The sequence below is a fragment of the Mastigoproctus giganteus genome, chromosome 13, assembly GCF_048544385.1.
Source record: "Mastigoproctus giganteus isolate SK-2022 chromosome 13, ASM4854438v1, whole genome shotgun sequence".
Taxonomy (NCBI): Eukaryota; Metazoa; Arthropoda; class Arachnida; order Uropygi; family Thelyphonidae; genus Mastigoproctus; species Mastigoproctus giganteus.
In genome coordinates this window covers 121,168,166-121,456,523 of record NC_143587.1, presented here as the reverse complement: position 1 = coordinate 121,456,523, position 288,358 = coordinate 121,168,166, and the positions used below count along the sequence as shown (strand labels likewise).

The following is a 288,358-nucleotide window of genomic DNA, read 5'->3' as shown; positions in this document are numbered from 1 at the left end:
AGTAATTTCTCAGAGTGCCTGCTATTTAGAGTTTCAATAAGTAAGTCCCCTGATTGCAGTCTCTTAACCGTCTTGGGAGACCCTGCAATACTTTCCAGATGTTTTTGAATTAAGAAGGGGGATAGCTTACTGAGAGGCTGTTCAGATAGTGAGTGCATTATTAAGAATGCAGGTAAGTCTGTCGCGGAGGGATTGGTTTTCAACCTCTTTGCTTGCGACGAATCATGGTCATGGTCATTTTCTGTGGTTGGCCGACAGCTTGACGGCTCTAAAGTTGGAAACATATTTTGTTCCATGTTGGCTCCTCTTAGCCCCTGGCAGATGGACTTTTCTGCCAAGGTTACCGGCCCCGCCACGGGGAGGCAGGAGCAGTGCCTGGTGTGACCAAGCGAAAAGTAGTAAGTGGTTAGTAGTAAACTAGAAGAAATAAAGAAAGGTGCCTTTCCTTTCTTGCTCTGTACAAGTGTTTTTGTTACAAGAGCTGTTTTTAAATGAATAAATTTAATAACGACAAGAACGTAAAATAACTATAGATCACTTTTGGAAAATCGCAGTAATAGCACAGAGAAATCGCTCAGTCACATTCGCTTGGCACCCGGGGCCAATGAGACTCGTGACAGAGAAGAAAAATGCATGGGATGCATATAAATTATCAGGTGACGCAGAAGCCTGTGGCAGATATAAGCTAGTCTGTAATCAGGTCACAAAGGAGGTTCGGCAGGCGAAGGCGGATTACGAGAAATCTTTGGCAAAGGATGCTAAGAAAAACAGCAAGGATTTCTTTACTTATATAAACTCTAAAAGGAAGGGGATGAATATGATTGGTCCACTTGACATCGATGGTTCGACTGTTGATGATCCTGCTCAGATAGCAAACAAACTGAATGAGTATTTTGCATCTACATTCACACGTGAGGAATTATTACAGTTTGAAAATGGAAGAAGGTTATCAAATTGTAGCAGTGTGCTTAATGATCTTGTAATAACTGAGAGCAAAGTGGAGGAGAAATTGTTGAAGTTAAACATAAGAAAGGCACCTGGGGTGGATGGGATCTATCCAGTTATTTTAAAGGAGGCGGCAAAGCAACTAAGCAAACCCTTAGCCATAATTATGAGAGCATCCTTGGACTCAGGGGAGGTTCCCACGGACTGGAGATGTGCAAATGTGTCCCCAATTCACAAAGGTGGATCGAAGGGTGACACGAGTAATTACAGACCAGTTAGTTTAACTTCTGTTCCGGGTAAAATAATGGAGTCACTGGTTAAAGATGCATTGCAGGATCATCTAGACAAGACTGCAGCAATAATTCAAACACAGCATGGGTTTGTTAAGGGAAAGTCTTGTCTGACAAATTTGATTGGTTATTATGATGTGGTCACAAAGGAACTGGATGCGAAAAATAATTTTGATATCATATACTTGGATTTCAGGAAAGCTTTTGACACTGTTGCGCATGGAAGACTACTGTACAAATTGGAGCAGAATGGTATTAAGGGTAAGTTGCTACAATGGATAAAAGGATGGTTAAGTGGGAGAAGACAGAGGGTGGTAATCAATGGGTGCTGCTCTTCGTGGACTAATGTTATTAGTGGAGTCCCATAGGGTTCGGTGTTGGGTCCACTGTTGTTTTGTGTATTTATCAATGATATTGATGAAGGTATATTAGGCTTAATGTCGAAGTTTGCAGATGACACAAAGGTTGGCAGGGTTGTTAATGACAGTAATGGCAGTGTGCTACTGCAACAGGATCTAGATAATTTGGGCAGATGGGCTAAGAAGTGGCAACTGAAGTTTAACCTTGACAAATGCAAAGTACTGCATATGGGTAGAAGTAACCCCAGAGAAACGTACCAACTGTGTGGTACTACACTTAAGGTGGTAGAAAATGAAAAAGACCTGGGAGTAATTGTGCAGTCAGATATGAAGTTTTCTGAGCAATGCAGACAGGCTACTAGGGCAGGTCATGGGGTTTTGTCAATGATATATAGGAATTTTGCTAGCAGGGAAAAGGAGGTGATTGTCCCTCTGTATAAGGCAATGGTCAGGCCACGCCTTGAGTATTGCGTACAAGTCTGGAGGCCTCATTTTAGGAAGGATGTAGATTTGCTTGAGCGTGTACAGAGAAGAGCAACACGATTGGTGAGGGGAATGAAGGGATTCTCTTACCAAGAGAGGCTTAAGTTCTGCAAATTGCAGTGGCTGGAGACTAGGCACCTGCGCGGTGATCTGATTGAGGTCTATAAGGCCTTGAATGGGTTGAGCACGCTGAATTCTGATGGGATCCTTCCACTTGTTCAGATTACGAACCTACGGGGACATAAGTTCAAATTAAGAAAGGATAGATGTAGAATAGATGTGCGGAAATTTGCCTTTAGCCAGCGGGTGGTTAATTGCTGGAACAAACTTCCATCTGTCGTTGTGGAAGTTGATAGGTTAAATAAATTTAAGGAGGAACTGGACAGGCATTTGGAGGGAATGGTGTGATGATTTTTTTTTTTTTTTTTTTTTTTTTGGCTGATGCTGCATAAGCTCCTACACTTGCTTTCTTGCATCATGTGCCACTACTACTACTATATTACACAGTTGAGATTACTGCTACCCATATGCAGTACTTTGCATTTGCCAATGTTAAACTTCAGTTGTCACTTCTCAGCCCATCTGCCTAACTTTTCTAGATTCTGTTGCAGTAGCATACTGTCATTAACAACCCTGCCTACCTTTTTATCATCTGCAAACTTGGACATTCAGCCTAGTACACCTTCATAAATATAAAAAAACAACAATGGGTCGAAAACGGAATTCAATTCGCTCATCTTCAGTCCGCAGGGACGTCTCCTGAATCCAAGGAGGTCGCTCTCATAATTATAGTTAAGGGTTTGCTTACTTCCTTTGCTGTTTCTCTTAATATAACTGGATAGATTCCACCGCCCCAGGTTCCTTTCTTAACCATTTCTCAATCAACTTCAACAATTTTTCTTCCAATTTCCTCTCAGATATTATAAACTCATTTAGCTTTCTGTTTGAGTATGATACATTTCTGGCGTCCCCTTCTCTAAAGCATTCCTCATGCGTGAATTGTTGTTGTGGAGTTTAACGACACATACGCTGCTAGGGCCATATTGTGATTTTTCCTCTTGTATGAATGTAGATGAAAATACTCATTCAGTTTGTCAGTGACCTAAGCAGAATCAGCTACAAGCGAACCATAGATATAAAGTGGGCTATTTTGATTCATTCCCGTTCTTCTAGTGTTTACATAAATAAAGAAGTTTCTATATCTTTATCAATTCAAAAGACCCCAAACAGATACAAGAAATGAATAATGAAACCTTCAAGCAAATTCAACAGTTAATTGACTTTTAACAGGAAGATGGACTCCAACTCAACAATGCCAAGTCAGCTCACATGACAATCACATAGAGGAAGATCAAGAATGACATTCGAGTTAGTTAATGGTAAGACAATCCCCAAAGTTTCATCTCATACTGACCTGGGAATAACGTGGGATGAAGACGTAAATTTAAAGGAACACTTCCTAAAGGCAAACAAGAAGACCTATGCTGCTTTCTGGGCTATCCGCCAGGAGCTCGCAGGTTGTCACAACATCAAACTGATCGGACAACACATTAATAGATATCTCACACCCATATCACTATATACCTCAGAAATCTGGTCCTCTGCATCTACCTCTCGATGTAACAAATTTCTGTCAATGGAATATTGTATTCTGCGGTGGCTTAACCGTCTGGGAGAGAACCCGTCCACCATCTCGAAATCCATTCTCCTAGTCAACCTAGCCATGACCTCCTGGAAGCTCATTGTCCTCAAAAAAAAAAAAAAAAAAAAAAAAAAAAAAAAAAATTTGCCAACACTCACCAAGCTGCTAACTCGCCAGAGTGATGCCCCATCAATAGAAGAGATCATCGCACTAACAAGAGGAAGAAATAGAAGCCATCTCCCACTTAGAATGAAACTATCAAACCTGGACTCCCTAAAAGGAATGTTCCCATGTAACACCATTGAACACTTCAACGCCTTCTCCATTAATCCGGTAAAGTTTGAAGTCAATAAAACGTATAGAAGCCAAATTATAGACCAAATCTGGACTAAATCACCAGGATTACTGTAAAAATTGAGCAGTTTTTATCAGAAATTTGTATGATATGAACAATTAAATGCAATAAGATAATGAAAAATAAATTAATCTGTTATGTTAGTTGCCTAAGAAAAGTTATAAGTCAACCTGTGTATTTAACTCTTCAATTATTAAGATCTATGTTATTTCAAAGTGAATGCAATTAAGTAAATGTATATCTATTTAATAGTTATTACTATATAATAATTATATTGTAAAGATCTGAAAATTTGTATAAAAGCATATAATGTATATTTCAAAATTTCTGTACACCCTCCTAGCCCACTAGCTGTACAGGGGGTGAACCTTGTGTTAATAAACTGATGATATACTTTGATTTTAGGAAAGCTTTTGATACTGTTGCACATGGAAGACTACTGTACAAGTTGGAGCAGTATAGAATTAGAGAAAGTTGCTATAATGGATAAAAGGATGGTTGAGTGGGAGAAAATAGAGTGGTAATCAATGGACACTACTCTTCGTGGACAAATGTTATTAGTGGAGTTCCCCTTGCCGACCGGGCTAGCCGGGTGGGTAAAGTACCTGCCTAGCAACCCAAAGGTCGCGGGTTCGAATCCCGCCTGGGGCTTGGATCAAAGTACTGCAAAAACCTTGGGAGGTGCATTATGGCCACAGAAGCCGATGCGCCAACAACTACCAAAAAAAAAATTTAAAAAAAAAAAAGTGGAGTTCCCCAGGGGGAACTCCACTTTTAGTGTTGGGCCCATTGTTGTTTCCTGTATTTATCAATGATATTGATGAAGGTATATCAGGTTGGTTGGTTGGGTTTTATTGGCGCATTAGGAAGGTATATCAGGCTTATTTTCCAAGTTTGCAGACGATACAAAGGCTGGTAGGGTTGTTAATGACAGTAAGGACGATACGGTATTGCAACAATCTCAGGCCATCTGCTCAACTACAAAAGTTGAGCAGATGGGCTGAGAGGTGGCAACTGAAGTTGAACATTGACAAATGCAAAGTACTGCATATGGATAGCAGTAACCCCAGACTCGTAACAACTGTGCAGTACTAAAGTTAGGGTAGTGGAGAATGAAAAATACCTAGGGGTAATTGTGCCGTCAGATATGAAGGTTTTTGAGAGTGCAGATAGGTTGCAAGAGTAGCTCATAGTGTCTTGTCAATGATATATACGAATTTTACTAGCAAGGTTAAGGAGGTGATTATCCCCTTGTATAAGGAAATGGTTAGGCTTTTTTTTTTTTGTAGTTGTTGGCGCATCGGCTTCTGTGGCCATAGTGCACCTCCCAAGGTTTTTGCAGTACTTTGATCCAAGCCCGAGGCGGGATTCGAAACCGCGACCTTTGGGTTGCCAGGCAGGCACTTTACCCACCTGGCTAGCCCGGTCGGCAATGGTTAGGCCACACCTTGAGTACTGCATACAGGTCTGGAGGCATCATTTTAGGAAAGATGTTGAGCTACTAAAACGAATACAGATAAGAGCAACGAGATTAGTGAGTGGAACAAAGGGTTACTGTTATCAAAATAGGCTTAAGTTCTGAAAATTGCAGCATCTGTAGACTAGGAATATGCGAGGTGATCTGATTTAAGTGTATAAAGCCTTGAATGGTTTGAGCAAGCTCAATGCTGATGGGATTCTTCCTCTTGCTCAGATTCCGCACCTGACGGGGTATACCGGGGGCTCACATCTGGTGAGTATGGGCTTGGCAAACCCAGGGTCCTGAGCTGGATATCATCATTCTTCTCTTTCTTGGTGATACCTCTCTCTCTCTCTCTCTCTCTCTCTCTCTCTCTCTCTCACACACACACACACACAGGGGGTAACTCGGGAATTTTTTTTTTTTTGGCTGGTGCAGCATAAGCTCAGGCTTCCTTGTACCATATGGCTAATAATAATAATAATAATATACATTCAAATTGAGGAAAGAAAGTTGTAGAATAGATATGCGGAAATTTGCGTTAGCCAGCGGGTGGTTGATTGTTGGAACAAACTTCCATCTGTTATTGTGGAAGTCGACAGCTTAAATAAATTCAAGGCTGAGCTAGACAAACTTTCGGAGTGAATGGATGGGTGAAACTGGAAGTTTTTTTGTTTTGTGTTTTAGTTGATGCTATATGAGTTGCTTTCTTGCATCATATGCCTCTACTAACGCCAAGTCTTTGATGATTTTCTTTTCATCTTTTGCCGACGATTTCTCTTTGGCAAAAGAGAACTAACCTCCTTTGTGACTTGATTATAGACTAGTTTATATCTACCATAAGCGTCTGTGTTTCCCGATAACTTATAGGCATCCCATACAATTTTCTTCTCTGCCACGAGTTTTATTAGTTCGCACGCCTTTGTGACTTGATTAATTTTTATTTACCATAGGACTTTGTGTTGTCCAATAATTTATATGCATCCCACGCACTTTTCTTCTCTGCCACGAATTTTATTAGTTCGAAATACAACCATTTAGGCCTATACCTTGAAGAGTATATCTTAGTTCGTATGAAAGGCGTAATAGCTTCTATGATTAATTCCATGAATGCTTCCCATTTAGAATTTGCTGACGATAACATCATCAGTTCGTCCCATTGTCCAAGACCACTGTTGTGATCTTATGAAAGCAAAAAACTCTTCCCTTTGCCCTTGATGGTAGTACATCTTAAATCTCAAATCACTGTGATCACTGCCACCTAGTGGTTCTTTTATCTGCAGTATATCCAATGTAGTATGCATGAATATCCAATTGATGATAATCAGATCAAAGTATTATTTCTTTTTGTTTCCTCTGTAACATGCTACTATAGAAAACAGTCATCCAATAAATTTAAAAGTCTCGTTTGTTTGTTTGTTTGTTATTTGGTTTTTAGGAGCATTAGCAACTAAGGCCATGTTGCTCCGGGATATGCGGTGGTCATTCCCTGACCTTTCCGCATCCTCCGTATTTGGTGGTGACGGGCTCGAACCCCGGTCTAATCAAGAAGCGTGTGCTGCGCACTGCTGCTCCTTCCCACCTGGCTACCGAGGCGCCTTAAAAGTCTCGTTAGTGTGTGAGTGACCAATCCATAAGTTCCAGTCAATACCTGTAAAGTTAAAATTCCCTATTATAAAACATTCTGTTTTACTGGCCTTCTGTTTGTATTGCACATCTTATATTTTAATAGTAATTTGATTTTTTTTTCTTTTTACCTTATTTTAAATGGCAAAGATTTTTATTTCACATTTGCAAGTAATGTTTATAATATTAGTTTATACACACAATTGTTTCTTTCCTTTGTACGGACCATCTTATTTCAATGAGTAGAAGTTAAGAGACCTATTTATTATATCAGTCAACATTGATTTGTATTCCCTTACAAGGCCATGAGAGTTTACATGTATTTTTGCAAGAGATGTCATTACTAGGTAAACGATTTTGTTTTTAATCTATAAGCAAAATCAGGTATACTTATAACCAACGTAAAATTCCGTCGTAGGCAATGCCCTCTCGTATATTTTACTCTTGACCAACCAGTTTAGACTTAGGACATTCCCTGTCTATTCATTACACGCGTGACACAAGATCCAATGTTCTTGAAATCGTCCAGAGTCGGTACTGAATATGCTCTTACACCCAACAACTTAATTCCAGTATGGCTAATTTCGATGCTGCATATGCTCTTACAGCCAATCACGTAATTCGGATATGGCTAATATGGCCCAGAAGAATACTGTATCAAAAATAAATTGAGCCATGGTGCAATGATCGTTCATTGGGCCAAGTCTTATCCCCTTTTCGTTGTTCCCAGACTCGAGGCCCAGATGCAGCTGCACCATCACTATAGAGTGGTTCACAATAGACATCGAATGAAATTAAAGAAAGACTCGATACTGAATTTATAATTTATTCTAAAGTATGACGGAGATTGTTTTCTAAATCAGTTTTTATAAAAAAGGCATTAGGTTCCCTGCTAAACTAAGAATAACCAATTGGTTATGGCTGCGATTTTTAGCGCTTTCAAATGCTAGCGCCACGTGCTATATACACACCAGTTTAAAGTTATTTTCTCCTACTGTCAATAGATGGCGGCACAGTATGCAGCCAACTCTCCATCTACATTGGATGTAAAAATTGCTTCGTACATGTTTCGTCTAAAAAAAGAAGAAAGAAAATAACCAACGCAAAACATTCCCAGTTTTTTTTTTTTTTTTTTTGTGTGTGTGTGTGTCCTGTTTGTTACATCATTAGCAACTTTTAACGAAGGTCGTATCGTGATGATGAGATAAAAAAAAAAAAAAAAGAGATAAACGGATCCTAAATCTTTGAAGGTATAAGACCTTGCTTTTCAAGGTGCTATAGTCCTGAAAACTGTATTCTTAGTGTTACCAAAGTGACAACGGTAAGAGGGATTAGCGCATTGTGTCTGTAAACTACACGTATTCTATGGTGGGTTTGTTTTGCTGCGTGAAAACCACTGATATTTTTGGAGGAAACCAATAATACCATACAAATTCTTTCCATTTTTACAGAAATTTTTATGGGCTTTTCCACATCGCGTGGAAGGCCAACAACAGGATCAGTTTTGTTACGAACAATCGAACCTAATATTTTTTTTGAACCTACGCCTTTTAAACACTACATGAAAGGACATCGGTTGTAATCATAGTGCTATATACGAGGGTCCATGGAGAATTATAATTCTCCTCCTCCACACGGATTAGTCAGCAAATTCCTTCAAAGTGAGGGTATTATTCAACGGAGTGCCCAACGAGATCTTCAGATTTGAATAAAAATGCCTAGAATGCTTTAGGGAGACTAATTGGAAAAAATCAAGCTCTTCCCAGAGACACTCCTTACGCGGTTTGCGTTTGTAGAAAATATTTATTACTATAATTCCTACACATTCAGACTGCAAACGCCATTACCGCACATAATGAGCGATTGCCTCATTTGTCAAAGCTCCAAATCACATGTTCATAGCACTAGTTCCGACAAATTCTGCAGCGGTCTGGGGTTAATGAAATTCAAATTATTATATTAGGGCCACCCGTAATCTCTTACATATACCCATATATGTATTATGACTGTAAATTGCGTGTGTTCTCTGGTCGATTTGCCTGTTTTTCTGGACGAAAAAACCCCGTTTCTGCGGGAAAACCTTGCTATCTACGCCTGAGACAGACTAACTCAACCACGGAGTGAAAAACAGTCCATTAAAGTTCCTCGCGTCATCGACGGGATTCGATCTGGGGCCTTTTCCACCCGATGTGGGGAGGACGATGGCGATACCACTGTGATATTCCTGTATATCATTGACACGCGCTGATGGGGATTAATGGGATACAAACGACTGGCTTCCTTGCGTCGAGTCAACTTGAATTGAGCAGTCTCAATGTAGTCGGGTTGGAAATGTTTTCACCTGCGGCCGCAGCAACCTCAAGAGACAGTTGATGACAGGACATTGTAGGGTTCTGTCTTGCTGTTAGAGCCAGATAGTGGTCTGTTCATGTTGACGTAGCCCTCGCTCAACATTGGCCAACCTTTCTTATAAAGGCTAGGAGATGCTGCTGTCCCACTGAGCAAGACAAATAACGGGAATGAAATGATGATGGCCGTAACCAGTGTTTTCAAAGATATGAAAAATTTGCATAACGTGCGGCTCTGTAAGACGGTAGATCGATTTCTATTCCATACTCGGAATTTGCATGCCAGGATGCCTATTACATCAAATATTCGCCTTCGGGATTCATGTTTTTCATGAATATTCAAATATTCATGAAAAACATTTTGTTCTGTTGAGCAATGTATTCTGAGTGTAAGTTTGTAATTTAACTTTGGAGCACCAGTGTATATATCACACGAATCACATTAATTTTCAATTGAAGTACTGAATTGTTAAGTTGGAATACCCATTATAAATTATGTAAAATTTTGCCGATTCCCACTAAAAATCTAAAGTTTAATTCTTACTTGAAATAATTTTAAATGCCAGAAAGATCGATAGATTTACTTGCAGTCCTAAATTTCTCTGCCCCCGTAATTTATCTTCTCCCATAACAGTAAGCCATGCTTCTTGTACTTGTGCTGTGAGCTCAGCAATGGTTGTTATTTGGATTTTGTTTTAGGAGCATTAGCAACTAAGTCCATATTGCTCCGGGAATATGCGGTGGTGTTTCCCTGACCTTTCCGCATCCTCCGTATTTGGCGGTCACGGATTCGAACCCCGGTCTAATTAAGAAGCGTGTGCTACGCACTCCTGCTCCCGCCCACTGAGCAAGAGGAAGGATCCCATCAGCATACAGCTTGCTCAACCCATTCAAGGCCTTATATACCTCAATCAGATCACCTCGCAGATGCGTACTCTCCAAGCGCTGCAATTTGCAGAACTTAAGCCTTTCTTCGTAAGAGCACCTCTTTGTTACCCTTAACAATCTTGTTGCCCTTCTTTGTACTCATTCTAGCAACTCTACATCCTTCCTAAAATGAGGCCTCCAACACCTGTACACAGTACTCTAGGTGTGACCTGACCATTGCCTTGTATAACGGGATAATCACTTCCCTGGCCCTGCTAACAGAATTCCTGTATATCATTGACAAGTCTCCATGACTGGCCCTGCATCCCGTCTACATTGCTCAGCGAACTGCATTATTTGACTGCACAATTACCCTCAGGTCTTTTTCAATTTCCACCTCCCTGAGTGTAGTACCACACAGTTGTTACGTTTCTCTTCGGTTATTGCTACCCATGTGCAGTACTTTGCATTTGTCAATGTTAAACTTCAGTTGCCACTTCTCAGCCCATTTTCCCAGCTTAACTAGATCCTGTTGGATTAGCATACTGTCTTTACTGTCGTTAACAACCCTGCCAACCTTTGTCTCATCTGCAAACTTGGACATTAAACCTGATATACCTTCATCAATATCATTGATAAATATACTAAACAACAATGCGCCCAACACCGAACCCTGGGGAACTGCAATAAACATTTGTCCACCAAGAGCAGTGTCCATTGATTACCACTTTGTCGTCTCCCACTCAACCATCCCTTTATCCACTGTAGCAACTTACCCTTAATGCCATACCTCTCCAATTTGTACAGCAGTCTTCCATGTGCAACAGTATCAAAAGCTTTCCTGAAATCCAAGTATATGATATCAAAATTATTTTTGGCATTCAGTTCCTTTGTGACCACATCATAGTATCCAATCAAATTGGTCAGACAAGACCTCCCTTTAACAAACCCATGCTGTGTCTTAACTACGAGGGTGGTTCAATAATGAAACGCCCTCACCTACTTCCACATATCGCAGAATCGTGATATTTTGTGTGTAGCATCATACATATCTCTGTATTAAAAGTTTTTAAAATGTCAGCCCTGTGTCTTAATTTGTTTTTCTTTTACAGAGCTGGATGTGACGAAGTAGCATCATGGACAAAGTTGAAGCTGTAATCCGGTATCTGTTCTTGAAAGGCAAATTTCCTAAATAAATCGACGAAGAGATAACTGCTGTATATATGAATGAAGCCCTATCCTATGGAATTGTGAAGCACTGGCATAGGCAGTCAGGTGTGGTCGTACATCGGTAGAATCTGAGCCCATTCCAGGTCGTCCCCATTCAGCCATTATTATTATTATTAGCCATACGGTACAATGAAGCCTGAGGCTTATGCTGTACCATAAAAAAAAAAAAAAAAAATTGAGTTACCCCGTGTGTGTGTGTGTGTGTGAGTGAGAGAGAGAGAGAGAGAGAGAGAGAGAGAAGTAGAAGGCATCACCAATAAAGAGAAGAATGATGATATCCAGCTCAGGACCCTGGGTTTGCCAAGCCCATACTCACCAGATGGGAGCCCCCGGGGTTAAATTGATGATAGCACGATCAGAAAAGTGGAGTCTTTAATCATGGAAGATTGCCAGCTATCTGTGCGTGAATTGTCCCAGGAGGTGAAGATTAGTATGGGATCTGTTGAAACAGTCCTTCATGACCAACTCCATTTACTATAACTGAGTGCAAGATGGATTCTCCGATTGACTGTTTCCAGAAGGCTGATCGACAACAGAAATAACAAGAGTTGTTAGCCCTGTGCCAAAAAAAATGAGGAAGACTTTCTCTCGTCTAATCACTCAGGATGAAAGTTGGATACACCATTTCGACGCTGAAAGTAAAAAGCAGTGCGTGGAATGGCGACATCACTCTTCCCCACCCCTCAAGAAGGCAAGGGACGAAGCGTCAGCAGGAAAAGGTCTTGTCGATAGTGTTTTAGGATGAGAAAGGCGTAATAATAACTGATTACCTGCCGAAAGGTAGAACAATTACAGGTGCCTATTATGCAAACTTACTCACAAAATTACGGGAGAAAAATCAACATATGGAGACCTGGCATGCTGTCCGAAGGTGCGTCAAGACAATGCGCAAGTTCCCACTTCTAAAATTGCAACAACACATGCGGCCACTTGTGGATATGAAATACTGCCCCATCCAGCCTACTCATCCGATCTTGCACCATCAGGCCTCTTCTTGTTTCCTTCTCTTAAATAATTTCTTCAGGGGACCCACTTCTCTGATGACGACACATTCATTTCTACAACAGTCATGGTTCAAAGACCAACATCACCACTTCTACAAAAACTGTATCCGTAGCCTCCTCCATCGATGGGAAAAATGTGTAAACCTGCATGGTGGCTATGTAGAGAAGGACTAAGACCTGTGCTAAGAATCAACAGGCTAGCACCTCTGCAGCTAGATCAGGGCGATTCTTTATTGAAACACCCTCGTATTACTGCAGTCTTGTCTGTGATCCTGCAATGCTTCTTTAACCAATAATTCCATTATTTTTCCGGGAACGGTTTGCTTACTTCCTTTGCTGCCTCCTTCAATATAACTGGATAGATCCCATCCATCCCAGGTGCTTCCTTAGGTTTAACTTCAACAATTTCTCCTCCACTTTGCTCTCAGTTATTACAAATTCACTTAGCTTCCTGTTATGTTGTATCAAATGGCTTTTCTAAATCCAAACTTACCATAAATGTGGTCCTTTCTGACAAAAGCATTTCTGATGTTCGATTCTGCTTTAGCCTTCATATCCAATGAAGATCTATTTTGCCGAAAGCCGTACTGATTTTTATGCAAGATGTTACGTGATTCCAAAAATCAGGTGAGGCGCTTGAGGACCACTTTCTCCAGTGTTTTCCCTAAACAAATAATTAAGGAAATCGGATGATAATTTACTAGATCAGAGAGACCTTTTCCTGGTTTAGGGATGGCTAATACAAGTGAATGTCGTCAAGAGCAAGAATAAACATGCTCTTGAAAAATTCTGTTAAAAAAAAAATTAAGAGTTTGTAAACCTGTGTCATTCAGGTGTTTTTGCAATTTTTGCATAATGTAAAATATACCATCAGGGCCAGCCGCGCTATTGGGTGCTCTGTTACGGGATTCCTTTAACTCGGATATTGTAAAAGGTTGATTATATGGAAGAGAGGCCGGTGTTGAAATTTAACTTCTGCTGCATCTTTAAGTCGTTTAAATGGAGCATCATATCAGCTTGCTGCTGAAATTTTTGCAAAAGCTTCGGCGAAAGGATTTGCTACGTCTTGGGGGGAAAAGAGTTCCTGACCATTACAGATCAATATAGGAGAGGATGCAATGGATATTTGCCATTCAGATGTTGGATTTTCCTCCAGATTAATCTAGTATCGGTGTTCTTTGTGATAGCGGAAGCGAACTGTATCTTTTCTTCTTATTTGTCGTGCTTTATCATTAAGTTTCTCATAATTTATAAGGTTAATAGTGGTGAGATGCTTGCGAAAAATATTCCAAGCTTTATTCTTTTATTTTTATGCCCTATTATATTCATCATTCCACCAGTAGTTTTTGTGTCTGCGTGGATGAGTCAGGAATAGCTTTATCAGCTGCTGTTAGTATCTGTTTAGTAATATAATCAGTAGCTTCATCTATTGACTGATTTTGAATGAAGTTTTTATCTAAAACTGCACTTAGGGAAAATTTTATCCAATTTGCCTTTGTAAATTTCCATCTTCGGCGAGTTTACCGATAGGGAGAGGTAGTTTGGAATTTACAAGTAATTGGAAGTTGTTTGGTTTTTAGGAGCATTAGCAACTAAGGCCATATTGCTCCGGGATATGTGGTGGTCATTCCCTGACCTCTCCGTATTTGGTGGTGACGGGCTCGAACCCCGGTCTAATCAAGAACCGTGTGCTACGCACTGCTGCTCCTTCCCACCTGGCTACGGAGGCGCCTAGTAATTGGAAGATGATCGCTGTTGTGGGTACAGAGTGGGGGAGCAGATAACTCTATGGCAGAATTATTTCCTGTGGGAAAATGTACAGGAGTAGGTGCACTGGTGTTCAGCACAGTTAGATTGTGTCCAGTAATATTTCTATTAGCTTACCTCTTTTATCCATATGTAGACTTGCCCATAATGTGTGGTGTCCATTAAAATCACCCATCAAACATATAGGATATGGTATCTGGGCATGGAGCTCAAAGTCTCTGAGTGAATACGTTTGGTTCGGTTGAAGATAAATAGAAAAAAGAGATAAAATTATTCCAAGTTCTATTCCGACAGCAACAACTTCTAAATTAGTTTAGGGGATTTAATCTAAATTAGCTTCTAAATTAGCCTAGACGGATTAGTAATGGATACCAAGACGCTACACCTCCACGGGCTGCAGTTGCTGCATTCCTGCCACGCCTGTACAAAATATTTATTTGTTGAGGGGGTCACTTGTGGAGTTAAATGTTTCCTATATACAAATGTCTGATGGATGGAAACCTCGGATTAGGTCATAAAGTTCATCTGTATTAGTACATATTCCTCAACAATTCCATTGTAAAATTCACTGCAGTATTTAGTTTTAGTGGTAGGATGATTCGGTTGCTTTCTAGAGGCAATAGGCTTATGTCGATCTTTTTTAGGAAAGCTAGGACGTCTACTGTCCATATCTTCTTCAACATAAATTTCGAATATAGGTTTGTCTCTAGTTTTGTCATCTATGTCCATTTCTGCAGTATTAATTTGGCTCTTATTAGAGGATTCTTCTTTTGCCATCCTGGCCTCGTTTTGGGACTTGGTGCCACTAGTAGAGGGGATGGAAACTGGGGTATTACAAGTCTGATCTCTATTTTTTTGCTTTAAAGTTGGCTGAGGAGCTCTAGCCCACTCAGCAAGCGATTTTTCTGGCGGAATTAATCAATGGTTTGAGTAGCAACGGACAGATAATTCTTAGTAGCATTTGCATATGTAAGTGCTAGAGTGTCTTTCACTATTTGTCGTCTTGCTTCCTGATAAGTCACTCTGTGTTCTACTTTAAATTTCTGTATTTTTTTTCCCCAGCTTCCATAATTCGGAAAATGCAGGATGATCCTCCTTGCAATTTGGACAAAGGAGATATGCTGTATTACAATCTGTTTGAACGTGATCTTGGGATCCACATTTTGGGCATACATTGTTTCCTCAATACGTTGTCTGTGAGTGTCCGAATTTTTGGCATTTATAACAGGAATTGGAATATAGAGGCGGATGTGACAATTTAGATAATCAGCTCTAACAGTATTTAGTAAATTTGTCGTATAGAAAGTGAGTATTATACTATGGGTTGAATGAAATTGCCATCCCTACGATTCAGAATTCTCTTCGCTTTGACGACCTTTTGATCTTTCATTTTTTGCACAAATACCTCTTCTGTTACATTCATTAGATCCCATAACACCTTTAGAACTATTCAGGTTTGTGTGAGGAGAGATTTTAACAGGAATTCCCCCAAAATTTGTAACCTTCAACAGCAGTTCGGAAAATGTTTAGACGGTGTCGTTTCAACTAGGAAATCCCCTAACTGTAACCTTTTGACCAGTTTAGGTGATCTGGCAGCATTTTCTAGGAATCTCTGTATCATAAACGGAGAGTTTGCTCACTGGCTGACTAGTTAACGAATGGATAATAAGAAAAGTTAGACACTGATTGGTCATTGTCTTTTTTTAAAGCGCTTACTTTGCATATTACCTTGATCAGAATTGTACCAATCTTTGGTATTCGAGCTTGAAGGCTCTAAATGCTGGATAGTTTTCTTTATCCATGTCAGCTCCTTTTTTCCCCTGGGGGATTAGCTTTTCCACCCAGGTTACTGCCACTTGTGGCCAAGCATAGCAGTTAGTAACCTAATAAAGAAAAAAAAAAAGGTACTTTTTTTTGGCTCCTTTTACACTTTTAAAAATTATAGCTAATTTACAAGAGGACTTAATGGCTGTCTTCTGATTTCTCCACTAATACTGGTGTCCCCCAATGTCCAGTTCTTTCCCTCACTCTTTTCCTTTTGTATATAAAGGACCTTCCACTGACCAGTACTCCTGTCCATAGTGTTGCTGATAATAGCACATTGCATTCCACTTTGAGAAATATCACACTGCTCAATCAGCTTCAACTTCTCGAATACCCGCTACCAATTCCTTAAATGCCAATCTCCAGGTAATTCTCTAGTGGAGCAAAGACAACTTAGTTGATTTCAATCATTAATAAAACTCAGTCCTGTCTTATAGCTCGCAAAAAGGATTCTTCTACTCCTATATTTATCTTTAGTGACACTCTGATTTCTAGGCAAGATGATATATCTCTTTTGGGGGATTACCCTGACTTCTAACCTCCCTTGGCACAAGCACATTACAAATATTGCTTGCTCTGCATCTAAAAAAAAAAAAAAAAAAAAAAAAAATTTATTTTTCTCTTTCACTATCGGCATTACTTTTCTTCCAAACAGCTGTTCACATCGCAAATCCACCCTACCATGGAATACTCTTCCCATATCTCGGGCGTTGCCTCCCAAACCACTCTCAGGCTTCTAGATTCCATTCAGAAGAGGGCAGTTAGGTTAATTAATGCCTCATCTCTAACAGAGTCTCTCCACTGTCTCATAGACACTGTTTCTGCTGCATGCCTTTTCTACAGATACTTCCATGGACACTGTTCTTCTGAATTGGCTACTATAATTCTCGCTCTCTCTTTCAAAAAAGTCTGAATACATGCTGCCACCAGCCAACATCCATTTACTATCCAATTGCAAACTCACAGAACCAACTCTTTATGTTCCTCGTTTATTCATTCAACTGCAGTTTTCTGGAACAACGTTCCTTCGCACGTATTTCCTGAAAATTACAGTCTACAGAAGTTCAAGTCAAATGTCAACCTATTGACCATTTTAGGTGATCTGGCAGCATTTTCTAGGAATCTCTGTATCATAAACGGATCTTCTTCCGTTGTCTCAACCTCCAACCCATGCACGGTACGAAGCACTATAGGTCCTAAACACTTCTCGTTTTCGAGTGTTCATTAAAAAAAGAAAGATTTTTCATAATTTCGCAAAATCTTGAAATCGGTAGCCGGAGTCAAACGCAAAATGGAGAGGTTCCGAAATGGCTGGTTTTATCTGGTTACCGCATTTGCATATGGTAGCAAGCTGTGTACAACTTTTTTTTGTAATGGACCAGACAGATATCGGTTTGTTTCTTAAATGGCGAATATTGTTTGATTTTTGAACAATCGCATTTGTGTTGTTCCTCAGCTTTTAACCATTCTTAGCAACAGTACTGATTTTAGAAGGTGGACTTAAATTTTGCACTGTAAATGAATATGATTTCCATACATTGAAGTATTGGAATAAAACCAGCCACTTTATTTGAACCATGTACTAAGAGCCCATTGGACGGTCAGTGGGCTGAATCGCTGTTCCAAAACCATGTGGAAGTCAATAAAGTTGTTGAAAGTTGGAAAAAAAAAAAATACTGGAACATTCATGTAACAAAACTGTCAATGCCAGAAGTGATATGAGAACATTACACTGAACTGATAACATCCTTCCAGATCATCCCGCACATACACCGAAGAACCAAAACATTATGACCAGAGTCCTTATGCAAATTGAAGCAACTGCAGGTGAATGACAGCGCGTGTGCGGATCAGGACATGGTATGAAATACCTGATACTGAGGTCCGTTAATCAGTGTTATTCTTGTTCTTCAGTTGGGAAACGCAGCAGACTTAAGCAAGTTTGTAATAGCCAGACAACTGGGTCAGAACATATCCGAATTGGCATGGCTGGTGCGATGCGCACCGTCAGCCGTGGTTAGTACCTACCGAAAGTGGTTCGAGAAGGGTAAACCCACGAACAGCCGGCGGTTTTGGGTGACCACAGTTCATCAATGCCCGAGATCAGCAAAGGCTCTCCCAGATGGTACATGGCAACAGAAGGGCGACTGTCACAACTCGCCGGTAATTAGAATGCTGGTGAGGGGGAGTAATGTGTCACAACACACAGTACATAGAAGCCTTCTGAAAATGGGACTGCATAGACGTAGGCCGCTTGGAGTGCCCATGCTAACCACAATTCATCGGCGACAGCGGCTACAATGAGCGCCCAAGCATCAAAACTGGACCGCGAGTGATTCGAAGGAGGTTGTCTGGTCTGATGAATCACGTTTCCTGTTGCACCATGTGGACGGCCAGGTATATGTGCGTCATTTACCTGGGGAAGTGACGGCACCTGGATGCACAGTGGGACAAAAACAAGCCTGTGCCATCGGTGTCATGCTCTGGTCGTGTTCTGCTGGGATACCCTGGGTGCAGTCATCTATGTGCCAGGCACTCTGACGTTTATCACCTACTTTAACATCATTGCTGACCAGGTACACCCTTTCATGGCAACGGTCTTGCCCTCTGGCGGTGCCATCTTTCAGCAGGATAATGCATCTTGGATTGTTCGAGACTGGTTCACGGAACATGAGGAAGACTTCCAGGTATTGCCCTGGCCTTCAAATTCCCCAGACATTAATCCCATCAAGCACCTGTGGTTTGTGTTGGAACAGCAACTCCGATCTGCAGCATCTCAACGACAGACCTTACAGGAGTTAAGGGATCTGCTGGTTACGTGTTGGTACCAGATACCACAAGACCCATTTAGAAATCTTGTAGCGTCCATGCCTCGCTGGGTATAAGCTGCTTTGGCTGCACATGGAAGACCAACATATTAGGCATGTGGTCATGTTTTGGCTCATCAGTGTATACTGCAAAAAGTATTAAAGATTCATGAACTGAACTGACTAGAGTAGATGTTTGAAATTGTTGTTGTGTAAGGTTTTAAGTGCATCAGCGATTGATACTATATTGTATTGTTCTCTATTGTCTGTACAATAGGGACTGCTGCTCTTTCCACCTGAGATCAGCTGATTACAGAGATTCTAGATCTCTCCAGTCACTAATAGAAGCTAAACCCACATCAGGGCAGTCGACATAAGCAAGATGCTTGAAGTCTTCCTTGTGTTCGTGAACTATTTCACATATTTTGCCTAGTGGATAGTCGCAATATAATTTTGAAAATGAGGTGTAAGTATATTGTTTGTAAAATGTGCTTGTTTCCTGGAAAAAAAAAAAAAAAAAAAAATTTCCAGCAGAATAACCATGAAACCATCAACCAAACGTACATTGTGAAAAAATAAGCTGCTATTAGTGGCCAATGCATTCGGTTGTACTAATTAGTGCTTAGTTATTTCTCTAAATTTTTACCGTTCCTGTCAGTGCATTTTTGTGTGAAGATTTCGGTATGACTCAATTCCTCCTCCTATGACTGTGGTCAAATTATTGCCCTAGAAATGGAGGTAAATGTTAGAATTTACAAATTTATAGTTGATGTATTTTCTTACTTAAATAGTACCGGTGGCAGCAGCTAGAAATTGTGCTTCAAGGATAATTACTGTTTCAATTATATGAAAAGGTCAACTACTTCAACTGTATTTCCATGTACACCCTCAACGTATTTTCTTTCCCTTAAACAACCTATAAGTTGTCAATATATGTTCTTAGGCTTTATAACTTTACAGCTAGTTAAAGGAATAAATTTGTTCAGTATAACACCAAATTGATTGGGTCTTTTGACATTTTATAGTAAACGATTAAAAAACTCTTGACATGACTGAAAAAGAATGAAAGGCACTAAAATACTCTGCAGTGAATGCATGCAAGCTGAAACTTTATTTGACAATAAACACCCACTCCAGGGGTTCAATCTGGTGTGCGCTTTGCAAACCTAGGGTCCTGGAGCTGAATATCATCATCCTCTTTCTTGGCGATCTCTCTCTCTCAGGGTAACTCGGAATTTTTTTTTTTTTTGGCAGGTGCAGCATAACCCCAAAGCTTCCTTGCATCACATGGCTAATAATAATAACAACAACATTCAGATAATACTGACCTTGAAGGTTTTTGTAAGAATAAAAGCATTTTATCTTCGAGCCATTCCATTACTGCTCTTCATCAGGAAAATTAGTCACACTTTTCTCACTCTAGGTGCTCGAGTTGCAACTAGCACCACTATCTTGTTATGACCAAAAACTGGATACACTAATGCAAATTGCAGGTCTTACTCAAGACCATATGAACCTTTTGGGTCAAAATGAGGAGCTGGTCGGTTGTTGGGTTTTTGGAGCATCAGCGACTAAGGCCATGTTGCTCCTTGTATATTATTTTCATCTTTTTCTCCTAAGAGACACCCACTTACAGCTATTGACTACGGAGTGTACATAATTATCCACATCATTGTCATTATAAATTGTCTTATTTTACATTATAAGCCTAATTTGTAATTTTACAAGAAATTAAACATTTAAGACAACTTTTTACATGACTATTTACAGCAATAACAAAACATAAGGCATAACAAAAACATCACAGGAGTGTCGTATCATAACTTAAACAGTACGAGTTTGATTTTGCCATTCAGTTTGTCTTGCCAGCTTTAGTTCACTCATTTCCTTCATTCTTTTACCATCTTGGGCTTCACTTGTTCTTTAATGAGAAAAATATTCTGAAACACTTCTGTCCTGTACATCCTCTCTGTGTCTACTTGGAGAGATCATTGTACATCTTAATGGTGTTGGAAGGAAAAAAAAAAAAAAAACGCTGAAGACTTCCCAGCTGCCACACACACACACTGCTGCTCCTGCCCACCTGGCTACGGAGGCGCAGAGTACACACTACACGTAAACAATACCCATATACTTTTAAATCTCTGGCCATTAGTGTTCTGTATCACAAGACAATGTATACCATGCAGAGATGGGGGAACCCCTGGTGCCATTTGACCCTAAACACACTTTACACTGTAAACCCTGAAAAACCTTTATGGTAGTGTCTAGGGCAGTGGGGCAGGCCAAATCTGAGATGCATAGAGGGATAGGGATGACATCTTAAAATGTCTTGCTTAATAAGGTCTGGGTTTCTAATAGCTATCAGATCCTGTCTGGAGGTCCATAGTGCTGCCTAAGTTTTCTTCTTTACATGTAAGAAATGCGGTGTGAAGTTGAGGTGACTTCAGACCAAAATCAACGTGTCTGAACTTTGACTTCACTGCTATTCACGCGTATTGATGTGGTTCTTTATCTTGTTGGTGAAAACCATGTGTCATCTTGTGTTCATTTAATCAGAGCCCCATGCAATGGAGGTATTCTTGCAACTCAATGATTTGGGAATTTGATTCATTGTTCAATTACAAGGCTGACTTTCGATCACTCGAGATTATGAAAAATTTAAGTCCTCTGCATAAACGACAAATTGTTTTTGATTGCGCACCAGGAAAGAAAGTAGTGTTGCAGCAAAGAGCATAGCAGAGAGAATGCCACGTTGTGGGACTCCCCTGTTGACTTGGAAGGTCGTTTTGGATGTTGTTAATGGCAGTGATGTCTCTTCCTAAGAGTGTCAATTATTGGTAAGACGTGCCCTATGTCTGTAAATAACCCCAGGGGCTCACATCTGGTGAGTATGGGCTAGGGACACACAAGGTCCTGAGCTGGATATCATTCTTCATTCTTTTTTTGATTCCTTTCTACTTCTGACCCTTGTTTTTTCTCTCACACAGGGTAATTCAGATTTTTTTTTTTTTTTTTTGGCCGATGTAGCATAAGCCTCAGGCTTCCCTGCACCATATGGCTAATAATAACTGCATGTATTCGAGGTCGATTTTCTGCTTGGTTGGCCAAAAACCTCAAGATTCCAAGAGGAAAAAAATCATGCTACCCTTGTCTGAGACCGACTAAATCAGTAAAATTGTGAAAACGACCCATAACAATTGCTCCCATCATCGACGGGATTTGAACTCATGTCTTTTCCATCCGGTGTAGGGGGGCTGGTGATCCTACCAACTGTGCTACTCACGAAGACAAAATGAGTAAAACAGCAAATACAATCACTTCATATGGGAAATAAAACCACTAAGTCTAGTAAAAATCTATCTACGAGATCAGCGTATCCATTCTGTATAGCAATCAAAAAAATTCATTATTCCAATATCATGAAGAAAAAAAACAGACCAACATCAGATAAAACAATGAAAATAAATACTAGAGATGGCTTTATATATATATATATATATATATATATATATATATATATATAAATAAAAGCACACTCCTCTGACTCACCAAATGCACAGTAGTTCTTTAACATTTTGCAAGATGAATTCCTAGTATTATATGGGAATATTACTTACTTCAGAAATAATCTTCATACGAAGTAAAAAAAGACTACTCATAAAACTAATTGCTATCTACTACGGTGCACACTTCCTCCGTGTAGGATAGATAAAAACAGAATATACCAAAATCATATGCAAACATTGCTGCAAGCAAAACATGAAAAACTTAAAATCCAAATACAGTATTCACTGATTCATCAGCCCAATAACTACTTTTGCATTTGAGGAAAAGTTCTTTGGTTCTTGACTACCTTATTTAAAGAAAGTACTGAGATCTGTCACAATCACATGCCACCAAATCCCTTAAAACTAGTGCTGTTCTTACTTAAGTTAGATACTATCAGAGATCCTGTCCAGAGCAGTTTTCATCCCCTTCATTATGAGTAATCAGCTGCTACCCAGATGACAATGTGCTAACAACAATAGAATCAAGGTCAACCTCAACCAGAGCAGCACTTTCACCACAGATACTAGCTGACCTAGAAAAATATTTAAATAAAACACTTCAAGACCATCAATCACTTCAAATGCACAATCCGTTAACTGCAAACGTCAATTAGTGGGATACCTGATTCATGACGTAAAGGAGCACTCAAGAACCCAAATCTGACCTCTAGGCAACATATTCACAAGACTCTGGTGGAAGCAGATTGGCTTCATTGGATAACAAAAAATCAACTGACTTTATGTCTGCGATTCCAAACTAGTAATATCGTATATCCTGTCTTGTACATATACTGTAATCTTTCAGGAGTTAAAATATAAGTATCTGCTGCACCAATGTAAAATGAATCTATAAAGCAAAATATTGGTTACCAACATGGGTCTCATAAATGAGAAGGCTACCATTCTTGGTCAAAAAAACTACCAGTTTTCACTGCAAAGATGACAACTGGAATTATTCCTCAATCATGAGCCATACCTGTGAGCTCCAACAAGCTTACTTTATCACACAGATTCCTGCTGAGCCAAATGCTAATACAACTAGAGCATTCAAAATGACCCAAAATTAATCAGATGTTATCTGCATATCAGCCACTAGATGCAATGCTACTCAGGCTGATGAAACCTAAGATCATGACTATGGACAGAGAAATATGCATCCAAAAGTTAAGTAATTCCATGTTTAACCAGCTGTGATTGATTGACTTAATATAATTAATTACTTTGTCTTTAATCTCTTAATATTGTGTCCTTAATATCAAATACAACCTTTGTACTAATGTTATTTAATGTAACAGTACATAAACCCCTGTCATCGCTACACTCTACGTTACCTGCTATTTACTTATGTACATATACTGTATATATAAATTCAGAATAAGCAGGTCCGGCTTAGGGTATGATCGAGCAGTCCCCACCCACCCGAACAGGGCACCAAAATTTAGGGGGTGCAAAATGCCCCAAAAATTCACTGATTTGATGTAAATTTCAAGTCTGAGAGGGCACACCAAAAAATCTCACCCAGAGCGCTGACAGACCTGGGGTCGCTTCTGAGAATAACGCTGGGATTAAGGCTATGTACCAAGGTGAAATATTATTTCATAACACTATGTAAGTTACATCCTGGCAGTTTGCCAGCAAAAAAAACTAACTGTTAATGCAAATAGCAACAGACCCATACTTTTCCCTTTTGATTTCATCCAGTAAATCACTAATTAGGACAAGTCTCGTGATGGTCAGCAGTCTTCTGCAAGTTCCTTGAACCATGACATTTCTCTCCTTATGCACTATCCTGAAAAATGCCACTGCCAGAGGAAAATGAGCACTAACAAGTGCAACTGAAAGTGATATTGTAGTATACGTTGGCGCTGAGTACATGAGGATTTATTTAACAATTACAGGGCAATGTAAGGAAAAAGTAACGAGTTGGACTGAATTTGAAAGTGTCTAAAATTCTGCCCAGACACAATAGGAGGGAGTACACTTTGAGAGAGCATTGTGAATCAATTCAGCCCTGGAGAGATGTCCAAGGCTCATAGGGAGGAGTAGATTTTACTCAATGTGGTCTCTGCTTGTTAACAGAAGCTGTTTTTACAGAGATGGGATGCTTAAATAGAAGCATGTACAAATATTTGCTGTTGCTATCTAGGCAGTGATAAGCAGGTCAGTAAACTGCTACCTTTTGGGGGACCATACATGGACAAATCAATTAACTAGAGCTGCAGGCCAAGGTGAAAGTGATTCTTGCACTGCTTCTACTGATACATGCAGAAAACTGGAAAGAGTTTGGGATTTCAAACCCTGCTGTTGGTCATTATGGAACAAGTAAATACATATGCTGTATTGGAGTAAGTAAGTACATGTACATACACTGGCCAAAAAAAAAAAAAATAAGAACCTTTATTCAGCATCAAAAAGGGCCACATGTTTTGAATAATAACAAGTGTGAGACATCACATGGATTCTACAAGACATTTTAAAGTATTTTTGTCTAATTTTAACCATTCTTCCAGCAAAATTATCGAATTTAAATATAGCAAATTTAAAGGCCCGACAATGAAGGGGCCTTCATTGTCGAATAGCTCACTTCAGCATATCCCATAAATTCAAAATAGGACTAAGATCAAGTTAATGTGGGGGAACAGGGAAGATTGTGAAAAATCTGTCATGTTCTCTGAATCATTCTTGCATGATTCTGGTACAATATGCTGTTGCCTTATCATCCATAAAGTGGCCATCACTGCAGGATAAAATTGAATTAAAAGAAAATCCATCTAAAGTAGCTAATTTTGAAATCTCTTCTTCCATAGATTTTTTTAACGATAAAGTTTTTTAATATTCTTACCATTTTTACAGAAGGTTCACTGTTATCTTGTTTAATGTTGATCTGATGCATTTTCTTTAAATGCAATATTAAAGATGATGTAGATCCTCCAGATGACTTTATTATCTTCTGAAATTTCGAACATTGTGCTTCATCTTTGCTTTTTTCGAGCAAAATAATTCCATACATTTGATTTCATCTTAGACATATTAAGAGTAATAAATATTAATTAGTAGGAATTTATATCACCGACAATTTTAAATAAAAATATTGAAGATAACAAATGCACAATACTATGCGTCACTCCCGCAAGCACCGAATGAAGAGTCTAAACGAGGCAAGTTTCAAAATTTTCACGAAAGAAATTTTTTTATTTATTTACTTGCAATTTTTTTCCCCAATTAAATCTATTGTATTTTCAAAATTACATAAAAGCTAAATTTGGTGAAGCTGCTTTTTGGAGAACATTTGATCGCAAATTTAATAACAATAAAGAAGCAAAAAACTTTCTACGATTGAAATTTGATGCAATATTCAGCGAATCTGTTTCTAGTGGGTAACCATCAATAAGGCGCGTTCCATAACTCACTCAGTCGTAAATGAGTACACCTTCATCGTGCCATGATACAGGTGGGAAGATAAAAAGGTACCCCTCCTAGATTTGGGCCAATTGCCCATGAGATTCGTACCTACACATAAAATAAACATATTTAAAACAATGCAGTTGAACGATCCAGACAAACGAACGTAAATGTGCATAACAAAAAACTATATTCGAGGGCTAACTAAAAAAAATTCGAATCCGGTTTTAGAAGCTCTGTTTCAACAACTCAATATGAAAACCGGATTTAACCGGTTTATAAAACCGGTTTGCAAGCCCTAATAGTTACCCAGTTCTCTTAGAACCAGTTTTGTATTAACTGGAGAAATATTTACACATTTTCAATCTTCTAGAATTTCACCCGAGTTTAAGGATACCATTATTAGAGATAAATGGTTCAATGACCTCCTAGCCACCCCTTTCATTTTAATCACAGCTGCCATCATTTCCTTAAGCTCTCTTCAGTAATTAAAATTTATTTACTGCCAAATAATTGTTAGCCAGACTAACAACCTTCTCTCCCTAAAAAGTACAATCTTTTATGAACAAGTCAAATTAAAAAAAAAAAAAAAAAGTTAATTTTAATATTCATATCCAGAACTCACTTTTTTTTACTTTCAATTACTGTTAAGTGGAAAATGAAATTTTCTGTAAATACAATACAAAACTACAGATGGCAGCACTAGCATCTAGCAACAAAACATATTCCCAACAGACTTTTTTGGAACTAAAGTTTTAATTTCATAATGGTATCAGCAATATTTAAAAAAATTGAATATACACTAACACATTAATGTTCCACTACACTTATGTAGATCTTTTTTCATTATTTTAAGCAGTAGCCTTGCTTTCATCATAAGGTAATTTTAGATTGTTTGGAGTCCTATTTTAAACTGAAGTTTCTTGCATTCCCCCTCCCATTTAACATATGGGTATTACTTAGCAACAAGTGGAACATTATAAACTTAAACTTCTATTATACATTTGTGTGATATTCTGCATGATATAATCTCAATGTCACCACAAAAAAAAATGCATAACCCATTGTTAACTGTGGCAGAGATATAAAAAGGCTACAATGAAAACAATTACAATGACACTACAAACTGGTCTGTATGGAGCTATATCAATTTAACCCCAAGGGTTCACGTCTGGCAAGTATGGGCTTGGCACACCCAGGGTCCTGAGCTGGATATCATCATTCTTCTCTTTCTTGATGATTCCCTTCTACACTCACTCTCTCAGGGTAACTCGGAAAAATTTTTTTTGGCTGGTGCAGCATAAGCCTCAGGCTTCCTTGTACCATATAGCTAATAATAAAAAAAATATACTTTTCAACTCATAGTAGCAAATAACTACAAGTTCCAGTAATTGTGTTCCTCAATCTGAAGAAATTTTTCAGTAACAATCAGATGGTTGGAGCTTTACATCCAATTCCACTCACCTACAAAATCAGTGTAAAAAAAATAAAAAAATCAATAGAGTATAAACTGTTGATAATACATGAAAAGCAGTATAATAAGAATGGGTCAAGATGTACACAAAGTCAGAAAAAGAAAACCAAGGAATGAAATGAATGGTGCACAACAATCACACAAATATATTATCTCTTTAAATAAAAATGTAGCAACAAAATGCAAACTTGAGAAAAGTACGAAGAAAGGTTCCAAATATGGCAATTAAATTGATAAAAGAGGAAAGTATAAATAAAGATTTTATAGGTTGGATAAGGTGAGAGAAACTGTACTAACAGAACAGAAACAACGTAAAGCAAAGCAGAGAAAGGATGTTTAAGTTTTAATGAGAAACATGAAAGTGGAAATATTTAAATGGATGACAGATAAAAAATTTAAATGGGATGTTTTAAAAACTCCTAAACGAAGCACTTCATGATACACATGTTGTTGTTGTTTGGTTTTTAGGAGCATTAGCAACTAAGGCCATATTGCTCCAGGGATATGCGGTAGTCATTCCCTGACCTTTCCGCATCTTCCATATTTGGTGGTCACGGGCTTGAACCCCCAGTCTAATCAAGAAGCGTGTGCTACGCACTGCTGCTCCTGCCCACCTGACTATGGAGGTGCCGATACACATGTAAAAAGGCAAAATGTGATTAGAAAATAGGGCACAGAATACATGTAACATGAAAATTGAATAACTGAAAAATGAAAATAGAGAATGGTGGCTGAAATGATAAAAGCACTTGGTAATTAATAGTAGTGAGTGGATGTGAAATGTTGTTCAGACAGTGCAGAAACAAAATTATAAAAATATCAAATTTATCTTATTACCAACTTTACATTTCAAGAAACCACATTCTTTTGGAGTCAATCCCCCACCACAAGAAGATTTTTATCCTTCTTTAATTTTTAAGAAAAATGTATAAACTAAAGCTAAAATTTTGTGATTCAAAACTAGTCCCCTAGTTGCACCTACATCCGATGAACGATTCAGAAATTTATATAATAGAACACTCAGCAGCCTGGAAAGAAAGGTGTCAGGGGTTTCAAGACCTGCAGGGGGATCTTAATGGAATAAAGAAATATGTGGGCTATGTTAGGATTACTAAGATTAAAAACGGTTGCATGTATACTTGTATATACACTAATGCTATGAACATACTAAATAAATTTGAGTAATTTGAAGTACTAATCGAATCACCAAGTGCACACATTGTGTGGATATCAGACACATGGTGTCACACAAGATATAAGGGATTCAGAATTTGAATATAGGGAGTACACTGTGTATAGAAAGGACAGAAGAGAGAGAGGGAGGGGAATGATGCTCTTAGTTAAGAAGCACAAAATTACATGTGGCCAGTGGAATGTTCAGTTAGTATAGTGTGATATAAGCACTGGGAGAATAAACGAGGTAAAAGTGTGTTATAGGCCTAATGACTATGATTAATATACTGATCAACTGTACAGACAGAGTGGGCCAGTAAATCAATGTCTTATAATGGGGGGACTTTAACTTACTAGATACTGAGGGGACCTTGTGGATTAGTCACTTCAGCAAGGCATGCTGATTTATTGGACGATTGTTTCCTACACCAGCATGTTAGGAAGGCAAGAAGAGAAAGCAACAGATACTCTTCATCTGATCATCAGAAGTAACCCTTCATGCATTAAGAATCTGCACATAAAGGATCCACTAGGTGGCAGCAATCACAACATATTGATATAACTACCGTCAAAGGCAAGGGACGGAGCGAGCTTCTGCTTTCTTAAAGATGACTACAATGGTCTCAACCAGTTCTTAAATTCCATGCAGTGGGATCAACAGCAAATTCTAAAGGGGAAGCATTCAGGGATGTTATCATAGAATGCTACTAGAAGTTTTATACCAACTAAGGAATACAGTTCAAGGCATAGACCTAAATGGATGTCAGATGAACTTATGCAATTCATAGCAGAGAAATTAAAATGCATGGGATGGATATACAAAATCTGTACAATATAATTTATATTCATCCCATGCATCTTAATTTATTGATAAAAAGGCATATCCATTCATATCCAGTGAACCAGTGTTTTTCAACACCCTTCTCGTCGATGTTTACATAAACAAGTCTTTGCTGCTTTTCTTTGCCAGAGACTTCATAATCAGCAAAAGGAAAGGGATTAAATCACATTGGTCCACTAGATATGACTGATGTTTTTGTTTTTTATTTGGTTTTTAGGAGCATTAGCAACTAAGGCCATATTGCTCCGGGGATATGCAGTGGTCATTCTCTGACCTTTCCGCATCCTCCGTATTCGGTGGTGACAGGCTCTAACCCTGGTCTAATCAAGAAGCATGTGCTACGTACTGCTGCTCCTTCCCACCTGGCTACGGAGGCACCTAGATATGACTGAATTAAGCTAGTAATTCTGCTTAGGTTTCAGACAAACTGAATGGGTATTTTGCATCTACTGTAACATATGAATTTTTAAGGAATGGGGATGCCAGGAGTAAGTCAAATTCTGGCAGAAACTAAATGATTTTGTAATAGCTCAGAGGAAAGCACAGGAGAAATTCAAGCTTTAACATAAAAAATGCATGTATGTCAGATGAGATCTATCCAGTTATATTAGAGAAAGCAGAAAAAGAGATGTACAAGTAAGCAACCTTTAGCAATGATTATGAGAGTCATCCCTGGATTCAGAGGAGATCCCTATGGGCTGGGGATGTGCAAATGTATCCCCAATTTACAAAGGGAGACATGAGTAATTACAGACCTATTACTTTGACTTCTGTTCTGGTGAAAAAAAATGGATAGAGGGATGGTTGAGTGGGAGAAGACAGAGTGGTTATCAATGGGCACTGCTCTTCTTGGACTAATGTTATGGAGTCCCCAGGGTTTGGTACTGGACCCATTATTGTTTTCCTGTGTTTATTAATGATATTGATGAGAGAATATTGAGCTTAACATCTAAGAGTTGATGATACTAAGGATGGCAAGGCAGTTAATTAGCATTAGTAGAGGCATATGATGCAAGAAGGCAAGCTTAAATAGCATCAGCCAAAAAAAAAAACCACCCTGTTTCGCCCATCCATTCACTCCAAAGGTTTGTCTAGTTCAGCCTTGAATTTATTTAAGCTGTCAATTTCCACAACAACAGATGGAAGTTTTTTCCAGCAATCAACCACCCACTGGTTAAAGGCAAATTTCTGCACATCTATTCTACAACTGTCTTTCCTCAATTTGAATTTATTCTCCCTCAGGTGCAGAATCTGAGCAAGAGGAAGGATCCCATCAGCATTGAGCTTGCTCAAACCATTCCTAGGCCTTATACACCTCAATCAGATCACCTCACAGGTGCCTAATCTCCAGATGCTGCAATTTGCAGAACTCAAGCCTATCTTGGTAACAGCAACCCTTTGTTCTGCTCACTAATCTCGTTGTCCTTCTCTGTACTCACTCAACATCTTTTTTCTAAAATGAGGCCTCCAGACTTGTATGCAATACTCAAGGCATGGCCTAACCATTGCCTTATACAAGTGGATAATCACCTCATTATCCCTGCTAGCAAGGTTACTAATCACAGTAATCAGGATTCTGCTTGGGTGATAGCAGCATGGGTGAAAAGTGACAGTTGAAGATTAATATTGAAAAATGAGGTACTTCATATGGAGAGCAGTAATCTCAGATTAAAGTATCAGCTGTGTGGTACCACACTCAGAGCATGGAGAAGAAAAAATACCTGGGGTACTTGTGCAGTCAGATATGAAGTTCTCTGACAGTGCAATGCAGACAGACTGCAAGGGCAGGTCATGGTAGTTTTGTCAAAGATATAGATGAATTTTCCCAGCAGGGATAAGGAGGCAATTATCCCATTGTCTAACATAATGGTTAGGCCACATCTTGAGTACTATACTCAGGTCTGGAAGCCTCATTTTAGGAAGGATGTGGATCTGCTCCAACAGATCCACATCCTTCCACAACAAGATTGGCAATGAGAGCAAAACGGTACCTCACCAGGAAAGGCTTTTCAGTTTTGCCAATTGCAGAACATGGAGAATAGGTATCTGCAAGGAGATCTGATTGAGTAAGCTCAATGCTGATTGAATCCTTCCTCTTGCTCAGACTACACATGAGGGGACAAATTTGAACTGAGGAAGAACGGTTGTTGCAGGCAAACTCTAATCTGATGTTTTTGAGGTGAGTAGTTTGAATTAATTCAAGGAAGAGCTAAATAAACTATTAGCATGGACAGAAAGGTGAAATGGGAAGTGTTGGCTTTGTTTTTTTACTCAATGCTGTATAAGCTTGCTTTCTTATATAATTTGCACTATTACTAATATAGTCATGTGAAATATAATAAGTATTTGTATTCATAGTTATTTTTCACTTATGCTATACATTATATATCAGATTATTTTAAATGCCTAATTAATAAACAATTACATTTTCATCCATAAATTTTGGCCTTAAAACCAGGTCATTCTTTTTTCTGGGGATCTCACTGAACTATAGGTCTCAATAAGTTCAAAGGCTCAGATTGGAATGAAACATTTGACAGATTCTACTGATTATTACTTTGGGCAAGAAACTATTTCTCATTTCTGTTTTTTTATGTTCGTGGTAGTTGCATTTCCACTCTAACACTAATTTCAACTTACTATACGTAAATAGAATTTCTCTAAATTTAATAAATTTATTATTTAAGTAATTCAATAAACTTAAGTAAATATGTTAAAAATAAAAGTAAAACTTGTGAGCAAAAGCTTCATGCAACAATTAGTTTAATAAAAATAATGCTAGTGCTTATTTTGTAAAATGTCTCTGTGTCGTTTAGTGAAGTAAAGTTTGCTTATTTAATTCATTTAGCTTAGTGTCAACTTTCCATGTATCTGCTCAATATGCAGATTGATGTCAACTATATAGCTTATTAAAAACAAAATACTTAACAAAGCATATTGTTTTAAAAATAAAAAATATATTTGCAGAATTGGTATATTTAATAATATACCAATAATCAAATAATCTCAAAATTCTACCACCTGAGAAAATTTCTCTTCCTTGACTATGTAAAACTAAAAATTCTAACATTTGACAATCCTTTTTTGTGAACTTGCTTCAAAAACAAAAAATGTTACGCTTTCAGCTAGCCACAGAAATCCATATAACAATAGACAGTCTATATTACACATCATCCCTTTCAGGATTAAAGCACTGGATTGCAGACTATTTTTAGTGAATGAACTTCTGTGCACATTTTTTGTTCTGTGCCCACAAACTTGGCAAGAACTATATATAAAATATAATATAATGACCACCACATCCCTTGGATGAAATGCATCAGATTAAACCTGAAGCTACAAAAAACAAAGTACCAAAAAATGGAGATTGTCAAAAATCAGTCAGTTTTTGACAATCCCCACTGTTAAAAACTGACTTGAAGGATGGTAACACTGGTTTATTTCAAAAGTTTACTTAAATTTGATGATCCCATTGACATGGAAGCCAAAATAAGTCAAATAAATTAACTGATTATCCAAAATCAAAATTAAAATGTTACTCCTTTCCCCATTCTGTGTGAGCAATTGGTTCATCACACAATGGGAATGGGGGAAGGAATAACTTTCCATTCTAAGAGCCCATCAACCATCATCATGACTTTAAACATCAGAGTTTAAAAAGCCTGCTGATCAAAAACCTATTTTGGAATTTGACAAAAAGAATAACCAGGATTAAATCTCAGAAGTCTGTTCAAGTAAAGCACCACATTTCCCAAATCTGCATGAATTGGATAATTGGGTCTAACCAAATCCAATGCAGATCTCCTGACATCTCATTTAAAAATTTGAATCTGCTGGATCCCAGCTGCAAGGTTTCAACATATAAAAAAACAAATGACACTTGTGCATGTTCTTACCCTGTTGAGAATCCCCATGTTGCTCTTTTGATTTGATTGCTCTTTCTGAAGAAACTGGTGTTGGTCACAATACAGAAGAGTAGTGTCTTTTCATAGAAGGTTTAAATAAAAGTTGGAAAGTTGTATTGCTTCATAATTAGGAATATACAACCATTGATTCCTGCTGCACAAACTCTTCATATTAAAGAAGAGTACAGAAATGTCAAATATGTTCAATAGAAATGGGATGGCTGTGGAAATTAAGATACTGGAATTCCTTCTATATTTGCAAGGTGGTTTTTCATCAAGTTCCCTTTCTTTCTCTGCCTCTGAAACATCAGCACTACAGGAAGAGAATGGTCTGCCAGAATTGAGATGCAGCCTGGTGCACACAAACACAATGTAGTAAGCAAACCGTTGGCTCTAAGAAAAGTGTTTCCTCCACTCTATATTAAGCTAGGATTGGTCACAAAATTTGTTAAAGCATTCGAGCATCAATGTGACACCTTCAAACATATACAATCTCCTTACAATACTGTCTGATGCAAAAGTGAAAAGTAACATATTTATTCATCCACAAGTTAAACAAATACTGGCTTCATAAGGACTGGAAGATGAAATGAATACTGCTGAGTGAAATACCTAGCAGTCGTTTCGCCTTGTAATGAAGGGCTTTCTTGGTTAATGTAACAGTGAAAATTACAAAGAACTAGCTCACAAGCTGATTAAAAATTACGCAAAAATTGAATGCAGAATGTCAATCAGGCTACATTACTTGAAGCTTGATTGACAGCACTCACTTGGATTTTTTCAGGCCAAACCTGACCATCGGTAGTATTAGTAGTGACAAATGTAAGCATGCAACTCAGACAGCATCAGCCAAAAAAAAGAAGAAAAAAACTTCCCATGTTACCTGTACATTCCCCCCCTCTAACAGTTTGTCTAGTTCTTCCTTCAATTTATTTAAACTACTCACTTCCACAAACACCAGATGGAAGTCTGTTACAACAATCAACCACCATCCTTCCTCAATTTGAATTGAGGCCTGCTTTTGCAGTCTGAGCAAGGAGGATGCTATAAGCACTAAACTTAATCAACACATTCAAAGCATTTAAATACCTCAATCAGATCTCATTGCAGATGCCTAGTCTACAGCTTCCGTAATTTGCAGGACTGAAGCCTTTCCTGGTAAGAGCACCTTTTTGTCAACTCACTAATCTCTTTTCTCTTCTCTGTACAGAGTATGCACTACAGAAGATTTGGTCTAACCATTTGCTTTGTGCAACAGGATAACTTCCTTATCCCTGCTGTAAGATTCCTGTATAACATTCACAAAAATTCCCATGAGATGTCCTAGCAACTTGTCTGCACTGCCCTGACTGCACAATATCCCCAGGTCTTTTTCATTCTCCACTACCTTGAGTGTGGTACCACACAGTTGGTATGTTAGTCTGGGATTATTACTACAATATCAGAGCCAGAACTAGGGTGGGGTGAGCGGGGTGCCAGCCCCAGGTGCAGCATTTTAAGGGTGCATTCGACCAGTTATATATTTTAAAATTGCTTCATTTTTGATGAAACAATTGTTGAAGCAATTCATTTTTGATGAAGCAATTGAGCCAACTGTAATTATAGGATAGATCCCATAATTACAGTTGGACCTGTGTTTAATGAACTTCTTTACAGTGAATTTTTTAAATTCACTTTGGTAATTACATTTAAAAGTTTTTGTAGAATGAAGAAAATTTCCACATAACAAATGGATTAAAGAGACTTAACTTTGTATGCTTTGTTCCCAACTCTGGCCTCGAGGCAATTTAAGCAATTAGAAAGTGCAAATTAAGGGTTAAAGGAACTACCGTTCCAAAATGTAAGTGGAACATAAAAATGTATGTAGCCATCTACCAAAATTTTATTAGAAGAAATACTGCATTACCTTTGTATGTGTTACTTATGATTCCAGAAATTTTTGTGAGTGAAAAAAAGATTATAAATTCAAAATTTATAATCACTTACGGAAAAGAAATTGGGGAGGAACAGTGTTTTACAAATTTCGAAAATAAACTCCAATTACAAACCTCTAAAAATTATGGTCCGTTTTGTGACGTCACACCTCTGAGCTTTTTAAAATATCTGTTGATATTTCAACCGATATTTGAAAAATCATGTTTTATCAATTCTGCAGGATATAAAATCTGTAACCCCTTTATAACTTCTCCAATTCGTTCATGAATATTGCCTAATAGAATCTTATCCAAATATAGAAACAGCACTATGAATTTTTCTTACCCTACCTGTAATGGTAGCTTCTTGTGAAAAGTCCTTCAAAGCGAGAAAAATTCAATAAAAATAATACACCATTGCATATTTTTAATTTATGTTAAAAGTACTGTATTTCTCAATATTTTGTTTCTATACAAACAAGCTATCTGGTTTACTAATTTCTTTGTAGTTTAGAGAGAATTAAATTCTCTGTAGATAAATGAATATTTGTAAGTTTCTTTTTCTTTGATATTTTTGTTATATTCATTATATTATTTAAAAATTTTATTAATAAATATATGCAAATCTTAGACCATTGCAATAAATTTTTTTTATAAATTCATAAAGATTGCAGAGGCGTAGCAAGTGGGGGGTTTCCCCCAGGTGCCAAGCTTCAGGGGTGCAAACAGAAGGAATCATCTATCACATTCAGGGGTGTCAGGAAAACATGTTGCCCTTGGGTATTGAAGACCTGAGCAATGCTACTGAAAGATTGACTACCTGCATATAATGGTGGCATACTTATAACACTTTTGCCCAAGGTGTACAATTGCCTAGTTACAGTTCTGTACCATATGCAGTATCTTTTATTTGTTAATGTTAAACTTCAATTGCTATTTTTCAGCCAGTCTGCCCAATTTTTAAAGATCCTGATTACTGTCATTAACCACCCTGTCACATTCATATTATCAGCAAACTTAGACATTAAACCTGACATACCTTCATCAGTAATAAATATAGAAAACAACAATAGGCCCAGCACTAACTATGGGGGTTCTCTAGTAATAACATTTGTCTAAGATAAGCAATGTCTATTGATAACCACACTGTCTTTTCTCACTCAACCATGCCTTTATCCAGAACAGTAACTTCACTCTGTCGCATTACTCCAATTTATTCAGAAGTCTTATACAGAACAGTCCAAAAGCATTTCTTAAAGTATATGATATAAAAATTAAATTTTAGCATCCAGTTCCTCAGATACTGTGACACAGTATCTGATTAGATACTGTCACAGTATCTAATCATATTTGTCAGACAGACAAGATCATCTAACAAATCCATATTGTTTTTTTTTCTTTTTTAGGAGCATTAGCAACTAAGGCCATATTGCTCGGGGATATGCGGTGGTCATTCCCTGACCTTTCCGCATCCTCCGTATTTGGTGGTGACGGGCTCGAACCCCGGTCTAATCAAGAAGCGTGTGCTACGCACTGCTGCTCCTTCCCACCTGGCTACGGAGACGCCGAATCCATATTGTGACTACAGTATAACTCCATTCCTCTCTAGTTCAGCCTGTGATTCTTCAGTGATTCCATAATTTTCCATGGAACAGAAATCAAGGTATTTGATTCCCTTTGTGGATTGGGATATATTTACACATCCAGTCCATAGACCCCTCATTAATCCAACGAGCCTCTCATAACTGCCTACCTCTTTTGCTGCCCCCCCTTAATATAACTGGATAGATCCCATCCACCCAAAATGCCTTTTTTACATTTAGCCTCAACAGGTTCTGTTCCAATCTCCTTTCAGTCATCACAGTTATTTAGCTCCCTGTTAGAATTTGATACACTTTTAGCAACCACATCTGTAAAAAAAAATCTGCACATCTGAATGTTGAGGCAAAACACAATAAAACCATTCATATCTAGTCAACCAATGCAACAATTCATCCCTTTCCTTTTACATAGCTAAAGTGTCACTGCTTTTCTTTACAGAGACCTCATGATTTGCCTTAGCTCCTCTTTGCATTGATTGCACCAAGCCAAAAATGCATGGAATGCATATAAATTATCAGACTTCTGTATCACCTGATAATTTATATGTATTCCACACATTTTTCTTTTGACATGAGTCTCAATGTTCATCTGACATCATTTAGGTCTAAGCCTTGAACAGTATCTCTTATTTGGAATAAAAGCATAGTGTTTGCTATGTCCTTGAATGCTTCTCATTTAGAATTTGGTGACATCATCATTGCAATGAATAGATTTTTAACAACTGTCTGAGACCATTGTAGTCACCTTTATGAAAGCATAAAGCCCTTTCCAAGCACTTCCCTTTATCCTTGATAGTAGTTACATCTTAAAGTAAATCCCACATCAATATCTGTGATCACTCTCACTTAGTGGTTCTTTTATCTGCAGATTCTTAATTCAAGTCACTGATGACAGTCAGATCAAGAGTATTGCTTTCTTAGATATTCCTTGAAAAAGTAGTCTTGTGACCCAAGTGACCTGTGTTTGCAAAGACAGCTGTCACTGAAGAAGTAAGAAAATACCATGAAACGATTTATTCCATTACGTAAATATTTCCAAATCTGAAATAAACATAATTAAAACCAATGCAGGTTTCAGTGCTTCATTATCTTCATGTATTTCTTTCCTCGTGTTGCATCTCTAACATGCTGGTGTAGAAAATAATCACCCAGTAAATCCACAGAAGTCTTACTACTTTGTGGGTTGGATACCCACACAGTAGTAAGACTGTGGCTGTTCCAATCAATATCTGGAAAGTTAAAATCCCCTGTAAGACAATCTGATTTACTGGACCACTCTACCTGTCTGTACAGGTATTTATTATACTCATCACAGTCATTAGGCCTATAACACACTCCTACCCTCAGTGCATATGTCACACCAAACAGGTTCAACACTAACATTGCACTGGCCACCCATATCAACTGGATTCACTGCCTTAGATTTTATGTGCTTCTTAACTAAGGGCATAACTTCTACCCTCCTGTCCTGTGTGTGTGTGTATTGTACTTTCCATATTCAAATTCTGCAACACGTGTCTGAATGACACAATGTCTCCAATATCCCTACAATGTTTTCATTTCATGAATTAACTAGTACTTCAAATTCATCCCATTTATTCACCATGCTCCTAGCATTTAGTATACATGCACCTATTTTTACTCTTGGTAACCATAACACAGCCCGTGCACTTGTTTGTTCCATAAGGACCCCCACCAGGCCTTGAAGTTAGTAAAGAATATGGGTAGAGATTCCACCAGGGTACACAGTCAATGAAAAGTGGTAGCAAAGGTAGGATGAAACTACAATGGGCAGGCAACTATATCTGGTTCTTGCTTTGGGATAATCACACTGATCACAAAAGAAAAGATGTTCAAATTTAAGGAATTTTTTAATGAACTTAAAAAGGAGAGAGTTTCTACTTTTTAAATTGACTTTTATACCTTATTATTTACTTATGGCAGTGGTTAATGCTCTATTCTGTACAGAAATTAAACAACAAATCTTATATAGTATCATTGAAATACTATATCAGATTTCTGGGCAAACCACTGATGTCATACAAAAAATGAAAATGTCATATTCAGAATCAGCAAACCAGAACCCAAATTCAAAAGGAACACAAAAAATACAGATAAGTAGAACCTTTTAGAAAATCTGTTACACAGTGCTATCAGCAAGCTGACTGTTTCAACTGCATAAGTTCAGTGTTACCAACAAAGATCAGAAACTAGAGGGAAGAACCCCAACACAGATTTCTCAGGGATGTGCTAACTACACTACTCTGCCCTGAAGAACTCCCATTTATTACTACTATCTTCTTCACCAAGCCAGCCTGTGATCCACTTATGGATCCTCCCCAGCAATCCCAATACTCCAGTTTGAATAGTAACCTCTCGGGGGGAACTAAATCAAAAACTTAAAATAAGTATGCAATACTAAATTTGTTTCCAACATCTGAATGCTTATGATTTTATCATAGTCACTAATGAAATTTGTCAAGCAAGGCTTTCCTTCACAAACCTTGCTATGACTCCTTTAGAATTTGTTATCAAGGTATTGCCATATCCCTACACTGCATCTTATGCATGGTGGTCAGGAGAGAGGAGGGTAGGGTTTACCATACAACACGACAGAATGTGCTGGTCCCATAGGCACTAATTGTTGTTGGTGACTATTGTCAGGAAAAATTGTGCAAAAGGAATAGGTGGAATAGGAACAGGGTAGATCTGCCAGGGAGTAAAAGCTGACATTGTGGAGCATATATCTTTTAAGGGCACAAAAGGTGATACTGTTGTACACATTGGCACTAATGTGACATTAAGAGTAGGAAATCTAGACTTACTTAACAAGTACAGGTCAACGTTGAAAAAAAGTCACAAGTTAGGGTTAAATTTGAAACTGTCTGCACTTCTGCCAAGACCCAATAGGGGGAGTATATGAGAGCCTTTCAATCAATTTGGCCATGGAGATTGCACAAGGCTCAATGGGTAGAATTTTTTTTTTTTTCCCGGCGTGGTCTGTGCTTGTTAACAGAAGTGATTGCTTCTACATGGATGGTATACACTTAAATAGAAAGGGTGCAAGAATATTTGCTGATGCAATCAAGGCCAAGGTGGGTTGGAAAACCACTAGCTTTGGGGGGGATACACAGATTAATAAAGCTGAAGGCAGAGGTGAAAGTGATTCTTACACTGCTTCTATTGGAATGAGAAGCAGCATGGAAAACAAGGTGCCAGGGATTTCAAGGACTGCCGGGAGTCATCATGGAACAAGTAAATACATGGGCTGTGTTAGGGTAACTAAGAGTAAGAATAGGTGCATATATACTTGCAAGTACACCAATACTAGGAGCATAGTAAATAAATTTGAAGAATTTAAAGTGCTAATCAAGCTATCAAATGCGTTCATTGTTGGAATATCAGAGACGTGGTGTCACACAAATACAGTAAACCCCTGCTATTTGCGGTTTCACGATCGCCAATTTAATATAAAATGAAACCTAAAAAAAAATGTGAATTTTAAAGTGCCGTGAATATTTTCCGCCATAAAAAACATGAGCGTGGCTAGAATTATCTTTCCCGGTCAAAACAGCGCTCAGTGGGTGGGGGGGGTGACAAAATCCCAAGCGTGGATGTTTCTCGCTAATCCTTGTTCAGTATGTGTTATGCACTTGTCATGGAAGGTTTCGTTGTTTGCTTTTAATTTATATGCTTATAAAAATGATAAATCTACTGTTTTGCAGTGTAAAAGACTTTTTCGAGTGTGTTAACGGAAGAAAGTGACTTTATTGTGGACAAGTTCTTTCTAACCCCTACAAAAATATGGCTACGAACAACGAGGGAAATGTGAAAAGATCAAAGAAGGTGATGACATTAGCAAATAAAATTGAGTTATTAGACAAAATTTCTAATAGTGAAAGTGTCTCCTCAGTGGCAAAACATAAAATCAATGAGTCAACGGTACGATCAATCAAGAAATCAGAAGAAAAAATCTGCCGTAGTGAAAACGCGTTAATTGCTTCAAAAATTTGCTCTGTAACTCGTGATGTTAAATTAGAAAAAAAAACAGAAAAAGCTTTAAATCTGTGGATAGAAGACCGAACTCAAAATAAAATTCTGTTAAGTTCACTCATCATTCGTGAAAAGGCAAAACTTCTTTATCAACACTTTAGCGAAACTTGTGATAGCACTGGCGGGATAAGTTTTTTTGCTAGCAAAGGCGCTGGTTTGAAAGATTTGTTTGAAATTTCTAATAAATATTACATTTAATATTAAATTGTTTCTTATTTTCATTTCGATGCCATATGCTTGCATTTCACTGTGTACATAGTCATAATATGAAGGTACATATAAACATAGACAAAATTTTAGACTAGTTTTTCTTATATATTTCATACTTTGGAACGGAACCCTTTTATTACTATGGGAGCCATAACTCAGTATTCGCGTCATTTCTCAGGAACGTAACCCCCGCGAATAGCGGGGGTTTACTGTATAAGGAATGCAGAATTTGAATATGGGGAGTACGAAGTGTATAGAAAGGTCAGATAGAATAGGAAGGAAGGGGATTATGCTGTTCGTTAAGAAAGACAGTGCATCAAGTTTCTGGAGGAAAAATTTATGCTGCTCTCCCCTGAAACAGACTAACTTGGCCACATTGTGATAAAGGCCCATAAAAATTCCTCACATCATTGATGGGATTCCCAGGTCTTTTCCACCTGGCATGGGGAGGAAACCAATTATACTAACTGTGCTACCCACAAGGACCACTCTTGGGCTGACTGAAACAACACCCAGAAATAAATGGAGGGCATGATCTGCTCTCTCCAACTATGGCCTCAACTAAAAAGGCCTTGTTCAGAAGTGATCTAGTCTCCAAAAATATTTGAAACTCACCAAATAAGTGACACAGCAAACCCACTCTCACAAAGGCCACCACTCAGTGGGCAGAGCAATGGCCACTATGAGTAGTCTCAATTTTTTTTTATGGTGTTCTACTGTTTGTAATGTGCATGCCTTCAAGCTAGCATGCTGTTCACCATTTTCTTTATATGTAACACAATGTAGATTTCTTTCAAAGAATGGGGATTTAATTTATATTACTGAAAGCACGTTTCACAAAAAAATTCCCTCCTTTTGAATTAAAAAATAATTTACAAAATAAGCATTGGAATAGAAAATGGTGTTCATATCTGATGCACCATTTTAGAACCTATAAAAGGATGCTACAGTACATTTAATTCCTACGATATACTGTACATCAGGATGGCCAAACCCACTAAAACTGAAAACACCAGCCGAGGTAACCTTCAAAAGGTTTGTGAATCCCACAGGATAATCTTCAAAAACTTGAGAAACTTCATTTCTCCTATCCTACTGGATGTCATGAGACACTCCTCTGTTGCAGGGAATTCTGAATATGAAAATAGTCAATTTCCTATAACAGAGGAGTGTCCCATGGCCTATAACAGTGATCAGCAGCTAGTCCTGAGGTGGCACTGAGCAGGAGCATTTCTAGGGTATGTGGCTTGTTTGTTTGTTTGTTATTTGGTTTTTAGGAGCATTAGCAACTAAGGCCATATTGCTCCAGGGATATGCGGTGGTCATTCCCTGACCTCTCCACATCCTCCGTATTTGGTGGGCACGGGCTCGAACCCAGGTCTAATCAAGAAGCGTGTGCACTGCTGCTCCTGCCCACCTGGCTATGGAGGTGCCAGGAGTATGTGGCACCTGGGTGCCAATCGCAATTTGGCACCCCCCTTTAAAATTATCTTCATGTGTATAAGTTTGAGGTTATCAGGTGCCCCTTGAAGGTCGGCACCCAGGTGCAGTGCACCTATTGCACCCTCAGGACAGCCCACCCATAGCACTCAGCCAAGAAATAACAGATAAGCATGAAATATGATTGATACAAAATGACACTTCCAGACAGGTGGCTTCATGTCACCATTGCATCCTAGAGAATCTCATTTTGGAGCTGCAAGAGTGTGTTTCTAATGTGTTGGAAAACTTGTTTTCCAACACAGAAATCCGCATTTCACGAATTTTCATGCAATGGTTGTAACCCACAAGCCTTTGGAAACAAAAGCAAATGCACACAGTCAAATGGCAGAGCGAGGCACACCAAATCTGGACTATCAGTCCTGCAAAGTGCAGTCATACTACATTCACTTCCATTCTGATGAACATTTGAATATTAGCATTAACAGGGCATATGACGCAAGGAAAGCAAGCTTATATAGCATCAGCCACAAAAAAAAAAAAAAAAAAAAACCACACCCTTCCCATTTCACCCATCCATTCAGAGTGGATGCCTGCCTGGAAGATATTTATTGGGTAGTAACCCAACTGTGTAGCAAGTAGTAAGTGCTGTCCCAGCTTTACAGTTTGCAAGGGATGTCATGGTCTGGATTTATTTCTGATGGTGCTAACTAGGTCCACTGGACACAGTAAATAGAATGAATGTTGTCATACTGATGTTTTGGCCAATTGCATACGCAGTACGTTGTGGAAATTTCGTGTTGAGGACACTTCCATGCTGCAGTGGATTGATAATGACTGCAGTTTACTTTTTCTTTTAATATACTGATTTAGTTATTGTGAATGCATTAGTTGCTCAGTACAAGTTAATAATAAGCACACCCAGAGCTTGACAAATATGCTTGCCACAGTAAGTAGATATACCAGCTGGCAAGTAGCTACAGACTAGACAAAATAAAATGCTCTTTTTTTTTTAAACATTAATAATAAAATATTATTGTAACATTCACAGAATGTTTTTGAGACTGCGTCAAACATCAAAGAATGACAAACAATAACTGCCATAAAAACAGATATGCTGTCCCAGTCTCTGGTGGTGTGCACTTGCATAGTAGGGATCACGTGAACCACACTAGCAGCACATTGGTTGGCATTACTGTTAGCATTACTGTTATTCTTATTCAGACTTTATGCCATTAAAAAAAAAAAAAAATTTTGGGGAGGAAGAGTCCCTTTTTTGTGTGGAGAGAAGGGTTCTGCATAATTTGATAGGTGTGCTCATAATTTGATGGGCACATCTACCAAAAAGGCTGCCAAATTCGAGATTCATTCTGTGATCAGATTTTTAAACACAGGAATGTTTGGCCTGATTGACATTCACTGGCAGTTAGTAGAGACTTATGGAAAAAATGTTATGAATCAGCAGAACATAACCTGGCGCCATGCATGCAATGAAGGGAGGACTTTGCAATGAAAAAAAGGAATGGAAGGCCATTTGTTATTGACAACAGAGCCTGATTTATAGAGTCCATAAAAGAACAGGTAACAACCAATTTACCAGTTATCTCAAAGTTATTGCTTCATGAAAAAAACGTAAATAACATCTAAACTACCAAACTGCATATCAATGAATATTGTAACAATTAATCAATCCTCAAAGTGAAACAAGAGGCAAGAGTATTAATGTTTCTGCAGAGAGTATCCTCATGATTAGGCAAAACAGTGACCAAAAATGAGACTTGGATTAAACACAAACCAGAGAGCAAGCACTAACCACTTTACTGGAGCAATATGGTGCTCACTTTAAACAAAGAAATTCAATTAACAATTTTGCAAAAAGAAAAAAAACAGAAAAAGGTTTTGTTGGCTGAATTTAGGCTGCAGGGGGCTGTTTGTTTGTTATTTGGTTTTTAGGAGCATTATCAACTATGGCCATATTGCTCCGGGGATATGCAGTGGTCATTCCATGACCTTTCTGCATCCTCTGTATTTGGTGGTCACAGGCTCGAACCCCCGGTCAAATCAAGAAGTGTGTTATGCACTGCTGCTCCTGCCCACAGAGGCACCTTCTGCAAGGGGCAACCATAACTGAAGACTAAAGCACTAAATGAGCCATTTATAACAAAAGGTGTGGTTTCTCCAAGAGCATTTGTTTATTGCATAATAATTGTCTCACTCTGCTGCTCGCATGCAATAAATGTTAACAATTTCGCTGGTAAATATTTAACCACCCACCATATAGTCCAAACCTGGTGCCTGGTAATTAACACCTCTTTTTGCATTTGAAAAATGCAACATGGTCAGAAAAACATTCAATAATGAAGTGAAAACTGGTCACAAACTGCTTAAAAACATCAGACAAAAGACAAACAAAAATTAGCAATTATGTAGAAAAATTGTGTGAAATGTACATTAAATATTTTTGAAAATTGTTTCCTGATATTTGGGTAGTTTATAGGTGTTTGGTCTTACTTTCTGCAATACATTGCAAGAATTCAGTTCAGCTTTTAGTCCTTTTCAGTCTTAAATTCTAGTCTGTATGCAGACCTTTTGAAAGTTGTTAGTTTTTAGTATGCTGAATAATAAATAAGAGGTGGCACACAGTTTAAAGATCACTTTCCAATCAAGGGTGACAGTGAGGCATATCCAGAAAGTAAAGGCTCAAAGCATACAGTATGAATTACAGCTTGTTAGAATTCTAAGAATCATTAAAATTCTAACAAGGCAAGTCACAACTGTCATCTCTCGAATGAGAAATAGAAAGTATGCAACAATATCTCTAAAGATGTTAATCAGGTATTAAATTCATTAAGCATTCAGCTGCTATTTTTTTTTTCTCCCTATTAATAAATGGTATTATTTCAAGGCATGTATTTTTGGAACTTGTATTTCTGAGTGTCAAAAAGCAGCATGTGGCTCACTAGCCACAACTGATATGGAGACCTATTTTTTTTTTTTTTTTTTTTTTTTCAAAGCACATTCCATGAGACTCAATATGAAAAAAAAAAAAAAATTCCTAGTCATGAAATAAATACTGCTGTTTTTTAATACTTTTCTTGTACTGCTTGATTACATTTATACCATTCATTTTCTCTCATGAAATAATTTTGTGAGGTTGCAGGGTATAACATAAATAGTAATTGTCTTTTTATGAGTAAAAAAAATTATAAAAAAATAATTGCAGTATAAAATTAATTGTGATATATTTTCAAGCAACACCAAAAGGCCACCTATATGAAACATCCATATGATATAACGGCCAGCAAGAGATGTAAGCCAGGTCTCAGTGCAAAAACTGACAGAACAGCAAGTGAAATGTTTTGTTTGAATAGCTTCTGTGATAAATGTAAACCAAAAAGTAGTAATATGTGAAAAAGATTTTTACATGGGCTTTGACTGGACTAACACGGAAAGGGAAATAATGATTGAAGGAGCAGTAATTGAAAAGGTGGAGTCATATACTTATCTGGGACAAGTTGTTAGCTGTAATAATGATAAATGGCTGGAAGTCAAGAGAAGAATAAATTTTGGATGGATAGCATTCAGGAAATATAGTCACATACTGAAGAGCAATATCCCAGTTTGTCTGAAACGTAAAATAATGAATCAATGTATACTCCCCACCATGACTTATGGAAGTGAAACTTGGGCACTCACCAAAAGAATGGAAGAGAAACTAAGAACTACACAGCGAAGAATGGAACGAATTATATTGGGAATCAGACTGTTAGATAAGAAGAGAAACACATGGATTAGGCAGCAAACTCAAGTAAAGGACATTCTTATCAAAACTAAAATGGTCTTGGGCAGGACACATAGCTCGAAGACATGATGACAGATGGACTAAGAAAATAACAGAATGGTACCCAAGAGGAGCTAGAAGAAAACCTGGAAGACAAAGGCGGAGATGGATAGATGAAATTCATGAGTTTTTGAGTAGTAAATGGATGGCCAGTGCTCAAAACAGAAGGAACTGGAAAGTTGCTGGAGAGGCCTTCATCCTGCAGTGGATTGAAAATGGCTGATGATGATGAACACCATTATTATTTTAAATTTTCAATGTAAATGTTTACACAGGTGTAACAATAATAAGACTACTTAGTTGGGAGTATAAATATTTTTATATAAATTAATTGTTTGCTATCCGAGTCTTTATTTTTTTTTTTTTGTTACCAATCTGAACCATTAGGCTTTATTATGTTTGCAGTACTCTATTTTTCATAATTGTCATAGTTCCCCCTCTAGAATATAATAAAAGAAGAATAAAAAAAAGGTGCTCAACAGAAGCCTAATTATCCATTAGTGCCTGCCATTTTGCAGGGCTCCAACAAATAAACAGCATGTGAAACAAAGTCACACTCGCATCAAACTGCAGAGAGTGAGACCCAAACGTTGGCTCTCAGGAAGTGTTAAACTAACATGTCCTGAATGGCATGCAGGAAGAAAGAAAAGTTGTTCTCCATCACCAGTTTAACCTAAAAACATCACCAGTGTACTTTAAAACAAATGCAAAATGATTTTACTTATGAAAGAAACTGTTCAGCCAATGTGATATTTGTTTTTGTCTGAAAACAAAAGTCAGCTTTCATACACTTGCCTATCTATCCTAGCTTTAATATACTTTCCCTTTTGCCTAGCTTTCATATACTTTTTTTTCATGCAAATACAGCCATGAGTTTATATGCTAAGTCAATGACAGAGCACTGAAAAAAACACAAGTTTATTGGGCATATTCTGAAGTCAGAAATCATGACATTGAAATGAAGTTATTTAAGGCCATTTTTAATATGAAATTCAGCACAAATATGATAAATGAACATCTACTTCATAAATTTCCAAAACCATAAAATAAAATAATGAAATAAGCGTGAGAGATTCAGGTACCCTATAATTGCTACAACCTGTACATACCAATGATACTTTCTATTATCTCCATTCAATTTTTATCATTGTACTATTTCGGAAATTAGAAATATGAGCAATATACTTACACTTAAATATTCAACAGTTTCAATATTAACATTACTAAAGACAGAAGTTTGAAATTAAGAAAATTAAAGCCATATATACAGATTGAATTTAGTAGTTAAAATATATAAAATGGGGAGATAAACAATATTCTTTTGTATTACCTACACAACAAGAGATACCTGTCTTCTGCTTATCAAAATTTCAATTAACTCCTGAAGATACTTTACATAAAATTGTAAGCACACTATGATATGCAAATGCACAAACAATGGCTTTTGATTTTTTTTTTTTTTAGTGGGAGCGGGCAAAATATATTCAGAGCCAGCAGCAGGAGCCCAAGTGTTATACTTCATTTATATATATGGGCACCTCTCTATCAAAAGATAAGCTACTTTTTGCTGGAGCTTCTTTGTTTAAAGGGTCACTAATTACACATTTTATTACAATGCTTTATAAAGGCTCCCCGAATTTAGGGTAGAGTATTTATCAATGCCTTGTGTCAGTCTGAAATATTAAACTACATCTTGATAAATATTTCTCATTTACTGATAAATTTTTACTAAATTTAAAACTGCATTAAAAAATTACACTGATCATCTACAATGCAGTATTAAATTTGTAAATTGCATGTCACCATTCATTACTGATTTTATAAGAATCAAGACAACTTATTGTTTTTGAAATATATTCAATTAATATAATATAGCAATTTTAACCTTCAGAGTGAAAGGCCAGATTCTTACAATGCATTAATATTTTTGGATGTTTCTTCACAAATTTGATTGATAAAAAATGAAAGTTCCTCATTTCTTGTACTAAGTAATTTAACTTAAAAAAAATTGTTATTAGAGATGTTTCTCATTTACTTGTAAGAATGCTTATATACATAGTATGATCATTCTACTCTTCCGTTTGGCATGGGTTGAGTCCCTATTTAGAAATCCTCCATTGTCGATATCTTGAATTTTGCATCATTTGTTGATAACTCTGAAAGCCTGTTTTGCTTTAGGAATTGGAGCCATTTTCTTTAGGGTCTTCCTGGTGGTCTCTTATCTCCAATTCTTAATGTCAGTACTACATACATATATAGCATGCCCAAAAAAAAGTGACAACAAAAAAGTTTTTTTTTTTTTTTTACTTGAAACAACTGCAAAAGAGGTATACTTTTGAAACCACTTCATGGGGCAAATTAACTGTATAATTCAAGGGATACCTGTTATTTGCCTTTGTGAGATACTTCTGAAAATATGTAGTTTGAGGGAATGATTTGCAGAGTTACTGAACACAATGGACTATCATTGTGCTACCCTGCCTGGGTTCCTACAAGATGTTAGAATTGTCATAAATTCAGAAAAATGCTAGTTATTATTCTTGACTGTCTCCAGAAAGACAACCGAGGTCAACTGTTTATTAAAAAATAAATTAAATGCTTTATGCACAAATTTTATGCACAAATTCCCACATTCCTTATTTGCAGTTTTCTCAAACAACGAAGGGGAGACTTTTAGAGTGACCATCATTCAGGTTAAACACTACGTCTCTTCGGTCACTGAAATTAAGTAGTTTTTTTTTTTTTTTTTTTTTCCATCGGTAGATGAGGTACCAAAGAAGTCTCTCCGAACAGCGCACCTAACTGAAGAATAGTGAAATATATTCACATTTATGACAGTAAACATTTTTTTCATAAACGTATCGGTAGCTCTCCCTTTTTCGTACGCTTGTATAACAGAATATTCAAATAACCAATTCCATTTGGACACAAACTGCTTAGAAAATACAGTAGTTCTGACAAGGTCACACCATGTGCACGAAAACATCCATAAAAAATAAAACCAAATACCCAAAAGTATAAAAAAAACATAGAAATTGAGTTATTAAGCAGTTGGCATTAATAATATTAAAGAAATGCAACTTATCGAAATAAAAAAAAAAAAGTCAATAACCGTCCTAGTTCCCTAATTCGACCAAAACAAAAGCAGACAAACCTTCTCATCTGTTTCTGAATCGTCATCCTCCCCTCTTGCAGTGCCCTCTATCTGGGTCAAACGTCGGTACTTGATAGCGTCCAGTCGTAATTTGCCATTGGCCATCACCAAACTAACGCGTACACACACAAAAAAAACTCAATCTGTTATCACAAGTTCACTTTCGAAAATAAGTTTTTAACGTGGCATGTTGGAAAATCTAAAAACTCTTCCCATTGGACAATGGAATTACGTAAAACAAAACATGTGAATTACTGTTCGCAAATAAACACACAAATACAAAAGGGCTTTTATTGGCTTATTATAATAAGTACAACATTATTCAAAATTATTAGTACTGTATTAGTGAAGGCAAACGATGTAAGGAAGCAACCTTATACAGCATCAAAAAAAAAAAAAAAAAACACTTCCCATACCACCTGTCCACCCCCTCTAATAGTTGTCTAGTTTTTTCATGAATTCAAACTACTCACTGTTATTGGAATGTTATCACCAATAACATTCGAATTAATGTTATTGGCATATTACTATAAACTATTATATTCAATAATATAACAAAAATACGAAATACTATAATACCAGAAAAAAAAAAATAATAATAATAATAGAACATCTAATGAAATGACGTCACAGTTACGAAATTTGTAAAGAGCTTGGAACATGATGCTCGTTTATTAAAATTATTTCTAGTGGTGTATAAAGTTTGAATAGGTTATTTCTTGACAATAAAAATATATAAGTATTAATCATTTTTAAATATTAATTGCACTTATTTTTCCTCATAATAAGAAAATTTTCCTTAAATAAACTGCTGCATTGTTATAATACAGCATGCACAAATATTGCCGGAACGAGTGGGTTGCGTCAGAGGCACCTGCACTGGGCGCAAGGTTAGAGGGGAGCTACAAGGGTTAAGAGCTTTAATTGTATAACGCCATATGATTATTAAGTAATCTGTTCACATGGTATAGTTAATTGGGGGAAAGAGAAGACACATTTTCGTGTGCCTCAGGTGCAGAAGAACACACTTCCGAATGTTTAACCGTCAGTCAGAAGCAGACTGGCACAGCGTTACATCACCGCTGGGGTTGCTTGATTGTTATACGGTTATAAGTGCTAATAGCACATTAGCAAATTAGGCCATATCGCGCCATATATAATATGTCTGTAAATTACGTATGTCCCGTGGCTGATTTGTTTGCTGGACGAAAAACCCACATTTTCGGGAGAAAAAAACCATCCTACCCTCGTCAGAGGCCAATTACCTCAGCCATGTTGTGAAAAATACTCAAAAAAATTCCTCGTGTCAGTGACGGGATTCAAACTCAAGTTTTTTGCCACCTGATGTAAGGAGGACGGTGATTGTACAAACTGTGCTACCCACTAGGGCGGCCGCTGGAGCCAATAGCTTTTGTAGCATCTTACTGCTGCAAAGAAGGGGAGGAGGGTAATTTTTGGAAGCTGCCATTCAAACTACAGCCAGTCCACCTCAGTGCAGAAATAATTTTTCCAAGCTCTGTTTAGGGGCGCTGAGAGATGGGGAGGAAACTACCCAGATCCTGGCACTCGTGTAGAGGGGATCTGGATCTCGATGGAGGAAAGAAATGAGAAGTGAGGACCTCCAAGATTTTTTCCTATTTCTTCCTGGTTTAGTGTGACCATAACTTTGAACATAAGACGTCAATATCAGTTTTAACTGAGGAAGTGTGGTGTGTTGTTCCCCAATGTTTTTATTTGGATCATGGGGAGAATTGATCCCCATAAATTCTGAAGCATACTACAACAAAGATTATTCCAGAAGCATATTTTGCTTTTCCTTACCTGCTCAAAGGTTGTATCTATCCTTTCTTTTTGTTATCCATGTAAACATTATTGCTGGATTGGCCCTTTACCCACGACTTACAATTTCCGAGCAAACGGAAATTGTATTGAAAGCAGATACAGGGAATTATTTTCATAACCTATCGTAATGTGACCTTTGAATGTCGGCAAGTTTTTGCATTGTGGAGTGACGAATCAAGGTTCATAATCGTCAAAGTGTGTTGTCCCAAAAGGGAAGTTTGTCGAAGGAGCTGTCACCGTCTGGGGATGTTTCTCTTGGTTTCGGTATGAAACATTGGTCATCGCACCTGAAACAATGAACTTAATGCAATATGCTAATATTATGGAAATATTCCACTCTTTCTACACTGTGGCAGCAAAATGGATAGAATCTTTTTCTCTTTCAGCATAATAATAATAATAACAATTATTATTATTATTATTATTATTATTATTATTATTATTATTAGTCATATGATGCAAGGACGTCTGAGGCATATGCTGCACCAGCCAAAAAAAAATTTGAGTACCCTGAGAAAGAGAAGTAGAGGGAATCACTAAAAAAAATAGAAAAATAATGATATCCAGCTCAGGACACTGGGTGTGCCAAGCTCATACTCACCAGATGTGAGCCCCTGGGGTTACAATCCACCATGCATAGTGCATAGCCTGCAGTGACTTGGTTTGAGAGCATAGGCGTTAAAAAGTTTCATTGGCTTGCAAAATGCCCGACCATAACCGAATTGAACACATTTGGGATGAACTGGAATGTAGGCTTCGGGCCAGGCCGACAAGCCCGCAATAACAGCTGAATTGATTGCTGTGATCATAGAGTAATGGAGCAAAATACTGACTTCCTATTAAAAAGAAAAAAAAAGTGGGTCGGAGTGTACCGAAGAGTATGGAACTGAAGTCATGCAAAGAATTACAAGAGGTGATCATTCAATTCTCGGGCCGGTGCAAGATCTTATCTTGTCATCATCTGAATCTGTGAATTTCTCTTTCTCGAGATACTTTAACGTGAATTTTACACACCGTCGTAGCCACCCATTAAATGCTTCTTGCAAGCCATTTTTCGAAATACTGCGAAGTGCTTCCGTTGTGGCTCTGCGATCATCTTTCTGTCGGACGCGAAACGCTTGCCTATCAGAGTTTTCTTCAGACATGGAAACAGGAAGAAATTATACGGGGCTAAATTCAATGAATAAGGAGGATGTGGCAGAACCTCGGCACCAATGGCAGTGATCATTGCCTGCACAGTATGGGGTCTAGCACTGTCTTGATGGAGGAGCCACTTCCCACTGGAAAGTTCGATCACACCTGAATGTGGCTATCCTACCAAGCCACTCATTACCATATGCTTCATTCAACTCTTTTTCCGATGCATTTAATCCCCATCTGACAGAATAACGAACCACATACCGCTGTTCAATCTGTAAGTCCGACATGATACTTGCTTCAAAACGATCGTCAGTGACACCGGCTAAAGAACTCTGTTCACGCAACACTAGCTCGACAAGTACTGGCAATGCACACACAGAGTCCGCTCAGTAGCGATCAGGGAGAGCGCCTCTAGCGGTAGTTATTGAAAGTTCACGAGGTAAACACAAAATCTTGCACCATTCCGCGAATGAAATGATCGCCCCTCGTACATGTAGCAGAAACAAAATTTTCTTTGAAACGTGCAAGTGTCCGATCACTTTTGGCAACATAGTGCATGCATAATTTTCATAGCAATTAAGGCGTTGCATTTAAAAATATGCAGAATCACTTTTATTAATCAGAATATTTAAGTGACGTAGTTTTATCAGAAGGAACACAAGTTAGTTAATATACACACTGCGTTACATTTCAGGTTGGTTAGATTTTTTATTTCTTGGATTGATTGAATTTTTTTCTTTTTCTCTAATTAATAAAAGCAAAACTTAAATAACGAATTATCTTGTTACCAATTAATTACAATGTATGCTGTTGAAAATTTATTAACACAATTTTTTTATATTTGTTTTTCTGCGCTATTTAATTTTTATTTCATCTAGATACCATTTTATGCAATAAAACAAAAATATATTAAACTGTTAGTATTTTATGAAGTCAATATTTTCTAAATTAACTGTACGAAGCTTTAAAATTATAAAATAGTTAATGATGTTATTTGGTCTTATTGAAAATATGTGACGTTGGAGGACTATCTTTTTACCTTTCGTTTGCGTTTTGCAGCCAGCGCGATTTAAGCTGTGTACTTAATATAAAAGATTTATCTCTCGCAATAACCGGATCCCGAATCGAAACCGAATGGACAACTAATACCAGTACCGTGGGCAACACAAGGAAATTCGTTTTATTAGGAATAATACTTAATCATAAAATAATACTTAATCATAAACTGACCCTCCTGGAACGTATTAAACATTTGAGAACCAACGAACAACCACAAAGCACCATATATGTATTCGTTGAACTCGCAAATGATGGTAGTATAAAATCACTGTACGTCGTATGGCGAAGTCGCGATTCGAATAGTCTTATATACCAGAGGAATCGCGACCAAGGCTGACCGATTGCAGCCGGAAGGGTTGGAGTATTGACCTTCAGTTGTTGCGTGTTTTCCGCAACTGCCAATCGTCTGGTCTGATGAATCTGTTTCCAACCCTATTATTCTGATGGCATATCCGCATTAGGAGAAAGCAACGTGAGGGTATCGCACCTGCTGACACACTTGTACGGATATAGTACGCAATAGCGCAATATCGCCTAAGTTGCTGATTCTCATCAACTAAAACATCAACATCCTTACAACGAGTTGCCCTGATATTGCACTACTTTCAAAAAAATAACTAATTTGCCATTTATTTAAAAGACACCGCTTTGATAGCCTCTTTCAGTACTTGTTCGTCCCTCGTCAGACAAGTCTCATTTTAAATAACTAACAGGAGAAAAAAAAGACAAAAAAATCATTTGGTGATGTGACTATATTGTAATACAATAACAGGACAATAACGCGTTGTGAAGTCAAAGTTTCTTCTACTGTGAGCGATGTATTAATAAATCCTGCTAGTACAGCGAAAATGAATTATGCTTACAGGAGACAGTGAACAAACAATGAACTACCTGGTTTCACAATTTCTCATTCAGAAATGCGAAGAACTCATATAAAGCTACATATTGATGTATGGTAATATTGAAATAATATTTTCGGGATACCTTTAAAATGTTCATTGAAAATTATATGGGGGGAAATGTACTTAGAATGCTGCTAAGCATTGGATGGAACTACCAACGATGATTTTTTTTTTCGCTTGATTTATTTTTAAATAGACAGAAAGCATTGACGCACAACCGATCAGAGAGAAATCCCTTTTGCGACTGACAAAAACGCCCATTCAGTTTCGTAGGTTGTGTTATACACTGCGTTTCCGACTCTCTCGTCTAGTTTCACACAGTGTTCATAGCGAACGCGCTATATGCAGCGTTTTACACGCTCGTGTAAAACTCGTCCTAATACTTTATAATACTGGCTCTGTAATTTAATGAATTAAACAATCGTATACCGTCAGCGTTTTCGTAATGCAGTTTACTTATTTCTTCCTGTAATTTAATAATACTTTAATAACAATTAAAATATTAAATGTGCTTAACGTTTCTGCTGTGATTAACATAATAAGTTAATAATAGTAACAATTCATGATTTATGTATTTAATAAATTGAAAACAGAAAAGAGAAAAAAAGCAACGACTTTTATGAGCCAACAGAAAACCGAGAACATTTCGTTTCTACACATCTGCTATATTGCCCGTTCATCCTTCCAATGCTCAAGGCGACAACAAACACAATATGCAGTGCTTCAGCTACGATATACGGTATATGGATAGCCTAAGAGATATGTATGAAAAAAATAAATAAAATAATAATAATAATTGCCAGATTTCTATTAGTCCGATTTTAATGAAATTTGGGATAACTTAACAAATTATTCTAAAAAAAACCAAATATTGAATTTCATGACCATCCATCCATTGAGAGTGGAGTTATTACATGCGGACAGATAGACAGACGGACGATTTATAGGCGCTTTACGCATGTGTGCTAATGCACCTAACAAGGAACATATTTAGTCCGTTCAGTAAAGTTACTAATACAGCATTACCACCGTTTTAAGTAATATACTTATTCTCTTCAATAAAGTTAATAGCTAACCATTATCACTGTGTTTAGACACCATCCATTAAGCTTCTGTTTTTTTATACGTAAAAAAAAAAACATTCTAGAAGAAGGTTAAGATGCACCACTTCATGCCTATTGTGTGATCCGTCTCATTGCAATGCTATTTCAGAAGTGAAGCTAGAAAAAACCGAAAAACCCCATCCCTGAGTATAAGTGACACGAGGAAATAAATGACGGTACATTATAGTGTTTCTTCATGCAGTATTTGGATACTTAACTCTAATGTCCCCTGATCCTCCCAGGAAGGTGTTAATGAGTAAATTACCAGAAGGAAAGATGCAGCCGATAAAGAGAGTTCCCATAGCGCGTCATCAATCATCTTTCTTTATATACTTCTATTCTCTCTTTCTTTCTCTCTCGTTCCTTTTCAAAGAAGCTTAAGTGCTGAAAGGAGGGAAGGGATACAGAAAAACACCCCTTTATTCAAATGCTATTACTGTAATAAAGATTCCTAATTTCATTAGTTAAGCGTGTGTGTGTGTGTGTGTGTGTGGTTTTAATTATGTTCCGCTGAAAGATGAAAAAACAGATTTTTTTTTTTTTTTTTTTTTTTTTTTTTTTTTTCAACTCGGAAGCAAAGCTTGATCTCTCCACACTTCCTGTTCACTGAAGCAGACCGAGGTTAATAAAATTTTCCTCCTTCATTAACTTCGCACCGAAGAAGGAGAATAAGACTGCGTTCTACTCCACGCGCTCAAAGTTTAAGCATCGCACTCTTGCTTGTGTTATGGCCACGGTTCCGGAGTGAGAATATAAATATGATGTAATTGCCAGATCATGAAAAGAGGTTGAAGTATGGTTTACGTGTTGAGTGGTGTGTGTCCGAATTGAAGCTTTGAATAATTATTCAAATTCTGAGAAATTAAAGATTTATTTATTTTTTTAAATTTCGAAAAAAAAATTAAATTTCTGAACTGTTTAGAGTTTAGGTATTGGAACCTAGTACTTTAAATTGGTTAGAGAGAAGCAGAGCCAACTTTAGGGTGCCGAGTAGGCACTGGCATAAGGTCGCATTACCCTCGAGCCGGCCCCGGAGAGAAGAATAAAAAACATAGCAATGAAGGTATGAATTTACATATTATTTGAATGCAACGTAGTTCATATTAATATCCTTATTTCCCTGGAAGAAAATAATATCTTTAAATTGTTGAGCAGGATATTTTTATTCGTATGGACACACACAGAGAGAGAGAGAGAGAGAGAGAGAGAGAAAATTGCAACACTTAAACCACAGCCGGGCTACCGTGCAACATGCAGAAGAGTATTTGTTTGTAGTCAATTTGCTTGTTGCTTGTAAAATCAAAGTTCTGAGGGGGGATGCCATGCGACCCCTAAACCCAGACCATTTTTACCTGCTGCAAGAGAATAGCGATGCTATTCATTATCCTAACCGTCAGGGCAAGTTCCATAATTAGGCCACTTAAGTTTATTTAAAACAGCGATCGCATTTCATCGATAAAAACGTTCATGTAAGCATAGTTTTATTATAAATTTCGATTTATTTGAATTAAATGCACATTAGAATGTTGACGCTCATTCCCTTTGTCGAGCAAATTATTTTTACTGGTTCCTTAGTTTTCACTTAGCGAATTACAGCGTATGTGCTTAAGTATAGTTATGCAGATAGCGATTATAAATGAAATAAGGATTTCTTTATAAACACAACTTATCTCTTGTCACTGCTTATTTAATATTCCATATTAAATTGGAGAAACCGAGAAAAGTGTAAGGAAATAAAAGAAAGTTGAAGGGCCACCTCACGGGGACGTGATAAGCAACTGATATTGTAAGTTACCGATATTGTATATGAACGTATTAATCTTTATAGAGCACACACTAATAACAACTCCAGCTGGCTTCCGTTTTCTTGTCACACCGACCCAGCTGGTCGAGATGCTGAGGGTTTTGCAATTACTAATGACCTTGCACAGATTGTTCATTTACCTACAGGAATACCGGACAATCCTAACCATAAAGCCAACACGCTTGATCTTTTTTTTCACAAACAACTCTTCTAAGTACTGTACACGGTTGAAGTGAGTGGTCCTTTAGGCACCTGAGATCACAACTTGGTGATTGTCTCTTCTCCAATGGAGCCTTTATCTCATGGCTAATCCCAACCTCGTGTTGTTTGGCACTACAAGAATGCAAAATGGGATGACCTGTGAGATTTCTTTTCTTCTTTTCCTTGGTCGGACTACTGTTTCAAAACTTCTGATGTCAGCGTTTGTTCAGATCGTGTCAATGAAATTATCCTTGTAGGAATGGAATCCTTTATCCCACACTCCACTTTAAAATCTCGTCCTTTATCTAAACCTTGGTTTTCCAATAAATGTGCTAAGACAGGAGAAAAATGATGTATATCGTAATTGGCTTGTTTCCAATTCTTCAGTTTCATTTTCTACCTACACCAAACTCGCAAAAATTGTAAAACAGTTATTAATCAGTCCAAACTAGGTTTTGAACAGGCTAAGAGTAGAAAACTTGCTTATTGCCCTAATGGTAGCCGAGCATTCTGGTCTCTTGCCAAAGCTATTGGCCGCAACTTTTGCCCACCTCTGTCAAAACCAGATGGTTCTGTTGTCACTTCGGCCAAGGATAAAGGTGACCTGCTAGCATCCCATTTTTCTACCAACTCGTGTATTAATGATCTTGGTAAAACACCTCCAACCATTCCCAACATGCTCCAATCAATGCCTCCTGTGGTCTTCCGTCAAAAGAATTTCAGAAGGATTTTGACGAATTTTGATGCTAAAAAAGCTCCAGGTCCTGATGTTATTACTCCACTTGTTCTCAAAACCTGTGCTCCCGAACTTACCCCTGTTCTTTGCCGCCTTTTTTCACTTTCTTATTCCAAAAATGTTTTTCCTTCTGCTTGGAAATTTGCTCATATCCAGCCAGTTCTAAAAAGGGTGAAAAATCCCTCCCATCCAATTATCGTCCCATTGCAATTACTTCTACTCTTTCTAAAGTAATGGAGAAATCAATTAACCGCCAACTCTTAAACCACCTAGAAACCTTACGTCTGATCAACAATCGCCAGTATGGATTCCGTCAATGTCGATCCACTGGTGATATTCTGGCTTATGCTACCCATTTATGGACAAATTCAATGGAAAAATTCGGTGAAACACAAGCAGTTGCTCTAGACATCTCAAAGGCTTTCGATCATGTTTGGCATAAAGGTCTTCTAAACAAGCTTCCATCTTATGGTTTGTCAACTGTTTTTTGTAATTGGTTATCCAGTTTTCTCTCTGATCGCTCACTGAGGATGATGGTAGATGGCTCTCTGTCTTTTAAGTTCTTCACTAATGCTGGTGTTCTGCAAGCTTCAGTTCTTTCCCCCACTCTTTTCCTCTTGTATATTAATGACCTTCTTCCATTTACTGGAAATCCTATCCATACCAATTCCTTAAATGCTGATCTCCAAGTAATTCTCCTGTGGGGAAAAGAAAACTTAGTTGAATTCAATCCTTACAAAACTCAGTCCTGTCTTATAAGTCGCAGAAAGAATTCTTCTGCTTCTATGCTTATCTTTGGTGATACTCCAATTTCTAGGCAAGTTGATATATCTCTTTTGGGGATTATCCTGACTTCTAATCTTTCTTGGCGCAAGCACATTACAAATATTGCTTTCTCTGCATCTAAAAAACTTGGTTTTTTCTTTCGTTCTCGCCGTTACTTTTTTTCCAAACCGCTGTTCGCTCTGTACAAATCGCAAATCCGCCCTACCATGGAATATTGTTCCCATATTTGGGGTGGTGCCCCCAAAACCTCTCTCAGGCTTCTAGATTCCATTCAGAAGAGGGCAGTTAGATTAATTAATGACTCATCTCTAACAGAGTCTCTCCACTCTCTGTTTCATAGACATACTGTTTCTGATGCATGCCTTTTCTACAGACACCAGACAACATCCATTTACTGTCCAGCTTCAAACTCACAGAACCAACTTTTCATCTTCTTCGTTTATTCATTCAACTGCCGTTTTCTGGAACAACCTTCCTTCGTATGTCTTTCCTAAAAATTACAGTCTGCAAAAGTTCAAGTCAACAAATATCTTCTCTCGTCTTCTCAAACTCCAACCCAAGCACGGTACTAAGTACTATAGGTTCTAATACCTCTCGTGTTTGGGGTTTTCATTAAAAAAAACATAATAATAAACAAGCTATTACTCTATACTTTTTAACTCATGGAACCCAGTTTCCACTTCTTTCAGCATAATGAATAATGGAACCCCTTTTTTCTTGTTTTCAAACCAATTTTAATCTTGTTTTAAGAACCCCTAGAACTTTCTAGGATCTCCTCAGTCTAGTATAAATTGGGTTTCTACCAGAATGTAAATACACGAGTTCTTCGATGGATGATTCTTGAAATTTAAGCGGTTGCCAACTTGTTTCAAAATGAAGGGTACTACTAGCACTGGTAGGCCTACTGAAAAACTGGTTTTTAGTGAATTATAAAATGCAAAAGTTGCTAAGAGCGCGCACTCATACACGCATGATGTCGTAAGTTCGCTTACCATATTTTTGGAAAATAGACTAAATATGTGTGCAAAATGTGCAACATAAATAAAACTCATAGATATGTACTTGTAAAATAAAATAAACAAAAATGAAGAATGTAATAAACTGAGCAGATAAAATAAGTAATTTGAGTATAATAAAAGTAAACAAAATGAGTATTTGAAAGAGCAAAGTTGTGCGCGCTGTGAGTACGTAGCGGCATATATCCGAACTACTACTGTAATAGTAAAATGTAATACTGCACGTTGCAGAAATACGTTTTTTGCTTGAATGGTCATTTTTAGATGTATAGAAATTATTTAACATTTTCCTTTAATTCTGAATATGAAATCCAATAAATATTTTATATTTTATTAAATATTTCGAATGCTTATTCATCTCTCAAATTTTTACGACACTGTTTTAACTTGTTTTATTTTACTAATTTCTATTTTATGTTTATTATTGAATTTTTGAACAGTATTTCATGTACCCACAGAGCGCACAACTTTACTCTTTCAAATACTGATTTTGTTTACTTTTGTAATTGAGCGAAGAGATACAGAAAGAGGGCAAGAAAATATAAGAAAAAAAAGTAGAGCAAAAAAAATCAGGGTTACTTAATAAATACATATAAAAATATACACATATACAAATAATTGTATTAATTTCTATACAAATAAATGTACAAATAATTGGAATAATTTGTTTATAAATAAATATACAAATAATTGGAATAATTTGTTTATAAATAAATGTACAAATAATTGTAATAATTTGTATACAAATAAATGAATGTACAAATAATTTTAATATCATCATCATCATCAGCCATTTTCAATCCACTGCAGGATGAAGTCCTCTCCAGCAACTTTCCAGTTCCTTCTGTTTTGAGCACTGGCCATCCATTTACTACTCAAAAACTCATGAATTTCATCTATTCATCTCCGCCTTTGTCTTCCAGGTTTTCTTCTAGCTCCTCTTGGGTACCATTCTGTTATTTTCTTAGTCCATCTGTCATCATGTCTTCGAGCTATGTGTCCTGCCCAGGACCATTTTAGTTCTTTAGTTTTGATAAGAATGTCCTTTACTTGAGTTTGCTGCCTAATCCATGTGTTTCTCTTTTTATCTAACAGTCTGATTCCCAATATAATTCGTTCCATTCTTCGCTGTGTAGTTCTTAGCTTCTCTTCCATTCTTCACTGTGTAGTTCTTAGCTTCTCTTCCATTCTTTTGGTGAGTGCCCAAGTTTCACTTCCATAAGTCATGGTGGGGAGTATACATTGGTTCATTATTTTACGTTTCAGACAAACTGGGATATTGCTCTTCAGTATGTGACTATATTTCCTGAATGCTATCCATCCAAAATTTATTCTTCTCTTGACTTCCAGCCATTTTTCATTATTACAGCTAATAACTTGTCCCAGATAAGTATATGACTCCACCTTTTCAATTACTGCTCCTTCAATCATTATTTCCCTTTCCGTGGCATACTTGTTCATCATTACTTTTGTTTTAGCCATATTCATCTTTAGTCCAAAATCCTTACTAACTGTGCATAACTGATTAAGATTTTCCTCTAATTCTTTGGGATCGTGGCTTATGACCACAATGTCATCTGCAAATCGTAAATGGTTTAGGTACTCTCCGTTCACATTGACTCCTTTCTGCGACCAGTCTAATCTTCTGAAAGCTTCCTCAAGGGCAGCAGTAAACAGCTTCGGAGATATTGTGGCTCCTTGTCGAACTCCTTTCTCGATTTTAAATTTGCTACTGTCTTTGTCTAGTCTAATAAAGGATGTAGTACTCTCACATATTTTCTTCAAAATCATAATATATGGAGTATCTATGCCTTGTCTTTCCAGTGCCCGAAACATTGCCTTATGCTGTATGGAATCAAATGCCTTTTCATAACCCACAAATGCCAGGCATAATGGTGTTTTATATTCATTTGCTTTCTCCATTAGTTGTGATATTACGTGAAGATGATCCATAGTTGAGAATCCTGTCCTTAAGCCAGCTTGCTCTTTCGGTTGATTCTCATCAAGTATTCTTTCTAATCTGTTAGTAATGACCCTTGTGAACAACTTGTAGATATGGGATAACAAGCTAATTGGTCTATAATTTCCAATTTCTGATTTATCTCCTTTCTTATGCAGCAAAACTATGATTGCATTATTCCACTGCTTAGGCATTACACCTTTTCTAATGCACTTTGTGAAGAGCCTTGCCAGTTTTTGTGTTATGTCTCTTCCTCCCAATTTTAACAACTCTACAGTAACTTCATCTTTCCCCGGGGCTTTCCGATTCTTCATTTTCTTCAATGCATGTTCTACCTCATCAGGAAGAATATGGGGTATGTCGTATGTATTGCTACTTTGCAATCCATCTTCCCCACTGCTGGTATCATTCCCTCGCTCCTTGTATAATTCTCTATAGTAGTCTTCTGCTATTTGAATTATGCCTTCTCTGCTGTTTATAAGTACACCATCGCTATTCTTCCGTTTCAGTATCATTTGTCTTTCTGTATTACTGCTCATGGCTGCTGATTTAAATCCTTTGTTTTCCCTTAATGCTTGTTCTACTTTTCTTGTGTTAAGTCTTCTTATGTCCTCTCTGAGTCTCTTTCTAATGGCTTGGCAATTTTAATAATTTGTATACAAATAATTATTTATATTTATATACAATTATTTAATTGTATACACTTACTTACTTAGTCGCTCCTCTTGTACCTTCTGGTATCGATGTTTCACAGAAAGATCACCATCTTTTCCTCTCACGAGCAACGATTCCCACCTATCTCTAACCATTCCACTTTAAGCCAAGCTATTCTGGATGTTATCTTACCATTTCACACCTGGCCTCTCCCCCCCCCCTTTGTCGCGGTCCAGAGGGTTGGCTTCCCACGCTAAACATAGAAACCGGTTATAGCCCATTCTGATGACATGGCCATAACATTGAAGTTGGGCTTCTTGGTCCACCTGTGGACTTGTATACAACTAACTTGGACCTCTTGCTCATCTCCTTCTTGCTGATTAGTTTCGGTTTATGGCGTGGTACAGGCATCCTGAGTCTGCAATCCTTGCATTTGTATATAAATAATTGTAATAATTTGTATACAATTAATTATTTGTATATTTTTATATGTATGATTTTTTTCCTTTACGTATACCGCAATTTCTTTTGTTCCTTTACTTTTTTTTGTTCATATATTTTCATTCTCTTTTTATGTATCTCTTCGCTCTATTACTTATATTTCTTGTCTTATATATAAAACAAAGCTTTTTCAGTTAAAGTAACTCTCCTCTAAACATCTTCATCGTTAAATATTCATATGAAGAGATTTAAATTAAAAAAAAAAACCAAAAAACCTGGATCAACTATTAAAAAAGATGTTACTCATTCCAAAATGTATTTCAACAAAGTATGACTGAAATTTTCAGAATACGTAATGTATTTTTAATATTACATTTCGTACATTGTAACTGGAGCAGTGGTGCTGTAATTTTTAACTTATTTTATTAACTTATAAATAATAACTTATTTATTTTTCTAAATCACCTTTAGAAATAATAAATAAATAATACTGTTCCTAGAAAGCCAGATAGAAAGACAATTTAACTGAGACTACTATAAATAAATAAGCACGAGCTTTCCTTCTACAAACAATTAAAAATTCATTTCTAATTATCTGTTAATTTGAAATATTTTATTTCCTGGCTCATTTATTCCTGAAATCATTCGCGTTGCCTGTAGATAAATCACCGAGACTGCTTCGGGCCAATGTCTGCATAAAATGATTTCACCTCAGGGTGGTGAACGTAGTGCAATTACTTTGTCTAGACAAAACAATGGAAAAACTATTGATCTGCAAACAACGAAGTGTAATTATGCGATAGAAACGAACCCATTCTCTTATTTTGTTTTCTTCTGTTTTCCCAAGACTTAAGAGAATAAACGCATTTTTATTTGCATCGTGCGCGACATTTTCGATGTCTGATGATTTTCTATAAATAGCGTAAAAATTAAATCTTGCGCAATGATCAATGGTAGCAAAATGTCCATTTACGACCAAAAGCGTTGGTTTGAGTTGTTTAGAATCAAGGATGAGATTATTATGGCCATGAGGCAGGAGTATATCGTGCGTGTAAAGTGTTACAGCCACGTATATTGTGTATATTGTGTCCATGCATAACTTATATTCTGTGTTTTTTCTCTTTTTCTGATGGTTGTTGGCCCCAAACAGCTCAGTTCATGCAGGGTGCCTTTGTGATTTCCTTTCGGATGTCCATTTCAACTGTCAACAAACTCTAGACAGAAATTCATAACTTGTAAGGTTAGACAGAGGTCCAGAAGAGGTGGGAAGACCTCCTATTTTTTTCTAATCGTGCATTTCATTTACAAATTTGGAAATTGAAATAAGGGAGGTGGGCCGGCAAGACAAGACTGAAAGGGAAGATGACCATACAAGAAACGTTACGAATCCTTGCTCAGGAATGGGATGATATTAATGGTAAATGGTTGAATTATTATTTATTTTTTTTAAGCGAAAACACAGTTACAGTTTTCGCCACAAGAAGGAGGAACGTTTCTTGTTCATTATTTAACAAACCCAGTAGGTACTGACATTTAAAATGGTCAGATTCTCATCATGCTGGTCTATAATTGCAAGAAGACCCGAATGCCATTACTGACACTTTCCGGGAGCATATCAAGAAAAGTAGTAAATCTCGAGAATGTGAGATTTTGAGGAATGCAAAGAAACAAAATTATCTTTACAAATGCACCCTTCCAGAAAACCCATTACCAAATGTCTGCAGGGTTCGGGGACAAGATCAAATCGGGAGATAGCGGAGGTCAGAAAATTGAGAAAAATTAAGCCCAATTGATATTGATCGGACTATCGTTAATTTTAATACCACGGTAGCGATAGGCTGGACTGCTGACGGCAGTCAATCCTCGTGTTGCTAATAATTGTCAATCACCAAAAGAGCGGATATGATATAAACGGACTGGTTGGTATTAGCCTCCTTTGCAGATGACATAACTGCCAACTGTTTTCGATAAAATCTTAATGATAGTAGACTGTTGTTATTTGGTTTTTAGGAGCATTAGCAACTAAGGCCATATTGCTCCGGGGATATGCGGTGGTCATTCCCTGACCTTTCCGCATCCTCCGTATTTGATGGTCACGGGCTCGAACCCCGGTCTAATCAAGAAGCGTGTGCTACGCACTGCTACTCCTTCCCACCTGGCTACAGAGGTGCCCGCTAGTAGACTGTGCATACGACTAAATGGGACAAAAATAAGCCACTGCCATTTTGGTGACGATGGAGAAACAGAAGAAAATAGTCTTTTCTGTTGGAGATGTGTCAATATGAGTGGCTAGAAACGACGAATGTTCTTATAGGCATGCAGAGGAATATTGACAAATACTTCACAAGTGCGTGGGCTCTGTTTGGTTAAAACGTTCGCAGGAGCATCAGCTGCTTAAAGTGCCACGTGAAGGAAAAAAATAACTGATCGCAAAGGTCGTATATAAAATATTTCACGTTACAAACAGAATCTTTCTTCAATTTAAACCTAAAGCATTTCAAAAATGCTCGTGCCTACTTTGATTAGGATTTCATTGTGTTCTTATGTTTCACATTGTTTGCAATATGCTTTGGCCCTTCGGATACGAATCTTTTACAGCAGTCTTTTTGCGAACTTCACCTTTATTCAAACGAATACGAAGAGATACGTTTACTTTATTTCCTGCAATAAGTACAAAATTTTCGATTCGCATACATGAGTAAATGCGAATTGAAATCATGTACAGTTGTGCCCCCCCCGTATCCACTGATTCAGGTACCCGCAGTTAACCACGGAAAAAAAACGAAAAATCTTAACACGTATTACTCGCGTGTCCAATACGATGCTTCCGTTTATTTTTTTCGATGCCGATTTTAAATCGAATAGCTTCCCTTTAATTTTTACAATGTCGCGTATGGTTTGGTCACCAACATTATAATGGTTCTTTAGAGATTTAACGGATGCGCCGTTTTCAAACTTTTGAGTAATTTCAAGTTTTTGTTTAATTGAAAGAACAACTCTTACGTTTGTCCATCATTTTCGCGATTTCTAAACAAAAAAATACAAAAAATAAATAATAATAATAAATAAATAAAAAAATAGTTACTATAAAAAAAAAATTCCGACATCTCTGACATAAATAACAAAACAAAATTTGTCTTTTTGCAGTGCGACGGAACCCAACAGTCGACGCTACTCACTAAATCAAACTAAACATTTCGTCTCTTTTTTTTATTTATTTTTATTTATTTATTATTCTTTTTTTTGTTTTGAGCGGTAGGTATGAAGACAGCGGGAGTTTCAAGATACACTGATGTGCAAAACTTAAGGACCAACACTATTTCTAAAGGTTACAACCACAATCTTTACTTAAGGTACTCTTTCCTGATGAGAGTAGATTCAGTCTCAGCAGCGATTCTGGACGTCAGCTAATCTGGCGAGAGGTTGACACACGGTATCACCCCGCAAACATCACTGAAAGGGATCGATATGGCGGTCGAGGTGTTCTCGTCTGGGGAGGCGTTATCTTGGATGGACGTACACAACTCCAGATACTGGAAGGCGGTACTCTAACCGGTGTACGCTACTGTACTGAGGTAATCCTTCCCCGTGTACGTCTGTTCCGAGGTGCCATTGGTCCCGAGTTCGTGTTTATGGATGATAACGCCACACCCATCGCACTTTGATATGCTTTTGGAAAGTGAGGACATTGTTCGTATGGATTGGCCTGCCCGTTCATATGGGACGCTCTGGTGAGACGCCTAGCGGCACGTCCACATCCACCACAAAATGTTCGCCAGCTGAAGATGGCGCTGACAGAGGAATGGACGGTGTTACTGCAAGAACTTATCAACAACGTTGTTCTAAGTATGGACAGGCGGTGCAAAGCCTGCATCAACATTACGGGTGGCTATATCTCCTACTGAGGACCACCTCTTCCCTTTGTTCCATCTTTGGCAGTGATGCATCTGTATCATGGCAGCCAGTGCTATGTTGCCATTTTTGAATAAAGTCCCTCTGTACCGTTTTGTTTCCGTTGTTGTGTCGGTGTTGTTTCCTTCGTTATTTCTGTACTTCACGAGATTCCTTTGGTATGCTTTTCCCATATCCAGGCCACTGGTATGAGAAACTACAGGTGAAAACCTGATTGGTCCTTAAATTTTGCACACCAGTGTAATAGGTACATAAATCTCCCAATGACGACTTATAATGCCGGTTCTTGTCGCTTATTTATGACTTGCAAAATATCTGTTTATACCTATTCTAGTTATTATTTGAATTTTATGATTTCTGGTTGATTTTTTTTTTTTTTTTTTTTTTTTTTCTAATCTTTATGTGTGTCGGTTAATCCAATCCTGGTAAATCGAGAGTCTGCTGTACTTTATTATTAATGTCTTACTGTGTGTTTAATTTATCAATTAAAATTTATTATACGTATGCACGTTCAAGAAAATCGCGTTATATATGGGGTCAGCGGGTGTTCGCTTATATCCGCGGTTTCAGCCATCTACGGTAAGTCTTGGAACGTATCCCCCGCGGATACGGGGGTCTTACTGTATATGTTTATAAAAAGAAGACACTTAGCATAGAGGATGGTAGTTAAAAGGCTGTTTATTTTTGCACTAAACAAATGAGGTCGTGAGGCGTTTGCACTAATGCCTGTGAATTGCATATTTTGTATTGTCTGTTTGCTTGTCCTCGTGGGCAGCACGGTTGGTACATTCGCCGTTCTCCTCCCACCACGTGGAAAAGACCTGGGTTCGAGTCGAGCGAATTTTTTATAGGCCTTTTCCCCAACATGGTTGAGTTAGTCGTATCTTAGGCGAGGACAGCCTGGTTTTTTTTTCTTCAAGAAACTTGGTTTTTCGTCCAGCATATAGAAAATCGACCACACGCAATTTACTGATGGAGCAATATGGCTTTAGTCGCTAATGCTCATAAAACGCAATAACAGCAACAACCTTTTTTGCTTCATTAAAAATCCGAGTTACGAGCAGGGGAGGGAACCAAGCACCCACCCACCCATAAAAGCTCTCTCTTTGTGATAGGATTAGAACCACCTCATTTTTCTACACTTCGTGGATCCTAGCCACAATGCTACCTAAAGGTCGTTAGTATGGAGACAAGATGTAAAGAAATACACCGAATTGTCGCACATACGACAAAATTTCATACTCGCCGAGTTGTTTTAGCCACCAATTGTTTTTCACCAGTAGAAGAGAATGTACTTTAAACAAAATTGCCCATGAAGACGTCAGAGGGTCTTTTTCCCAATCTGTTCTCTTCTCTCTGTCCGAATCCGTCCTCTTTCCCAATCTATGACGTCAGAGGGTCTCTTCCTGCTTGGCTTCTATGACGGGGTCTCTTTTCCCTCTTTTCTGGCTAGGTCTCTTCTATGAAGTCGGGGGCCTCTTTCTTAACACTCCAGGAAGGTGTACATCTTCTGTAGCTTCCTAAACAGGGCCCCACCACTCTAGGTGGTAAGAAAGAAGAAAAATAGACTTGGTTTTAATATCTGGACTTGTTTTTATATCTTAAGAAATGTGTAGCTATATTCTGTGAACTTGTTTTTATTAATTATCCAGATGGTGTATAAAAATATACTCCAGGTAGATCTTGTTTATATGTAAACTTGTTTGTATCTAACTTTTAATTTTGCTCTATACTGCTCTTAATTAGACTCCATGTAGATGTATAGTGAAACTTGTAAAAAGTAGATCTGTGGTCTTTAAAATGCATTTAAAAATGTATTTTAAAGACCATAGATCTACTTTTTACAAGTTTCACTATACATCTACATGGAGTCTAATTGAAAGTTTAATACAAACTGGAGTCAATTTTTATACACCATCAAGATAATGTCATGCTGTTTAAAGAGTGAGGAGTATTCAAAGAAATTGCTAACAGTTGTTTTCTTCTTGAGAAGATATTTTTAGCCTAGTTTTGAAAGTCCTGGAAAAAGGTATTTTTGAACAAAAAGGAACATTCGAATCCAGAGCAAAAGTAGTTAGGCTAGATATAATGTTTTTCTTCAGTCAACATATATACGGCATTCATAAATTATGTGCCCAATTTCTTCTAGTCCACAAGAATCTAAGTTAGATTTGACAAGGCCGAATTGGTGTAGTTCAGAATTCAGAGAACCATGTACTGTCAATAGATACGAAGAATAAAGGATAGTAGAAAACCATTTTTTAATATTATTTTTTGTGGCAAATGTGTCATCGGGAATAAAATCTTGTGACAGTTCCCGTATGGCCATTATTCCCATTTGGTTTGCCATATATTTATGGCCACACAGGAACAGGTCACAACGGTTTTTGACGAATCATGAGAGAGACTCTCATGGCTCATACAATGGTTACGATTACCGTCCTTTCACACCATGTAGAAAAGACCTGGCTTCGTTCGAATCTATCAACTTTTATGAGCTTTTTACACACCGTTTGCTGAGTTAAACAGGATATTAAAGCTAGAAAAGGAATTAGCATAGAAAATGTGAATTGGAATATCATATGTTTGGCTGAAACTAAAAGAAGAAAGGAATCACTTATAAGTTTATCAAGTGGAAATCTGCTGTACACCAATGGAAATAGTGAAAGGAGCGAAGGTGGAGTTGGCTTTCTGGTCCATAAAGATAACAAAAACATTTTGGAATTCGAAAGTACATCAAGGGTGCGAAGACTACTACTCAGGATTTCTAAGAGGTACAAGCTAAAGGTTATAATGATTTATGCACCACCATCGAGCCATGATGATGAAGAGGTTGAAGAAATGTACACCGAAATTGAGTGTCTTCTAGATTAGCAGAAACCCACTACACTATTATTATGGGGGAATTCACTGCTAGGGTTGGAAAGAGACAAAACAGCGCAGAAAGGGGAACTATAGGAAATTTTGGAATTGGTGAAAGAAATGAAAGAGGTGAAAGACTTGTGGAATTTGCAGAATCTCAAGGATTGTCAGTAATGAACACTTTTTTCAAGAAAAGGGTGAACGGAAAGTGGACATGAAAGAGCCAAAATGGATTAACAACTAATGCAATTGACTCCCTCCTCACTAACAGAAGATATATCGTGAATGATGTTACCGTCCTGAACAAGGTAAATGATCACAGAATGGTAAGATGCACACTTGATATAGATGTAAGAAAAGAAAGGAAAAACTTTACTCGAGTAAATAATACAAAGGTCTTTGAGATAACAGAAAGAAGAAAAAGCAGTTTGTACTGGAACTTAAGAACAAGTTTGAGCTTCTGCAGATGGCCCAGGACCAATATATCGACGAGGAATATTACAACTTTCTAAAAGTGATAAAGCCCAAGAAACCTATAGGGAAAACGAAATGCAAAGAAGAAAAAATTAGTCAAAAAACACTTGTTACGATGAACCGAAGGCGACAAATGAAGAACAAGATAAACACCGACAAGGAGAAAATTGAGTATACTGAGTTATGCAAAGCCATTAGAAAGAGACTCAGAGAGGACATAAGAAGATTTAACACAAGAAAAGTAGAACAAGCATTAAGAGAAAACAAAGGATTTAAATCAGCAGCCATGAGCAGTAATAAAGAAACACAAATGATACTAAAATTGAAGAATAGCGATGGTGTACTTATAAATAGCAGAGGAGGCATAATTCAAATAGCAGAAGACTACTATAGAGAATTATACAAGGAGCGAGGTAATGATTCCAGCAGTGGGGAAAATGGATCGCAAATTAGTAACACATACCACATACCCGATATCCTTCCTGATGAGGTATAATATGAGTTGAAGAAAATGAAGAATCAGAAAGCCCCGGGGGAAGATGAAGTTACTGTAGAGTTGTTAAAATTGGGAGGAAGAGACATGGCACAAAAACTAGCAAGATTCTAGAAAAAGTGTGATGCCTAAGGAATGGAATAATGCTGCTTAAGAAAGGAGATAAATCAGAAATTGGAAATTATAGGCCAATTAGCTTGTTATCCCACATCTACAAGTTGTTCACAAGGGTCATTGCTAACAGATTAGAAAGAATACTTGATGAGAATCAACCAAAATAGCAAGCTGGCTTAGGTCAGGATTCTCAACTATGGACCACCTTCACGTAATGTCACAGCTAATGGAGAAAGCAAATGAATATAAAACACCATTATGCCTGGCATTTGTGGCTTATGAAAAGGCATTTGACTCTACACATCCTAAGGCAATGTTTCGAGCACTGGAAAGACAAGGCATAGATACCCATATAATATTATTTTGAAGAAAATATATGAGAATGCTACCTCCTTTATTAGACTTGACAAAGATAGTAGGAAATTTAAAATTGAGAAAGGAGTTCGACAAGGAGACAATATCTCCGAAGCTGTTTACTGCTGCCCTTGAGGAAGCTTTCAGAAGATTAGACTGGTTGCAGAAAGGAGTCAATGTGAACGGAGAGTACCTAAACCATTTACGATTTGCAGATGACATTGTGGTCACAAGCCACGATCCCAAAAAATTAGAGGAAAATCTTAATCAGTTATGCAGAATTAGTAAGGATTTTGGACTAAAGATGAATATGGCTAAAACAAAAGTAATGATGGACAAGTATGCCAAGAAAGGGACATAATGATTGAAGGAGCAGTAATTGAAAAGGTGGAGTCATATACTTATCTGGGACAAGTCATTAGCTATAATAATGATAAATGGCTGGAAGTCAAGAGAAGAATAAATTTTGGATGGATAGCATTCAGGAAATATAGTCACAAACTGAGGAGAAATATCCGAATTTGTCTGAAACGTAAAATAATGAACCAATATATACTCCCCACCATGACTTATAGAGGTGAAACTTGTGCACTCACCAAAAGAATGGGAGAAAAGTTGAGAACTATACAACGAAGACTGGAACGAATTATATTGGGAATCAAACTGTTAGATAAGAAGAGAAACACGTGCATTAGGCAGAAACTCAAATAAAGGACATTCTTATCAAAACTAAAGAACTAAAATGGTCTTGGGCAGGACAAATAGCTCAAAGACACGATGAAAGATGGACTAAGAAAATAACAGAATGGTACCCAAGAGGAGCTAGAAGAAAACCTGGAAGACAACGATGGAGATGGACAAATGAAATTCATGAGTTTGTGGGTAGTAAATGGGTGGCCATTGCACAAAACAGAAGGAACTGGAAAGTTGCTGGAGAGGCCTTCATCCTGTAGTGGATTGATAATGGCTGATGATGATTATGATGATGAAGTATTATTATTAGTATTAGTAACGGCCGCATGGTGCAAGAAAGCCTATGGCTTATGCTGCACCAGCCAAAAAAAAAAAAAAAATCCGAACAAAACAATGATAAAAACAAAAAAAAAAAATAAATAAATAAAATAAATAACTAAATAATAATAATTAATAAATAAAAAAAATAATAAAATAAAATATAAATAAAAAGGAAATTAAACCTATCATCCTGCTTCCCTTACCCGAAAGTACTATCCAGATGACCTTTGAATTTCCCCAAACTGTCGGCCTCTACCACCCATGAAGGCAACTTATTCAAGTAATTTATAACTCGCTGGCTAAAATAAAACTTCCTGCAGTCCAAACTAAACATTTCCCCCCGCAACTTGAATTTATGTCCCCTAGTTCTAGCATCATATATAATCTTGAAAATTTTGTCCTCATTCATTTTACTGATGCCTCTCAGAGCCTTAAACACCTCAATCAAATCTCCTCTAAGGTGTCTAGTTTCCAAACTCTGCAACCCACATATTCGAAGTCTTTCTTCATAAGGACGCCCTTTTGCCGATCTCACCAGGCGAGCTACCCGTCTTTGCACCCTTTCAAAAAGCTCGATGTCTTTCTTTAGGTGCGGTCTCCATGCTTGAACACAGTGTTCCAAGTGTGGTCTAACATAAGCCTTATATAATGGGATTATCACGTCCCTATCTCTACTTGCAAAAGTTCGATAGATCATCGATAGGATACCATGGGCCTTCCTTGCAACCTGTTTACAATGCTCAGAGAATTTCATGTGTGACCGTATCGTAACACCCAAGTCCCTTTCCTCCAGTACTGGGTTTAGTTGAACTCCACCAAGTGAATAAGTTATTTTGGGATTACTGTTTCCCAGGTGTAATACCTTACACTTTGTTGGATTAAAGCATAGCTGTTATTTTTCTGACCATTCCTGAAGTCTATATAGGTCTCTCTGAAGAAGCTCAGCTTGACAGTGATCATTAACTTCTCTACCAATTTTAACATCATCTGCAAATTTAGACATCACGCCCTCTATTCCTTCATCAATGTCGTTTATGAAAATTAAAAACAACAGTGGTCCTAATACTGATCCTTGGGGTACCCCACTTCTTACATCAACCCAATCTGAGGAATAGCCATTTATCACAACCCTCTGCCTCCTGCCCTGAAGCCATCCTTCTATCCATCTAAGGATTTTCCCAGTGAATCCAACCTGTTCCAGCTTATAAAGCAACCGCTCATGTGGGACTGAGTCAAAAGCTTTGCTGAAATCTAAATAAACAATGTCGAAATTATTCCCTAAATCCAGCTCGTGAGTGACCCTTTCGAAATAGCGAACCAGATTTGTTAAACATGATTTTCCCTTTACAAAACCATGCTGAGTATCCTTGAGAATTTCAATTCGATCCAATGATCCTGAATTCCACCCTTGATCATTGCCTCCATGATTTTCCCTACTACTGAAGTCAGACTGACAGGTCGATAATTTCCAACTTCACTTTTAGAGCCACCCTTATGTATGGGAGATACATTTGCACTTTTCCAATCCAAGGGAATCTCCCTAGAGTCTAGTGATGCTCGCATAATTAGCCTCAATGGTTCAATGCACTCGCTTGCCGCCTCTCTTAAGATTATAGGGTATATTCCATCAACTGCAGGAGCCTTACTGGTCTGTAGGCTCGAAAGTTTTTTCATTAAATAATCTTGCGAAATTTCAATATCATTAATTACATATTTTTTAACTTCGCTCCCACAACCCTCGCTAAGTAGTCCTTAGCGAGGGTTGCGTGTTATTTCTCTCAAAAAAAATTGGGTTTTTCACCAAGACAAAACAGGCAAATCTACAGAATATAAGCAATTTGCAAACGCAGTACAGTAACGCCTCCTAGCCTCAGTTGCTTTGCGGCAAAAGCAAACAACAATTGAAGTATTTTTCACTTCTTTTCTATCGCTTTATTTGTACTAAAAGATTTATTCCGTTAATATAAGTGGGGCGCTTTGATACTTTTTTTCTGCCTCTTTTATATATACTTATGTTTCTATAGATGGAATCTGAAAGCTTTGGAGACAACCTTAACATCGAAGACAATGCGTTCCGAAGCACGAATGCGTGGAAGTGACGTCGTCAGCAGAACCGGCATTTGTTTCAATCAGCTGGCTTTCTCTTCTCGAGTATCGATTGATTGGTGTTCTACTAAAAGTTAGAAGGTCGGTGGGAAGGGGGGGGGGGAATAGCCTGCCTGTTCAGCTCAGGGAGAATCTTAATCCTGAAGCACCAGGGAATCCGTATAATTTGTAAGGCCGCCTTTGCGCCAAGACTATCGTACGCTGGTAAACTAATGAAAGGGTCGATATGCAATACAAGCGGAGTCCTTAATTTTAGTTATTGGATATTTGTTGTTTTGGAAACAATACGATGAAAATGTGACATGAGCCCATTAAAAAGCTCCACCCTCATTTGGAATTCAAATAGGCAGTCTAAGCGTGTGTGAGTGCTGTCTTTTGCAGTCATCTTTCCGTATCATAATTAAAGAAGAAAAATCAGTATACATAGACCATTATGTTTAAACTTACATCTATTAGGCTAATGGAGTATTAATAATGTGGCTTTTGATTTAATGAATCCAGTTTGTCTGATTTATGTATTAACATTATGACGTGATGTAATTATAATAGGTGTATAAAGTGCATTTATGTTACCATACATTCTGTACGTGTGTTAATGTTGATTGTAGTCTCCTCAATACGAACAGACGTTTAAAATTAGTGCTATTATCGGCAATTGATGATTTCCCGACTGAACTGGCATTTTAGCATTAGTCTGCACAGTTAAGAGATGAATTTGAAGAATCACTTTTCGAAGAATTGGAGTAGCTCTGCACGTTTGCAACATTTGGCAATACTACAATATCTGAAAAAAACTTTATTGCAATCTGAATAGGCCTAAAGAGGAGGCAATGCGTTCATTGGATGAAAAGAGATTAGTTCGAGGGCAAATTCGGTTCTGAGCGTAGTCAGAGGACAGGGTCGTAACAAGCCTACATTAGATTGGTTTATCTATTTGGGGAATTTTTTAGCGTATCACCTATTACGGCCAAAAACGACAGTTCTCGCGATACTCCAAATTACTACTTTTTAATCGCGTGTTATGGCTGTACAGGAGCGTTCGTGGTAAAGCGCGTATTCTCTGGACGGTTTTTTATTTTGCTGGGGGTTTCCAGAAAAGAAAGCTATGCAACCCTATCTTAACTTACTCACTGTGTTACGCTGTGAAAAAAATACGTTGAGTTACACTAATCGAGACAGATTCAAACCAAAGCCTTCTTCACACTGTGGTAGGTCAAGTAATATTTCAAATTTCAGCCCATTATTCGATTCACCGATCTTTACAACACAACCCATTTACCGATACTATAAGGTTACTATTTGGGCAGGGAAGATTATGAAACGTTATCAAGCCTACATGGATAGTTACAAAATTGTATGAGACCGTAATTTTCGTTGCACTGAAATACATGTTGTTGAGAAATAAGAATTAATGGGTAAGTCGTTAGACGATGCACAGCAATACTGAAAGTGGTATGAAATGTTGCGACCGCTCGAAAACTGAAATAACAAAAAGTTCAGCGTTGTTCTGCAGCCTGGGTATCAACCGTTACCAAGGGCTGATAACGATCTGGTTATCAGCAGTGATCATTCGTGTATTAAGAATTTGCAGATAAAGGAACCACTAGGTGGCAGTGATCACAGTGTGCTGAAGTGGAATTTACTCAAAGAGGTAACTACCGTCAGGGGTAAAGGAAAGGGTTTTTGCTTCCGTAAAGGGGAGTACAGTGGTCTCAGACAGTTTTTAAATTCTGTACAGTGGGATCGACTGACGATGTTACAAACAGTAAATTCTAAGTGGGAAGCATTCAAGGAATTAATCGTGGAAGCTACTAGACTTTTCATACCGATGAAGAAATATTGTTCAAGGTTTAGGCCTAAATGGTTATCAAATGAACTAATGAGACTCGTGACAGAGATGAAAAATGCATGGGATGCATATAAATTATCAGGCGACGCAGAAGCCTGTAGCAGATATAAGCTAGTCTGTAATCAGGTCACAAAGGAGGTTCGGCAGGCAAAGGCGGATTACGAGAAATCTTTGGCAAAAGATGCTAAGAAAAACAGCAAGGATTTCTTTACTTATATAAACTCTAAAAGGAAGGGGCTGAATATGATTGGTCCACTTGACATCGATGGTTCGACTGTTGATGATCCTGCTCAGATAGCAAACAAACTGAATGAGTATTTTGCATCTACATTCACACGTGAGGAATCATTACAGTTTGAAAATGGAAGAAGGTTATCAAATTGTAGCAGTGTGCTTAATGATTTTGTAATAACTGAGAGCAAAGTGGAGGAGAAATTGTTGAAGTTAAACATAAGAAAGGCACCTGGGGCGGATGGGATCTATCCAGTTATATTAAAGGAGGCGGCAAAGCAACTAAGCAAACCCTTAGCCATAATTATGAGAGCATCCTTGGATTCAGGGGAGGTTCCCACGGACTGGAGATGTGCAAATGTATCCCCAATTCACAAAGGAGGTTCGAAGGGTGACACGAATAATTACAGACCAGTTAGTTTAACTTCTGTTCCGGGTAAAATAATGGAGTCACTGGTTAAAGATGCATTGCAGGATCATCTAGACAAGACTGCAGCAATAATTCAGACACAGCATGGGTTTGTTAAGGGAAAGTCTTGTCTGACAAATTTGATTGGTTATTATGATGTGGTCACAAAGGAACTGGATGCAAAAAATAATTTTGATATCATATACTTGGATTTCAGGAAAGCTTTTGACACTGTTGCGCATGGAAGACTACTGTACAAATTGGAGCAGAATGGTATTAAGGGTAAGTTGCTACAATGGATAAAAGGATGGTTAAGTGGGAGAAGACAGAGGGTGGTAATCAATGGGTGCTGCTCTTCGTGGACTAATGTTATTAGTGGAGTCCCACAGGGTTCGGTGTTGGGTCCACTGTTGTTTTGTATATTTATCAATGATATTGATGAAGGTATATCAGGCTTAATGTCGAAGTTTGCAGATGACACGAAGGTTGGCAGGGTTGTTAATGACAGTAATGGTAGTGTGCTACTGCAACAGGATCTAGATAATTTGGGCAGATGGGCTAAGAAGTGGCAACTGAAGTTTAACCTTGACAAATGCAAAGTACTGCATATGGGTAGAAGTAACCCCAGAGAAACGTACCAACTGTGTGGTACTACACTTAAGGTGGTAGAAAATGAAAAAGACCTGGGAGTAATTGTGCAGTCAGATATGAAGTTTTCTGAGCAATGTAGACAGGCTACTAGGGCAGGTCATGGGGTTTTGTCAATGATATATAGGAATTTTGCTAGCAGGGAAAAGGAGGTGATTGTCCCTCTGTATAAGGCAATGGTCAGGCCACGCCTTGAGTACTGCGTACAGGTCTGGAGGCCTCATTTTAGGAAGGATGTAGATTTGCTTGAGCGTGTACAGAGAAGAGCAACACGATTGGTGAGGGGAATGAAGGGATCCTCTTACCAAGAGAGGCTTAAGTTCTGCAAATTGCAGTGGCTGGAGACTAGGCACCTGCGCGGTGATCTGATTGAGGTCTATAAGGCCTTGAATGGGTTGAGCACGCTGAATTCTGATGGGATCCTCCCACTTGTTCAGAATACGAACCTACGGGGACATAAGTTCAAATTAAGAAAGGATAGATGTAGAATAGATGTGCGGAAATTTGCCTTTAGCCAGCGGGTGGTTAATTGATGGAACAAACTTCCATCTGTCGTTGTGGAAGTTGATAGGTTAAATAAATTTAAGGAGGAACTGGACAGGCAATTGGAGGGTATGGTGTGATTTTTTTTTTTTTTTTTTTTTTTTGGCTGATGCTGCATAAGCTCCTACACTTGCTTTCTTGCATCAAGTGCCACTACTACTACTACTACTACTACTACTACTACTACGCCTTAGAAGGAGAAATATCTCTTCGAAAGCAGAAGTTATTAGAATTCCGGCTGGGTTTCCACCGCTTAGTTACCAGAAAGCAATTTAACTGCTGCGACAACCGCTTATCTCTTCTTAAGAAAATCTGATTTGAATCACTTTAAATATAAATAAGAAAGCAAGATTTTAGACAGCCGCTTATCTCTTCTTGAGAAAACCTGTTTTGAATCACTTTAAATAGCAATAAGAAAGCATTTATAAGAGTGAACGTAAACGTTTACTCTTATAAGATGAAAATTTCAATTCGATAATTTCCAATAAGAAATAAGTAAGGATTTATCAAAACTATATCAAAAGTGAATTGATAAAATGATTATTACATATTAAAATAAATGGGTTTGTTAGAGGATACACAGTTTAATTGTGTATAATACTGACACTTTCACATATGTATTAAAGGAAAAATTAGCAGAAGTTCCGATTTCTAATGCATTGGGTCGAATTTATGCAGCACTGGAGGATCAGTGGCTAATTTGGAAATTTTGTGCAAATGTGACAACTGTAAGGGAACGTTTAGGTATTGCTAACATAATTGTGGGGAGGTGAAGTTACTGTAAAGTCGTTAAAATTGGGAGGAAGAGACATAACACAAAAACGGGCAAGGCTCTTCACAAAGTGCGTTAGAAAAGGTGTGATGCCTAAGCAGTGGAATAATGCAGTCATAGTACTACCTTGCATTTTCCAAGTTTGTTTTATTGAAATGAAACCAGCACAAAACAAAACATAATCGGGATTGTTCAGGAATTTGCACAATGAATAACTAGTTGTGCTTTCACATTGTAGTTTGTCCTGCATTTCATTTTCATGATCACAACCAAACCCATGTCACTTCACCCATATTGCAGCCTAACCTTCAGTTGTCTGTCAACTTGATGATGAATTTCCGTACGTCCAATATCCGTGGTCTGCAGAAATTGAACGAAACTTCGTATATCTTTCGCACACTCGTACGTACGCGCTGTTTCCTGTTCCTGCACAAGTTGAGAACTATTTCTATTAGGACGGCAGCAACTTTTATGGGCCTTCTTAACTGCTACTAAATTAGTTGGAGTCGTGAGAGGAATTGCATGTTTCTTCTTTGTGAATTCGAGTATTTCATTCCTGAAATAAACAAACCAACCCTAGCTTTAGTTGTCGCGAAAAACATTTAAACAGACGACATCTAAACACACGACTGAAAATTAGAAGTACTGCCATCTAATCATGTAATGCACGCAGATAAATTCGTTCAGCAACCATTTCGCGTAATAAGAGAAAAAATGAATTCTGTTTCTTTAATAACTCTCCTGGTATATTTACAAGATCTAAAGGAAGAAACGACGATACCTCAAGATATACGTGCTTACGAAGCTGTTTGCTCAGTTCTTTATGCTTGAGGATTACATTATTCCTTACTCAATAATAAAGTTTCACTTCTTGGTATTTATCTGTTTATTCAATAAACGATTACTTAAAATAAGCAATATCATTTCAAAAACATTGTTAATTGAAATTAACTTGAGATTTTCTTCCATTTGTTTATTTATTTTTGGTGTAGAGTAAGTGGCAAGGGAACTAAGGCCACGAGACAGCAATATATCTGTAAATTGCGTGTTACTCTGTGGTCGGTCTGCCAACGCAGCCCAAACGAAATCGTTTTGGTTTTATGCCAAAGAAACGAATTTAAATTTGTTTATTTTTAATTAGTTTCTTTTAAATAAAAAAAAATTAAAGTTTAAGTTTAAACGCTGGTCCCCGATGTCTCTGCTAATCGGCGTGCTGGGTTCAAAGCACAATATTCCCTCAGTAATTTTCTTTGGTTTTTGATAAGAAGCACACAAAGTTTCAATGGCAAACCAAACACCTCCTTTAAGTACAGTTCTATCAGCCGATATCGTAATCTAGGAACTATATCGATGTAGTCCAGAACTTGCTTCTTTACTGCTACAGAACATTAAGAGAAAAAATGTGATGTGGACATTTACCACCTTGTACTCTCGTCGGTAACACTGTGCGTCCACATTCCTCTAGTTACATTTAGTTACTTTTACATCTAGGTACGGATCTGGTGCACTGTGGTTTGGAAACTCCAAACTTGAGTTTCCAGTTTATTTTTCATAAACTGGAAACTCAAGTTTGGACAACACAGAGGTTACCCAGAGCTATTTGGAAAGAATTGTTTGCGGCATGCTCAATATTTGGCAGCATTTCTGGAATAAGATTATTCAAGCCGCACGGGGAATACTTTGATGGAGCCATAGATTCTAATACTGTAAGTAATTCTATTTTGTATGTTACTGAATGTCTCAAAACTCCTTGAGAAGTCGTCACATAAATATGCATCGACTCGTAGAATAATGTACATGCTCGGAACCCTTCGATCGAATGTCCGATTCACAGAAGATGCACCTTCACAAAGATATTCATGGAAAACTAGATCTCCTAGATGGAAACATTTGTTTCCATCTAGGAGATCTAGTTTTCCATCTATAAGAGGAATATCTACAAGACGGCTTATCGAAGAGTTGGGAGACTTGTCAATTTGTAGCTTTCTTAGGATTAAAAGTTTTGAGATAACCTTTCTCCAATTAATCCTTTTTGGCATAAATGTTGTTTGAAAGCAATCATTTCAACAATAACACATTGAAAACTTACATGAGAAATTTTATTTTCACTGTAAACCTACATACGCTACAGTAGAAGTACAATAAGACCGAAGCTTCCTATAAACTACAAATTACATGGCAAAAAGTGGAGGCCAATTTAGACCATGATTTTAAATACCCGCTCTTAAAATGTATTTATTAACAGTAAACATGATTTGGTTTGGCACTTGCTTTTCAACCCTTCACACAGACATACACCTCCATAAACGTGCAGACTTCGAAAAAATAAATACGTAGTTAACAACCAATACATCGGTACACTTCATAATGTCACATTATTAAATTAAATATTTACTGGAATGATTGACCAAGCGCATAAATCCTAATTGAGATTTTTCAAATATTGATTTATAGCTTACAGACTTTGTTTAACAAACAAAAGCTAAATAGACTCGTATTTATTGCGAATACCCATTTTGTATTATTTATCTTAATTGTTTTTAATATGTTCTTGATGAAATCTCCTTAGAGAAAAAAATCTTTTCCTAACAGCGAACAGTTATTTTTAATGGCATATAAAATCCAACCCACGAGAGTAATCTGCTTATACCAAATTTTAACTGAAACCACGTATCACTGTCACTTGGTATGCATTAAGAAGAATTCACGTTTCCTATTTCACTAAATTTATTGCATTACCTGCTTCTTTATTCCATAATCGTCATGATAAATGTTCTCGGGAGATTGCAGATAAAGTTGGCTGTGAGAAAAGATTACATCTCACTAGCAAAAACGAAATGCTAAATTAAAAGTTATTCGTGCTCCCTAGATGTCCTTTTTTTGTAATCTTTTCGGTCAATAAATCTTTTTTGTTTAAACCAAGGTGCAATGATTTTGAATTTTTCTGGCTATCTATTCCAGTGATGCGTAACCTGAAAAACTTAAAAATTATGAGAAGTCACGAGATGGAAAAATTAGGTAAACACGCGAAGAAAACAAATAAATATAATTTAAGAAAATGCAATCTTAAGATACAATAGAACATGCATGAAAGTTAATTTAAAGCAAACAGATATGCGAAAAAGATAATTGAATTTGGAAATCACTAAGATAGAATCGGTTTCTCACCACTGGTATAACTAGTCATATTCGTTCTGTGTTTTCATAATCCAGAGACTTTTATTACACTCAGATGTGTTTTGGTTGCGATTGAAGGCATTAAGAATTCGCCTTCTGTCTTAATATTTGTATCAGCACACAATACAACTTTTTTTTTTTTAAATTGGAGAGGACTTAATTTTTATATATTTCAAAAATGAAACTATTTTCACATTGACAAGTAAAATTCCACTGAACAGAATGGTGGCTTCTATTTCCACTATAGCATATTCAAACTAAATCATGATACTCATATAAAAGAATAATGATATTTAGAAAGTGCCCTATTTCCTTTACACATAAGGAATTAGACCTTAGGGTTAACATTTCTATGAACAGAGAAACTGCCTGAATGTTGCATTTACACAGATTACAAATAAATATTTACAGAGATCACAGAATTCCATGACATCTAAATCTCAATTCAACAACAGAAAATACGAGAATAATTTACACATTTGGTTTGTATATAAACAAACGTAGACGAAATACAAATAGATTTTGGCAGCACGTCATAACATGTGTCAACGACATTAACTCATCAACAGTACGCTGTTATGGTTACATCATCTGTTGGAGTATTTTGGATGTACAAACATCCAATACAGATTTCGAAACATTACCAGATGACCTGCAATATTACAAATATTCACAGCAGGTTGTTTAAATGGAGATTGTTTTAAATATTTCAACTTTTAAATAGAGGGTATGTAGATGAGATAGCAAACCAATTTATTTAGAATTTAGCTGGAAATTATCTAAACCTTGAATAACTAAGTTTAATTAATAGAAACGTGTATTATTATGAATTTTTGGACCACAATTTGAAGAAAATAAATAATTGGTTAATCCAAATTGCCTTTGGAGCCGCTTTTATACACACTGCAGTATGAAATAAAAATATATTTAACCCACTTTGCAGAAGACTATCTTCAGGTATCTTTTATATCGGATATACAGTTTATTAAAATAAGTGGCGTGCACATACAGGGATTATAACCCCCTGTTGGGCACATGCCACTTTAAGTATAGTCTATCCAGAGCTGGGCAAGGATTTTGATGCCGATGCCCAGGACACAAATAGAGATCATTGCTCACTCTCTCATCTGTACTATTTTTCAGTATGGGTGAATGGGACGAAATATTCGACCTTTGCATTGGTCGCAAAATCTGTCAGCTAAAATATCTGTGATCACTGTATTCATTTCTCATCTTTTCTGGGCGTGCCCTTAATATAATATGAGGACGTAACATGAGAAATCAAGCTATATAAGGCGAGTCAAGATATGTATCTATCTGACTTTAAAGGTTTATAAAACACTGTTTTAATGGTGAGGTATGTCGAAAAAAAGCGAAGAAGGAAATAATTTAATATCTAAAGTTTGTAGCATTCGAAAATCAGATAAAATACTAACAAATGCTCAAGCATGCAGAACATGCTAACATATGACGGCATCTTAACAAATATCCTTTAAATATAAATAAAATACTGACCATTTTTGAAATGAAGCCATTCACACAACTAAAACAATGGCGTGCACATATATGGATAACTCCCTTAATTAATTTTATTTGACTTTATGCTTAGGCAACTGGAAGCTATGATAAGTCACCGTATTGTCTTGAAATTGTGTTCATTCTATGATCTGTTTGCTAGATGAAAATAACATTCCTCCCGTCTCAATGGGATTCGAATCTAATTTTCGTTGCAAGATAATTTTAATAAAAGAACATTTGACAAAAATCCTTTACCGGTTCTTGTTTACATGTATAGCGAGTCAGAACAAGGAATACAAATTGGCCCTTCTTTGACTTAAAGACATGACTAAAGAGGCGGAATATTTAAAATAAAAAGAGAGAATCATTATCGTTGGGAAGTCGCAATTTTTTTTTACTAGTTCATCGAAGCACGAGATCCGAAATGTTCCTGAAAATCACATAAACCCCGATAACTGCATCACGAAGAACAGCAGGGCAGGACTTACTGGATATTTAAGGGATATTCAAGTTACAGGGACTGTAAGAGGTAGTTAACGTGTTGGTTGCACGTAGCCTTAAAGCTCCACCACACTTCAATTGAAATTAAGGTATCACGTACCAGCAATAAGATAATGTTTAAATCTGAGTTGTAGTTGTTGTGAAATAATTAATCATCAGCCAATAAATGCTAATGGACAAAAATCTAAGAGAACATTATCGACGAAAGCATGTTTTGGAGGATGGGAAAACTAAATCAGTATAAATAAATTTTCCACATCCAGAAATATGAATCAAAATTAAAGGTGTGTGTCCGCAGTATATGTGTACGTCTCGTATATCGGGTTGGTTTCAACGTTGGAACCGCACACGCAATTTTCCATGTCCGTGCAATAGAACTGTAAAATTCGGGCTAATTTTCTGGAAGTTTGAACTTCCTTGCCCTCCAGGGCTGCCTTACTTAAGTCTCATCTTTAGAAATTTGTGGCTGGTAAACAATTAAAAACAACCGAGGAACCATTCACATGATTGAAAATAAGCTGCAATGGGGAATATTTTTAGTTTCCAGTGAAGTTCTTCAGTTTACGTCTAGACGTAAAGTGGTCCGTTACTCCTAGTAAACTTCTACACAAAGCATACTGATTAAAATTTCCTTTCGAACCTTGGCTATTGTCAAACAATATTGAGTTTGTATCACATAAACTAGACAGCGTCTGCATTAAAACGCGAAAGTTTTATAAATCTTTAAAATCAGATGCGTTTTCGTGACTCGCCCTGTATATAACAAAGATTACTTGTTCAGATTGAGCTTAAATATATTTCAGTAAGTGTAAGTCTTAAATATATTTCGGTCGTGTTCACTGTTCCAAAGAGAAACTGTTGCTACCAAAATGGTTCGCTACTAATTACTATAATATCGTTCTTCCCATCGCCCACACTACATATACCAGTCCATATTTTAATTAAGAGTACGGCACGCTCAATTAACAGTAACAATTACCTGAATAGTGTTCCGGAATTAGGCACTGGCTGTTTATGGTGTGATTACTTTTATAAACTACTAGAACATCCACCACGGATCTCTTTGATCATTTTGTAATGTGAAGGATAACTCCGTTGATTCCACTTCTTCCTAAACCTAGTCCTAATTCACTTTAAAACAACAAATGTTAAATTATATACTATATGTAATAATATATAATAATAAATGAAGCTATTATACCACGTGAACTTATTAAACTCATATGGAATAGAAGCTCAATTTCTACACTAAATTGTTAGCAGATGACGTTTCAGGATTCTTAGCAAACCCTATCATCTGACAATAAATGCTATGGGGGAATAGAAGTTCCCCTACAGATGGGAATAGACGGGGGGGGGGGTTTGGTTCGGTAAGAATGCTGAAACGTCACCTGCTGACAATTTAGTGTACAAATTGAGCTTCTATGAGTTTAATAATTTCACGTGTTATAACAGTGTCATTTATTATTATATAGTATACAATTTACCATACGGAAAGAAACTACTTAACGTCCTTTCCCAATTATATAACAACAAAAATGAGTTATTAATATAACTTTAATGTTTAGCAATTCTTGGAATAATCAGATTAATGTGGCTTCCTCTATATCCAAAAAAAAAAAAAAAAAAAAAAAACAAAGCTCTCGTTCTCTGCCATTACTATTTTTCTAAGGAACTGTTATCTGTGCATAAATCTCAAATCCGCCCAAGCATGGAATGGCATTTTCTCATTTTAGTTGATTTCCTGAAATCTCTATAATAAGTCTTCAGTTCAAGAAGCGGCCAATTTAGTCAATAACGTCTTTCAAATATCACACAGACCCGTTTCTGCAGCTTGTCCTTTCTACTTCAGCTATTTTCATGACCCTTCCGTGCCTCTCCAAATGGAATTTCAAACTCTGCCACTTTCTTCTATACCTCTTAGAACACGCATGGCAATTAGTCAGCAACCCTCCCCCCCCTATTCAATACATGTTCATTGTATCTATTGTAATTACAAATGAAATATGCATAGCATATAAGAGAATGACCATAATCTGCATACAGGCTTGAGATAAGGGTACATTCCACTTTACACTAAAATCATTCAGCTGTTTGGTTCAATTCTTGACACTCAAAATAAACAAGGCCCAACTATGGGGTAATGGATATAATATTTTTATTCTTAGTGTTTTCAACTTAGAAAACACAGAAATTAACAATAGCGTGTCTTCTTACGTGTTCTGTACAACCACAGGAAGACGAAGCTGTAAGCAACAAAATTTTTGTTGAACAGTTATATTATTGATAAAACTATCAGTAATTTAACAAAATCAAACCAGTTTTAGGCTTTTGTGATCCGTCATTTATGCTTGTCCAGTCCTGAGGATAGGTCGTGTATTGATCAACATATATTGGAGAAGCAGTTAATGTGCAATTGGCAGAAGAGCAAGTTAGAAACAAATCGTTTCTCATAGTGTTGTTATAGAGTTTTAGGCGCATTAGCAAATTAAGCCATATTGCGCCGTACATGGCTGTAAATTGCGGTGTTCTTTGGTCAACTTGATGTCTGCTGGACGAAAAACCCGAGTTTCCGGGAGAAAAAGCCACGCTACATCATCTGTGACCGACTAACTCAGCCACGTTGTGAAAAAAGCCCCCCCCAAAAATATTCCTCGCGTCGTTTATGAGATTCGAATCCCGGCATTTTTCAGCCGGTGTATATACCAACTCTGCTACCCACGAGGGCTTCTCACAGGGTGGGGGCCTTCAAACAACCATGCCATCACCACAAGCTCAGTATGATTTCAGAGCCACGCAGTCCTAGTTTTAGTCGTGATTTTCTGTCTGTAACTTCGTCACTTGCTTACTACTGTAGTGAGATCGTGCTCCTAGAAATTACTTACATCTAAGAATGTACGGTTAAAGAATATAATCACGCAGATAAACAAACTTCCTTAATTGGTACAGCCTAGTAATAGTAGTATTGTAAACAGGCCTAAGCCCGTGTTTAATCTATGTGAAACCATATCGAATGTACAAATGAACTCTGAGGATTGTTTGCATCCTCTGTTAGTACAAACATATTGGATATCTCTCTCTACTAATAATTAACATATTCATTACAGTTAGGTCTTTTGCTTAAGGTAGACTTGACTAACTACAAAGAAAATATTGCTACCGAGACGCCCACATTAACATCGTGTATGATTACTGCGTATATGAACTAGAGACACAGTGCCGGATGCCACTGATGATGTTTACAATTTACATAGTATGGCATTCAGCGGTAAGTAGCCTGATCTTAGTATGATATGTACATCTCTCCCTTAGGCAACGACCTGAGGAATCTAAGCAGGAAACAAATATTTCCTAAGTGACATATTCCTAACAAATGCACACACGGAAATCATGTGCTGACATAAGAATGGGGGTGAAAATGAAGTTAGTCCTTTTACAGTAATGAAAACTGGATTTTTCAGGGGTGACGCACCCCCAACACTGAAAGCTCTTTACAAACAGATAGACCGAAAAATGAATACCACCGAAAAATAATTTAATAATCACGATTTGTAGTTCGAGATCTACTATTCGACAAAAATATCATATCAATGTCATTTATCAATTCAGTATAATGATCTATTCTGTACTTTCTATTTCTGAAGTAAAACAGATAAAAAAGGAACGAAATATGGAGAATAAACCCGAATAAGGTTGACCCAAAAGATTTCGAATCATAAAATTCGCAAGAATCTAATATTTTGTTTAAGAAACAAAATCAAAGGAATTTTTCAGACTTTTTCCCTTACTGAGGCGATTTAAAAATTGCTAACGAATTTCCACGAAATATAAACTCGTAACTTTTATGCACGAGATTATAATGGGAAGATTATATGTTATTCACATAATTTAAAAGTCGCTGGTGTTACAAGTAACTAGCAGAGTGCTTACTGTGACACAATTTAGATGAATGATTGGTCGCATACAGTAAAGAAGGATCCTCTCATAAATTGCCGCGTATATAAAATCTCTCTCGACTGTTTATTATCACAATTTCTTACTTAAAATGAATAATCAGCATCTCCACTGACCATTTATGTTTACCCTTGATACCAAAGTCTTCGTACCGAAGTAATAAAGTTAAGAGAACTCACAGTATTAAGACTTATGGTGCGAGCCCTTTAATACTACCACTATTGCCGTCGCTGCTATCGACCCATAGGTCATAAACTAACCTTTCAGGCGAGCTGTCACTGATTTAATTTGAAATCAATAACCGCAGCATGTATCTCGGAGGTTCAGAAAGCAAAGAGGAGTAGATCATCCCATGCGATGGTCCAATTTCATTTCAAAAGTTAATTATCTTCAATGAAGCAAACGTTGCATTTATCTGTTACCAATACGCAGATCCGCACTAAAAGGCGCGCGCTGGAGTTACACCTCCGTGTAGCAACAGAACCTTAAAAATCGATTATGTGAACATAAGAAAACGGAATATACATATTTTATCAAGGGAAAGGTGAGTCGAGAGAGATGAAGATGAATAAATAAACACCTTTGTATAAATGAATCATTTTTAACATTTTTCTATTTCACATAAAAAAAAAAATAATAAAAATTGAACCAGTGCTTATTAATCATGTTGAGGTAATTTCACGTTTTAAATTAAACGTTAAAGTGCCACGAGGGCAATTTTCTCAAAATATTCCCTAAAGCTTCAGCAAGTATACTATAAAATGACCTTAAAATGGCCTCGTGAATCTGTACTGCATGGCCAGCTGAGTTTCACTTATAAATAAACAAGAATTTGCAATCCACTGTTCCCATTCAAGTCTCCTTTGGATTATAGACTGACAGTGGGGAAATTTTGAGCTGCATTTATGTTGCACGTTTGCATATATGCCTTTTTTGCCCTTATATTCTTTTAGATATACGGTCATAAAAAATAAGTTTGCATTCTTTAAGTTAATTGTGAATAAGTGTAATATCTTTCTTAATTTTAATAATTTTAATAGTTAATAAATGAATTCAGATACCTTTCCTTCTCCAAGATGGAACTTATAACATACTGGTCCATTCAAAATTATAACTGATAAAGAATTCATCTTGAATAAAAAGTTTTCGCAATTTACTGGAAAAGTCATTTCATTTAAACTATAAGAGAGCATTAACATAATAATAATAATAATAATAATAATAATAATAATTATTATTATTATTATTATTATTATTATTATTATTTTAACGGGCGTTACAAAAATCCGTACGTGTGTGTCTGTAGAAATGTGTTCAGGGGTCAATCTGCATGTGGTGCGGACTGAAAAACGAGGAATAACTCACTTGGACAAACCCTACTCAGTCCACCTAAAATTGACTAACTACGTCATTGAATGAAGAGTACTTTATAAATTTCTGTATTCGTCGATAGGACTCGAACTCAGAAGTCTCCAAACGAGTACCATTTATTATTATAACTGTACTGACGTAAGACGGTCAGCATTAACTACAGAACACAGCTTTCCACAGTAGGTATCGCGACACCTTGAGGTGTCACAAAATTTTGGCATTACATCAGCATTGTTTTGACCAATTTCCTTTCACTACATATATTGATGTAACTGATTGATTAAAATGCGATTTCTGAGTAATACATTAAAAATACATGGCATTTATGTCTTCACGTGCTTCGTGCTTGGCAGCCGGTGAGCTCTTGGCACATTTTTTTTCTTTTTGAAAGCCAATAACTGAGGTAATCCATTTCAAATGGCTCTGGTTAAGCTTCAACTCAATATCGCACATCTTCCCCTTATCTCCCTCTTGTTTAAAAGGTTTTTGTCCCGAAACAATAGAAGTTGTGTACCGTTGCATTTACTATCAACTTAAAAGATAAGGAACAAAAATGATAGGGTATCGAATAGACAAAATTCTGGATGAGGTGTCCATTTATTTTTCACGCGTACACAGTTTGTTGGCGCAAAAAAAAAATTTAAATTACTGATATAGAACTTTAGCTAAAGTGGAAAGACCTTAAAAAGTCTTTGATCCGCAATCAGTTTCTTACAATAATTTTTTATATAAAAAAACTCCAGTAAATGGCATTATGTTCTCACTTTTTTATTAGGAGTTCTGTGATTAAAATCTGCTTTTGCACATTTATAAAGTTCTTCAATAATTCTCTATTCAGCGATTCGTAAATGGAATTTAACAGCTGGTAAGGTAATTTTAAAATCTCGGCATTTCAAGATAAGTGTCAAACCCAGGCCTGTCTCAACACGGAATGATATTAATCTTCACGAAGAATTTATAAGCCGATGAAGAGAGACAGCGTTTTTCTGATAGCCAGACGTCATAAAAATGTGTTAATAGTGCCATGTGAAAGGATGATAGAATATCTCCAGCTGGTACAGTCCTATAAATTCAAGACCGAAGGACACTGAGCCAGTTCTCAAAGAGGTATGAATTTTAACTTCGGCGTTTGTCAAAACAAAGGAAAAATCGGAATCAACACCGTTTAAATTTTAAGTAATTGTACTGAATTTGCATTAAATTAATCCACTGCACTCTGCAAGTGAGATCCTTGTGAAATTGCAATCATATATATTAGTAAATTGACTATTATATTCGAAATTTTGTTGTAATAACTATTGTTTAAAGTAAATGAAGTTAAATTCTGCTTTCTCCCTAAAACATTTTGAAATTAGTTAACTAGTTCTGTGTTATCATACATAAGTACAATCTACAGACGAAAATTTACTCTAAACATACAAAGAAAGCTTCATACAGAACGGTAATACTACTTTCGCATAACATAGACCACTTCTAAAATATAATTACACCTTTATTGATAAAGAAATGCCGAGCTTCAGCTGAAATTATACATAAATAGATACGAGCGCACACACAAAAAATTACTATTAACTATACCACTGACTACATACCTTACAGTGGGGAACTATGTACAACAAACACAGATTTGAACTGAAGTGCACATTTGGACCATCGGAATTACCCAAACGACTGTTTGGAAAGGCTAATTGTGTTCGTGATTTGTCCATCGTTATCTCGATAAGATAAAATGTAGAAAAAGAGATCCCTATTCAATCAACAGATGGCTCTTTATACTGACATGAGGCACCGAAGTTATGTAGTTCCGTGGGTGAAGAAACTACAAAATGTTAGTATTCAGAATTCAAGTGATTCTTTCTCTCTCTTTTTTTTTTCTCTTGGAATGGAAGATGAAATGTGGTGAGTTTTCTGGGAAATATTTGAAAGACTGGGATAATAATTAAAAAACAACTAGGGCTATAGATTTCAAATTGCACTACAACAAGATCTTCAAAATTACTAACTCATACGTTAAAGAGTTTGCAAATCGAAAATGATTGTAGCGCCATCTACTGAAAATGGCATCATCCAATCGTTACAGTCCGTGTTCATATACAAAAGTTTTAGACAGATTGAATAATTATTTGATAAATCAGCAACCGGTTTCACAGAGGGACCGGATTGCCCTTTCTGATTATCTTTTCGAAATTCTGTTATTCTATTCTAAATTATCGAATGAGTGGTTTAGCCAGGAAAGGTTACTGTTAATTTTAGTTCGGTTAGTAAATTTAAACCTAATAAGAAGAGCAGTTCATTCGGTGCATTTATTCTTGTTGTAGCATACAACTTCAATGGATACTGGCGTAAAGCGTTAAATACACTAAGCTGGGTGAGCTGAATTTATTTCCCGCTTGCTTATACAACACGGTGGAGTACAACGTCAAACAGTTAATATATACAGAGTAACCCGAGGCTGTACAAAACTTGCAGAGTGTTAAGGAAAGAGGAAAAAAGAGTTCCAAAACATGTATATGAATTCAGTAACAGCAATTCAGTTTTAACTTAATAATCGAGTAATCGCACTCTATTCCAAACATACTGTTGACTCACATCATCAGGACACACAGCATAATATCACACGTCATCAACTTCTTTAAAACAACACCAATTCGACGTTCAAAATTCACACCAGATTTCTCAAAATCCAGTTCATTCAACACCGGGCTACTGCCTGGGAACTCGGTCTGTACACGGACCTACCAGTTTTCATCATGCGCACTAAAACTAACACTAGTATTTCTTTCTTTTTATTTTTTCTAGAAAAACGAATTTCAAATAATCTACATAAATAGTATTATTCGCTACTTGTAGCATTGTCTCGATACTACAGTTTGCCTACATTTAACACCTTAGTGTAGTTTATTTTAGCCTTATACTCTAAGTTTATTCCTAAGCATTTAGGTGAAAGAAGAGATCTTCTGTGTGTACCAAACTGTTCAAAACTGTCAGTGGATGCAGGTTAAGTATTGTGTTACCTGATGATGGGCAACTGATAGATTCGGGTCTCAACTGTTACTGTTTACATTTGCTTGGTACTCGACTATCTAGCGAGGATGTTCTCTATCACTTTGCAAACTCTTTAACACGTTTACAGACTTGAAACTGTCCCATCCCGTTTGAAGAGATCTGCAAATGCAACTCGACTTATCATTTACACCGTTGGTTCTAATGTACAGGGAAGTTAGGGCTAATACGTCTCAGGAAAGCAGTTTTGAGCAATGTTTACAGTAGAAATAATTAGTGACGATGTCTTCTACTCTGCCATTATCCAATAGATTATCGCTAGGAATATCAGAAGCCCAACGTAGACAAAACAAGCCGGCCTAATACCCGCAGCTCCGTCTTTGTTACATCCGCTCTCCCGACAGCAATGAATGCAAGTGTATTCCGTCTGACTTCTATCACAGTGATCTAGACCAAGGCCAGCACTCTGTTTGATATCACGAAGAGTGCATGGAGCTAAGGCGCAACGTTTGGTGATGAGAAAACCCTCGGCCTCTGCAAATATATAAGAAAATTGTTATATATATTAAAACAATAACAAGTAATATGTTCCAAAAGTTATATGACAATAAAAATGAAAATTTTAAAACGCCGTTGCATGTAACGAGTTCGATTCTAATTGACTAGTTTAAAATAATTGCTATGAAAAGACCAGCCATTTTTATTTCACAGTTCCACTAGCCAGCATACAGTAATTATTTCTACAAAATGTACATATATCAAGAACGTGAAAAATATTTGTGGTTACGTATTGTTTTATTCTGTATCTTTCTCGCTGTTTCAACCTAGTGTTGGGTCAGGTGAATCAATGCCTTATATCTTTTTCTATCTTCCCAAATCTTATCTCTGCCATTCTCTCCCACTCAATTCCCTTCGTTTCCACATCTTCCATAATCTGATCTCTCCATCTTTTCCGATGTCTTCCTCTCGGCCTCTTCTTGTCCATTTTCATCTCAAACATTCTTCTTGGTATTCTCTTTGAGTTCATTCTCTTCATGTGTCCAAACCAACGCAAACGTGATGCAGTCATCTTCTCTGTCAAACTTTCTATTCTCAAGTTCATTCCAATGTCAATATTTCTAATTTTGTCTCTTCTAGTTTTAACAAGCATAGTCCTTAACACCTTTATTTCCATTTCTTGGATTCTGCTGGTATCCTTTTCATTCACCCTCCATGTCTCAGCAGCATAGGTCAAAATAAGGACAAAATATGCCCTATTTATCAGCTTTTTACACATCACTGGAACTTCTCTAGCCCATAACAGGCAGTTAACGTTACAGAAGAAACCCTGACTAGGCTGCTATTCTTCTTGTTATTTACATATCTAGGCTGCCATCCTTTGTTAATACATTCCCTAGAAACTTACAATTGTGCATCACTTCCAACATTTCATTCCCTAATTTTATCCCTTTTACACTCACCTCTCCCCATCACCATCATGACTACACTTTTCCAATGTTTAGTTTCTCTTGATGTTTTACCTCCTTGTTTGCCCAGAGGACAACATCATCTGCAAACACAGCTGTTCCACCTTTTATATTATCCACCGCTACAAGAATATTGTCCATGACAATAATAAATAGTGATGACAATACACTACCCAGGCGAAGTCCATTGGAAACCAATCTGAGTGCGCAAATTTTGTCCTCACACAACTTTCACACTTTTAATACATATTTTTAATCATCTCAACCTCATTCCTCTAATTATAATTTTATCCAGACTTTCACACACCTTTTCTCTTTGCACACTATCCACCGCTACAATTTCTGGTATTTTTAGTATTTTTCTGGTATTTTTAGGCCTTTTCAAGGTCTAAAAATGCCAGAAAGAGGCAATCGGCAAACTCCCAGTGTCTTTTTTTTTTTTTTTTTTTTTGATTTGGTAGTTGTTGGCGCATCGGCTTCTGTGGCCATATTGCACCTCCCAAGGTTTTTGCAGTACTTTGATCCAAGCCCGAGGCGAGAATCGAACCCGCGACCTTTGGGTTGCCGGGCAGGTACTTTACCCACTCGGCTAGCCCGGTCGGCCTCCCAGTGTCCTTCTAGCAATTCTCTTAAAGCAAATATCAGGTCAATCGTTGACCTTGAACCTTCCTCTTCTAAATCCATACTGTTGTTTTAATTTTGCTCTTTTTGTGGATGAAGTGCAGGAGTTTTATAGAGGAAATTGCCAATTCTCCGAACAGATTACCTAACTCAGTCAGTGCAACGAGACCTTGAATTCAAACCCAGGTCTTTTCTACAAGGAACGTATGCAATCGTAATTAGTATGCTACCCTCGATGGAAATATTTGCGATAATTTGGAATATATTTCTATTCGTTTATTACATAAAAATGCATTAAATATAACTTACTATAATTTTTATGCGTTATCATCTTATGCGTAAATCGCTTATTGTCTTCATGTTCGTCCACATGCAATAACTCGACTTCTAATGTATGTATTTTCATAAAATTTTATATTTCGCTTTTTAGAAAAGTTTGTCGAACCATTCTAAATTTCATTAAAATTGTAACTACAGAAATTCTACAATTATTATTCCTTTGCCAGTTGGCGAGGGAGCCTTCCCAAATTGTGTCATTCGATCATTTTTTGCCTCTTTGCTACCAGGAAAGCTGCTTCCCAGTGCCCGCTCGTGCCACAACTATGTACTTACTGACCTATCAATTGAACAGAACAATTAAAATCTCATATTCACATGAAGGCAAAGGCTAACCATTTGAATGCCTGCAGAGAATAAGATAAATAAAATTTTAAAAATAAATTAATTAAATTTTAAAAAATTCAATTAAAAATAAAAAGTAGAGAAGACATAATCCGGCACTCGAGCCAATTCCAGCAATAGTGGGAAACGTAGTGCAGTCGTAACTCTTCCTTTTGTGAAAACTAGTCCTCTCAAGTGTAAAAATTACTGATCTTTCGAGAAATTGGCAAAATAAAAAACGCCTACAGAAATATCTTTATTGCGTGAATGTACTGTATAATGAAGCGAATGGATCTGTCCTGGCAATCAGGAAACCTGCTACAATCGTATCAAGTTGATTATGTAACAACTATATACAAACTACAATTGATTGGATAATGTATTAGAACTACTGGCTAGGAATATCAGCAGCCTAACGTAGACAAAACAAGCCGTTTAGGTTGTGATCTAGAAGAGAGCAAACTACCCATGAGAACAAACTGATCGCTTCTGATTGGTTTCATGCACTTGATTCTGAGATGGTTGCGTGCGTCAGAGGAGGGACAAGGGCAATGAAGCAATCAGAGAAAGAAGCACGATAAATTCCTTAAGTGCCTGGTGGGAGGACTTCATCAAGCACACAATCTCCTTTACTAACTGAGAGCAACTGCTTCTTCATTACCGTTGACCACCTGAGTGCTAATTGCTGTTCTCTGAATATCAGTCGGTGTCGTTCTTAGGGAATCCCGCTTTGATCTTCTAACTTTTTCTGGGGGTTCCTCGTTGAATTACTCAAGATATAAAGGAGTCTGGAGAGTAGACGTGTCGTTCGTCCTTTTTTTTTTTTTTTACTCCATGGGGAAGTTAATGAAGCTCTAAAATCATTACTTTTTTTTGCTACAGAGAGGAGATGCGCGCTCGGGAACTCCCAGAAAGATATTTTCCTGCCACTACGTCTACGATGCATGCAGATCTTTATCGAATGCCTTCTTACTGCCATGCACCCCCGTCTTTCGGCTGCCATCTGTTCTCTGAATGTCAGGAACGTGCTCTGTTGTCAGAAGGCGTTCCCAAAGCAGTCAGAGTGCGTCCCTTAGCAAACATATCATTGACAAACATCAGCAGTGCTTTACGATCGTTAGGGAAATGAGGTTTCTAACGTCAGGATGCAAATTGATCCACAAGGTAGATTTAACACGTTCTCAGAGAAATGAATAAATAATCTGTCTTTATGGTGGCTTTTTCTCTTTTACTAAACATGCCATTGCAGGAGTAGATAAAAATTCTCTTCTGTAGCTTAAAAAAAATGTTTTAAATGTTGACCTAATTTGAAGCCTTTACAGAGAACGACTATGTGGCCAGTGGAGTATTCAATTTCGCTATAAAAAGTTGGTCCATCGTGTAGAAATAATTAAACAAATTTAATATCGACTATAAAAGCAAGCAAATTATAAATTTAGTTAGTCACTGAAGTCTGACCAATTCCGTCATAATTACCAGCCATAAAGTGTGTTTTATACAGAATGGAATTGAATCAGAAAGAAATTTCGTTCCATGTCACTGTTGTTAGCGTTAATACTAAATGTGCATGCATACAGATATTGTTTTTGTAACCTGTTTATAAGTTGGCTTTTTGAGACACACGTTCCCCGAAAGATGCAACCCCTGTACATGTCGTTTCTCTGCACGACAGCGCTGTTATCCTGTGAATATAGAAGGCAAGCAATATGTGTTCCTTAGGGAAGAAGACAAAGTGACTCACCTTGGTCATAGGTCAATTCATAGGGGTTTTATCATGTGGGCTGATTATACCATTAAAAGGTGTTTATGAGCTGATTTTAATGGTGTGCAGGCTATAATTCGGAAATAACAAAAAAAAAGTACTGTATTTGTTCTACTTGGGATTGGCCAACTGCAGCCCCGACTGAGAAATTTATCTGTCCGATCTCAGATTTGAACATCTTCAAACGAGTTGCAAATCCTCCTACGCTAACACAGAGAATACTTAAAAGGGAGGAAATCAAACGGTAATCAATGCCTTGTTGAATTCAACCAAACATTCAAAACTAAATTGGTAGGGTGTTTTTTTTTTTGTTTTTTTTTTGTGTGTGTGAACCCTGATATTCGTATTCGTTGGATGACACATAATTCGCAATTTTTTTCAAAATATGTACCACTGAACTCCAGGTTTAAATGAGAATCAAAGTTTTCTTGTTTTTTTTAAAGGAAACCCACAGCTTTTATTGTACAGAACTCATTTTATCTAGTGCACAAGAAACAAACACCACAGACATTTTAAATTTCTGGATTACCAATAGGAGGAGAACATGAATAAATAAATAATCTTTATTTATAGCAATACATTGATGAGTCAAAACATTATAACCACCCCTGTCTCCAACAGTGGACGCATTACACAGCACCTGGGTGTGACCCAAATGCTGCACCGACCGGCGCAGCATATATAGTGCCTCTCAGTTCGTCAGTACAAAGCACGTGCAATGGACAAAGGGAACAACCTGACGGAATTTGAACGGAAATGCGGTGCCACAAAGGTGTGGGGGCGCAGCATCACAGCAACTGAAGGTATTTTCAGCTGGTCGAAGGCCGTCGTAAAAGGTGTTGAGTAAATGATGCGAAGAGGCACACACCCAATGTGATAGAAAAACCACCACTGCGTCCTGGTAGATAGCACAATCGGTAAAATCGCCATATTCCCCACACTGGCTAGAAAAGGCCCGAATTCGAAGCTAGTCAAAGACAAGAGTAAATTTTATGGACTTTTTCAGAACATGGCTGAGTTAGTTGGTCTCACGCGAGGGTTTGTTTTGTTTGTTAGTTATTTGGTTTTTAGGAGCATTAGCAACTAAGGCCATATTGCTCCGAGAATATGCGGTGGTCATTCCCTAACCTTTCCGCAACCTCCGTATTTGGTGGTGACGGGCTCGAATCCCGGTATAATCAAGAAGCGTGTGCTACGCACTGCTGCTGCTCCTTCACACCTGGCTACGGAGGCGCCCCTCACGCGAGGGTAGCATTGTTTATTTTCTCTCGGAAACTTGGGTTTTTCTTCCAGCAAGCCGGCCACAGAACACAGGCAATTGAGAGATATATTGTATACGGCCTAAGTTGCTGATTTTTGTAGTAGGGCTTTAGAGGCATCAGCGTCTGTAAATTGCATGTGTTCTGTGATCGATTTTCTGTTTTTCTGAACGAAAAATCCGAGTTGCCGAAAGGAAAAACGTGCTACACTCGCCTGAGACAGACTAAGTCAGCCATGTTGTGAAAAAGGCCTATAAATATTCCTCGGATCAATGACGGGACTCGAACTCAGTCTTTCCCACCCAATGTGGGGAGGACGGCGATTCTACCAACTGTGCTACCCAAGAGAAAGTTGCTCATGTGCCTAAAACTACAACAATCACCAATCAAACACCACAGTAGAGGTGAATGGCGTTTGACCTGTGCTGTCTGTGACAACAGACGGCTCGTGATCCCTCATTTAACGGCAGACTACAACAACCAAGGCTTTCAGAGAAACGTTTCTGAACACATCATCAGGCGACACCCTTGAGGCTTAAGGAGTAGATATATCTGCAAAAGTGATGCGACCTGTTCACATGCCCATTTTGACCACAACTGTCATCGACAACTCCACCTGCAGTGGGCACAGGCGCACTGTTCCTGGACATTGGACGACTGGAAAAGAGTCGCCTGGTCTAATGAATCAAGGTAGTTGTTGTAAGGTTTTATGCTGTTCTGGAAGAGAAACCCAAGTTTTGGGGAGAAAAATTATGCTACCTTTGCCTGAGACCGACTAATTCAGCCACCACGTTGTGAAAAAGACCCATAAAAATTCCTTGCATCTTTGACGGAATTCAAACTCAGGCCTTTTCCAGCCAGTGGGCGGACGACGGTGATTATACTAACTGTGCTGCCCACGAGGGCATGAATGAAGGTTCCAAAATACCGATGGACGCACCCGTCATCGGTATGTTGGACCTTAATTATCGCCAGATTCCACCTCTGCATTGTTTCGAACCAAGTTTTGCCTACATAGAGACTGTTTATCCAGATGGCACTGGACTCTTTCAATAAGATAACTCTCAGTGTCACATAACACGCATCGTGTAGGAATAGTTCGGGGATCATGTTCAAGTATTTCGTGTGTTCCTCTGGCTGCCAAATTCCTTCCAACATCACTCCCATCGAACATTTGTGGGATGCAGTGGAACGCAGTATTCTCCAGTACATGACAATACTTGATTCCGTTGCATAATTTCGGGACGTGCTGCTGTCAAGCGGGTCGAGGATACGTGAGGACACCTTTCGCGGTCTCATGGAGTCGATGGTATGTTGGGTGCAAACGGTTATCACGGCGAAAGGCGATTCAAACCGCTATTAAGTAGGTGGTCAAAACGTTTTGCCTCATGAGTGTATACACTATGCTTCCACCACAGCGTGTCATTTACTTACCACATTTACTAATCCCATTTACTTACCACAGCGTAGGTAACGCCAGGGGAATAACAAATTAAACTACTAAGAAATGGGTATAAATTAGATTAAGAACAGTAAACTAGCTAGGAATGCTAGAGATTGCAACGTGCTCCAATCTACCGCTGAGAACGGGCAAACGGGTTCAGCAGCTGACCTCGTCTCTTCTTGTTCTTGATTAGGTCAAGTGGCTGATAATTCATTCAGTTAATAATAGGCAGATATCTCCCTAAGTGGGAATCTAACTCTGAAGGCTAGGTCGAAAGCGCGGATTTAGTAGGGTTTTTAGAGAATCAGCAACTAAGGCCATATTGCTCAGTGTATATTGTTTGTAAATTGCGTATGTTCTCAGGTTAATTTTCTGTTTTCTGGATGAAAACCTGAATTTTCCGAGAGAGAAAACCATGCTGCCCTTGCCTGAGATTGACTAACTCAGCCACGTTGTGAAAGAGGCCCTTAAAAATTCCTCCCGTCATCGAGGAGACTTGAACTCAGGTCTTTTTCATCCGGTGTGGGGAGGATGGCGATCCTACCAACTGCGCTACCTACGAGGAGCTTGGTAGAAGAATTCTCTAAGATACGCATATCCCAAATGTTAGAATCCGAGATTCGTCCTGTTACTATCTGCACACAAAGGAAAAACGGTCCTGAATGAAGAACTTCAGCAGTGTAATCTTGAGGGCGGCTGCAATGTTGATGGTTCTGATACCTCAAAGAGATGAAGTTTGCGTGTGGTACATTTCAGGTACCAGAATTCTGCAGTGTATGAGGTTTTATGTATTTTTGATACCCAGACTTCTGCTGTACAAAGGTTGGCGGGACAGTGTAATGTCACAATCTTGTGAGGAGGACTTTATCCCTCACTCGGCGATGTTGTTGTTTACTGGCCCATCCGAGAGAGAAAACCTTCTTTGATACTTTATCAATGGGGTCACAGGAGACCATCTTTTTGTCAAAGATCACTCCCAGGTTAAAATGTTGAACCATGAGAGGGGCTTCTGCCTCGTCCTAGGGAGGTTACGATGGGTGTCGGGTGTGATTCGAGTGAGATGATTTATGCAGATTTGGCTGGATTTATATGAAGGTTGAATGTGGAGAGATATGTTGACAGATTCAATTTTGTTGGAGACTGTTATATCTATATCTGATAAGGAGACTTCTGTTAATATTGACATGATCGGTCAGTTACTTTTATTAATCATTAAAAGGGGAGCTATGGCAACTGTAAAGAGTATTGGGGAGAGAACTCCGCCTTGGAGTACATCGATAGAATTATTACATGCTGGACAGTGTTTATTAACCACGAAGATCAAGGTACGTTTGAGCAGAAGTGCGGTATGAAACCATACCGCGTTCCAATGAATGTGGTAATGATGCTGAAGAATGGAAACGGGCTGAAGGACAGATATTGCACCGAAGGCTGATTTAATATCCAGAAAGGTTAGAGATAGCTCTTCCCTACCTTCCAGGGTACTGACGACAAGGTGAGGTACATACATGATATTAGTGACGGCTGCTTTCCCTGATGCAGCAAAATGTATTTGAGGAGAGTCTGTCAGGATTTGAAGCGACATGGTCGGAAGTAGTGCCTTTTCTAAGACCTTGAAGAGCCAGAAGGCAGAGGTAATAGGTCTTAACTGATTAAAATCGGTGGCAGAGTGGATTTTCAGGAAAGGTCGGACCTTATGTTTGTTCCACTGGAGAGGAAAGAAGTGGTTATCTAAACATTTATTATAATGGGTAGAAGTGGCTCAATGAGGTAGACACTGAAGCATTTCACCATAAACTGTAGGATCCCATAATTTCCAGTTGTAGTAGTTAGTAGGAGTGAGTTGAAAGTATTGATCATCTGTTTCCTAGAGAGCTGGAGAGCTGTTAAGGCATCTGTAGGATGAGGAATCTTTGAGAACAGAGATATTTAGAGAACCATGGTGGTTTTTAAAGTGAGAGATGTGCTAGAGCAAACTTTCTAAATCCATTATGTGGCGTTTAATGGGACCCACTGTGTTATTAAGAGGCTTTTCAATTCTTAACGTGAAGACCAGATTATTCTTAATGGCAGCTACTTTCCTCCGCTTGAAAACAGCTCTCACCAGGGAGAAAGCGACCGTATCGGCAGCTTTTCCGGAAGTTTTCCAGATAGTACGCAAGAATCCCAACAATCTTCTGTTCTCTCCGAACGTCCAATACAGTTGTTTTTTGGTTTGTGCCATTCTTTGTATACCCTTTTCACTCCTACACATTTCAGTATCATGGTTAAGAATTATAAGGAATACTAGCATGTTTGGGAGGCAACCAGAGAGGGTAATAATCTTGATCTGGTTATCAGCAGTGATCATTCTTGTATTAAGAATTTGCAGATAAAGGAACCACTAGGTGGCAGTGATCACAGTGTACTGATGTGGGATTTACTTAAAGATATAATTACATCAGGGGTAAAGGAAAGGGTATTTGCTTCCGTAAAGGTGAGTACAGTGGTCTCAGACAGTGTTTAAATTCTGTACAGTGGGATCAATTGACGATGTTACCAACAGTAAATTCTAAATGGGAAGCATTCAAGGAATTAATCGTGGAAGCTACTAAAAGTTTCATACCTATTAAGAAATATTGTTCAAGGTTTAGGCCTAAATGATAATCAAATGAACTAATGAGACTCGTGACAGAGAAGAAAAATGCATAGGATACATATAAATTATTAAGCGACTCAGAAGCCTATGGCAGATATAAGCTAGTCTGTAATCAGGTCACAAAGGAGGTTAGGCAGATTACGAGAAATCTTTGGCAAAAGATGCTACGAACAACAGCAAGGATTTCTTTACTTATATAAACTCTAAAAGGAAGGGGATAAATCTGATTGGTCCACTTCATATCGATGGTTCAACTGTTGATGATCCTGCTCAGATAGAAAACAAACTGAATGAGTATTTTGCATCTACATTCACACATGAGGAGTTATTAAGGTTTTAAAATGGCAGAAGGTTATCAAATTGTAGCAGGATACTTAATGATTTTGTAATAACTGAGAGCAAAGTGGAGGAGAAATTGTTGAAGTTAAACATGAGAAAGGCACCTGGGGTGGATGGGATCTATCCACTTATATTAAAGGAGGCTATAAAGGAAGTGTAAGCAAACCCTTAGTCATAATTATGAGAGCATCTTTGGACTCAGGGGAGGTCCCCACGGACTGGAGATGTTCAAATGTATCCCCAATTCACAAAGGGGGATCGAAGGGTGACACGAGTAATTACAGACCAGTTAGTTTAACTTCTGTTCCGGGTAAAATAATGGAGTCACTGGTTAAAGATGCATTGCAGGATCATCTAGACAAGACTGCAGCAATAATTCAGACACAGCATGGGTTTGTTAAGGGAAAGTCTTGTCTGACAAATTTGATTGGATATTTTGATGTGGTTACAAAGGAACTGGATGCAAAAAATAATTTTGATATCATATATTTGGATTTCAGGAAAGCTTTTGATACTGTTGCGCATGGAAGACTATTGTACAAATTGGAGCAGAATGGTATTAAAGGTAAGTTGCTACAATGGATAAGAGGATGGTTGAGTGGGAGAAGACAGAGGATGGTAATTAATGGGTGCTGCTCTTCGTGGACTAATGTTATTAGTGGAGTCCCACAGGGTTCGGTGTTGGGTCCACTGTCGTTTTGTATATTTATCAATGATATTGATGAAGGTATATCAGGTTTAGCGTCGAAGTTTACAGATGATACAAAGGGTGGCAGGGTTGTAATGACAGTAATGGGTTGTTACAGTAACAGGATCTAGATAATTTGGGAAGATGGGCTAAGAAGTGGCAACTGAAGTTTAACCTTGACAAATGTAAAGTACTGCATATGGGTAGAAGTAACCCCAAAGAAACGTACCAACTGTGTGGTACTACACTTAAGGTGGTAGAAAATGAAAAAGACCTGGGAGTAATTGTGCAGTCAGATATGAAGTTTTCTGAGCAATGCAGACAGGCTGCCAGGGCAGGTCATGGGGTTTTGTCAATGATATATAGGAATTTTGATATAGAATAGAATAGAATCTTTAATTGCAGCAATGATATCAAGGAAAAGGAGGTGATTGTCCCCCTCTGTATAAGGCAATGGTCAGACCACCCATTGAGTACTGCGTACAGGTCTGGAGGCCTCATTTTAGGAAGGATGTAGATTTGCTTGAGCGTGTACAGAGAAGGGAAACAAGATTGGTGAGGGGAATGAAGGGATCCTCTTACCAAGAGAGGCTTAAATTCTGCAAATTGCAGTGGCTGGAGACTAGGCACCTGCGCGGTGATCTAATTGAGGTGTATAAGGCCTTGAGCACGCTGAATTCTGATAGGATCCTTCCACTTGTTCAGATTACGAATCTAAGGGGGCATAAATTTAAATTAAGAAAATACAGATGTAGAATAGATGTGCGGAAATTTGCCTTTAGCCAGCGGGTGGTTAATTGCTGGAACAAACTTCCATCTGTCGTTTTGGAAGTTAATAGGTTAAATAAATTTAAGGAGGAACTGGACAGGCATTTGGAGGGAATGGTGTGATTTTTTTTTCTTTTGGCTGATGCTGCATGCCACTACTACACCATTTCGGATATTGCAGAACTACAGGCTCCTGCCCTCTGCCTACTGACAAGCAAAAATAGAGATTACGCTGTTTTTCCGGCATGGATTCCGCAAGGTAGTGTAGGGTATCCTGTGGCAGTGCTACCCAAGCGTCGCACAAAATGTCCATTAATGCTCGCATATTATCAGCTGGATGGTTGTAATACGTGTTTAGTAAAATTTTGATAATCTAGTATATATATGTATTTTCTTCCAATTATTATTAATCTATCAGAGCGACAATATTTCCTCACTAACAATAACTAGCCAATGGTTAAGTGAGTCGCTCTTCATTGTCCATAAATATAATAATGAATTTTCAAACGAAATTTTATGCGTTTCATTCATTGTATATGAACATTCCCGGTGATTCCTCAAAGACTTTGCATGCAGCCATAATATATTTATGAACATAAGTTTGTTAACCCTGCCCATTTTTACTAAACTTTAATACTTTTTATCTTACAAATCAATTTTAGGGTGCAGGTTTTGTATGCATAATAATCAAATTATTTTTCACTTCTATATCATAGAGGAATGGACAAAATAATAGAAACACCTGTGATAACAGCGAGATTTAAATAAATCCTAAGGAATATTGGCCCATTCTTTATGGAGGAACGTTTCAAGCTCCTTAAGTGATAAAGGTGGAGAAAATCTGCTTCTCAGTCTCCTGTCCAAATATGCTCACAGTAGCTAAATAACGTTTACGTCTGGTGTTTGTGCAGGTCATGGTAGATGTTTGGCCTCAGTTTCATTCTCCTCAAACCAAGACTGGATGCATCTACCTGTGTGTATTTGAGAATTATCATCTTGATAGTCAATTGCGATTTATTCTTACAAAAGAAATGTAAGGTTCTTTGCAGTATGTCTGCCTTTATAATAATAATCAAGGATTATGAATCACGGGATAGCATTAATATTAGTGTGCAAGAATGACAGATCCAAAAATAGAACATCGATGGATACCTACTTGTTTTGGATATAGTGGTCATACAGCGGTCATAGGCTTGATCATTTGGACAAGGCGTCAGGTATTCATCGGTACAGACACTGTTTTTTTCAACAGAACACTGGTAACACTCCAAATTGTCACCACTGATTGCTGGAAAGAGAAATTTTAAAATTGAAAATCAAATGCAATCAAAGTTTTACGCTGACAATCAAAAACATTCCAAAATGTTTGTTGAAGTGGCTTAGACTTTTATCTGAATCTTAATGGCAGCTTAAATAAGACATTTCCTAGCAACATTAGGTAATAATGAATAATATAGGATACTTATATATATATAATTTTTTTTAATAGGTAACTTGCCACTTTGAAAAGTGCTGCTCATCGATATTTCAAAATTAAATTAATAACTAGGGGGGGCCTCGTCTCTTGCTCTCTGGTGAGTATGGGCGTGGCACACCCAGGGTCCTGAGATCATCATTCTTCTCTTTCTTAATGATTCCTCTCTCTCTCTCTCTCTCTCTCTCTCTCTCTCTCTCTCTCTCTCTCTCTCTCTCAGGGTGACTCGGGATTTTCCGGTGCACCATAAGCCTCAGGCTTCCTTGCACCATATGGCTAATAATAATAAGACAATCGCGCTCAACAGACCGGACATAATCCTTGTCGATATGAAGGAAAAGACTACCTATCTGACTGACATAGCGGTGGTCAACACTGGAAACCTCCAGAAACCCACGAGGATTTTCTGGAGGTTTACAGTAGATCAGGCAGATCCCAAAAAAAATTCCAGTAGATCAGGAAGTACACGGACCTAAGAGAGAAGATCAAAGAGATGTGGCATACGCAACAAATAACGAGCATCGCTATCATCATAACAACCACCAGTATGGTTCCAAAGGCGCTGCATAACAGCCTAGCAGCAATAGGTCTCCCAGAGAACACATACAAGGAACTCCAGAAAATCGTAATTCCTGAACACCTGTAGGGTAGTCTGGGAGTTCCTCGACTAACAGTAACACCAAACATAACCACCATGTGTACTTGGTACCAGTACCCGTCACGGGGTGGAACCCCTAATCAGGGAGAAATAATATAACAACAATAATAATAATAAAAATAATTTATGCTCATACTGCGGCAACCATTTAGGGTCAGAGGAGTTAACTAGCTGGATTAAGAAATATCTTTAACGCATTTTGGGCTTCATGTGGGTAAAAGAAGAGTTTTTCTAGAGCAACTGCTTCAAACACTATACTGTTTTGCAAAAAAAAAGAAAAAAGTTAATTAGAGCCAATGATCTTCTTTTTGAGGCAACTTGGCATTGCTCGAATTGCTGACCATCTTTCCTACCCATTCTTTTCTTTAAAATATATAAACAACATTCTAAAGCTATTTTTAACACGGTCCTAACCAACTATATTTTTATTACTTCACACAAGGATTCCTGTTTGTTTATTTAGTTGCAACTGTACATTATAATTTTTTTACAGGCGTACAAAACATTACGTTTCATGGTGCAAAAATAATTAAAATAACAGACACTACGTGGGAGTTAGAAAGTGTAGTTTAGTAACAGTATTTTGGTTCTATTGAGCGTTATAGCACAGCAGGATTTAATCTCATGGATGTTGATCTGATCCTTATAATAATGGTGAGCATGTGGATAAAATTCACACGCACACCGTTAGATTTGAAATTACATTTGAAGTTTCCCATCCATTTTATTCAATAGAGGGCTTTTTTGCTAACAATACAAACTCGTATTATCGTCTTGAAACTTTTGAACTATTTTCTCGGGACAAGCATTCAGAAAGTTGAAATATCCCGAAGTTCAAATAGCCAAATGTGAATCCCGCTGGGATTCATATTTGGCCACCATCTGCACACAGCAACTGTTTCTGTCTTGGTTTTTAAGAGCACCAGGCTTGCACCTTTCTGTCTTAGTTTTATAAAAGCAACAAAACCAGTTGGCTCCTCCCGCTTAGAAGATGGGAGAAGCCAACTGGTTTTGGGGCGGATTATAAATCTCGTTATTTGAGTATTTGTAGGGTATGGATGTAGTCCTAAAGCTAAATACTTGATGCCAAGCAAGCTATTTTACAATATTAGTACAATAATTAAGCTGAAATAAAAAAGACCCAATTATCACTTAAAATGAATTAATTCGCTAATTAATTATACAAAAGGTTTATTTCTATTACAATCTGAAGACAAGAATACATCAGGGAGATTTCATGCAAAAACTGGATCCTTGCTGCATTTGAGATAATTTAATTTTAATGCCTAAAATGGCAAACCTTCAGAGACATGCCATTTAGAAACATCTTTAGTGTAAAATGCTTTTACTATCTGAGGAAAATCCCCATTCTCTCTTTTATTTGCGCAGGAGTATCTGTGTGTTGTAACAGCCTCGGTTGTGTCAGTAGGTGTTCCACTGGTAAAATTCAGTAAATATTTTCCGTTGCATGTAACCATGTCAACCGAAATAGGGGAAACGGCTGAGATGACACCTTTCAGCCGCTTTCTGCACCATCCGCATCGGACAGTGTACCGCAACCATTCATTAAAGTTCGCTGCACGCCGTAGCATTAACGCGATTAGTGACAAAAGAGAAACGGATGAGGAAGGCGAGTAGCACGTTTATCAGCGTTCACGAGTCTGATAAGAGCTCGTGCAGAATCTTTGTTTTATTATCGTAATTTCGTTTAGAGCCTTTCAAAAGCAGCGGTGAATAGTGGTTTAACCTCTGGGTAAAATTGAACGAAACGGTTTTCGATTATTGGCTTTTTGAAACGGTGGTGCTTCTACAAGCGAAAGGGAAGTTACACAAGATCTGATCAGCTAAAAATCTGGACTCGATTTTCTGGTGGAAAAAAAACCGAAATTTGCGGCACTAGAATATATTTTTTTCCAGATTTTTCGAAACTTGCAAGGTCATGAAAAGGTAATCCTGGCATCCATTGAGAAAATTTGTTTTTAAGTAAAAAAGGAACCTTGTGTTCAACTTACAAACGTAATTTCTGGAGAGCTGCCAAATCCATTAGTCGCAACCGCGCAGCTTTGCTTCACATCTTTGCCACCCAGATGGCTCTACTAGAATGCCAGCTAGACATGCTTGCTACTTTTTTCTCACTGTTACATCGTCGATCTCAGTTTCCCCCCCATTACAACACAACCTATTTTCCATGCTGATCCCACTCGTGAAAGATTATTGGACTCATCGTCGATCTCTTAAGGTGGACAGACAGGGGAATTTGACATTTGGTGTAATTTGTTTAATAATTTCCGGGAAATACATAAGAGAGCTGGCTCAAGCTACATGTATCCCAGGGTGCTGTTCTCACAAGGACATACTACTTAAAAAATTAAGTAGAGCAAAAATTCAATCCCATCAGCGTCACATCCAGAATTCCATCCAACAATCAAGAACATTTTAGCTCTTAATGGTGATGATAAAAAAAAAAAACGGTTGTACAAAAACGGAGGAATGAGAGACGCGAATTTTGGTGAGTTTACAACTGAACCGTGAATAGATTTTGGCTAATTTCAAGTGCTTTCCCGGTTTGAAACAAAGAAATGGAATTACTGAACTGTGTCAAATTTTTTGAAAAGTTTAAAAAGGTACAGAGTTTTATGGTTAGGTGAATTTTATATTATTAGTTCAGGTGAAAGGGCTAAGGCCAGAAGCGAAAGAGGCCAGATTTTTGAAAGATGAAGATAGATACTCAGTATGTTTGTTTTTCGGATTAGCAATTATAAAGCCAGTAAAGAACGACAGTTTTCATTAACGTTCACATAGGAGGAAGTAATAGATGAAGAAGGAAATGGAGCACAATATTCGTGGATAATATCTAAATTCCCACACGCCGTATAATCCAAATCGTATTTATCAACACTTCAGCGTTATCTAAGAAGATAAACGGTTTACAGTAGGGATCCTTCCACTATTTTTTTTTCTTGCTTCGGCTTTCATTCTTGTGCCTGGGTAAAGGTTCTGTTTGATGTCAATTCTGATTACACTCGTTCTATGTCACTTTAGATGATTATGCATTAACATCACATCGATGTGGACGTTTATTATGGATTTATGGTTTAAGCAAAATTATCCCTTCCCAGTGAAACATATAACTTTCTGTTAGGAGAGCACTATCAGGTCGCAGAATCCGCCGTAGCCCTGAACCTGCGTTATAATAAACTTAAAGTAAGCACTCATCTGTCAACTTAGAACTTATTAGCATAATTATAAAAGGAGTTGATTAATAGGTTTATTGTTTAAATTGCGAAATTTCAAATCACTGTAATCAGCTTATGCAGTTTTCGTCCGACAAGTATAAGAGATAGAGATATTGTGTTTTTTATTTCTTGGAACCCACGGTGGCCAGGTATCTCTATGACAGCAAACTTGCCAAGGATACAAAATAATTTAAAAATCAAATATCGTCGTTGTACCTTTATTAAGGTTTCTTACTGAAAACTTAGTAAGTTTACAGACACTAAACAAGTGGCAAAACCTTATAAATGAAAATGCAGCAGGGGTATAAGCAAAGGAATAATTCAGGGAAAATAAAAACATCGTTGAATTATCACTGCTACTGAGAAATTCTCATTACTAAAAGACGCCTCTTTTAGACTGAAATCGTGCTTTGGCTCAACGTATATTTTGATTGAATTCGCTATGCAATATTATCTTTTAAGCACATTAGAGATATGTATTATCATCTTTTAATTAGAGATACGCTTTATTATCTTTTAAACTTGATCTTTTAAGCACACCGCTGTAAACAGTGTTGTGCTTAAAAGATAAAGTTTAGGTAGCCCACACTATCTAAAGATAGCTGTGGTAGCTGATACTGCAAACAGTCAGAGTTTTAACTCTCCTTTTCGGGCCATACGAAGCGATAACTCTGAAGTCTACTTCGGAAACTAATCTCCCTTTCTTTGATTCGTACATGTAAACTGGAATTCTGGCATTTATGGTCCCGGCACGAGTTCAGAGAACAAGAATCCACAGCCCTGTCACGTAGCCACCTGTAATGAAACTAGAAGTAGAACTGCGAGGAGTTTGCTGATTTCCCTGGAGCTTACAGCCGACTGAGTTTACGACTTCTACAGCCTTGGGGTTACGTAGCAGTGACCTTCCAGCAGCAACCAGGAAACTGGTCGAGAACTACAGTTCCTCCTTATATCACATTTATTTCTATATGTATTATATATACAATTTCCTCTCCGCATCTCTCATTTAATCTCCTGTAATGGATTCGTTTAATGGCTGGCCAAAGATACACGGACAGGCTTCCGTGCAAGCCTAAAGAATAATTGAAAGCTGATTCATCGAAGAGAAAGAGCATTTAAGAGTTCCGCTAGAGTAAGAAAAATGATCATGCCTTGCTGCTTATATTGGGGATAAGAGATGGTCAGAAGGTGCACCAAGCGCATTACATCATTTAAAACAAACTTGAGTATCCTTCCTTTATTTCATCATTAAGTTTAACGTAAAAATAAGTCTTTACAGTAACAGTAAAAGTGTTATAAGTAGTCACCTAGTGCTTATGAAAAAACGAGCACTATCCCATTACGTGGTTCGCACCCCAGGATTTAAAAATGGCGTCTTTCGTTTCCACTAATTTGATATCCAATCCATTGTATTTGAGGCCTCATTTTAATAACCTACGTTGATTGTTCTTGCAACTTTTACATTGCAATAAACATTGAAATGAGAAAAGCAGTGCTTTTTTTTAGCAATTACTGAAAGTAACTGAACAAAAAAAAAAAAAAAAAAGTTTTAATAAGTTCCCAAACCGAAACTATAATTACAAATGAAAGGGTGGAACATAGATGAAAATTCGGAATGTGCGAAGGCAATACGAAATGGACTTCCTGTCCTATGCCCATCAGCATTTCCTACGTTATTAGAGAGGGAAAGATTTATTTTCTCTTTCTCTCTCTCTTCAGTAAATGATGTTATCTTGTATCAATCCGTTCGCGATATTAATTCACCCAGTATTCGACGAATTATATTAACTGACTGTTGAATGTTATGTTACCCAAGGTGATGAAATAGAACGAAGAAAGTAAATATCTGTGTATATCGATATTCTGTTTGCTCAATCTTGTTTTTTGCACTTAGCAAGAGACTGTCTCTCCCAAGAGTGGCTGTCAGAGAGAGGCTCAGTGGGCGGAACTAAAGTAGCTATTTTTTCTTATCTCTTTTCCAAATCGTCACATGGACAACTTTTTATTGAAATTGGAGTACTTCAGAGGCCAAGTTTACGACTCTCGTGTGTCTTTTAATATACACGAGCATGTTTAGGACACCAATCCATGTGCTTTGACGTTTATACATCATTACAGAAGCAATTTTCTGTGGAATCCAGAAGCCGGTATTTTATTTAATTTTTTTATCCGGATTCTAACATAGAAGTAATTGTAATTATTTATATTTCGTATTTTTCACTTTAAGGCGAATTTCCTAGAGAATCCTAATAAAGGGACTTAATATAAATGTCAACTGAAGATTTCTATTGCCCACTGTTTCAAATCCTAAAAAAAAAAAATAGTTATTTTTAGGATTTATTTCTGATTTACGAAAAAGCTACAAAAAAGTCCATAGCTCTTAACCCAACACACTCACACAATGGTTAGACAAGAGGGTTTCCCACCAGTACTCAGTCCATGTTCTAACACCCTCAAAGAACGTTAGGATAGATCCGCTCTTCCCTATTTGTTTATATAAAATTCATCCTTTCCTTCAACTCCCTGTTTATTCTATTTGATGCATTTGTATATAGCATCCTCGGATTAAAATATTCATTTATTTAAAGTTTCGCCCAGAGCTTGATTCTGCTCACACGAACTATAACTATTGTGCATTGAAATTTTCATAAAAATTATATATATGAATTTAAACTTTAATATATCGTTGTACTTTTAATTTGCAATTTTTTTAAGATAAGAAACAAATATAATATTAGCACTTTTATTTTTTAATATAAATTTACATATACAATAAATAAATAAAAATATGGAAATATCTCGAGAAAAAGCAATGCTTATGCCATTTAACTTAGTAACATAATAGGTTATCCTGCACCTCCACACTAATTTTAGAAAGTAGTGTTTTAATAAACCATATTTCATAAAGTGAATCTGGAAGACAGCTGGTGATTTGTAGAAATGATGGTAACCAGTTCCGAATTCATCTAGAAACAAGGGCGAATTCAAATGATTTCCATTAATACTGAATCACTTTTGTGATATATATATAGATTTAAGCAAAGAAGGTAATTTGGTTTTAACTATTAGAGAATCTGTTTCTCTGGTTAATAGTAAAATGTCAACTTTTTTCTGAAATTTTGCATCATAAGATTCGATAACGAAAACCAATTAGACCATAAATAATTACAGCTGTTGCTGGAAAAATTTACAAAAAACTGCAGACACGATTTTCCATTATTTAGAGAAATATTGGATCAATTAATTAATGCAGTAGTAGTATCAAAGTACAAAATCACACCACCCTTTTTTTAGCCGACTGGGAAAGAGACATTACCGTATTTTCTAGAATACCTCTCACCCTTTTCTAAGACAAGAAAAAGAAAAAAAATAATAAATCTCAAGCTTTGAATATTAAATCGCGAATCTGCCGTGAGCCTAAATTTTTTGTTCCATTTTTTTAATTTATTTTTATTTTATTTTTTATAGAAAAAAAGTGAAAATATTCGAGAAAATACGGTATTTTCCGAAATGGTATTTTTGATATATCTTGTACTCCTAAATTACGTCATGAATTTCTGTTGGACAAAGTATTCATCTTTTTGTTAAAGTAAACATCATTTTAATTTTTATCTGTTCTCACATACACAAAAAAAATTGACTAAAGCTTCCTTTAGTAGAGATATATCAGTGACACGACTGTATAGTGGGCCACTTGTTAATATATTTGGACAGGTCTTGATCCGAATTCTGTCGGAGACTGGAGGAATTCTTAAAGAATCTTTTCACCCAACGCGATAGTTAGCCGAATTTAAGCGGATCGAATAGGATTTTGGTTTTTCTCGGTTTGCCTAACATTCAAATTGGAATACACACTTAAATAACACACTAACAAGTACACATGTAATACACTGAGGGCAATATGGCCTAAGATGCTGATGTGACGTAAAACCGGTAACATAGACACCTTACGGTTATATTATCAGCCACACGATACAACCTCGACTTTTGTTTATTCCTTAGAATAAACCAGAACCATTTTTTTAATACTACTGTTGTCTACGGTGGCTGCACTGAATCCACTCATTCCTTGAATTACTGAATCCTCCCCGTAAATTCCTTTAATTTTGTCTTCTGTCGCTAGCTTTTTCAAGAGAGGGCAGCACTCTCGAGAAAAGAAATTAATGATGCGCACACCGCAATGAATTCTCTACAAGCGTGAAGTAATCTGATGTCGTTAAAGGGGATGTTCTTGTAAATAAGTTTGCTCTCTTTCCAAAACCCGAAAGATCTACATATCACTGACAACGTCGGGCAGACGGAAATGGAGCGAAACGATCGCCTTGAGGCGGAGAAGCGGCATCTGTTCTTGGTGTCTCAAGGAGGATGGGGGGCTACTTGCACTGTTTCATTATGGATTATCATTAGCAAGTGTATTCATTTGACTTGTGAGGAGAGAAGTGACCTAATTTGAGGTGGAAGAAATTGGAGAATCTTCGAGAAAGTCTCTATTTAGACCTGGTGGCGAGATACGATCTCCATAAGTTAGTGGACACGTTGCTATTTCTAATAAAGGAATATTGACAACCATTATTTTAAGTATTACTCACTCCACTTATATACTACACAAAAGTCAATTAGTGGGAATTTATAGTTACTAACTGTACTTCCATGAATGCGTAATTAATCACGCAAGCGAATGAACAGAATGTACTTAATTTCTCTTCTGATTTCTCTCTCTCTCTCTGGTTAGTTTCAATATGCTACGAAGCCTCAAATAATTCAATTACTTATACTTACTTCGAGCCAGTTACACATACCTTGGAGTCTACTCATATCTGCCGGACGACTTCACGGTGAACATCTTTCTATTAATGGAAAGGCTGCAGGACAGATCGAGTTGCAGTCTCGAAACAGTAATTATATTCACGGTGAAGACATAATCTAGAAAGTAATGTCGGTGCAGCGTAAATTAATCGGATTTTACTTTGCCAGCAATTCTGATTACAGCCAGCAGATGGAGCTAATTAAGGCCACTAATTAAACAGCAGAATGACCTCGATGGTAATTATTTACATCTTCCGGAATCAGATAATTACATCTGCTTCACGTTCCCTCTTTGCATTAGAAGGATGGCGTGACAGTCCCATTACAAATTTGGGAACACTTTCTCTTTGAACTGCTTATCGTGCATTGTGGAAAACGAACACCACAAATGGAAATTAATATTTTTGGCTTTTATCAGGAAGACATCTGGATTTGTTAGCAGAAAGACCCTTCTGTCTTGAAGAGCCACTGCATTTTCAGAATTACTAACAGCTGCTTCAGCCGTTAGTTCTCAACATTGCTTACCGATGCAGAGTTTTTTCAGAAGGTGCATAACATACAGACATTACGCTTAAGTGGACATTAAGTTCTTCTAATGGATCCGTGGTCTATTTGTTTAAGGAAAGCAACTTTTGAATGTAGGAAATGAATTTCAATAATGTCTTAGAAACCACAGCTAATTGTATCCCATGGGAAGTCGGTACTTAAGTGGAAGATATTTCGATTACACCAGATAATTTTCCATTTTCTACTTAATTTTAAGTGAAATTTATTTTTTTATATATTGTATATCTAGAGGACTGTACACAGCAAACAACAGGAAATCCGATATGAATCATGAAGGTCCGAAATGATACGACCTTCGAAAATGATTATTTTCGAAGAAAAGAATCAACAAAACTCCAAAAGGATTTCATCCCTTTTCGAGTACGCTAAGCTTAACTGAAGGAAGATTATGATGATATTGCTGTCTAGTCACTTTACTTGCAGATTCCGCTATATTTCTGTTAATTCCGAATAGATCATGGGTTTTTATATTCAATTCGCTTTTCTATTTATATGCTGTAACGGTCACACAGGGTTAGAGAAGTTTACAAGATAGAGTACAAGAATTTTCATATTTTGTTCATGCGAAAAACACGTGGCGTATGTAACTCTGTACTCATCACTCGCCTACGGTCGGGCTTAACTGTTAAGAATGAAATGAGGTCTTATACTTACACCAGATACCTTAGAATGAGTTTCCTTTTTTACAACTGAACCAGTATTTGTCAGTCAATAATAATAAACTGGAATAGACAGAAAGGTAAAAAAAGTTGAAATATAGTTAGAAATAAAAAAAATTATTTTAATATCAAATATAACCTAATGGGTTTCAATGATATCGATAACCCCCTCCAGATGCCACTTTCTAAAAGTTTTTGGTCTGCGGAGATAGGAAGCTTGCTCCATTCCTGGCGTAAGACCGCAGCTAGAGTCCTTTTTAAAAAGGACGCTTTGTTCTGGCATTCAATTTTTGTTGCAAAACATCTTAAAGGTTCAGATGTTACAAAACATCTCAAAGGAAACTGGATTCGGAGCCCAGATCTGAATCCAGCTGAAGAATAATGTCGTAGGTTCGCCACATTATTCTTCTGGAATCTCTGTTGTGCTGACCCTGTTTTGTGACACGGAGCGTTGTCGTGCTATTACAAACATGGCTCCTCCTCAAAGGATTGCCAAAAAGTAGATAACCCAGAAAAATTGTTCGCAATATCACAAAAGTCAGCTGCATTCGTGGTTTCTTTGATGATAACCACTAGACCAAGTCCGTAAAACAGGGCCATACCATCACTACTACCACTGAATTACATTGCTAGTACAATACAATCTGTGTGAAACAGTTCTTTGAGTATACACCTCAGCAAAGTGCATCCATCTAATTCACTTGGCTGGGACCATTCTTCTGCACCTTGAGAGGCGGGGACGTGCATTGATGGAAGACAGGTTTTTAGATAATACTATGATTAATATATATGCAGTGCTTCTGATTTTTAAGATTTTTTATTAACTTTTACGTGTTTATTGCTTAATAAATACAATATGAGAGTGCTACACATTAATCAAATTATACAACTTTGTATATCGAATCGCCATAAAATATGAAATTCTAAATATAACATTTTTTTTAAAAGAAGGCTTAAACTAAATGTTTTTCATTATATGGCTGTTTTCTTTTAACAAAAAATTGTTCTTCCTGTCCTTGTTTGTTTTGATTTTGTCTGACCACAATACCAAAGAAATAATACGGCGATATTACAATAAATCGTCAACTAACTCATGAAATGTGTTTTTTATAGCTTATGTAAAGAAGTCTTTAACCAGTCGAATTATAAATTAATTAAGACCACAACGAGTTATACATGCGGCGGACCTGTTATCATTTTTCATGGAAATGCCGAAGCTATCGCCTTATAGGAATCTTTTATTGCAGCCAAATAGTTCTGGAACCAGAATAATGAGCCCAATTTTCCCTTAGAGTTATTAAAATTTCCTTTCATAACGATATCGAACACGATCAAGTGAAAGGATAATTGTTTGTGTTAATTAATCCTAATATTCGAGCAATTCATTAGAACTACATTAATTCAGTTTTCGATGTAGAGTGTACATTGAATTATACCACCCTTCCCGGTTTGTAAATGCATTCATTTATTTAATAATAATAAGTTACGCTCACGTATTCCATAAAGGTATTCAATCCCCCCCCCCCCCCCGCATCGGGTGTTGTTATTTTCATTTATGCTGAATGATTTAGTCCCGATAACCGAACTTTTTTTTTTTTTTTTTTTTTTTTTTAACTTTTTCTTTCAGAAATTCTTAAGTGCACATTTTCTTAATGATGAACTGCCCCATTCTGACAATTACCATCAGAACGGAGCAGACAGTAAAGCAGCCCGGTATACTGCCATTACGCATCAGAGGACGTTTACTAAATTATTTTCTTTAAGTAATCATTCAGTGTCAATGCTTGAACTACGGTCTGTAGATGCCTGAAGGTTTCGATGGCTTCATTTATTTGGCCCATTTGTTTTTGCGAACTACAACGTTCCTACAGTGTCGTTCGTCACGTATCAGACATCGTTTATCACTTTGCGGTGATCCCACGCGATTCTAGCTGATGGATAGTGTTTTTACTGCTCATGAAGTGCCTAGTGGAGATACTCATTGGAAGGAAAGTAGAGGAATACATCATATTTAACAAGATCATTGGCGATTTGTCTCGCTAGTCAGCTCTGGCTGTAGTGTTAGATATATCGAGTCGAGTACAGCTTTGTTGTTGTGGAATGGTACAGAATCGTTGATGGAGAATGAGTCTAAAATATATCTTCACGTTCCAGAAGGCGATGACCGATTACTTCATGCAGGGATTAAAATTAATATTCTTATAATAGGAGAAAATATAGTGTAGAGCAACACAGCTGCCATCGAATTTATTTCATTTACTTATTTATTAAGGTAATGCAAAGAATAAGGAAGATGAACAATATTTGACAATTATGTAATTTAAGATTTATATAACCCATTCATTCTAAATAACTCTAATTAGTACTTCGAAATAATCCTAATTACCTTTTTTTTCCAAAAATAAAATGAAGAACTCCAGTGCGGTGTTTTTTTATTTCCTCTACGTTTGATTTTCTTTTAACATCCTGGCATTTTGAGGGGGAAAAAACGCTTCGACCAGAAAGAAAAAATAAGATCATAATAAAACTGTTGTTTGGCAACCCTTATCTTGGCAATGTGCCAATGTTCTGCCATGGCTGAGTTCGGCAGTAAATGGAAGATGAAGTATCTGGAAATAATGCACCCGACTCGCCAACCGAAAATAAATAACCCGTGTTTATAGTTTAATCACCACAGTTGCTGGAGAATATTTCGAAGACTTCAGATGAGGCATCTCGAAAATATGGTTGGTCGTTTAGACTCTGCTTTTTTTTTTTTTTTTTTTTTTTTTTTTTGCGCAGTAACTGAGAGCTGATAGATACTCTTGGAAACAATGCAACTTTTCAGTTTTAATAAGAAAAATTCAATTTATTTTATTTCAGTTTATTTGTTGTAGCTAAAACCAGGGGTGTAGTCGAGTCAGGGCACACTGGGGCATTGTCTTGGACTTTAATAGTACCTGCCTTTCCACCCCCGACTCTTAAGATAAGGTTCTGTAAAGCTGAGCAATTATATTTCTTGTGATTTCTCAAGGTGAGCACATAAGGAGATTTAAGCATAAGTGGCTGATAAACGATTCTGGTATTACAACGGATGACACACTCCAAACCTATCAAAATGGTAATTTTCTTACGATTCTTTCTAAAATTCGTAAAATACTTAATACAACAAATACTGTATAACCAAAACATATTACAACTACTGAATGAACAATTTTTATTTGATTGAACATTGTGCATGTGCTCACTAGTATGCAGGTTGCTCTTCTGAATCCGTTATGTCAACACAAAATCTCAACTGTTTTATTCGTTATCGTAGCAATAACACGGTAAAAACTCCTTTGGAGGTTCTTAAGTATAAAATTCGAACTCATAAACGTTGCAAGTGGCATAATTTAAGTTTTTCTTGCGGGAATAAGTGAAGATAGTGAACAAATGGACTCCATAAAGGCATTCCCACTGGAAGTTCTGACAATACTAAATCCATGCTTGGCAAGTGCCGAGGCAATTATGGCCACGAGACTACTACTGTATATCGCATATATAAACTGGTATATATGAAAACATTTCCTGGTTAACAAAATGAAGTCCAAATTTTCAGCAGGAAACTATTCCTCTGACTCAGTGACGCCAATTACACCCTCGAGTAAAAAATCTTTATAGGGAAGTGCCCTAGTCTAAGAAGGGATTGGAACAACTAGTCGTTTCCCAACGAAGGTAGGACGGGGTATCAACTTCGTTACCATTGAGGCGCATTTCCTGGTTAACATGAATTTATTGCAAAGTTACGAAATGTAAAAGTTTAAATAAAACCATGAAATGCAACCATCTCTCGAGTGTGAATTTTTATAGTGCTCTTTCGCAATAACGCCTTATTTAACACTAATGATATCAATTAAATATAGTACAATAAATAATTATATTATTATTTAATAATAACCCAAAAATAAATTTAATCAACGTATTGATTAAATTATGATGCTGTTTTAATTGGTTTCATAAATCGAGCACTTATTTCCGCAGCACCCTGAATTGTGACTTGATTCACTAATTAAATAACGGTTTTAATTAGCGAATTAATAATGTCTTTAATTACTCATTAATTTTTCTAATTGGTAACTTGCTCTTGTAAATTTAATTACGTTAACCCGCCTCCAGCTTCCTGAGAGCCCCTGTAGTTTTTTTTTTTTTTTTTACCATCACTGTCGTAATACGTAATTATGAAAGGAAGTGGTCGCATATCGAAACAAACTGTGCTGGAATTGGAGTTGGTGAAACAAATAATTATAACATATAGACGTCAGTGGGGCTAACTATATTTGGCGAAAGAGCTAAGAAAATCGTTAGAACAGAGAAAGAAAGACAACGTCTTCTGGCCTAAGCACCAGCGTGATCAACTAAACTTAAGGAAAAAAAAAGTTTTATTTCTTGGTTAGTCTTGAAATACGTTTTTTGTTCTGTTCTGGCAATATTCGATTGGCTGGAGCTTCCTTAATCTCTTTAACCATTGTCTCCAGCGTGGATGGTTCCCAACAGATTGGAAAATGGCGAACATCAGACTAATTTTGAAAAATTCCAGCAAACCCCATGACCGATCAGATTCCTATAGACCCATCGCTCTCTAATAAACAAGTTGTTTGAGTATTTTCTAAGACAAAGAATGGAAACATATTACAACAATGGCAACTTACTGTCCCCAAATCAATACGGATTCAGAAAGAGTTGTTCCATTGTTGATGCCCTGGAGAACATGATTGAGGGTACAAAGAGCAAAGACAGAAAATATTTATTAGCCATCTCAGTGGATTTTGCCGGGCCGTTTGACGCACTCTGGTGGCCAAGCGTTCTCGGCAGATACCGTACAGCAAATCTCCCTAGCAATAGCAACCTGTACCAATGCATAAAAAATTATCTATCACAGAGGAGCATAACCGTCAGGACACCGTATAGCAAAGTTACGCGCCAAATCTACAGAGGATGTCCCCAGGGCTCTGTCCTGGGTTCCCTACTATGGAACATCGCACTTGGTGAGTTCCTGAACATAGATCTGCAGAATGTCCAATCTCAAGCATATGCAGACAACTTAGTCCTTACCCTTGCCGCTGATACTAGATCCCAACTGGAAGCCGCAGTAAATATAGCACTCGGCACTTTACATCACTGGGCCTGGCACAACCACCTAGAAATCTCACCAGTGAAGACAAATTTCCATCCTGCTTAAAGGCTCTCTGAACGTAGCGAGGCCACTACAAATCAAAATCCAAGGGAGAACTATCCGGTTAACAACTGAGATGACATATCTTGGAGTGATCTTGGATAGAAACCTATCTTTCACATCACACCTGAAATATCTACATACCAAGATTCGAAAATATGCTGCACTCGTGGCAAGAATCGCAACGTCGGGACTGGGGATTGAAGCGACGCGCGCTCACACTCTTCTATAAGGCTATGTTCACCCTCATAATCATCTATGCATCCGATATCTGGTTTTCAAAGGCCACCACAGCAGTTAACAAAAGGAAGCTTGACGCGTCATCCTGCTCACCATCCCCAGCGCCTGCTGCACGGTCAGCACACATGCCTTGCAAGTTCTACCTCTAGATCTAGAAAATAGTTAAATGTGGTTTGCTTTATATGCTTTCCAAAGGTAAAGCCATCTCCTGTCTGGATTTTACCACCGATCCCTGAAATAACAGCAATGCCGAGAAGAGGCGCCTCACTGCATACTTGCAGCAGTCTGGCAGTCTAGATGGACACACTCTACAAAAGGAGAAGTCGCCAGAAAATTCATTCCTACAATAGCAACCGTATACCCAAAATTTCCCATACGGTTCTCCCCTGGCCTATGTCACCTTTTTGTTAACTGGCCATGGATCTATCAGAGGAAAGCTCACTGAACTCGGGATCACCGAAAACCCACAATGCCTCTGTGGTTCCCTCGAAAGCTGGGACCACCTGATGTACGAGTTCGAAATATATGAAGATTTGAGATGCCTCCGCCTGACATAGATACATTACCTAAAAACCAAGAATAGCACACCTCGAAAGAGAAGAAGACTATGTCGCCTTTACGCACTGCGCACAAGACTTATTCGCACGACGGAAGACCCTACCACGGATATAGTCACTATCCGGATCATCATCAAACCAAGAGAAGACAACCACCTATATTTTGGGAATCAAGCAGAGGCCTACCAGCAAATGAGACTACACCACCACCACCAAATCTGAGAAGATCCTGTATAGGATAACCACAGCTGCATTCCTATTTATATCCCTACTGACTTACAGATCACGGGACAGGATTTTGACTACCAAACTAGACATCACCACTGAAATTGACATCACGGCAGGACCTGATTGAGAAGAGTAAGAAGATTGTGCCAAATGGCGATCACGCTTGTGCTCCTTTGCACGGCAACTTTTCTCACACTCCCATCCCCTATTTCCGCTTGATGGATGTATTCCATTGTACCTGGGGGGGATGCCTTCTTTTTCATCCTCCATACCTTTTACCTGTTCTACCCCCTTTCTTGACTTTAAAGCCCACCCACTCACTCTTTTTTTATTTTTTTTTATTTTACATTGGCCTCTGTCAAGAAGCTAGGCGACCTTGGCAGAGACTAGCCAGAGAATAATGGGCAGCCTGTATACCCCCTAACGGTGTGTGCGGGCAACGTGGGGTTCCACCAGGGGTCCTGCGCCAAATGCCAGTACACCCAACACAATACTACATATTCAACATGCAACACTTTTCTGGCATTTACAGAAGTTCTGTATTTTTTCACGGTGTACATATGGCGCAGATGTGGGAAACCACAAGCGGCGCTTGACCCTAATATTATGCACACTATGACTGGATGAAAATTTCAAAGCCATCGTGGCAAGATCTGAGTCAAACGCAAGGGTACAGAAGTACAAGCCGTTGGGTTGACCATGATTCTAGCTCACATGACTGCTAAATACGGAGCTGCTCTTGTATTTTCTTTATCTTGCAAATTATTCTGGTCCTGAGCGGCCATTCAGAGTATACACAGAAATTATTTATTTATTCGTTCAGGAAGTTGTCATTCTTCTCAAGAACCAACCATTCACAAATTTTTTTCAGTGTTCCATATCTTTGTTCTGGGACTAGCAACAAAGCTAGACTGTTTCAAGGATCACATTAACAGAATCACGCATGCCCAAGGCAGTGGTATCAAAATTTAGAACGAAAGGTATTATAACGTGATTTGGAAATTATATAAGTACGTGGAAACTTGTCCAATTAAAAGTTCTTTAAGTAATCGTTATTAAAAAGTACTCGAGACAGCAAGATTATCCAGGCTATATTACACAAATAAGAACTTGTAAACGTGGTAAACAGCTAAATTGATACTTTGACCTTATTCTTAATGCATAATCAGCATTGCAGATCACGGAAAATTCCTGAAGAGAGATCTATGAAAATTTTGGTCGAAGCGCTGTAGGGTCCATGGATGATTCCTATCCCAGTATGTTGTTTCCGTGCACGCTGAGTTGCTTAATAAACTTTAGTACTCCTCGCATTAAACAAGATTGTAATCTTGAGAAACTTTATTGTACTAAACTTCATTAAGGCACTTCTTAATCCCCACAGATTTTAGCGGCCACACAACACTTCAACACCTTTGTAGTCACATTTCTCATTCAATGCAGAGTCAGCTAATGACTATTTAATTTTGATAAATGGTTTTATAATCCATAAAGTGGAGATAATGCATTACAACGGGCCCTTAATCACATTCTCATTGTGTTTAAGATAAATACGTTGTTGGAAAATGTTAATAACAGAGGAGAATTAACACATATAATAGTAGAAGTCGCAATCAATTGTATTAACTTTGGCCAGCTTTTTCCCGATATTTACAGAACGTGTCAATGAACAAATACGCGTCCACAACAGGTCGATCGGCCATCATATTGAACAGCACGAGATACATAAGACAATTGCAAGTCCAGAATAAAGCGAATTTAATTTTTTTTTATTATTATAATATAATTACCGCGCTATTTTAATTGATTTACCTAAAGGGAACTTATTTCCTTAGCGGCATATGGAGTGTTCAACAAAATTCGAAATATTGTTTAATATTGAAGTAATATTGACGTGCCTCTCCAACCAGGCACGTCTTTGAAGTTTGTTTCTCTTTAACTTAGCAGTAATATTTAGACCACCCACATGATGTTTAGACCACCCACACTTCAACTCTAGAAGGCTGCAGCAGCGAAATAAATGCGAAGGATGTGGAAACCTCTAATAAAAGATTTAAGACTGAAAATAATCCGACGACTTACAATACAGCTAAGAATTTGCATGGATTCGTTTTCTAAGCACTCTAAGTAATGGAGTAAGTTTACGGACTCCGCACTTTAAAGGGAAAATTATTTTCGCTGCTGCAGCTCTGCTTTTAACCGCAACCGAACTGCTTCTGATGACTGGGAGACTTGAGAGGCCAGGGTGAATCTGCCACAAAATAAAGAGTTACAGCGAAGTCGTAAAAAATTTGAGCGAGAGATCTAAAAGAAGAAAATAAATTAAATCAGCATATGGAAAGTCCTCCAGTATATATCCGAGAAGCACGAGAAACTGACATGGGTTGAGAAAAGCAAATTTTATCTTCTGTGGTGCTCGGAATAATGATTGCAGTTATCCTGCGTATTGTTGATTTGCAAATGGATTGCTGGATTTCTGGACACACAAATTTCTCAATACAGTTAACAGAGAACAGAACGAAGATCATCTCTTCTTTTTTTTTTTTTTTTTTGTTTTTAGGAGTATTAGCAACTAAAGCCATATTGCTCCGGGGATATGCGGTGGTCACGGGTTCGAACGCCGGTCTAATCAAGAAGCGTGTGCTACGCACTGCTGCTCCTGCTCCCCTGGCTAAGGAGGCGCCAAAGAAGATCATCTCAGTGTGGCTCTTAAACCACCAGCTGCTTAAAGATGTCCGAAACATTCGAAAGGCATTTCAGTGGATTAAGATCAAGGTTCTGGGTTGATCACAGAAAGTTTTATCGCATTATTATTCTCAAATCTTACAACTTTGAACATTGAGCTGCCTCTATCAACACTGTTATGTTGATAGAGGGGAGGGGGAGTCCTTTCTTAACGGTGCATATTCGGCAAATCATCCAAGCTTATTTTCCAAAATTATCTATCATCATTTATGATTGTAACGAAGCAACTAATGGACCTCCTCTTTGAAATCCCAAGGGCAGATGTAGACTGAAGTTTATAATAAACTATGAATAATTTGAATCCCTGAATTATTGTGGTTGAGTTATTGCTCATCGAAATTGTGAGTCATCGTGATTGTGACACCGATGTCGCAATGAAATTTAAAAAAAAATAATAATAAAAAAAATTCGCCAAAATATTTGCTTTCGCAGTAATATTTAAAATGTAAAGAAATTGATTCTAATACATAATACTTCACTGAAATAAAAAAAGAAAAAATCGCGTATGTACCCTGTATGCACGAAAAATGTTTTATGCGTAAACAGCAAACATCTATGACGACACCTACTAAATTTCAAACAGCTAGAACCGAAATCATGAACGATATAATTTATGCTCACGCCCGCTACTTACTCTACCGAATCAGTCATCATCAGCCATTTTCAATCCACTGCAGGATGAAGGCCTCTCCAGCAACTTTCCAGTTCCTTCTGTTTTGAGCACTGGCCATCCATTTACTACTCAAAAACTCATGAATTTCATTTATCCATCTCCGCCTTTGTCTTCCAGGTTTTCTTCTAGCTCCTCTTGGGTACCATTCTGTTATTTTCTTAGTCCATCTGTCATCATGTCTTCGAGCTATGTGTCCTGCCCAAGACCATTTTAGTTCTTTAGTTTTGATAAGAATGTCCTTTACTTGAGTTTGCTGCCTAATCCACGTGTTTCTCTTCTTATCTAACAGTATAATTCCCAATATAATTCGTTCCATTCTTCGCTGTGTAGTTCTTAGCTTCTCTTCCATTCTTTTGGTGAGTGCCCAAGTTTCACTTCCATAAGTCATGGTGGGGAGTATACATTTGTTCATTATTTTACGTTTCAGACAAACTGGGATATTGCTCTTCAGTATGCGACTATATTTCCTGAATGCTATCCATCCAAAATTTATTCTTCTCTTGACTTCCAGCCATTTATCATTATTACAGCTAATAACTTGTCCCAGATAAGTATATGACTCCACCTTTTCAATTACTGCTCCTTCAATCATTATTTCCCTTTCCGTGGCATACTTGTTCATCATTACTTTTGTTTTAGCCATATTCATCTTTAGTCCAAAATCCTTTCTAACTGTGCATAACTGATTAAGATTTTCCTCTAATTCTTTGGGATCGTGGCTTATGACCACAATCTGCAAATCGTAAATGGTTTAGGTACTCTCCGTTCACATTGACTCCTTTCTGCGACCAGTCTAATCTTCTGAAAGCTTCCTCAAGGGCAGCAGTAAACAGCTTCGGAGATATTGTGTCTCCTTGTCAAACTCCTTTCTCGATTTTAAATTTGCTACTGTCTTTGTCTAGTCTAATAAAGGAGGTAGCGTTGTCATATATTTTCTTCAAAATCATAATATATAGAGTATGTATGCCTTGTCTTTCCAGTGCCCGAAATATTGCCTTATGTTGTATGGAGTCAAATGCCTTTTCATAATCCACAAATGCCAGGCATAATGGTGTTTTATATTCATTTGCTTTCTCCATTAGCTGTGATATTACGTGAATGTGATCCATAGTTGAGAATCCTGTCCTAAAGCCAGCTTGCTCTTTCGGTTGATTCTCATCAAGTATTCTTTCTAATCTGTTAGTAATGACCCTTGTGAACAACTTGTAGATATGGGATAACAAGCTAATTGGTCTATAATTTCCAATTTCTGATTTATCTCCTTTCTTATGCAGCAAAACTATGATTGCATTATTCCACTGCTTAGGCATCGCACCTTTTCTAATGCACTTTGTGAAGAGCCTTGCCAGTTTTTGTGTTATGTCTCTTCCTCCCAATTTTAACAAATCTACAGTAACTTCATCTTCCCCCCGGGGCTTTCCGATTCTTCAATGCATGTTCTACCTCATCAGGAAGAATATCGGGTATGTCGTATGTGTTGCTACTTTGCAATCCATCTTCCCCACTGCTGGTATCATTCCCTCGCTCCTTGTATAATTCTCTATAGTAGTCTTCTGCTATTTGAATTATGCCTTCTCTGCTGTTTACAAGTACACCATCGCTATTCTTCAGTTTCAGTATCAATTGTCTTTCTGCATTACTGCTCATGGCTGCTGATTTAAATCCTTTGTTTTTCCTTAATGCTTGTTCTACTTTTCTTGTGTTAAATCTTCTTATGTCCTCTCTGAGTCTCTTTCTAATGGCTTTGCATAACTCAGTATACTCAATTTTCTCCCTGTCAGTGTTTTTCTTGCTCTTCATTTGTCGTCTTTGGTTCATCATGACAGTGTTTCTTGACTAATTTTTTCTTCTTTGGATTTCTGTTTCCCTATAGGTTTCTTGGGCTTTATCACTTTCAAAAAGTTGTAATATTCCTCGTCGATATCTTGGTCCTCAGCAGTCTGCAGAAGCTCATACTTGTTCTTAAGTTCCAGTACATACTGCTTTTTCTCCTCTTCTGTTATCTCAAAGACCTTTGTATTATTTACTCGAGTCAGATTTTTCCTTTCCTTTCCTACATCTATATCAAGTGTACATCTTACCATTCTGTGATCACTTCCAACATTTACGTTATTCAGGACGGTAACATCACTCACAATATATCTTCTGTTAGTGAGGATGAAGTCGATTTCATTAGTTGTTAATCCATTTGGACTCTTCCATGTCCACTTTCTGTTCACCCTTTTCTTGAAAAAAGTGTTCATTACTGACATTCCTTGAGATTCTGCAAATTCCACAAGTCTTTCACCTCTTTTATTTCTTTCACCAATTCCAAAATTTCCTATAGTTCCTCTTTCTGCGCTGTTTTGCCTTTTTCCAACCTTAGCATTGAAGTCCCCCATAATAATAGTGTAGTGGGTTTTCTGCTCGTCTAGAAGACTCTCAATTTCAGTGTACATTTCTTCAACCTCTTCATCATCAGGGCTCGATGTTGGTGCATAAATCATTATAATCTTTAGCTTGTACCTCTTAGAAATCTTGAGTATTAGTCTTGACACCCTTGGTGATGTACTTTTGAATTCCAAAATGTTGTTTTTAAAATCTTTATGGACCAGAAACCCAACTCCACCTTCACTCCTTTCATTGTTTCCATTGGTGTACAGCAGATTTCCACTTGATAAACTTATAAGTGATTCATTTCTTCTTCTTGTTTCAGCCAAACCGATGATATTACAATTCACATTTTCTAATTCCTTTTCCAGCTCTAATATCCTGTCTTCACCGATGAGTGATCGTACGTTATAACAGGCCAAGTTCAATTTCCGTGCATGGCAGCCTGGTCGTACCCAGAGATTCTTAGCACCCTCTGCTCCACTCGGATCCTCTCGCTGCCGTAAGAGGGAGAGTGAAAGCTTCTGGGGACTGAGGGCCATTTGTATTGTTGTGCTCTCATTGCTGGAGGGTTTGGCCTTTTCCTCTTCACGCTGACCAGGCGTCTTGAAGAGAACCACTCTACACGTTCGTTGCCACCTAAGTGACGTAACAGGGCTTACCATCGAGAAGGTGTGCATGAGTGGATTTTAGGGAGGCAGGCAAACCGGACTTCTCCTAAATCTTCTGTAATAGAGAGATATTGGATCCATCAGTGTTTTAGGCTGAGTGTCTGATAACACACAGGATACCTGTTCCTCTCTAAGCACCGAATCAGTGTTAGTGATAAATAGGATACACATCCTGCTGCTTATTCTACCGAATCAATGATTGGAAGAGATTAGGTCAATTTCTTAGCCATCAATAGTCTAATTACCCATTTGTCGAATAGTATGATTGCAACAATACAAATATTTGTACTTTTGCAATCATACTATAATATTGGATCATGTTACTCTGTCATGCTTTGTCGAATTACACACGAAGTGCTAGGAGATCTGCAAGAAACGACAGCATCCACGCATAATAAGCTATTGAAACGAAGACTTGGCTCAGGATCTCAACCAGTAAAAGCGCGAGATGGTAACGCTGCACATTCCATTTTGCAATGAGGAAACAGATGAAATATGTCAGGGTCTACAACGACAATGCAGAGCATACTAGATCGTAAATTGTATGAATCGGACTTGGATATTCGCAAAACGATCGAAATATGTAAGACGTGTCAAGACAACGACCCTGACGAAGCATGAGGTAATTACCTGTATAGCCTTGTAACGCGACTGCGAGAAGACCCCTTTCGAAACTTTGTCATCCAAACAGCGAGATGAATGAAGATCCAAAGCTCGCCACGCTCAACCGACTCATGCAATTGCAAATAAATGCGAAAACTTGATGAACAACGAGGACTTCTTAATGAGAATGGCCAATGACAAGCAAAACATTCTACTCATACATGTAATTTAGAGTCTGTTATCCCCCAATCGCGAATCGATTGAAATATTCTTGACCAGCCCAGCTGGTCAGATCCGTTTATGATTCGCCTCTTGATGGAAATATACAGCCGCTTTAGTAATACAGAAGGGTACTGTAACGCTACATTACATGCGCTTCAACTGGTAAGGCTGAAGAGCATATAATATATTATTCATGGATTTTTGAAGTCTTTTGCTATGAACAAAACTCTTCTTTCTTGAAATGCATTCTTCATTATATATGTAGTTTAGTGAACAGATCCGCTGCAATGAGCTTCCTGTAGGTTTTGTCATGGCAGTATCTGTCCGGGTCTATTTTGAAGAGACTTTAAAGGGCTACAGAATATTGGCAGGAAACAGCCGCCTTAATCCGTCCGAGTGATGTTGAGCGCTACGGAGACTATGAGGGGTGTGGAGCCGGGCTCCCGGGCGGGATCTGACCAAAAAAGTTCAATTTGAGGGGCATCTAAACTCCCAATCAGAAGTTGTGCCAGAGTGCAGATGTTATAGGGTGACCATCTGAATCCACGGAGCTACGTTTAAGTTTGTATAATTTTCGAAGCATATAGGAACGATACATCTTTGGATATATTAGGTCACTAGTTGCTGGTTTTGAATCCTAGTTATCTCCTATCTTACAGCCTATATGCCAGCAACGGTTTTGGATCTGGTGTTCTGAAAATGCTTTTGGAAACTGAGGCCCTCATCCCACATATGGTGTATGGTCGGTGTACGAGCTAACATTTTTCACCTTTGCTCCATTGATAGATAATTCGATTTGATTTTTTATCTTCTTGTTAGTTATTGTCAGTTGTGCTGACTTGTCCTTAAGGTGACGCCGGACGGTACGGTCACGTATGACGTATGTGTGTTGCTCTCAGTAATCATTAAAATTAATCAAGTTATGCCTAAGTTTATAAGGTGATTTTAATATCGTTATACTCTTCAAGTGACTCTGAAGAATAAGATACCAACTTCAAGGCACCCAGGTATTTATTATTTGCAGTTCCTTTTCATATTACAGAATCTCATAATCGGACATGATCAAGTTGTATTAACGCTCTAACAATTGACCAGCACCACTTACCGCTGCCAGCTACAGATCAAGGTCAGACTGCACTGCTGTAGGTTAGTAGTTGCGATCAAGACGAATCGGAATCACATAGCATTGCAGGGTCCGAAATGCCTTCGTCATGCGGTAGAGGACGTTGAACGGGAGTTTTCGTGAACAGCGATCCCGCTGGATGTCAGCATTTGCGAACCGTTTCTGTTGAAGAAACAAAGTAGCAAAAGTCCTCCGGAGTGGATAATCCGCAGGCTCCAATGATTGGACGCGTTGCAGATGGTAAGAACTCATTTGGTCTGTTGACAATATCCTCCATACAGTGGATTGGGAAATATCCAATCGTTGGCCTATCGCTCGAGTACTCGTACTGCCTTCTGCAAGACGTAGGACATTCTCTTCATTGTCTGGCGTGCTCGTCGTTCGCTCTCGATTCATGGCACCTCTCGTGAAACAACCAGTCTCACATAACCTTCTGTGCACACGTGCGAAAATCGTATGATGAGGAGCACGCCTGTGCGGGAAACGTTTCCTGGTACAAGCGCAGAGCGGCGCGCCCGTTACAGTCCGCAGCTCCATACGCGAGGTGCATGTCGGCCAGTTCAACGTTTGAATACTCGTCCATCCTACTGCCTCGGGAACCGGTTCGCAAATGCTGACTTCCAGCGGGATCGCTGTTCATGCGACCTCCCGTTCAACGTCCTCTACCGCATGACGAAGGCATTTCGGACCGTGCAATGCTATGTGATTCCGATTCGCCTTTGTGCCCCCTACACCTCCTGCAAGTTTGTCGCACTGGTAGTGAATCACCCTGTATATTCCACCAGGCCCAAACAGTGATATCATTGAAAATGTAATCCATTGGCTAGTGAATCACCTCCACGCCTCTGCTAAGCACATTGTTTGTGGAGATATCAATCTTCCACCTACTCTCGCACATCTTAGTAGGACACTCGTTAGTAATATGGATTCACTGGGTATCAGCCTACTCAACTGCCACCCAACGAGAGGATCCAGTCTGTTAGATTTGGTATTCTCCTCAGCACCATGCGACCTCTAAGACAACCCTCAATCTCTTTCAATCCGATCACGAACCGATTGTCATACTCCTGCACTTAGCCGCCCCTAACTTCGATACCCAAGGCTGAAAAAAGAAATAACATCCCCCAAATTCATTGATCCACCACGATGTCTCGAAGCCGCATCCTCCATCCCTTGGGAAGCTCTCAACAACTGCGATCTCTACCTGGCTGTGGACCTCATGACCAGGTGGATCCGGACCATTGCCAATTACGGAGCAACAAAGACTGTCTGCAGCATCACTCCCCGTTCAAGAGCTTGGTGGACACCTGCACTGAACAAAACCTTCCAAGAAAAACAAAATCTGCATAAGAGATGGAAAGAGTCAGGCGCTGTACAAGATCGGATTGCCTTCTCCACAGCAAGGGCAGTGTTCAACCGCCAGAAATCATCTGCAATCAAAAAACATCAAAAAGCAACCCTACAAAAAGGAAAACCATTTTATGACTCTCAGCACACAGGAATTCCTAAAACACTGGACCTTGAACTGTGGATGGATCACATTGCACAGTTCTCGAACAATGTGGCCCCGACATATTCAGGCAACTTACCTGTCAACAACGTCCCAACGGATATGCTCGCCACCGCTTGCATCACCAGGAAGCAGCTTAACTGCTATAAATGGATTGCCACCCACCGCAACCGCAGGTCCCCCCGACCTTGTGTCACAAGTCATGATCAAGTGTCTCAGCACGTTTATTATCGATCCACTACTCTCAATTTTTAACCGTATCTTAACGCAGCACTACTCCCCCCTCCCTGGAACAGATATGCTGTGAGGCCACATCCTAAATGCCAATCTGCATCCCTCATTAAACAATTCAGGCCAATCTCTCGCTCTTCCAGCCTCTTGAAACTTATGGAGAAGGCATTACTTTCAACCATCACCAATCAAATCATGCCTCAAAAACTCCCACAATTCACTATGCCATTCCCGAAATATCCACAGTCACCAATTTACCATCCATAACCACCACCATTCTCAGAGCACTAGAAGCTAAAGCAGAACTTGCCGTCACGTACGTCGACCTGGAAGCTGCCTTCGACTCAATCAGCCTTCCTTCACCTCCTAGAAAATTACTTCCATATAAAATGTGACAAGTTGTGGTTTATCACAACCCTGCTATCAGACAATCATTGTTTTGACAGCGGATCAAGATATAATCTCAAGAAAAATCACTGCGGGAGTTCCCCAAGGCGGAGTCTCTCCGGAGCATTATTTACTGCAGTCATTATTCCGTTTGTGCAACAGAGAGAAGACATAATCTGGTATGCTGACGATATTAAGCTACATACCCAGATTAACCCCGGTGAACATATCTCAAAAATTAATGAAAAGATTAATTGAAAGCTACACGACTTAGAATCCTATCTCCGTCAATTTGGACTACTTATTAATCCTGCAAAATCAGCCCAAATTGTCTTTTCTTTGAAGCACCAACCCAATGAAGTCCAAGCTTCTCTAGATGGCATTCTCCTTCCAGTGGTAAATATACATACGGACTTGGGAGTCGTCTTCGATTGCAAACTGACCTTCAAGCCCCACATTGACAAGCTCCTAACAAAATTCTGCAAAATGCGGTGGATTACTAAACAACAACTACTCCACGTTAAAGATCTGAATGTGACTCAGCGGTACGTATACACCTCTTTATACTCCGTCGTGTTATACGCCTCAGAAATATGGGCATCTGCAGCCCCGACGAATATCAAGCGTGTGTACTCCTCCGAATATTGGCTCCTTCGTTGGATCACACATAAACATCATCGTCAACCCCAGCAAAGAACAACTGCGATGGCAACCGCACTGAACTTTGCCCGACTGCCAAACCTTATAATGGAAAAGCGCCTCACACTAACTGCCAAAATGAACATTGGAATAATATCGGAGCCAAACATATGGGAACTGTGCTGCTGGAGAATCCCTCAACCCGGACTGAGGTCAGCCCCAACACTTATACCCAACCATAATTGACTAGCCCTTAGCGACCGCTTTCTCCCCAAGCGAGATGCTTATCACAGTCCAAGCAATCTAAGCCGATCTCTACAAATTTGTCAAGGATCGTAAATACAGGAGAGAGATCCTTGATGACCTAAAATCAACGAGGCAAACTGCACAGTAATGTCGCAGTATAATAAATTTCAAAAAGGATGTCTGCATAATATTGTATATAATGTCAAAAATACTGTATATCTTTATGAATATATTGTGAATAATTTAACTGAAACTTATTATATTGTTGACCCTGGGGAATGAACCCGAATTTCATGTGGGCCCCGTCCTCAAGGCCTTTGTCCACCAGCCAATGTGAAGCCCCAGCCATTCGTGCCGTGATGGGTACATTGTATACATCCTTTTGTACACAATAAAGATTATATTTATTTATTGTTAGAGTTTAGCCATAAATATATTTTATCTAAGCATAAATGCAGTTCGTGAAGCTTGGCGTTGGCGTGGATATTGACGTCGGACACAAGAGCTCTTTCGTTAGAGACAACAAAATACTTTTTATCATCAGCATAAGAAATAAAATTACGATTCTGCGCTAGAAAGGGTTCCAGGGAGGCAATGGACAGTAAAGCTGATAAGACAACTCCCTGAGGGATTCCCCAAGTGAGGATGTATTCTGCACGGAATTCTTGACGTTGCACGATTAGGTGCCTTGGCTTCAAAATGGTCTTGATAATCTGTAATAGCTTGCCTTCAATGCGGAAATAAACTTTCAACATATTTTCAAATGCAGGTAGCGATACATTATCGAAAGCTGCCTTTATGTCAAGGAATACGATACCAATTTGGGGCTTTTCGTTTAAAGCGTGTTGCATTCTAAAGAGGGTCTCCAACAAATTATTAATAGTGGATCGTCTCGGTACTACGGTGTGGAGGCGGGGTGGCCTGTGCACAAAACACTGTTCTGTTAAAGAAGAAAGAATGGCTTTTTCAAAGAGTTTTAGAAAGAGAACAACTGATCGATATGGGTCGAAAGTGTGAAGAGTCCTTAGGGTTCTTTTTTGGCACCGGACTCACAAAGTAATATTTCCATCTCCTGGGGAGAACCCCATCTTTGAGTATGTTTTGGAATATGTTCAATAACACATCAACAATGTAGGCGCTGCATATCTTCAACAAAAAAATAGGGAACTCGTCGGGCCGATCGTAGATTTGTTAGGCAAGGAGTTAATCGCATTGATGAGATCCTCTCTCTAGAAATAGTTGGATGATGCATTCCCTCTAACGCCGCCACTCTGAAAAATATATTGCGCCATATTCTCCGGCTGATCCTCTTGTATATTTCTAGCTTGACGTTAAACTAGCAGCTTTTCGAAGCTCTCCTTAGCCCGGTTCGTTTCAATGTCGTAGTTTTATAAGAACCTCTTCGTAGCGTGCATGTCGTTTCTTTTTCAAGAAAATGGCTCTTTTTTTCTTATGGTCCGTGAAGTCTTATTTCTCCATTTCCTGTCAGCTTTTGCTTGTAATGATCTTGGATATGCTCAGAGCTAGTTTATGTCAGCTCTGAGCACATCCAAGATCACTGCCCTCAAGATTTCTCTGGTTACCAAAAAGGTTTCTGCCACGGGTGGCAATAGTTATAGCCCAAAGCACTGTTTTTGATGTTTACACATCAAAAACAATTTTGCTGAGTCCCTGAATTTTGCTGAATCCCTGAAGAGGTCTTGACCATTAAGCTAGCTCTTTGCGTGACTGACGTAAGTTTAAGCTACTTGGAGCAGAATGGCCATAATGGCTAGGCATCTCGTAGTGATGAATATGATCCGACTCTCTCTACATGATCCACGATCGCTGCCGCTGCGTCTCCTTGTGGCGCAATGGTATGAATATCCTATTGGTGCGTTACTTCTGTACTACTCACTGGTTCCGTACTACTCCTTGTAGTGCATGATCACACTTATCCCTGCTGCTTATCCCAGTGACTATCTTCTCAATCCTACTGGGACATCACATCGGTCTTCTGTCATAAGAATATTCTGAGAGATGAACTGCCGCTATCTCAGTGTTCCTTGTTGCATTTCCTTGTGGTGCATTGGACTATCATCTTTGACTTACATTTGAACAGCAGCTGGATGAACAGGTTCTGCGAGTATTATATGATTCAGAATTGTATTTCACGGCTATGTGAGTGTAGAGTGCGATTTGTCGTTCGTCCTTTGGTACCAGATATGTCTGAAAACTGTACAGTATTTTAAATAGATGGCAGGGATGCCGTAAAAGGTGACTGGGTCTGCCTGGTTTAATAAACAAAACCACTCTCAAACTTTGCTGAGAACAGTGCAGCAGTGTTTTCGATCGCAGTTGGAAAAACAATTATCTCCGTAATCTGAGGTATCCTACGTATGAGTTCAGTAGAAATACCAGTAAATGTGGCTTTGCGATTTCCTGAAAAACCATCCCCCATTGCTGCCAACTAATTGCCATTTTCTGGAATAGATACACCTTACTAGTTACAGCACTATAACTAATCTTGAACATTTCGATGTTCGAGTTCAGTCGATGACGACGAAGTTACTGGGGTACAACAGTTGTTCAGCTAAAATATGTCTGACGCGTGATCGTTCTTCGTATGGTGGGGAACAGGAACCAGGAGGCCAGATTTAAGCAGCCTGTATCATGTCGCTTGCTCTTTGTTACGGTTGTGTGAAACTTTAATTTTCCGTGGGAAATTGCAGATAGCCGGTGCGGTCCAGTCGGATTAGCTTGTAGTGGTTCAATTTTTGGTCGATGAAGAACAGCAAGAGCCACAATAAATTCATAATAGAATGCACATTAAAGGTCGCTATTCAATAACCTTTATCGTAGAATTGTCAAGAAAGCGGTGGAAGCAGCCTCGGTCTAAGAGCGAAGAAATGGCGACTCCAGTTTTCGCGAAAAGTTATGCTTACCTTTCCGACTACCATGATCTTTTACTGTTAGACTTAAAAGAAACCTGGTGCCAACTCAGTACCTCAAAACGGGATGCTGAGAACTCGAATCACTTCTGTCTTAGCATCAAATGCAAGCGATGGAACACCTGACAGGATAAATCATTCTGATTTACGAGGGTACGTGTCCATACGTTTTCAATCCGATTAGTCCTTCCTTCAAGAATTTGAGTGCCTCCTAGTTTGAGTGCTTAAAAGTGTGAGTCCCTCTTCAAGTGATGGGCTAGGAGGCACTCAAATGCTTTGCGTGCAGCCCAGGTTTGTTGGCAGGTGACTTTCATGCTTTTAGTCGGTTGAAGAAAACATTAAAAAGATGTCGTAGTCAAACGTCAAAAGCGTCGGACATTGAAGTCAAACGAGCCTTCAGAGAAAGATTCCACCAACAGCCGAAAGAATGTTTTTTTGAAGAAGAAACAAATTGGTAAAGCAATTTAAAGAAAGTCACTTCTAAATGTTGAAGTGACTTTCTTTAAGTTATTCAAAAATAAAAATATAATAATAAATTTAAAGGCCTTAATGAAAGCTTTATTCATCGGGGAAAAGATAAACTGATATTAGAATACTTATTTTTTCTGCCTTGGAGACAAGGCGACAATATAAATAACTCAACACAACCCACGCGCGTGTATGCAAGTCCTTGAGGAAATCCAATGCGCGTAATCGGCGATGTCCCGTATTAACTTTAAGAAAGATTTAGTAGCAGTTTCGAAATACTCAGTTAATAACTAAGAAATACAGCAGACCAAACATAGACTCAGATCGGGATATAAAATAGTCTCGGGATTGGCAGTGAAGAAAGAACATGCAACCAATTATCTACAAAAAAAAACAAAAAAAAAACAGTCTGCATAAGAGAGATTCATCAGCCCACGCCTAATGCTAAGCAATTAATAATAAACTGCTCACTGTTTTTGAGGAGGAGCTCACGAAACTATCCCTGCGTAAAAACTGATGACAGAAAAGGGAAGGAAGCACCACAGGTATCGAACATTAGCTATAACGAAGCTCCTGTTCAAAACAGCTGCCTCTTTATGGCCAGTGATTCTAAATTAAGGACGGGGAAACTTTTGGGCTTTACACCCTGGTCATTTAAATCTGAGTGGAATGAAAATGCCGTTCAGGGGTAAGCCATCGCACTCTTCGCTCGTCCGATGCATTCAACTATTTCTAGATAGGTGTTCAGACTCGCTGACGGTAAATTTAAATCTGCGCGCACAAACTCATTGCCTGTCGTTCTCACTTAGCAGACCGAGCCGAGAGAGAACGTACTCACGTGCACCTGCTGCTTTCCATTTCTCTTCGAATTTTGAACAGTAAGTACACTTTCGAGTTCCACTTCCTTTAATGAGGCGGGGTGTGCAAATCAATAATGTGACATTTCGGAGAAACGTGTTACTGACACGCTTCTGCCTCCATTAAGTCGACTACGATGGGCTCCGAACAATCTTTACATATAGCCGCTCCGTTGATCACCTAATGGAGTCGCTTTTTCTTAAACAGTGAAAGAACGAAGGGGAGAAATAAACTTGCCTGGAGCGAGAAAAGAAAGACGCGCTTGGGTCTCCCTGGAGGTCGCATTATTGTTTTGACTGAGACTGCACCATTCACGTGCGATGTCAAAACCAAAATCTGCGAGTGTCACACGCAATAACTGACTGTTAATTATGAAAATTTTAGCAATGCGCAGCCTTCGTACAACGAGTCAAAAATAATAGAAGTCCGCCTTGTAAAGATCGAAATATTCCCCCTCTTATTTTCCTTTTATGTTGCCAAGATAGGAAACCTAAAACCGACGATAAAAACGGACAAATTCTAACCTTTGTCACATCGCTTGTGATGCTTTTTTTCTCTCTTCTTCATGAAATATCGTTCAGAATTGCTGTTTACGACAAAACTCCCAAGGGAATGTCGATAAACCTCCAGTCTTCTGCTGTTTTGTCCCTTCGTGCCTTTTTTTACCATCTCCTGAGGTTTGTAATTCGAACTGATTTTACGGAATGTTGTTCGCTTTAGAAAATGCAGTAACAGATGCCAAAACAAAGCCCTCTTATGAATAACCACTTCAATAAGACGCCGAGATTCTTCAGCATCTCCCTCCACAAAAAATAGCCTCCAGTTTTAAAATTAATAAAGCCTTTCCTTTGAGTAACAAGCGACCCTCGAGCCAATGACTCTTTTTATATTTGTAAGCTTCAGAAATATTTTCTTCAGTAGTTTCCAATCATTTTTAATTCTTTTCTTTATTATTTCTCTTCCTTTTCTGCATATCTCAGCGAGCCAACGAATATACAATCGCCACTATTAGACAATAAACAACTTAGCAGTGTAACTGTTTCAGTCCAAAAATATCTGAGATGATTTTTTTTTTTTAGGAGCATTAGCAACTAAGGCCATATTGCTCCGGGGATATGCGGTGGTCATACCCTGACCTTTCCGCATCCTCCGTATTTGGTTGTCACGGGCTCGAACCCCGGTCTAATCAAGAAGCGTGTGCTACGCACTGCTTCTTCTGCTCACCTGGCTACGGAGACGCCATATCCGAGATGTAACGGATATTGGCAACCAGCTATCTCCCATGTGGTTAGTGATTACAAATAAACAGAGAAAGCCTTTGGATACTTGGGGTTTTGACTCAGTCCTTTCGGTCCTTTGAGTTTGCGCAAAGTGCTCTTCAGATGTAAATCATCCAAATTGGCCGTCCAACAGTTTGTGATTTTCAAAGCAGTAAATTTTGATTCTATCATTTCAACTGGAGTAAGCCAGAGAGTACACTGGTTTGGAACTTTGAGTTCTCAGAGAATCTACAGTGAGCGCAACATGCCGAGAAAATGCCTTCGTACAATTCTGAAAATTACTTATTAATCAGATTCCAAAAAACCTACACAAACAAGATTTCGAGAGAATAAAAGTGCTGGAATATTTATCCCTCCTCCTTATACTAACAACAATGTATACTTGTGTATGCTCAAAAAAAGATCTCGGGTTCTTAATCGAAAAAGATCTCGGGTTCCACATTCGTGGAACCCGAGATCTTTTTCGATTAAGAGAAGATAGACTTCGTATTACGTAATTTTCTCTCGACTTTTTTCCTTCTTTTCGAGGAATGCTTCACGTTCCTAATGAGACAATATGAATCCGTTAAGGCCACTATCATGGGAAAATCCAGTTTATTTTCTTTGGATCATACTCTCTAACTTTATTATTTATTTTATATTTTATTCAGTAAACAGTGCAAGGTCTTACCTCGGAACAGCAGAATTTCACCGAGGCCAGAATTACATAAATTAGCAGCCAATATATAATTGTTCAGTAATCAATCAGTATACGAGTACACTTCATTCAAATAAGAATAAATACAATAGCCGTGAAAAATACAATTAGTAAATCATTAGTGAAATTCATGTGAAAATTTAATGATTTATTTTCAAATGCCGGTCATTATGGCTAACTTCTTTCTCGAACTGAAGAGCTTGGAGACATTTAAACAACATAGTCCAAGGGTACTTCATTCATTAGAAAAGAACACCATGGTGTAGTTGCAACAGAAGTTTGGCCCAGTACGTACGGGAATGCAATCTCAAGAGGCCGTTGTCTGTCATCGGGTTAAGAATTATTCCAAGTTAAAATGGGACACATGTCTGATGGAGTAAGCGTTCTTACAATTCGTAGCGAGTTATGGTAAATCAAAATTTGATTTATCGGATCTCAACTAGTTTTCTTGTCAATGCAGAACATATGTAAGCTTCCCCAAAGTCAGTGCCGGACCAAGGTATTTTTGCTACCCGGGCAGAAAGATTTTTCGGCGCCCCTTCCTTTACTAAGGATATATATTTTATAATTTGGCGTCCCGGGCCCTACTAGCACGTGCCTTAATCTGACACTGCCCAAGGTTATTACAGAGATGAATGGTATTAGATGGACACGTGTGAGGGGAACATATCAGATTATGAAGTCCATTATAGGAATCCGTGAACTCTTTCGCGATTTCTAAAACTTCTGTTTCGGATATCGTGAAAGTGTATCACCAATCCCTTGGTCCTAACCCACTGAACTCATCACTTATTTATATCTCTGATACTCATTTCGATTTATTCTATGATTCCCATGTCTTTATGCCCATTTAACCTTTGATTTGTTAAAGTTAATAAGTTGTTTGGTTTTTAGGAGCATTAGCAACTAAGGCCATATTGCTCCGGGATATGCGGTGGTCATTCCCTGACCTTTCCGCATCCTCCGTATTTGGTGGTGACGAGCTCGAACCTCGGTCTAATCAAGAAGCGTGTGCTACGCACTGTTGCTCCTTCCCACCTGGCTACGGAGGCGCCTTCGATTTGTTAAAGTGACCACTGTGCAATTCGCTTTACAAATGAATTTTGCACCAATGTCTAGAGCAACAGGTAAGTTCCGCGATTTCCATAGAATGTGAATTTGCAACTAACCTTGTGTTCTAAATATTCCCTTTTTCTTTTGTCAATTTGTAAGTCATCAAATGTTCTAAATTTTAATAAAGGATAAAAATGTACCTCAATTAAAATCGAATAAAATTATCGTGTATTTTAGTAGGGAACAGAGGGTGCATCATTATTTGGTATCAATGGTGCTAAAATCTTAAACCCAGCTCAATTGCATCAATCCACTTTATGCACTATCCCTCAAATTATGTCTCCTATTGCCCTTCAGCATCACCGCACTCCGGCAAACTGCATCCCAATCACCACGAACATCCCTGCTAGAGAGAGGGGAGGGCGTGATCCATTGTTCCAAAACTCGCTTTAACGACGTAAGATGTATGTGACTTCCCGGGAAGTGACACGGCTCACGTAAAAAGAAATGGCCTCAGCGTTCCTACGCGACCCATTAAGTGACGGAACGCGGCTAGGAATGACAAAAGGTCTCCTCGCCTTCCCCCATTCCTCCACCTCCCGTACCAAACGACGAAGCGGCCGACACCACCTCCGACGCAGAGGCGACAACTAATCACGCTCTTAAGTTTGATGGCGATCGAAGAGTGGAAGAAGGCGATGAAAAATCCGGTTGTTAACGAGCAGAGAAAGAGAAAGGTGGGAGTGAAATGTGAAGAAGAAGAAACTGGAAGGAACTTTGATAATAAACCACAGCGCACACAAGAATTTCTTCTGTTTTTTCATTTATTATTTTTTTTTTTTCCGACTTAAACGGGTTGCGTTGAATGAATGCAACTGTGGTTATTGCTCTTTGCCTATGTACTTCCTTTAAGTGGTGTAGACAATTTTACAATTGCAATCCGCCAAATAAGTAGCGCGAGAAAAAAAACTTCTTACTTGGTTTATAATGCCCAAATATGACTTCTAAAATGGCATCACAAAACATCATAATTAAACCACATACGTTATGAGAGTAGTACATAGCTACTTCTTCAGAGTGAAACGGTATAATTCCACGTCCCTTCTTAAAGTTCTCTTTATTATTGTATATAACAGTTTAATGCAGCCATAACACCTTCGTAACAGTTGAATAAATTTCTGCTTTTAAATCTTGGTACTTATCAGCTAATAAATAACTTTAACTGTAATTTATTTTACTTTAACACTGTACAGATAATTTATTTTTAATAAATTCGCACAAACAGAAAAAAATCACAATTACAATGCGTAATAAGGTGTATAATGTATTAAAATAAATTGATAAAAAAATATATAATGCATAAAAATTTACTAAAAATGAAATTAGTAAAGAAAAATTAATAAAAATAAATACGAGGGCTGTACAATAAAGAATGATCATATTTTTTATGAACAACCGTACTTCTTGCTATTTCAATCTGAGCTAATTAATTAATTAATTAATTTAATTAATCTGAATTTAAGACCAAACCAAGCAACTTCATATAGCAACTGCGCAGTTGACTCGTGTACACGGTGTGACCTTGGTGGTCAGTCAAGTTTATGCCTGTTCAGTTGCGCCAACGTAACAATGGACACGACACGTGAGGAAGTCTGCTGCTCTCAAATTTTGTTTCCGTCTGAAGGAAACATCAGCTGAAGCGTATGAAATGTTAAGAGGTTTACTGTGAATCTCCGCTTCCATATAGCACAACTCGCAGGTCGTTTAGAATGGGTAAAGATGGAAATGATTCAGTCATAAAATTGGCGGTCCTGGAGCTCCAACCGCTGATGTCACCACACAAAAAATAAACATTGCTTTGGAAATCGTAAACAGTAAGACAACAAGCAGAGATGTTGAGAACGCACGGTGTTCTCCATGATCATTTGCATATGACACGTGTTTGTGCACACTAGGTTCCAAGACTACACACCTGAGCAACAGCAAGTTCACGTGGAGGTTTGTCAGGAGCTGAAACGGGTGGTTACTGAAGATGGTGAGGGTCAGCACAAGGGGATAACGGTGAATGGGACATGACTTCATCATTTCGACCCACATATATATCGTATATATATATATACACTTATAGTAGGGTTTTAGGAGCATTAGCGAGACGGGACTCGAATTCAGGTTTTTTCACCCGGTGTGGGGAGGATTGCAGCATTCACCCACCTGCGTGTAGTTGTGATCGAACGAATGTGATCCCGCAAAGGGTGCAGTACAGTTTTGTGGTATGGTACTGTATCACAACATTGTGAGACCTCATACTGCTCATACTGTCATCGAGTACTTAGCCAGTATTAATGTCAAATGTGTTCCTCATCCACCCTACATCCCTGACCATACACCGTGCGATTTTATTTTTTTTTTTATTTCTAAAGAAGGAGCTATGGTAAAAACGTTTCCAGTCGTCAAAAGTTGTGAAAACATCGGAGGCGATTCTCTAACATGTCAAAAAATACCTTCCGCCAATGTTTTATGAAGAATGGCAGATGTGTTGGAGGAAGTGCATTGCATCAAATGGGATCTGCTTTGAAAAGGACCATCAGAATATGGATTATTAATAAAGGTATGTTTTAAAAAAATTATCATCATTCTTTTATTGAACAATCCTCGTACATAATGCAATGTAGTAAAATATTACAAAATATCAATATATCAAATATTAAAATCAGTATAAAAACTGTACGACACACCTTAAAGTACAATTCATAAATAATACTAGTATAAATAAAAGCAATAAAACTAAAATCAAATGAAAACCAGCGGAAAAAATACACTCAACGTTTTGCAACTGGCAAACAGGTAATTAAAAGTATGCAAAATTAAGAAGTCACGTTGAGATTAGTATGTATCCGGTCATGAGGAAGGCAGGTGATCTTCTAGATTTTCAGAAAAGTATTACTGTTGGAGAACGTTTAACAGGAGTCACAATTGAGAAAACAAAAGAAATCAGTGGTGTATCGAAAGCAACTGTCTCAAATGTATACAAAGAGTGGAAGACGAATGAAACTCTAGAAGGAACAAATGCGGCAGAAAGTCGGTAATTCAACGAGACCCAATTATGCACCAGAACAGAAGGTCCAGTTAGCAGTACATGACGGAAAAATTCAATTTTAGCAAAGAAAGGCCATATCCAACCGACCTATGCGGCGGAGTTGAAGAGTCTAGGATTTGATAGTTATGTGCCTATACGAAAGAAACTTCCACCTGTAAAAAAAAAAATTCGAAACATTCGACTAGAGAAGTGCTGCCAATGCCAAAACTGTGGAACAATGGAAGAAGATCATGTGGTCGGACGAGTCTCGATTTACATTTTGCACAATGATAGTGTGAAAATGTAGAGCGAACCTCATGATGAATCCCCATGCAATCAGACTGTCTCGAGTTCACCGCTCATGCGACTGGAAGAGGCATCATGGTATGGGGTACGTTCGTTGGTATGGACTCAGTTCGCTCATACAAAGGGTACTAGGAAAGTTTTGCAATATGACGCAACAATGAATCACAGGAAGCTGCTTGCTGCTGCATGTTGAGACATGTTCATACGTGCATAGTAGCCGCCGCGCCAAGTCGATGGGCTCAATTATTCATTAGTAAAATAAATAAATAAATTTTCTGTTTATACTCCGGGACGACCAAACGGTCAGAGGAGTTCACAAGATATACAGAATACAAGAAACAGCACCGTATTCAGCAGTCACGGGCTTGAACCCCGGTCACTCAAGGCACGTGTACTTATGCACCCGCGCGCCTGACCACTAGGCTACGGCGGCCTACTTAGTGAGAGTGTAAAGTGCTTGCGATGGCATCGTGGTCACGAAATGAGATAAGGACAGTTTTGCGGTATAATTTCGTGCGTGGTTTAACCATAGACCAGTGCTTAGAAGAAATGACTCTTGCACTAGATGATGATTGTCCACATCGTACAACGATATTCAGGTGGTATAGAGAATTCCAAAGGGCAAATTTCACTCTGGAGGATTCTGAGAGGCCGGGAAGGCCACGAACGTCAGTTACGGAGGAAAACGTTACTGCTGTGAGGAAAATGCTTGACGAAAACAGGCGAGTGACCTACCAACAGATAGAGGATACTTTGGGCCTAAATGCACCAGCAATTCGTTCGATTCTGCAAGATCATTTGCACGTGAAGAAACTTTGTTCTCTCTGGGTGCCGCATCAACTGACTGAAGAGCAGATGACACGACGTGTGACTTGGTGCCGGGAGATGTTAAAAAAGTTTGATAAGGGACAATCTCGGTATGTGAACAACATCGTGACAGGTGACGAGACTTGGCTGTACTATTACGATCTGCCGACCAAGGCTCAAAACAAAGTTAGGGTCTTTGATGATGACGACACACCCGTAATTGTCAGAAAATCCCGATCTGTAAAGAAGAAAATGATAGCTGTATTTTTCAAATCGAGTGGAATTGTGGAACGTGTCGTTTTGGACACGCAGAAGACAGTCACAGCTAAGTGGTATACTGAACAATGCCTGCCTAAAGTCATTGGATCTATGAAGAACCTGCGGCCAAAGTCAAGAATGGACACCTGGTACCTCCATCACGATAATGCTCCAGCTCACCGCGCCAAAGCCTGCACCGAATATTTGACCACGACAGGACTGAAACTTCTCGAGCACCCTCCCTACAGCCCAGACCTTGCTCCCTGCGACTTTGTACTGTTCCCACATGTGAAAATGAAGCTAAAAGGGAGGCGGTTTTCCAGTGATGAGGACCTTCTACGGGCTTGGGACAACGAGTGTGCTTTACTCCCTAGTGAAACTTGGCAGAACTGGTTTAAAGATTGGTTTCGGAGGATGGAGAGGTGTATTGAATGTAGAGGAAATTACTTTGAAAAAATTAAATAAACAAAGCTGTATTGCAAAACTTTCCTAGTACCCTTTGTACTGCTTGAAGGTCGTGTTACTTCCAATGAATATTTTTGTCGCATTGGGCCAACTTCATCCTGCAATACTTCATTTTTACCAGTATTGCGATGGATTCTTTCCATATGACAACTTTACTTTCCAAAATTGTATCTGAATGACAAATCATTCTCAAGATTTCCAACATCTACCCTACCTACACTTAAATACTTATACTTAACTACCCTGCCGCCTAATTCTCCAGAAATGAATCCAGTTGAGAATGTGTCAGACAAGTTTTAAAGGACAGTCTGGCTTCTAAGTTCTCTTCCAACCACAATAGAGCAGCTGAAAAATACCCTGATGGAAGAATGGTCAAATCTGGAGCTAAATTTAATGAGACAACTGGTGAAATTGATGCCACTTTGTGGATGGCCTGTAATTAGGAAAAAAAATACTCAATAAAGATACTCGACAAAGATACTAGATTCTCGATAAAGGTTTCTAATTGTTTGGCCAGTGAGTGTATAAACATTTATATTGATAAATATGATCAAATAAAAGAATTACAATCCGTGAATAGATCTAATTCAACGGAAAAATCCAACATACGGGATATATACTCCGATGACAATGTACATTACAGCAAATAATCCAATGAGAGTGTAAACAACGCTTTTACTTTTAAGAAAAGTTTAAATAATTTATTTTAAAGTCCGTTTACCTGACAAAAGTATTTAGACCACAAATGTAACGAAGGTTAATTTGTTTAGTAAAATTTGACTGCTAGCTACTGGGTTTTTCCTGAAATCAGCGCGTACCTTATTATTATGTATTTTAATAATGGTGTAAATAATTTATAAATGTACATTGAGTGAAGAAAAGCAGAGCAGTACTTCTCCTCTAGCTGCAAATGGTCTATCCATTATTTTCTTTATTAATACTGTTGGAAAGCTTTCTATTTTGTCCTAATCAGTTCTGCAATAATATGACTTAACTATTATAACGATGTCACATCCTTTATCGACACCGCGTATAACGACATCGTCAGTAATGGGGATTTAGCAAACTAACTAATGTCCTTTATTAATTAATGCATTCTTGACATAGCTTAAAAGAGGCGCTTACTTAATCTTAAAATGTTCTTCTTAACAGCAACGTTACTCGACCAACCACAAAATGAAATCTTTTATCATCCTCAGTTAAGATCTTAAACCCGTGTTCAGTTCATTTGTATTTTAGAAAATTAAGCAGAAAGTTTCTTGGAACAAGTCTTAATGTGTTTACATCTAACATCACTTTTCGTTGCCTGAATAAGTTGGTTGCACAGCGCATCAGTACCTTAGGCGATACTGAGCAGTACATTATATCTGTACAAATGCGTGTACCTCAGTCAATTTGCACGCTGACACGCAAATGGATGGAAAGAAAACACAACTCCCTGATTAGTATGTATATATAAAAATGCGACTGTCTAAGTGGTTGTTATATTTAGGTGGAACTCGAATATAACAAGCAAAACAAAGTCCATAAAAGTTAAACACACACACATATATATAGCTATTTTGACAGTTTTTTTTTTTTTTTTTTTTAATTTCCATGAATGCACTGATAACCGTTGCATCTCGTATTGAGTGGAGATAAATTTCATTTATAAATCTCGACATCCTGCTTGGCCAAAGTAGTATGCTAATAAAAAAACTACGTAGGCCAATAAAAAAGTTATAATTTCATTGTTCGTGTGTATATATATATATATATATATATATATATATACACACACACACACACACACACACAATGAGTGGACAAAAATCATGGGATACCAACCTAGTAACGCGTAGGCCCACCTTTCGTCGGGATAAGGGCAGTCAAATCACACGGCCAGGCATTGAGTCCATTAGTTCACGAAAGCGTTCCACAGGTATTTCCATCCATGCTTGCTGCACCGCTGTCTGTAATCTCGTCGCATTCCTGGGTGGAGGAGCCAAAGTTCGAACGGATCTTTCCATAACATCACAAAGATGCTCGGGGGGGGGGGGGCATTCCATGGAGATAAAATCTGCGTAATGCTCTTCGAACCATGTTCTAGTCACCACGGCTCTGTGGGGAGGCGCATCGTCCTGCTGAAAGAGTCCGTTGCCCTGCAGGTCCACGATGACCATGAAGGGATGCAGATGGTCTACAAGGATCGATACGTAACCTGGACAGTACAGAGATACGTCTAGATGTACCAGAGGTCTCAACATATGCCAGTTGAACTGGTCCTAGACCATTACAAGATGAGATTTTGTGATGCCATAATAGCAGGTGGACGGTTTGATGAGACCGTCCATCAGCCTGAACAATTCCTGTTAACATGAAGGGTGCATAGCTTCGTGCGGTTTCCGCCAGATACGCATCCTCCCGTCCGCTCGAAATAACTGAAAACGGGACTCATCGGACCAAGAAACCAGTCTCCAATCATCCAAGGTCCAGTGCCGATGTTCTTTCGCCCAGTTATGGCGTAGATTCCTGCGTCATGGTGTTAGCAATGGGACTCTGGTGGGTCGGCGGCTCCCATAACCTATTGCGGCTGATCGTCTTGGTGGAGACGTTTCTGGCATCTCCCTCGAAATTGGCGGTGATTTGTGCCACTGTCGCTCTCCGGTTGGCTGAAACAATGCGAGACAGACGTCGACGGCTACGTTCATCCACCACCTTTCTCCGCCCTCAGCGCTGTCCATGATGAGATGTTATTCCGGAAATGGCGTATTCCCGATACTGTCGAACGGAGATAGTGCAATTTCTGAACCACCTCGGCGATTGAGTGACCCATACGTTGGGCACCTACTATCACCCCTCTTTCAAAGTCGGTTAACTCACGACATTTATCCATACGGATATCGAATTACTGTCTACATGAATGTAGTGATCCAGAGTAGCTATATATCTGCCAAGCGGTGGGTCTGTCCACTAGAGAGGGGTGACAGCGTCGCGTTGCCCAGGAACCAGGTATCCTATGAATTCTGTCCTTTCAGTGTGTGTGTGTGTATATATATATATATATATAAATAAAAGTAAAGTAAATTAGAATGATAATTAAAAAATAAGAATAATGCTAGTAGCATGGCAAGACAGAAGAGAGAAAATAGTCAAAATTAAACTTTTTTTTTTTGGTAGTTGTTGGCGCATAGGCTTCTGTGGCCATAATGCACCTCCCAAGGTTTTTTCAGTACTTTGATCCAAGCCCGAGGCGAGAATCGAACCCGCCACCTTTGGGTTGCCAGGCAGGCACTTTACCCACCCGGCTAGCCTGGTCGGCAAAATTAAACATAACGATCAAACCAACAGGGAGGGAAGAGAAGGGTAACAAGAGTAAAAATATTGCAGCAGAAACTCTCGAAGATAATTTAGAAATTCTAAATACAAAGATAATAATCGATTAAATTTTGAAAGCCAATTAAATAGAAATTTAACGGCGCCCCCTCTGACGGGCACCAAGTCCAAATTTATGTGAAATATCACCAGCAGAGAAGTAAGCCAACTACAACAAAATAAAACAAAAATAAACCAAAAAATAGACTGACCATCACGCCCCATCTCAACAGAGGACCACAAGGCCAATAATGATCAGGGAATCTCTGCATTTCGATCGCTAGACAAATCGCCGCAAAAGCGAGTCGATCGAAAGATCAGTCCGCCATCCGATCCCTAGATCGAACCGCCAATGCAGAAGACTTGAATAACGGTGGTCCTGAACCACCGTTATTCAAGTCCACCGTTATGCAGCGAAAATTAAAAATAGGACAGATACAAGCATTCCAATGCAAAGCCTTTACTTTACTTTTATATTTCAAGCATCATGTAGACTGTAGAGGAATATCTTTTTGCTGCATCTGATGTTTGCTTTATCTTTTTATTTTTATTATGAAAAATTCAGTCTTCAATTATTTCAAACATTATTCAAATATATAAAACAAATATATATATATATATATATATATATCCTCCAATTATCTTCACTATGCCCGGCCGTCTCTCTGCATGTAATGAATGACTTAACTTTCAGTGGAAGGATTTTCATGAAATTTTAGATTTAGGCCTTTTAAAAACATTTTTAAGCCATTTCATATTTCATTAAAATCAGGCAAACATAAATCCGGCAATTATTATTTTTTTATTCCATACATTTATTTTGTAGGTAAAAAAGAAATTCATAGTTTAAATGTAATTTGAATTCAGTATTACTTAGCTTTTAGACAGTCCGTGTACGCTTCGCGTGTGTTGTTATATAAGACTCTTGAACACGGTGTCACTTGTAGATATACAGAGAGAAAAGAGATTTAGAAGTATACGGAGAAGAACAATATTATAATCGCAATATTATTAATATTGTAAATACAGTTGTAATTAAACTGAACGGGTAAGTTGAAAGAATGTAAAACTATAGTGTTTTATTGTGTGTTTTTTAAGTTATAACTGTAGCAATTAATTGATAAGTAGATAACTATGTTTACTTTTCACTTCAGTTACTCACATAAAAATAAAAGATTAATTTAATTTAAGATAACTCGTAAGCGCTGCGTACATTAAGTAACTTGTTTAAACTACATATTTAACTCCATATGCTGTTTTGGTTCAATAATATTGCTTCTAGTTAACAGTTCCTGAAATTATTTTCGAAAGCCCATGATGGTCATAATAAGGTCCTGGGGTCACAGGTTTCTCATCACCGCTTTAGACTTATTTACCTTTATTTTCCAAAAAAAAAAAAAAAAAAAAAAAAGAAAGAAAAATAAAATAAATAAATAAATAACATTTATTTAGCTGCTAATTTGAAATAAAAATAGTTCCATACATTTAATTTTCAGTTAGTGGAATTCACTTTCGGGCCGCATCGCCTAGTCCGGAGAGCCGCACGCGCCCAGTGGGTTGCTCACCATTGGCCTGAACCGTCAACCAGTATTCCTCCAATTTCTGTACAGCTGTAAATTCCAAGCTCTCTCTATTATCCTCATCCCGTGTTATATCTTTTCTCTACGCCTACACATCTACATATTAGATACGTCTATCTCTTCTTTGTTGCCCAATGCTCTACACCGAACAGCTTAGCTGGTCTCGTAGTCGATCGATAAAACCTGCCTGTAAATCTCATTGTCCTTCGTCTACTTCATTTATTTCTGTTTGTTATATCCACATCAATTTTCCATGCCCCTGCACATCCCTAGTACACGAACTTCGGTTCTCACCACAATATCCTCTGCATTTCTCGGCCGTAATTCTAGCTTTGAATTTATTCTTCCTTGGTCGGTCAGCCAATACAACGTTGATGGGTACAGCAACATCTTCATGCATTAAGCGCCGTGGTACGTCCTCATGCAGTTTTTTCAGTTTCTCTAAGGCCAAAATGAAGAGAGGTATGCTCAAAACTGAACTCTGATGTTACTTAACTCATACGAACTCATCACAAAGGTTTCTGTACCCTCGTACATTTCATAAATAATCGATAAATCCCAGTGATGGTTTCCTTCATAGCATCCACCCTATAAGCACACTTAAAAAGTCTTTAAAATCCCATATTTTTTTATTTAAATTTCTTTGCATCATGATGGAAATCAATTTTGCAGGTGGTTCTACAGAGACAAAAACCAAACTGATATTAAGATATCTCTGTTCTCATCTTGTGTTCTATTTCCCTCTCACACAGTTTTCTCACGGTGCTCAATTTTTTTTTCCCTCTGGAACTTGCAGTCTGCAGAACCACTCTCTTTTTCGAAATTACTATATACCTGAGACAATAATATATGCCACTATATCTAAAATGTTCAACCTTACAATATGTTGTATATACTCGTATATAACATTAATACTATTAATATTTATAAATTAGAACGAGCTTGAAATACGCGAATGCCTCTTATTTGACCAATTTTAGTCGCATCAGGAGATGGCTGAAGGACAGGAGACAGAGAGTCTCCTATCCTCATAAAGGAATCCTCGGGATTAACCAGCATAGCAAGTGGAATCTCTCGGGGATCGGTGATGGACCTATTGAGTAGATCGAGCACCGATCCTTGATCTCTGTTGTTCACTGATGATGAGGAGTGTAGAGGAAGCTAGCAAAGTTTGCCGATGTCGGTTAGAGACATCAGAAAACAACAGATCAGGCTAAAAAATGCCTCAAAATAATTTGGACTCGTTACAAATTATGGCAAAACGTAAAGTCTGGGAGGGAAAGAAACCAAAAGCAGGGGTTTCTGAAACTTATCGACTAGGGAGGGGGGGAGGAATTAAAGACTTAGGGATTACGATACGTTCAAACATGAAGTTTACCATGTAGTGTAAACAGGAAGTCAGGAGTTACATGGTGTCCTCTCAATGATTTATCACACATTTAAGTAAGGAAAACGATGTCATTATTCCTCTATGTTAGATGATGGAGAAACCGCAACTGGAATTCAAGTCTAGAGACCGCACAAAATAACACAGGGAAATTTGGAGAAGTTTCAAAGGACACCAAGATTGGCGAGCACTTATTGTTGTCCTTATGACGATCAGCTTATAAGTTGCGAAATTGGTAATTAAACATCTTGTTAGGGAAGGGTACATGACTGAAGTTTTTGGGCACTGGAATGAGCAGAAAATGAAAAAGGGAGGTTCACTCTCGTGAAATCTACCTTTTGGCAGAGCTTTGCAGCTCACTGAAATTGCTTCCCAGATAAGCTGAGGCAGAGAGTTTGATAAAGTTCGAGCGGAATTGGAGGGTTACTTTGTGGGCCATTTGTTTAAAAGAAAGTCAAAAAACTTTCTTTTAAATAAATAGCAAAATGTTTCTCCATTGTGAAGTGCTAATTTTTGAAAGTAATTCAAAAGAAAAGCAACTTGTAAAGGTGTACTGAGCGCTAAACAAGAGAAGTAGGAATATTCAAAATATCTCTCTCTCTCAGAATCGAAATGAAGGAATGGGGAATGCTTTTTTTTATTCAATACATTTTCATCGTAAGATGCTGATTTTTTCCCAACACCCTCAAGTTCGCAAGATTTTGGCTAATCTTTTCATATTAGTTAGGCTGCTGATTGAGAAGTTCTTGAGTCGGAGTTTTCTAGATCTGGCTACAGTGTTCAGTTGCTTGTATAGCAGACAGACGGATGGATATAAAGCAAACCTCCCAGGCCGGTCGATCAGTTACAGTGTGTGATCTAACGTTATTACATATTAGTACATGCATGCGCTTTTTACAGTTTTGTTGTCAGTTACAGTTTGAATGTGCTTTTAAAATGTCACGTCAGTGCTACTCACCGGACAGCTTTTGTTATGCGTGATCACACAATTACACCTTACAGTCTATAACATCCCTGTTAAGGAAAACATGTGAACTTTATTTTGTCCGAAAATTAGATGGTCAGGACAGAAATGGGCTGCTCCTCATATATCGTGCACCATTAATGCAGCACATATGAGAAATTGGAAGACTAGAAAATCCATCAATAAAATTTGTGAACAATTTTTGAACAGCAACAGAGCAGGAAACTATCAAATCTTGATTGAGAATTTATTACGAACCTATCAAAATCTCGGTTGAAATATGAACACGGCGAACGTTTCCATCAAGATATTGTTACCAAGGGAGGTGGAAATATAGTACGTTGCCAAGCCACTCCTGGACACTGACCAAAGTGAAGCTCGTGATCATTACAAAATAAAAAGAAAGTAAGCGAAAAGAATTACCAAATTTTTACGCCATTTATTGTATAACACCTGTTAAAATTTCATAAAAAAGTTTTAATCTCAATAAGTTTCGTTCCTCTATAAATCTGTGACTGTTAAGCAATATCCGTTCAATTTGGATTAAGTTAATCAAAATCCATGAGCCATGCCGTATTTGGGTGAGAGAAAAACGATAGAAATGTTGCATCGTTTAACGAAACAAATATACTGGTGCTTCTTTAATTTTAAATACATTTAAAAATTAAAAAACACAGTTTTCCCAATTTGCATAACAGTGAAACACAAAATTAAAAAAATCAGCTTCAACAGAATCGTCAAAAAATAACGGATAAACTGAAATGGGTGGGATGGAGAGATTAGAAAAAGTAACACGCTGTATCCACAGATTTAACTCTCTTTTTCTAGACGAATCAAAAAGACTCATTTCTTTAATGTATGGCCATCTTCATATGGTTGTGGATAACAAAGTTGTTCACTGCCTTCACAGCTAGCGTTTACAGTAAATTAAAGACGTTACTTGTATCTTTCCTTTCTTTCCGACTGCATTAACTTAAGATTAACCGATATTAATCTTCTGTTACGCATAAAAAGGAAATTAAGGAAGTTTTGTAATCGTCACCCTGTCACCTGCAGGTATAATTTCCTCATCAATGGCAGATATTTCGTAGCATTTAAATGAGTAAAGAGCAAAATGTGCTTGCAATTAATGAAATCAGAATACAGCAATGAAAGCAGTCTTAAAGGCAGTAAATGGCTCATTGTGAACAATCAAAATGAATCGTTGGCAATGTAAAAAGAGAAGACGACTGAATTCTAGCCGGAATGTAATTAGCTCATTAGTAAGATAGCCACAGCGAAGAAATGAAGGAGCAAATTAAAGAGGAGCGCGGAATAAGAACGAAAAGCATTAAACGAAGTAAACAGTAGCAGAGCAGAATTACAAATTCCTGTATGTCATAAAAAACAAAGAAAATAAAAATACATTGCAGCTGAACTGAATAGAGAAGAGGTTTCAGAAATCGGAGCTTGCTCTTGGAAAATTTTTCTCACTTAGACTACTCAGTATATAGCGCAGCAGTTCTTATACACGAAAAAGGAACCAGCTGATACGGTTTGTTAATCGCTTGAAAATTAAACAAATTCTTCATGGCCGATGGAAGACTTCAGGTACCACTCAAGACGGAATCCAATACTCGTGTGCAAGGGCAATCTTTAACCAACATAAACCCGCCGCTATTAAACGTTTCACTGATGCTAGCATTAGAAAGGGTAAATCACTGCCCAAGACATAACTCCGAATTTCCCAATCACCTAAAACCAACCGACTGGATGGATCACATTGCCAAGTTCCAGTCCTGTAAGCTACCTTACAATGTCATTCCAATCTGCCAATGGAGTTCATCCAAGCCCCATCCTTCCAAATCAGCAGGAAGCAGCTCAGAGGCCATAAACGTTCTCCGCCATACTACTTCTGCAAGCCATGAGCCAGTGCCACATTTTATCATCAGCGCCATCAGTCACTATCTAATAAATCTACTGCTGAGCTTTTACAATGCAATACTGTCTAACAGAGTCTTTTCTGAACAATGGAACAAATGCCTGGTAAGGCCAATACCAAAGAAGCAATAACCATCTCAGATAAAAGATTTCAGACCGATTGCAACCTCATTCACTCTCCTTAAAATTATGGAAAAGATGTTGCTAAAAATACTAACTAAGCACCTTTCCCCACAACCCCGGAGCAGTTTCACTTTGCAGTGCCCAATAGGTCCGCGGTAATCAATACTTGACCCTTTTGAAACCCGAATGGCAAAAATATATGCAGACGTCGAAGCCGCCTTTGACAGCCTGAACACCTCAGCTCTATTATGTTACTGCTGCAATCCTTCAGAATGAATAGAGTAAATAATTAACTATTCAAAACAGGACCTTCGCCGGAAGATTACCAGTAATGTCCTACAACCTAATTCCTAAAATACCACCCTCAGTGAACACATCTCTTGTTACTTCAGGCATAAACGAGAGCCTCCTAGCACTCCGGTTTTCTGAAAAACTTCGGCCTACACCTCAATCCAGACAAATCAACCGTTATGACATCTCTGAAAAACCAACCTACTGTCATTCAACCCACACACAATTGGAGGGTCACTGCTGCCAGACCTTTTGGTATATTTTGATCCTAAGCTCAGATTCGCCGTTCACATCGAGCTCCTACTAAAACGGTTCAAATACCTTCGATGGAGAGCGAATCAGCCACTACTTGACATCCACGATAGGGAAACAACCAACAGGTACATACTAACTTCAGTATATTCCACAATCCTGTGTGTGGCAGAAATCTGGGCCTCAGCATCTCCTTCCCTGCCAATATTCAGTTCCGAATACTGAACCTTGAAATGGATAACAACTTAGAATCATCTCCCCCTCGGGCTAGGACCAGAGAAGTGGCACAACAGCTGAACGTCCCTAGAGTATCAAACCTCATCACCATGAAGCGTACTATGATGGTGATAAAAATGCTATAACAGATAACATAAATGTCCCATAAATTTGGGATGGATGTTACGGGCACGTCCCACCAGAACCACCAGAATCTGAGATCGAGTTCTGAAACCATTCTAAAACGGAACCGGCTGCGCAAGTGTGATCAATTCTTACCAGCTCAAACACTTCAAAAAATGGAAAGTGATCTATAGAAACTGACAGCGCAGACAACTCCTCACAGAGTGGATATATCATCTCAAGACCAAGAAAATATTTTAAAAAAAGCTGTACCAGAAATTTTGTTCTACGTTTATAATGGTATATTAGAATATATCTATATAACATCTTTTCATGATTACTATAACCCTGTCATGAGAGAAAGATAGTAATTTGTATGTATAAAAGTTATGTAAATATCTCAATTAATATTAATCATTTCACCATCTACGTGTAAAGTTCTTGGCCCTCCTGCCGTGATGAGCATGTACTAGCAATGCATTATAACCAACATTTTTTTTTTTTTTTTTTTTTTATGAGAACCCCAAACACGAGAGGTATTATAACCTATAGTACTTAGTACCGCGCTTGGGTTGGAGGTTGAGAAGACGAAAGAAGATATTTGTTGATATTGGACTTGAACTTCTGTAGATTGTAATTTTCAGGAAATACGTATGAAGGAAGGTTGTTCCAGAAAACGGCAGTTGAATGAATAAATGAGGAAGATGAAAAGTTGGTTCTGTGGGTTTGAAGTTGGACAGTAAATGGATGTTGGCTGGTGGCGGCACGTGTTTGGACTGCTTTGGAAGAGAGAGCAGGAATTATAGAAGCCAATTCAGAAGAACAGTGCCCATGGAAATATCTGTAGAAGAGGCATGCAGCAGAAACAGTGCGTCTATGAGAAAGCGAGTGGAGAGACTCTGTTAGAGATGAATCATTAATTAACCTAACTGCCCTCTTCTGAATGGAATCAAGAAGCCTGAGAGAGGTTTTGGGGGCACCACTCCAGATGTGGGAACAATATTCCATGGCAGGGCGGATTTGCGATTTATACAGAGTGAGCAGCTGTTTGGGAGAAAAGTAACGCCGAGAGCGAAAGAGAAAACCAAGTTTTTTAGATGCAGAGGAAGCAATATTTCTAATGTGCTTGTGCCAAGAGAGATTAGAAGTCAGGGTAATCCCCAAAAGAGATATATCATTTTGCCTAGAAATCGGAGTGTCACTCAAGATAAGCATAGGAGCAGAAGAATCCTTTTCGCGAGATATAAGACAAGATTGAGTTTTAGAAGGGTTGAAATCAACTAAGTTGTCTTTGCCCCACTGGAGAATTACCTGAAGATCGGCATTTAAGGAATTGGCAGCAGAGTTTCGAGAACTTGAAGCTGATTGAGCTGGACAAGGTTTCTCAAAATGGAAGGTTGAATGCAATGTGCTATCATCGGCAAAACTATGGATAGGATTTCCAGTCAATGGAAGAAGGTCATTGATATACAAGAGGAAAAGAGTGGGGGAAAGAACTGAACCTTGGGGGACACCGGCATTAGTGGAGAAGTTAGAAGACAGAGAGCCAGACAATTATGGAATACTAGTAATAAAGATTACTTATTCGGTACAAGTGTGTACAGAATAATACACGACATGCAAATCGGTTATCGCAAGACAATTTGGGCTTTGTGTTTCCAATGAAATGCATTACCGATTTCCTCAAAACAGCGTTCAAGTTCGATAACAGCGCACTCATTTTATTCCCAAGTCTCTCTGCAAGATTATATATGTACTACTTATTGGGGAGGAGGAAAATATATATCCATGAGAAAAGTAGAAGCAGTTTTTTTTTTCTTTTTTTTTTTACCAAACTTCGGGAGACTAAAAACAGTCCTGTTCGAATCATCCACTACGTATTCCCTGTCCTCGGAATATGCTTTACGTATATTAAACTTCTACGGATCAAAATTGAATTGATTTTTCCCTTTTCTTTTTTCTAAAGGTTATTAGAAGCTAAACTCCCCTCATATTGGGGTAAATGTGAAAACAATTCTTAGAGCTGTTCTAATTACACTGAATGAACTATTAATTATCTTAATTACTTATAAAACTTAAATGGCATAAATATAATTTCTAATGTTAATTATATTAAAGATTGACTTAATTATTTTCTGTTGCAGTTTTTATCATATTTAAAACGACATTTGCCAAATTACTCCGAAGCAGACTTTGTCAAAAATTTGCTGTCTACACAATTAATTCAAAGGAAGACACACAGCTCCGAGTAAATACAAAACCCAATTCCAGAAAGAACTCCCGGACGGTATTGCTAAACGTGTTATAAAGTGGCCAGATAATGATATCCCACACCTTGTTTAAGTGTCCGTTGTGCAAAGTATGTTTTATGCGTTAATTAAAAAGGCCGACAATCTATTTAGCTGATTTAGCATTGGTCCCATTCTCTAATTGAGAATTCTTTTGTTCTTAAAATTGCAATCAGTCTGCGGTCAGAAATTGATTTCGGTTAATGTGGCTGAACCTCATTTCTGTACGAATGATGATTTATGCTGCGTGCACCAGTTTATTAATTAAACGGCGGTTTGAAAGTCAATTAGAAAGTGCTTTCAGCATCTGCACGAAAGTTTTGCACGAAATGAGCGAACACTACCATTGTGGGGAACTTCAGTCATGGCATATTAAAATAGCAGCTTCATTTCCTTAAGTCCGTTTACTTCGGTTATTTTAAACAAAAGTAGTTTTAATGGAAACTTCCGATTGACAGAGGGCCTTAACGTAAAATAGAAAGAAAGATATTTTTGTACCTGAAAGATTCTCTTTCGGGTACAAAAACATCGGTACGCACTACGCTACAAGTGGCGTCTGGTGGAGATGAGGACAACTTTGCTTTTCTCTTCTGTCTCTCAGTTCGAACGCTATCAGGTGAATAAGGAAAGCTCATTCGGTACTGCCTTTGTCGTCCTTACCACGTAAAATCGATAACAAAATCATACGCCTGGGGAGACGCATGCACTGTTCTGCTAAGACGCTGCTCTCTTTCTCGAAGAAAGTTCGGTTTTAAAACTTAGGCCGCAGTAATCCGGATAAAGCTGTTTTCTTTTGTAATGCAGTCTTTCTGGGACAGCTAATACACTCCACTGCTCCCACTTTCTGCGGTTCCCCGTTTTCTTTTTCCAACGGATACATTAATTATAGCTGTCTGAACACTGCAACCTGTGTGGTGAACTGGAAAAGCGGAAGCAGCATTATAGGTTTGTTCTATTTCTTAAATCTAGCGAGCCGCAGTTGCGGATAGCAGCTAAAAGGAGTTCGTGAACTACAGTCATAAACCATCCTCTCCTGTCATTCTTTGCACTGCTGCTGCTACTTAATTATTCTTTAACTTCATGCACACCTGGCTGAGTGTACGATTTGATTTGATTGACGCCAGATCGATCTTCTTGATTATTTATATTTTAATGTCATTTTTCTTAGTTTAAGGTATCTTTCATTTTCTACTAATCCGACCAACACGAAATACTTATATTTGCAAGCATACAAATGTATATTCTGTACAGAAGTATTTTTGAAAATGGATTTTTAGCAATCATGAGAAACGACCTAAGAAACTACTACGACCAGAAATGGTTGGATGTTGTCTTAGGCGCATCAACAACTTAGGTCATATTGTACCGTATATAATATTTCTATAAATTTTTGTGTTCTCTGATCGATTTGCTGTTTGCTGGACAAAAAAAAAAAAAAAACCAGAGTTTCCAGGATAAAGAAAAGCATGCTACTCTCACCTGAGGCCGACTAATTCAGCCACGTTGTGAAGAAGGCCAATAAAAATTCCTAATGTCATTGGCAGGATTCGAACTCTGGTCTTTTCCACCCCGTTTAGGTTGTTGTTATTTGGTTTTTAGGAGCATTAGCAACTAAGGCCATATTGCTCCAGGGATATGCGGTGGTCATTCCCTGACCTTTCCGCATCCTCCGTATTTGGTGGTGACAGGCTCGAACCCCGGTCTAATCAAGAAGTGTGTGCTACACACTGCTGCTCCTGCCCACCTGGCTACGAAGGCGCCTACCCAGTTTAGGGGGATATATAAACTGCGTTACCCACGAGGGCTGGCAATACACATATTCCTAGGACCGTTTGGTCGTCCCGGAGTATAAACAGAAAACTTATTAATTGGAAGCTACGCAGCTATCAAACTTTTTTTTTTTTTTGTTGTATGTACGTCATGGGGGTAGAGTACAAATGCACTTTCTTTTGCTTTATTATTTTATAATTTACTGTAGCTCGGCTATATTATCCCTTTTAGCAGAATGCTCAACTGATAGCAGATAACAGGAATTTAATTTAACGTTTAAGAAAAATGTAAGAAAAATTCCCGAGTTCACTCTGACTTATGTGCGCAGTTTATTTATTTTTTTATCTTTTTGAATTTTTTATTCTAATCCGCGCTGAAAAGCTTTCTTCTACTGAGATGCTAGCCGTGTAGATAGTTGAAATTCGTGTATTGATTAGGTGATCTTATCTATCTTTAATAAATAAGAAATCCATCAACTACTTAAGAAGAAACTTTAATCTTAAAGGAAGATAGTTAAAACAAATTTCTTATAAAAAAGGCGAAAACCCAGCTTAAATTTAAACTTGTATCGGACAAAAATAGTTGAATGTTAAAAGCAACATTAATCTACTACTGAGTTGATAAATCCTTCAATGGTATATTCAGAATTCTACCATTTATTACATAAATTGAAGTGGTGAATAAGAGCAAAAATTAATACAAATAAACTGTATACAGTTCCACCAAAATTCTGTGCTTAAAGCGTAACGCTGCAGTTCATTCAGAAAATTTCAATTTCCCCGTTATTTAAATGGTTTCATGATCTTCGCGAGTCCTCTGTACTTGTATAATGGTTTCTCTACTTGCATTGTTTGAAAAGTCTGTATTTGAAACTCCTTGAAGATTAGGATTCAAACGGGGCAAAACCATGCATCCTCTGCCTTAGATTGGCTTTAGCCAATCTCAGGCAGAGAGGGTGCATGGTTTCCTCTTGATTTTCTACAGATTTGTTTAGTCTTCATAACAGGCAAATAAGCCAGTGGACACACGCTGGTACAGGCAATATACAACGAATAAACTTATGAACTATAAGAAATGGAATGCTACGGCCTGAATAGCCGAATACTCACAAATAATGGATTTAAATCGTAGCTGTAGCATGAATATTTGTTCTCTGTTCCCACAAAGTCATTACTTGAATGACAGATACCTTACAAGACATAAGCTATTACATGATAGAACGTGGTATTCTACTGAAGGTCAAGGACTACTCCATATAATATATAAACCTGTTTGGAAATTCTGGAACTATTCTCTCTCGTTTTTGCTTCTTTAAAATGTATTTATTATTTATTTATTTTTTTTTTTTTTTTATTTCGAGAAAAATGCACAGCCTGAAAGTTGCGCTGAGGCGATTGCCTCATTGCCTTTGTATTGGTATAACTTGCTTCTATTTGCAATAGCTCTCAGGTTTCTTTATATATATGTATATCTCTTTATGCCATATGCATTTGCTGCTGAAAATGTTTGAAAAGCAGATGTTGTACCAAATAATTTAAAAGGGGCAAGGAGTGCAAATGTTAAAAGAAACAGGCAATGGAGCAGTAGGTCGGTAATGGTTTAAATTCAGTGCCAAATTAGCAATCTTTCTGGAATGATAGTGACGAAGCCTTCGGCCATTTCAGTTAATCGGCTATTTCAAACATAAATCTGAAATTTATGGTAATAGTGGATGCATTCAAAAAGACCTTCGAGCAAATCAACGATTTACTGCTTTCTTAGCAGAATCGCTAAAGCATAGGCATGTATTTCTTCAAAGTGAAAATGGTATATGGATTTCGAAAAAAATTCCTTCAAGTCTGATGGAAGCTTAAGAATATCAAGATGATCATTAGGTCGAGTAATCAGTAAAAATAGTGCTTCAGGGGATGAATACTGAATAGCATTATTTAATTCTGGCAGTAAAGATAACAATTGACGCTTTCTAAAATTTTTATTTTGATTGTAATTATTTCGTTAATATTTGTAATTTTTATTCCAAACTGCTTGGTAATAAATACTAATAAGCTAATAATTACCGTTGATTTTAATTTATCAATTTTTACTAGTATTAAATATACATTTTTTAAGTCTTGAAAGAAATATTCCGATGTGTATTACCATTAAAAATTATTTTAATACACAACTTTGCAAGGGTACATTATAATAAAAATATTAAGGTATTAAAAAATTATTAGGAAATGAGAAAATTAATTTACAGACTCTTGGTCTTCTAATAGAGATTGGAGCAAAGTTTTCCGATTGGATGCCCTTCCCAAGGACTGCTATTACATCTTCTTCTCAAAGTAATCGCCAGTTTATTCAGTGAAAGATATTCGGGACATTTTAGACGCCATTTTGCCATAGAAAGAAATTCTAAGCATATCACACACGCTTGCCAACAAAGACGCACCTTGCTGTAATACCGAAAGTTTAAAAATGTTGCTATGGAAACGGAACAAAACAATTTTAATCTCCATCACATTAACGTAAATAGGTTTTTGTAAAAAGTTTACTTTGTAAATAATTGAGGAATGCGATTATTACGATTATCTAGAGGGCGCTTTGAAAGATATTCATCCTTACGTAGTAATGAACAAAACGTTTTTTTCCCTATGTTTTACTTCATTTATTAGAAACAAGAAGGAAGAAAAGAGACGTTCCGACAACGCTGAACTACTTGTAACAGTGCTAGGCTACTGGCGATTTATGTGCAGTCAGCATAATAAAAGCAACAAGCACACAGACCTTGTGAGGGTAACTGGAGAGCAAGATGTATAAGTAATCAGTTTAGAAGCTCTAAGCCTCATAAAGAATTAGTGGATTGTGGATGAAAGAGACCACATGACCACATTCACTGTCATATTACCGAAGAAGATTTCACGCAATTCAGTATCACAGGAAAAGCAGCTACAGATAGCAATCATGAAAGAGATTAAGAGGCAGAGCAGACATGTTTGTTACTAGCAGAAGTCGCTGTCTGTTCTCTGCCCGAGCTACAAACAAATTGAATTCGCATCTACGTAAGTGGTGAGGCAACATTTTTGACATCGGGCCAGATGTTAAACTCGGAAACTGTCCGCGGGCCACATCAAATATTTATGCATGCTGGGCTAATGGCCTAGTATTATGGCCAAGCCTGTCTTCTAGATAAAGGTCAGAGGGCTGAGAATGAAGAATGCGGTGGGGCAATCTTATTGTATAGAGCTCGATATTATCATCTAATATAAAAATGGAACTAGTCATTACATGAAGAAGGGAGAAAGAAGAGTACTACTTCAACCTCAGCGCATGATCAACATTACTTTGTCGACGTGGAGTAAATACGATGCGCTTGATGGAATTTATTAATTGGATTTTATTTGACAAGAAAGTTTTCTCGAGTTAAGTTTGAATATTAAGTTTTCTTAATATCGAAATAAGCAGACCGAGTGATACGCATTATTGGTACAGAGCCACACACACACACACACACAGTGGGTTCGAATCGGCATTATAAAATATGCAGATCGTTTAATAGCCTTGTCTGGCTGCTGTAAAAATTCGTCTTGTGTTATATGTCTATTCCAAAGTAACTATTTGCGCGAGTAACGGTGATTATAATTACCGTTTTCCGCTCACGAATAGAAAAAGCTCGGGTTAGAATTCAGTCGATGACGCGAGGAACTTTTATGGGATTTTTTCATTCCATTGCTGAATTAGGCAGTCTCAGCTGTGGGATAGCAAGGTTTCAGCAAGAAAAAAGGCGTTTTTCATCTAACAAAACAGGTAAATCAAATCGACCAGAAAACACGCAATTATGAGCATATTACACATGGGCAGATGAATTCGTTCTCTGGTGGCCCCCTAATGTGATATTTTTTTTTATTCCAAGTCAAAAAATAAAAAATTCTTTACCTAAAAAATTCTTTACCTCACTACAGTTAATACACAATATCTTCTTGTGTTTACTGTATTCATTAACGGAAATAAAAGCAGTGTCTAAACTTAGTTCTGCATTTCTCTATGTTTAACAGATGAGCATAACTATAGAAAAATGGTTGTTCAAATTGCACTAGCTGAAGTCTGGAACCCTTCCTTAAGAACAAACATTTCATTTTTGTAAAGTTAGTAATATAAAGATATAACACTAAAAGAGACGTACTAATGATCTCTGATAGTTGCGAATGGAACGAAATACATTCGGATTTCAACGAGAGAGACAAATATGTTTCTCATTTCTGGAGACGCATATGTATCGTTATAATTCGTTTTTGTGTTCATACCTGCTCACTACTTAGGCAGCATATCATTCTGTCTGGTATGTCCTTATCACAGCAAATACTTCACGCCTGGAATGACAACGAAGATCTTCACACCATTTTTCTGGACATGAAATCTGCTTTCGACTCAGTCCAAATCACACCCATTCTTGCCTTATTTGAAAGGTTCTACGGGATATCCGAAAATATACTCAAGATCCTCAACAATCTGCTATCTAGGAGAATGCTTAACTTCACAGATAATGACATTACAGTCTGTAAAAGCGTAGAGGTAGGTATCCCACAAGGTACTTAGTTCTCTCTCAGCCCTGCAGCAATATTCGTTCCACATATGGATCAAGTTCCAACGTTCCTATCGTATGCGAATGATATTGTATGCTACTTGCCATGCAAACGCCGTGTTAGTGATTCACAAGCAAGACAACCCTCCTCTGAAACTGTAAACAGCTACCTAAATACATTCTGTGAGTATGCCAAATTTTTTGGCCTGTCACTTAATCCAGAGAAGTTAAGCTATTTCATCTTTACTCCAAGTCGGATGACGTCTGCTGATACTGCATCTTCTCTACTTCCGGAATGGAATTGGCAGGAAATGTTCTGACCCCCCACAGACTGTGTGAAATTCCTAAGAGTAATCCTTGATGCGAACCTCACCTATAAACAGCAAATTAAAGCTCTTCGAAAACCATGAGAACCTCCTGGGAATGGAAATAGATTTGTGCAAAAATCACAATAAACAAATAATTGGGAAATACCTCGAAAGTACTTCAGTAGCGTGTTCTCCCATGACACTGAAGTTTGGTCTGCCGCACCTCCTACCAGCCTCAAAAAACTATGGGGCCTCGAATTCTGGGTGCTGAAGTGGGCCAACTTGTGATCTCGCCAGATCTACACGACATCGAAACCTGCACTCTGCTCCAACCTGCAATACACACCCACGGTCCACAGAGCCCATGTGCTAAAAATAAAGGCATTCCTTCATCTGTGTTCATCTAAGCACGATCACGACAACATTTGGAACACGACTGGTTGGCGTTTTCCAGGAAGATATCTCTGCAGTAGCCCCGCAGAGGTTACAGAATTTCAAGAGACATTTTGAAAATGTGAACCTGGACACTCTCAACTCGATCAAAATCGACATGTGGTTTATTGACAAAGCATATCGCGATGACATCTTGGCCAATATTTCTATTTGTAAAGGACAAATGTGTAAATGCCGATCCTAGTTAGCCGATATCATTTTATGTTCTGCTTAACTCGTAGTCCTTTTTTTGTTTCAATTACTATTACTTTTTTTAAAATCTTTATTCGTTATTTTATATAACTTCTAGATGTTATTTTATGTAGCTCTGTATAGACAATGTATTCACTTGTATAGACAATGTATTGTAAGATTCCTCTGGTTTTCTGTGTAAGGAATCACGAATGTATACGAGTTATGTTAATAAAGAACCTTATTATGTTATATATGTATAGTTACAGTACTTCCCTCCAGGTGGCAGCACTACGGCTTCTGCCGCTGACGTTCCGTTCAAACTGCCTCATTGCATTTAATGGAGCAAAAGACAGCAGAAAATATATAAGTTCCGTTTTGTTTTTCTGAGTGAATGTCTTGCATTTCCTTTTATTCTTCGTGACTTTTATTCTGCTCAGTGTCTCCCCCACATCCCATAGAAGCAGGTGTGCTTGGGAGATATGATTTTTCTGCATTCCAATTATTATTTTGGTGGGTTTATTTTTATATTTTCTCTTTTCCAGATTGATTTTCTTTTCTTTCTGTATAACTATCCATCCATCCATCTCTTTTTCAAAACTTATTCAATTTATTCTGTGCACTGCTCGCTAAGAGTATTAAGAAGTATCAGTCAATAAAACGTTCGTGTTTCATTCAATAAAGCGAGCTGTCTTTACAAGGCAAGTCTATTATTCTTGCTCTTCAAAATGCCGACGAATTCCATTATCGAGAAAAGAGCAAAGGCAAAAGAAGCAATTTGAAAACATAACGTATCTTGAAATAATGATGTACAGTCCCGTGCAGTGCGAAAAGGTAATGTTATGACCAGAAGAAACATAAAAGGTTGTTCTCAGTTATCATAGGAAAATCATTTTCCCCAAGTTATTCTTATATAAACCAATATGCAAAATATCAGCTAATTTCTTAAAGTGGAATATCCGAAGTTATCTGATTAACGGAAATTCAATTTTAGTTTGGTTACGCAAAAATTCTTCTTGCTAGAAGTGCCATCTGATCATGTCCATCAAAACAAGGGAAATCTTTTCAAGCGAAGTTTGACAATTAAGTCCCAGGACAAAGTCTATAAACGATAATCCCAATCAGCGATGATGCTTCAATAAGTGTGAACGAGATGTGCAGTGCGGCATAAAAGAAGATATATTTTGATTTATTTGAAGGGGGTTTAATTAATTCCTTGTCCGCACGCCAAGCATTAGCTAATGATTATTGCATGGCCATTATGCACAGCAATTTATTTGCAGCGCAACTCTGGGTTCTTGCGATAGCATTGCAACCTCCGAAGCAAGTCTATTAAAATGAACTCATTTATTTTTCATGGCCATTTTTCGCTTGACATCCACTGTTGCCACAAACTGGATACTCTTCCAGTGAAAACAGCCAACGAGGACCAAGCATGTTGCATTGCACAACAACCAAATCGTGTGCAACAGTTATAGTGACCACCAAAATCCCTGTGAATTAAATTAAGGGCCTCACTCAGGATCTGACCTTAGAAACAGTCGCATCCGAAATAAACCAACTCGACTAGTAACACACCGACCGACAATATCTCTCCCCAGAGGAGAAGGAGGAACCGAATGGGCAGATTTCGCAGCCTGCATGATGCAAGGGGCAAAATAACCACAGGACACCACCTTAACAGAAGAGACCGCACAGCAATAAGAACATAAGAGCAAATAGCGTAGCGACTTGTAGTAATACTGTAGTAGAACGCTCTATTGGCGACCTAGCAAGTTGGTCACCAAAACCTCACTTATTCATTCTGGGCCCCAACCCGGAGTGAAACACACTTCATCTGACATAACACGATGTGAACCACTGTAAGCAGCCTAATAACAATCAAATCAAATGACTTAACCCTGGACGGAACGCATTCACATGAGAGAGAGTACAGCAACCAGCCACTACTTGATTCAACTGCTTTACACGGACGGGATACTGCGTCCCAAGAACGACACAGTCTCCGGACTGAACCACCGCATGATCTGATTATAGGACAGCGTGGCCATTCCAGCAGCCGTTAGGTGCGTGGTCAGGTGGCGACACCACCATGCTTCATGAATGGTGTCCATTGCGATCTTAGCTGGGTTCTCTAACCTGGCTTATTTTAAACCCTCAATCCCTTGAAGGGGGGGACGGGTTTCTATCCTCTCCCCTTACCCCTCTTTTCGAGTAATGTGGCGGGCCCCATCGGTTTCTGGTGGGACCTGCCCCCACTGACCCTTTTGGGGATGCTTTCTCTATTAACCCCATACCTCTATCTGTTACCCCCTCCTCTAACTTACCGCGCGTCTTTTTAACCTTAACTTAACTTTAACCTAACGATTAACTGCAACCCTTCATATTCACTTAAACCTTCAAATTAGCTCTAACAGTCTAACTTCTAGCGTTTAAACTTTTTTTTTTTTTACCAATAGGCTCTTGCCACTGAAATCTTCAGAAATTAAGTGGCAGGGCCTGTTAGAGTACTGTACTATGAATGCGATCCCTGTACTGCCTGACCTACCTCCTCGGGGAAAAGTGTGGGCAACGGGAGGTTCCGCTAGGGGCCCAAAGGCTAAAAGATCAGAGAATAAGATACTACACTACACAACACAACCATAAACTTTTTTGAAAATCTCTGGCCTTCACAGAGTTCTGTGTTATACAAACAGAGTACACAATGTGGAGATAGGGAAAACCTCTGGGGCCAGTAGACATCAGATACTTTACACTTTACCTAACCGAGTTTCTCCAAGCTTGGAAAAACTCGGTTAGGTAAATATTGATATTCACCTTTTGAATATAAATATGCTAATTTCAATATATCTAACCAGTAAGGACCCTTTTTTATGCAATAGATGAGAGCTCCATCGCTTTCTACATCGTCTACCACTGAAGGTGTGTGAAAACTAAAATATCCAAACTCTCATACAAAATAACAATTAATTTTAATTGCAAAATGTTTGATAGCAAAAAAAAAATAAAGAACAAAAACTAATTCTCTATGTTCACGGTAGGCTGCTTTGAAAGGTTAATGATGCATAATCCTCTCGATCTGTTTGGGGAGGAGGAAAAAAAAAAACGGGTAGGTCTAGTGGAATGAAAAAGTTACTTCATAAATTAAAGAGTGCGCGCGTGCCAAAATGCTGCAGTTGTGCAATTAAACCCCGAAGGCACGGCACACTGGATGAAAACAAAAGGCTCGCAAAAAGATTGCATAATTAATGACACGAAAATGCGGACATAACTAACTAGCGCGAATAGCAGAGTGGAAACGGATGCAATCTTTACTAATTGGATACAATGGAAGCGAGTTACATAAGTTGCAGCTGACACAAAGAGGATACGTCCAGAAATGCTGAAACGAAATGAGCTCATTGTGGAGCTAGCACAATTAGCAAAATAAAATATTATCCTCTGTCATGAGCAGCAGCACTTAACTCCTGACAGGGTATTTTTCTCAGTAGCCTTCTTTTTATTAGGTGTGTTACCATATAGAGGGTGATTCAGGAGGAATAGTAAATATTTTGGGAGGTTATAGTATCGATTATTTTGAGTAAGAAAGTTCATATAAACATGCGTCCAATTCTCAATGGATACGGAGATACAGCTGTTTGAAACTGGTGCACACAAAGCCATTATGAGAGGTATTAAAGAACGATAAATGACTTATTGTTTGTATTTATTGACTTTTTGAATGATACAAAACAGAAATAAATATAACTGACAATTTTTTTACAGTTCACAATAAATGTTTGAAAATCCCACCGCCAACCTCAATGCACTTTGCAACTCTTGTGGTAATATGACGTGTTGTTCTTCTGAGGTCGTCTTGGCGTTCCTTTATGAGGGCAGCAGTATCCAAAATGCGAGCGAGAAATTCGTCTCTTGTATTCACCTTTTTTTTTTGTACTGCGCTTTTCATCCATCCCCACAAACAAACCCCTAACGGAGTGATGTCTGGAGACCTTTGTGGCCAATGAACAGGACCACCGCGGCCGATCCATCGTTCAAGGAGTGTTCGATTTAGATATTGTTTCACCAGACGGGTATAATGTGCAGGAACTCCGTCTTGCTGAAAGTACATACCAATCCTTGTAGTCAAGGGAACATCCTCCAATAGTAGTGGAAGTTGTTTTGCAGAAATTCTAGTTAAATGGGCCCTGTAAGACATTTTGTAACACAACAGGCCCGATCAACTAATTGTCGATGATACCACGCCACAGAGAGCCAATGTTGAAAATTTGTTTCTACAGTGGCATGTGGATTTTCGTCTGAGAGTTACGGGTGTTGTTGCTACTTTCACGAGTGAAAGTAGTTTCATCGCTGAAAAGTATTAATCGAATTAATTGGCGATTAGCATTTACCCACCGACAACATTCCAATCGCTGGGCGTCGTCCTGGTTGAAGGTGTTGCACCCGCTGTATATGAAATGTATACAAGCCGTGCTCACGTAATGTGCGACATTCTCTTGTCTGTGGAACACCGATACGCGTAGAAATTCTTCGTATGCTAATCGTAGGACTATGTTCTACCGACTGAAGAATGTGTTCTATTTCATCCACATTTTTTTCATTTGCATGTTCAGAAGAAATATGAGCGCTGGAAACTGCACCAGTCTCACGCAGGTTAGTGTAAACACTAGTAAACGCTCTTGAATTCAGTATTCTGCGGTTATGAAACCGTCGACGGTATTCTCTATAAGCAGTAGTAGCATCTCCACCACAAAAACCGTAGAATATGCCGATACACCATATCGGCATATTCAGCACATGTGAAGATGGCAATCTTAACAACACTTTAACACCAATCAGCGTCAGGTTATAACTGCTTCTTGGTCACATCTGATTCAGGAAGCTGTGCGCGCCAGTTTCAAACAGCTGTATCTCCGTATCCATTGAGAATTGGACACATGTTTATATGAACTTTTTTACTCAGAATAATCGACACTATAACCTCCCTAAATATTTACTATTCCTCCTGAATCACTCTGTATAAGTAACACGTCTATTGCTTTCACCCGTATCATCTGTCTGTCTGTCAGTCCGTCCGCGTGTAATAACTCGGCTCTTAGTGGGCATATTTAAAAAAAATAATGTATATTTAGCTCTCTTAGAAAGATCTGTTGAGCCTCTCCAAATTTCATTAAAATCTAACAGATAGAAATCCATCAATTATTATTTCTTTGTCCGTCCGTCAGCGTGTAATAACTACGTTTCTCAGTGGATGGAATTACATGAAATTTTAGATGTGGCTCTCTTAGTAAGAGATATCATGCTATCCAAAGTTTGATTTTATTATCAAATTCGGTTTAAATCGGGCCACAGAAATCCGGCAATTATCATTTCTTTTGTTCTCTGTTCGCGCACAAAAGTTTTTGCTTTTTGTTGTTATATATATTTTTTTATTGTTATAAATCAGAAATTTACAAACCAAGTCAACAATGGAGAGAGCAAAAAATTCCCTTGCGCCTATATTTGTAATGTGCCGAAAACAAAGTCCCATACGCCTTAAGTGGCGTGCCTGAGTACTGGAACGCAATTCCAAATCCACAGTACACCAACTACCCGAGTAGTTTTGATGGAATATGCGTTTCATTGTGGAGGTCAATGTATAGAACTCATATCGCAACACAGTGCGTAAGTTGATTAAGAAGTTCAGGGAAACTGAATCAGTTGCAAACGCGCCAGGTTTGTCAGTGGTCGAGCGACCATTTTAAAGCAAAACGTTATCTACAGCGTATTCGAATCCTCCGTGATCCACAAAATACGATTAAAATTGTTATAAATCATTGTAGTTGTAAACACCTCCAATCCGTTTCGGAGTATAAACAAAAATGATTAAATCTCTTATTCTGTCATCCAAATTGTTTGGATAGAAACTCAGAAATATCTGACAAATTTCTGGATACTTATTCACTGTAACTGAGGAGTCTTGTCTTTCATCAGATCATGTTCCCTTCGTTTATGAAAACTAAGGAACAATTGCTTTGTAAAATATTCAAAGCTTCTCGGCATCATTTTTTTTTCGGCACAAATTTCTGTCTGTTCACGCACTATCCCAAAATGGGTATCATTGCAGCATTCTTTGGGTAACTTTCATAAAAACAAACCCAGCACGTTGACCATGCTAGATTTAATTTAAGATTAAGAGAGTTTCCAATCCATCCTACATTATTTCATTTCTTTGATAATAATAATTATTATTATTTTAACTTTTTATCTATTTAATTTTTTTCTTTATTATTGTTTTTTTTCTTCATTTTCTTTTTGAAACTTAAATATTATTTTGTCCATTTAAATATTTTTATTCTAAAATTGTTAATTATGCTAGCCCTTTGGGGGCAGGATTTGCTGGTCTCCAGTTTATTAGACGAGGGATTTTCACCTGCTTATACCCAGATTTGGACTTGCTGAGTACGGGAATTGCTGGCATCCACTGGTATTACATTCTCCAGTGGATGCGGGATTCTGTGAGGTCTTCATCACCATACAGAATTATAGGAGACTGCTGCACCCATATGACCTGCGCTTCTTCCTATGGGTGCCGGTAATAATACATTTAGTTTAGTACGTGTATAGTTGGGCCCGCCTCCTCGTGACGTAGACGGGTCCTGGGAAGCAGCCTTCCTGGTAGCTAAGTGGCCAGAAACAATTAAACAAAACAAGACACACTACGCAAACATAGCACTACACATTTCTGGCCATTGTACAGAGTTTTGTATATCATTACAGAGAGCCATGGCTGTCCCTAAACTAATGTTTAGGGACAGCCTTACATAAGACACAACACATATGCACATTCTGCATCTTTTTTTTTTTTTTTTTTTTTTTATTAGTAGTAGTAGTAGTACTGCATGCACACCATCACTTTCAAAACCACTTGTACATTTTCTAAGAGTCTCCTTTCCATGTGCTTCATAAACTAGAAAAAGGATCAGCAGTTGATTTTCAAAAATTCTGAACACTATTGATATCTAAGCTTCCTTTCTTAAACCTGATTTGTCTGAAATTCAAATTTTGCTGCTCAGTCGAATATATCTCTCACACTCTGCCTTGGCCAATCGTGGCTGAACAGAGGCCTACTTTCGTATATTAAAAATAAAGAAGTCAGAAGAACGATGTAAAGTATTAACGGCGATGCGGCCACCGTGAAAACGAGGTCAGAATGGAAAGTGGAGCAATCTGTTTACATGTCCACTGACTCAGGGAGAAAGCTCTATACACAATGTCAACAATTGGGTTCAGTTTCTTTTCTAAACTTCCTACGCTGTTCTTTCTAGAGACGGATAAAAGGATTTAATAAAATACTGTTATACTGTCTACATTTCACTGATGTAGACAGCAGAGCACGGAAATAAAAACAGATCTATACAAAGCAGAGCACCGTTTACAAACTTTTCAAACGAGATAGCGTGAATTTTCGATATTTTTTTTAATCAAATATCTTTACTGTACACATTCCAGTTGCGTATACAGAAGTATATAAAAAGAACGATATGAGGGATGTTTGAAAAGTAAGGTAACGGGTGTGTTTGTGAAAATATATTTAATCAGAGAGCAATGAAACAACACATAAATGAAGGCATATTAGTGCGCTATTTTTCAACAATCACCTATTACATTGGGGAATTTGTTCTATAATATCACGAGTGCAGTCGCACATCTGTCGTAACTCCAGAAACATTCCCTATTCAACTAGATTTTAACTAACCGTTTAACTTCGTCATCACCATTACCGGTTCCCTGCCAGATGCTTTTTCCAAAAACTAGTGAAGATGAAAGCGAGTAGGAGCAAGGTTAGGATTGCGCGGTAAATAGAGAAGCAAATTCCATCAGTGATGCTGTAATCACTGCAGAAGGCAGTGTGGGATTTTCATTTCTCGACTCTGTCTGAGTTGATTGCATCCAAACCAGACTTGCATGTTGCACAAGTGCGCGAAATGTGATTGTTGAACCACACAAATTTCGGAGTTGCTATTGAATTTTCGTCAGCTTACTCCCTTTGGCATACAGAAATCAGATAACTGCGCCAATTTCTGCATTTTTCTGCCATTCCAATGTGGACAACACAGGTTGCCCAATTCAAAATATATTACTTTACTTTTTAAACGATTTTAATGATTAAATATGCAGTACCACAACCAAAAGGATTAGCATCTAGATTCCAGCCGCTGAACGACAGAGGTGAACTTCACAAAGGGGATTGACAGCTCCAATAATGTTTTCAGGGTGTGGCAACTTTTCTGACACCGAATCCAGTTTGAAATTAGATAAAAAAAAAAAAAAGGCGCGCAGCAATACTCACGCCAAATTGTGTCAATTCAATCCGTTTCATGTAATGGTGAACACACACACACATATATATATATATATCTCGAATTTCATTTAAAAGACATCGAGGTCTATTGCCCTTATTTTTAGGTTTAGGCTGTTTGTTGTCGGACCTTTTTAGCGATATTTGACGTGAAGAATCACTACTGTACACTGTTCATTAGCATTAGCAAAGGCACATGATGCAAGAAAGCAAGCTGCTATAGCATCAGCCAAAAAAAAAAAAAAAAAAAAAAAAACATCCTTATTTCACCCATCCACTCGGTTCAAATGTTTGTCAAGTTCTGCCTTGAATCTATTTAAGCTATCAACTTCTACAACGACAGATGGGCGTTTGTTCCAGCAATCAACCACCCGCTGGCTAAAGGCAAACTTCCGCACATCTATCCTACAACCGTCTTTCCTCAATTTGAATTTATGCCCTCAGACGATTATTCTGAGCAAGAGGAAGAATCCCATCTACACTGAGCATGCTCAAACCATTCAAGGCTTTATACACCTCAATCAGATCACCTCGCAGGTGCTAGTCTCCAGACACTGTAATTTGCAAAACTTAAGCCTTTCTTCGTAAGAGCAACCCTTTGTTCCATTCACTAATCTTGTTGCCCTTCTTTATACTCGTTCCAACAGCTCTACATCCTTCTTAAAATGAGGCCTCCAGACCTGCATACAGTACTCAAGGTGTGGCCTGACCATTGCCTTATAAAAGGAGATAATCACCTCCGTATCCCTGCTAGAAAAATTCTTCTACATACCATTGACAAGACACCATGAGCTACTCTTGCAGACAGTCTGCACTGCTCAGAAAACTTCATATCTGCCTGCACAATTACCCCCAGGTCCTTTTCATTCTCTACCACTGTCAGTGTGGTACCACACAGTTGATGCGTTACTCTGGGATTACTGCTTCGCATATGTATTAATTTACATTTGTCAATGTTAAATTTCATTTGCCACATCTGCTCAACTTTTCTAGATCCTGTTGAAGCAGTGTACTGTCATTAGTGTCATTAACCACCCTGACAGCCATCATATCGTCTGCAAACTTGGACATTAAGCCTGATATACCATCATCAATATCATTTATAAATACAGAAAACAACAATGGACCCAACACTGAACCCTGAGGGACTCCACTAATAACATTAGTCCACGAAGAGCAGTGTCCATTGATTACCACTCTCTCTCTCTCTCTCTCTCTCTCTTCTTCCACTCAACCATCCCTTTACCATAGCAGCAATTTGCCTCCAATGCCACACTGCTCCAATTTGTGCAGCAGTCTTCCATATGCAACAGTATCAAAGGGCTTTCTAAGATCCAAATATATGATATCAAAGTTATTCTTTGCATCCAGTTCCTTTGTGACTACATCATAGTATCCGATCAAATTTGTCAGACAAGACTTCCCCCTTAACAAACCCATGCTGTGTCCGAACTATAACTGAAGCCTGGTCTAGATGATCCTGCAGTGCTTCTTTATTCAGTGCTTCCATTAATTTTCCTGAAACAGAAGTTAAACTCACAGGTCTATAATTACTTGTCTCTGCCTTTGATCCTCCTTTGTGAATTGGGGTCACATTTGCACAACTCCAGTCCATGGGTACCTCCCCTGAGTCCAAGGAAACTCTCATAATTATGGCTAAGGGTTTGCTTACTTCCTTTTCCGCCTCCTTTAATATAACTGGATAGATTCCATCCACCTCAGGTGCCTGCCTTATGCTTATCTTCAACAATTTCTCCTCCACTTTACTCTCAGTTATTACAAGATTATCTAGCTTACTTCCAGAGTTTAATACACCTCTGGCATTCCCCTCGCTGAATAACTCCTCATGCGTGAATGTAGATGCAAAATATTCATTTAGTTTGTTAGCTACCTGAGTAGCATCATCAACAGTTGAACCATCGATATCAAGTGGACCAAATCTGATTTATCCCCTCCCCTCTAGAATTTACATAAGTAAAGAAGTCTTGGCTGTTTTTCTTTGCATCCTTTGCCAAAGATTTTTCGTAATCTGCTTTTCGCTTTTCGCCTTCCTAACCTCCTTTGTAACTTGGTTACAGACCAGCTTATATCTATCATAGGCTTCTGTATCACATGTTAATTTATATGTATCCCAAGCATTTTTCTTCTCTGTCACATGTCTAATTAGTTCATCTGACATCCATATAGGTCTAAATCTTGAACAATATTTCTTTGTTGGTATGAAAAGCCTAGTAGCTTCCAAGATTAATTCTTTGAATGCTTCCTATTTTGAATTTGCTGTTGGTAACATCATCAGTGGGTCCCACCCTATAGAATTTAAATACTGTCTCAGACCACCGTAGTCACTTTTACGAAAGCAAAAACCCATCCCTTTATGATGGTAGTTACCTCTTTGAGTAAATCGCACTTCAGCACACTGTGATCACTGCCACTTAGTGGTTCCTTTATCTGCAGATTCTTGATGCATAATATGATCCAAATCTATCTATCTAGCTATTATAAAACCGTTCTTGAATATATGTGTTTTCACTATGCTGGTCTCGAGTATCGCGTCTACAAAGATAAATCTTTGTAAACGCGATACTCGAGCTACAAAGTTACAAAGTTCTAGCTACAAAGATAAATCTTTGTAATCGAATCGACGTCATTTGCAATTCTTCTCAGAGAGGCGAATCTGTCAGTCACAGACTGATGGAGAGTTACCAGGTCTCCACGCTCTTATATTCGCGTGGTTGCTCCAAAATTAGACAACGACTGTGGATGAAATATGCTTTCACTAGTGCCAAAGCCGACCAACTACCCGAAGAGCGCATCTAACAAACAGCATCGCAAAAACCACTTTCTCTCACGGAGTCAGAATGGGTGACCTTGTTCAAGCTCATTTAGCTGCATACCCACGGTCTGGGCATCTAAAGGCTATCCGATAAACTCATTAAAATCCGTCCTTTCTCTTGTTTTTTTACTTATTTTCTACTTATTTTAAAAATCACACTGCCCACTCTAAGGACTCTGTACCCGCTAATTTTTTCTTACAACTTATAGCTCGCTTTTTCATTCATATCTTCACAATGTGCTGATATTAAAAATTTTGACAGTTCCATTAATTGTTTTAGGTGGGACAGTTTTTCTGACGCTGGATATAGTTTTCAATTGACACTTGGGCCAGCAAGACGAAGAACTAATACTTAAGGCGAATTAGGTGATCACACAGGCAAAAATATGCCTGTGTGCTCACCCATAGTTTTGCTGATGATAGCACATAGCATTCCACCTTCCAGTTTGCAAAACTCCGCCTCGCACAAACAGCTTCAACTTCACATATAAAAAAAACATATCTACTATAAATTCCTTAAATGCTGATCTCCAGGTAATTCCCCAGTGGCGCAAAGATAACTTAGTTGATTTCAATCGTTCTAAAACTCAATCCTGTCTTATATCTCGCAAAAATGATTCTCCTGCTCCTATCTTTGATGAAACTCTGATTTCTAGGTAAAATTGTGGATTACCCCGATTTCTAATATCTCTTGGCATAAGCACATTACAAATATTGATCTCTTTCGCTCTTGGCGTTACTTTTCTTCCAAACAGCTGTTCACTCTGTACAAATCGCAAATCCGCCCTAACATGGAATATTGTTCCAACATCTGAGGCGGTGCCCCCAAAACCTCTCTCAGGCTTCTTGATTCCATTCAGAAGAGGGCAGTTAGATTAATTAATGACTCAGCTCTAACAGTCTCTCTCCACTCTGTCTCAAAGACGTATGTTTCTGCTGCATGCCTTTTCTACAGATACTTCCATGGGCACTCTTCTTCTGAATTGGCTTTTATAATTCCCGCTCTCTCTTTAAAACCAGTCTGAATACCTGCCGCAGCCAGTCAGCATCCTTTTACTGTCCAGCTTCTAACTGACAGAACCAAATTTTCTTTTTCCTCATTTATTCATTCAACTGCCCTTTCTGGAACAACCTTCCTTCATACGTATTTCCTGAAAATCACAATCCACAGAAATTCAAGTTAAATGCCAGCAAGTATCTCCTCACATCTTCTCTCTCTTCAACGCATGCATGGCACTAAGCACTATAATTTCTAATACCTCTGGTGCTTGGGGTTCTCATATATATATATAAAGAGGTGCATTAATATGACAGCGCCACTTGAAATTGATCCTATTAGCGTGTACGTAAGAAAATAAATCCACTCAGTTAAGAACAATGCTGTCAGATAGAAATCCTCGTTGAATTCTTGCGCTGTTAATAGATACATTCGGTGGATTAAAAATAAAGAAATCCACTCGAAACAGCACCCTTCACATATATTCATCTTATTTTCAACTGGTTCTAAGGCACCATCACATTCCAGCAAGCAGACGCTAGAAATGAGGAGTCAAAATCACCTACCACGTAAAGCCAGTGAAACGGGAGCCGTGCGGCAGCGGTAGGAAATTAAATAATTCATCACACTTGAAACCAAAGGCGGGGTTCAACACCGTTGTTGCTCCAAGCGTGCGTCATCGGTATCTACACTATCCAGAGAATGTAGAGAATGCAGGTGTTGTTAACCGTTACTGATAGCAATAAAATGCACCAGCTCTACAATAACACACATTAACTAGCGCTTTAGATACCATTTATCCAAAAATTTCAGAAAGTTATACATTATTACGCCATACTTCTCGTAACACAGTACACCAACGTATTTCGAAGACTCCTGGTTATCGTAGTATATAGTAAGTCGTTATAGAAACTGCGGGAATCCAAATACTGGAAAGACAAGTCAATTGATAATTATTGAGTACCCGCTGAAGCCAAACAGATGATTGCAGACTACGGTTTCAGAACCACAGTTCTGAGACTGTAGCCCGCAATCATCTGTTCCTTTTATGCGTAATTTTGCAGTTAACTTAAAAGGACATTCAAGGACAAGGCAGAACGGCATTTGGTGAACCAGACTTTGTCGAATGGCCAACTGCCAGACGAAGGAAAGTTCGAGACTGGTAAACCAACAGGCGTAATGAACTTTCCTAACATGCAGCAAGGAGCAGAGAGAACCACGCGGAGATAATTGGTTTACTTTCTCTACATGCAACACCTGTTCGCAAGATAGCAGCTCGCAAAGGAGAAATGTGTGTTCTGCGGTTCTCATGAGGCAGTTCTCGTCTTTATTAACTCCAGTAATGGAAGGTGTTGCGTGTGAGCATCCCATCTCAGCTTGTTCAGAATATTGTTCCAAGTAATGTTTACAATTCTCACTTAAAAGCGTGCATTGAGGCCTTTAAGACGATGTAAACAGTTAACACTTGCGCACATCATGTCCCAACAACAAGAACCCCATTGACTGCATGAGTGCATTTAATCCTGTTTTCGTTCTTTTTTTTTATATGAATTTAAATGATATTCATTTTTATTCCGTCGCAAGAATCTGTGGGTGGGTTTAACACTCCTCAAAGTATGCATAAAAAAATAAATAGTCTCTTCAGAAATAAAAATTTATACAAAATTTACGCGCATAAATGTTGCTACGTATGTATGTATGTATATAGGGACATTTTCTTACGCGTAACCAGATACTTTAAAACATATTCCTTGAAGAATCCGTTTCGGCAGACTCCTCCGTGTATTCGTTTTATCTTGTTAAACCCAGGCTGCCTGTAATTGCCAGCATGCAGAGTCACATCGAGCTTTTGTTGATGTTGTCATGGAAACCGTCTCTTGCTCTCGAAATTCAGCGTGGCAGCTTTGCCTCTGCCCTATGAACTTAAGATTTTCTCTTCCTCCGAGCTCTTAAAGTTCAACCAATCCAATTTTTTGCGTGTGTTTTTAGGACGCAATGAATATATTTGCTGCTACTGACAATCTCTAATGTGTTTACTTTAAAATTTTGCCCACGATAACAGTGAGTGAACCCTCCATTTGTTTTAGGAATTTAATATAATCCTGGTTATAAGTCCAAGGCAAGAGAAGAGAAAAGAGCTTGCTACTATTTATAGTGACAGAATTTTTAACTGTAAACAACACAACGTAATACAAGTCAAAAATTATTGGTTTCATAATTCATTACCACAACTCGTATTTTTTCCAATTAAAAAATCATCTAGATGTGGTTGGAAAGCTTAAGTTTTAATATCATAACAAAATAAATCCATAATAATTTCAAATTCTCTAATAACATGTGGTTACGCCCATGATTAATGGTTGTAATGGATGTCGACTGATAAAAATCTCCTATATTTATATTGTTCCGAGTAATGTATTTATATTGTAATGGAGTTCCAATGTTTAATTTGATTTTAATAAAGTGTTTATGATTATCGAAACATAACTATAACATTTAGACTTTTTTCATTTCAATTTCATTCCATTTATACACGGTTTTTCAAAATTGCACGGAACAAATATAGGAACAAGATTTCCAATAAACGTACATCTCAAGGGTCTATTTCCCTAACTATTAAACATTAATGATAAATTGAATAACATGAAAATAGCCTCTAAAAGAAAAACATAAATCAGATGTTCAAAGTGACCTCCATTTTGTTGAATGCAGTTCAGAGAAATGAATTCACGATCTCTGGCAGTTTTTATCATTTCAGAAGCTTCCAAAATATAATTTCGCAATACATCTTGCGTGGTAATACACATAGAATAAATAAAGGATTTTATATGATCGGCACAAAGTAATCTTAGGGCATGAGGTCATGTGATCGTGGTGGCCAATCTGACCAATCCATCGGTTATTGTACTCTGTACGTAAAATCGGAAACGTTACAGATAAAGTAGGTTGGCGCACTCTTGTGCATAAATCATATTTTCTGCCGACTTTCAAGGGTAAAAGTCTTCCCATAGGTCTCCCCAATTGTTCCACAAAAAGATACAGACATACCATTCCTGAAAGCCTTGCTGGTAAAAGAAATAAAAAAGTAATAATAAGATTCCCTAAGAACACCATAAAAAGCAGTTCATCGGCCCAGATACGACTGTTTCGAAAGTTGGGCGATCCATTTCTGGTAAAACTCGATTCATCTAACCAGAACCTGGCTCAGAAACTGAAGTTCACGTGTACACTGCAAAATGAGTCAACTTTATTCATATTCTGTGAAAGTACTTCTTATATAGGCATACTGAGAAATTGATGCAAATACTGTAATGCAATGTTCGCCATACGCTTGCGGATGAGACATTTGAGCGGTCTGACAACCTTCTGGTACTTGGGGTTGATGATACTTGTACAGTGTGAGGTATTCGCTCTCCAACGTATTTTACAATTCTCCAGTTGCAAATTTTTCGGCGTACCTGCGAACAGCAGTTATTTAAGAAACAGACATCCGTACTTGATTACACTCACGACTAGGTAATCGGTATGATTCCTGTAACAGAACAATATTATTTATGTTGGCATGTTTTGTACTATATTCTCCTCACCTTCTCACTATTGTGAAATGTGTGGGTTTACCACAAAAAACTTTGTTCCAATTAAATTCATTATTACTGAAACATCGCATTATACTGGCTGATCACTTTTTTAGGGCATGGTGCAAATATGCACTGAGCCATCCTTCACCCGGATTACTGTTCTCACTCGTCTTCCCATAACTAAGAGAATTAAGGATGTCAGAAGGGAAGAACGTTGTATCTGGTGGTTAGGAAAATAAACTGCAATTGTTGCGGGTAGAAGAGTGTACACGTTACAGTTCTCCCCAGATGTTCCCTTGAGCTTAGATGTAATAATTGAGTTTAGGGCAAATGAGTAAAAATCCCGTCGTATTCTTCAAACCGTTCACAAGAATAAATTTGGTAGAGTGACTAGTTACATTACTGTCCCGATAGATATGTAACATTTCCAGATGTATCTGATCAATCTCAACACCATTATTCCTCCGTCAGAAGCCTGTACTTTTGGTACACAACAGGTCAATACACTGCTTCGTGTTTCTTCCATAAGTGAAGGGAGAAGCCAAAATTCTTATAACAGCCCGGTTTAGTATGGAATGCAACTGCCTCCATTTCAAAGCTCGTTCTGAGAATATCCTTCTCGCTCTTGGCATTGAGATTGTTTTTTTTTTTTTTTTTTTTTTTGCGGTTCATCTCGTTCATGAACAGGGTCATCGACTTTGCAACATTCTCCGAATGGTTCAAGTGCCAATCGGTTGCAATGTTCTTGCACTAACGAAGTCAATCGTATTTTGTATTCGTGGCAATCCCGAGGATTGGGAGCACGTCCTCTTTCACTGTTAACTTTATAAAACTTCGTCATTTCCTCGTTTGCATCGGTGCAGCTGTTCTTGGAACTGAGACTTCTCTCCTAAGCTGCTGTGAAAACTTCCAGATCTTCACGGATTACTCCTGCCAAGTCTTCGCTAGCGGGCGACTTCTGGCTTCTCCAGTGACTGCTACTAACGATGACATCATTGCTGACACTACAGGACAACATGGATTCGCCACTTCTTCAACCTTTAAGAAGAGTCTGCGCGGGGAGCACAGTGGTATCGCCACCGTCCTCCCCGAACCGGGTGGAAAAGGCCCGGGTTTGAATCCCGTCGATGACGCGAGGAACTTTAATGGACTTTTTTCAATCCGTGGCTGAGTTAGTTGGTCTCAGGTGTAGATAACAATGTTTTTCGTCCTGCAAAACAGTCAAATCGACAAGAGAACACGCAATTTACAGACACATTACATAAATGGAAGAAATTAGGGCCACCCCTAATGTCGATGCAGGCTTTGCACCACCTGTCCATACTTAGAACAATGTTGTTGATAAGTTCTTGCGGCAACATAGTCCATTCCTCTGTCAGCGCCATCTTCAGCTGGTGAACATTTCCTGGTGTGTGTGGGCGTGCCACTAGGCGTTCCCCCAGAGCGTCCCATATGTGTTCGATGGGATTTAGATCGTTGGAACGGGCAGGCCAATCCATACGAACAATGTCCTCACTTTCCAAAAACTCCCCAGGGGGGGGAGTCCTTACTACTACCAGAACACCGCAGGGACTGCTTACAGCATTGTGGGAGCAGTCGATTGAAAACATCCTCAACTCCATCTTCAAGGAACAGGTTTACCCGCAGTCCCAAGCACAACGCAGGGCTCTGTAAAGAAAACGATGACTACGCCACTGACAACCAGGAACAGCCGTTCACTGAGGAAGAGCTTCAGAGCGCTGCTGCGCAGATAAAAACTAGGAAATGCCCAGGCAAGGATATGCTTGAACCGGAAATCATAAAGCGTGTTGTGGATTTAACACCAGGACTCCTACTTCGACTCTATAACTGTTGTCTGAAACAGGGGTACTTCCCCAAGGACTGGAAAATTGCCAATACTAAATTAATCTAAAAAATCCTAACAGAAACCCAACTCTTACGACCTCCTATCGGCCCATTGCTTTGCTGTCGGTCTTGAGCAAGCTCTAAGAAAGACTTTTATACAAGCGGATTCAACAGTACTACTCCACAGCAAACCTCGAAGCAGCAAACCAATATGGCTTCAGGCCGGGACTGTGAACAATCGAAGCCATCAGGAACCTTATAAATACTGCCAATGCATGCCAAAGTAAATACTTTCTGGTGATCGCTGTGGATTTTGCTGGAGCATTCGACTCCCTCTGGTGGCCGAGCGTCCTTGGCAGACTCCGCAAAGCGCATGCTCCCATAAACCTTTACAATACTATCAAAGCATACCTGAAGTCATAGCGCCCTTCCAAAGAATAACAAGAAATATCCATAGAGGATGCCCGCAGGGGGTCCGTTCTTGGCTCCCTGCTTTGGAATATAGTCTTCGGCGACGTCCTTGACACCAACTTGGGGGAAGTAAAGTGTCAAGCCTTCTCAGATGACCTTCCACTGATGGAGGCCGCAGACTCCAGGGCCCAACTGCAGATACAGGCAAACCATGACCTAGAGATCCTACAACAACAACGGGCGGAAGGAAAACTTACTACAAATTGAACCGACAAAAACAACGTCGATCCTTCTCAAAGGATCATTAAATATCAGAAGACCTACGCAAATTAAAATAAAAGGAAAAACGATAAAGCTTACCACCCAAATGAAATAGCTAGGTGTCATCCTTGACAACAATCTCTCCTTCCAACCTCACCTCAAACAACTAAGAATAAAAATTAGAAACTACTCTGCAGTGGTCGCCCGTGTTACAAGGCGCCTCAACAGTGTTCTGTTTCATATGACAATGTATACTACACGGAGATGGGGGAAACCCCTGGTGCCGTTTGACACGAATACACTTTACACTTTTTCTAAAAGCATATCAACAGCTGCAGTGTGATGAGGTGTGGCGTTATCATCCATGAACACGAACTCGGGACCAATGGCACCTCGGAACAGACGCACATGGAAAGGATTACCTCAGTACAGTAGCGTACACCGGTTACAGTACCGCCTTCCAGTATCTGGAGTTGTGCACGTCCATCCAAGCTAACGCCTCCCCAGACGAGAACACCTTGACCACCATATCGATCCCTTTCAGTGATGTTTGAGGGGTGATACCGTGTGCCAACCTCTCGCCAGATTATCTGAAGTCCAGAATCGCTGCTGAGACTGAATCTACTCTCATTAATAAAGAGTACCTTAAGTAAAGATTTTGTGGTTGTAACCTTTAGAAATAGTGTTTTTCCTTAAGTATTGCACACCAATGTAGTATCCTACAAACGTTATTACAAAGAACACGGTTGGTTATTGGCTGGATTTGGATAAATACGATTAAATATACCATTCTTCACGGGTCCTAATGAAATGTGGAAGCAGTGTGTATTAGTTACATTTTACATTATAAAATAAAATTAACAAGTTAAGTAATATACGCAGTGCGTTACATTTCAGGCGCATTCGATTTTTCTTTTTTTTTTGTGATTGATTGAAGTGAAAAGTAAATATTGCTATCTTCGGATCAATAGATTATTAAGATAATAACTTTATAGATCACGTATTAAAACTCTACAGTTTTAGCTTCTTTAAACTTCGCCGTTTAGTTCAATTACAAGTGTATAATATTTATTATACAAATATTATACACTTGTAGTTGTAATTAAACAAAAAAAAGTAAAAAAAGAAATAATAACTGTCAGATTTCTATTTCTCCCAGTTTAATGAAATTTGGGATGTCCGTCAAATATTTCTAAAAGAAATAAATATAAAATTTCATGAAAATCTGTCCGCTGGGATTTCAGTTATTACATGCGGACGGACAAACAAACATAGTAAGGACGATAGGTATTACTAACACCAGTACACAAATAGGAAAAAAAAAAAAATGTTGGAGCTCATTAAAAGCTTAAAGCTACTTGGAGAGCAGAGAATTTCGGCTGTGAAATCTGCAAAATCATAAAATGGTAGGAAAAACAATTTCTATCAGTGTCAACTGAAAGCAGTAGAGAAAATTCTATCACAATAACTATTCTTTCAAACTTAAATGAAAACTCTACGTTCCTACCCAACTCACTGCTGCGATTGGAATCTAGATTCAAACTTCGCATCTCAAAACAGGTAGGCCTAATTGATTACAAAAAGAGAAAAAATTAGGAGAATTATATTAAAAACTTCAATATAGCGTTTTGGCGAAATTCTCAAATTACATTATTAATTCCGCATTAAATAAAATGGTGAAAATTATTTAATATTCACCGACTGACAGATATCTAAACTCTAAGGATTTGTATCTAATCGGGGAAGCATATCCACGTAAAACTTATGCAAAAGTGAGTGTAAAAGTTGAACTCGTGTCTGGCGCGGATGGTAGATCCGATAAAGGTAAAAGTACTGGTCAGTATCACAAAATCTCAAAAAAAGACTTGCACCGTTGCTAAGAGCAATAGAATTCATGAGTAGGTTATTGCTGAACGTGATAACTTCAGCAATAATGAACTTCTCCTACCAGTAAAGGAACGAACTATTCAGTAATATGGAAGAGATAAAGACTTTCTAGTTCATTATTATTCTTTTTCTCTCTGCCCTCAAAATAATCGTAAAGAAGTTGGCATTGCATCAAAAATGTAAATTACTTTCTAAGGCAAAGAGCTTTTTCTTATATATTTTTTTTTATTCATACCATTAAACCACAAAGTTTACGCCCGCACTTCGAACAAACTGACAAGCCATTCAAAATTCCATCAACTTCAATGCGTAGTTGCGGTCTATTACATTTTCCTTATTACAAGATCCATGTGGCGCCTTTTGTTTGCCAAGTGCTCTCTAGACAGCAGGCTCTCTAAATGGTTATGTAAATATACCGGAACATTTTCTAGCCCATTGACAAGGTCGTTATTCCTACACTCAGAAAATACATCTTTCTGCGTGACCTTTTCATCAACTTTAACTGGTATCTGCGGGGCAGAATAAAGATGAGTTGAGTCTTGGGGGAATGAAGATTTCAGGAGGAAATGAGAAACAGTCAAACGCGTGTAACTTTAATCTAAATAAAGAGTAATGCCACAAGTTCGTAAATAATATAAGCGTATCAACAAATACGAAGGAAGTTATAACAGATATGAGTCATCTCAAGAAGGTACAGAGTTCATACATAACAAATAAGTCAGAAATAGAAACCGTATTTTTAATTTCCTCAGCACGAATTGTTGAGGAGGCTTCCATCCTGCAGTGGGTTGATAATGGCTGCACTCTATTTTTTTTTTTTTTTTAATAAGTCAGAAACAGAAACCGTATTTTTAATTTATCGTGCGCCCACTCACTGAATTTTTCTATTAACGATGACCTATCGAATGTAATCCGGGAGGGAGGTGTAGGAACAAATGAAATTCTTATCAGATTCATTCAAAAATTAAGAGATAATGCTACTTCCGTCTTAATAATATAAGCCCATGCCGATTTTAATAAAAATATCCTTGAAATTCGCTATCTTATTAATCACTCTTTTTTCCATACTGAAAGCAATTTGAAATTTTAAAATACCAAGTCATCACGAAAGAACTGTGTATTTTTAAAGTAATATTTATTGAGTTAACACGAATTAGGTAACAATCTCCTCCATTTATTTATCCACCATCGACTTTAGCAGAGGTTCCTCCCATTTGCATCAATAATATGATGCAAATGTGAGGCTCTGCTTGAAGAAATTCAAAAAATGGATAGCAGAATCGAAGACGTCCTTTCATATAACTGCTCGCTCTGGTACTTCCCCCCCCCTATGTCCAGGATTGTCTCCACAGACACTAACAGGCCACGGCGAATTCAAGACAGACTTAAAAGGAAACTCACATCCATAGGGATAACTAGCCTTCCATCCCGCTAAACTCCCTGTGCATACAAAACAGACTCAGGACAAGCCAGTAAGTCAAGCTCAGCTTACCTTCGCCGACAGTAGGGGCAAACAAGCTCTCCCTTCCAACCTCTTAGTCGACCAGCTTACTATGAACAGATACGGAAATCATCGGGAACGGAGAAATCAAAAACTATCACCTCAATTCGAGACTGGGCAGAAACCATTCAGAATCCACCACCTCCTAAACGACATCAGTTCGGTCTGCTGCCGCCACCAGGTCAGTTCGTTTACGTGAAACAACATGCAACGTCCCTGCTTTTCTTCCTTGTTCAAGACTCCGAATAGTCCGTTGTTGAAGGCATCATTCTCCCCTTCCAACTTTATCAATTCGTTAATCACTCATTTTATATTTACAAACCTGTATTCTGTCGTCCTCATGTATTACCTGTCCCTAATTTCATTTCTATTGCATATATGTAGTATCTCTGTTTGCCAACGACTGGTCCCAAATAGGTAATGATCTCCTCAATTGTTACTTCTCGAATTATTACTATACTATTTTGATTTTTTTTTTCAGTCAACTTGATTGCATAAAATAATTTTTTTTATTTCTATTTTAAACTGTTGCTTAATAATTTTCTCTTCAGTTTCATAAGTTCCATTATCTTTATATTATTACATTTATTCTTAAACGAAATGTTTCAGATTTATTTCTTCAGTTATTCATTTGCCGTTGCATGTGGTGATGCTTTTGGGCTAACATATAATTGTACCGATTTTCTTATCCTGTAGCTATGTTTACTCCCTCTAATTATCATTCAATGAAGCAGACAATAATATCATTGATTAATTTTTATTATTGTTGAAAATTTCTGTGAAATGTTCAATCCATCTATCTTGGATCTCTTTCTTCCTTTGTCGCGATTTTTCCTACTTTGCTCTTTGTTTTCCCTCCCTGTTATTCTTTCTTCCAGATAATATTCTTCGAAGGTCAAAGAGTCCTATATCCTCTCTACCATAACCTCTCCTTGCTGTCTACACATCTCATACAGGAAATCCCATCTGTCTTTCCGTGCACTTTTCTTGATCTGTTTATCTTTATTCTTGTATGCATTTCTGATTTCTTTGCCTGCAACTTTATTTTGCAACAATTTCTTTTTTATCTCCTTTCTTTCATATACTGGTTGAACTGTTTCGTTCGAGATCAATTCTTTGCGTTGCGTTTCTTCCCAACTTGATTGCATAAAATCATTTTTTTTTCTATTGTAAACTGTTGCTTAATATTTTTATCTTCCGTTTCACTCAGTGTAACTTTATTCTCATTCTTGGGTTTTTTGGTTTTAAAATTTTTTTCAGCTTTATTTTCATTGTTCGCGTTAAAAGTATGTGGTCTGAACATGCACTTCTGGTATCTATTAAAGATATGGCGACTAAATCTTCCACTTATCAATTTCTTGCTCCCAAAGTTTCTTCTCAGGACGCATAAATGTCCCAGTTGTCCGAAATTTTAAACGTAATGGTTTACTCAGCAGTCACATTTGCAAGAATTCACCTCTAATCTCAGACTAGATCTACCAAACTATGGCTTTATAAAAGGGCTTTCATATTTCTAGTTTTACAAGCCACTAGTTCAGAAAAATCACTTATGCGGTTAAGTTTAACAAGAGCTAAGAAATATTGTCATCCTTATTCTAAGAAATAAGGATGACAACGGGCAATGCGGGATTTGGGTATTCTGGGCCCTGGCGCGCATATTTTTCGACGTCCTAAAATAAGATCGCTGGGAATTGGTTCAACTATAATTGCATTGTCTCCGGATAGGAAAGATAGGCGTGGGGATGAAGGATCATGCTTATTATTATTGTTAGAGTTTTAGGAGCATCGGCAATTAAGGCCATGTTGCTGTTGCTCGGTGTATATTGTCTGTAAATTGCATGTGTTTGGAGGTTGATTTTCTGTTTGCTGGACGAAAAACCCGAGCTCACCCCTTTTTCTTCCCAGTTTTCAGGGGGGAAAACTATGCTGCCTTCGTCTGACGCCGATCAAATCAGTCACTTTGTGAAGACCAATAAAAATTACTCCCCTCATCGATGGGATTCGAACTCGGGTGTTTTCCATCATGCTTCTTATCAAAAGCAGTTTGAGCGAGAAAACAGCTTTCCCAGATTCAGAACTTACGAGTGCCAACATGAATTTTGTGGTGTGATGCAAGAGTAGTTCGACGTAGACGTAATTTGAGAATGGGGTGTGCTGAATGTCAGATGAATGCAAGGCGTATGAAGAGGTCCTCTATATGCAAATGGAATGGTGGGGCAAGTGCGAATGTCTTATTATGGGTGATTTCAATTTGTCTCTAATGGATTGGAGAAAGTGGGTGAGAAACTCGATATGGGGAATAATTTTTAAATAAATTGGATCATTTGTCCATATTTTAGAGAAAATATTCAGGGATCATCATCCACAAACCAGATGATATCATAAGGTTCACAGTAGGAGCCATTAGCAGGAAGTGATTGCGCCGTTTTGTCATAATCCCCTTTGCTCGTTTTAATTTCAGCAAAGGAGACTATAACAGTTGAAGATGTTAAATTAGGCCTATCATCTGGGCAAAGGGCAAATTAAGATTATGGAATATCTGTGAAACAATAGTCACAGTCACAGAAGCCATGAATGAATATATACCACCACTAAGAAAACATAGCACGAGGATGATTTAGAGATGAATGAATATAGAGTTGGCCAGTTTAAAACAGCAGAAAAAGATATGGAGCGCTCAAAATTACTGAAGAAAATTACAGCTGCAAGTTGATTTGTAATAATACCTCAGAAGAGGCTAGGTTAGCAAAGGCTGACTACGAGAAATCAATGGCTAAGAGAGCAACGAACCGAGACAAGGAGTTTTTCAAATATGTAAATACAAACAAGAAAAAGAATCAGATCGGACCCGTGCGTAAGGGGTTTGCAAAACTCTTAGATGATATTGCTGGTTAACTGCACAGGTACCGATCTTTACAAATGAAAGATCCTTCATAGTGAGAAGAGTCTGGGCAGTATGAAATTAGCGATACTGAAATTACAAAAAGTTTGTTTATTGGGAAAAAACTTTCGAGACTAAAAGCAAGTAAGGGCCCCTAGAGTTGATGTATGCTTAGTAATTTTGAGTGTGACGACGATTAATGACTCTCATAATTAGCCTTAATAAAACATTAAGGCTACTTATGAGAGTATCATTGAACTGGGGACAGATTCATTTGGACTGGAAAAGTGCCAATGTATTGCCAATACATAAAGGCGGTTATAATAGCAAAGTAGATAACTACAGATCACGGCCAGTCATCCTGACATCAGTAGGTGGTAGGAAATATCATGGAGGCAATTATAAAGAGTTTGATGCATCATGGAATTCTGAAGGATACATAACATAGCTTCATTAAGCGGAAAATAATGTTTAACTAACCTGATTAGTTATTCTGACACAGTCAACTCATGAGTTGGATGCAGGAAATTTTCAAATTTTGACTTTTACAATAACCTCTCTCATCAGAGGTTACTGTATAATCTGAAACATGTTATGATCATGGGTAAAATTATAACGATTACAGGGTGGCTGCAGAGAAGAAGACAAAGTGTTGTGATCAATGGTTACTCCTCAGAATGGACTAACATCAGAATTTGGGACTCCTAAGGAGCGGTTCTGGAGGTATTGTTGTTTCTTATTTTCTTAAATTACATCAACGAAGGGATAAAGGGGACGATGTCAAAATCTGCAAGTTATGTGAAGATTGGGAGAGTGTTCAATGATCAGTACCAAGCAGCGATTTTTCAAGATGACTTGGATAAGCACCAATAATGGTCAGAAGAGCGGCAGCTATGTTTTAATGTAGAAAAATGCAGCAATTGTATAAGTTATTCCTCAAAATAACTTATACACTTGATAGAGTTCAATTAAACAGTAGGGGGAAGAAGAATTCGGAAATTACAGTGCAGGCGGACATGAAGCTTTCAGAGCAGCGGAGATACGAAGGGAGAAGGTCGATAGTATCTTCGCTATCAATTATTTATTGATAATTTGCTTCTAAAGAAGGGGTATAATCCAACTGCATAAGGCAATTGTAAGACTATTGGAATACAGTGTCAGAGTACGGAGATCATACGTAGAAAATGACGTCGATCTTTTTTGAAAGGGTCAAAAGATGGACGACCTGCTTGGTAGGATCTACAAAAGGGTGGTACCCCATCAGGAAAGACTTCGGATATGTGAATTACATGGCGTGGCAAACAAGCAAATTACAAGGAACCTGACTGAGGTCTAAAGGCTCTGAGAAGGGATAGTAAAATTAATCAAGGCGCAATTTTCACTGTTATTAACTATTCCAGAACTAGGATGAATTAATGACATATGCGGATGATCTTGCCCTTTTCTGCTATGATAACTCCAGGGCCAGATAGAAAGCTAATATCTAGGCATCATTCTAGCTAATAACATCCTACAGTACTTATCAGAATGGGCTAAAGCTAATAAACTAAAAATTTCAATACACAAAACTTCTATGATGGTATTTAGAGATTGTTTATCCGCTAACAGACCTCCCTTAATTAAACGTAATGGTTGCAGTATTCGTTATGTCACTAAAACCAAATATTTTGGATTAGTTATAGATAACCGCCTGACGTTCTATCCTCGGTTATCCTTTTTACGCGATGAGTGGGGGGAATGACTAGGGGTAGCTTAGTCAAAAAACATTAACCACTCTCTACAAGGCTATCATTCTGCCCATTGCAGTTGAAGCCTGGTTTACTCGGAACAGGCTTTCCACTTTCATGAGTAAAATATGCATAATACAACGCAGTTTTCTTTTACTTTTATCGAAAACTTGTAGAACTGTTTCGATTCCCGCCTTACAAGCATTGTCTGGTTCCATGTCTCCTTCACTTATTCTTAGTTTTTCAGAATTTTACTATTTCATTAAAAAGAATATTCCTCTTGACTTTGACAGCATTCAAATTGATCAATCTAACGATCCGAAAGAATAAAAAAAATCATGGTCTTCAATATCCATATGTCAAAGAGGAAGCAACGTTGGGCTGATTCTCCCAAGGGTCAAGTCGCTAAATCTTTTATCAGTGATGTTAATTTTGTCAACCAAAGTACACTGAAATGGTTTTCACCAAATCTACATTCTTGTTTCCTTCTTATGGACATGGCTCTATAAATGCGAAATTGGCTCAATTTATTCTCTCTGATTCCGATCTTTGTTTCTGTGATGAGGTCGAGACGTCTGAGCACATTCTATTTATGATGATTTTCGCAAATCCTTTTTTCTATCACCAGGATAATCTTACAAAATCAGGAATCAGTGTTTCTTTTAAAAAAGCCTAATTTTATTGCCTTTAAAAACTGTGCTTCTTCCACTTTTCGTCGTAGGAAATCACTTATGGGATGCCTGCAGTGTTTTGACTTCCTATAAGGAAACAGGCTTATTTTATTTTTTATGTTATTTTAATTTATTTATTTATTTATTATTACTAATTTATTTATGTTATTTTAATTTTTTTATTATTACTATTTTATTTTATTTTTTTCTCGGTGCCTACTGTTATTTCAGTGGCCCAAACCGCAGCCACTAGAGGTAGTGCTGTAATAGTGGTTTCCAGTGGTGCCCACTGGAAACCACTAGTACAGCACTTCCTCCAGTGTCTGGGGAATTTCGCCCTTTAGAGCGGACAATGATCTCAGTGCATGAGGCCCACTACGTTGCGTGCTTAATTGTGACCTACCTCTTAGTGGTGTAGATGGGCAATGGGCAGGCTTTCCAGGTGATCGCTTTCCTGGTGGCAAAGTGGCCAGAAACAGCTAAACAACACACGCTGATCACCACAAAACAACTAAACAACAGAAAACATAACACTACACATATTTCTGGCCTTTAACAGAGTTCTGTAATCATCACAGTGTACCAAGGCAGAGCTAAACTGATGTAGAGGATAATATACATTATATGTCTACATTCCAACAGACTTACTTTATCGGATCGCTTACTACCAAATCAGATGCTTGACAGAATCCAAGGACTCGATGCCGACCTCCATCGATTTTCCACCAACGCAGCTTACAGAGTCATGGGTTTCTCCCCGCAATTTCCCCAGCTGACTCGCCATCATAACTGTGTGGACTGAGCCATTCAATGCTTGCCGCTATGCATCTGGCTTCAGCACCTTCAGCTGCGGATGGACAATTGTCATAATCTCGAGCTGTAATACCTACCTTCTGTCACAGTCCTCCATAAGACCGTGAAGTCTTTCCCTGTGCACAAATTCATTATATTGTACCTTCCTGTAATCGCATATTTCCATATGCGAAATAGCCCAGTAATCTTAACCCAAGACGACTGACTCAAAAATCCTAGTAAACGCCTAACTCTAGTCATCGACAAGAATGGAACTCCATACCTTTTATTTTGGCAAGCACAAACTGAATAATGAAATAATTGTAGTGTGCTATAATATTTGGCTGAAGCTACCGTAAATATGAACTTTTTATCCAAACCGGCAACTCACAACGGAAATTAAAAGGCTACAGAAATGTTAGGAAAAACAGATTGAGGGTCATAATCAAGAATAAAAATCCGTCAGGGAAAAAGCGCCATGTACAGTAACTCTTTCCACATCTTCATTCCTATTCAGTTCCACCCACGCCAAAAACAAGTGCTTATTTCTGCATAATAAACAGTTTCTTTAGTTGGAAATCTTATAACGCTGGAATCTGCTTCATCCTCTCAGGACCTGAAGTAAGACAAGGAAAGGGCGATAAGGAAGGTGCTTCACTTTCCATTTTCTTGCCTCCTCTTAACGGGAATTAGAATAGACGAATTCCTTGTCCTTTCCACAAAAGCGTAGCTCCCTCACTGCTCTTAGACGAACATTTAAATACATTACCGGCTCGACTCAAACGGAATAAATTACCAGCTTGTAAAGCAAACATAATTCACCTCTCTTTGGGAGTATTTCATTCGGTGAGATCACGCGCAACGAAGTATTCCTCCATCGCATTACAGTAATGAGTTTCTTCTTTAAATCTGAATGCAGTCCATCGGTAGAGTTGAAAGAGCAAGAGCATTTTTTCCCTTCATCTTCCAAGTATAACAGTCTCCAAAAATAAATTTAAAAAAACTACCAACAGGCAGCATATTTGGTGCTTTTACAGTGTCGGCAAGATGGCACGATGAAAGGTTTCTGTACGAAATAACAGCGCACAGCATGGCTTAGCCGTAATTTAGAACTTATTTTTTCTTTAGCAAAGCAAAAAAAAAAGGCATCGATAACGAAGAAAACCTACATCAGGCTTGAGTAACCTCTCTGGAGACGAACATAAGCCGCTAAAATACCTAACGGTACTATTAAAGTCGAAGCAACGTAGACGCATTTGCAGAAGAAATGAAATGACCCGCTAAAAAAATTTAAAAAAAAAGTGCGCACTGCAACAATTTTTATAGAAAATGGACTTGCCTGATCATCAACAGTGAAAAACATTTCTGACTAACGAATTAAACATTTTTGATTTATTCATCTGCTAATAAATGAGCAAATTTATCTTAATCTTTCTACTTTTAGGCACGTTCGTATTATATATATGAATATACCCCTATTGTCTTCTTCACCATGTCTGTCCGTCCGCGCGCAAGTAACAACTCGAATTAATGGACAGAATTTCATGAAATTTCATATTTGGCACTTTTAAAATCGAGCACTCCATATTTCATTAAAATCTGACAAACAGATTAACGGCAATTATTTTATTTATTTTTTTTATACAATTTGTACGTAAAAAATAATTCATAGATTAAATGTAGTTTTAATGCAAGTATTGTCAGCTTTAGACAGTCCGTGCACGCTTGACGCGTATCATTATGCAAGACTCGTAAACAGATACATATACACAGAGAGAAAAGGGACTTAAAAGTATATGGGAGGAGAGTAATAAATATTATACAGTTGTAATTAAGCTAGGCGGCTAAGTTTCGAGAAGATAAAACTAGAGTTTTATGAAGTGTCCTATAAAGTTATATTCTTAGTAATTAATAAGAAGTAACTATATTTATTTTTCACTTTAGTTAATCACAGAAAAAGAAAAGATTAATTTAATTTAAGAAAAGAATCGAACACGGTTGAAATGTAACGCACTGCGTACATTAACTTGTTTTAAATAAAGGACTATTATTATCGTTAATCAATTATTTTATTAATGAAAAACAATGCTTGGATAGCTTGAAGTTACTTTTAAAAACAATTCTGAACTGAAAATCGTATTAAAAATCTAACCACCTAACAGATAAAAGTGCAAGACATTCGTTTTTAGGGAATTCGAATAAATACAAATATATTGTAAATGAAGTGGTTCAGAGCTGTTCAGAGCCTCCAGTATCGGTTACCACTTTGCAGTTCGAATACTAAAGGTGACCAATTATTCATAAAGCAACCGTAGGCAGAAATAGTGTATGGAATATTTATAGCATAACATAGGGCCGGATCAGCATTGTGTTTAGAAGTCCATACTTGTAAGCATTAATCGAAATTAGCGAAAAGCAGTGAATTCCAAAAATTTTATTGGAATTCTTATTGACAAAGTTTCTTCTCTCTTTGACATTTCCCCCAAAGCAGGCATCTATACGTGAAATAAATAACAGAAAATAAAATTTCATTATCTGCAGGTGGTCAAGAAGAAAATGAAGTATAACCTCAGAGAGGCACTTTTCCTTTCTCTTACGCAAGATACTTTTTCTTCAGAAAGTTGATAAAAAGTGCCGTTATTGGATTTGGTCTCTTTCTTTCTGCAAGAAAACACATCAGACAAATGCGATGTTGTTTAGTGTGGCCGAGGCTCGAGATAAAAAAATATATATCATCAAGGAAATCCGCCTAGATGAACCCAAACACAGGGAGGCGCCTTCTTTCTTTCCTCGACTACCTCTTTCAAATAAAATGCTGCGAGACACCATCGCGGAGATACCAGGTTCGTTATCTCTGAAATACACAGTTCCTGTTTCTTTTGTTGAACAGTGAGCGTAACTTTTCTTTGAGGTAATCAACTTCCCGAGGTCGATGTATGAAGGTTTGTCCTCGTTCCGCGTCTATTAATCTTACCTGTTATCCAAATGTGTCGCATTCAGCCGAGTTTTTATCGGGGAAGTGAGAATCTTGTCAACATCCACGCACACAATTCATGATTATTACTACAGCGATGTATTCAGTGATAACCACACATGTTAAATGACCTGTGTCTTCTGAATACAGCGCAAGAGAAATGCTGTTGTGTTCAAGTAACGAGCACTCCTTATCTTCTTATAAATTACGGTTTTTAAAATCCCCTCAGAGACAGATTCATTTTCTTGCGTAGGTCCCAGTTCTCTTGCAAATAAGACCTGTGAACAACGAAACTGTTTAGTAGGATATAAGGGCGCCCTCTTATGAGAATTATTTGTTTTGAGTTTCACTAAAAGACATAGTATAATGGAGTATTCAGACTTACTGAAATTACATAAAATAGAGAGCCTTCTCATTCGTCGCATTCAGTTGTATCCCCACTCCCCTCCTAAAAAGATGTCAAAATTTGACATTTTATATTACCCGAATAGAAGAGAAGAGCCTTGCGAAAATATGAGACATGACAGGACGAATGTGATCTTCGTATTGGATCAAGAGACATGAGAAAAAGTGCAGTTCCTAAATTATCTTACTTTCCAGACCTTGCCCATGCTTATTTCCTCTTTGGGAATAGCCCAATGTTATGCCCAATAGCAGACAAGTGGAGGAAGTGTCTGTAAGTGTATACTTCAACAGAGATATCGTGTAAGACAATCATTAAAGACATGTTTGAGTTTGGAAACTTTGACGATTTTTACGAGGTTATCCAATTCCAATTAAAATGCAACTCAGTTCGCGATACAAGAAAGTTTTATTAACGAATGAGCAATTTAATTAAAACTTTTACCGAATAGGCAGAAAGTGCTCACCCTGTTCAGATATACATGCATTCATTATTTTTAGTGTCGTTGATGGAACTCTGGCAAGAATTCTATGACATGAATGCAGCCCTCAATGTTTTACTTCAGTCTTAGTACGGACCTTCAACAGCAAATTCTAAGTGGGAAGCATTCAAGGAATTAATAGTGGAAGCTACTAAACATTTCATACCTATTAAGAAATATTGTTCAAGGTTTAGGGCTAAATAGTTGTCAAATGAACTAATGAGACTCGTGGCAGAGAAGACAAATGCATGGGATGCATATAAATTATCAGGCGACACAGAAGCCTATGGCAGATATAAGCTAGTCTGTAATCAAGTCACAAAGGAGGTTAGGCAGGCGAAGGCAGATTACGAGAAATCTCTGGCAAAGGATGCTAAGAAAAACAGCAAGGATTTCTTTACTTATATAAACTCTAAACGGAAGGTAATGATTGGTCCACTTGATTTCGATGGTTCGACTGTTGATGATCCTGCTCAGATAGCAAACAAACTGCATGAGTATTTTGCATCTACATTCACATATGAGGAGTTATTAAGGTTTGAAAATTCCACAAGGTTATCAAATTGTAACAGGGTGCTTAATGATTTTGTAATAGCTGAGAACAAAGTGGGGGAGAAATTGTTGAAGTTAAACACAAGAAAGGCACCTGGGGTGGATGAGATCTATCCAGTTATATTAAAGGAGGCAGCAAAGGAAGTAAGCAAACTCTTAGCCATAATTATGAGAGCATCCTTGGACTCAGGGGAGGTCCCCACGGACTGGAGATGTGCAAATGTATCCCCAATTCACAAAGGGGGATCGAAGGGTGACACGCGTAATTACAGACTAGTTAGTTTAACTTCTGTTCCGGGTAAAATAACGGAGTCACTGGTTAAAGATGAATTGCAGAATCATCTAGACAAGACTGCAGCAATAATTCAGACACAGCATGGGTTTGTAAAGGGAAAGTCTTGTCTGACAAATTTTATTGGTTATTATGATGTGGTTACAAAGGAACTGGATAAAAAAAAATAATTTTGATATCATATACTTGGATTTCAGGAAAACTTTTGACACTGTTGCGCATGGAAGTAGTCTTCCATGCGCAACATGTACAAATTGGAGCAGAATGGTATTAAGGGTAAGTTGCTACAATGGATAAGAGGATGGTTGAGTGGGAAAAGACAGAGGGTGGTAATCAATGGGTGCTGCTCTTCGTGGACTAATGTTATTAGTGGAGTCCCACAGGGTTAGGTGTTGGGTCCACTGTTGTTTTGCATATTTATCAATGATATTGATGAAGGAATATCAGGCTTAGTATCGAAGTTTGCAGATGATACAAAGGTTTGTAGGGGTGTTAATGACAGTAACTGCAGTGTGTTACTGCAACATCATCTAGATGGGCAGATGCGCTGAGAAGTAGCAACTGAAGTTTAACATTGAAAAATGCAAAGTACTGCATATGGGTAGAAGTAACCCCAGAGAAACGTACCAACTGTGTGATATTACACTTAAGGTGGAAAAAAATGAAAAGACCTGGGAGTAATTGTGCAGTCAGATATGAAGTTTTTGAACAATGCAGACAGGCGTCCAGGGCAGGTCATGGGGTGTTGTCAATGATATATATGAATTTTGCTAGCAGGGAAAAAGAGGTGATTGTCCCTCTGTATAAGGCAATGTCAAGCCACGCCTTGAGTACTGCGTGCAAGTCTGGAGGCCTCATTTTAGGAAGGATGTAGATTTACTTGAGCATGTACAGAGAAGGGCAACAACATTGGTGAGGAAATGAAGGGATCCTCTTACCAGGAGAGGCTTAAGTTCTACAAATTGAAACAGCTGGAGAGTGGGCACCTGCGAGGTGATCTGATTGAGGTATATAAGGCCTTGAATGGGTTGAGCACGCTGAATTCTGATGCGATTCTTCCACTTGTTCAGATTACGAACCTAATGGGGCATAAATTGAAATTGAGGAAGAACAGATGTAGAATAGATGTGCGGAAATTTGCCTTTAGCCAGCGAGTGGTTAATTGCTGGAACAAATTTCCATCTGTCATTGTGGAAGTTGATAGGTTAAATAAATTTGAGGAGGAACTGGACAAATATTTAGAGGGGATTGTTTTTTTTTTTTTTTTTTGGCTGATGCTGCATAAGCTCATACACTTGGTTTCTTGCATCACATGCCACTACTACTACCTGTTTGGATATTACTAGTCTCTTTCACTGCAAAATTTATTAGGATGCAGTGGTTCGAAAATAAACACGTTTTACTAGGTAAAAACCCACATTACGTCCAGCATTAGTAAATGCTCCTAACATATCATACCATCAAAATTAAACCTCGTACTCGACTAAAAACATTCCAATTGTTGCTACAGTTACCTAGGTACACACAACGTTAACCAATGGGCGCGATGATTGGACAACACAGCAATAACTCCAAGAGAGGAATAAAATATAAGTGAGTGTTATATCTGTAACTTTAGGATCACAGAGTAGTAGTATGCGTAGTATGCATACTACAGATTAATTGAGGTACATTTCGTGACCCATTTATGATGAAGGATCAAAATGGCCCTGATGGATATTTTTTTCCAATACCACAGTGCGCATCCCATATGAAGGACTGGAAGTTGTACATAATATTACTATAGTGCAATCAAGAGTCAGAATTTTTCTGTAGACCAGACGAAAAATCGAAGCTGAGAGCTTGAAGACGTTATTCGGAAATGAGAACGAAACACTACTGATGTTACAGCTAGAATTTCCAGACACCCAACAAACACTTCGTTCATCTTCATGTGCCCTGCACATATGAGCCATCTGGTTCTGTATACAGCAATGCTGCGGCCAACTAATGAAGCCCTACAGGGACAAAAGGCAAGACAAGTACTACCGATCAGAGTCAAATAAATACAGAAGAGCAATGAGTTCTTCCATGTAACAGAACGAATACCATTGCTTTATACAGAACGTAAAAAATGTGGTTAACAAACTACATACTCTTTAAAATCTTCTTTATTGAGCTATGGTCCTGTCGGTTAACAGAAACATGCCTTCCATACAGACCGATAAACTGACCTATTAGTGAAATTCTCCTCTTACTGATATTTTAGTAATTCAAAAGACTTCAAGGGTGGCACAGGCGTTCTAATTTGATTTGTGGCGAAAAGCACATCGCCTACTTTTGAAGCTGTGTGCGCAACAGTAAAAACCAATAATCATGAATCGAAATTGTCTCATTCATATCCTCCCTCGCCACAGTGGTAAAAATCTGCAATACAGCATTATTTTGCTAGCAGCCCTTCACATCTACACCACGTCATTCAGCGGAGATCAACTAAAAGTAATTTGTTGGGTACCCTATATAAAATTCAGATGCAAGACAACACTAAACAATAATGTACAATTGGATATTATTTTTATATCAGATCTGCACTTGATAATGTCAGTATACCAGCCCTTCTTTTCATCCTGCAAACGTATTTAAAATTTAGGATCACTTCTACAAATACTTGATGTGTTTCTGACCAATAGAAAGATAAAATTTTAATTCTAATATATTCGCCTTCACGAGAGGGGAGCTAAGGGGCGGCAGAGAGAACGCGTTCTCTCGGCCACCCTTTTTGAGTAAGCTATAAACCTTTTTAACCCAAAATTTCTATCGCAATTAATATTAGCTGAGGCACGTTCCAGTTATTAATTAGCAATTTCCAAAATACTTTACAGTGTAGCTGATGAGGTAATAATCCTCAAAAAAATACTCGGAAGGAATTACACTTCAACTAAATTATACCAGGAGTGCCCAGACGATCTTACGGAAAAGAAGGCTAAAAATGGCATTCAAGTTTAGGTGAAAAGCAAAAGGGTTCACAAAGATCCCGTCACCTCCACTTAGGTCTCGCATGGGATGACAGACCCAGCTTTAGTGATCCTTTCAAAACGTCAGAAAGAAAATGTATTAATAAATTATAAAATAGGTTATTCTGATAGCTTAATGTCTTGTAAAATAACACGAAAAAAATTGTATGTCAATGTCTCATGCAGTTTCTAATATTTAATTTTTTTTTATGTTGGTAGATAAAAGATGAATGAATGTCCAGCAAATCGAGCATCATTCAGTAATCAAATTATTGATCAAAGAGGATAGAAATGCTAGAGAAATCCACAAAAGAATGACTAGAATGTTTGGCAAAGCATCACCCAATTATGCTACTGTTCCAAGATGGTGGGGATAGAGTTAAAAAAAAGGATTGCAGTACGTTAATGTTGATCGAAGGTCTGATCAGCCGTCAATTCTGAAACAATTGGCATCGTTCACAAAAAAAAAAAAAAAAAAAAAAATTGAAAACAGAAGAATTCAGTGGCTGAACTTTAAAAGTACTTAACATTTCCCATCAATCATTTAACAATAATACATGAGCATCCAGAAATATCAAAGTTTGTGTAAGATGGACGAGTTTTCAGAAAACTTTCCATTTGCAACAACATCATAGGGAGGAGTCATAAAAAACAATTTAAAATTCATTCTTGCTGATTCAGAAGGACTTTTATCCCGTTTGGTGACGGATGTTGAAAGTTTGGCTGCATTTTCATGATCCAAATTATAAAGCATGCAATGACATGACACGCAAGGGATCTCTAACCCGATAAAGTTTCGCACCAACTATCAGCTGGAAAAATGTATGTACACACATGCACGTTTCTCAAACACAGACCCTAAATAAAGGCGAGGACGCTAGGAGTTACAGAAAATACAAAACAGTAATAATCAATACAAAACTAGAATTAAAATAACATACAAAATTTACATTAAGAAAACAGAGTAAGGAGCAAATTCTTATAGATAGACGGATTAAGAGTAAAATCAATATTGTAGTTATTCATTACATGAAGCAAAGGAAACAGAGGACTACCAAGTAAGTGATGATTACAAGGAACAGACAGTGAGAAATTAATTTTATAACGAGAATTCAAACGAGGTATGGAGAAAGATATTTGTTCAAGAAGAGATGGAGAATCGATAACAGTTTATAATATTGTAGACAAAAAAGAGACCCAAGGAGTTATTGTCTAGAGTGAAGAGGAATGATTCTGAAGCGACCACAAAGACCTCCATAATTTCGACGGTAAAAGGCAATGTGATTTCGATAGCATAAGAATTTAATGAATTTAACTTGAATTCTCTCAAGTCTGTGAAAAAGATACTTCTGTTGTGGGGACCAAATGATATCACAATAATCAAAAATGGGAAGTATAAGCTGTTTGCAGAGAAGAATTATAACTTTGTCACTCTTGAAAATAGAGGAAGAACGCTTGATTAAATCAAGAAGTTTAGAACTCTGACATAATACGTGATCAATGTGGCAAGCGGGATGAAGGTCAGATCGAAATAGGACACCTAAATCCTTGAACGTATCAGTACTTGCAATTAGAGTTTCCAATATAATAATCAGTAAAGGATGGAGGGTCTAACTACACGATTCAGGCGAAAGCGACATAATTTACATTTTAGCAGGTTCAGAAACAAATTATTTTTATTGAGCCAGAATGAGAGGGAATCAAGACAGGATTGGACTTCATCGCTGTCAGTTGAAGAACGAATAACTTTGTGAAGTTTAACATCATCTGCATAGAGTTCCACTCAACATTAACGGAAATACTCCAAAGAAATAATGGAAATAACCACAAGGCTCTCCCTTAGGTCCTCTTCTCTTCATTGTTTTCGTAAATGATCTTCCTTCTTTCATCTACACCTCCAATGTTCAAGTTGCTCTCTATGCAGATGATCTTAAGATCTACTCAGCAGTGAAGGAGATTACCGATTCTCAACAGCTTCAATGTGCTCTCAATAAATTCTCTCTGTGGCTATCTCTGAATGGCTTGTCTGCTAACCCCTCGAAATGCAAAGTAATCTCTTTCTCATCTTGCAGATCTCCACAACTAATGAATACGGAGTACACTGTTAACTCTGTGATCATCGAAAGGTGTGACCAAGTTAACGACTTGGGGATTCTCTTTTCCAGCAGTGCTAAATTCGATGTCCATGTCCTTAAAATCACCAGCAAAGCATTCAAAACACTGGGATTCGTCAAACGGAACACATACAAGTTCAAAAACTACAGATATGCGGTTATCCTTTATAAAACTATTGTTCTGCCAATCCTTGGATTCAGTTCACCCATCTGGAATCCTCACACAAAGACTTTAACTAACAAAATTGAAGCAGTCCAAAAAAAATTTTGTCCGTTACCTTACGTACCGCAATCCTCTATTCTATCACTCAGTGTATTATGAATCGCTGTGTGATTACTTTCATCTGAGGCCTCTGTGCACTAGAAGAGTTACTGCTGGCATCGCCCTTCTAGCCAAAGTAATCACTGGAATTTATGAAGCATCTGATATCCTGAGTAAAATAAACTTCAATGCTCCCTGTAGACAAGTCAGGAACCTTACACCGTTTCGCCTTGACTCTGCCAACACGGACTTTATGAAGTTCAGTCCACTGAACAGAATCAGCAAATGACTCTCTCATTGACTTCTTTGACAACTCCCAATCACTGATGAACTCCATCCACAAGTTTGCCTCTTCTCTTAAACTGCAAAGTGACTAGCTCACATCTAATTATTGTAGCTTATTATTTGTTATATTATTTTTCTATTCTCTAACGGATTAATTATTACTTGTTTTACCGGTAACTTAACTTAATACAATCCTCTTTTGTACATATGCTTTTATTGTTTGAATCTATATCAATGTTTATCGTCCTGTAGGATTTCACATTATTGTTATTATGTTTATTGATCTGATCTCAGATACACTGTTAATGGTTACCTGTTGTGTATCTTGCTATTAATAAAATAAAAAAAAAATAAAAAAATAAAAATAAATACGGTTGACAGATCATTAGTATATATCTTTATAAACTTTATAAACAATAAAGAAGAGCGAACCCAATGGTGAGCCTTGAGGAACACCTTGCGAAACGTTAAACGGAGTTGAAGTACCATCAATTATTATTACTGATAGTTTACGATTTCTAAGCAGTGAATAAAGCGAATCTAATAAAGGAAATTGTATACCATAAGATCACAGCTTGAACCGGAAAAGATCGATGTGGACGGAGTCAAAATGCATGTGAAATATCAAAGAAAAGCGAATCAATTTGATTTCCTTTGTCCAAATTAGTTTGTAGGAAATGAGAAAACAGGGCAAGATTTGAAACAGTTGATTTGCTGGGAAGAAAAGCATATTGATGATTATTGATAAAAGGATGGAGATATAAACTAAGATATTTATAAAGTAGGAGTTCAAAAATTTTCGCAATTGTATTCGGTATAGTAATAGGTCGGTAGTTATCTTCGTGGAACTCGTTTTAAAGAGGAGGAACTAAAAGTAGCTGTGAAAGCGGTTTGACGCCCAACAAAGAATTAAATTCTTTGCAGATTAAATGCAATGAGTGCATTGAGCTTCGAGTGAATATACTGAAAAATTAATTTAAAAACCATAATTTTGAACCTATGTCTTTTATACTCCGTTCTCCATATTTTTACTGAATATAAAAGGAGTATAAATTACACAGAATACAAAAATCTTTTTTACTATTTTTTTTTCTTAATCTTCTATACTGAAAACAGTCTGCTAAATGCTCGAAATACATATTTTGCATATGTAGTACATGTTTTATTTGGCGCAAAAAAAAATTGACTGATAAAGCAAAATAAATTATCGTAATTTGAATTTGCTATCAGCACTCTCTGTAACGATGGTCGCATAAATTGTACTGGATAATGAATCCAGAGAAAAGCTGAGAAATCACGTCCAGGGATTCTCCTCAACTGCAGTGGAACAGCTAATTCAAACAGCAAGTAATCTTGCAGCACTCCAGGCCTTAGGCCTCTTCCTTATTCGCCCCCAGAATAAGGAAGAGGCTTATTCTGGGGGCGAACCCAGTTCTGCCCCAAATCAATCAAGTCTGAAGATAAAAATTGGACAATAAGATTCGTTTCACCCAGAAGACCTGGACAATACTTAGTTTAAGTCTGTTTTTGCTGTTAGAGTTCTTTGTAGCCACAATTGTTTTAGATACGGATGAGTTGCTAGTGTAAATTTTATGCGTTGGGTTTTTTTTTTTAAATTAATTTATATTTTTTTAATTAATTTATATATTATATTTTTTTACAATGTTGTATTTATTTATTTATTTTATTTTATGAAAGATGGTTTTTTTTTTTTTTTTTGGCGCATAGGCGTCTGTGACCATAATGCACCTCCCAAGGTTTTTGCAGTACTTTGGTCCAAGCCCGAGGCAGGAATCGAACCCGTGACCTTTGGGTTGATAGGCAGGCACTTTACCCACTCGGCTAGTCCGGTCGGCTATATGAAAGATACATGTAAGATGAAAGAAGTTGAGAGTTGTTAGGTGGATTTGAACTTATGTTCTGGGTGCCGCCTTTAGTTTTAATAAAAATAAATAATAAAATAAAAAAATTGGACTGGATGGATTTTTATAAAGAGTAAAAAATTAGATGTACACCCTCTCGACCTGGAGGTTGATCGGGCGAGTAACCCGTCACTTTTTTTTTTTTTTTTTCATTCATTTAATATACTGCCAAATTCCTCAACTCTGTTTGAATTTTCTTCGAAAAGAAACAGGTCTTAATTTGATGGAGAACAAGCCAAACTGGCAATAAATTAGTGCACTTCACAGGCTACGTACTAATTTAATTCAATATGCGGGGAGAGCGAATAAATGATTTAAACAACAGCTAAGTTCTCTTGGAAGTGTCTTGCACTTCTGATGACTCTGCACGGCACTTTCACTACGGAAGGCTCACCCATCTTTAGTCCCTGAACAAAATCCGATAAAATATCACCCCACGTTCTTTGGAGATTCGCAGAAATGTTATTTTACTGTTCCCTTAGCCAGAAACTACAGAACTCTATCGTGAGCTTTAACACTAAATGGAATTTACGATTCCTATAGGTGTTAACCTGGAGACCGAGGCGAGAAGCCGGAAGTAATATAGAAAAGAACTAAAGATTCGAAAGAGAAAGTAGTTGATCCAAGAAAATCCGACAACCACCGAATGCAGTTAGCTGAAACTTTGATACTCACTAAGAGGCATTGTAAAATTGTAAATAATTGACGTGGATGTCGAAGGCCGAAACAGTTTCTAAACCCTTAATGGATGCATATGAGCATTCTTACCGGTTTATAAATAGGTAAACCTTGTCGAGGGTTGAGAGACCGATGCATCTCGGATTTAGTGGAATGCTGGAACCAGCATGAATTCTTATTACAAGTTTTCATTTCAAAGTTTACCTCTCTGGAAGCCGTTCTGTTTGATTCACCTCCCTTTGATACCTCTTCGAATCCGGGTGATTACCCTCAAACATTAAAATCACTTAGCTGATGAACAGAATTACTGAGCACATTTTTACATCGCTCCTTTTAACTCTACGATTATGAGATTTAGTCTATTTTAGTTATATAATCTTTCAAATGACTTAATTTGGAATAAGAAGACAGCAAACCTTCTTACACTTGCCAGACTAATCACAAGACGACTCTACGCCCCTGACATAACTGACCTAATAAAAACTCTCCGAATCGCCGGAAGAAATCAAATGGACCCAAGGCTCCCACCGAGAACTAATTTCTACAACCTGAAAGGCTTGAGACGCATGTTCCCAGGAAACACGGTAGATTTGATCAACAATCTAGCCATCGACCTGAATAAATTCTGCGAGCAGCATACATACAGACGTCAGAAGCTGACGGACACATGCAAACGTACATTTATGAGACGCCACCAGAAGGAAAATTGTCACGACAATGCATCCCGTGAAAGATGAATGAAAAATAAAATAAAGTGAAGTCTCACTGGTCCTCTCTCTTAGAATCCACTACTCCAAAGACGCCTGGCTGTGAGCACTAGGACAGTCAAGATTGAAGAGATACCACGGGCAACAAAAGGTGAAGGACTGCCTCAGTTCTCTATATTTTGTATATATTCTTCATGGTTTTGTAATTTATAGTACTTTTGATAAAATAATATCCTTTAATTCGAACACTTTGGTATTGCACAGCTTTCAAGTATGTAAAATATTAAACACTAAGTTCTGTACCTATCGGGTTAAGCATACACGTGCTCCATGTAACCGCTGGACACATGTCCCTGCCTTAACCTCTGTATGTAAATACCCCCCCCCCCCTAGCTTGCTGCTGTCCAGGGGGTGGCTCTTCAGCAGAGCAATAAACAAATTTAATACATAAATAAATAAATGGTTAAAGAGCGTATTAAGTCTATTTTACACACTAATTTTATGTCAAAAAGGACAATATTAAAATTTTACTTTGTTTTGGGCGCATCTCTTAAAAGTAAAGGAACATTTCCCTTTTGCTCCAAAGTAATATTCGTGGAAACAGAATTTAACTATCACATTGTATCGTGCGGGACATCTTTGTTACAGACAACTCTATGGCGCCGAAGTCTGGATTTCACCTGCTACGACCCATCTTAGACGTATTTTCGCGGAGGAATTTTGGCTACTGAAGTGGGCCATATGGAAATTTCGACTTTCCCCTGCACCAAGGACCACCCAGATGGCGGCAGCTCTCAACATCAGACGTCCTCCTGCCATTATTCACGAAAGAAGACTCGTCTTTGCCATCAAAATTATGGTCGGCATTATTTCAGTAACAGATTTCTGGGCTAACTGCGGATGGAGGATCCCGGTCCCAAGCCTTAGAGCTAATCCAATCCTATAGGCCATTCCAAACCGGTTAAAGCTATCTGATCATGCAAATGCTGCAAAACATACAGTCCTTGGACGGCGACCTCTACAAATTCGCAGTGGATAAGGAATATAGGCAGAAAGTACTCGGTTGACTTCCTTCCCAGGACCATGTCAGAGGACATTAGAACCTGCTCCCGAGGATCTATCTATCATTGCCATGGATCCATCACCCCAGTGTTCAAACCTTTCTGGAGTCATAATGCTTTTTTTTGTTGTTGTTTTTTGTTTATTATGTTGTGTAATTTCTTTTCTGTAAACCCCTGGCTTGTAGCCGTGAAGGGAGTTGTATACAGCAATCTGCGTTCTGTATACAATAAAGAGTTCTCGTTCTTAACTGCAGCTGAGAGAAGGAATGGGTTTTCTACATGCAATCCGGGTTTTTCATCCGACAATTCAGAAAATCCGACCAAAGAACACGTAATCAATAGACGATAAACTGATGCCTCGCGGCCTTAGTTTTTTAGGAAAAATGCTAAGCAATCAAAACTAGTAACATTCGACACTTTGCAGTTATTTCTAAAAGCTGAAGCAGTTACTGTCAGGGCCACTTCAAGACTTAAGAGCCTGGATGGCAACAGGAAAATGCCGTACTTTCCCGCCACACAAAGAGGTTTTTGATTTTTTTTTTTGATTTGGAAGTTGTTGGCGCATCGGCTTCTGTGGCCATATTGCACCTCCCAAGGTTTTTGCAGTACTTTGATCCAAGCCCGAGGCGAGAATCGAACCCGCGACCTTTGGGTTGCCGGGCACGTACTTTACCCACTCGGCTAGCCCGGTCGGCCACAAAGAGGTCCCAGTAATAACGTATTCATTTCTCGTAGAATTATTATTTAATGCTTTTAAGGCTTAATAAATCGAACTTTTTTGCATAGTCTCCTCCTTATCTAAACCCAGTTTCCAACTTCATACCCAGTTCTCAATAAAGCTATGCAAAATCTCCTTCGGTCGGTTTTGTTGACTGCTTAAAGAAAAACCGGAGTTTCCAGGCAAAAAAAAAAGTGAAATCCCCGCTTGGTACCGACTAACTCGAACAAGTTATGGAAGGAAGCCTATAAAAATTCTTCTAGTCAACAGGATTCGAACTCGGACGTTTTCAATGTGGTGTGGGAAAACAGTGCACATAACCACTGTCCTGCACGCAAGGGTGTCCAATCCGTACTCACCTGTATGTCACTAATTGAACGTTGAAGTTGTTCAATGTAGCTCCTGTTTTGAGTGGTAACGTCTCCAAGACTATCAAACGATCATTAGCCGCAAGACATAGTAATGTTACCTACATCATATGTTTGAACAATAGCAGGAATGTTTTTGTGTCATTTGATTTATCCTGATCGCGATGAGATTGGCATTGAGGGACCTCGTTCTTGGTGAAGGAATACGGGAGGGGGAGGATATTTGATAGCGGACTTGAAAAGTACGGCATGGAAGAACGGCGTATTACAAGTTGTGAATGTCCTCGTATGTCGAGTGTGTGCAAATTTTAAATGGCACCAAAACGCCATGTAGCGTCAAAAGCATTTTGGATAGGGAGACATATCATGACGAAATTCTCTTTTTAAATGAAAGAATTTCGTTCCTTAACTTCTTAAGATCCAAGGAGGATCTTAACCAGCCATTCCAAATACTACTTAAACCAGTCGTGAATCATTTCTCCAAGGTTCTGCGAGGACAACTGGTAACATATATATCATCTTATGTAGGGTGGCTCCCAAACGCTAGTTCAACTCGGCCTTGGTACACTGTGATGACACAAACTGCAGTAAAGCCAGAAATGTGTGTTATCGCTACGTTTGTGCTGTGCATGTGTTGTTATGTTGTTTCTGGCCACTTTGTTACCAGGAAACAACAGGCACCAAGAAGGTGCATCCTGGTACCTGTCTACAGCACGAGGAGGTAGGCCACGAATGAGCGCGAACCGCAGCAAACCTCACGCGTCACGTACTCAATGTTCTAACCATTCAAAAAAACGAGCAATAAAATGTAAAAAATAAATTAATAAAAATAAAGTACTAAAAATTAAAAATAAATAAAATAAAAAATTAAAGAGCTGATAGAAAACTACCGAAAAAATCCCGCACCAGTGCAAAGCTGGTGTCAGCAAAGACAAACACAACAGAGGAAAGAATGGAAGAAAACAAGGAGGAAGAATAAAAAGTAAATACTTCATAGACGGACAAAAGGAAAAGACAAGAATTAAAAGAGGATAGATAGAAGAGATGTTCTAAAAGATATTTCTTGGCTAAATCCCTAAGAGTATGGAAGAATTTATTTAAGCATGGGTAATGCACACACATCATTTTTCCTACCAAGGTAGTTTTAATGCATCGTTTATCTCATATTGCGAATAGCCCCACAACGAGTTGCCGTAGTATCACACTACCTCAAGCACTACGCTTTACCTACGGAGAAGACTATTGTCACTTATTCTCAGCGGATATCACTAGCCAGACGTCACCGTTTTGAACTTTATTGGCTTCTCATCGGTGGGTGGGAAGGTACCCTGTTGTTGCAATAGTGACAACCAAGTTATGAAGCCAAGGAATATCTTTTATATTAAACCAGTAATCAACAGGCACCAAGAAGGTGCATCCTGGTACCTGTCTACGGCACGAGGCGTTAGGCCACGAATGAGCGCGAACCGCAGCAAACCTCACGCGTCTCGTACACTGAAAAGACAGAATTCATGGGATACCTGTTTCCTGGGCAACGCGACTCTGTCACCCTTTCGCTAGTGAACGAACCCACCGCTTGGGAGGTATATAGCTACACTGGATCATTGCATTCACATAAACGGTCGATATCACTAAGGGTAAACGTCGTGAGTTAACCAACTTTGAAAGGGATGATAGTGGGTGCCCGACGCATGAGTCACTCTGTCGCGGAGGTGGTACAGAACTTGCACTATCCCCGTTCGGGAATACGTCATTTCCGGAATAACATTTCATCGTGGACAGCGCTGTGGGCGGAGAAAGGTGGTGGATGAACGTGGCCGTCGACGTCTGTCTCGCATTGTTTCAGCCAACCGGAGAGCGACAGTGGCAAAAATCACCACCGATTTCAATGAAGGAGGTGCCGGTAACGTCTCCAAGACTATCAAACGATCATTAGCCGCAATAGTTTATGGGAGCCATCGAACAACCACAGTCCCATTGCTAACACCACGACACAGGACTCTACACCTCAACTGGGCGAAAGAACATCGGCACTGAACCTTGGATGATTGGAGACGGGTCTCCTTTTCCAGTGAATCCCGTTTCCAGTTATTTCCAGCGGACGGGAGGGTACGTATCTGGCGGAAACCACACGAAGCTATGCACCCGTCATGTCAACAAGGAACTGTTCAGGCATATGAACGGTCGGCAATGGTTTGTGGCGTACTCAACTGGCACACGTTGGGACCTCTGGTACGACGTCTAGACCCATCTCTCAACGGTCCAGGTTACGTTTCGATCCTTGCAGACCATCTTCATCCCTTCATGGTCATCGTGCACTCAAGGCAATGGACTCTTCTAGCAGGACAATGCGCCTCCCCATAGAGCCCTGGTGACTAGAACATGGTTCGAAGAGCATTCCGCCGATTTTACCATCATGGAACCGCCTCCCCGTTCACCGGAAATGAACCCTGTGGAGCATCTTTGAGATACTGTGGAAAGATCTGTTCGACCTTCGGATCCTCCACCTAGTAATGCGACAGAATTATGGACAGCAGTGCAGCAAGCATGGATGGAAATACCTGTAGAATGCTTTCTAAAATATTGGACTCAATGCTTCGCCGTGTGACTGCCCTTATCGGGTCGAAAAGTGGGTCTACCCGTTACTAGGCAGGTGTCCCATTATTTCTGTCCACTCAGTGTATTTCACAACTGGGTTGTCACTATGCAACAACAGGGTACTTGCCCGCCCACTAATGAGAAGCCAATAAGCCTCAGAACGGTGCCGTCTGGGTGGTGGTATCTGTCGAGAATAAGTAAGAGTAGTCTTCTCCATAGGTAAAGCGTTACTTATTCAAGGTAGTGCAATACCACAGCAACTCATTGTAGAGTTATTCGCAATAAGAGATAATCAAACGATGCATTAAAACTACCTTGGTAGTACAAATGATGTGTGTGCATTACACATGCATAAATAAATTCCTTCAGAAGAGATGTCGTTATTGCGTTTTAGGAGCATTAGCGACTAAGACCGTATTGCATTGTATATATATATTGTCTGTAAATTGCGTGTATTCTGAGGTCGATTTTCCGTTTGCTGGACCAAAAACCCGAGTTTCTGGGAGTAAAGACCATTCTAGCCTTGCCTGAGACCGACTAACTTACTCCACATTGTAAAAAAGCCCATAAAAAGAACAAGTATTTCCCACACGGTGTGGACAGGATGGAAATTCTACGAACTGTGCTACCCACGAAGGCAAACAACAGGTGTCGCTTTACCCAAACACTATGCTGCAACATGATATAGAATATTAATTCAGGATCAGAAACAGTTAGTTGGGCTACTTGAAAGTCTTGCAACTCCACCATAATAAATGGTTAGTTATAATTATGGCAGAAAGAGTCTCTCTCTCTCTCTCTCTCTCTCTCATTTTTTAAAAGTCTTCATCACATGCACTCAACTGCAAATAGTTGTGAGAACGTGTCTGCAAAGGCATTTTCTTCGGGAGATGATATATCTGTCCATTCCAACTGTGGATCATGGGAGCAATTGGTGGTTACTTGCCGTTTGATTTACTCGTTTTCCAAATCAATCTGGTTATTATTATCTTTGGTAATAATGGATGCAAGTGGAGTCCAAGAGGCCTTTCTTGCCTTGAGAAAGGACTCGTCCATCGTGACTACTCTGCTCAAAAGAAGTTATGATTTTACGCTTTCTCGCCTTTTACAAATAGAAATGAAACTGTTTGCTGTTATCACGCCAAAAAATTCGTGGTTTAAGAGCAGTATTTGACGTATTTGTTGCAGAGAAAGCACCCAAAACTTCATGACTGATAGCAGTATTATCCGCTAGAAAACCAGGCGCCTTGAAAAAAAAAGAAAAAAAAAAAAGTTAATTCTGGACTTGAGTTCGTACCACACAATTATCATTGCTAACAGAAATGTAATATTTATTTTAAGTGATAGAGATTTTTTTTCTCTGATATCACATTCATTTCCTCCCATCAAATGTGCGTTTAAAGGGGATCTAAAAACAATCTCTGTAAATGTCGTAGTGACGGAAGTCATTTCGTCCAGCGGACATGGATCTATTTCGGTTGTGATCTAAATTATCCGATATTAATGAAAATACCCTCATTTTTGTGGTCATTATTGAAATACCACATCAATTAGCGAAAGAGATTTTCTGCGCATCAATCCTACATCGTTACTATCTTACAGCTAGAAGGGTACATCCTACATCGTTTCCATCTTACAGCTAGAAGGGTAAAACGCAGCTTTAAATTGAGAAAATTATAAAAAAAAACAACAGCTTTCAAAACGAAGGTGCATTTATACTGCTCCCTGTAGTTAAGGAAATTGTTTTGCGTGGACTTTTACAATGCTTTCAATTTCCGTTTTGATTATAACTAAAAAAAGATAAAATAAAATAACGGCGAATCGAGTGGTAATTCTCCAAAAAAAGATCTCAAATAATACGTTTCCTGTACTTACAAAGCGTTATCTCCATCAGGAGCGAAGCTACCAAAAAATGTGGCCCATTATTGACTTTTTTGCTACCTCCAAACGAAAGGTAGCAATTTCACAAATACAGTCAGCCACTTTTCCCTGATACGTTCATACCATCACTTTTCTTTCGTCATCTAATATTCTTTACCGATCAGATTCCACTTACTGTTAAGTGCAGCCAAATGACCTCTTATAAGTTATTTCTTCTGAGATACGAGTATTCATTATGAGGCTGGCTCATCTATCACTGTCTCATCGAGACTACCAATTGCATTTCATCCAGGGATTCTTGAAAGCCCGGTTAATAATTACAATCCGTACAAATCAAAATAAATGCGCAATAAATTTGAAACAAAAGAATTCATAACGAAGTTGTCCCAATAAAAAAATTGCTTCTAAAATAATTGTCCCGTGAATTGAAAGGTAAAACATGCGTCAGTTATCAGGAATAAACAAATATATGAGGTTTTATCAAAGTCAGTAGCATCCATCTTACAGCTAGAAGGGTAAAACGCAGCTTTAAATTGAGAAAATTATCGTATTTTTGAGGACTTCTGAAAGGCTTTTGGTTGTGTAGCTTTTAAAATTATGAGTAAAGTAACCGATTCGTGGTCATCTTTGATGAAAGACGTTTCCAGATATCGGATATAAATTTGGAATTTCAGCTATTTTTGACATCGATTAATAGAAGAAAAACGGTCTGTTTTCAAACTTTTGTGTTTCGCGATAAACGCGAAATGCACAATTTCGATTTGTGGATCGCCACAATCAATATCAAGATAGCCGTAGTTGTGAAAATGTTCCAGAAACACGTTTGGAAGAATCTTCGAAGTAGAGAGCAACAGAGAGAGAGAGAGAGAAGAAAAAAAATGGAAGCATAACATACTCAAGTCGAAGTGGTCAAATGGCTGAATGTGAAATGCAGTATTGTAAGAAGACTCTGAAACCAGTATCAAAAACGTATCGGAGGACGTCCTCTCGTCACTTCCATAAAGCTTCAAATATTTATTCAAATATACAAAACCCAAAAGGGTGCTTTTGGGTTTTATGAGCATTAGCGAATATTGCTCCGTGTATATTGTCTGCAAATTGTGCTCTGAAGTCGGTTTTCTGTTTGCTGAACGAAAAACCAGCAAAAGAAAAAACCAAGCTAACCTCGCTTGATACCGACTAAATCAGCCACGTTGTGAAAAAGGCCCATAAAAATTCCTCCCGTCATCGAAGAAACTCAAACTCGGGTCTTTTCCACCTGATGTAGGGAGGATGGCGATCCTACCAACTGTGCTACCCACGAACACCTTACAAGATGGCGTTAACTTCGGAGTATATTGGCCGATGGCTCGTGAACTCATGACCAAAATTTATCCAGTATGTACATAATTTATGGCCAAAATTTATCGCTTTTGGGCAGTAATTAAAAGACACATTAAAACAAATATCTCACTAATGTTTTGTCATATTTTAATAAAATATTTTTGATTTATGTTTCTATGCGTTTCCTTAACTCTTTTTGAACCTGTGTACGTGCTAACTACTATAATGGAGATATTTTTAAAATAAATACCCAAGTTATTCCGAGTTTTTCAGCCTGCACAACATGCAAATTTAGGCATAAACATGCCATATTTAGGCCAACCGAGAACCAACTCATCTATCCGTGTGCAATATGTCTACGAATTGCATGTGTTCTCCGACCGATTTTCCTGTTTTACTGGACGAAAAATTCGAGATTCCGGGGGGGAGGCGGGACTTTGCTATCAACTTGATACTGACAAACTCAGCCACGGAATGAAAAATGCCCAAACGGGTTCCTCGCGTTATTGATGGGATTCAAACCCGGACCATTTTCAACTAGTGTGGGAGGATCGTGATTATAACCACTGTGCTACGGCGGGGATTATTCTCACCAGCACAGCTAATTTTGAAGAATCCACAGTGGTTAGATCAGTTTTGGCAAGAACGCAAAGCCCACAGATCTATCAAAAACTGACCATATATAGCAGTTCCAACTTAGGTTCATTGTGTCTTCCCATCCTCGCCTTAAGGCATATTCGATCCTGTCCTGTTATGTTCATAAAATTCACAATCCCACCTCACAGCCACACGACACTCGGAAGAAAGCCAAAACCACCAAACTACTATCTCCTAAATCTTAACGTTAAATTTGATGATGCAATAATTTTAACGCATTGCGCGATTTTTTCTTCAGAAAACATTCATGTTCGTCATAAACCTTTGGACATTACAACCTAAGATTCCTTGGTTTTAATGCGAAACTTCAATATTTCCGAAATTTTGCAGCTAAGGTTGAATGTTGGAATTTATCACTTTCCAATAATATTTCAGACGCATAAGAAGAGATGGAATACATAAGATATATGTCCCATAATCCTCCTATGCCACTAAGTAAATACACACACACGCCTACCGTTTAGCTGCATTTGACTTATGAGCTGACTGCGAACGCTGCCTAACTGGGTCAATGATGGGAAGTATACAGAAAAGGCGTAACCTCGTGTGATGAGGAGAACTGTCGCAAATGATTGATTGCCTGATGTGGGATATTGTGCTTCCTGTGAGTAAATAAAAGAAAGAAAAATTGTTTTTATTTCTCCACTGTTGAAAGCTTATATCTCGGAAAGAAACAAGGAAAACAAACAAAAAAAAAACTTCAGCTTTTCAACCAAAAGTATGCTGCAAATAATATCATACCCTACCACCGCGTAACTACACAACAGAAGTATTTTGAAAAATAAGGCCGTAGGATTAATATTGAAGAAGCAGTGAATACTTCACTTTCTACCTCCACATAAGCATAACTTTGAATTTATCTTAGTAAATTCTATAGAGTTTTTTGGGTATTTCTGATGCATCGATCACTAACACCATACTGTATTATTTCCGTGATTGCACAAGTGTGTTCAAGAACCGACTTACATGTTCTGAGGGATGAAAAACCCAAAATAACTTTGGGAGAGGAACTTTTCTCCCTCCGACTCTGGTTGGCTCGATTGAAGAGGCCTTTTTTAAAGAATTTATCCCTTCTCCCAAGTACTGACCCATATTTATTCAGACCCCTATCTATCCAAAAGAGTGACAAGTGGCAAAATCACTATCATGGATAACCTACATGCTTTATCCTCTAGTAAGAAAGAAATTAACCGTAAAACGGAATGCACAAGACCTGAAAGTCACAATTAATCAATCTTGGCCCGTTTCCGAGACATCCATTACTACTGCCTTCAATAAATACCATAAAAAAATAATCACTACCTTTTGCGTGGGCGGATAGATGTCTACTACTACCAGTGTTTGGGCAAAGAAAACTACTGGTGCTGCTCAAGACATACGACACCACCAGAAGGGAGATTGATTACTTTTGTCGGGACCATAAGATCTGTTCATTTAGTAGAATACGCAAGTGCTGATAACAATCAGGTTTGTCTATGTGAAAAATAAAAAAAGGGAAAAGATGTCGCTTCAATGCCTTCTATAAATCTTCTATTAATTAAAAGGTATACACTAACCCGGAAAAGTATTAGGATCGTGAATGCAGAACATCCAAACCTGTACATCAACAATTAGAAAAATTATGTGAATGTGCCACAGGCATGATGGGAAGGCATCATGCCTAGAGCACAAAGAGCTGAAAAGGAACTACTTCTACACTATAGACAATTACATGCATTTCATTACCCGCAGAACAGGGGTGATAAAAAATACATTGTCATTGAAGCCCACGCTTAAGTATAGTTATAACGATGTTGTCCACTGAAATATTGAGTAGTTAATCTTCAGAACATCCGTAGTGTGTCATCCCTAATAATAACATCTTTCAAAAGTTTGGAGACCGTTAAAAACTATTTGAAGAACATATTTAAATTCTGTTGTATAAGAAAAAAAATTTCATTTGGTGAAAGCAACCAAACCGGAAGATTAACTGCGCCGCTTCCGGTAAAAAAAAGTATTTAACTTACAAGAACACGTGTAGTAAAAAGGGTGCTTTAGAGCTACTAGTGGGGAATCCGTAATAAGTATTTTGCCATTTATCCGAGTAAATACGGCAGTTTAGTAAATTATTCAATTGGTTTCATTTTTTATTAAGTGTGATGGGATTTTAAAACTCATTCTAGTCTACAATATTAATTCGTTCAGAGACAAGTTTATTATTAAACCCGTCATTGCGTACTTTTAACTTCGTTTAAACTATTTTTGAAAATTTCCAAATGATTAAAAATACAGGGTGGATCAAAAAATTGTTACCACTTAAACGTACGAAGATGATGAATTGTCACCGGGGACAGAAAGCGAGAGAAGAAATGTTGAAGGATGCGAATTTCTCCTTTTTTCCAGAGTATTTCTCCAGTTTATTGACTCATATATTGTACCAAGCTAAAATGACAAAAAATTAACAATTGTAGTTTCATTCCCTTAGAGTAAGGTTATAAACAGAATAACTTATTCCTGGTGCAATAAAAAACAAACGGTCTCTAATCAGAATCGAGTTCCCTTAATTTTCCAGAATAACATAAAATTTAATATTCAAAAAACAAAAGGATGAATTACTAAATTACAATGGAAAGGGATTCATTAGCCAAGTCTAACGAAAAGAAATCCTTAACATGCTAAAACTCGGTTCATAGTCTTATGAAGGACCGTCCGATAATAATAAATGATCAACCTAACTTCAACACAGAGCAGTACACGATTCAGACTCCCAGCCCAGATATCAGGTTAATGGGGCTCAAATATGTCTCATCCAACTTGCTTTTGCAAATAAAGCTAACTTTCTGTCCCTAGGCCCATGAAAGGGTTGACTATCTCTGTGGCAAAATATGATTATTCATTGAGCGAATATCAGTTTACCAAGCTCCACTGGACAGACTACCTTGCAGTGATGCGTAATTACTGTTATGAGCAACTGACATTGATATGTTATGAGTAATTTACCAACCCTGGCGTTCGGGTCTCCAAAGGATAACCTATTAGATAAGCGACAGACAGTAGCCCGCAGAAACTTCAGGGTGGGGAAAGGAGGTCTATAACCTGGAAAATTTTTCCCCTGAGCCAAATAAAAGGCCATTAGGTGCAAACAACCAGTCAGCAATTTATTCAGGTGCTTCTTTTTGCATGCATGCGTGCGTGACAAGAAACAAAGGCGGCTGACTACATAGATAGAGGCTGCCCCCATAATGTTGCGATGGACGCGGACTAACAAAGTATATTCATCACCGCAAGCTTTTAGTGAAAGAATTTTATCTCCTTTCAATGGAGAACTTATATCATAACCGAAACATATCATTACAGCCAACTGGCTCAAAATAATCCTTAATTCGTTCTCAAATAGAGCCACGGGCGTGCTTTGTAGCTGTCCTTGTCTTCTTCAACTGATATCTCTTGCATTTATTTTTATTCATTCCTCTTTTCCCCTTTTAGGAACCACTTTTGAATCGAACCTACAGTCATATTTTCGTAATAAACATGGCTCCTATTATACATGGTAGGATAATTGAGCTATTAATTGCACTGTAATATTTTCTTAGCCAATAAACTAATATTTATTATTAAGGCTCTGTATAGTGAGGTAAGTGATGAATACCATCCCAGCAATTTAAATAAAACAAATTAAAAGGTAAGGAAAAATCAGACGATTCTGCAGTGGAAGTAAACAGATGCAACTTCCGTTTAATACAAAACACGTTGAAGCAAATTTTTTCAGAAAACTTTTTTTACCACAAATAAAAACAGCCTTGGAATATTTTTATACATTTTTCTGTACAACTTACAGAAAAATGTGTATATGCTTTAAAAATCTATATAATTTTTGAATATATCGATGATGGATTCCCTACCACAAAGCAGTGTAATCCTATTTTCTCTCTCTCGCTCACTCCCGCTATCCTCGGAGAAAAGAAAGAAAACAATTGCACCAGCTAGAAATGAAAGCTGATAGTTAAAGAGGAGTTTCATTTGATTAAAATGAATCTAAGCCGCCTGATAGTAAAATATAATGGACCGACATTTGAAACGCATTATATACAAAAGATAGCGTTTTCCCACTGCCTCGCGATACGAACCGAACAGAAAAAGATAAATCACTTTTCAATTTGCATCCCATTAACCTGCACCGCTTGGAAGATTCCACTCGGAGCAATTCAAATATGAATAATGGTAACAAGACTCAGACTGGAACTTCGTAGCCATCCCAGCGACGCTTCTGGAGTTTCGTTACGTACGTGCCGACATATCGGTGGCTGGTAGTTAAAACGTATTTATATATTTCAAAGTTCAAAGAGGATAATAAAAGCAGAGCGACGAACACACGTTACTAGGGAAGGCCACTTGTGTGGGTATATATTAGGGTGGCTAAAATTAGACCGTAGCACAGCACACTATCAGATGGTTTCCGGGGCTCGATATTACTGTACAGAGTCCCAAAAATATTACATATACCTTTAACACACACAAAAGTCCAATTCGATTGAGTATCTAATACTGTGCTTCTATTCTTAGTAACTGAAGCAACGTCTAAGAGATGAATACATCTCCTTAACAACCTTTCCTATTTGAAGCTATGTTATAATAAGCGTAACACTGTGTTCTTTATAAATACTTGCATAATATTTTAATTACGGTTCATTGATTACTCCAGTACTCTCAAGCTACTTCAGTTTCTTTCATAAAACTTTGTTGCTTCTCTAGAGTTCAGCATGGCTTGTATTTGCATAATACCACGCAAGTCTAACTAAAGTACCCTAATTCTCTCCCCAGATCTTCGATTCCTTCATCCTATTTGAGTCTCTTGAGCAGCGTCACACCATCCTTTTCGCTATTCTTGTCCTCCATCGCATGGTTCATTTTGTACTAAAGCTTACCTTGAAGAAAGAAAAAGCCTCCGCTACATAATTTATAACAATTTGGATGCGACGTGACTTAATCGCCTTGCGTAATTAAAAATAATAATACAAGCTGCAAAATCTCATTTAATTAACTTCAAATATATCAAACCTTTCATGCCGCAGCTCAGTGGAAAGAAACCTGCTGCTGAGTTGCCGAAGAAAGAAACTTCGGCAATGGAGATATAAAACAAAAGCTGTTAAAACTTACTCAAAGTAAAAGGTTCTTTCAAATAAAAAAAAAATAATAATAAAAAACTCCAAATATTTTTCTTCCAATCTTTTGCAATCATTTCGATTGATTAGAGGATCTTCTTAGATTACTATACCATCGACTGGTAACATATTATGGAGAATATTTTTTTCTTAAATTACTCAAAATAATCACGTAGTAAGTAATTTGTTTTCTTGCGTAAAAACACCCTTCATGGAACCTTTTTTCCCACTGAATCAAGTTCTAGAAGAAATAACTAAGTCGTAATCGTTTGGCTGAATTATTTAGAAATTTCTTCAAGGCACTTAAGTCCAGGATACGTTAGTACATCATTTGTGAGTTGTGTTCTGTGGTCATATTTCCGGGTTTTCATCCTTCTAAGCCGGAATTTCCGGGAGCAATAATATTTTACATGATTCTAGTCCGATTCCAGAAATGGACTCGGATTTCTATATTTTGCTCTTTATAGGCCATGAACTCGTCGATACTATAATTTTTTTTTTTTTTCAAAGGACCGAGCGTAGGTCGGCTTTCTATAAGTCCTGTATACGAACATAAACAAGGATCACAACAGCAAGTATCGTCTCACTGTGACTAAATCCTGTTGCCGAAATTTGATAAAGAAAAATCTCTCACCTTAGTGTAATAATTTGTTTACCCCATTGGATGGGTTTCCTATAGGAGGCTCTGTTTCAACTAATCTTTATAGTTTTTGGATACATCTCAATGAGAGGCAAACAAACAACTTAATCGGGTTAAGCTAGCTGAAGTCTTCAATTATGAAAACTTTCTTGGCTGTCCACACTATCAACAAAATCGAGCTGCAATACTTCAAAATCCGGCTAATCGTCGAGACCATTGACATTAGATCATATCATTGGAGAGGACGCAAATGTTAACGAACTTTTTTGCTTTTTAAAACAAATTGGTGTGTATCATCTTTTATGAATAGGTTTCAGAACTGAAATTAATTTAAACTAGCTTCATTATTAATTATTTTCTAATATTCCTACGAATAGGCGCACTATAGCCATAGCAGCTAATGCGCAAATAAACAACCATACCACACACACACACACACACACGAAAACTTTCTTCTATAGGAAAACTTTCTTCTGTAGGATGTACGAGTATACAGGGTGAGACAGTAGGAACGGATGTTTTTGGTGAATTATTTTTAACAGATGATATGTATACAGGGTGATTCACTACCAGTGCGACAAAGTTGCAGGAGGTGTAGGGGGCACAAAGACGAATCGGAATCACACAGCATTGCAGGGTCCGAAATGCCTTCGACATACGGTAGATGACGTTGAACGGGAGGTCGCGTGAACAGCGATCCCGCTGAAGTCAGCATTTGCGAACCGGTTCCCGAGGCAGTAGGATGTACGAGTATTCAAACGTTGAACTGGGCGACATGCACCTCGCGTATCGCGCTGCGGACTGTAACGGGCGCGCCGCTCTGCTCTTGTACCAGGAACGTTTCCCGCACAGGCGTGCTCCTCATCATACGATTTTCGCACGTGTGCACAGAAGGTTACGTGAGACTGGTTGTTTCACGAGATGCACCATGAATCGAGAGCGAACGACGAGGACGCCAGACAATGAGGAGAATGTCCTACGTCTTGCAGAAGGCAATCCGAGTACGAGTACTCGAGCGATAGGCCAACGATTGGGTATTTCCCAATCCACTGTATGGAGGATACTGTCAACAAACCAAATGAGTTCATAACATCTGCAACGCGTCCAATCATTGGAGCCTGCGGATTATCCACTCCGGAGGACTTTTGCTACTTGGTTTCTTCAACAGAAACGGTTCGCAAATGCTGACTTCCAGCGGGATCGCTGTTCACGCGACCTCCTGTTCAACGTCCTCTACCGCATGACGAAGGTATTTCGGACCCTGCAATGATATGTGATTCGTCTTTGTGCCCCCTACACCTCCTGCAAGTTTGTCGCACTGGTAGTGAATCACCCTGTATAAATAACATTAATAAATGCAGTTTAGTATTCGAATGTTAAGTTTTAAAAATGACATGGTCCGAATGGCCTCTGGCGCAGTCAATACATTATTGCAGTCTTCGTATAAAACTGTGCATTACTCGCTGTAACAAATTTAAATTAATTCTTTCAATTTCTTCTGTAATCCGGTATTTCATTTCTTGAATCAGAATTGATTGGTTTTTATCGTAAACTTTCGCCTTTAGATAACCCCAAAGAATAAAGTCGGGGCGGTCAAGTCAGGAGATCTTGACGACCAGTGGATGTCGCCAAACTTGAAACCAAGCACCCAGGAAACATTCTCCTCAAAGTGATCATACTTTGTCTTGAAGTGTGCGGTGTTACCCTGTCTTGTTGAAACCAAACATCATTTTGTCTGAGCCTGTATAGCTCTTCAACCTAAAACGTTTCCAACATCATATTTTATCAATCAGCAGTCACTGATACAGCCTGATTGTTCTCTCCAAAGAAGTATGTTCCGATTACTCCAAATGCAGATACACCTCACCAGGCGGTTACCTTTTCACTATGTAGGGGCTTTTCGAGCACCATTGGGTTAGTCTCCGACCCATAGCGAAAGTTCTGCTTGTTAACAAATCCAAAAAGATGAAAAACAGGCCTCCTCCGACATAATCAAAATATTTGCATCGTTTTCCAAAATGCCCAAGAAGTGTCTACAGAACCGCACTTGAGAAATTTTATTCAGATTTGTTACCCCATGGGCGACTTGAATTTTGTACTAGTGGAACTGAAGGTCATTGTGCAAAATTCGCCTTAGACGTTCGACATTACCAAGGCAATCGCTTGTCTCCTTGCTGACCGGAATGGACTTCGCAACACCATTTCTCACCCTCTCGATGTTCTCAGGTGTGCGAAATGTACGCGTAGTCCCTACAAATCGATTGTTTATACTACGCAAGAAAATCTTCAAACCACCTTAATATTGTGTTCCAAGAGGGAATTCAGCCATGTCTCGATACATTAAACTGAAGTCGAAACATTGTGTCGGCACAATAGATTTTGTCGTAAAATAAGTTTCTACTGCAAACGTACGATGGTTCACTGCCAATTATCCATGATTACTGAACTGCATGAACACACGATTCTAGTCACGTAGCTCTCATTGCTCTCACTACCACAACGCTCCCTCTGCAGCTCACCGAAAAACATCCACTCCTACTGCCCCACTCTGTACATTATCAAAAACCTTTCTTGAATACGACTGTTAACGATAATGGTCTCCAGTTCTGTATGTATAAAGATCATTCAAAAAGTCCCAATCAGGAATAGAGTTTATTATATTAAGTAGAATTTAATGAGTTAATTTTTAAATAAGAAATTACTTTGTACTTGTGCAATTACATTGAAATTCAAAATTATACTACCTGAAACAGCGTTGTAATGAATAAAAGTGCATCGTGTGTAACTTTTATTATTTCGGATATACGTTATCCAATCCAGACGTATCCCCACCATTCCTTGATTCTTTAGATAGAAAAACTCAACGAAGTGATATCAATACGGATTTTAAAAAAATCATATTATCAGAAAGGCAATTACTGATTAAATAAACTACCCACTGAACATGGAACCTTATTTTTTCACCTTTTATAACAAACTTCCAGGATATTCTGCAGTCCACTTGGATCAAAAATGTAACAGACAAGGAGAGCACAGAATCTAGCACACACCGGGTGAAGTCAAATAACTATGTTGAATACTTCTAGATACTGCACCAGTACAATGCAATTACACAGTTCCATTTAAACCTTCTGTGGTAGCTTAGACGGCACAATACATTGCCTTATGCCACTCGTTTGGAGAGGTCTGGTTCGAAACTGGGAATTTGTGAAGTCCTCTTCATTCGAGGCTGTAATTAGTCGATCTTAGGGGAACGGTTTTTGCCGTTAATCAAGGTTTTCAGCAGACATAGCATGCAAATCTTCATTTTTACAGACATCATACACTAACGGTTATGAGCGTGTGTCCATGAAATAAAATATATTAATTAATACTAACGTTTATTTTATTTATATGTTATAAAAATATACCGAATGTATAATCACAGCACTAGCTCCTACCATTCATAACACGCATTCTCAAAATCTTTGAACACAGTCGACATTTCAAAAACATTTCTTATGAAATGAAATCATCACAAAGCAGTGATTTAAATCTTGCCCAGCTAAGTTAACTTGTATATCATGTTTTAATCACAAAATTGAAATTACGGGGTATCCAGAAGCAGTTTTTAAGCCTGTTTAAAATTATCTGACAATTATTTTACACTTCAGAAGATGAGAGGGGTTTCTACAGGGATACACACTTGGTCTCTTATTCTTCCGTATTATTGAAATATATATATAAATAAATAAATAAATAAATATTTAATTATGCACAGGGTTTAATCGCAATCTATTCGTGGTTATTTTATTTATTATTTTTTTGATAATATCTCGTTGAAATATGATATCACAAATTACATATGAACTGCTTTTTCGTGGGTATGCTTATTTATTTAAAAATCTAATATTATCTATGAATTTATATATACTGCATTAATTTTTATCAGTACTACAATTATTTCTGTCTCAATTTGGACGTCTAATGGTATTTCAAACATTACGATAGGCATTTGAAATGTTTGTGGCCCGAGTATGAAAAGTTAGTGAAAAAGCCATTAATTTTTGTAATTAATGTATAATACTTCAAATAATAACCCACCAAATTTAATGAAGTTTCCATGACGTTTTATTTTCGTTACAGGTCTTAAGGTCAACAAAGTTGCGTGAATGAGGAAGATGAACAAAAATCAGTCATCTATGCAATCATCCAATATCTGAGAAAAAGGCACTAACGCCAAAGGCATTTCATGAGGTATGATTACGACGTTGCGGAATAATGCCCCTTCCTACTCCGTAGTTAAGAAGTGGGCAGCAGAATTTAAACGAGAGAGGGAGAGCCTGGAAGATGCCCACCCTGTGGAAGACATGCAAGTCCAGCATTCTCGAAGTTGTTGACAATGTGCATGATCTGGTGATGAGTGGTCGACGACGTTTTCCACATAATAACAAATGTTCTCGCTCTGAAAAAAGCGTCAGCACGATGGGTGCCAAAGTTATTACAGAATGTCAAAAACGCACAAGAGTTGTCAAGTCAAGTGAACGAATTGTTTTCAACCGGATCTAGTAAATTTTCTTGCAAGGTTTGTGACTATGGATGAGACGTGGGTCCATCACTTTCGACCAGAGACAAAAAAAAAGCTCTTCTGTCCCTCCAAAGCCAAGTAGATTCCTTCTGCTGGCAAGGTGATGGGAATTGTTTTTTTTTGGGATGCTGATGGAATGTTTCTAGTGGATTGCCCTCAGAAAGGCCAGATAGTGAAGGTGGCATATTACGCAGATCTTGTGAGGCGTTTGCGTGAAAACATCAAAGACAAGTGACGAAGAAGAGTCAGCAAGGAAGTCTTGTTCCATCAGAACAACGCGCCTGCTCACAAGTCTGTCATTGCCATGGCTGCGCTACACGAGTGCGGTTTGAAATCTTGGACCATCCTCCAATTTATCAGATCTAGCACCATCGGACTTCCCCATATTTCTTAATTTGAAAAAATATACCTGGCTGGCATCCATTTTCCAACCGGCAGTGACGTCTTTGCTGCAGTGGATGCATTCCGGGAGGCCCAAGAGAAAACTTACTTCGCAGCTGGAATCAATGCATTGCGGCATGCGTAGCAAAAAGTGCATTGACTCCGAAGAGAACTATGTTGAAAAGTAACATCTTACCATACTCCTCAAATAAACCTTTCTTACTCCGACCACGGACTCTTCAAACGTGGCTTGTATAATTATTGAGAACATTCAACAAGAGATCGCTCCAAAAATGGATAATACTACTGTAAGAAATTCTATCCTATAATTTAAGAAAATTCTTCTTATTTAATTGTATGTAAAGTATTGAATACGACTAAATTCTTATATAAAATAACCAATAATAAGATGAACTTTGGGCAAACGAAAGAAACGTATCTCAAATGCACCATAAAATAAATTACGTTCTCATAACTTACATTTAGTAAAATTCACAACTGGGAAAACCACCTGCGCTCTTTAATATGAATAGTCAAGAGACAAAACAGATTAACATTTGGATGTGATGTAATGATCTTAAATTGTTTTCTTTACTTTATGTGTGCAACAGAGCTAGTGTTTGCTGTTTTGTATACTGAAATTATTATTAAAAATAAATCATCCTTTCATCAGATATCATCCTTTCCTATCTAGCAACTACCAGAGATGTGCCCTCCTCTCTGAACATTTCCTAGTATTGGCTGTACGATAAGATCTTTCGAGTGACCTTTCTCAACGCCCAGCCTCAGTTATCATCTTTTGAGAAGGAAAACTAATTCGAGTTCATCATAGGACTTTGGGTCGCCTCTGGGGATTCTAACCCAATTATACATTGAACATATCTGAGCTCATTAAGACTAAACCAGCAAGTATTGATCCCCCTGAAAGTATGGGTTGTGAATGAAATTCTTTAAAATTTCATAACAACTTTAAAGATCATTGCATCCAACAGAGACTTTTGGCCACCCTGTGAATGTGTTAATTTATTATTTACTTCCATGTGTAGTACACCAGTTTAATTGTATATTGGACCTCATGAAATAAATATTACTTACGTGCGGTGATTCAAAGCAACGAATATTACTGAAACGTTGCTTAATGGTGGTGTTAATGTAATTAAGAAATTATTCAAAGCTTTAGAACACTCAAAAGGGAATTCGATGAAATCATCACAGCAAAACCAAGAACTCTTATTTGCATAAATTCAATGAATCAGAAGGAAATGGGTAATGGCAGAAAAACAAAATAAGACTGGAAAACAACCAATTCGAATTACCACGTATTTTTAAAAAATAAGATCAAAACAAGTCTGTATGGTTGTAAGCCAAAACACACACTTCTTTAAAACAAGAAAAATATATCAACATAATAAAAAAGAGTAATCTAGTTGTGATGATAAATGAATAGGCTGAATGTCCTCAAACATTCGAAAGAGTACATTCCTCACGAGGAAAAACAGATGTCCTCTGACAGTCAGTTTAAATGCAGCAGATACGACGCAGACTCCTCCATATGGCGATAACCTTCGCCCTCGTATCCTACCCATCATTCGGATGTCCCCTGCAGGCTATCTAAAAGCAGAAAGAACATAAGCCGTTTGAAGCGTTACAGATGGCGTATTAGATTCGCATCTTCAATGCACCACAGGGAGGTGGGAATAAAAAGGAAAAAACCCAAACCATGCTGTACTTCCGTCTTTCCGAATGCAAACATCTTACCATTAATCATGACTTTCACGTTCGTGAAGAATGTTTCGTTATTTTCCAGACATCCTGGCGACGTTTGATGGCGCTATCGAACAGATTCCAGGCACCATTAACACGAACACTGATTCTGTACAGGATTAAACAGTCACATGCAATTGGCCATCGGGTTTTCACGGCAAAATTAACGACTTTAGCTGAAATACTGAATAAGATGGACTCTTCCCACGTTCGGTTAAGAAAAATCATACCAAGTGGAGGGATTTATAAATTTTCGAGGAATGGGAGAAGTATTTTTAAGTAATATGCAAATTTCTTCATAAACTCAATTTTCATTTACGAAAAAATCTGTAAATTGCATTTACAGTTTTTTTTATCCTCCTAGAAGACATGTCCTCGGGGTTTAGTATAGCTTTGAATATTCTTTCCATATCGAAATCAAAAATGAGTGTCTATAAACGACGTGTTCTAAAGGACTATTTAAGGGTCTGAAAAGTCCTACAACCTGTATTTCCAGGGACCAACTAACAGGAAATTCTTAGAGCAACAACTCGATCTGAACAGTCAACTTTTCTCCCAATTCGCAGGTGATATTTTCAGATAACATGTGGCGGTTCCAAAGAAATTGTTTCAAGGGTCTTCTAATGATGAAGCATATGAGCATTAGCAACTAAGGCCATAATGCTCCACGCTTAGGACTGCTTATGATCTTTTTCTGTATAGCGCTTGAGGATATGATAGTGTTTGCAGTGGATGACATTGTGTATGCGCAGTAGATTGACAGACAACTCTCTCCGGAAGCATGGCAGATGATAAAGAATAAGCCAGGATCTACATAGAATGGGGAAGCCACCGCTTCCGGGAGCATATAGCCGTGCCCAAATGCTTTAGGTGTTGCAAATACGGCCACACCTCCCACACATGCATGCACGCAGACCACCCCCACCTGCGGTCACTGCTCTGAGAAAGGCATGATTACAATGCTTGCCCCAACAAAGCCAAGGAGCCAGTTTGCATAAACTGCAAGTCACTGAGAATAGACTACAACCATTCAATCAGGGATCCCAAGTGTCCAACCTACATAAAAGCCAGAAGTTTATACCAAGGACAAATCAATTATGGGGACACGTATTAAAAAGTTTAACACTGCTATGATTAAGTTCTTTCAAGTAAATGCGCAGAGGGCCAGAGCAGTGGCCGACCAAATCCGTGTCAAAGCGGACGAAGAAAATGCTGATATTGTCATACTCCAGGAGCCATATGTGAACGCAAAAAGTGTTAGGGGATATCCCCTGAACTACAAGATAATTCAGACGGATGTAGACACCCCCTGGGCGGCTATCCTAATCAGGAACAAACATATTACTGCTACCAGAATTACACAACTTCGTACGGCTTGGACTGCTTGTGCCGACATTATAACAGCCTTGGGGGCCTTTTACATTGTCGCACTATATTGTAGGCCAGGAGAAGAAATCACTTTTGCAATTAATTACTTACAATACCTCCTTGATGTACTACCGAATCAAAAGATAATAATTGGTGCAGACGTAAACTGCCGCTCGCCAGCCTGGTTTAGCACAACACCGGACAGACCGGGTACCAGGAACGGCCAAGTTCTTAAGTTCCTCATCGGCTCTCAGATCTCAGTCCTTACTCAGCCACACCAGCTCCCGACCTTTCGTAACACCCTTCGAGAGTCCACGATTGACGTCTCTCTTGCTACAGGAAGTATTGCACCGTTCGTAACCAACTGGAGGGTGCAAGACTCATGGACAACATCAGATCACCGTGTAATAACCTTTCAAATTACCAGAACTCTAACAAGAACACCGCCAATCAAGCAACTCCATAACAGATTTGCCAAAGTAAAGCAGACTGGGAGCTCTTCAGCAACACCTTGACTGCAACGGTAGAAAATAACCAACAGATGCTGGACCAATGGAGTGATCCTGACTCATGCCAACGCAAGGTAACAGAAATTATTACAAGTGCCAGTGCAACAGCTATAAAAAGAAAAAATCCACTGCCTGGTGCAGTTCCCTGGTGGACACCTGAGATTCAGCAACTAAGGAGAGAAGTAATGTAATTAAAAGAAGGAGAGACTTCCAAAGAGCACGGAGGACCTGGCCAGCTGCAGAAGTTGAAGTGCTTAGGCAGCACTACAGAGATGTCAGGAATCGTTATACAGAAACTATCAAGAAAAGTAAAAAGAGATAATGGGAGGGCTTGGTCTCCACAACAGGAAATGCTAACCCCTGGGAGGTGGTTTTCAAAGTCACCATCAACAAACTTCCGAGAGGCGAAGTTTTAACATCCACTCGGACACCGCAGGGTGTGCTCACCACAACTTGGGAGCAATCAATGGAAAATATTCTCGGGGTTATTTTCAAGGACCCAGCTATACCAATCCAACAAGAACAGCACCAATTGTGCCAAGAAAACCAGAATTATGACATCACAGCAGGAGCCCCCCTTTCTCACGGGAGGAGCTCCTAGTAGCCGTAGCAGAGATCAAACCCAAGAAATGTCCAGGCTTAGATCTGATCGAGCCGGAAATTGTTAAAAAAGGTAGCTGAATATGCACTGAAGCTTCTTCTGGATCTGTTTAACTGCTGTATGGAAGCAGGAAAATACCCAACTGAATGGAAGACAGCAAATAAAGTTAATTTTGAAGAACCCAACCAAACAGCCAGAGAATCCAGACTCGTAGAATAGACCCATTGCTCTTCTATCAGTGGTGAGTAAACTATACGAAAGATTGCTGCATAAAAGAATTTTCCAGCACTATGAAGCAGCAGGACTATCAGAGGTTAAATCAATATGAGTTCAAACCAGGTTCCTCCACGATAGATGCATTGAAAAACCTGCTCACTGCAGCGAGGGAATGCAGCAGGAAATAATTCCTCCTGATCTCCATCGACTTCGCCGGGGCATTTGACTTACTCTGGTGGCCGAGTGTCCTCGGTAGGCTGACGGAGGCCAGGGTGCCAATAAATCTATTCAACACCATACAAGATTACCTATCATAGAGAAAGGTCGAGATCAATACCCCGTACATGAATATAGTAAAACAGATCTACAGAGGCTGTCCGCAGGGGTCTGTGCTGGGCCCATTGCTCTGGAACATTGTCTTTGATGATTTCTTGTGAGTGGACCTGGGAGAAGTCAAATCCCACGCTTTTGCAGACGACCTCATCCTTACAGTGGAAGCAAACTCAAGAGCTCAGCTTGAGAACTTGGCCAACCATGCCCTTCGACTGCTTCAAACTTGGGCAGCAAAGAACTTTCTCACAATATCACCTGCGAAAACCTCATCCATTCTCCTTAAAGGCTCTCTCGACTTGCGTACACCAACCCAAATTAAAATTGATGAGAGCACGATAAAATTGGCACCACAGCTCAAATATTTAGATATTCTCCTAGACAGCAAACTATCCTTTCAGCCACACCTTAAATACATCAGAACGAAGATCAGGAACTACTCGGCCCTGGCGGTCAGGGTCTCACGTAGAGACTGGGGCCTCAACAAGAGAACGCTGGCACTCTATTATAAGACAGTTTTCATCCCAGCAATCTCATATGCTTCGGCCATATGGTACGATAAGACCACGCTAGTAGTGAATAGAAGAACACTGGATTCTACCCAGCGATCCATCCTCCGCGCCTGCAGTACAGTGAGTACACCAGCCTTACAAGTAATAGCAGGAACGCTCCCATTAGACCTAGAAATCATTAGAACTGGAATGCTTTATTACCTTTCCAAAGGAGTCCCAGTTACCTTCCTGAATTTTACAACTGATCCCACTAATAATAGGAAGGCAGAAAAAGTACGCTTACAGAACCACCTGCTAGAGGAGTGGCAAAACAGATGGGCTGGTACCACAAAAGGAGAGATCACCCGCAAGTTTTTCCCACACACAAATAGAGTATACCCGAAATCACCATCATGGTTCTTCCCAGGACTTCATACAACGTAGTTAATAACAGGGCATGGCCCCTTCAATGCAAAGCTCGCTGGCTTCAGACTCACAGACAACCCACATTGCACTTGTGGAGAAATAGAAGACTGGAACCATCTTATGTTTGACTGTCCCACATATGAAGACCTAAGATGTATTCTAATTGCAAAAGTGAGATATCTTCCAAGAGGACAAGAATTTCCCCTCCTTGAAACCGAAGAGGATTATAAAGCATTGTCACGATTCGCCCAGGACCTCTTCGCGAGAAGGGTGCAAATTGCCATACACTGAGGAAAAGCCACTCAACCATGACAATGCAAAGACAAAACTTATCACCAACCAGCATTTCTCCTCTTTAAATGAAAGAAGATTAAAACCGAAAAACTTAATGATAGACTGCAAGCACAACCTCAACAACCTGAACTGCAAATACAGGACTTGTCCCAGGAATGACCTACAACCTTAGAAAAAGTAGAACTCAAATAGAAGACCTACCATGGACTTGACCTCATTGCAGCTCTGCTGCCAACGCCACAGGCTATACCTATGCTCTCTTGCACGGTACTTTCTTTCCACTTCCCTGGGGAGGGAAGGAGATGGTTTCACTGTCTCTTCCCCTTCTCGCCCTCCTTTTCCTCCTGGTGAGACATGGCCTGCCCCACTGACCACAGGGGTCACCTCTATCGACCCCTTACTTCCTATTTCCTCTCCCTAGCCTTCAGACTCTTCCCTACTCTGTTCACTTTCACAGCGTAACCCCACATAGTCTAAATTTAAATCTTGGACCTGTGGTCACCTTCCCTGTTGGCTCCATATTTCTGGCTTTCTCCCCTGTCTTCGGTCTCCCCCCCTACTCTACCTAAACACTAGCGAATGACCCATACGATGTCAAAATTAAAAAAAAAAAAAAAAAAAATGTCAAAATTCCAAATGCATACGAAAACCCCTTTCGGCCTACCTTTCAGCGACTACTTCCCAATACTATTAAATTATTTTATTTATTTATTTTTATTTTATTTATTTATTTATTATTATTTATTTTTTTATATTTTTTTTTAGATCCTTTCCACTGAAATCTCAGGAAATTAGGTGGCAGGACCTGCCAGAGTGAAAACTTAAAATTACTGGGTACCTGGTCTGCCTCCACGAGGCATAGTGTGGACAACGTTGGGCCCCAGCAGGGGTCTAGCGGCTAAATGGCCAGAAGAACAACGAAACACAACACTACACTTACAAAATCCATACACTTTTAAATCTCTGGCCTTCCCAGTGAACTGGTACGCCTACAATGAAAGCAACGCGGAGATGGGGAAACCCCTGGTGCCGTTAGACACGAGCACACTATATACTGCTCCGGGGATATGCGGTGGTCATTACCTGACCTGGTCACGGGCTCGAACTCCGGTCTAATCAAGAAGCGTGTGCTACGCACTGCTGCTCCTGCCCACCCGGCTACGGAGGCGCCTAGCATACATTTTAAACCATAAATTAGAACGCAGGTCTTTAGTATTTTAAGTTTTGGTCTGTTTGAAATTTACATCGAGATAGTTAAAGGTCACTAGGGATCAGCGTACGCTGCAAGTCGTGCTTATTCTATTGTCGATTTACTTCTTTTGTAAGATTAAAATCTAAATTTCCGAAAGACAAAACGACGCAGCCAACCCACCTCAAGTAACTCGGCCACTATGGGAAATAAGTTTGAAGTCTTCCTGTTGAAATGGGATTGAAACCCATGTTTTGCACGGTATGAAAAGAATGATAATAATCAGTGTGCTAGCAGCAAAGGGAGGAAGTACAGCACTGTATGTAACAAAGCTATAAAATACGTCGACTTCCAAAATAATAGCAATCGACGTTGGCATTCAAAGGATACTTGGATAAGTATATTCAAAGGATACTTGGATGAGTATCCTTTGAATATATACCATATCGTAGTGTTCGAGAGGTGGAAATATGATTTTAATAATATCTTTCAGATGGTTCATCCTGTTCATCATCTGAAAATGTACTTTCAAAAGTATTCAAAAAGCCTAAGATTTGAAGAAAATGGACTTTGATTTCTTTAATAAATGACGTGAAATCTTGACCTGAATGACTGATCACCGATTTTTTCGAGGAAGACTTTCGACCAGTTTACAAAAGAGCCCGCTGAAATCTGCAGTACCCATTGCAGAAATCAAACCGGATTGTGCGCCTTTCTCCCAGTTCAACGTTCTAGCTAGTTCCATAACTTTTTTTTTTTTTTGTGGGATTTAAGATCAAGACTGGACGACCAACACAATTATGGAACCTCGTTTTATTGAAACAAAAGTGAATGGATGCGTAGAACTTGGCTTATTGGGGCGAAACATTACTGTTGGATTATGAAAGGCTCAATTTCATAGAATTAGTAGAGGTGAACTAATATACCATAGAATTATTCAAAATGTCAGAGTTATTCGAACAATGTTTCTAGCTCGAACCACGAAAAGCAGCCTCGCACCATGATGCTTCCACCAACAAAAAATTATATTCGACAATAGTGTTTAAAAAATATTCCCAAGACCAAAACTAACCTTTCAGATTTGAACATTACGCAGCACGACCTGTCATTCCACAGGACCTCCCTCCATTTTTTTTCCGAGTCCAACATATCATTTCACTCTGTTTATTGTTCGAATGTGGATTAGTGTTATAAGGGAGTTGTGGTTAGCAGTATTATATGAAGCCAAGATCAAGCAATTTTCTGTAGACTTTTATACAGTCCTCTTAGAATATGGATCTCCAAGTCTGGTTTTGCTGGGACGTCGTCGGAAGTATAACCATCCACCTTCAGGGTTCGTTGTAACTATCCGTCAATTTCATTAGCAGACTAGATCGTAGTTCAGCTGTTGTATCGCCGACAATATCTTAGGAAGTCCCAAAAGGCCCATTGTAGCATGCGCTGAAAAATTAATGACATGGCAACTGATCATGCCACTTCGAAATCGTCTTACTGTGACTGGTATTAACTGCTCATACGCACGGCTATCATCACTATGGCAACCGAAAGTGTCTTTGTGAAGTTACTGTACTCAGAAAAGCCAATCAGACAATGCTGGATGCGTTCGCGTATTGTAGGTTGGTTGTTTGTCAACTAAGAGGTTGAGTACTCGATCACTTAGCTCAGTAAGAAGCAGAATACGTAACTCCCTGGTTTCCATCCTTACACTGTGGAAGAAAACTGTCTACTACCATTGTTCTAAACGCTGCATTTAAATGTGAAAGCATCATTACTCGCACCATGCAAAGAATCCTACAGAGAATATACTAAGGAAGTAGGAGAACTATACAGATGGAGCCACTGCTCTGTCACTAATCGGGAAATACGGCTGCACTGATGCTCACGCTGGTGATGGAGTGCTGGAGGAAAATCATATGGTGCGATCAGTCTCTGTACTGTCATTAGGTGCTGACAGTACAGGCTAGGAGAGGTATAATGGTGTGGACATATGCTCGTTGCAAACTCGGGCGTTCACAGTGTCAAGAGCATATTTGAAAGTCGTTTTGGGTCACACATATCCGGCAATGTTACGTTTACCACTATTGCCGGGAGTACGTTCAAGATAGTGTTACTATCCACCGAGGCAAGTGAGTAACAAAATTGTTTGAGCAACACGAAGATGACGTCTACCACCTGTCCTGGCTAGTCCGATCCCCGGATCTCAATCTCATTAAGCATCTGTGAGATGAATCGGAAAAGCGCATTGGTCAGCACAATCATCTTCCTACGTCATGCCAGGAATTAAAGAGTGTTTTATTATATGAATAGTCCAATATTTCTAGTGTGATTTTTCAAAACATTGTCGACTCCATCAGGTAGAAACAGTGATTTGGGCCAAAGGCCATTCAACTCGCTATTAGCTCATAGTCCTAATAATGTAGCTAAGCAGTGTAGCTGGTAAAACAGTGCCACTCGAGCTGCACGCTTTCATACATGAAACTGATTTCGAACAAAGGCACATAGGCGCCTTGATCACCGTACATGCATTAAAAATCTGCAGCCATTTGTGGTTGGTGCGATATAATGTACGTTTACACGTCGAATCCCAGATTAGTACTGATCGCAGTCCATTTCCCGCCGTAAAACTGCGTTTTTCATTTGCAATGAAAAATCCAGTGGTCCAAACAAGACTATTTGTAATAAAACTGTCAACATTTGATATTAATGCAGTCCATTGCTATTTGACTCAACCAATGTAGCTGAATTGAGAATTCTTGGTATCATTCTTTGACAATGGTTAAGTCCAACCAGGTTGGTTTGAAATTTTTTGGTATAATAGCTTGGCCATAGTATACCAGTTCACATAGCTGTATGTTATTTGGGTTTTAGGAGCATTAGCAACTAAGGTCATATTGCTCCGGGGATATGCGGTGGTCATTCCCTGACCATTCCGCATCCTCAGTATTTGGTGGTCACGGGCTTGAACCCCGGTCTAATCAAGAAGCGTGTGCTATGCACTGCTGCTCCTGCCCACCTGGCTACGGAGGCGCCAGTTCACATAGCACGCTAGTCCATATTACTTTTCGTGTGTTTTATCTATGAGTGGGTGCTCACAGACTGATCTCTGTTTGGGTACTACTCGTAAAAATCCCAGAATAACTAAGAAAACCCTATTCACTCTGCCTGAGATCGACTACTACAACGTCCACCGATGTTCTGCACTCTCGCGCTGGACCACTAGGATTACAGCTGGATCTATGCATTTTCAGGAGAAAAAATAAAAAAAAAAGATATGTTGGTCTTCCTTGGAAGCAGCATAAAATAACTAATGTCTCGCATACTGGTCACCAAATGGTAACCTAGTGAGGTTTGGAACATTGCCAACTACGTAAGCCAATTTGTGTAAAGTTATAAAAATGCGGCTTTACATGAGAGCACATGCCATCCAGTGACAAATGAAAGGATTGTTATCAACGTGGAATACGGTAGAGAGTCACGTGAACTTGAAAGATGAGAGTAAAACGCTGCACTAGCTGGAGGTATATTGATGATAAATAGATTAGCTTGGAGTAGAGTAACTGCAAAGTGAATGCAGTCATGCAGTTTTCAATGGATCTTCCTCCGCTGCGGTGGTGATTTCAAAATCGAATCGTTCTCTGCAAGTAGAAAGATCGCACTAAACAACGTAATTAGAATATGATCCAAGAGAAAATTACTTTTGCGCGCTATTGATAAATAGATTAGTTTTACAACGTCTGTTCTTTCTGTTAACGAAGAATTAATGGCAGAATATTATTTGAAAGAAATCGGGAAATACTGGAGACACAATCTCTCTCTATATCAGAGGTTTTTTCAAAAGTATCACAGCAAAAATCTCATCCAAATGAGATTTTTCAGTATGCTTCTATTTTCGCTTCTTGTACGCTGATAACTATTCATACTGTCTTTCATTAAAAATTACTACGGATGCAGGTGTTTACTTCACACTGAACAGCTAAATCAGATACGAAAAATTTCCACTGGTTTAAGAAACCCAGAAATCATTTTCGCCATTCGCCCATCAGCATAATGGTCCATGCAAAAACTTCACATAAGACACATGAATTCTGGTGATTTGGTACTTGTGATAGATTAACACGAAGAAAAATATCCACTATTCTAACTAAACTTCCTAATTGATGAATATATACATTTCGGTATACTAAAAATGGTTGATTGGACATGCACTTGAATTCTTGGATGATCTACGTGAATGGAATTGTAATTCTTCTCAAACGACTAAAGGGCCAAAACCACACACCTTGAAGGGTAAAATTTTGTTTTTAACAGGCACAACTAACCAGAAAACGAGCAGCCGAAACATCCTCTCGGTTATCAAACTATTTGTAAACCGAAAAGCGAGGGTAACCATTGGAAACAAATTTGAGAACTCTGCCAGGAGAAATGAATGTAGTAGTAGTAGTAGTAGTAGTAGTAGTAGTAGTAGTAGTGGCACTTGATGCAAGAAAGCAAGTGTAGGAGCTTATGCAGCATCAGCCAAAAAAAAAAAAAAAAAAAAAACACACACCATACCCTCCAATTGCCTGTCCAGTTCCTCCTTAAATTTATTTAACCTATCAACACATGCCATGCAATTTATTTAACCTATGTATTTGGGAGGATTATCTTTTGTTCAACAGAATGTGGCAGTGTGGAGTCACTGTTTATATATTAATACTCAAAGGTATGGACTATACAAGGCTTTAGTTTCGTACCTTTCATCCAGACATTTATGCAAAATAATTGAACACGAGGTCCACATAATACATTCATCCATCAAAGTCTTAACATCTGTAATCCATTAAGTTGAGTGAAATATGCATCGAAACAATTTTAAAAGTTTAAAAAGATATAAAATATGTAATTGAATAAGGTTTTAAGAAAAATTAAATTCGGCTGACTTCGAAGATGCTATCAAATTTCAGCTGCAGAAAGATGTTCTAAGTTGTAAAGCGGCTGGAACTAAAACAAAAGTTTTAATTTCTGTTGAGCGTACAATTTTTCCTGAAAATAAAACGAGACACTAAAAAGCATTTATTGTCATTTGAATTATTTATTCGGGTGTTTCCGGTCAGATAAACTCAACGAATTACCTGCGCGCAAAACTTGTTTAATAAACCATTTTACAAACACAAAAATGCTCGCAATGCCCGCCCAATGTTTGCGCCACTGGTCACTCCTCACATGGCACGTGTTGAAGACACTAAACAATATTCAGTTTGTTATTGTGGAAGCAGCACGTCGCGCGAAACGAGCTTACATCTCCCGGTATGTGTGCGTATAGGAAAGCAACAAGGCTGAGACAGCGAGGTTAAAATAACTTACCAATCACGGCAAACAGAAGAAGAAGAAGCACCACAGACTGTGCAAATCGCATCATATCGTTCTGATTCCACAGTGACTAATAACGTCAAGCAGTAGAGGAGGAGACTACAAGAAAGTACGACTGGCAATCCGAGCAGAGATGCTCCTCGCGATAGAAGAGTACGAAGAGCAATGGCGACCACCACAAATGCTAGCTTCCTCTCAGCACTGATGCGGCTGGTGATGACTGTCATCGATTTTTCCCCTTACACAGCGCTCTAAATTATCCTCTCCCGGGACTGCAGTAATGGCCGTCAGAGGGCAGCACTTCAAGCGCGTTAGATGTGCCCGAAATAGTGCGTTAATGTGCTTTTAGCGATCATGTAAATTAGTGGCGTATAAAATTTCCACGTGTCGCAGGAAACATTCGACCATTCGGTGCATGAAAGATTCAATTATCAGAAAACAGCACGCTGAGCCGTGTAAACTTAAAAACAAGCATGAGAACCTTCTCTTGACTTCGAAAATGTAGCATTTATCCAGAACTGGATAATCCACAACCATGCCCATACCTAATTACCACGATTCTTTTATATATGCCTAATTTAAGCGATGCATCTAAACATACACGTATTCCGAAACACTTGATCAGGAGATCGTAAGACTAATTGTGGACATAGTATAAGACGGTTGATTTATAACAAGAAAGATCTGATCCCTTAACAATGACATGGAATTAATATTTTTATTGATAAGGAACGCGTTGTTTATTGTAGAATCGACAGCAGAGTCCAAATTAGTTTTTGAACTTCATTTTATGCTCGACGGCTCTTACTGTACTAGATGCAACTCTTTAATTATCAATTCTCAAATCTATTATCAATTCATATCAGCTCATCGGTCCTTACTGTTGGGATGGACCAGGATACTCCAGAGATTTGTGTTGTTTTCAAAGTTCCGAACATTTCCTAATGATTCTTTATGGTTTCAAACCACATTACACACTTACTCATGAACCCTTCCCCCCCCCCCCCCCCGCCTCGGCAACAAGGTTTCTCTGGAGCAATATTTCGTATCTGCAACGTTTCTCCGACTTATAGTCTACAATTTCCTCCATGATTCGAAACGTTTGAAGAAACCAAAAGAGCAATATAATGCATTTGAAGCATTCAATGGACTCTGATTGTGGCGTTTCCTTTGCAACTGAGGCCATGAAGCATCCGTGTAAAGGTTTCGGTAAATTGTGTGTTATAAAGCTGGTTTGGTATTTACGATATTAAAAACCAAGTAAACCTACAGTGAATGAAACGAGTAAACCAGCTGATTTAAAAAGGCTCAAATACATAACACATAAATTACCTTACATGAGAGTCCAAACTTGTGATGACATGCCACTGCATGTCCCGCAGTTCTAGTGGGTATCACAGTTGATATTTTCATCGTCCAGCAAACAGCAAATCTACCATAGAACACAAGCAATTTACAGACATATACGGCGCAATATGGCCCTAAGTTGCTAATGCGCCTAAAACACTACAACAACAACTAGCATGTAGTGGTGGGGAAAAAAAAACTATACAAACTGATACAAAAAGGGGAAAAGAAAAAGAGAAACTAATAAATGCACCCTGTATTTCTGAGAATACTGAATTTGTTCAATGTCCCGAGTGAATATTAACCAAGGAAGAAATATCTAAAAGAAATGGGTTTTCGCCCCTACGTGAGTCTACAGGGTTTGGGCAACTTGTCAAAAATCCATCCATTTACATCGAACACTTTATAGTGGACATAGTGTTATTGTTATGCGGTTCCCGTGGTTTCCCACAATTCCGCGTTAAGTACTCTGTTAACATTGCAAAGCCAGTCAGTGTGTTGTTTGACTGGCCTCTTTGTTACTGGGAGGGGCGATCACCAGGAAGGAACCTCCCAGCATCCGTCCACTGGCACGAGGAGCCGGACCAGGGAGTTAAAAGACATCTGACGGGCCGTCCAGGCTCCTACAGGAGCCAGAGTAGGGAGGGACAAGGAAAGAGCAGAGAAGAGACAGGAACGTGGAAGACAGGGGAGACAGCGAGCGGATGACAGAGCGTCGGCATTCCCCCCAGGCGAAAAGGAGAAGGAAGAGTGCTAAGTGCAGTTGTGGGAGTCCTGGAGAGGGACTGTGGGTTGGGGGAAGAGAATAGGTAAAGTTCAAATTAAAGAGTCTGGGATCGTCACAACAGAGAATCACGGAGCGGCGTTGACAGGGCTGGCCGCAATTTGCAGTTTCATGACTGGAAGTTTCCGGTGCTGGGTATCAGTTGCTGTGTGGAGGAGATTATCCAGGAGTAAAGTTCTAGCAGGAACCCTGCCTCTGGACCTTTATATCTCCTACAGGGGTATGATCTACAATCTCAAAAAAGGAATTTCTGTAAATATTTGTAACAGACCCTACGAACAGAATAAAAGAAGAAAAACGAAGACTCTGGAAGGAACTCACCGCTGTTTGGCAGTAAAGATGGGCTCAAAGTGAACACGGTGAGGTTACACGAAGATACATTTCAAATGTTGAATTCGCATCATTACCCACAGTCTCAAAATGGTTTGTGCCTAGCATGACTACATCATATTTAATGACTGGCCACGGATCGCTCAGGGCTAAACTTTTCGATAGGAGCCTTGAGCCTGATCCTTTCTGTCACTGCGGAGCATCTGAGACATGGCAGCACGTTCTCTTTGAATGTAATGATTATTCGAATGAAAGACAGGTACTGGTGAGTAAAATAAATAATCTCTCAGAAAATAATGTACATTTGCTCATCGAAAATTCTGATGTCTTCACTACATTTCAACAGTTTTCTGCGGCAGTTTTCAAGAAAAGACTTGCGGCTAGAAACTCTACTTTGGTGTCATAATGATCCAGATTAACTCACTTTTGGGAAGAACATATAGGAAGATAGCCATCAACGCAACAGGAAATAACAGGTAGACCCCTTTCTCCTTTAAGTGATGCCGGATGGGATTCCAAGAAGCTTTGTGTATAAACGGGCCAAATTATTAGGAAGCTAACCTCGAAGAATTGTAAATAATTGCTTAACGTACAGTTAAGAATACCCATACTTCTGCGCACCCCAACACGCTTCTCTCTCATGAAATCTTATTTAAAAAGAAAAAATAAAATAAATAAAATAAGATCTTCTCCCCATAGGATGAATCCTGCAATAATCTGAAAAGCCATCAAGCCAATCGAACACAAAAAACTCCAATTTCTGCTCTCTGACTGATGTAATGCTACACGTATAGAAAATTTATAGCTACACGTATAAAAAAACCTTCTGCAAGAACGCTAGTGTTACTGCGAGTGCTTTAATGCATGCTGTGAACTTCCTCTCCTGCCTAAAGCTCAGGAATACCATGTGAACTATCTACATGGAAATCGCCTTGAGGAACTTCTATAGCCCTACTCTACAAGCTCAGATTCTACCAGGGAAGAAATTAAATGAGACTATATTTCCTGAACAGTTAGACTATATTTCCCGAACAGTTAGACTACTGGACAGTCTTTATCATTGTACAAACCAGAAATACATGTAACTATTGGTAAGTAACAACTAATGTTGCTGTAAAAACGACCGTAAATAATTTTCAAATTCTGTTGCTAGAACTGTCAAACAGAGAGACTGGTAAATCTCACTGTAATGTAAACAGTGATCAATGTTAACAGTTTATTTCCTTGTTAATGCTAAACGTAATAGGAAAACTGATATACATAATGCTCCTGATAACTGCAGGTCTCTTTAAAAATGTTTGTCTTGGCTGTGTGACTTCAATGGGTTTTTGGAGCTCCAGCCTTGTTTTTTTTTTTTTTTTTTTTTTTTTTTGCGGGCTCTGGGCCTGGACAGCCTGTGAGCGGGAGAGCGGGCACCCACTGGTATTGCACTACCTCCAGTGGGTGCGGGATTTCGTGCACTTTGGCATGTAAAAGGTTTAAAAAAAAAAAAAAAAAAAAAACAAGGCCTGGCTACTCGCGCCTGGGTACAGGCACCAGACAGCAGCTGCACAGGTATTGGCTGCTCCTTTGCAGAGGTCCTACATTCAATACAGATCCACTAGGTGGAGATGGGCTATGCCTAGGGGCCACCCTTGATACCAGGACACACACACACGTGTTTTGTACTGTGTTTCCTCAACTGTATTGTGAACAAAAAAAAAAAAAATATATATATATATGTGCTAGGGTAATTATATATATGAGAATGAAAATGTACATAAAATTGTATATAGATTATTGTTTATGTTACTTGAAATTGTACATAATATTTGGGTGTGTAAATAAATGAAAAAAAAAAAAAAAAAGGAGTAGTGTTAGGGAGTTGCAGGTGATGCCAGCGACGACGAAAGACCTCGTTAGCATAACTGGTCAGTGCACAGAAGGCATCGTTAGTTTCCAATAACTTGGTTTCTGGAAGAAAGTAGTGTGGAGGTCTAGGAGTAGTTGGGTTCTTAAGTCTAAGTATACATTGACTAAGTACATCACGCGGTCCCAGTCTTCAGGTTCCCCGCAGGTACAGAGGGCATCCTCGACTAAGAGTAGTTGGGTTTTTAAGCCTAAGTATACATTGCATGAGTGCATCACGTGGTCCTAGTCTTCAAGTTCTCCGCAGGTACAGAGGGCATCCTCAACTACGCCGAATTCTAGAAGGCGTCTCTTGAAGGACCCGTGGCCAGTTAATAGCAAGGAAGCATAGACGTTAGGGAAGAACCAAGTGGAACGTTGTTTGTTGATGTAGGTTACCTAAGGAAGGAAAAGTTCAGTAGTTGCACCAGTTGTGGAATTATTCCAGAGGGTTTGCCATAGGTTTATCAATTCTGGCCACACACATTTATATTCCTGTTTGATATCGGTACGGGTTTGAATAGCGAGGAATTCTGCTTCCTTATTCTTCTTAATGGCATGAGAGAGTCCGATAGAAGCGACGTGGAGGTCCAAGGGGAGGCAGCCTATTAGTACCTGTAGTGCGGCAGTTGAGCAGTTTGTAAAAATCTGCAAGCGCCCAGTTAAAAAGTGTATAACAGATGTTTGTTTGGGGATTTTTTAGGCTTTTTTTTTTTTTTTTTTTTTTGATTTGGTAGTTGTTGGCGCATCGGCTTCTGTGGCCATATTGCACCTCCCAAGGTTTTTGCAGTACTTTGATCCAAGCCCGAGGCGAGAATCGAACCCGCGACCTTTGGGTTGCCGGGCAGGTACTTTACCCACTCGGCTAGCCCGGTCGGCGATTTTTTAGGCGCATCGGCATCTATCGCCATAGTGCGCCAATGTGTATAACAGAGGAGTAAAATACATGAAGATACGAAGATTGTACAGTACATAAACAAATAGAAGAATAACACACAATTACAATGATAGTTCTATTCAGACTGGAAAAGTCCAATTCAAGGAAATCAAAGAAATTTATGAAATCACATCATTAGTCCTGAAGAAAATCACAGAAAACACACACACACACACAATTAAAAGAATAACTTCCACCATGTACACATCCGTCAACCTGCTCCAGACAGTTCTGTGAAACTTTGTCTATAGCCATATCCAGATCATATTTGTTCATTAAGTGTCAGTTCTTTTGAAGAAGTTCTTGGAAATCTGTCCTAGAGTTACTGATGTGGAAAGTAGTAGTAAGTAGTGGCATGTGATGCAAGAAAGCAAATGTATGAGCTTATGCAGCATCAGCCAAAAAAAAAAAAAAAAAAAAGAAAAGAAAAAAAAAAAAAATCACACCATTCCCTCCAAATGCCTGTCCAGCTCCTCCTTAAATTTATTCAACCTATCAACTTCCACAACGACAGATGGAAGTTTGTTCCAGCAATTAACCACCCGCTGGCTAAAGGCAAATTTCCGCACATGTATTCTACATCTGTCTTTTCTTAATTTGAATTTATGCCCCCTTACGTTCGTAATCTGAACAAGTGGAAGGATCCCATCAGAATTCAGCGTGCTCAACCCATTCAAGGCCTTATATACCTCAATCAGATCACCGCGCAGGTGCCTAGTCTCCAGCCACTGCAATTTGCAGAACTTAAGCCTCTCTTGGTAATCCCGTCATTCCCCTCACCAATCTTGTTGCCCTTCTCTGTACACGCTCAAGTAAATCTACATCCTTCCTAAAATGAGGCCTCCAGACCTGTACGCAGTACTCAAGGCGTGGCCTGACCATTGCCTTATACAGAGGGATAATCACCTCCTTTTCCCGGCTAGCAAAATTCCTATATATCATTGACAAAACCCCATGACCTGCCCTGGCAGCCTGTTTGCATTGCTCAGAGAACTTCATATCTGCCTGCACAATTACTCCCAGGTCTTTTTCATTTTCTACCACCTTAAGTGTAGTACCACACAGTTGTATATTAGACCTCTGTATAGTAGCCACAGTTGGAACGTAAAGATAAATATGGCACAGAAGATCAGGCAGGTAGGTTGAACCAGTGAAGATGTGATAAAACTGCTTTAGATCCACAACAGTTCACCGACAATATTTATACTGTAGACCGCCTCACTGGACCAACAGTTTAACTAGGTACAGTGAATAGAAGAACACCGCACTGGGCAGTCACCTGATCTAGAACCACAGTCAACTGAAATACATGTACTATTGTACCCTCGCGTTTGACCACAAGTTCCCGAAACAATAAAATCGTTTCCAATACAGTAAATAATGGAATATATGGGAACAAGGCCTAAATCCTATTTCCTACTAAACTCGAAAGGAAATGGCTAAAATGTTATGGGTGCTGAAGCTGTGTGATGTAAAGCATAGTTCATTCGATGCTGTCCGTTATTTCCGAAGTCCGTTGAAAAGAGAGTTTGCTGTAATACAAAATCGTTTATATTTTCGATATATCGGAAAAGTTCACCACAGATGTACGCATACATAGTGATCTCATTCATGGTTAAGAATTTGTAAGATAAGAACACAGAGAGAGAGAGATTTCAGAAAAGTAGCATCAAACACGATATCATTCTAAATCAATACCTAATGCAAGCATCTAAAGAGTATTGACAATAGTTCGTCTCAACCAGAATGAAAAGTTTCTAATATTAATTCTAATTACCGCATCGATAAGATAACATTCTCAATAACATGACACTGAAATTAAAATTTAAAATATTATTTATTTTATTTAAAGTTTTATTCTATTTCATGCAACAGCAACATCCTCAGATGAAATTATGCCGGAAGATAAGAAATCTCATTGTAAAAGGGATCCAAACATCGAGCCAAGAGATGGACTCAAAGGGAAAGAGAAAATTTTACGCAGAGGAACCTAGTCAGGTAAGCGCTTTTGTCACGAGTGACAGGATCGCTGGTCCCTGAAGGATCCTGTGGGACGAAGAGGAGCGTTGAATAAACCTTTACCCAGCTTTGCTCTTGAGAGATTGCGGGAAGAAACACCGCAGGCAACCGTAGATAAACACATTTGGAAAGGCGCCAGAACAGATGCAACCGACCGCTCACACAAAAACAGCTGCGATTGGTTAAAAATGTCACAATAGCGCGCGCGGTCTGCAAATATGTATTTAAGAACACCGTGACGAGGCGCTTTAATGCACTTCTTAACGGAAACTAATCAAACTGTGATGGATGAATCAAAGAACTTGCAAGTTAGAAATTAAGGAAAACATCTGTATGGAACAGTAATCAGCAGGTTAAAGAGAGGGAATAGTAAGAAAGACAATTACGATACAAAGAAAGGGGGAAAATAGGATAGAAGAAATGCGTTAAATAAGAGGGAAGATAAAGAAAGTAGTATAAAAAATTACTGAGAGATGCACACCATAGATAAGATATAGATTGAATCCTGCCTTGAGCTCTAGAGACCGTTTATCTTATTGCCGCGAAAAACAAATGGTCCCAGAAGATACTCTCATTACAGCTTCGGATCAACTGACTGAGTTACTACGCGAAAAAAAAAAATAAATAAGTGGTGTCTAGACGTCTGTGGGAATAAAGTCATAATACACTGATCAAGTAGCTTTACTGTTCTTCCATTTTCCATCGCATTAATTATTCTTGGTAGTATGTGGAAATGTTTTCTCAGAAAACTCCCAGAAGAGTAATCCAAAGTTAAATTTATTTTTCTTTAGCTACAGTAAATGCACAGCAGGACAGGTTCATTTAGCTTGCACAACAGAAAAGGATGTGACATTGCAATACAGATAACTAATGTCATTTCAGTTTCAATAATTTGAGGTCTTAAAAGGAATACTTAGTTAAGAAATCAGCAAAGGTGAATTGAGATTTTACAGCCGTTTTTAGCGAGTCATCATACGTAGGTGATGTGGTACAGTGGAGCAAGTTAAATATAGTTAAAAATAAAAAACTCTATTAATACTTAATTTAATCTTAAAATGACTTTAATCAATTCACGAAACAGTTTGTATGAGAGGTAGTTAACATAGAAGCTCCAGAAACTGTAGTATTGGCACTGGGGCTTAGATAACCTTCAAGAAGGTTGATGTCTCTGAGGAACTCTGTAAACTACCGAAAGCTTCGAGCTGAAACCTAATACGTGGAGCATCGCCATCTGAAGAAGTGCTTAATGACACAGAGATCTAAAGCTCTCGAAAGTCGGCTGCTGTAATCTCATTCTTCAACTAGAACCTTGAAAAGTGTTTCAGAAAGTCAAACACATAGATGGTTCAGGAGAAGAGATGGCATAAAGAAGTTTAAAATCGATGAAAAATTTGGGATAAAAGATTAAAAAATAGGACTTCGACTGACTCGATATTTGATGGATTTTCTTTTGGACAGACTGAATTAGGTTGATAAGAGTGGAGCTGTGATGATTTCAAACAGGCGCGCCTAACTTCTGAACAAGAAGAAATGTAGCTGTGAAGAGTACATAATAAAGTTATATATGTGGATTTTAAATTTCAGTATGTTTCCCTCTACCATACTTCAATACACAGGAAGTTCGAAAATAAGTGCAGCCATTAACATAATGTTTCTAATTTTATTTCTGGTTCAGATTAAGAAGCGAAAGATAATCATTTAGGAAAGTTGCATTAGGAAAAGGGTTTATGAAGTTATCAGGGAAGAATCTTCAGAGAAAAATAGCAAGGAATACGCTCCTTTGAAACCAAAAATTTAAGAAATCTGGGACTGTCACAAATGTATACAGAAGACAGTGTTTACAGAAAAGAAACTCGTAGGCATTTATGTTAGAGTTTTCGAGAGTTCTTTGAAGTCTCCAAAGACTTACGTCCTAGAGTTGTATACCTGTTGCCTGTACTCATAAGATGCGAAGTAAACATAACACATCCCTGTAAAGTGAAGATGGTACAAGTCTTGCTGTTTCGAGGGTACATCAACCATCTCCAGTATGGCACATGTAACACCTGATGTGAGATAATGAAGGATTGGTTTCGAAGGCTTCCAAAAAAAAGTTTCTTTCCACTTCGATGAGTTCATCCGAATTCTTGATTATGGTGAACAGAATCCTCGCAAGATCAATGAGACTAATCTAAAAGTTTGTGTCTGGTGTTCATTTTTCCGAAATGGGGGAAAAAAGTCTGTGTCACTGTCTTTAATGAAGACAAGAGTGAACATTGTGGTGCGTGCCAAGGTGAGAGTGTTACCTCCAAACTGACTCTTCCAAACATACACCAAATAGCCACTTGATTAGGAATACCTATCTTTTCGCAAAATGGAGTACTCCTACAATAATAACATTATGATTCCATACCACGCGATATAAAGCAAATGGCACGGATACGTAGGTGACACCGTATGTGTGCAATTTTGTGAGAGAATAGGCAAGGATAGTGATTTATATTTTATGAATAGGTCTGGAGGCCTCATTTTAGGAAGGATGTCGAGTTGCTTGAGAAGGGCAACAAGATTTGCGAGGGGAACGAAGGGGTCCTCTTACCAAGAAAGGCTTCAGTTCTGCAAATTGCAGCAGCTGGAGACTAGGCACCTGCGAGGTGATCTGATTGAGGTGTATAACGCCTTGAATGGGATGAGCACGCTGAATTCTGGTGGGATTCTTCCGCTTGCTCCGATTAAGAACCTGAGGGGGCATAAATTCAAATTGAGGAAAGACAGTTGTAGAATTGATGTGCGGAAATTTGCATTTAGTCAGCGGGTGGTTAATTGCTGGAACAAACTTCCATCTGTCGTTGTGGAAGTTGAATGCTTAAATAAATTCAAGGAGGAACTGGAGTATAATCTTATGGAGGCGTTGTCAATTTTTATAACCAGTGGTCTTCGTAGTTGAAGCGTTCCCTTGAGAAATGTATATTTTGTTTTCTCTTCCGAGATCTTTAGTTGGTGAATGTCCGCCCAATCCTGGAGTTTAGTTAGTGCGCAATTTGCACGCTCCTCTAAATCAGTTCTTGAGTCATGCACCACCAAAACCAAATCGTCAGCAAACGGAAGGTGTTGAGTCATTCCCAAGTCAATCTCAAGGAACTTGCCCAGCCAGGTCTCCTAAGGCTGCCCCCAGAGGGCTCGGTTCTGGGACCTTTCTTTTGGTCTATCGTCCTATCATGCCAGAGGTTATTAGAATATTGTTTCTCACCAGGCTCGTCCCTTCGCCGCTGCAGTGTTACTATCTGCGAATCGATTTCTGCAGCCAGATAATGAGCCATGTAACAAAGCCAGAACTGTACTGAAATCGTGTCTGCAACATAAGTGACTTCGGCTTATTGCAGTGGCCTCTCCAGCCACCAACCACATTGATCTCATCTAACTGAGCATTGAACTGCGAATCCACAACACGTGGGGGATGAGGTGGAAGCAGCTCACAGAAGTAGAGATTCGTAACCATCCAATTTACAACCGTGGGAAGAAACTGAATCACATGGACCAGCATTATCCTTGTGGAACGTTTGAACACTTTCAACACCTCGTTGAGTCTATTCCATGACGAATTCAGAATGTCCCAAAGGCTTAAATGGAGGAAGAATCTACTATTAGTTAGGTGTACCTAATAAAGTAGCCACTCAAGTGAAATTTCATCAATGCATTAATTACTAAGAAGTTCGGTCCTTAGCCCCCCTAATTTCTTTCTATGCAGCTTTTAAAGAATAATGTGAATAAAAATAAAAACTTTCTCTAGAAAAGCTACTGGTCGGAATTTCGTCTTGCAGCTCCATAAGACGACAGACGCATTACAACTAATGTTTCGTAGATTATTTTGCATCTGCTACGAGCATACATAATGGCTACATTTTGCAATGTAATAATGTTATAACAGTTTCTTCCTTCCATCTGTTGAATTTCATTTCTTAATCCACTGTGGTAGCATCTCCTAACAACCAAGACTCCAGAAATATTGAACTCGGAAGCGCAATTTCTTTTTATAATCCCTGTACTGATTTCCCATTTAATAAAATCGAATAACCATTTCGTCATTCGGTGCTAATATCATATTCAGTAATAAAACCTATCACAGTCGATAAAAATATTCGTAAATTTAAGAGTTCACTCAACAAAAATTGCCAGCTTGAAGATTGAATTTGCATTTCGTAATAAATATCGGAATTCGATACCCAACCAAGACATAAATAACCTCCAGAGCCATCAACATTCAACGATAAAGTCATTGCTAATGCGCCACGCCCCTTTAAGGCATCCCATAAGTGAGTGTTATTAAGAAAGTTGCACATTTAATAGCCGGAATTCTTTGATTAACTATAATTACTAACCATCCCATTGCCTTAATAACAAGCTGCGTTAGATTTTCCTTTCCTCAGGTTTAAGTAATACTCCAGTGATCATGTTGGAATAATGGCTGGCGGCAATATAAAAGACTTCCCACCACGTCCTTCCATCCCGGTGTTCACGTGATGCACAGTACATACTATTTTTCCCTGGAGATGCATTTCGTGCAACTTTTCTGCGTTGTTAGTAAGCACGAGGGCTTTACGATACTTTCGCTGCCGCATAGTTTCCTCGGAGCTAGGAGGCGGGCCCTTTGATGCGCGGTTCCACACTAATATCCATCAGAAACGTCATTCTCAAATTAAATGAAATAAAGAATTGTTCGGGAAAAGAGGACTTCATGTACAGTGTACACCACTTATTGTGATCGCTTGGGGACACGAATACTGCTGTTGAATGTTGTTTATTGATGTGCAGTGGAAATGCGTACTTTAAAATGGTAAACGTGAACAGAAAGGAAATATTAAAATCAAGCAATATAAAATACGAGTTGTGATAATTTAATTCGCGGACTGCTGCAAGATTTTGTTTATCGCGCGAACTTTCCATAACTGCCGCTTGAGGCGCTCTCTCTCTCTCTCTCTCTCTCTCTCTCTCTCTCTCTGTTCGCTACTGAGCAGACAGTGTCCACATGCCACTACTTGTCGAGCTATTACAGCGTGAAGAGTTTTTTTAGCCGCGTGTCACTGATGATCGTTTTGAAGCAAGTATCATGTCGGACATACAGATTGAACAGCGATATGTTTTTCGTTATTGTGTCAGACGGGGCTTAAATGCATCGGTAACAGTTAAAGAAATGAATGAAGCGTTTGGTAATTAGTGTCTTGGTAGGACAGCCATATTCCGGTGTGACCAAACTTTCCCGTGTGAAGTGGTTTCTCCATCAAGAAAATGCCAGTCAATACGGCTAATATTGTGCAAGCAGAGATCACTGCCATAGGCTGGAGGTTCTGTCACATCCCCCATATTCCTCGGACTTAGTCTCGTGTGATTTATTCCTGTTTCCAAGTCTGAAGAAATCCGTTGTTGTTATCATTGGATTTAGGAACATTGGCGACTAAGGTATTGTTGCTTGATTGTCTGTAAATTGGATGGGTTCTGCGGTCGATTTTTTGTTTGCGGGAGAAAAACCATGCTACCTAGTATGAGACCGACTAACTCAGCCACGTTGTGAAAAATGCCCATATAAATTCCTCTCGTCATCGACGGGATTCGAACTCTGGTCTTTTCATCCGGTGTGGGGAGGACGGCGATCCTACAACTCTGCTACCCACGAGGGCAAAAAGCTCTGAAAGAAATCATTTCGCGTCCAACACAACAATGCTCGCAGAGCAACAACGGAAGCACTTCGCAGTCTCTCGAAAAATGGCTTGCAAGAAGCATTTAATGTTTGGGTACGAAGTTGGCGAAAGTGTGTCAGTTCAAGGGGAGTATTTCGAGAAGGATAAATCCACAGAAGATTCAAATGATGACAATTAAGATAAGATCTTGCACCAGTCCGCGAATTAAATGATCACTCCTCGCACTTTAATTTGACTGTTTCTTTGAGAAAGACATCAACAAAAATGAATCTGCCATAATGTTTTGGGAAATCCAAACAAACCATTAAAAACAGGAATTAGAAAATGGTTAATGCTCTATTAAAAAACAAACAGATTGGTAGAAGGAAAAAGGTATACAGAATGTACCTTGTAAAGCTCGATTAAAATGTTGCTATAATAGTTATTGTAATTTATTAAATTTTGCTGCATTTAATAAAGCAACTCAAATAATTTCTTATCACACAACCGCACTTCACTAACCTTCCACATGGGCACCTCCAGTAGCACGTACAATGTCAATACAGTAGCCTATTTATTCCAAGTGTTTTGAAGCATCTTCTGAGAAATGAAAGTCAATGTGCGTTCAATCCATAAGTATTATATCCGAGGAGGCCATGGAATAGGACCATCCTGGCCGATCCATCGGTTAGGAAATTTTTTATTGAGGAAATCGTGCAGGGGCAAGCCCCAATGTGGTGGTGCCTCATCTTATCTTGCTGATAGGCACCACACACGTGGCTACATATCTTCCAGCTGAAGCACTGCATACAATTCCAGCATATCTAGATAATATGAGAAGTTCATTGTTTTTGTGGAAGAAAAATGGCCCAATTAGCTGGCTGAAGGAAGTTCGCACATGTTTGCCTTGAGACTATGACACCTATGCTAACGAACTGAGTGGGGTTTTCAGGTCCCCATATGCGACAATTGTGTCTTAACTTTACCACACAGGTGGAATGTCTCTTCATCACTGAAAATTAGATTTTCCAGAAAGTGATTATCTCCGTTTATACGGTTCAGAATGTGAACAGCGAATTGCTCTCGTTGTGGTATGTCATGAGCGTTAATTTCTTGGACGATTTGCACTTTGTAAGCATAAAGTTTCAATCTCTTGCGAACCACCCTGTGCAATATTGCTCGCAATATATGCAGCTGCAGGCTTTCCCGGTGGATAGATTTTTGTACTACTTCGAGGAAATATTTCCTGAATTTCCGAAACTTTATCTGCAGATACACTATGCCTACCTGTTCCTTTCTGGTGCAGCTGTTGTTGTTTTATTACCTATTACAATAAAATTTTAATCGAGCTTCGTAAACAGGTGAATAATTTAGAGACGGCTAATTATGAATTTATAGTATTTTCTTTCACAGAATAACGACAAAAGTGTATAAGTGTAAAGTGTATTTAGTGTTTAACGGCACCAGGGGTTTCCCCCATCTCCGCGTTGCTTTTATTGTGGGTGTACCAATTCACTGGAAAGGCCAGAGATAAGTGTGTGGATATTGTACATATGTAGTGTGGTGTTCTATTGTTGTTCATCTGGCCGTTTAGCCGCTCGATCCCTACTGAGGCCCAACGATGCCTACACTTGGCCCCATGGAGGCAGACCAGGTACACCAGTATTTTTAGATAAGTACTCTGGCAGGTCCTGCCACCTAATTTCCTGAGATTTCAGTGACAGAATAACGACACCGAGGACCATACAAAGTGTACGAAGAAACGTGTCGGAATTCAAGAACAAATCGTGATGTTACGAATTCACTTCTACTGCACATGCGCAAACCACGATAAGGCAAAAAAATAACATAAACCGAAGCCTGATTACAATAAACGGCGCTTTTCCATGTATTACTATGAATAAATAAATGTATATAATATTTAACGTAGTTTAAATAATTTCATCAGAAGGCATCTCTAGAATTTCACTAATTTCATATCCGATTTTAAGACTTTTTATTCCTCATTAAGCACGTGGTTCTCAAATCAAATTTTTTTTATCTTTGCAAATCGGAGATTTTATGTATCGAACTTCGTACCGGTAAGGAATTCGATTTAATCATTTTAAGAGCCAAAGGAGGTGATGCAGTACTTGAAGCTAAAATATAGCTCAAGACTTTGGCGTCACAGATCCCGAAAAACGAATAAAAAGCAATGGAAAGTGTCTTGAAGTTGAATTGTTAGATGTGAAGGAATTACGTAGACAGCTTTCTCGAAAACAGCGCTGTACTCAGAGGATTAAGGGAATGAGGAGCGCGGTCTTCTTCAGAATTCGCCATCGATAAAGAGAGAGATTAACTGGGAAACAGTTGCAACTATTAGGTTTTGGAATACTTGTGTAAGAAGATTAGAGCAGTTTAACTTCATTCGAGCAAGGAACGATAAATAGTTCCACAGATGGATAGTACCAGGGAATACCATAAACTGATTGTATGTAAATGAGGAAATCTAAGAGGAAGCCAAGTGACGTTTGAATCAGATAATGAAACAAATAAAAAAAAATAAACTAAGGAGGAACGGCTCTGCTGGAGCTATACTCAACACGTAGATCTAAGGACGCGTGTCATACAGCTAAATTTGAAATATGCGCAGACAGATAAATCGGTGATAACAGGCCAAATACTAACGCATGATCTATGCAAACGCTAATTGAAGCTATTTACAGCTCGTTGTCACATAACCTGACCTCATATTACTCATCCACGTCTAAAATTGGAAGTCGATTTATATACGATGAGTAAATTATTTTCCCCTTTATTCTGAAGTATTTATTTCAGTAATAGATTTAACTATTTAATTGTTATTAATATCAGTTTAATGCATCCAAATATTCACTGCTGTGCGACCCGATGATCGGGGTCGTGTGTTCGTAGCAAGTTGACGAAGAGCCGCCAACACCATCTGAGGCGTCGTCGAGAGACTGGCCACAGCCCGGAAAGGTGGAGGAAGGGATTAGGCAGGCCTCATCAAACAACAGGATAAGGCGATTGAGAACCGGAAGGATTACTTCCAGAAAAACACAGCGCCAATCTACCAGGCCATAAGGAAGATAGACCCCCTCACCTTAACAATGATACCCGACCAGACCCAACCCAACTAGACAGAAGAAACAAAGACCGAAAAATGGGCAAAGAAGGCATTCCATAGCAGGCACTGCAATGATCTCCATCAAGACAACAAAAATAAGACTTCCAACACATGGCTCACCAGTGGGAGCCTCTTCCCCGACAGCGAAGCATTCATGTTCGTCACCGAAGACAAAGTAATCAACACCAGGAACGGGAACTACAAAAATTACATCGCCAAAGACCCCGTAGTGACAGATGACATGTCAACAATGCCACCTTGCCCAAAAAACATCTAGCACATCACCGCGGGATGCAGGGAGATCACCCAGACGCAGTGCACTCGTAGGCACTAACCAGCAGTCCAGATAATACATCAGGAGCTAGTTGATTAAAGAAAATATACCGTATTACAAGTACGAACCTCAGGAAGTACTGAGACCCTTATCCACAAGCTGTACTAGGACCGAGCCATAAGAATGGACATAACCATCAATGACAAAAAGGAAGTTATTAAATACCTGATCGACATAGAGGAGCCCAACACCAGCAACCTCCATAAAACTTACAAAGAAAAGATCAACCACCGGCATGATGCCAAAGAGCCTCCATAAGAACCTGCCAGCGATAGGCGGAGAACTCTTACAAGGAACTCCAGAAAGCCGCGATCCCCAAGACCTGTAGGATAATCAGAGTTCCTCAACCAACAGTAATAACAGCCGGACATAACAACCACACCACGCACCTGGTAACCAGTACCGGTCGAGGGATGGGGTAAAAAACCCATGAGGAGAAGAAAGAGATAATAATAATATTAAATGAATTTAATTAAACTGAAATGAATATATTTAAATAACTGGTAAAGTGTTTTTTCCACATTTTTAGAATTACATTCTACTTTCACCCCAAACAGTGAAAGAAGCTACTCTTATGTGGAAGGAATTAAACGAACGAGGACGCTGTTGTTATAAGGATAATTAGAAAATACTCTAAAATCTATCAATACTTACAGAATAATTTCTGTTTCATTAGCTCTTAGCCAGAATTATCTTAAATTATACAGTTTGATTCTTATATTTTTCAAAATTTGCTATAACTATCATAATCAGATCAAGCACAAAAAAAAAATGTTAGTTTGTAGTAAAGCATTGATTTGTAAAAACATATTTCTTATGTTCCTCCTCTTTTGCCTTTGCCTAGATCTTGATTTGATAAAGAAAAATCCAAAGCGGTACAAAATGTGTTCCATGTGCGATTAAGTATGAGGGTCGAGAGTTTTAGCTTGTATGCTGCCACGAAAATTCCGCGAATATACAGCAATAGGCATAAAAAAAAAATCAGAGGTTTAAATAAAGGGGGTTTACAATCGTATTTCTAATATTTCATCATAGAAGGCGGGAATACCTTAGACTCCTTCCCGTTTCGAAAATCCTTAGCTTACTCACGGCAGAAGCTGCTTGTCTGCATTCAATAAAGTTGAGACTGACAGCTATGGCACGCAACTGGACTGCCAATAACTGGGTCTTTTTTTAGCACCTCCGGTATTTACAGATTGATAAATCCTTCCACGGGTATCTTAGAGAGGGAGATCCCTCTCTCTCTAAGACGTTCAGACAGACAAAAGAGTCTTTGGTGGTGGTGCCTTGTGCTTCTCCCTGGCTTTGCTACTCGAAAAATTATAGCTTACTCCTGCGCGTAACAGTTCGTATTTGGTTGCGAAGATGAAACCACTTACAAATATTTTCCATTACAAAAATGGAGGCAGAATATTGAATACGTATTATTGTATGAAAAATCAACTTTAAATCCTTTTAAAGATCCTCTCTCGCTACATTATTAGCATAAAGATTACGGTAAGGTACAAACTACAAAAGACGAAATCTATGCAGGATGATTTTGAAGTGACTCGCTTTACTAATATAATGCAAGTTGTGCAAAACATAAAAGTATACTTTAATATAATCACGTTTCTTTAATGTTTTCATGTTTAAAATTCGACATTTTCTATAAGGTCTTTTACAAGATGTGTGATACTATATGCAGGATCGACTTAAAGATAGATGATCTAAATAAGAAAAAAGTATTAAGCATCTTGGAAAATGCAAGTTCCGTATGCATTTCCAGAACACAGAACATCTTTACTAAGTGTCGTAACTACCGATGGAAGGATAACAAACAAGTACCCCGTTTTCTGTGTCCGCGTGCCCGATTAAAACTTTTCCCGAGCCAAATCTCGCCTGTGGGCCGTAGTTTGCGAACCCCTGGTTTAATCGATCCTATCCCATCAGCTATGAAATATAGACATGTTATAAAATAACACTCTACGGAAGACTGATTCATTCGAACAAAGAAATACCAGCTACCAACTCAAATTCTAATATTAACCAAAACACTAACGGAAATTTTTAAGGATAGGTAGGCGAAGAAGATAACGGAATAAATCATTGCATAAATATAATTTAATTGAATTAATGTTTTAAACAAATAATTTGTTTCCTCTTGAAATACACTGAGTGATCACTGAATTATGACCACCTCTATGAAAACTGAATGCGACCCGTTGACCACGTGAAGTACGAGAGTGCGGAGTTAGTCGACCTACGTAGCATAAATAACGTGTCAGTGGTTCAGTAGGTAGTAAAATTCCAAGCGTGATGGGTAAAAGGAAGGATTTATCGGACTTTGATAAAGGACAGATTGTGGGTGCTCGACGAGCTGGTGCCTCGATTTCCCAAACGGCTGAACTGGTGGGTTCGAGAGCCGCTGTATTTAGTGTACCAGGACTGGCGTCAAAATGGTCAAACAACGACCCGACGGCAAAACTGCAAAGGTCAGCGAAAGGTTGATGTTAGAGGTGAGCGCCGGGTCCGACGACTCGTACAGGCGCAGCACTATTGAAGAGTTGACTACGAAATACAACACGGGCCAACCGGGAACAATATCTGGCATGACCATGCGTCGCACGCTCGCACCTGTGGGCTATACCAGCAGACGATCCCTACGGCATCCTCTCCTAAGCAAGGTTCATCGGCGTAAAAGACTCGCCTGGAGCAAAGAGCATGCAAGTTGAATGTTAGAAGACTGGAAAGTGTGCTGGTCGGATGAGTCATGTTATTTACTCCACACCGTGGATGGTGGTGTACGGATTTGGCGTCAACAACATTAGGCTCTTCATCCAACATGTATGGTATCAAAAGTGCAGGCAGTTGTATGGTATGGAGCATGTTTCACTGGCAGGAACTTGGACCCCTGATGCATGTGGAATAACGTATCAGTGGTCTCCACTATTGTCAACTGATTGCTGACTGTGTACACGCCGCTATGTTACACTTTTCCCGAATGGCGATGGCGTCTTCCAAGATGACAATGCGCCGAGCCATCGGGCACTTGTTGTGCAGGAATGGTTTGAGGAACACAATTCTGACTTCCAGCATATCGATTGGCCTCCGAACTTCCCCTGATATCAATCCCATAGAGCACTTGCGGGACACTATGGAAAGGCATATCAGGCGTCTGGATACATCAATCACCTCCATACCTGCATTGCTGACCGCATTACACACAGCTTGGTTGACCATACCTCCCGAACGCTTCCGACATCGTGTTGAATCAATGCCATGTCGGATAGCTGCTGTACTGAGGGCAAAAGGAGAACCTACGAAGTATTAGGTAGGTGGTCATAATTCAGTGATCACTCAGTATATAATATAATTCAAGAGGAAACAAAAAAAGCTATCAGAAAATGGAAAAAGTATCATAACTTAGCTGATTACCGCATGTACAAAAAAGAGCGGGAAACCTTCCTTAAATATAAACGAAATGCAACCCGGCAGCTGGTACTCAACAGAATAAGCCACTCCAAAAGTATTACATCCAAATATAACAAGGATTTCCATACGGAAGAGAAGGCATTTCAGGAATGGGTACCCTTTGACTTTCAACGAGATGCTATCAGACCCAAAAACCAGAAACCTAAGCGATTCCTTCATACAACGTAGACAGTCCCTTTCAACTATATCTCTAACAAAACAAAACACTTTATAAATACCATCAACAGATTTCCCAATAAATCTACAATTGGTTCTAATGATTTTTCTCTATTCATGGTCAAGGTGTGCAGTGCTTTCGTTGTGGAGCCCTTTCTAACAATCTTTAATAGATAAATTCTGGAACAATCCCGACAACGTGAAATCACTACAGGGTACAACCTACACCCAAAAGAAACCTTAAAGAGCCTAAGTACTTCATTCCAATTTCAGTGGGCTGCTCTCTATTAAAAGTGTTTGAGAAAACTATCTTGCACTGATCGACCAATGCTTCTCTCAGAGACCTAACCATCTTCATACTATGATTTCCAAAAGATTATAAATATACTAACCTGCTGGATACCCTATTTAAAATTCAAACAGTTCTCAACAGTAAATCTCAGCTGGACGTCATCTTTGATATATCATCTGCTTATGATAAGCTCTCAATTGCCGCTCTTATCTACATTCTGAAAAAATATTTTGGTATTACAGGAAGCCTATTAAAAACCATCAACTTCATCCTTACACAAAGACAACTCATCATCAGTTATAAATCATTCCAACAGGAGTACGTTATAACGCGAATAGTAACGCAGGGAAGTGTCCTGTCCTGTCCGGTCTGTTGTTGGTCGCTGCCCTCGAACATTTCCTTGCAAGGTAGGCTGATTTTTCATCACATGCGAACCTCAAATTATAAATAACATCGAAAGACATTGAACAGACTCACTTCATAAATCAGCGAGTCTCGGCTTTGATTAACAGAGTTGTAGGCTATCTACTGCAAATAGTCTGGAGCTACACATCTAAAACAACTCAAATCACCTTTACGAAAAGGAGAATCAAAAATGTGATCAGAGCCTATCACAACGGATTGCAAATAAAGAAAGTGAAGTCTCACAACGACCCGGCTTGACTTGGGATGAGGGCCTCGCTTTTCAGAACCATTTTTCAACCATGGAAACGAAGACTTATTCGGCGATGTTGGCAATTCGACAGATTCCTCGCAGTCGAGTACTGGATAATGGTGTTGGATGAATAGGATTACGGGCAACCCAGTCACCATCTCCAGGGTTGTTTTAAATACCAACCTAAATATCATTCCCTGCAGAGTTCACATAGCATCGAGGATTATTGTTTTTCGTTGCCTTCTTATACGCCCTTCTAGACGGTCGGCTGTGTAAAAGGGGTGAAAGCAAACATTTGCTACAAGTTTATAAATTTCCATCGGCCAGGAACGGCATAATGCATCTGTGGGGATTCTATGGCATGAACTTTTTATTGTTAGAAGTACAGTTAGAAGTACAGTTTATTGTTAGAAGTACAGAAATACCTACAACAAAGACGTAAAAGGCTACCCCCTACATTACAAGATCGTACAAGTTGATGGAGACAACCCATGGGCTGCCATTGCTGTCCGAAATCCTGACCTCACGGTAACCAAGATCTCGGACCTATGTACAAACTGGGCCGTATGTGCCCATATAGCCTCACCGTTAGGGGAATTTTATGTCACCTCTATATATGCCCGTCCGGGAGAAGATATATTGCCCGTAACAAGATATTTGCAAAATATCCAATTACAAATGCAGAATGCCAAACTCATAGTAGAAATGGACGCCAACTGCAGATCCCCTGCTTGGCACAGTGAGAGACCAGACCGTGGGGGTGCCAGAAATGGTCAGCGCCTGGAGGATTACATCTCCGACAGTAATCTAGCAGTTCTGAACAGACCTAATCAACAATCAACTTTCTCCAGCACACTATGGGAGTCAAATATAGATGTAACTCTGGCCACTCGGTCGATTGTTGGGCATTTCTCCCCCTGGGTGGTACAAGAACACTGGACTACCTCAGACCACAGAGTCCTAACCTTTGACCTCCACCACTCCCTCGTAGCACAGTATCCACCTAGATTCCTCTCGCCAAGATACGCCATCCAAAAAGCAGACTGGAACTTATTCCAACAAACATTGATGGAAAAAGCCAGAAATTTCGACCCAAAATATCTCAATCCTGACCAACACCAACAAAAAGTAACGCAGCTTATAACTGAAGCAGCAAACACAGCCATCAGGAAGAAGAAGCCCATTCCCAAAGTGGTACACTGGTGGTCACCAGAACTCCAGGCAATAAGACAGTGAGAGAATAATGCCCGAAAAAGGTTCCAAAGGGCACGCAGATCTTGGCCCCAAGCAGAGGTTGACATACTCAGACAGCAATACCGGGAGGTCAGGAACCAATATACGGCTCAAATTAAAACAAGAAAGAGACACTCCTGGGAAGACTGTCTCCACAGTGGGAAATGCAGACACCTGGGGATTGGTATATAAAATCACCACCAGTAAATTGCCCAGGGGAGAAGTCGTTGCTGCCACCTTAACACCTCAAGGGACATACACTAGATCCTGGCACTCTTCCATTAATAATATATTGGACCATATCCTCCTACCTTCAACAATTCCACACAAGCATGAACATTACATTAGAAATACCGGATCCTACCATTACCGGTGCCGAAGCACATCCATGGCTAGGATCTTATTTTTCTGGCATCTGAATCTTAGGTAACAATTACTTATAAAATTAAAATTTTAGAACTCAATTTTTAACTCAAAATAAACTTGTGACCACTTAGCCTATTCTGAGGAGCAATACATTTGGACCAGGTCCATGTATCCTGATCAGCATAGTTCCCGTCCCTAACCACGGGGAGGTGGGTCGCCACTATCTATCAGGGCTCTTTTATTAAACATATCATTAACAAATTTGTTAAAAAGAGCAAAATTGTTACAATCTGTGAACAGGATCCCCAGACTATCCTCGTCTAATACTCCTACAAGAATTTCTAACCTCCTGCGTATGTCCAAGTATACGTTACATTCAAGCATCAGATGTTTTGAAGTTTCATCTTCTCCACAAACACACAATCCAGAGTGATGTAATCCGAGCTGTGACAACTTATATTTCAAGCCATGTCCAGTTAATAAAAAGCTCGCTCTTAGCCCAAACTGTAACCAGAGCTTTAACCTACAATCAACCAGTCTTACATCAGGCAAAAACATATATGTTTGTCTACCTTTTTCGCTGGTTTCCCAACTTGCTTGCCAAAGACCAACAATCTCAGTATTTATTCTTATCTTCTCTTCTCGGACTTCATTCCTAGCGTATTCTCGTCCTTCATCTGGGCAGGAAGTCACACCCAGTATAGTTCTTCTGATATTGTTCTTAGTGAAGTATACTAGCCCTCTTAATAATACTTCAAAATAAGCAGGTTTTCTTCCTGCCAGGACCTGGAGTGCATCAGAGGAGACTGTACGGCATGCACGTGTAGTCCTGAGTAAAGCAAATCTCTGGGCCTGTACAAGATGCTTTTGTATCTTGGTCTTGTCAATTCGATGGACCCATGCTCCGGAGGCGTAAGTAAGTATTGGGACAAATAAGCATTGATATAACATGTTCAGAGAGCGTCCTTTTATGCCCCAGTCTGTCCTTACTACCCTCCTGATCTTAGCATACAACGTTCTTGTTTTATCCTTGATATATTGGACATGCTCGGTAAAGAACAGCCGCTCCTCCAACTGCACACCCAAGTATTTTGCTGTCTGGACATAACGTATTGGCTCTCCTTCCAATTGTACTGTAGGATGTCTGTTCATGCTCAGTTTACCCTTCATTAGTATCTGGACAGTTTTTCCCTTAGATATTTCTAATTTGTTTGACTTGGACCATGTGCTCAACGAACTCAGTGCATTATCTGCTCTGGTCTCCAATTGGGAGCGGGAATTGGCACTCATTAACATCACTAGATCGTCCGCATACGCTATCATATTTACCCCATCAAATCTGTTTTGGAGAAAAGTGTCGAACACCATATTCCAAACGTATGGACCAATTACCGAGCCTTGAGGGCATCCCCGGTACATAGGCCTGATGATCTCTCCATAATTATTTCTTATAATCACGTTCCTGTCTTTGAAATAATTCTCACATACTTGATATAAGTTTCTAGGACAGTCAATTTCTCTGATCCTAGATAGGATACTCACCCACCAGAGCCTGTCAAAAGCACCACGGAAGTCAATAAAAACACACGCATGAACAGAGAACTCTCTGCGAGGGGAATGATAAATACTCCACCCAGACAGTGGAGCCTCCTTTCACGATAACGTAACTCTACATAGCTGCAGCCAAAATGCAAAACAGGAAAACTCCCGGGGAAGATCAAATAGAGCCGGAAATACTAAAAAAGGCAGTGGAAATTATACCGGATACTATATTAAACCTAGCAAATCAATGCCTCACAGAGGGTTTCTTTCCAACTTCTTGGAAGACAGCCCGAGTCAGACTTATCCTGAAAAACCCCACTAAACCCCAGGACATGCCAGGCTCATACAGGCCTATCGCTCTGCTGTCGATGCTGAGCAAGCTCGTTGAGCGACTCATCTACCACAGAATTGAAAACCGTTACCAGAATGCTCAATTGATGTCAAGAAACCAATTTGGTTTCAGGAGGGGATGCTCCACCACTGATGCCTTCGAGAGGATCATTGATGCAGTCAGAAACTGTAATAGGAAATATTTCCTCCTCATCTCAATTGACTTCGCTGGAGCCTTTGACTCCCTCTGGTGGCCCAGCGTTCTGGCCAGGCTCCGACGGGCTGAAATCCCATCAAATCTATTTCGCTGCATGAAATCTTACCTGGAAAACCGAAGAATCACTGTCAGCACTCCCTTTACCTCTGTATCCAGACCGGTTTACAGGGGCTGCCCCCAGGGATCTGGGGGCCGCTCCTCTGGAACCTGGTGCTTGATGAGTTTTTAAACCTGGATGTTCCAAACGTCATTACACAGGCATACGCTGATGATCTGATTATAATGCTTCAAGCAGACAGCAGGGCTCAACCGGAGGCCATAGGCAATCATGCCACACAGATGCTACAGGATTGGGCCAAGAGGAATCTTCTAATAATCTCAACCGAAAAAACAAACTCAATACTCCTCAGGGGTGCCCTTGACCCTGGTAGACCTCCACTAATCAAAATAAATGGAGCGACCATCAAACTCAAGGAACTAAAATACTTAGGAATAACACTAGACCGAAACTTGAACTTCACATCTCATCTCTGTTATCTCAGAACGAAAACAAGAAGGCTCTCGGCCCTGATAACCAAAATCACCAGGAGGGACTCGGGACTAAAGAAGAGGGCCCTCTCTCTTCTATACAAAGCCCTCTTCATCCCTATCCTTTCCTATGGTGCAGGTGCCTGGTATCAGAAAGCAAACACAGCAGTCAACAAGAAAAAGCTGGAGTCGATCCACCGATCCATACTTTTCACAACAACTAGAGCCTGCTGCACGGTAAGCACCCATGCGCTCCAGGTCCTGGCGGACTTCCTTCCCTTGGACCTGGAGATTGTGCGCTGTGGGCTGCTACACCAACATTCGAAAGGAAGAACCACAACTTATCTAGGTTACACAACAGATCCACAAAAAAGCAATTCCTCAGAAAATAAGAGGTTAACGGAACACCTGTAATCTATCTGGCAAAATAGATGGAATCTTACCACAAAAGGGAAGTCACCAAAAAATTTATACCCGATGTCAGCAGGGTATATCCTATTTCCCCGTCCTGGTTTTCCCCTGGCTTGCACACCACCTTCCTTCTTACGGGACATGGCTCCTTCAGAGGAAAACTCCACGAGCTGGGAATCTCTGACAACCCGAGCTGTAACTGCGGTCAGGAGGAAACATGGGAACATCTTATCCATGACTGTGACAACTACGAGGACCTCAGATGTCAGCTATATACACGCATCAACTCCTTGGTAAAAAACCGAGAAGAAATAATATTGCAAGAAGAAGATAATTACCGGGCTTTCACCGTCTTTGCCCGCGAACTCTTCGAAAGACAAAGATCCCTGCCACATATCACTAACCTATGAAAGACTGCGAAACTCTGAACTAGTGACCACCTGAGGCAGATACAACACATGAGCGTGATGAACTGGACCTGACTTCTGGACTTGGACCACCACTGAACTAATGCAAAGACGAAGATTGCAACTTGGACTCGGACCTTGAAGATTACATCTTATGATGCCATATAGCCATATAGTGCCCTGGCTCTGTCTAGCCTGCTTTTTACTCCTCTTTCCCTAGCAAGGGGGGAGGGGACGGCCTGCTGTCTCCTCCCCCTCCTGCCACCCCTCTTTCTCCTCTGGTGGGGCATGGGCATGCCCCACTATTTCAACAGGGGTCATCTTCCCTATAGACCCCTTACTTCCAATTTCCAACCCCCCAGTCTTCCACCTCCCCTCCCATCTCTTTACAACAGCGCTTGCCCCACATGTACAAATTTAAAACACCAAAATTCATGCCCGACCCATTAGGAAATATTATTACCTCCAGCGCTTATTTGGCGCACTATGGCCATAGTTGCCGATGCGCCCAATAAATTCCGAAACAAACAAACAAACAAACCAGCGCTTATCCCGAATAGCCCCTCTAAGTTGCGTATAATGTACCATCTGTGCCCAAAAGAAAAGAAGAATTATTATTTTAATGATTTTTTTTATTATTATTATTTTATATTCTATTTTTTTATTTATTTTATTTTATTATTATTATTTTTTTTTTTTTTAGGTCCTAGCCACTGAAATCTCAGGAAAATAGGTGGTAGGACCTGCCAGAACAAACTATAAGGGAACACCTGGCTGGCCTCCACGTGGCGGAGTACGAAAACGACAGGTCCCATCTGGGGCCTGGCGGCTAACAAGCCAGAGGAACAAGGGGCACACCTCTTTAAACCTCTGGCCTTGACAGCGTACTGTCCTCGATACAAAGAACATACGCGGAGATGGGGTAAATCCCTGGTGCCGTTAGATCCAAAAAATACTCTGTACTCTGTTAGAAGTACAGTATCTGCGAGGTAGCACAGGACGAAAAAAACTGGGGTTTTTTCGTCCAGCAAAACAGGCAAATCGACCAGAGAACACACGCAATTTAGAGACATAATACATATACACGTATATGTAAGAAATTATGGGCGGCCCTAATATAATATAATAATTTAATTTGTTAGAAATACAGTACCTTTTCCATCCATTTTATAACGGCTGCATCGGTAGTCTGGTAGAAAGTATGCTTGTTCTCATACCACATTATTTTAAATGAAAAGTATTTTTAATTTAAAAGTGGTAATTATAAGATTACAGTAGCAGTTTGATCTCAAGGCTCTTTTATAAAGTCTGGATACAAGTCTTCGTAAATCCAAAATGAGTTCTATACAATCATATAAGCCTTCGCACAGTTGGTAGAATCGCCGTCCTCCCCGTACCGGGTGGAAAACACCTGGGTTCGAGTCTCGTCGATGACGGGAGGAATTTTTTGGTTCTTTTTCACAACTTGACTGAATTAGTCGATCCCAGGCGAGGATAGCATGGTTTTTCCTCCGGGAAACTCGGGGTTTCATCCAGCAAGACAGAAAATCGACCACAAATCAGGATCTGTATAATGAAGTAGACGCTTCGGATTTCCAAGCCTAGACTTCAAGCACGGAATATCGTCTTACGGATCACGATATGAGTTTTAAAAAAATTATAATAATGAAAACCCATAAAAAAATGAAAAGCCTGAACATTGATATGAAGTAGGACAATTTTTTTTAAATAAAAGTAAGCCATTATTCATTAAAATAAAAATCCTTTCAGGTTTTTTTTCTTTTTATTCCGGTTCTTTTTGTTTCTCTTAGCCCTTAACCATTAGAACGGTGACTTCAAGATGGATAGGCTAGGAGATTACATGGTTGGTTTGCTTGATTTATTTCCCTGTAATGGTGTCCCAACGGGATAAGTAGGACACAAAAAAAAAATGGAATCTTCACTTCAGAAGAAACAAATCAGAAGATTTTCAATTCCTTATGGAGTGCTGATAATTATTCTCCAGAAACAAGCCGTTAGTGAAGTCTTGTGTGCCATTGTAAGACTGTGGACATGTTTGGTCGTTAGTACCGTAATGTTAATAAGAGTGGGGCAATTAAAGAAATGAGTCGTCGCAAGCGTGTCTTCTTCCGCTTTCCATCTGCCGAAAGTAACTTCCCGTGAGGTTCGAAACGAACGAAAGAGTTCATTAATTACCAGAATGTCATATGCGGAACGCCAAACAGCTACCCAGAAATTAGTGGGAGGTTAAGGGTTCATTTTTAACTAAATATATTCGTTTCAAAGAATGCGGTAAGAAAATTGACTACAGTAGCTCATGTGAACTATTGCCTTACTATTCAACTACTTGTTTATTCTTGTAGTCTGCGTCCCCTCTGGGCAACAGCGAATTCGTCCTCAAATATTGATCTATGGCCTACTTAAACCTTCGCAGAAACTCTGTTACTTTTTTTTTTTTTTTTTTTGTGCTCCATGCACTCTCCACACATACAAGGATAGCATTTACTTTGCACATATTTAGTACAAAGGACATTTCACGCAGATGCTAAACTTCTTTATTCGAAAGCCCTGCAGACATGAAGGATTCGAAGAACTTCCAAATGGGATGCGAGAGGGAAGAGCATATTGTAGAATTCCTGATTTTTCTTGTAACGGTGGTAAAGAGAGAAGAGAACTGAACAGAAAAAAAGCGATAGACAGATGAAGTAAATGACGGAATCGAATAAAGGAAAAGAAAGGGGAGCGGAAAGAATCAAATATTTAAGGAACATTGTTTTTGGGATTAAATATTTCTAACGAAATTAAATATTAATAACATTTATGGCAAGTAAAAACAGCACATGGAATAAAAATTCAATATTTCTCTATAAAAGTGATTCCCAACCATCTTGTAAAGGCTGGATTGTTGTCAAAACTAGTATTTCCAAGATGGTTGGAAAATGCTGGGTTGAGAACAACCCAGTTTTCAAGTTTGTATTGAAGGGACTATGGCCAAGAAGAATCGGCTGTTTATGAAATTTTAGGATTCGTTAAGGTTTATGGCTCGGTATTAATTCAGTATTCATATTATTGTAGTAAATGTAATTTTTTTCTACATTCCAGCTTTTAGTTTCTATGCAATCAACATTTCGGTTCCATATAATCACTTAAACTGGGTACATAGGAGGTGTGAAAATAAAGTTCCCGGACTGCTGCAATACAAAAAACACAAAGTAAAGGAGCTCAAAAATGGTTTTATTTTTGCTGCAAGTAATCACCTCCTGATTGAATGCACTTTTTACATCGTTCTAAAAGTTTCTTAAAAAGTCAGCGAAGGCATCCAAAGAGATGATGTTCAGTTAAGTTTTTCTTTGTCCTCAACGTCCTGAAAGTTTTTATTTATTCAATTGATTGCTTGTTAAAGTACCTTGTAACAATCGCCCCTTGTACAGCAAAAACAATTAAATTAAAAACTCAGGGAATAAATTTACGAAAAATTGACAGTTTAAAAAAAAAAAAAAAAAGGTTCCTTCGTGCTAGGTGTCTCAAAGAGGAGTATATACAACATGTAAAGCTTAACACGCTTTACACACGAACTGCATGATGGCAGCATAACACTGAGAAACAAAAAAGATTATGTCCCTAGGCAGTCAACCTCCAAAACCACGGGATGGCAGAGATTTTGAGAGAACTTCGCAATTGGGACCGCCTTTAACAGGGGACAGGGATCCCAGCTCAATCTTTAATTGCACAGCATGCAAGAGAGACTATGGGTTCCAGTTAGTACTCTTGTGACTCAGTTGTTTGTTGGAAGATAGTCATTCTGTAGGTCTTACTAAGTATAATTTTTCACACAGTTTACTTGAAACTGGTTCAGGATTTCCATTGTATTAAGCGGGAATATCCTGTTAAAGTTTTTAACAGGATATTCAAGATTTTATTGAGATTAGGTTAGAGCGGAGTGGTTTGATTTGCAGACTGCATGACTGCCTCAGTCTTCGTGGATGAGAAATGATGCCTGGTAGGACTGGCACATCATATCTACCTGTCAATTTGGCCAGGATATGAATATTTGTCCTGATAACAATAAACGTCCAAGGTGTCCACTCCATTTTTCACATCAGAATGCCTCTTGAAACACTGAAAATAAATTAAAAGATCCAGTTTAATCACCTAAGAAGCCAATATTCATTTTTAGGAAGACTTTGACGAACGTTTGTAGAGCTGATGACCAAATGACCGAAGCATATAAGGCAACCGGGGCAACGCATCTAACAATGTATTCTTTCACCAGTTAAGCATTATGGACACCAGTTAATTCCTGTCTTGAGCAACAGATGGCGACTAGGGTCGTCTTCTTTGTGGTAATGATATACTCCGTGAAGGATAACTTGTTGTCCCAGATAATTCCCAGATCTTTGTGGTATTAGACTTTTTGTATGGGTTGACCATTTAAGAGCTTGGTGATTTTATGCTTCTTATGCTTTCGGGAGAACGCATTTGTGCCGTTTTCAGAGGGTTTATTTCAAGGCCAATCGAAGCCAGGAAGTTGGCCAGATTAGTTAACTGCTGTGTGGCTTGTAGAGCAACCTTGTGTTCACTAACACTATTGCTGGATGGAAATAACATTTCCATGTCGTCGGCGTAAGTAAGGATGTTATTTCGGGTTCAGTGGAAAGGATCAAGGGCTGCAGCGAAAAGTATCCCAGAGAGAAACCGCTCCTTAGGGAACCCCCTCTAATGAGTGTGTAATCGATGCTAAAATCTTTATGCTTAACAATGATGTGCCTCTCTGTTAGTAATTATTGCCTTATTTCTGTACTATGTTTTTATTTGTATGTTGGTATTTTTTGCGAAAGCAACTAGGCGTCTGTAAATGGGGCGTATCCCATGGTCGGTTTGCCTATCGTGCTGGATGATAAACCCAAGTTTCCGGGATGGAAACAATGTCCCCTAGCTAGAGACAAACCAACTAAGCTGCATTTTGCTAGTTGCAACCATTAATTTAAGGTTTCATACTTACGTTTGCGTGCATTGTAGATCGTAATATTGTTGGTTGATGTCGGATCATTGTATTGGTCCAATTATTATTCAATCCCACAAAATTTGTTGGGCTGAAAAAGTCGTGGGAACGACTACATTACGGAGGCGTAAAGAGGAATGGACATCAGGCACCTTTGTATAGAATATATTTTATGACGAGTTTGAAATCTCGTACTGGATGATCCACATACTGCAAAACCGCTTGATTATCCACATTCTGCAAAAGTCGTGGTCTTCCTTGTATTTGTAACATTATCAGTAAAAAGTTCTCACACCTTTCCATATCATGTTTAGGTCGCTGTGAACGATAACTTTGTTTTGACTACAGCTCCATTCCCAATTTCGTAAATATTGTTCATATTTTCTTCTTGGTAACAGAAACGGCCAGCTTTGCGAGGATTGAGTTAGAGAAACAACAGCTAGGTAAATTTCAAGAAATCATATCTGTAAGTCTCCATAGCAGAGTACTCTGAAGCAGGGTACAGTCCAGGGTACACGTGCTGTAGTCAACTGGAGTTCGAACCCATGTACATGCAGAATAAGAAGTTCTTGCATTCTCTTTGACCTCTTGCGTTCGTACTGGATATAAATAGAAAATTTTAGTTTCGTTTCTTTGCTGGATTTCAGAGATGATTTCGGTCATCACATGAGCTGAAGTTAGTAGAGGATGCCATGATGGGTTCACAGGTTTCATAGCTGTATAGAAGAGATTGATATTTATTTATTTGATTTAGTCCACTGGACCAAATATCAAATAATAAAATAAATTTAAAAAATAAATAAACAAAGTGCTCTTTAACATCAATCGCTCTCTTCCCACAATAGCATCGATGGAGCAATAATCAATATTTATTTTTTTCATTTTATTTGTGTGTTTTCATTTTATTGGTTTTGTAACTAATATATTAAAGAACCGTCCAGATATATAAAAAAAGAGAGCCCTATAGAAGATCGTTAAAAAGTTTTTCCTGGAATCAACGAACACTGGTATAATGGTTTGACTTGAGCAGTTCCAGGAATCGTCCATATATAGACAGACGGACGGACCACACGCATTAAGGGGCAGACGTCCTGACTGCCTGCAAAGAGATAGTGGAAATTGTTAAGAGAATAACCTTTCCAGAAACTGGGAGATTTCATTAAAAGAGCCAGCGACCGAGCAACCTAGATTACCCAGAAGTTTCATCTTTATTTGACAGAAGTAAAAAAGAAGAAACAATTCTGTTTAAATTGAAAATCTTAAGACATCAAACACACAAAAGGTACCGACAGTCTTCAGAAAAGAAAGACTTTACAGCTCCACTGAGGAAGACAGATAATACTTCAGGCTTTCACAAATCAAAGCTACACAGTGTCAAGAGGCATATCTTACTATATTTGGACAGAATTAGAAGAAAAGCGAATTTTCATTAAAAAAAAATGGGACGAATTAGAGAGCAATAAGACGGATTTTCCGTGTTTTTGTGGATATGTAAACGAAGACAGCGTCATTATACCGAAGTATCTCTTTAAAGAGAAAGATAAAAAGAATATTATGACAGACAGGATCATGCTGTACTTGTGGATAATGAACCTGTTTTAAAGGAGGCCAATGTTTCTCTTCAGTTCGATGATGAACACGAAGCGAATAAATCAGACACTCAATTTTACAGTGCATTGGAAACGCGAGATTTTTCAGGCGATAAGAAAGAGGTAAATGACTTTTCTGAACAAGACTGGCAAGACTCGATGAACGACTTACTTCAAAAAGTGGAAGAAAATTTAGTGGAAAGAAATTAGGCTGATCAGCAGCCAGAAATAAACAATAATTTGCCCAAAAATGAAGAAGTTGCTGAGCCAGAAAATGAAGTTGTTGTGCCACAAATAGCTGTAACGTTTTCGGAAGGTGCTCCCGTCATCCATGAATACGTAGTCAGCAGGAAGCAGAGGAAGTCCGACCAAAAACATCACAAAAAAATGAATGCCAGTGGGAATTCCGCGATCAACTGGAATCGCTATATGAACATTAGAGGAATGACAATGCCTTGCAAGAAATGGATCATCACGCCGAGTGTAATGAAAAGGAAGGAAGATACCACGTTCTTCAAACGCATTCATTTTCACTTTGTGTTCTAGAAATGGAGGCGCAACGAGCATTAGGACGTAGTTTGCCCTCCTTCGGGTTACTAGAAGCCCTATTAAAGATAATGTGTTCCACATCTGATCGGATCATAGAAGAAGCAATCATTCTTCTGCAACCGACCACTTAGCTTCTCCACACTTTTAGGACTTACGAATGATAACTGGTTATCCTCTAGAAGTGAAAAGCCAGACGTCTTTGTTTGGGCATTATCACAATGGTATTATCAATCAAATTCTTTGAAAATATGCGCAGAGAGTTCTTAATTACAGTGCTTGATTCTTTGGTGGGAGTGACTTGATGGTTTTGTTTCCACTGCGAAGATCTTTTTGTGCATACTTGCATGCCTTTATTTATTTAGATTAGTCCGAATAAAGGAAGATACCACAGTTGCTACTCGCTTAGTGTTTTGGTGAAGAGATGACCGAAAATCAGCGAAAACTTAAGAAATTCGATGAATTTCGTGATATTGGTTTTCAGTTTATTTTAACGTGGAACAAAATCTTGTTCCACGTTACAGACAGTCCGATGCTATCTGCATTTAATCAATACTATGTTTATATAAAATAATCGTATGTTAATTAATGGCATTGCATGTTATTTTATTTGAAATAACTGATTTTGTTGTTTTCAATAAATTTTCAAAAAAAAAAAAAAAAAAAAAAAGTGTGCTGCGTTCTGCACATTGACACAACCAACAATTTACATTTAAATATTTACTGAGCTTAGCTGCAATGGCATATCTATTGAAACTTACCTATTTTAGCTTAATTTATTATTATTATTTCAGAGATACATTTTATTATCATATTAAATCCACAGTGTTGTTTAGTGGCGTAATAACACTGAATTCTCCCAGATAAACAACTGTTTATCAGAAATCAGTCGAAGAATTTCGGTCCAATTCTTCCTTTCAAAATCATTTCCGTCTACTGCTGGTTTAGACAGCATGATCAACGTTAAATTAATTACTTCGTTCTTTAGGCTGCACACTGCAAAACAGAAAAGTCACGTAATTAATTAGAATTGTTAGCGTGCCACATATCACAGACACGCAGAGAATAGCTGCATCATCAGGTTAAAACAGCCATCTAAACACAGAATATACTCTGCCAGTATTATAACTTGTCTTGTTCTGCTTAACTAGCTAATGGGTGGATAAAAAGGAGAAAAATTATCACCGAGGAATTTCTAAGCTACCACACAGGCTGAGGGAGAATCTTATAATCTTCTGCAGCTACGAAAAGAAATTTCTATCCGAAAGAAGAGTAAAATTAAGCTGAAAATGGTTTCGCTGGAAAATAACGACAGCCACACATCAAGCGAGGCTTCTCGACTTATTAAACCGTACGCTAACGATGAAATAATTTATGAAAAAGTGTCTGCAGAGAGATTCACGGATGCTTTAAAACTCGGGACTTTCTAGAAAAAGGAAGATGTTTATGTACAGAAGATATAAAGTTTTATTCAAGTTTCCTTATAAAATACGTAGCTGGTATAAGGGCAGGGTTCATTACGACAAGTTTTGAAAACACGTCAATTGACTGACCATCTCTTTTTAGCTCTCTCCTTTTCGGGTAGTTTCTGTCCAGTCATTGGACTGAACTGCATACTTAAGGACGTAACCGTTTAAGCTTATCGAAATTAATTGGGAAACTAGAATGATACCAGATCTGGCCCAGTGGTTGGTAAATCGGTTGTTTGGAGAGAGAAAATTCGTGTTGCATTGACTACTTTCAGTGTCCAGAAAGATAGCAACCCCTTCGAACTATACCTGAAACGATACAAGAAGGTGAGCACATTCTTCATCTAAATAAAAAAAATCATTATTTCTCCATCCACTTGTCCATCCAATTTTTTGATGTGAAAACATCTATGGCAACACTAGAGTAAAATCGATCGGTAACGAAATTTTCTTGTAACTGAAATGACGCAGTTGATTGGTAATGAAGAAAACCGACCGTTTAGATTTTAAATGATGCAAATTACGTCACTTCCTATTAGGTGGCAGTTAGATTTTAAATGACGTCACTTCCTAATTGGCGCTAACGATGCTAACTCAGTCTCAGGGAGGTACTTTCGATTCTGTAGTTTATGAATACGAGAAATGTCATGAACAACTAGTTCATGTTGCATTATCTCCAGTAACCGAGATCAATGATCTTTACATTATTGCTGCAAATGGAGAAAAGAAATTTTATCATGTACTGAGAAACACTACATCTACTCTTGCACTTCTAGCTGAAATGACCAGGTTGTCGAGTAATCTTCTATTTACCATGCAAGATATTTGATACGAGTTCATCAGTAAACGACAAGATCTTTCCATTCTAACATTAAATTGTCAAAGTTCACGTGCTCACAGTGACGATCTCACTGAAGCAGCCATACAACAATCCAGCCGACCGGGCTAGCCGAGTGGGGAAAGTACCTGCCTGGCAACCCAGAGGTCGCGGGTTAGATTCCCGCCTCGGGCTTGCATCAAAGTATTGCAAAAACCTTGGGAGGTGCATTATGGCCACAGAAGCCTATGCGCCAACAACTACCAAAAAAAAAAAAAAAAAAAACTCCAATCCAATTTACTTCTACTTTCTGAAACGTGGCTAAATAACAAAGAAAAAAGTAAGCATGCCTAACTTCGATTGTGTCGTTCAATTCAAACGAGAAGATCAAAAAGCTAATGGTGCAGCAGTTTATCATAAGAGAGAAAATCGTACTCACGTTGTTCCTTCTCACATTGAAGTGATTTATCGACAAACTATTGGCAATATCCGTGAGTGTTAGACCTGTTGGAAAAATTTGTGCAGCTGAATTCCTTCTTCCTGATGGTCAAACGATATTGTCGGTAGTCATTTACATTTCACCTAACCAAAAGTTCGAACATATCATTGAATTCATCCATTTCATTTTACTTTCTTACACGATTGAAGGAGCTGCGCATTGCTACAACAATTTTCTCACAAGAAATGCGACCGAATATGTCACTCCCACACTAGCAAGGCTTTTGTGGTTTTATTGGATGATTGTTTTCTACATCACCATGTTCGGGAGGCAACTAGAGGGAGTAATACTCTTGATCTGATTATCAGTAGTGATTCTTCTTGCATTAAGAATCTGCAGATAAAGGAACCACTAGGTGGCAGTGATCACAGTGTGCTGAAGTGGGATTTACTCAAAGAGGTAACTACCATCAGGGGTAAAGGGAAGGGTTATTGCTTTCGTAAAGACAACTACGATGGTCTGAGACAGTATTTAAATTCTATACAGTGGGACCAACTGATGATATTACCAACAGCAAATTCAAAAAGTGGAAGCATTCACAGAACTTATCTTGGAAGCTACTAGGCTTTACATACCAACTAAAATATTGTTCAAGGTTTAGGCCTAAATGGTGTCAGATGAACTAATGAGACATATGGCAGAGAAGAAAAATGCATGGGATACATATAAATTAATGGGCCACATGGAAGCCTATGATAGATATAAGCTGTTTGTTTTGTTTGTTATTTGGTTTTTAGGAGCATTAGCAACTAAGGCCATATTGCTCCGGGATATGCGGTGGTCATTTCCCTGACCTTTCCGCATCCTCCGTATTTGGTGGTGACGGGCTTGAACCCCGGTCTAATCAAGAAGCGTGTGCTATGCACTGCTGCTCCTTCCCACCTGGCTACGGAGTCGCCCTAGATATAAGCTGGTCTATAACCAAGTCACAAAGGAGATTAGTCAGGAAAGGCAGACTATGAGAAATCTTTGGCAAATGATGCAAAGAAAAACAGAAAAGAGTTCTTTATCTATGTAAACTCTAGAAGGAAAGGGATGAATCAGATTGGTCCACAGGATATTGATGGTTGAACAGTTGAGGATCCTGCTCAGGTGGCTAACAAACTAAACGAGTAGTTTGCATCTACATTCACACATGAGTTATTCAGGAATGGGAATGCCAGAGGTGAAGTAAACTCTGGTGGTGAGCTAGATGATTTTGTAATAACTGAGAAGCAAGAGGAGGAGAAATTGTTGAGGATAAACATAAAAAAGGTACCCGGGGTGGATGGAATCTATCTAGTTATATTAAAAGGGGCAGCAAAGGAAGTAAGCAAACCCTTAGCCATTATTATGAGAGCTTCTTTTGACTCAGAGGATGTACCCATAGACTAGAGATGTGCAAATATGACCCCAATTCACAAAGGAGGATCAAAGGCTGACACAAGTAATTATAGACCTGCGAGTTTAACTTCTGTTCCAGGAAAATTAATGGAGGCACTGGTTAAAGAAGCATTGCAGGATCATCTAGACAAGACTTCAGTTTTAGCTCGGGCACAGCATGATTTTGTTAAGGGAAAGTCTTGCCTGACCAATTTGATTGGATACTATGATGTGGTCACAAAGGAACTAGATGCAGGGAATAACTTTGATATTATATATTTAGATCTTAGAAAGACTTTTGATACTGTTGCACATGGAAGACTGCTGCACAAATTGGAGCAGTGTGGCATTGGAGACAAATTGCTGCTATGGATAAAGGGATGGTTGAGGGGGAGAAGACAGAGAGTGGTAATCAATGGACACTGCTCATCGTGGACTAATGTTATTAGTGGAGTCTTTCCCAGTTCAGTGTTGGGTCCATTATTGTTTTCTGTATTTATAAATGATATTGATGATGGTATATCAAGCTTAATGTCCAAGTTTTCAGACGATACAAAGGTTGGCAGGGTTGTTAAGGACACTACTGACGCTATGCTGCTGCAACAGGATCTGGAAAGGTTGAGCAGATGGGCTGAGAGGTGGCAAATGAAGTTTAACATTGACAAATAAAGTACTACATATAGGAAACAGTAACCGCAGAGCAACGTATCAACTCTGTGGTACTACACTGACAGTGGTAGAGAATGAAAAGGACCTGGGGGTAATTGTGCAGGCAGATATGAAGTTCTCTGACAGTGCAGACGGGCTGCAAGAGTAGTTCATGGTGTCTTGTCAATGATATACAGGAATTTTTTTAGCAGGGATAAGGAGGTGATTATTCCCTTGTATAAGGCAATGGTCAGGACAAACCTTGAGTACTGTATACAGGTATGGAGGCCTCATTTCAAGACGGATGTAGAGCTGCTGGAACGAGTACAAAGAAGGGCAACAAGATTAGTGAATGGAACAAAGGGTTGCTCTTACGAAGAAAGGCTTAAGTTTTGCAAATTACAGTGTCTGGAGACTTAGGCACCTGCGAGGTGATCTGATAGAGGTGTATAAAGCCTTGAATGGTTTGAGCATACTCAATGCCGATGGGATTCTGACTCTTGCTCAGAATAATCACCTGAGAGGGTATAAATTCGAATTGAGGAAAGACAGATGTAGGATAGATGTGCGGAAATTTACCTTTAGCCAGCGGGTAGTTGGTTGGTGGAACAGACTTCCATCCCTCGTTGTGGAAGTTGATAGCCTAAATAAATTTAAGGCTCAGCTGGACAGGCATTTCGAACGAAATGCCTGTCCAGTTTACAATCTCTTTACAATCTCAAGTGTATGTATCATAATTTAGCTATCACAAACCCATTGTAAGTAAATTACCCATTGAACATGTGTTGTTGCAGCCTCAAATTAATGAAATCGTCGAAAAAATAAATAAATAAAGGCCATAAAATGTTAAACGTATTCGGATTCACGGAGGGGTGAAATGGGAGTTTTTTTTTTTTTTGGCTGATGCTGCATAAGCTTGCTTTCTTGCGTTATATGCCTCTACTAATGCTACTTATTGGAGATTTCAACGCTTATTTTGCAGATACTCAATCTAAACCTTTGACTGATTTCTTAGATACTTCTAGATCGGTATCGACTACTAATCATGGAACTATAATTGATGCCGAGTTTCAAAGACATTTACACACTTTACAATCTCAAGTGTATGTATCATAATTTAGCTATCACAAACCCATTGTAAGTAAATTACCCATTGAACATGTGTTGTTGCAGCCTCAAATTAATGAAATCGTCGAAAAAATAAATAAATAAAGGCCATAAAATGTTAAACGTATTCGGATTCACGGAGGGGTGAAATGGGAGTTTTTTTTTTTTTTGGCTGATGCTGCATAAGCTTGCTTTCTTGCGTTATATGCCTCTACTAATGCTACTTATTGGAGATTTCAACGCTTATTTTGCAGATACTCAATCTAAACCTTTGACTGATTTCTTAGATACTTCTAGATCGGTATCGACTACTAATCATGGAACTATAATTGATGCCGAGTTTCAAAGACATTTACACACTTTACAATCTCAAGTGTATGTATCATAATTTAGCTATCACAAACCCATTGTAAGTAAATTACCCATTGAACATGTGTTGCAGCCTCAAATTAATGAAATCGTCGAAAAAATAAATAAATAAAGGCCATAAAATGTTAAACGTATTCGGATTCTTTTCATACTAAACCCCTTTAACCTCGTCCAACCCAAAGATGTGTTCACATAAAATAAAACATCTTTCGTGCGTACAAGGTAGACACGGTGCTTTCGAATTTGTCCATCCAATTGTTCATCAAAAAAAAAAAAAAAAAATTATTCATCGTCAGAACTTATCCATCCAATTTTTTCCTTAAATTTCGAAATGTCCACCCTTGCAAGCAACTTATTCCAACTTTCCACAACACGCTGCTCGAAGGTAAACTTGAGCTCCACTTAGGCTCTTTTAGTTGTGCTCTCTGATTCTTGTCTCGCTCACAGTGAGAATATTCCTCCGTCATTCATTTTGCTAAACTCCCTCAGGGCCTTTATACACTTCAGTCAAATCTCCCCAAGGTGCCCAAGCTCCTAGCTGTAAATACCACATCTTATAAGCCGTTCTCTGTGAGGATAATGCTTAGAGCTCTTCGCCAATCTAGTTGTCCTCTTTCGTACCTTCCCTGGAAGTTCTATATCTTTTTTCAGATTTAGCCGCCTCACCCGGATACAATATTCCAAGTAGCATCGTCTTACATCTGTAGAGAGAGAGAGACGAACAAATATCTCCTCCAATACTTGCAAAATTCCGATAAATCATAGATAGATCACCATGTGCCCTTCTTCCCGCCTGCTTACACTACATATTGAATTTGTATATCTTTCTGTATCGTAATTCCCATCTTGCTAATTTTATTTATCTATTTATTTTCTGTTTGATGCTCTATCAGCTTGCTTCCTTGTATCATATACCTCTACTAATAGTAATAATACTGTTGGATTCCCGTTCCCGAAGTGGAATACATTGCATTTGGTATCATTAAACTTCAGTTACCATTTTTCAGACCACACAGTTGGACTAAATCTTTTTTAAGCATAGCCTATTCTTATTGTTAACCACTCTTTCAAACTTTACGTCATCAGAAAACTTTGACGCTTCCTTCTCAATATCAATTATAAAGATAAGAAACAAGAGAAGTCCGAGCAATGATCCTTAAAGGACGCCACTTGCCAATCCAGTTCAGAGCGGTCGTTCATGACCATTCTGTCCTTCAATCTACTCTTAATTTACTGATGGATCTTCCCTCTTATCCAGACCGGTTCTAACTATATATCCAGAGGAACTGTATCAAAAGCTTAGTAAAATCTAACTATATAATGTGAAATTTTGTTGCATCCAATTGCTTTATAACCTCGTCACACTAATTTATCAGATTTGTCACGAAAGATCTTCCCCTCCACAAAACTATGCCAAGACCCATTTATAAACTATATTATGTTGACTTATTAATATTAAAATATATATTATTATCTTAACGGAACTAGAGTATGTTGCCCGTATATGTTTTTCGTATATGGGTCGACTTTCATTTGTGCGGGCCGAAAAACATGGACTAACCGTACTCCCTCTGCCTAAGATCGGCTATATAACGAGCTTCAGAGCTGAGAAATGAGTTTACTTACTTCTGGGTAGTGCAGATTCGAACCTGCTTATAGAAGAATTCACTACAGCAACGCATTACTAGAGGCTACTGCCAGTTCTCTCTAATTGAAAAAAAACACAGAGATGTGTACAGAAAGAGAAGAAAACAAAACAGCAGAAAAGTATACATTGTCTAAATTATTTTAGGGAATATTTCATATCATATAGCAGTGGTTTTCAACCGGGGTGCCGCAACAACATTCCAGGGGCGCCACGTAATTTAGATTTAAGTTACTTAAACTTATTTTTTTTTTTAGATTTATATATTTATTTCATTATAAAAAAGGTACATCCTTATAATTATATTATAATAACTATCATGTAACTTTTTTTTTTATATTAGATATGTATTCACAAAGATAAATCAGGTCTAATAGGCAGAAAATTGAATAAAATAAGTAAAATATTTAATAAAATAGATTACTTAATGGTGCCATTATTAAAAATAAATGGTCGAAAACCACTGTCATATGGTATTAAGTCACACAGACGAAACGTTTCACTTATATCTCTCCCCAACACACTGCCCAAAGAGAGAGAGGGGGAGAACAAGGTGATGCCCCTTACAAAATTTCTGAATGAAAAGAATACCTTACATTTTCTAAATATCTCTTCACGCAACCATCCAGGATGTAGTCAGTTTTTTTTTTTTTTGTTTTGTTTTTTTTTTTTTTGTTTAAATTCGCCAGACAGCGAAAGAAGCTGGCTTTAATGGCATTTTAGCTTTATTTATGAAAAGTAAAATATTAATGATGCAGTTCTCTCAGATTCAGTAAGCATGGCCACTTCCCGTGTAAGACTTCTCGTCGTACATTTTTTTTTTTTTTAAACATAGGAATAAAAATGGAAGATACGAAGAATTTAGATAAGTAAAAGTAAAGTCAAGCAAAGAACGAAAGTAGTATTTAATAGAGAACAACGAAAAATATAGTCAATGTACACAGTGCTTTACATTTCAGACGAGTTCCATTGTTTTTTTCTTTTTCTGTGATTAACAGAATTGAAAAATAAATATTAGCTATCTCCTTATCAATTTTTACAATGATAATAACTTTATAGAACACTTAATAAAACGCTATAGGTTCCCGTTCTCGAAACTTAGCCACTCAGCTTAATTACAACTGTATAATAAAAAATCTCGTTATTACAAAATCCGTTTATATGAAGCACATACCATTCCCAAACTAAAGGATAGGCTTTTCTATGTAAATATATTCGTTTATTACAAAATTCGTTTTCACCCTGTGAGAAATAAATATTGCAATTTTGCATGTTTAATATAAACCTTGGCACAGTTGGATCGAGAATGGCACTGGCTGGTTAGAATTTACTCTTGTGTAAACAAAACCAGCTTATGGTAGCTACAACGTAACTGCACTCTGAAAAACATTGTGAAGGATGAGCTGTTAAATTAACAAAAGAATAAAAACAGTTTTTCTAAGTTGTTCAAATACACTCCCTCGCTCTCCACGGGATTAAGGTCAGTTGCAACTGTTACGCCAGCTCAAAGAGACTTTTGCTATAGTATACAGTAATCTATTTTTTGTGCCATTTTATCTGAACTAATGCCTTTTAATATCTTATCAGCGTCTTGTATAAATTAAACTGAAATTTATACAAGAGGCTGATAAGATGGAACGAAACAAAACTGACATTACAAAGGAATGCAACATCCCTTTACTTACTTTATCTATAATACTAAAAAAACATAAAAGACTTGACGCGCTTGACACTAGAGCAGCAATAAAAAACAGGAAACGAATTCGTGGTGCAAAACATTAGGAGTTTGAAACAAAAAACTTTTCCAGTACCAACAAATGCGTGCATCTAATTTGCCAATATCAAATCAGATTTTATAAGAAATGGCAAATTATCTGGCTCAGCAACACGGAATTAGTGACTTCAAATGCAGCACTGGCTGGCTCCACAGATATACAGACAAGAATAACTTGGTTTCCCAAAATGTTTACGTTGAGTCTGGATTAGTTGACAAAGATAAGGCTACAGACTAGTGTTATTTACGGTCCATTCCTGAAGAATATGAGGCAAAAAATATTTTTAATCTTTAAGAGACAGGTTGATTTTATAATTTGTTGCCGAACAAAACATTTGCTGTTCAAGGAGAGTCTTGTCATCGTGAGAAATAAAGTAAACAGACTCACTGTTCTGTTACGCCGCAATTCAGATGGCACTACGCCCACTTGTGATTGATAAGTTTTCCATGCCAAAATGTTTTAAAGAAGTTAACTAACTTCCCTTCGATTATGAGGCTAATAGAAGTGCTTGGTTTACCTTAAAATTCAGTCTTGGTTATCAAAAGTGGACAAAAGAATGGCTTCAGAAAAAAGGAACATTTTGATGATACTAGATGGTTATACAGCACATTCTGCCGAGACACACGTTGACAAATATACGGCTGTTGTTTCAGGAAGAGTAGCTTTCGAAAGAATATCATCGAAAAACATGGTCCAATAGATGAATGGGATAGCAACTTCGAGAAATGGGAGAATTTGAAGGAGCATATCGATTTTGGTGACGAATTTGAAGAGTTTGTGAAGGTGGATGATGAAATTATATGGTACAAAAAAAAAAAAAACAACGGTAAAATTGACACTTTTGGGAGGCCTCGTTACTACAAAACGTGAAAATTTAGGTCCCTTGAACTTTGTATTAACGAGATTGGATTGTATTTATGACTCCTGCCACAATCTTTTTCTAGAGCGTTTACATATATATACACAGAGGGTTAGTCAAAATTCTGTCGACAACTTTGACAGTTTATATTAAAAATACTATATGTTTTTGTGCCAAAAATGCTATCAAACGAAAGTGTATATACGAGTATCAAATCTGTTTGCTGCAAGAAAGATGGCATAGACATCGCAGATGCCTACGCCAGATAGGGCCACATTCAATACAAAACGAACAAAATAAAGTGTTCAGCACAGCGATTATTCCGAGTTAAATTTCACAGAAATCCACCGACTCGAGACTCCCATCATTACGTGTTAAAGGCAGTTCGCGGATGCATCTGCAAGGACAAAAGCACAGGTCGTCCCAGCACAATCGACGCGACTGTAGAACGTGTGCGGCAGACGTATCTCAGGAGTCTGAAGGCCATTAGAGAGCTTGGGATTCCACAGAAAAGTGTTTAGGGTATGTTTTTTTGACTCTATTGTTAGGGAAACATGCTATGTAAAAAGGATAGATGGAACAGGACCAGGGTATGTCTGCCAGGGGCAAAGGTTGATGACGTTGTAGAGCGGATATCATCTTTTAAGGGCACAAAAGGTGATATTGTTGTACACGTTGGCAATGATATTAAGAGTAGGAGACCGGCGGAATTACTTAACAAGTACAGGTCACTTGTTAAGTAATTGTTAAGTGTAGAAAAAAAGCCGCGAATTAGGGTTCAATTTTAAAGTGTCTGCAATTCTGCCCAGATACGATACGAGGGAGTATATAATGAGGGCCTTGTCGATCAATTCGGCCTTCGAAAGATTGTGCAAGGCTCAAGGGGTAGAATTTTTTCAGCCTGGTCTGTACTTGTTAACAGGAGAGACTGCTTCTACAGGGATGGAATACACTTAAATAGAAAGGGTGCAAGAATATTTGCTGATGCTATCGAGGCAGTGTTAGGTGGTCGGAAATCTGCTAACTTGGGGGGGGATACAAGGACTAATAGATTAACAGTAGCCACTGGCAGAGGTGAAAGTGATTAACATTAGCAGAGGCATATGATGCAAGAAAGAAAGCTTATGCAGCATCGGCCAGAAAAAAAAAAAACTTCCACTTCACTCCTCTGTTCGTTCGAAATACCTGTCCAGCTGAGCCTTAAATTTATTTAGGCTATCAACTTCCACAACAAGGGATGGAAATCTCTTTCACCAATCAACTACCCGCTGGCTAAAGGCAAATTTCCGCTCATCTACCTTTCCTCAATTTGAATTTATGCTCTCTCAGGTGATTATTCTGAGGAAGAGGCAGAATCCCATCAGCATTGAGCATGCTCAAACCATTCAAGGCTTTAAACACCTCTATCAGATCACCTCACCGGTGCCTAGTCCCCAGACACTGTAATTTGCAAAACTTAAGATTCTTGATTGATTCTTAAGATTCTTGCACTGCTTCTATTGCAATGAGAAGCAGGTTGGAAAACAAGATGCAGGGTATTTCAGGGACTGCTGGAAGTCATTGCGGTACAAGTAAACACATGGGTTGCGTTAGGGCAGCTAAGAACAGGAACAGGTGCATGTATCCTTGCATACACCAATGCTAGCAGTTTAGTAAATAAATTTTATGAATTTGAGATATTGCTCAAAAAATCAAAGGCAGATATTGTTGGGATATCAGAGACGTGGTGGCACACAGATATAACGAATGCAGAACTGGAATTTGGGGAGTACAATGTGTACAGGAAGGATAGATATGATAGGAAGGGTGGAGGGGTTATGCTATTAGTTAAGAAACAAAATCCAAGGAAGTGAAGCCAGTCGACATCGCTGGAGAGTGCAGTGTCGAGTCAGTTTGGTGTGCATAAGCATTGGGAGATAAAAATTGAGAGTAGGAGTATGATGAGTATAATAAGAGACTGTACAGAGAAATAGAGTGGGCCAGTAAATCAGAGGATCTTATAATGGGGGATTTTAATTTCCCAGATTTTGACTGGAATTTGTGGGTTGTTCACTCACACATTAGCAAGGCTTTTGTGGATTTATTGGATGATTATTTTCTACATCAGCATGTTCGGGAGGCAACTAGAGGGAGTAATACTCTTGATCTGATTATTAGTATTGATTCTTCATGCATTAAGAATCTGCAGATAAAAGAACCACTGGGTGGCAGTGATCACAATGTGCTGAAGTGGGATTTACTCAAAGAGATAACTACCATCAGGGATAAAGGGAGGGGTTTTGGTTTAGTAATGGCGATTACGGTGGTCTGAGACAGTATTTAAATTCTATACGATGGGACCAACTGATGATGTTACCAACAGCAAATTCAAAATGGAAAGTATTCAAAGAATTTATCTTGGAAGCTACTAGGCTTTACATACAAACGAAGAAATATTGTTCAAGGTTTAGGCCTAAATGGATGTCACATGAACTAACGAGACATACGGCAGAGAAGAAAAATGCATGGGATACATGAAAATGAATGGGTGACATGGAAGCCTATGATAGATATAAGATGGTCTGAAACCAAGTACAAAGGAGACTAGGCAGGCAAAGGCAGGTTATGAGAAATCTTTAGCAAAGAAAACCAACAAAGAGTTCTTTACCTATGTAAACTCTAGAAGGAAAGGGATGAATCAGATTATTCCACTGGATATTGATGGTTCAACTGTTGATGATCCTGCTCAGGTGGCTAACAAACTAAATGAGTATTTTGCATCTACATTCACACACGAGGAGTTATTCAGGGAGGGGAATGCTAGAGGTGAACTAAACTCTGGCAGTGAACTAGATGATTTTGTAATAAATGAGAGGAAAGTGGAGGAGAAATTGTTGAAGATAAACATAAGAAAGGCACCCGGGGTGGATGGGAACTATCCAGTTATATTAAAGGAGGCAGCAAAGGAAGTAAGCAAACCCTTAACCATAATTATGAGAGCTTCTTTGGACTCAGGGAAGGTACCCACGGACTGGAGATGTGCAAAGATAAGCAATTATAGACCTGTTAGTTTAACTTCTGTTCCAGGAAAATGCATGGAGGCACTGGTTAAAGAAGCATTGCAGGATCATCTAGACAAGACTTCAGCTATAGCTCGGACGCAGCATGGTTTTGTTAAGGGAAAGTCTTGCCTGACCAATTTGATTGGATACTATGATGTGGTCACAAAGGAGCTGGATGCAGGGAATAACTTTGATATCACATATTTGGATCTTAGAAAGGCTTTTGACACTGTTGTACATGGAGGATTGCTGCACAAATTGGAGAAGTGTGGCATTGGTGGCAAATTGCTGCTATGGATAAAGGATGGTTGAGTGGGAGAAGACAGAGTGGTAATCAATGGACACTAATGATCGTGGACTAATGTTATTAGTAGAGACCCACAGGGTTCAGTGTGGGGTGCATTGTTTTCGGTATTTAAAATGATATTGATGGTATATCAAGCTTAATGTCCAAGTTTTCAGACGATACGAAGGTTGTTAAGGACACTAATGACAGTACGCTGCTGCAACAGGATCTAGAAAAGTTGAGCAGATGGGCTGAGAGGCGGCAAATGAAGTTTAATATTGACAAATGTAAAGTACTACATATGGGAAACAGTAACCACAGAATAACGTATCAACTCTGTGGTACTACACTGACAGTGGCAGATAACGAAAAGGACCTGGGGGTAATTGCGCAGGCAGATATGAAGTCCTCTGAGCAGTGTAGACGAGCTGCAAGAGTAGCTCATGGTGTCTTGTCAATGATATACAGAAATTTTTTTTGTAGGGATAAGGAGGTGATTATTCCCTTGTATTAGGCAATGGTCAGGCCACACCTTGAGTATTGTATACAGGTCTGCAGGCCTCATTTCAAGAAGGATGTAGAGCTGCTGGAACGAGTACAGAAAAGGGCAACAAGATTAGTGAATGGAACAAAGGGTTGCTCTTACGAAGAAAGGCTTAAGTTTTGTAAATTACAGTGTCTGGAGACTAGGCACCTGCGAGGTGATCTGATAGAGGGGTATAAAGCCTTGAATAATTTGAGCATACTCAGTGCTGATGGGATACTTCCTCTTGCTCAGAATAATCACCTGAGAGGGCATAAATTCAAATTGAGGAAAGACAGATGTAGGATAGATATGCGGAAGTTTGCCTTTAGCCAGCGGGTAGATAAGCATAGGAGCAGAACAATCCTTTTTGCAAGATATAAGAGAGGGGACTGTTTTAGAAAGATTGAAATCAACTAAGTTATCTTTGCCCCACTGGTGAATTACCTTGAGATCAGCATTTGAGGGGTTATCAGTGAATATTCGAGAAGTTGAAGCTGTTTGTGCAGGGTAAGGTTTCTCAAACCGGAATGCAATGTGCTATCATCAGCAAAACCATGGATAGGATTTCTGGTCAATGGAAGAAGGTTATTAACGTACAAGAAGAAAGGAGAGGAAGAAAGAACCGATCCTTGGGGAACACCAGCATTAGACAGAGGGACATCTACCATTAGCAGCAGTTAGCAGTCGGAGAGAAAACTGGATACCCAATTACAAAAAAAAAAAAAAAAAAAATTTAACAAACCATAAGATGGAAGCTTCTTTAGAAGACCTTTATGCCCAACACGATCAAAAGCCTTTGAAATATCAAGAGCAACTGCTTGAATTTCAAACTTTTCTACTAAATTTAACATAACATAAATATTGTAATGGACAACATAAGCCAGAATATCGCCAGTGGATCGACACTGATGGAATCCATACTGGTGATCATCAAATCAGATGGAAGGTTTCTAGATAATTTAAGAGTTGGCGGTTACTTGATTTCTCCATTACTTTAGGAGTAGAAGTACGTGCAATGGGACGATAACTAGATGAGAAGCATTTGCCACCCTTTTTTGGAACTGGCTCGATATGAGCAAATTTTCAAGCAGAAGAAAAAACACGTTTGGAATAAGAAAGTGAAAAAAGGCGACTAGAACAGGAGTTAGCACAGGAGCACAGGTTTTTAGAACAAGTGAAGAAATACGATAAGGACCTGTAGCTTTTTTAGCACCAAGACTGTTAAAAATCAATCTAACATCCTTTTGACGGAAGACCACAGGAGGCATTGAATAGTGTGTACTGGGAATGGTAGGAGGTTTACCAAGATCAACTTGATAAAACACTTTTTTTTTAAGCTTTGGCTGAAGTGGCAATAGGACCATCTGATTTTTACAGAGGTGGGAACAGAGATGAGCAAACGTTATGGGCAATAGCTTTGGAAAATACAAAATGCTCGACTACCATTTGGACAAGCAGGTTTTCTGCTCAGCCTGTTCGAAATCTAGTGTGGACTGATTAATTACTGTTTTACAATTGTTGCAAGCTTTATAGTAGGCAAATAATGAAAATGAAGATTTGGATACAGGCCATGCAATACGCACCATTCTTATCTTGGCAGCCTTAGCCCATTTATTGGAAAACCAAGGTTTAGATGAAAGAAGAGATTTTGGGATAGAGCGTGTCATAAAGGATTCCATCCCTAGAAGAATAATTTCACTCACATGATCTGAGCAAACGTTGACATCAGATCAGAAGATTTGAAACAGTACTACGATTTAATTTTTTTTACGTCAGGAATATTTTTTATTAGTATTTATACGTACGTGTTAGTATTTTTACGTCAGGAGAACGGTCCGGACGATGCAGATAGAAGACGCCGTCCAGTAGAGGGGCCCAGAATTTATAGTTTTTGCACCGGGGTCTCTGAGTAACATTTTAATATATTTGAAAGTGAACGATTATACATAAGGATACATTTTGAAAATGACTGAATATTAGGGTACATCCACGTACCTGATATATTACGATAAAACTTCGGGCAAAGGAATCGATTTCACTCAGTATCTAGCATACCCCGAACTTCTGCAGATTCGAAAGTAAACGTTCAAAAAATAAAGGTTCGTATCGGTATCGATGGGCTTCTGCAAAAGTCTACAAAATCTCTTCAACTATATTGCCACTTTAATCTATTTCATTTAACAACTAGATATTAATTACTTGCAAATTTTATGTTACATTACTTTGTTGATTTACTGTCAACTTTTTCTTACAGCCCAAAGATCTGCACAGCAGATCTTTGGGCTGTATGAAATCTTGGCTTTCTCCTGTACTGAAAATAATCAGTATAACCTGTACTGAAAATAATCAGTATAAAAAAAATGTATGAAAAATCT

The 288,358-nt window shown here is 38.5% G+C and overlaps 1 protein-coding gene across 1 annotated transcript; it reads right to left on the bottom strand.

The window, feature by feature from the left end:
* Nucleotides 1–90,983: 90,983 nt before the first annotated feature.
* On the bottom strand, nt 90,984–238,599 carry LOC150076410 (uncharacterized). The gene is made up of 3 exons (XM_090387414.1): nt 238,408–238,599; nt 105,315–105,446; nt 90,984–93,047 (listed from the first exon to the last, which is right to left on the bottom strand). The coding sequence occupies exons 1-3, from the start codon at nt 238,460–238,462 to the stop codon at nt 92,803–92,805; spliced, it is 432 nt and encodes a 143-aa protein (XP_090243540.1). The 5' UTR covers nt 238,463–238,599; the 3' UTR covers nt 90,984–92,802.
* Between the last annotated feature and the right edge of the window lie 49,759 nt (nt 238,600–288,358).

Bases quoted from the DNA above. Each gene is read 5' to 3' on its own strand.
- LOC150076410 (XM_090387414.1), bottom strand. From the start codon at position 238,462: ATGATGCGATTTGCACAGTCTGTGGTGCTTCTTCTTCTTCTGTTTGCC. The intron at 105,447-238,407 runs GTAAGTTATTTT...TTCTCTTTCCAG, and splicing joins TCTTCTGTTTGCCGTGATTG to CAATCAGTGGTGACAATTTG. The intron at 93,048-105,314 runs GTAGGTATCCAT...ATATATTTGCAG, and splicing joins GACCACTATATCCAAAACAA to AGGCCGAGGGTTTTCTCATC.